We start from the raw sequence: 288,358 nt of genomic DNA, 5'->3' as shown, positions 1-288,358 counted from the left end.
CTGGGTGGGTGGGGAGGGCTGTTTGTTGGTTTGATGGTTGGGGGGGTGGTTTGTTTCTGAAGGGGCAGAGTTCTATCACCATCCCACATCACTCAGACATTCTCACTTTAATATGCAACACATTGCTAAAAATCATATTGCTAATGAAACCAAAGTAAGAGCAAACCCAACTCCCATACAGATAGTCTGTAACCTACAGTTAACCCTATAAGGTTGCAATATTTACTAAGGTTTTTTTATTTCAAAAACCAAACCAAACAAACAAACAAAGAAACACTCGATAGCCAAAACAACAAAAACTAACTCATTTTTAGCTTTTTTTTTCATAATTAAATTCTCTCTGGCAACATCAATCTTTTCTATGTCCACAGTTTTCTGATACACTTGTTGCAGGCTACAATTTAAACACAGTATATACAGATGACTGCTGCAAAATAATGTTACTGGGGTTTTTTTCCAGTGGTTTCACAAGTCTAGAGAGACAGGAGATGTTTCAGTCAGGAGCCATCCCCAGAAGCAAACAGAAAAAATTATCTTTCTTTATGGTGCCACAGATTCTACCAGTCTGCTTTTAACATACATTGGCACCAGGCTAAATTACTTTTTCACTACATAAAGACAGAATAACTTCCCTGTAATTATGTGGCCTAATGTCAGGATAACAGCAAAATCTGGGGCACAGACTTTCAGACCACATTTTAAAACAAGCTCCTGGCCACTTGTGACTGCAAAAATCCTAGGGCAGTTTCGAAAGAAACATTAAGTTGTTAAACCCAAGTACCCTGCCTGAAATACTGTTTCTGGTCATTACAGTTCACTTGCTTAAAGTGTGTCTTCAGTCTTCAAATGGATATTTGGATATTCCTCTTCATTTCCTCTCGGAAGTGAAAACGTGTTTGCTGTGGCTGTATTTCAGCAGGGGATTAAGTCACCCCTATGTGTTACCTACTTCACAGGATCACCAGGTTCCCCTGGACCTGTTCACACCGGGTGAAATTCTCCCCTACACATGAGGCCAAGGCATTGCATAAGTATTTAAGAGATTAAGCAGGATTTGAGGGGTGTGTAGGCACTGCAGCTGGATAAATTTCCTTCAAGGTGATTTAATTCTGAGACATTGACCCTTTCAAACACATACATGGGGCCTTTATGTAGTGTCCGGTTTAGATGGAAACCAGTGAGAAACAAATGCTTTCACCACCTCCAAGAATGCTTCACGCACACGAATTCTGCCCAGTGTGGGAAGTGGCCACCAGGGCACCGGTGCAATGCTCTGTGGCTCTCAGTCCTAACGTTAGTGCTGACACAAGTCTCCATTAGTAAGGTAGCAACAGACCACAGGGGCAACTGTCACAGAAAAGTTCAATTCCATTAAATTGAACTGCCCCAGACAATGGGATATTCCCCAATCTAATATGGGATGGAGCCTCTGAACTGTGAAGAAGCAGCAGCAGTGAGGGAACACAGCACAGAGTCCCAAGAAGTGAAGAGCCCAGCATTATCACTGTGTCTGTGTTCACCACGTGCTCATTCAGCTGCACAGTTGGCAGGTACGAAGGCAGATGGAATAAACACTTACGTGTCCTACAGCTCCTGCTCCTGCCTGCACTCACTACCTGGGAACTGCCAACCAAGTAGCCAGATTAGCTGACTTTATTGCAGGCTTCATTAACGCAGACAGAAAACCCTCTATCTATCAGAAATGCTTCCCTCGCTGCCAGTCAACAGCTCCAACAGTGCCTGCTCGTACTCCTGACAGGGTGCCAGCTCAGACACAGCTTACCTGCAGCCCAGTTACTTAGTTACTATGTTAATTAAGCACCTAAGTAGGTAGTGCATTAACATGTCAGGATTTCAAAAGGCAGTATGAGCTCACTGGGCATTTCCACTTCCGAGTCACAGCAAAGAGCACAGGAATAATTAAACCAGCTATAAATGCCTCAGAAATGTAAGGCTCATGTAAGACTGACTGTTCATTTGGTGTAAGATCAGAGTCCAACACTGTTTGAATTTTGCAAAAGCAAACAACATATCTGCTTCAAAATGTTTTAACGCAATGAAGGCAAATTCAGAGTGAGAGATTTAAGCGCACAAAATTATCTCCCATCTATATAAGACTACACAAACACAGGGAACATGCAACAGTACTGAAGCAAGCTGTAAAAGGGAAAAACACATCTGAGAGCATGCCAAGGCAGGTTAATGTTGCCAATTAGAGCATGCTGAACTTGCAGCCACTAGTGCCTGCACACTGCTCTGGATACACACTGCTGGGAGCAGGCTGTTAACATTTAACCAGGACCCTGGGGCCGCTGTGTTATCTTAGTGATGGCTGTGGAAACCTGCACAAGCTCCTTGCCTTTAGGTTGCAGCTACTCACTGAACAGGAAGAATGGGCTCAACATATAAAAACCCTCTTGGAAGATGACACAGGCAACTTCCTACAGGATCTGTCCAGCCAGTAGTTAGTACTGGATTCCAACAACTAGGCTAGTATTGATCCTGGTAATGAGAATAAGAATTAAGGACAAATATTTTGTATTCTCAAATTAATCATTTTCCCAACTATGTGACCAAGTAAATTCTGTCATTTCACCTTTCTGACTGCATCAGAGAGAACAGGAGGCCCACAGGCAGCTGAAGCTTTTGATATTTCTAAGTTGGAGAGACAGTAAGCTTTCAAAACACAGTCCATGTCAGGATTGGGTCCCTCAGATTTGATCCTGATCCTTCTACAGTAACAAGGTCTCAACTGTTTAAAGCAGGTGCCCACACAGTAGTATTTTCTCTTGTGGAAAAGGGGTTATGCATGAACATATAAAAGCTACCACGCTGACTCAGAACAAATCATTTATCCCAACTGTCTATCCCCCAATAGTAATGGAGAGCAGATCTCTAAGAAAGAGCAGAAGAACTGGGTGAGCATATACGATACCTCCCTGGCAGTCTCCCAGCAGCCAACCATTTGAGGATCAGAGACTTCCTGTGCCAGACTCCTTTTTATCTATTTAGTCACCCTCAATTAATTTCTCTTTCATGAACCTGTCCAGTTGACCTTTGTACCCATAAAGCACACTATCTGGTTGCTTTAAGTGGATAGACAGGTATCCATGGTATGCGAGTCAGCAGCATTTTACTGCTACTGAAGGGAGGAAACTACAAACCAAGAGCTTTTGCAAGACTGAATGCTTAACAGCTCATGATTTCACCACTGCCACCCCCCACAACGCAGGCTACTTGATGGAATCAACAAGTAACAAAAGAATTCAGAAAGGTAGGCTAAAGCTGTACATCTCCATGCTACCAAGTTCATAGGGACACACCAATTAGGAGCCTAAAAACAACTCAGGATTCAAGGTTTTTTTAATCCAGATAGCTAAACTCAGCCTCCGAAGTACCTTAAGACAAGCAGGAGTTAGTGGGCGCATTGCTATTCAAAGTGCTATAAAGGTGACTCTGCAAGATGCATCAGAGGAGAACACAGAAATAACATTTTCTTTGCTCCAAATCCATGAAGAAGAAACCAGTAACTGTAATCATCAAATAACAATCTTTAATTAGTCCCTCCACTGGAAGCTTCTTGTGGTGACACATTAAATAGAGACAGAGCAAGAAATGAAGCACTGTAGAAATACTTCAGACACACCACCACAATTTTGAAGCCAAAGTTCCATCAATTTTCATCACAGCAAGAAAGATCTCATAAGATAAAAATAAATCCACCAGAACCATCAAAGCAAAAGTTACTTCTGCTGGCGCCCCTGAAAGATTGACCCATAATCCTCCTTCCTGGTGCGCCAGCAAGGACTGCAGTACTTAAGTCCTACTTGAGCATTGAAAATAGCCTTTAAGTGGCATTGAAGTGAAGCAAGGCAACCGTGCAGACCCCTTGGATGGGAGGGAATTCTGCCACCTGTGCTCAGCACAGAAACGAGTCAGCCCTGCATCTGTTCAGTGGATCGCCTTCTGCTACTGTGCACAGCAGCTGAGCAAAGTACCGTTTCCTTAGGAGGCTTCTCCATGGTGAAACTGAGGTGTATATATATATATCTCACCTAAGGTAGTCCTCTGATCACACAGAATCACTATCCCTGCTGCAAAATGAAGCAGAAATGAAGGTGGAACTTGGAGACATAGAAGGCCACTGTAAAAAAAAACTTGAAAGATCTCCGAAGGGAAGCCCACAGGAGAACAGATTCTTGAAGACCTCTATTTTATTTGCTCTGCTTTGAGCAACTTCAACTGTAAATCATAAATTGATAAACCAGGTCCCAGAACAACTGGATTATTAGAGAAAAACAAGTCATGGACACTTAACGAGACCCTTCCAAGAATAAAACCATGGAAAATGACCTAGGATCTTCAGTCACTTGCCTGGAAAACAGGCAGAGAATGTGCTTGCTGCCTGCAAAAGGACAGAGAGGGAAAGGTCACAATCTCACCCTTGCCCTGCACCAGTGCATACACTTCATTCTTGGTAGGGATGCTCATGCTGTCTCTCTGATTTACACTCTCCAGAGACTCCTGGAAGGAGTGGAGTCTCTGGAATCCTGTCCAAGCCAGCCCAAGCACTGTAAGCATTCCTACAACACGTAATCTAGGAATACTATCCCCTACCATGCCTCCAAAAGCCACAGACAACCTTCCACATGCAGACCCACCACTTAGGAATTCGTGCTCTCTAAAAATAGAAATCCTCACGCCTACAAGCATCTCTCACCAACACACATTAACTTCTGTCACTGGAAGTGTTAAGGAGCCTGCCAGTTACAAGGCACACCACTATGAATTGACCCTGAAATAGGCAGATGAGATAACAGAAAAATTAAAAAAAATAAAAAACACGTGCCCCGCTGTTCCCGAGTATATAAGCTGTACTTGAAGCTCTGCAGACCCTGTGCTGTTAGCTGTTACTTCCTTCAGGCAAATTCTGCAAAGGAGTTAATTCTGTTTCCAAATCACATCTTCAGGGCTCTTTTTGCATGTTTGCTGTCGGGCATCCAGCACATCAAGGCAAACATTTGGAATAAAGCCTTGGGTGGAAGCCACATTTGTTGTTGAATGAACAAAGCCAATGTTACAAAAACAATGAATCATGCTTCAAGGTATAAAGTAACTGTCCTTTTTGGCCAAAAAACCACCCAACCCCTCATTGTAGCCCCCCATTTGGACACAGATACCTGGACAAGTGTTACCACTGCTGCCTGAAGCACTGATAAAGGCCAAAGGCTGGGAGCAGCCAGGAGACCAGATAAGCCATTGGTCTGACCTAGCAAATCACACCCTTTGTTCAGTGTGTTTCCTGGGGATTTGAAACAGCTCTTCCCATTCTCTCTAAAACCAGATAAATAGAGAGTGATGGCTTTAGAGCTTTTCAAGTGACAAGGGCAGGAGGAAAGACAGGCCTATAGTAATGGGCTTTAACAAGGGTACTATCAGCTGACATAGGGACCCATATATTGGCTTATTGAGCAGATTCCTCCCACAAACAGTAACAATAGTTTGTTCCTTCACATACAACTCTAGCAAAGCTTCAATACTTTCTACATCCATGTTCCCAATTAATTAGAAAAAAATAGTAAAACCAAACCAACCCTACCACAATCCAAAAAAAGACAACACAATCCTGAAAAGGCCAACCTACAACACAGGAAGGTTCCTTTAAGCTCAGCACTTGTCTGAATAAGCGTTTTGTGCTCAAATACAGCCATACTGACAAAAATGGATGCAATATTCCATAGTGCTCTACAGATGGATAAGGAATTCTCTCTGTGATGCTTCTGACAGTCCCTCTGTGCAATTCAACAGATTTATCAAATGTTTCTAGTTATCCTGTCACAGTCATAAAAGAAGAAAAGGAAATGCAGAACAAACAATTTAAATACTACAGTTAGAATACAGAAAACTGAAGTTATTAATAGATTTTGGACAAAACATATAAGATGTGTTTTGTAAAAGTGTAGAAGAAATGAAGTCAGCTCTAGACCAAAAGATGTGCATTTGAGGACTTGGTGGGCTTTTTTCTTCTAAGACACAAAAAAGAATTCTCCTCACTGTAAAGGAGGTTTCACAACTTTAGGGCACCTATAGATCAGTCAAACAGACACATACGTGATGGCAACTAGAATTTCCAGTAGTTTCTACCAGAATATATATGAGCAAATGGTCTCCAAGTTTTCAAGACAAATGGATTTGAATCCCAACAGTGAATGGCTGGTCTGTTCCCAATAAAATATAAAAACCACTTCCTTTCAGAATTTGTCCAGGAGCACATTTGAATGAAATCAGTGAAGAGAAAGAGTCCCATACAGTGTATTTGCCTACTTTTAAAGGTCTTAAACCAGTGGGGATCCCAACAATTATTCCAGGGGACAGGTATTTTCACCAAGGCCTTTTTTTGGTTTAAACAAAATTGTTATGCACTCTATTTTTGTTCAACTTTTAGATTCAAGGAGACTAAAAACCTCAGAATTATTTTCAGGTCAAACCCATGAGATCCAAAGAAAAAGGGTTAATTTCACACAGTTTTGATATTGAATCATACAGAAAAGCTGGGTGCACGCGGTAGTTTTTAGGACAACGTGTTTACCCAAAACTGGATAAACAAAATCTGTGAGGAATTCACCCACAAGTGCATTCTTAAAGAGTTCATTCTTGGCACAGACAGGGACAACTCCCATCAGCTTGAATGGAAAACTCACCTGCTTATGCCAGGACTAACTTTGATCTCCAGCATCTACAAACATAAGACATCCCTTATCCTTGTGGGGACCAACATCCCCACAGCTACCTGAAGTTTCATGTCTTTGTCAGGTCACTCATTTTGATGAGGTAGACAGCAAAAAACAGTGGTCAATCAGGGTGTGGGCTGGCTTGTTTTCAGAGATATTCAATATGCAGCAGATACTGTGCCATATTTAAGCAAAAAAAAAAAAAAAAGAGCACTGGTTCTGTCCATCATAAGGACTTGTTTGGAATTATAAAGACATATGGTATTTTTAGAGGCTGAAACAAACATACTGACTCACACTCACCACTGCCAATTGAGAATAAGGCACATTTACTGATGTAACCAATGTTCCACTTCAATCTGCTTTCCCATCAAACCTCAACGTTTTATTTTAGCTGCAAAAAGGTTTATTAAAACCCTGTAGCCACATGATAATTCTATCAACTAAGAAATGCGTTGCAAGGCTCAAAAAACTCAAACCTATGCAGTCCCACTCCTTTTCAAAATCACCCTAAGCTGCCTTCAGGATTCCATCAAGTTCATATTTTATTGTGCTGTCTAATTGAAAAGAAAAACAGTTGTTCCTCTGATTTTTTTTTTTACAGATGCAAAAATCAAGGAAGTATGGGGTAGTTTCTCCAACTCTGTCACCAAATCCACTCTGTGGATTCGTCTTGCTGTCCTTAACTCACAGAAAATAATGATTTGTATGTGTACAACAACAGCAGCTTCACCCTGTTCCTCACAAGGGAACTCACTCAGGTTTTCTATTATATTCTTATATTTTTATTTTATAAGAGTTAGACACAGCTGACAAGCACATAGATGCTTACCCACCCATTTCAGTAAAAGCTGGAAGTTTAAATCCTAGAACTTGCTCTGTGTGGGTTTTTTTTAACTTGTTAGATGGAAGAAGATGAACATGTTGTATTTATCACTTGGTTGCAAAAATACCTTAGACCTGGAGCAAGAATATCTTTGCAAGAAGTTGCCTGAGCAAGGGTCTTCTAGTTTTGTCTAGCTGTGCTCTGCTCCAAGCGAGGCAGCTGAGTGAATGACACACCACTTCTCTCCTAGATGACAGCAAACAAAAAAACACAGGAAAAAATTTATACTGTAGTGAATCATATGCATATTTTGACTGGTGGAAGCTCTGCCAGAGAATGGAAAGAAAGATTAATTTAGTTGGTTTATCCCTTCCTTCAACTTCCAAGGCAGACTAACACAGTGCCTTCTCACAAAGCCTGCCCACACCCTGGCTGGCCTCCAGGGAGGCACTGGTGTGTGCCGGCTGTGTATCAGACAGCACTTTGTCCTGGCTAGGATGTGGTCTGCCTTTGTAATGGGGCCTTTGCAAACGGGCGCCCATCAGCCCTTGCAGCTGGCCCTGGCAAACACCACTCGTTCCTTCACCAGGCATAAATGAACTGTAACTACCTCGGAGCAGAGCAAACAGTGTAAGAAAAGGAGGGAAAACATCCCGATTTAACCAGATTAACGATAACGGCTCTCCCGAGGGGAGGCTCCCTGAAGAGGAGAATTCAGGGAGTTATTAGCAGTCATTAACCACTTTTCTCGTTTGTGATGTGCCATGCAGCAAAAAAACGCAACTCCATGACTTCCCTCTTGGAAGTAGTTGGGATGATTATTAGCTTCAGAGAGGACAGATTAGTCACAGCACAAAATGCTGTCCTAAACGTTTCATATTTGTTTTGCACCCCCAGCATCCTACTAAAAATAAAAGTGACAGGAAAAAACATCTGTGCTGGGCTTAGAAACAAACGTACAGCCGAACTGCCAAGATCATCACCATTCCTCCAGTGCACTAAATACTCTTCACTCACCTTGAGCCTTTTTTTCTGCCATTTCACTTCAGTCTGGAACAGGTGGGATTCAGAAAAACTGCTTCTTATCAGAAACTCCTCTTGTAACATTTCTATTAAGGAAAGGAGAACAATGAACAGCAAAGAACTCATAGAGTTTTTACTCAAACTTTCTTACCTTAGTACTGCCACCACGTTGTTAAAGCACAAACAGATCAAAAGAATTTCCACTGTGTCCCATTTTCAGGGATGCAGGACTCCATTTCAGAAAGCAGAGAGATTAGAGTGACTGAAACCTGAAGTACTGATACTGTGCTGGAAGAATGGGTGCTGACAGCAAGCTCTTAACTCATCAGCAGATGTAGATCTTGTCGAGTGTCTTTAAACTCGGTCACAGAGTCAAAAATCCCATAAAAGCAGCGAGAAACAAGGAGCAGCCAGACTGGCCTCTGTCATGATTAATGCAAGATATCCACTCCCATCCATCTACAAACTCCATCACCCTGCCTAGAGAAAACACAGTTTCAAGGGACTGTTGGATCCAGATAGATCATGTTTGGATAGTGGCACACTTGCAACAAATTAAAGCAAAGATGTGTCCAAGCAGGTACAGCTGACATGGAAATAAAACTCCTCTCAGGACACTGAACTATTCAGCAACTTAAACATTGGGACCCAAGTGTGAAAGTCCACAGCCCCTCCACTTTCTTCACAGTTCTCAGGCCCAGGACACATTATGAAGAAAACAGAAAGTAGAATAGTTCAGTATGCTGGGCCCACCATATTTGCAGCATCCTCACGTAAACAGACTCACATGTCATCCTGACCTCATCATAAAAGAAGTTTGAGACCACTTCCACTAAGCCTTTACACCAAACTTCAGATCAGCAGGATGATATTGCCACGTCTCATGTGCTAAGCTACAGAACAGAAACTTTACATTTTGGGTCATTTCAGAAAAAAAAACAAACGCTCTTATAATGCAACTCTTGTTAATCCAGAAACTTCTCAGGGAATGCCATGAGCAACAGCTCCCAAGATCAAGCAGAGAACAGTTAGCAAACCTCGTGCCAATAAGTTAATAGAATTTGACCCCCCTCTGTTCATCTATTCCTTCTTTGGGAAAATTCAGGACCTTTCATCTTCCACAAATGTTTAAATGGAGATTCCCCGGTTGCCAGGCAGAGACAGACTGTAAACTGCATCCAAACTGCAAGGACAAGATCCACCAGCATCAGCAGGTGCTTGGCACCCTACAGCTCCCTGCTCCTGGTTTGGGAAAGTGCTGCTCTAACCAAGAGGTCTAGGGCACAGCAATGAGAGGCTCTTCCCTTCATGTTTCTCTGAGCACTGCCTCTCAGGGCTCAGTACAGAAGGGACTCGAGAGCACTCCTGATCTTCACTTACTGCTCAGTCAAGGATTTGGGATCTTTTTGTGTACTAAATCCTCATTTCTTGGACTGCTGTGACAGCTGAGGGTCAAGTCAGGAGTGGATCCAACACAGACTGATGTTATTCCAGGGTGCTCTGAATCGGTGCATTAGGAATTGTTGTGACAGAACATCCAGCCAAACCTCTTTTTCTTTTTAATCTCAGTTATATCAACATTGGTGTTATATGATATACTAGAACAACCTTCAAAAAAATTAACTTTAAGTTTATAAATCTTACTTACACACTTACAAATCACCTGTGCCTGTCTACAAAGATTTCAGTTTGGCAATAACACTTGTCTCTATTATTGCACAGTCTCCAGCAACTTCTTCCTTCCCATTCTGTTTCAAATGTTTTTGTCTCCCTGGAGCACCACCCCCTTCCCCAGCCAGTCCCACTCTGCTGCTAATGGAGATAGGGTTAAATTTACAAAGTGTTTTTATCCTAATTACAAGCCTTTCAGCTAGTACCTTGGTCTTAGCCTCAGCAGGAAATGATATGCAAAATATACTTTCATGCATCTGACAGTCCCCAAAACTACCGGTCATATAAATTCTGCCAATTTACTCTAATTAAAGCTAAGCAGTGTCGTGTGTGCTTAAACGGTCAATCTGTCTTGAAGTAATTATACCTGAAGGCAGGAATACATCAGAGTTTCCTTCTCATGGAATTAAACTCAGATGGGCAACTGAGAAACAGTCAAGGGATATTTGCTAATGATTAAATCTAAATCACATCTCCTTTCAGTGCTCTTACCAAGTACAAGCTGCTGCATGGATGCTGATGGATTTGTGGAGGAAGGAGGCAGATGGTACAAGGCACTTGTCAACACAGCATTGCCTACACAAGGCTCGCTCTCACACCCAGTGCTGCAGAGGCTCGTGCTCTGAAGCAAATCATTAGGGAGTCAAAATTCTCTCTGGGAGAATTTAAAGTGTCACATAGTGTGTTCACAACCACTGGTAAGATTTTAGGTGATTCTCAGTGTTTTGTTTCATTTGAAGGTAACCACTGCACTCGCTGAAGATCTGCTTCAGTCACCCTTATTATCAACTATGGCCACCAGCATAAAGATGATAAAGGCCCTCTTCCAAATCAGATGCTGAGTTCAGTGCTCCCTCTCTCTCCTGTTAGAAGCTCACATCATATCTTTGCATTTCATTTTGTTTTGTGGGGACAGCTGAATATAGGGACCCTCAGATTGTAAACAGATTCTTTGTGGGAATTTCCCTTTTTAAAGGGGCAGCTTATTCAGGAAAAAATGTGGGCAATCTCATGTCTTAATGTAAGCAAAGATGGGAGAAGAGCCATCAGGCAGAGCTCCCAGCGGGCTGGAGAAGTCCCAGCTTCCACACTGCCATGTCACAAGACATCTCTCATGCCTTGATGGCCCTTTAGAGAAGATCAAAGATGATTTCTAGAAATAGCAAAAACATTGACTCAATTAGGAAAAGATGAAGAGGCTGCATTGCTCCATCCAAATCCTCCTTTCTGCTCTCACATACAGAGCAAGGAGCACAGAAAGCAGAGAAGGAAAGACAAAAAAAAAGAAATCATTAACCACTAACCACACTTACACAACCATATTTTGCTGTGCCACTCAACAGCACGTAACTCCCAATTCCCATAACTCCCAATACTCAGAGACTGTTAGTCAGAAGGATGCTTACTTTGGCCCCCTAGGAGCTGACAAATTCCCTTTATCTCCCTGGGATCTGACGAGCCCATCCTGTCACACGGGAAGATGATCATGAATGACAATGCAATGAGTAACTTCTTAAACAGGCAAAAAAAGAATCTGACTTGGATATTCTGCTTAGATTCTCATCCTTTGCTGGTTCACTGGCGTGCTGCTAAGGTTCCCAAAAGGAGAAGGACACAGTAGAAGACAGTCTGCTTCAGCAGGGGCCAAATTTGCTACCATTCAGGAGATAACGGCATCAACTTATAAAAGCTTGTATAGACCCATCACTAAAAGATTAACTTAAATCCTTGTACAATCTCCAAAAACGTAATTTGAAAGATGCTATAAACTATGAAAGGATAAGCCAAAAGACAACTCTAAATCTGTAAGCTATCCATGATTTGTCCATCCTCAAAACAAACTGAAAAAAGCAGCCTTTTGTCAAGTTTATACTTGTACTCCTTTTACAAGAGGTGAAACTATGTCCCCTCCCATTATCCCATTAATCATCTGTCCTATTTTAACACAAGTATGGTTTTATTTTAGTTAGATTAAAATATTTAGAGTGATACCTATGTAGGGGTCAGTATTCTTTATTCCTTTATTCCAACACAATCCAGCTATACTGATCACAACAGGCCCCTTGTTTCTATCCCTCTGGACCTGGCCCTTTCAAAAATGCCAGAAATAGATCCCTTCAGCTGTATCAAAAACATTCTACTAGTACTTATCTAGAAATATTCTGGGTTTTCAAAATGCATGCATAAGCATGGCAGAAATCATTCTATGACAGAAACCACTGTTTAGTTTGTGTTTTGTTAAAATACTTCCAGATTAACCTGCTAAAGTGCTCAAGGGTGTGGGGGGGAGGCTTCCAAAAGCTGCTTTGGTATTAAAAAATGTGCAGTATCAGGCACAGGAGAGAAGGGAAAAGACAAAAACGAAGAACACGGTTTTCCATTATCATAAAGGCAAAGCAGAATCAGCTGCTTTTTGAAGGTAATTTGTTGTTGTGAGAGATGTCACAGAGTCCCCAGGGCTGCATTTTCCATTCTGGTCTCGCTATGGGGTATTGGTTGCAGCGTGACTGTTAATCACTGCTAATTGTGAAGACAGCACTGGGGCAGGAACAACTGTCCATGAAGAAGCCAGCTGAACCAGTAACTTCAGTCTAGCTTTCTTAGGGGCTTTGGATGTTAGTGATTCCAGGTCACTAAGAGGAGTGGGTTAGTATGTGCCTGCCCTAGCAGGGAATGATGTTAGGACACTAAACCTATCTTCTACACTATCTAGCTTATTTTAGCCTAACAACAGCATAAGCTTACTTTTAGCATTAAACCTGAACCTATTACCCTAATCCAAGTGTAAGGTTTCTAAGTCACAGCTGTCTTGCCCTTTAAGAAAAGGAGAGGAAAAAAAGCCAAGTAAATATTCTCTATGGAGACATTTAAGATTCCCTTCCTTCCCCCCAGCAGCATTAATGTATGTATCTTCATCTTTTGGACTTTTTCCAAAGTGCTTAACTTTGGAATTTACATATTATGCTTGCCACAGCAAGTGTCTCTTTAGACTAACGCTCCTCTCCTGTGCAGGTCTATATTCTGTCACTCCTTTTCCCCAGAGCTTGCAGTAATGAGTGGACAGCTTCTCCCCAGTAATTGTGGTCTGTCAGAAAAAACAAAGGAGAGGAAGTATGTATCATTTGGCTGTCTCCTTAATTTTAGTGTAACAATTCCATTTTTAGGTACACAGAGTCCATAATAGAATGGGCATATCCGAGTTTAGCACACAAAGCCCTAAATAAGACTGCTGCCTTACAAAACCGCAGCACAGAATGGCAATTGTTTCTAGCCTGGTAACCGCAGTGATTGAGAGATGCCCAAAGTAACTTGTTTTTTAAAGGAGAAACTTCAGTGTGTGGTGGCAAGCTCTGAAACCACCGATATAAATGGATTAGGCCGTGAGCACAGCAAACAATAGTCCCATTACTTTGGCTTAGGTCTGTTTTCACAGAGCTAGAGAGTACTCAAAAAAAAAAAAAAATCCTCCTTGCTCTTTCCAATACCACTGGAGGGCTGGGTAGGGGCAGAGATACTTTCTGCAAGCACACACCAGGATGTGCTAATATTATCAAGTCTTTTGCTTTGTTGTTAGGCTATTCTTACTTTGTTTCTAATGCTCCATGAATGCATGGCTGCTGTTTCCAGTCCACATAACAGCTATATTACTGGAGGTTCCAGTCTGTTGTTTTTCTTCGAAGCTAGGCTTCAGTCTTGGTTAATGTTTGCCCAGAAATATGTAATTGCGGACTTCCTCCTCATAAACCGTTCCAGAGCACAGGCTGCCATCCTTCCATGTTATTATTATCTGTGCCTGCAGGCTAGAGCAGGGTGTGCTCTCACACTGCAGAGGAGAGATAACCCTTTCCTTGCAGGAAAGGCACCGAATGCCTTTGATTGCAGCAGCTGCTACTAAAATAGGCGACCTGAAAGCTTTATTAGTGTCATTTTCTGCCCTCAGATCATAAAATAAAAATACTTTTAGCACAGGCCTACTAGATCACAAATAAATGTAAGGGAAGCTGAGTATAAAGTCATAGAATCATAGAATGGTTTGGGCTGGAAGGGACCTTAAAGACCATCCAGATCCAACCCTTCTGCCACAGGCAGGGACATCTTCCACTAGACCAGGTTGCTCAAAGCCCCATCCAACCTGGCCTTGAGCATTTCCAGGGATGGAGCATCCACAGCTTCTTTGGCCCACCTGTTCCAGTGCCTCACCACCCTCACAACAAATGGATTTTTCAAACCATTTACTTCATAGCCACTGCATATATTTATTTATGCTTCTTAATCTTCTACTTCTGATTGTCCACACATCAAAAAAAAAAGCAATTAAAAAAAATAAAAGCTTATTTTCTACATTTTTACCATTTTGTTGAATGTTCTCACCTACAGAAGAAAAGAAAAGGCCTGAAGTAATTTCTGTATAAAGTTCAGATTTTCAAACAGACAACAATATATTAATTCAGCCTAAGAAACATTTTCTGGAAGAACAATCAGCAAACTGAACACACTTATTTTAATTTTGGGCACAGGTCTTCAGTGCCAGAAATGCAGTATCAGCAATGACAGCAAAGCCCCAGGCATTAGCAGAAAGGTAGGTAATGTTCAGGATTTACAGTAGTGAACATGCCCCAGTAAAGAAAGCATGACTGATTTTGAGCTACTGAAAATGGATTTAAGAATCTCTTCTCTCCTAGGAATTGCTCGCATCTTCCAGGGATCCCATGAAGAATCCATGGCATAATCTTTGCAACATTATGTTAAATGTCCAGAATGTTTGTAATGAAATAAGAAACATAAGAAGTTAAACAGATGAAATCTCTTCAGATACTTTGTAGGTAACAGGTCTTCTAAGGTCTTGCCCAGATCCTTGCTGGAGATAGCCTGGCGTGCTTTCCAGCCTTGACATTCCCTCTTTGCCCTCAAACCATCCAGATCTGAGACCTGTCAGAGTGTGTTAAGGCTCACATCCAGTCTATTCACCTGGATTTCCTCTAAGGAGAAACTGGAAGCCAATCTGAGCCCAGAATCTCACCCTAATATAGATTCAGGGCATGTCTGGTGCACACACCTAGTCCCAGGAATTGCAAAGACCTCCTGGGTCAAGTAATCAGGCATCATCTATGGGGTTCACTGTCCTTGAATAGACAGATCACAGGAAACAGGGTGGATCAGGCAGAACCTGCACACCAAACAAAACAAACCCATGTCCAGCTCCTCTGCTACGAGAGATTAGTGAATATCTGGAGTGCAATGAACTAAAGCAGTACCTCAGGTGGAGGAGCAACACAGCGAAAAGCCTTCACTTCCCTCCAAATTCAAACTCTTTGACAAGAGCAACAGCTGGAAAAAGTTTAGCCATCACTTAAACCAGAAGGTATCTTTTATTTCTGACAACTGTTTTTGAAACACAATGGTTGTAGTAGCTTTCAGATGCCTCTTCTTCCTGAGCTCTCTACAAACTACGTGACAGTTTAGAGAAGGGCTGTGTTCCACATAAAAATGAGATACAGCAGAAAGATTTTCTAACACAGAACAGAAAAGTAGTGACAGCTTAGAGAACAGACTTACAGCTACAAGGTTATTTTTGGAAGGGAAGGACTAAGCAAGTTTCAGAGTAACAAGCCAGAGAGCTCTACAGATGCTCAGGACAGACTCTCACAGAGAAATTATCAAAGGACTAAGAGTTTGCTCTCAAACCAGCTGCAATTTGCCATGCAAGGTGAAAGCTGAAAGCAAGAAAGCTGTTGAGCACATCTAAAATGGAAATTATATTCTGAATCAGTAGTAGCTTTCCAAGACTGACAAACCTCACAGCAATGAAACGTTGTCACCTAGTCATCCACACGTTATTACAGCCCTAAGACATTCCTCCATAAACAGACGTACTTAGTTTAGAAAAATACTCAGAAAGTTCAATAGGACTTTGCTTCAGTAAGGAGTCATTCAAAAGTGAAAGATGAGCTACAGGATTGGATCCTGGCAATCACAAAATTAAAAAGTAACTAGAGTGAGATAATTTCTGAGCATGAATTCCAACAAAGCCAGCTTGTTGCTAGAAGGTTGTTCAGCTACTGAAGACTTGTCCTTGAATTCCTGTTGAAATCAATCCATAAAAATCATATTAAAGGATTAGACATCAAGCATTTGTGTGTTGATGTGCATAAGAAATTCTTCACTCACAGACTGCTGACCTCACATTCTTAAGAGGATCTTCTGCCCCATAATAAAGTGTTCACTGTCAACAGTAATTCTTGCGCTCAGTGCATCTGTTGACAAAGCCTGAACAGGAAGCTTTTCTGCAGGTAGGAGGTGTAAGTGCTGTGCTTACACAGGGCCTTTGTCCAAAGCATGAGGTAGGACTTGGACATCTTGGTGAATGGCAAAGTACTGAACTATGAAACAGAGATGCTTCTATTACCATATATTTTCTTTAGGCACAGACACACTTCTGACCACAGTTATGCAGAATAACTCATAAGCATACAAAAGTGCTAATATTAAGTCAACAATCCTTGACTGTTGAATTAATAAATTTACCCTCCACATATTTTGATAAAAATCCACTATTGCAAGTGTCTGCAACACTGATTTCACAAAACACTGAAATCATCCCTGTGCATAATCCATGCATAACACTGAAGGACTGTGACATTTTACCTTATGATGCTTTTACAGCTATTCTGGTCTGCATTTAAAGCATACCTGTGCATACTCAAGGTGCACAGTTTAGCCCTTTTTGTCCCCCCAAATGACACGCCCAACATAAGCCACCTGTGTTAGTAGAGAGCTCAAAGAGGTTTAATAGAGGCCCAGGAGAAATACTTTCTCTCTACAATTGGATGACCAGTGTAAATAGAGGGAAGTATTCGGCACAAAGCTGCCCCACAACTGCCCTGGAGGCTGCAACTACTCAGCCAGATGAGGAACAAGTCAAATTAGCTCACTGCAGACAGGACTGAGCTCTCTGCCTTCTTTGTCTCAAATTATGCAGAAGTATTGGCTGGATCGAAATCCCTGGAGAAACACAAGGGGCAGCAAGGTCTGCTGTGGTCCCTCATGCTGTCACTATCTTCGGTGGGGATAAGGTGTCTTATGCATCAGATCTTCCCTGGCCCTTCTGGCTGCTTAAAAAATAAATCTATACTCTGATTTCTTATTGCTCAGGAAAGTTGCATCACTTCACATTAAAGTTCTCGGCAGATGTGCATCATTTTGAGTGCCAAACATTCACTTTCTGCCTGCACTTAAACTATATATGCACTCGAGATACAGGAGTTACATTCATTGAATTAGAACTGGTGTTAAGAAAGGTTGACTTAACACAAATTACCAACCAGAAATTCTATCTCCAGCCCTCTGTAGATCATTTCCTGGCTAGCCTCTTGTGAAAAAGTCCTGCACAATGGTAATTAAATTTACTGCAAAAAGATGGAAACAACAAATACAGGAAAATAACTGCTTCATATCTTTGGGTAAAATGGAGTGCTTGTGGCTTCCCCTGCTATCCCTCATCTATCGGTCCCAAAGGCATCTTTTACTTTCCATAAAATAGTTTGCACTGGAAAGGACCCCTGGGAGGTCATCTAATCCAATTCCCTGCTCTGAGCAGGTCCAGTTAGATCAGGTTGCTCAGGGACTTGTCCAGGAAATAGGAGATTCAGTATTTAAGCACTGGGAAAACCATGAAACATTTCAAGGAAATCACACAGAAAAGTAATTAAAGTTAACATATGGAGCCTAAAGAGAGGCCTTGAGTTTGATTCCAGTTCCTAGCTCACACATCAGCCACGTACCACAGATCCCACTCCTACCTTACACCACAGGTGCTGAAAGCAAGGGCCTTATATTCTACAAATAGAATTAGGAGATCGAGGACAGATAACAATCACAGCCACCCCTGCACAGCGCAGGGTGGTTTCACCAACAGCTGCTAATGCATTTTGGTAAGTGTATTTTTAAAATAGCCATTAGGGTTAGGGTTAGGTTATCTAAAAGTAAAGAGTTCAGATTCTAACCTGATGCAAACCAGTGCTTACTGGTTAACACCAGCTGGACCAGTGCCTCATAATTTGATTCTGTCAGGGAAATACTTCCTCAGTAGGAAAATTTTGCATCTTCTATTGAAATGCAAGAGACAAGCAGATTCTACTAGACACTCCCTGGTTCATACTGAATTATTCCTAGCACTTACATTTGAGTCTTACTCAAAAACAAAGGAGAGAATACAGGGTAACAAGTGATCAGTCACGTCTGACATGCACACTGTTTCCATAGAATTACTCATCTCTGTGAGGTCTGATACATGTCAAAGGATTTTTCCTAATTCACATACAGATGCCTTGTAAATAAACGGCAACTACTTCTATGACTAAATAGCTACTTCATAGGTATTTTGACACAAGTGCTCATGGAGTTTCCACTAATGCCATCTTCAAAACATAAGCTGCGTACTTCCCCTCCTTTCACTTGTTTTTCAGGAAATCACATTCTCAGACTTCCTGTAGCTGACACAGCCTGTGTCAGGTTGTGCTGTATCATATCCCACAGCATGTGGCAGAATTTGAGCTTCCCACGGTGATGCTCCACCATGTATCAGGTGAGAGAGTCAGACTAGAAAATGAAGAGCAGCTTTGATTTGTTTCATTTTTTAGTTTCCTGGCATGACCTACAGTTAAACAAACTGGCTGCCAAGGGAAATAGGAAAGGGATGCTCTGAGCTTAACTGTGTGGTTAGCACATTACATCTTTCTAGGAGTTAACATACAAAGTTAAATCCAAAATCCAAAAGATGGATTTGAACATCTCTCTATGGTAACACCATCTGCTTTCACACCCTGACCTAGCTAATCTTAATCCTGCAGGTCTCTAGATTTTCATTAGCAGATAAATTCAGAATTTAAGTCCTAAGACACCAATTTTCTCAGCTCCTTCTTTTTTTCCTTTTGATGGGATTTTCAGGCTAACTTTTCTTCTGCCTACTGCACTTGCAAGCCTTGCTCCAGAAAACACCTTGGCTGTGATCACAGGATAAGATCTAGCCCCAGAAATCTTTCAAAAAGACTTCTTGGCAGCAGGTAGGTAGAGCAGGCATCCCCAGCATAGCCAGCAGCTGCTTCCATACCGTTTCCATATCCCAGAAGACTGGTGATAGGGGAAGAAAAGTATAAACAGCAGGACAAGAGAGGAAAGATGAGGTGAGAAATTAGTATTCCAAATGTTCATTGGAGCAAGGAGCTGGTGTCCCCCTCCAGACAGTGAAGTGTCCTAGACACCAAACCACTATATCATCTCTTTAGCTTCCCAAACGCTTCATTATGAATAGTAGAACAATCTCCAAAAGAACAAACTATAAAGCAAACACCACCCCATGTTCCTGATTCTGTAAGCAACCCTGCAATTTGATCTGTTCATCCTTCCTGAACAGCCAAAGCCTGTCCATTACCATGCAAATGTAACTTGAAACAATTATTTTATTGCAAATAACTATAACAGAAACATACAGCTAATAGATTCATTCCATTATGAGAGACAGTTCAGGATAGTGAACTAATCATTATCCCAGTGTTGAGGGGGGGAGACAGCGAATCTAATCAAGTCCCTACAGAACTTACGCCTGGAATCCCAATTTACAATTAAAAGCTTTGAGAGTAGTTTCCTGACAGGCATTTTTCTACCCTTCTAGTAATAACAATATATTACATTATACGCATACTCACATTATTGTCTCCCTCTTCTTCAGATTTATACATTCATCAGCACCATTTTCTCCCTGGAAGGGTAATAAAGAGAGACAATTTAGAGTCCTTTTGCACTTACAATTTGATGTCCACACCTTGTAAGTGTGTTAGATAACAAAGGGGGTTGTGACAAAGGGATTATAGCCAGACATCACTAAGTTAGCTTTCATTTACCTGCATATTCCATTCCTATTAAATACTCTACTGTAAAAGTCAGGGTGTGCAAGGTCAGTGCTGTTTCTATACTCAGATCCTGCACCTGGAACGGATGCTCTCCACCTGGTCATTAGTTGCTCTCCCCACTGGCTAATAACACTATTTATCTGGGCCTTGTCTTCCAACACACCGGTAGAGTTGTTCCATTTCTTTTTGCAGCCTTGTATTCGCCAAAAAGGCACCCATGCAAGTTGAAGCTGTCGCTACACCCATGATCTATACAGCTTAATAGCTATGAAATGGGCTACACCCATTGTTCTGCATTTTTCACTAACGTGCACATTGCGGAACAAATAACCTGCTCGCTCACTTAGGAATTTTTTGGTTCAACACACAAAAAAATGACATTCCTTGTAAAATCTAGAGCATAAAGGGCAAAAAGCAACACAAGGAAAACTGAGCTTTTCTTTTGTTTGTGTAGCTATCAGCTCTGTAAAGCCAGAACGCTCGACAGGAGCTGGAGAGAAACACTCTTGTGGCACAACAAAGCAACTCACCTTCTGGACTAGTTCAGTCCTGCTTAGTTCTACCCAGTTTTGTTCATGGATGATTCCTACAAAGTGAAAAACTCAAAACTCCTTCGTGCAGACACTCAGGCTGGACTGGTACAGCAAGAGAAGAGAGGTAAATGCTCTCCTCTTTCCCTCAGCCAGCCACTCTCTCCTTGCTTACCTTGCTTCCCACTTCCCCATACATTTCTCTGAAGTCACTGCTGGGATATACAGCAGAATTTTGTTTAAACCTTTCTAACACCATGACTGTGACTTAGGCAGCAAAAGTATTAAGCCTACATGCCTTAGGAGGAGACAGGATAAATTCTTGCTTGGATACATGATTTATTTGAATGGTAGCAGACCTGGAAAAAATTTTAAAAGGTAACATGGGCAGACATTATACACAAAGGCACTTCAAAAAACTGATAGGGCAATATTAAACAAACATGGCAAAGCGTACGTTTGCCCTCTTATAAGGACTCCATCCTGTATCTTTCCACACTCACATCTCACTGGCCTCAAACTGATCACCACTGGCATAACCATGGGGCATTACAGTTTGCCATGCAGGATATGCTTCGAAATTCCAGAATTAGCTTGAAACACTGCAGCTCCATTTCATTCAGCACATGAAATATTAGCAGTCAAGCTGCTCTTAGCACTGAATAAAATGCATAAGGCACTTGGCTTTTGTTAACAATGCTTATTTTGGATGTGCAACTCAAGCAATGGTTTGGATCTAAATTCACAGTAATCCGCAGTACAAAACTAGGCTTAAAAAAGTTACTGAAGTCCAGATGCTAAAATAAAGCCTTAAGGAACAGCCCTGATTAGCTGGTGGGGTGTAAGTGCTCTATCCTTGGAATAGCTTGGCAAGGAATTGTCGGAATTCCTCCCTCCTCTTTCCTGGGGGGAGCGGATGCTGTAACAGCTCCCAGGAGGACGACACTCCCTTCCTTTCGCCTGCTCGGCTCCCTGCGGGGAATGGGTCTGGATTCGTTAGGCAGGACAGCGAGGGGAAGGCGGGGGGCATGTAATCCTCGCTCTTCACCGGATATGGACACAATCCGAGCTCAAATTATTGACTTGTAACCTCGCCACAAAAGGAACCATTTGAATTTTCGCTGCGTTGTAAGGCTTGTGCAAATGGCTGTTACTGAAGTGCACGGGGCTTTCAGGGCTCTGTGAAGCCAAGATCTGAGAGGAGTCTCAAACATACATCCCCACCTTCCACTACAAAATCCCTTTTTAACGGCAGTGCGTATCAGCATTCAGGCAAAAATTCACATATGCAAATAAGTTAAAGGATCATGAAAGAACCTAAAAAAACACTCATTTATTGATTGCAGGGTTTGAAGGGTGCAATAGCTTTCTGTTGAACACATTAGAAACTTCTCCCCTCATTCCCTAGCACCTCACAGACTTTCATCACCCCATCATGGCTGGTATCATCTTTTTCTTTTGGCACCCACTCTTTCAGGTACTGAAACTCGAAGTATTGTTTATTTAGAGCTTTGGCATCACAGCTGTAACTTCAGAACAGAGATGATGAACTTAAAGCATGTAACAAGGAGCGCTTGTACAGCTTTATCTTGTTCTGACACCACACAGACAAAGCCTGACAGTACCGGTCTTCCCAGGCTAATCAGCACAACCTTTGGCTCAAGTCCACAGGCATTTTGCTCGTACAAGCAACCTACCGGGTTACTCATTAGAGCCCTTTGATTACACTGCTGCATTCACCTCCACACTGTGCATCCCACAAAGCACACAGAAGGACTAGAAAAGATTAGAGGAAAAGGCAATGTGGAAAGTAAAGAACAACTTCTGGACAAGTAGAAAATAAATAAATTAGGGCATGCCAGCTGGCTAAGAGAGGACAGAATCAACATCTGAAAAATAATGAATGGAATGATGTGGTAAAAAAAAGGGAATTATTTACTGTATGTAATAAAGGAAGTCGGGAAGCCTGTTTTAAACTGGCAGCAATTTAGGAACAAAAGGAAGTGCTTTTTCATGAAACAATTACAGTGTGGAACTCAGTGCCCACAGGGGCTGGTTGAGGCAAGGAAACACACAGGTTCAAATGGAGATCAGAGAAATGAAGGATGAATACATCCAGGAGCTGGTCTCAAGCATGATGGTATGAAAGCAAATGTCAGAACACAATTTGCTGTACAACTCTCCATTGGAAGGTACAGCAGGGAAAAATCATTTCAAATATATACCTCTTTTCACAGGCTCTTTTCCAATCCCACTCTCACCAGCCTCTGCAGGAGACAGGATACATGGTCACAATAATCTCTGATCTAAACTAGTGTGACAGTTGCTCTGCTCTCAGAAATTTCACTATTTGAGTGAGACTTGTGCTGAACTTCACAGATCATTGAATCATTTTCCATGTTTATTGTTACAGTGAACAACAGGGCAAGTTCCTTCTTTCGCTATTTCTTGTTTTGTACAGACGATCTCAAAGCTTGAATCCAGCTCCCTCTGTACAATTCACATCCAAGCAAATATTATGGAAACCAAAGAAAGCCTCTGGAATATTATTCTGGTTTCACATATCAACAATGAAGGCACGAGGGACTATACTGAAAACTTCCTGTGCGATCTGGTGAGCCCTACTTTTTCTCAATAGAGTTAGGCTGCAGTTTCAGTGTAGTAACCCCTTCCAGTTATTCAGTGTAACATCTTTGGTGCTTCTCTTGGCCAGGAAACCACTCAGCAACAAAGTTCGCTGCAATCCTCCAGGTTTACGAGGAGTTATTTCATTTGAACGTGGCATGCTCCTTTTGTTTACCTGCTGTTTGGTCTCATGATGCAACCTAACATTCTTCAGTCACTTCACAGCACAGGTAACACAGCCAGAGGCTTTGGTACACACAGGAGATTGTGGGTTTAACACATTTGTGCAGCCCAGCCATCGGTGAATTATTCTTGCACACAATTAAATAAAAAATAAAAAAAAAAATGGACTAGTTTGCAGGTTTCTCCCTTCCACTCCACTCATATCCTTCTGGCTGGAAACCAAAACAGAGGGAGGCCAAAGCACTGCAGCTGGTTAAAGAGGAGGAGGGCTGAGCATCCGGCAGTGGAACACAGCTGCCTGCCACATGACAAACACCCTGGTACCAGTGATGCACTGCGGGCAAATTAACTGCCACTGAAGATCATCTTGTGATTATTTGCAACTCAGTGCTTTCTCCCACTGCCCCCCCCCCCTTGAGAATTCTTGACTAAACATCGGAAAAAAGGCACTAATCATGAATAATGCAATTCCAATTACAGTACTAGAAACGTTCAGCTCCAAAATATGTTCTCAGTGTTTCCTTCAGTTGCTGTTTAGGCAGTCTCATGGATGTCACCACAGTGGACACACCAGAGTGGATGCAAAGTGATCAGCACAAGTATAAAGATCAGAATTAACTCCAAATTCCTCTGCTTTCAAGGAATTATTTAGTTTAATAATTAAAACCTCAGGAGTGCTTGGATTGTGTGAACACCTGTCAGTGCTCTCTGGAAGAAAAGGTATTTGTTTGCTTATTTATTTGAAAACTCAAGCTACATACTAGCCAAAGAAATTTTAGAAGTGAGATGACAGTTTCAGCTGAAAAGTGAAGCTTCAGTGCAGAACCAGGACAGAGTTTCAGCACTCAGCTTTTGTTGCTGTAGGCATTCACTTTGCTGAAGGGATGCAGTTAGAGCTGAATACTGCACCTTTAAATTTCCTGCTGCTCTGCTTTTGTAGGTAACTGTACTAATACACCCACGCCCCTGTGGGCCTAGGAAGTCTGCACATTTAAGCTGTAAAAAACAGGGAATTAGGATTTTAAGCATTTCAGGCTGCCCTCACAGAGCACATTGGCATTACTTTTTGCACAAATGTAGATTATTCAGCAATTAGTGTTCCCCAAAAGGTTTTTCCACTCGTTGACAGTCACATCCAGGAAACTTTGTACCTAAAGCTCATTTGGACTTTGGATCTAATTTTAAAAAAAATGTCAAGATTTTTCTTTTTCAAGCAGGCAAGAGAGGTCCATTTCCTCAGCTCTCTCCAACATTTGTATCCCTGCTTGGAAAATAAATAATTAAGTTGTGACATGGCAAAGAACAAGCCAGGAAAACATCAGCCCAAAAGAGGCAAGTTTTGGAAAGCAGAAAACAAAGAATTACAATAGGAATGCTTATATAATCTTAATTACAGAGGATGCTTCTTCCATAACCACAATGGCATACACATGGCCTTCAACTGCATACGTTGGAGAGAACAGTAGCTATTCCACTGGCTTCTCCCTGTGCTTACCTCTCTCTTATCACAGTCAACAGGGCAAAAGAAATTCATTTGCACTCTCTCCCCCCCAAAATGGAAAGGTTAACCATAATTCTAAGGGGAGATGAAAGTGTTACCTCTCCTATAGAAGGATATCAATCTAAATAACCCTCACACTCAGTAAATCAATAGGATTTCTCTGGTTGCATAAGACCAGCCGCACAGTGTTTGCATAGGGAAACAATCAATATGAATGTCATCCAAATACGGAACTGACAACAGCAGGGAACGTGATCTAAGGCAGGAGATGGGGGCAGGGAAAGGGGCTATGCGAGAGGAGAAAAGGAAAGCATCAAAGGTGTTGGAGTCAGGAAAACCCTTCCAAGTTTTAGTGCCTCAGCAACCTCCATTCATATCTTGAGAAATGTCAGAAATCAGGAAATATTACTTCGGGTTGCATGCTTCTGTCCTGGCCTATCAAACACACGGAGTAGTAACAGCAAATTACTGGAAACTGCACTTTGAACTTAGCCACTGGCAAGGCTCCCAGTCAAACACAAATGTAAAAGTTCCTTTCCTCCGTGGGGCCTCCTGTGTGGGGGTGTCCCCAAAGACGTTCAATAGCTGGTTGCAACAGGTTGGAATGAGGCCCTGAGCCAGAAAAACAAGCCCTGACCAGTATTATTTCCTACTGCCTATGTTGTTTATTAAAAAGATATTTTGGTGTATCACTCCCAGCTTTGTTGGGCTGTATTGGAGGATCAAGGCCCATCGAGGAAAAACTGGCACCATTTTCACAATTTATTTACTCACAATTATTTACTCCTCCTTTTCTTCCAGCATTCTGCCTCATGCTTCCCTGTGTGCACAACTGTAGGTGTAACACAAAGATATATTTAAAGAAGAATTAGAAACAGTCAGACTGGTTGCTAAGCAAAGGCTCTCTATTTCCTGCGAATAGAGAAGTAATTAAACTCTAAACCCCATCAATATTTCTAGCATGGACAGAAGAAACAACATTTTTCTACACACCAGACTTTTACAACATGGTATTAAAAAAAAAAAAAAAAATCCTACCACAAAGCGTTCAGGAACAGTAACTTAATGTTATTAACAACCCAGGGAGTGCCCAGTGAGTGCAGAAAGGCATTGTAGCTTTCCCCCTTCCGGAGGTGAAATGATCAAAAGATTGGCCTCTTTACAGTCTGTTATATTTCTGTCTAAGAAAACCCAATTTGCACAAGCAAATAAACTAGCTCATTATAAAACTGAGGGGTCAGCCTGAGTCAGATAAACTCTGAAGTCAGACAGCTGAAGAAACAAACTTTTATTTAAGCCACAGCACAGGTGATCCTAAGAGGAAACAGTAAATCCCCACGGAGCCACAACTTCCACATTGGGCAACAGAGGACACAAGGAATGGAGGTGCAGGGATAGCCTAGTTTGCAATTTTCTGAAGGCACACAGCTCACCACACATTCAATCAGAAACAACAGATCCCAGCTTTGCATTCAAAGGGGGGGAAAAGCAAATAGAAAAATGAAACATCATCACAATGCAGCAAGTCAGATGTTATTGAAATCAGGAGGTCTAATCAGTTTCTTGCCTTTTTTTCTTGTTTTTAAGAGACCAAGATTTCTTCTTATTCTCTCCCCTCCAGGGAAAAACAAACAAACAAACAAAATCCCCAAACAACCAATCCTCTCTTCCTCAACACACCATCAGTCACAGGTTCGATTTTTTCCTTCTTGATGAAAGGAATAAAACATGACCACATCAGGACTAGTAAAGAGGAATTATTTAAAATAAATAAATAAATAAATATACAAACAGACAAATAAATAAATAAATAAGCAAGCAAGCTGGAATACTTTACCAAGCATCTTGAAAATATCTTTTTCCCCCCCCAATAAGTTTAAATGTAACCTTTCTGGTGGACAATCAATAACATTTTGTCCATTTTATGGGATCGATAGGCATTTTATTTTCCAAAAGAAACAAACTTGTATAAGCAAATAACACACTGAACCTCACAGGTGTTTCTAAGAGATTCCAGATCAATAAATCCTGCTTCCAATGAGACTCACAAAGGCACGTATCCAGACCTTAAGGAAATAAAGAGTATTTACAACTTTAGCCTGATATTGTATGTCCTAAGGACAGCACAGTTCATGCTGTACTCTAAGCCTCTTTTTGTTTCCTTTTTTTTTTTTCACCCTTAAGTGGAGTTACAATGAAAGTTGCTACAAGAGAGATTTATTCCTATTGCACTGTCTTCTGTGGAAACCTAATAATGATTGTTTAACATAAAATTTGCCGCAACTTCCATGGGAGAAAGTACTTCACTGTGTATTACCACATAGTCTAATTTTGATCTAAAAATAAATCTCTTTCTTCTGCACTTGCAAACTCAACACACGTAAAAAATGTAACACAGAAGGGCTCTAAGTAATTACTGCTAGATGGAGGTGTGCTTGCTTTTAAATGCTACTACTAGTCTGCATTAAATGATGTAGATTTATTGACGATAAACCTATAAAGTGAAAACTGAAAATCGAGCTATTCCTACAGTGCTGAATTATGTGTCTGTGAATCAGACCTGGAGCTGCAGGTGAGCATGTTAAATAAAAGGAGCAGACAGGAATTTAGTGAAGCACAGTTTTACTAATAGACGTTTTAAAGTGTTACCCACATTCTGCACTGCTTGGACTTCATGGATCACTAAATTTATCCCAGAGAGTAACATTAGATGTCAACACAAATTCCACTGCTTAGCTCATTGCAACACACAGTAGTTGAGAAGTTACAGCTGACGCATTGTCAACTGAGAAAATCCACTGAAATCAGGAGTAAAATTTGTTCTAGAGAATGCAAAAAGAAACAAAGTACCACGAGAAAATGAGAGTTAGGGCACTATCAAAAACCGTGTTGCTAAACATTTTTCATTAAAAATATCCAGGTACTGACTTGGCACTTTCATCATGGAGATTGTACTATGTGCATCATGCAAGGACATAACTGGTTTTCAGGTTTTTTCCTCACTTTTTTCCCCTTCAAAAAAACCCAAAAGCTCATGCTGAGATTAAAAGTACAGAGCAGAGTGGTCAAGCAGTGTAAAAATCAAGGGCTTGATAGAAGTTGCTCTGTCATATCTTCTTGTTTTATTCTCCTTGGGCTAACTCATTTGTTAATCTCACCTTTGTTTTCCCCACTTTTTATTTATAGAACTGGTTTTTCTACTGTTGTATTTTAGAAGATTTACCAGACTAATGGTTTCATTGTCCACCACGACATGTTTCCTATCACCAAAACTAGGTGTGACTCCATGTAAAAACATGCCTATTGCCTGGGTAATTTTTCTGTACTTTTTAAAGTTCTATTTAAGCACTATGTATGTATCTCACTTGCACATTCCCTAATTTCCTAGATATGATATTTCCTCACTGAAGTCACATAACAACACAGACCCACACTACAGCTAGAGCAGCTTTGCTCTATCCTGTCAGAGGAATCAAATTACCAGGAATGTCTGAGGAGAGATGGGTTAGGGGACAAATATATTTAGTAAGATTTTTCCAGAGAACACATGTTGGCCCCAGGCAAATGTTTTAGTATGCAGCTGATTTTGTTTGTATAGACAATGAGAGAAAAAAAACAGAGGAATGGTGGGGTTTTGTCTGAAAATTTCCATTCCTTGAACACAATCTAGAGCAGTAGAGTTGATTGAGAGTCCCTCCAAAGCAAATATGGAAGAGCCATCCTAAGTGCTGGAAAACTGTACATGGTAACAGTACAGACCATGCCACACAAGACTGTTGGCTTTCCAATTATTTCACTTTTCACACAAGGGCAAGGAATCAAGTTCTGTTCTTAGTTGCACTGGAAAGCAGATACACCACTAAACTGGCTAGGCCTAATCTCTGATCTGTAGGGGAATGGAAGAAACTGATTCCCTTCCAGAGGAAAACATTCTCTTCTCCAGCAGCTGAGCAGGCCTTGTATGCTACAAACCATGTCAACAGAAATGGAACAAGAATACAGTCAAAAGGAAAAATAACTGGGGGCTGGGGGAGATGTGGAGAATGTATAAAAATCTCAGCTGATACCATTTCTCCCATACACTAATACCTGGAGGAGTTCAAAGGTTTTCCATGCCTATGGCATTTGGCAATTATAATCGCACAGTAAAATACCTAAGGTTAATGAGTAACCTCTAAAGGAAGTTACTTCACATAATGACAGCAATTTCTCTGAACTAAATGTTAATAATCAGGCCTGTAATACCGTGAGAAGGAAATAGTGGGCAATTGGCAAATGGAACTCTGTTACCTAGTAACAAGTCCTTGAGGTATGAGCCTAAAAAATTTGAGCAGGGAAAACATTTACGGGCAGGCAGAGCAACTTGACAAACACACAACACTTTGCAAAACCAGCAACTGTCCGTGACATGGAAAGTGGAAGCAGATGCAGCAAATTACTTCGTTAACAGGCAGTCTGAGGTCCAATTAGTTAATGGCAAAGCAAAGGGAAAGCTGTCACATAATCAGCAGCAAGAGCAGGGCAACAAAGTTCAGGTTACTCCGTGCCAGCCACTGAAGAAAAGTGGGAATCCTCTTCCTCACGCTTACGTTGTTCGCTCTTAGCTCTCCCACTCCTGTGCTCTTTTCCTACCCACCAGGGGATAAGCAAAGCCTGCCCTAATTTTAGACACAGCATGTGCAGGGCCACCAGTGAACCAGTAACGCTGCTGACTCAGCAAATACACCCCAAGGTACCACGTTAGAGACACTGCGGCAGAAAGGGTTTCAACACCTTTATTATGAATGGGGCAACACCTGCTCTGATCCCAGTCAGGGTTGCTGCAGTTTGCCATGAGGAAGAGCATCAGAGGATTGCCACACTCAAACACACCAAACAGGATTTCCCAAATGTTCCTTTATAGCAACAAACGCATTGTCAAAATTGTCTCAACAAATCCATCTCCTTTCAGTCACAGTTCAGGAAACCACGTACCCACCTCATTCTCCATCTCATAAAATCCTTTTGACAGGTACAGGAACTGCACAGAAAAAAACCAGAAGTTTTGTCTACCTCCTTCGTACATTTTTTTGTCAGAAGTAGATCACACGTTTTATCTGTAAAGCTGGACAAACCAGCTCTTCGCAGAACATGAGCAAGTCCAGCATATGCCACAACTGGAAAACATTTCCTGCAGCAGCTGTACCCTCCCAAACCCAGCCCTGCTCTTGTTCTTTGCTGATATGCTCAACAGCATGTCCACAACCATGCAAAGGTTTGGATTTGTGTGGTCACTCATGACTCCTCATCAATATCAGCAACAGTGAACGATGCCTCATTTGATCCTATCTCATACTACACACATGTTTCCAGAAGAAGCAAATTTTAACTGTGCTTATTGAAGACAAACCACATATCTACGTAATGCTCTCATTTTCAGCCTCTAAGTCCTGTGCTGGTGTTTTTTCCTAACATTTCCTGGGAATGAAAGTCTGGAGTTACTGGCCAGATTGATGCACCTTTATGTGACTCTTGCTGCCAGTGGTAACTTACGGAAAAAGCTGTCAGTATTGCCAAAGTCTCTGCACAGAAGCAAACATCAGATGTTTTGCTTTATAAGAGAAAAATAAATATAGATATTCCTGGCTGAAGATGTCCATTGATTTACAAATAATGATTGCAGCCAGTGAGTTTGCCTGCTTGTTTTAGCAAAACCTAACAAAAATTAGCCTCACCACATTTTGCTTGGTGAAATAAAATCCTGTTCCTGTTTTTTTTTTCTCCTTATCTTAAAAACAAACAAGGAAATTTGATTCTAAGATGTGATGGTAAGGCAAAAGTAAATTTGATTTTTAAAATTCACAAAGCCCAGGAAATTCGCAGTTAACCTTAGTTCTAACCTGCACTTTCATTTCATGATTATGATTCTGGACAATGCAAGACACTTCAGTGCTTTTATATTTGCATAAATTCAGATCCAAGCTACTCTCTGCAGGAGATGACTCCAGGAAAAGAAGCCACAGTGAAGCAAATGTGTTACCTGGGGAGCCGGGGAAAGACTGGACCATTCTTGCTTGGATGACACACCATATGCCACAGCTTCCCCCAGCTCCACTCGATTTCACTTCTTTCTGCAAAATTCCTTGCAAAAGAAAGCTTTATTTAACATGAAGACAGATCACGCCCTATAGCCTAAAGTTAGCAATAAGGCAGAGCTGAATATTTAAATAATCCTGATACTGAAAACTTGGGATCGATCTGAATTTTAAGTCCCTCAGTAAGAATATTTCTCAGGAGGAACAGCAGGTTTGCTTCCAAGTGCTATGCTTGCCACACATGCTCTTAATCAATCTGGTCTAATTTCACTAGCTTGAAGTACTTAAAATCAGCTACATTTCCTCTTCATCATATTTGGAATCAGAAGAGAGATAGACAGAAGTGACCAAAGAAAACCATCCCCAGCAAGAGGCACGTTGAAAGCTTTTTAAACTATCAGATCTTGTTGTAGACATTAAAAAAAAAAAAACAACCCACATATGATTGAATTTGGCAGAACTCGATGTTCTAACTAGTTTCCACTATCAGAGAGAGAATACATGTGCTCATTTAGACACCAAAGCATATCCCTAAATACAGACACAGCTGCACGGATTGCTGAAACCCATGGGCCAAGTCTCATAGTAGTGCTGCAACATTGCTTCTTAACACTTGAGCACGTTCACTTTGTGACTTTATCCTATGTCAACAGGCCATATCACACATATGACCAGGATGTTATTTGCTGAACAAAAGCCACTAGTGACCAAAAGCACACAGGTAAAGCATCAGCTATAAAACTGGAGAATGGTACATACAGAAATAACTACGGATTTGGCATTTGCCATTGTTCAGATATCCGACTCCAGGAGCAGAGGAGCTGACTGCTTTCCAGGAACAGCCAAACACCCACCATGGGTCCCTTCACAGCACCCAAAACCAGCAGCAATCAGAGCCACAAAGCGTGTTCTAACCTGTCCAGATAGAATATCCAATATATATCCAATATTCAGCATGACATATTCTTGATATTTGCCTTCAGGGAAAGCAGGGGAACAGGCAAACCTCATATTGCTTGTGAGCAAGCAGTAGACTTCACGTGCCAGGGCTACACCGAGGTGTCTGGCAGCAGGGCTGGATTGGCACGGGGGTGACCAGGCAATCAGAGTCAGTGCCTGTGAAAGGCTGCAAGACAGCAGGAGCCACTGAAGCCAACACCACTGGGTCATCCTGGGGCACAGCCACATACTCAGCTCTGTTCCTTTCCATAATGGCCGGAGCAACAAAGCTCCTGTGGAGCTGCTGGCAACACCACCTGCGAGTCATTCCTGGAACTGGTGCTCTGAGGTGCAGGGTTTGTAGCCTGAGGCATCTGGCAACATCTCGGTTTTGGCAGGCAGCTTGCAAGGTCAGGGAAGCTGGCTGCCCCTCACCTTGAGTCTCACCCAGGCAGAACTGAAGGAGCTGGGGGGCCCTGGATGCAGATAGTCTCCTTTAGCACAGTGGAATTCCCAAGATGCAGAGCCATTCAGAAAAGAAAAATGAGGTCACTGATTTTTATTTATTTATTTTAACGATAACCAAAGGCTGCTGCTAGAAACCTTTCCTCCCTTTAGTGCATGCCCATTGAAGACTTCACCCCAGAGGCAGGCAATAAAGATGTTTCAAACAAACTAGACACTGGACCCATGATCAGGCACCTTGGCCTGATCCTGACTTTGCATCTACTGCTTGTACAGTAGAAGAACTCTTATCACCAACCAATCTCAAGTGACTCATTTTACACTTGTGCTAGGGAGATCTGAAGGAAGCCTCGTGACTTATAATCCATAGTTAAAACTCCAAAGCATAAAGACAAGTTATCTGGTAAAATGAAAGTTAAATAAATACAGGTGCCTTGTGGTTGCTACTTGCTGATCTGGCAACAGTTGTTAGTCATTTCATCAGGAGGCCCATCTGCGAGGATCTAAGAGTCAAAAGCTTTGATTGCCTGCCCTTTATGTTGTCTGGCTCCTCTTCACTCATTCTTGAAAGCCAATGAAGGCTCAGAGTAGTAACAGAAACCTATCTAAGCCATGCTGTTCCGCAGATGTTTAAAAGATAAATGCACAAACTGTGAAGGAGCTCACACAATACATGGCAAATGTTTTGATTAACTGCCCTAACTGGAAGTCACAGACTCTGGGCTCTCCTAGCGTGTGTTTTGGCTTTTAAGAAAGGAAGTTTCTTAAACTCAGAGCCAGGCTCAACCCACTACTCAGCAATGGGAGAAGGCTGCACTGCAGTGGAAGTGATACGGTTGAGCTGCAGGGAGCAGCGGGAATCAGATCCCTTTCAGGGAGACAGCGTGAGGACTATGGGACACCGCACCCACCACTGGGCTCAAGTCAGCTACTGGGGAGCAGCTCCACAACTTCAAAGGAATTCCTCCTCCTTGCTTCAGTCTGCCCAGTGGCCTGGATACGGGGGTCAGGCATACAACCCTGGGTTTGGCCCTTTGGGAATTACAAGCGGAAAGAACCACAGGGAACAAGCGGAGCATGAGGCGGCACACGGGACTTTCTTCACAGCACACTGGGGGTTGGAGCTTTGCAGGAAGTCAAGTGACATCACGGCTACTTCTTCTCAGCCTTAAAAACCAGAACAACACCTGCTATAAAAGATTTTGTGCCAAAAGAGAGAAACCAGCATCTCATCCACAAAATACCTTCAGAAGCCCAGCAGCAAAACTGCCCCATACACCAGGGAAAAGATTGCATCCACACATGCAACTTTTGACGTTTGCTGCTGAACTTGTGTCTCTCAAATTTCCTGTACTGAACAATATAGGGCAGCCCCAGAGACACACTACGCATTGCAAGGGGTGTTGGCACAAACTGACAGAAACCAAAAGAAATTCAAATTCAAGGCTGAGTCGCTTTCCTTACCTCATCCCATTGTACTTAGTTATTTCAGCACATAATTGCTAACATCCTTCATTGATCCGAAATTCCTGGGGATACAATAAGGCCAGCCACGGATGGATGCTAGCCTTCACTCTGAGTTTACAGGCCTTTGTCACAGCCCCTAGACTCAAAAAGTATAAAGCTTTCAAAGTGTCAGTGACCTAAATACATCTCTGAAAGCCCTGAGTGCATTTGTGGGCACCCCTCCTGATGCAAAGAGCCCATTTCCTGCAACCACACCAAAAGCCTGAGGCTCCCCTGCACACGGCAGCTCCTCTTCCCAGCCCTGTTTATTTGTCCTTTTTCCATTTACAGTCATAAAATCATTTCCCCTTCCTCCTCAGCTCTGCATTAGCTATGATTAACTGCCACAGGGCATCCTACTTTTAAACTGTCTGTGCAGCCCCATCGGAGGACTTTGGTGTCAGTGCTTGGAGATAAAATATGCACTGGAGCATAAAAGTTTTATTATTATGAGAGTGGGGACAGATGTGCAGGTGATTTTTTTTTTTTTTTTACTCCCAAGGTGGGAGAGATTACTGTAACACACAAGAGCATAATGTAAAAGTATTGTTATGCAAGTAAGAGGAACAAATTGGGAGAAGTGTATGAAATTTATGTACATATTGATATCAATATCAGTTTTTTATATAGAGATGAATACTTTCCATTACTAAGGGGAAAGATCAAATAGTAACAGATATTTCTCACACCTAAAGCATTATAAGCATCATTTTTTGAAAAACTATTTACAAATTATTTTAACTCATGTACAAAATACACTCCAAGCAGGTCTTTAAGATTATTTCTAATGGTTCAGTGGAAATAAAGGATCTATTCAGCCTGTGTTTGAAAACATTCAGTCCCAATCCATATGTTAGAAGCATACCGACCTCAAGGTGAGAAAAATATTTTAAGGTTTTCCTGTCACTTTCCAAAAACAGCTGAGAAGACTTTGGCGAGATCAGCGCAAAAGTGACCATCTGGGGTTTGTCTGAGAGAGCAATAAGATATAAAAGAGAAAGGGAAAGAAACGGGCATGGAAACAACAAGTCCTCCTTCCTGTATGCAGCAATAACACATTTTGTTGAGATGGATGTCTTTCATGCACAAATGTATCCAAGTCTCTGGGAAATCTACAATCCAGATGAGGTAAAACTAAAACAGAACAAACATTTGATTTTCATGGACACTGCAAGAGCCTCATTTCAAATAGCTGCTCACTGCCCCTCCCTCCACTAGAATCAGTCTTGAGTGTTTTAAAAATGTCCCTCTAAAATTCTCTGAACTGTGATGGCCCCTATGGCAAGCAAAAATACTGGGGAAGCACGCATTTATTCCAGAACTAGGTTTTGTGATTTTACAGTGACTTTTTAGTACCCACCTCAGCCTCCTTTTGGTTTTCAAATACTGTTGCTACTAAAACTCCTATTTTCTTTTCACACATCAACACTTTTTGGGGGAGGGACACAGCTCGAAGCCTGGCTGCCTCGGCTAAACGCACTTGGCAGCAGCTGGAAAAATGGGTCACTCGCTGACAGTTGACTGACCCCGTTCCAGGCGGAATTGCAGGATGTGTCCCAACGTTTGGGGAACCGCAGGGTTTATTTGCTGTCAGGGCGGTGAGGGTTATCAGCACGGCTGGGAGCGGAAACAGCCCAGCAGGACAACTTTGTGAGGATAGGGAAAGCTCCAGGAGCCTGAGGCAGCCTCTCTCCTCTCCTTCTTAGGAGGCTGTCTCAAGGCAGGTATAAAACCTTATTAACTTGCCACAAAACTGTGGCCAAGCCTTCTGGCACATCACACAGCTGTAAAAATACACAGGCAAAGTCTGGGGCACCAACCTCGCCACGGGGACAGCCAGGGAGGCTCCGCACACCACCTCAGCCCTTCAGGTCGGGGGACAGCGCGACACCTACACCTTCATGACAGCGCTGAGGCAAAGCTGCAACCGGGCACACAGGGCTTTCCACGCCTCATGGCAGCACGGAATTGCCTGCCTCCTAGGCCAGTCCTGGGGCAGAAGGCTGCTGGAAAAAGCCCAATTCCAGCCATTTTCACAGAGGGGTTCAGCACCGCCTGGCCGGCTCCAGGTGACCTCAGGCTGGGCGGGTGCGCGAGGCAGCTCACTGAGGGGAAGGAGGCGCCGCCATTTCCTGTCCCCCCTCACAGCCTTGACCCGGGCAGGCGCCAGGAGGGGACACACCGGGGCAGCTGCCATTGAGATGCAAATGCAGTCAATGCCTGGCACCATCGCCTGCCCTCCTCCTTATGGTGCCCTGAAAGAGGAGGTGTGAGGGGAGAAAAACCTGTATTATCTCCACCTTCCCCTCATCACCTCTGCTTTCGCCTCACAGCGAGGGGCACTCCCCTCATGAGATGAGCTCAGACCTCCAGACAGAAAGTGGGCAAAGAATTAGCAAAATGCAGACGCTGTCTCCATTTTCTATTATCTCGATATCGGTATCTTTACCATTGTCATCATTTTCTAAGAACTGGGATGATAAAAAAAAAAAAAGAAAAGAAAATCTAAGAGGCTGGCAGCTGGTCCGGCACACCTACACAGTGCCAGCGCTCCATTTCAGCCTCACGAGGCATTGGCCACGTGAAAATGTTTTTCCAACAGATTTTAGTAGACTTATAATCACCTCGGACCACTCAACTTCACACAGATAAAATCTCATACCCAGAGTGGCCGCTGTGTGCGGCATTAGACCTTATTGCCACAAAAGGAAGTTTTATTATGGAAGCAAACAGCCCTAAAAAAACCCCCGAACCACAATTCAAACATCCAGAGATCATCACTTAGTGTTGCATAATGTCCACTGTTGAAGCCTGTGATATTGGTTTGTGTCCCCAGTGACTCACAGCATCATTTCAAACCAATTAGTATGTCGGGAGCTGTTTTATGTGAGATATCAGCGATTTTCACCATCTTTCTTACTTCTTTTCCCTTCCCCACCCACATAACAATCCTGTGTGTTTGTTTCACACAAACCCCATTTTTCTTCAGGTCACTCTGAAGAAGATGCTGTTTTGACAGCATCGTGCATTTTCCCTCTTGCAAATCCATGGAAGCCCTGCCTAAGAAAGTGATAAATGGCCAGAAAGAGACCCTCACCCTCACTCTGATTAGAAGCCTTTGCTGTTTAGCAGGGTTTCAAGAGGACAGAAGCCCGAGGCAGCTGGATGGGAATACAAACCATACCATGCTCCAGCAGCTTTCTCATATTCATCCAGTGACCGAGATCCATCTGTTTATCATCAGCTGCAATACAGTCAAAGTGCATTGTTAATAGGGTGTGTTTGAGAGAAAAGTCATAAGAAAGTGCCCTAAACTAAGTGATTTCTGAAAGTAATGGCTATGGAGTGCATACCACACAGTAGCACTGTGCTAATGGATATTTTTCTTCAGTCATTGCTATTAACTCTGTGGTATTGCTGGCAAGATTCAAAAATTAAATAGAAGGGGTGGCAAAGCACCTTCACTAGATAAGGTATTCTAGTTCCTAACTAATTCTAATTTTGATTCCTTTTTCTTGTAAGAAAAATAAGATTTGCCATACGTTATCAGAACAAGAGTTCCTTTTGGCCATAAGCTCGTCCCTGACAGTAACCCTGGACCATGCAGCAGACAAGAAGGCAATGGCCACCTAAAATAAGTAAATATGTATTTTTTTAAATTAACAACAATGTAAGAGGATGTCAGAGTTCTTCATGCAATCACCTGCCTTCATAGAGCTACTTGGACTTGTATTGATTACACATGGTGCCACTTGGGGATGGAATGAAAAGCTGGACACTGGAGAAACAGAAGCACAGTAATGAGGAGAGGCTATGAAGCATGCAAAATGCAGTTGAATCAGCAGAAGGCTTTCAGTCAACTCTTCCTGAAGCCTCCAAAACTCAGAAGCAGAGACATCTTGCAAGCAACACAGACTTTAGTTTAAAGTCAAAGGTTATAGGGTGGATTTTTTTTTCCTGTTGCCCTTGTTTCAGCTTTCAGAAATTTAATGACATTCTACACTATCAAAGCATTCATTCATCATCTTGATTTCTTGCCCCTCCCATTGTAAACTCTATTTTACTACCTTTTGCTCACTTACATACAGTCACTGTTCTTAGTAGGCTCACAGAAGATTGTCTGGAGGCAAATAGACGCTCCAGTAACTCAAGCAGATTAGTTCATCTGGTGCCTGAGATTTTATATGTATGCTTGTTTTATAAAAGTTTGTGCACTTATTTCATGAAGGATAACAATCATAAAAATTAGCAGTTTTCTTTCCTACACGAATAAAATATGACTTTTCTTGCTAATACAAGTTGGAATATCTGAGTTTGGAGTCTGGATAGAAATAAAAGCTCAAACTGGATCTTTTCCAACAGGATCTAAACCCGGAAGAATTCCAGTAGTCTCATGATACAGTGAGGAGTTATATAACACTTGCCCTTGCCATGTAGTTATTTCTAAGGATGATGTCACACTTAGCTCTTCTGTGGTTCTGTTCTCTGTGTGAGGTGATCTCTGCAGCAGACTCAGGCTGCTCTCTGTTATTGGAATGGGTGAGCCCAGCAAGAGAACCACTTTATTTCATGCATTCATGGAGTTTAACTATTGTGCCACCTAAGATCCTGAAGTCTGCTGTACAAGAGGCCATTTAATTGCTGTTACCTCTCTGCTCATCCCTGCAGCTTGCGTTTGGTTTAAGCATTGCTTCCAAGTAGGGCTGCGTAAATCAAGAGCTGGGGAATTTATCCCTTTGCTTGGTAGTTTATTATAATGGTTATTAAACGTCACTGCTAAAGATACATGCCTGTACTCTGAGATTTCTGGTTTCAAGTTCAGTCTTGTGACTTACCCTGCTAAATTACAGAGCCCTTTAGTACAGATTTCCTCTCCACAAAGGTGTTTAAGTGCTGCAATCAAGTCGCTCCTCAACCTTTCTTTGTGATAAGCTAAATAGGTTGAATTCTTGATCTCTTTCTCTCCATGCAAAACAGAAGCCTTTAAAGATGTGGCATGGCCAAGAAACGGGGCTTTAAGCTCTCTCCCATTGCAACAGCCTTGACACTTTTCCCTTTAGCTTCCACTGGAATTGCCACCGAAACCACCATTAAATGGCAACGCACTTCAGATTAAAGGAAATAATCTCTCATTTAGTTTGTATTGCAGACGACTTTGGGAGGAAAAGCACATTCTGACAGCTGTTTCCATTTCATTGTGCTTTTTGTTTTTGAAAAAGAGAAGACCATTTGTTTTCAATTTGTCTATAAATAATAGAGGAAAACACAGCTGAGGGGCCCAGTGTGATTTTTATAGAACGTTCATTTTTAGAAATCTGATAAGCTTAACCGCATATGTTTGAAATCACAGCAATATAAAATACAGAAATTTAAAAAAGAAAAACCTACTTGTCATGCAATCGCTTATTTATTTTATCTAGTACTTAAGCAGCATTTGTCAAACATTGTGTGTTGGGGGCAACTTTGGACCTAAATTCTGAACACATGAAGAAATATCTTGCAGGTGGAATGAACAGATTGGCACTTAACCTTTATGAAGTCAGAACTGTGGAGTTTTTTCCCTAGGTTGAGAGTGACCTCACAAGGCAGCATGACAATTAATTAGCTCCTGTTTATCCCAGTGAGTCACGAAGGCAATGGACTGCACCTCAATTTCACTCAAGCTGCGTTGATACAGGTCACACCTAGCAAGTTATCAGAGCCATCAGTGATATCTGATGCTCAGCCCCTCTGCTAGTGTAGAGGTAAATCGATTTTCAGCTGCATGAGGAAGCCTGATGGTAGCCCGGACACAAAAGCAAACCCCATAACTAGTTCTCTTATTTCTTCAGGAACGCTATATATATATTAAAAAAAAAAAAATCAAGGAGAGGGAAACATAGCTCAAATGTAATAGCATGCCTTAAAATGTTAAGTTCTCTCTTCCCACTCCTAGTACTATAAAAATTGTTTATGACCCTATTTGTCCTCTATTTTCCTTAAGTATAATCACATCATGTCACGCCTGTGCCATTTAACTGATATGTCGCGAAGCTTTTGTTATTACCACAGCACTAAAGAATATTTCTGATCTGACTTGAACTTTTAACCCAAGTAGGTGAAGCCACTGGAAACAGTGTTGTTGGAGAAAGGCTGTTTTCAGCAGGATCATAGCGTATGAAAGCTGCGAAAGCCGCTAATAAATAGAAAGGTTTTATTACAGAGGCTCTGGCCACTACCTTGTAAGGTCTCCACAGCATCAAAACCCCAGCCTGTTTGTATCAGCACAGTGCCTGGAAGAGATACAGCAGCCTGGAGAGGCTCCTAAATCTTCGCAGGAGGTTGCACTTCTAAGTGCAACTTCCTATATAAGGAAGCAGGCTCTGTGTTAAAGGAAAAGCTAGACTTACGGGAAGATCTGAGGACATGAGAACACTTCCCGTGAGCCCAGTTGGCTAGAGCCATCTGTCCAACATGGGGAATGCTCCTAAGACCTCATAGGAATGACCAGGCAACAAAAAGACAAGTTTGCTAAGGGGCTCGTGGCAGTACAGCAGTCATCCCTGCCTTCATCCATGTCAGATTCCTCTTGTAAGAGTGATATGGGGCACCAGGAGTGGTTATTAGAAGTCTAATGGGAAGAGAATGGGACAGGAGCCACTGCCACTACTACCTACATAGGGTAAGCTCTGCTTTCATGCCTTGGGGGATCCCTTCCTCTTCTGTCTTAGTAGCAAAAAGCCACAGAAAGGCCTGACAAACTAACAGTGACACACAAAGATTCCTATTAAATATATATACATATATTTCCTAAAGTTTTAATGAGCTGGTTTTTGCCCAGTGCACACACCTATGGTGTCTGTTGGCCTGTCCAGCTGATGGTACAAATTGCAGATTATGTCACATCCAGACTTTTAGAAAGACAGAAGGGGAACTGCCATGTCCACAGTCTTCCCTCCAGGTGCTGTACTGGCAGCAGGCCCTGCTGCTCCCCAGGGAGGCAAGCAGTGCTCTTTTCTGAGAAAATGTCAGTAGACAATAACTAGTCATTTCAAGAATACGTTCTGTTTTCAGATAAACACATGGAGCATGATGAAACAAGACCTTTCACAAAGGAATCTCTGCCCTGCTCTCAGTGGACTGTCTTGACCGCACTTGCTTAGACATCAGCCAAAAGTAACTTCACTGAAACCCACAGGGAGCATTCCAGCAAAGTGCTTTAGGGCAGGTGGCTGCCTAAAGACCTCAGCGTTAGGCCCCGGTGATTTAGAAGCACTGAATTTAAAATCACCCCCCAAGATCTCCATGTTTGTAATATATTGATTCACAGTGCCCACATACACACCCTGGGAGGACATGACAGATTTGTTCCCGTCATCTTTCACCACTCCTTAAGGAAAATATGTAACCAGCATCCCACCTGTCACACACTGAGTCACCTCCCAGTTAAATACATTTCTCATTTGTATTTTTTCTATTCAACAGATAAACATGTTTCATTTGTCAGTATAGCTCACTTCCTCAGGAAAAGCACTGAAGGTTACGCTCTAAGAGAATGCCAGTCACCCACCAAAACACTTGCTGTAAGACATGTGCTTATACTTCAGGAACAATAAAGGCATTGGGACCAATCTCAATCAGATGTTGCGGGAAAGGGATCCTCTTAGACTGAGAAGGAAGGGAAATAATTCAGTTGGCATGGTGGCCAGTTTTGTCATCCAGAGTTAACATCCTGCTGTCATGCACTAATTTAAGTGGTTTTACACCCTACAGTGCAGTGTAAACCACGGATGGGAAGCTGTTCATGAGTCACAGGAACAGGTAGACTCCCCATGGACTTAAGCTGTTCGCAGCATCCCACGGGTAGTAGGTCCCCACCCAGGCCAGGAGGTCTAAAACAGGAGCAGGAGAGGGCTGCAGGAATGCTAAGTTCCCAACAGTATTACACAAGCTACTATTGAATTTTATTTACTGAAGTAAATTTTTTTTTTCCTAAGAATCTTCATTCACCAAGCCTCCTCCACACATTACAGGGTATTTTTTTCAATTCATGGGTGGGCGCAAAGTTTGAGGATTATAAATGGGTTGTTTGCTACAGCTCATGCAGCAATCTGGCAGCAGAGTTAGGAGCAAGTTTGGCATTCCCACTCACTTGGCTTTGTGCTTTAATCAAACTTTATATAAGATCAAGGAGGCCCAGGAACTGGCCGTACTATCTCTAATGTCAGGAACTGATTACAAAGGCACCAGTGGTTCTTGTTCTTGCCAATACAGCTCCAGTCTGATAGAAAATTATTTGACTGAGGGCTGGTTCAGAAAGGAGCCTAAAACTGATAATACCCACATGACCACAGGAACCAAGAACTTAATCTGTGATGGTTATTTCCCAAACTAAATATTTAAATAAACTAACATCTAAAAAATAATAAAATTTAATTAGAGATAAACAAGGTTATAAAAGTTATTCTCTCGTAGGCTGCAGGAAATTTTGCTCCCAAATCCCCTCAGCATACAAGGGGATTAAAAAGTCACTGTGTTAGAAACAGACATTTTAACCCAAGAGCAGGTTTTCTCTTAATATCAAAAAGCATTTGCTGTAATGAGAAATTGTCAACAGACCAATGTAGTGGCAAAGCAGGGGTAGTTTATTACATTTGGATATCCTGCCAATATATTTGCACCTGCTTGCAGCCTCCAGGTTGATTTGCCGCAAGGGAAGACTTAAGTCGCTCATCATGACAGGTGGATCTCTTATCCAATAATCCAGGAGGAATCATGAACCCAGACACGACTTTATTCTTGCTTTTTTCTTTTAATATGAAAAAGTCTTACTTTTCTGCTCTAAAATTTCCAAACCGCTATTCCTCTATTTCAAAAGTAAGCAGTCACCATTAATGTCTGCTGCATCTTTCCTTTACGTTCTTTAGACGCTCCAGAAACAACATGTCAAGAAAAAAAAAAATCCATAACAAAGCATTTTAGTCCCATAACTGGGGAGTAGAGATTGCAGTGAACCGCAGCCAGGCAGAGCATCAGCCCGGCCCTGCAGGCTGCCAGCTCTGTCATCTGAGCTCAGGGAGGAAGAGGAGGAGCGGAGGCTGCAGCAGGTGCTGTGCTTGAATTCACAAGCGCAGTGACCCTCCCTAGGAGCATGGCAGGAATTTCAAATGGGATTAGCCACCCGGACAAGAGAAAGGTCATACTTGACATTTCCACTGGAAATTCTAATGCAAATAGACCTCTGATACTCATGACATTTTTTCACACGCATCTAACAGCCATACATATGTAAAAGGAAAATGATAAAATGTGATGACTAATTTATGTAAATCTCATAAAGGCAATAACACCAAGGGCTGAGCACATAGAAACATTAGTCAGGCAAAGGAGCACATGATTGTATTCCTCCTTTTATTTGCTACCATTTTAAATTGGTTTATTTTGATAGGGTTGTTATTTGTTTAGTTTTCAAAGTGCTCAGTGCTGTACAAGGAATAGGACATAGAGTCCTTGCTCGTAGTAAGGAGCATAGTGATCTCTGGGCTTTATTTTGAATGGTTTTGGTTATTGCAGTGAGGGTGGGAGGTGATAGAGGCAGAGGGAAGTCATCTGGGAAGCCAGTGATTTTTATAGCCTACCTCAGGCTTGAATATTTACACACTGTAAAATCCTAGCTGAACACCCAACGAAAGCGTGAATTTTTGGAATTAGATCCCAGCACAATTCAAGTGGGGTACTCACAACATGAAGATTACATGGAAAATAGTTTTACAACAAAGCTTTTCTCACCTCAAGGAGCCTTAACAAGAGCACAGTCACTGTGACATCATCTCACAGCTATTTCCACGACATATCTTGATAAGCAAGTTTCCTGTCGCAGTTGTCTTCTGTAGTCACCAAATTAGACAGAAAACAAGTGCTTTGGTTAATCTACCCAAATTAAAGATACCGGTCGGAACGATACCAGGGCGGGGAGGGGGGATATTTAGGTTGTCCTGCTTTTGTTGTTGTTTTACACAGCAGACCACACTGCTCAGCAAACCGTCAGAGGAGAGCTGTGGTATCTGCACGTCTTCCAGTACAGGCAGGAAGATAAGTCAAACCTAAATATAAACTGAGTAGAGAAAACCTAATGCTGTCAGCGTCTTATTCAAAGTTTTGCTTTCAACACAATCAAGAGCAGATTCTACCCCGCTTACCGTCATCACCAGTTGTATTTCAATGCGTTTATTCCTCCACTTTAACATAATTTCAAAGGGCAGTGCCTCATTTTCCCCAGCTAGGGGGTGGGGAAAACATTTCTTAAACTGCTTAGAGCTTGTTTATTTTTCTTAAGGCTAATTACCTGCTCGCAACGACTCAATTTTGTTTATTACGACTTTTAAAATGACAAGTTCATCTGCCACCGGAAAGCAGAGATGCTTTAGTGACAATGAAAGGCCACAGTCCTGCAAGCACTTATGCATATGCTTCACGTTTTGCATGTAAATAGTCCCATTGACTAAATCCCAGTTCTTTGAAAGGAAAGAAAAGACTGAAAGGCAATCATTGTTTTCCCAGGCAAACAGTGCTGGAGAAGAAAGGAACAAGTTAGGAATATAGAAAATTAACTCATTTCCCGTCTCCCACCATATGCACACATATCCTGAAACGACTTCAGGTTTCTCCTGTGTGCAACCCAGTTTTTCAGCATCTTAATGCTTCATTAATTTTCCAAGGCAATTTATTTAGGCAGATTTAATATGGCAAAAGAAAAAAGTTTTCAAAGATTGCTCAGGACAAAACAGTGTGAGCAATCAAAAACCAGCTCTAATATTGTCTCCTGTAAGTAGTAGAAATAAAAAAAATAAAAAAAATTCAAACAACTATCAAGGAAGCAAAAGTGTATTTAAACCCTGTAGAATTTAAATAAGTCAAACCAGTCTTCCCAGTTAGCTCCATCCCCTTTTCCTCTCTGCAGGATAATTGCATATTGTATATCACTTCAGTTAAAGCCACTCTAGGCTAGAGCTGGCAGGACTGACTCACAGAATGGCTTGGGTTGGGAAGGACCTCAAAGACCATCTAATTCCACCTCCCCCCTGCCATGGGCAGGGACACCTTCCACTAGACCAGGGTTCTCAAAGCCCCATCCAACCTGGCCTTGGACACTTCCAGGGACGGGAGGGATATCCACAGCTTCTCTGGGCAACCTGTGCCAGGGCCTCACCACGCTCATAGGGAAGAATTTCTTCCTTGTGTCCAATCTAAACCCACCTTCTTTCATTTTAAAAGCATTCCCCCTTGTTCTGTCTCGTGTTGTCAGCTGAAAATGTGCTTGGATCCAGTAGGAACAAGCCAAGGATAAGTAGCCAAGCCAGAGCAATTTTGGCCTGAGCACAAGGAATCTCCCAGGTGCTAACCAAGGAGGAGAAGCAGCTCACAACTTTGATAAGGAATCCACCCCCTCGCCCCCCAGAGAGGATGGGGAAAATCAAGCTTTAGTCCAAGAGAAACTTGTGGATGATAACACCCTTGATTTAAGGGCATGAAACAACCACTTGATGTGTTTTAGAGCATGACTTCCTCTGCGAGCACGTTATCACAGACGCGACAGGGAGAAGCCAGCTAAGGTAGCCCACATCAAAGCCCACGCTGCTGTGGTTGGCTTGCAGAAGTTTCAGCTGGCTTGCCTGTCTCCGTCCTACAACACCACAGCCACAAGCGTTGACATACACTTAAGCCCCCTGACGTGCGTATGGCACGGGGTAAGAGCTGCCGTAGGCCGCAGCCCAGCCCACAAGATGTAGTCAGTGGGCAAAGAGGTGCCACTATCTGCGGAAAAAAATCTGAAAACATGCACAGAAGTTGAAAACAACATCGCTGACAGTCGTGGGCATCTTATTGGCTAACATCAGCAGAGACATTAGCAAGTGGAAATAGCCCTGTTACACATTCCTGGGTTCCTACACAGGACAGTGAGAACAGATATACTACTTTGCCTTATACTGGGTTATGTTTTTTCCACTTGATAAAAAGTTATGAGTTACTCTGGAGTTTCTTCTGCTATTACTGACATCTTTCAAACCTGACTGAGTAACTGCCATCACTGAACCCACATGAGAGATTTGACAAGTGGAAAGAATTAAAATAAATTTGCTGGTATGAATTTTCCTATAGCTGTTCTTCATCAATTCTCATTAAAAAAAGTATCCTGAACTTGCACAAATTAGAAACTGTATAAAAGCAATTTAGGCTGGAACTACTGCTTTGAGGGTCCTTCCAACCTAAAATATTTAAAGATGTAAATTCCTTATAATAGCAATAACTTTGGCATAGGGGAGAAGACAGAGCAGCAGTCAGTACTCTGAATACAACCAAAAGATGTGGGTACAGATCTGGGTCCAATTAACACAGCTTGTGTTAATTGAACAGTTCTTGTAGCCTTGAGAGCTACAGGTGACACAACCTCTTCTTCTCAGCTGCCCTGACGAGTCTTCCAAGCAGTGCAACTGAACCTATACAAATATTTCAGTATTTCTTACTGTCTAAAAATAACACTTAAAGGGATAAACTGGGTGTGCAAGGGAAAATGCATGGAATTAATTAAGAATCATAAGCAAACTCTTCCTCACAGAGAAGTCCTATGACATCTAACAATGATGAAACCAAGAGGCTCCTGTAGCAGATTGGTCTGAGAGCAGGTAGGACTCAGGTGGAGGCACCTGCCCCAGCTCCCTGCTGCCACCCTGGCTTGGCAACATTCCTCACTGGGCCCATGTTTCCAGCAGCTGCAGCCCAGTCAGACAGGGAACAGAGCTCACAAGCTGCCTTCATGACGTGGAACACGTCCAATCCACACCACAGACATTCGTGTTATTTACCAGATGAAGGGGTGGCCTTGACAGAATTAAAAAGCTGCTGATGAATCGCCGAGCCCAAGAGAGCTAATACGTAATTTTTTAAAGGTTACTATTCAAGGGAGCAGTGTAGTGCCCACTACTAACAAAGGGATTGTGGTAAGCAACAAAATTATCCCCTGTAGACAATTCCTCCAAAACTGGGTAGTGATAGAATCCCAAAGAAAAGCTCCATCAGGGGAAAAAAAATAATTAAAAAAAATAAAATAAACTCGAACTGAAATACAAAGAATAAAAACCTTGCAGAACAGTGATCTTTCTCCTTTAACTTCTACAGGACTGGAACCAGATGTATTTACTTTTTTAAAAATTTATTTATTTTGCTAGACTGCTGAAGACTAAGCTGTCTTGAATACATATTGAAAACTTAATTCAAAAAACAACTTCCATAATTTTAGCTTTCGGATCACTGAACAACCTACAGGACACCAGCTTCTTTCCTGCTGTTTCTAAGCCGGTCCAGATCAAGCTGAAGGAGAAAGGTAGTTTTGGGGTTTGTTTCATTTGGTTGCAGGCTAAAACTCAAGGTCTGTTTATTTAGCAAAGATTCCCACCCCCATAAATAGATGCAGTACATTTTATATTTAATAGAAAATAATACAGGATATGTCAAGTGAGGCATAAAGCACAATTAGTTCTAGGTTTTGGGGGTTGAAATTTCTCTAGAAACCCTATTTTCCTCCTTACTACATTTTACAGAACTTCCATAACCTTACATAAATACTGCCTCTTTTTTTTTTTCTACAGGTAACTGGAAAGATTCCCGTTTCTAAAGCTATCAAAGCTGCTTTTTGGAAAAAAGGATCAGTTATTTCCACCAGGGCCTGAGAGCATCTCCCTGAAATAACTCTTCCGACCACCCCATCAGTGAAACACAGTGGTTTCGCAGCTCAACACCAGTTGGAGGGTTTTGGGGGCAGGTTTCAGCTCACCTGCCTGCACAGCTGGGCACAAAAATCCCATAGAAGAGAAACAAGGAGCAGTTTTGCTCCCCGTCTCCAATGAGGCGCTAACGGCTTGGAAAGGAGCACGCAGCGGTTCGCATCAGTGCGCGAGATGAATATAAAAACCAAACCAAAGCACGATTTGTTTTGCAGTTTATTAAAGGAAATGTTTTCATATAATTAATCATGGTCCGCGAGGCTGCTTTATCCAACGCAGTTCCTCCCTACCCCCAGCCATCCCACATGGAGCCTTAGCCGGACTCAAATTTTGCAAAGCCTTGCATTGTTCTCCCTGACACCGGATCAGCGGACACAAAAAAGCAACTGCCAGCTCAAAAGCAATCCGGCGATAGAGCCTGGTGCTATCTAATCAAGGGCAAAAGGTCACTTCCGAACAACTGGGCAATAAAAGATTATTTCCAGCCGCAGAACAGAAAGGCCCAGTGGTGGATGCTTGAAAGAGGGGGGTGGAAGGAGGGCAAAAGGGCTCCCGTCTGTGGGAGGAAGTGCATTGAATAAAGCCAGCAGACGGGAACCATCTGGCTTTGTGCGTGGTCTGTTCTTCAGAGGAGAGAGAAAGCCCCCTCAGCGGGGCCAGTGACTCTATGCAATGATTCAAACTTTTCTTCTTTTTTTTTTTTTCTTCCTCCCCCATCAATTTAAAAGAGGCTTTTCCCAGGCACCAAAAAATTGGAAATGGGAACTTTCCCAATACGCGGATGGACATGTCTTATCAAGTGCAAGATGCAAGATGGAACCCACGTTTTAATTTGGTCATGAGAGATGGCTCTTATCAGGGAGCAAGGCCTGGGGATAACCAGACCAGGCTTTTTTTTGTTTGCTTTGTTTTTAAGAATGGCTTCAGGAGAAAGCTCCCAAGGACTGAGCACACTCAAATTCCCAATACATCAAGTTTGGTTGCATTTTTCAACAGCAAACAGCGTTTTCAGCAGTATCACCTTTATTATGTATACTTCATGCATTTCCCCCCTTCCTCTCGCTCTCCACTTGTTATATGGCCTCACTTGAATGAAAGCAAGAAAATAAAAGGGCCAGATTACATTCAGTCCAGTTGCCATGGCCTGTGGGAGGGCAGAATTGCAAACACTTCAGTACAAATGGTACAGTCCCTCCTCCCTCCCTTCACCCCTGCAGTTGTCCTCCATGTCCTCACTTTCCCTCGCTCCGTGGTTTGCACCGGAGGCCCTTGGCACTCAGCAGCGAGGAGCTGAATCTATTCAAGCGCCCAGACACCTCCTCCGTTCACTAGTGAATTAACTTTAAGCATGCAAATCACACTAATCCAGAATTCACAGGAGAGGAAGTCAGGAGGGTTCCCAGTGGTCTGGGAAATATTTTTCCTTTGGGGAAGGGAACGGGAGGGGGGGTTCATTGCACTCTTCTTTACAGCTCGCTGCAGGTCACTCTGGCTCATCTCAAAGAAAGTTCAGTTCAGAGGCTCAGCTTGACATTCATTGGTTTCTAAATCGGAACCTCTTGAGCGATTGTCCCAGCAATCCCAGGGATTGGGGCCTGAGCAAATAGCCCCCGACTAATTCTGCTGTAGTAGGGGGGAAACGAAGCAGTTAAATGTCCAGTTTATCAACAGAAAACAACAACTGAGCCTTTGTCCTAAGAGGGTGCAGTAGGAAACCGTTTGGCAGGGCTCATCTGCATGAGAAACCAAGGCAGCTGGGAAACATCGACATGCAGTTTAGAGAGAGATCCATGAAGACATTGGAGGAGAAGAATATTCCATACATTGATTCTCTATACAGCCACCTCCAAAAAGGAAAAAAACCTCAGGAATTCTAAGCCAGACATGGGTTGACAATTGAGGGGCTTTGTTTTAAAAGCAAAAACAAACAAACAAAAAACCCACCAAAAAGCCCACAAAGCAGGAGTTAAAACTGAGAAACGTGACACAGCAGGTCCTCTGCTGTAGCCTATTTGTTACAGGACCAAAAAAATCCCACTCCCAACAGCAAGCTGACCAAATGGTCAAAGCCAACAGCTGTGGTATTTATTCTCTACAGCTCTGCAAGTTAAGGCAGTGCAAAGATACCAGAGTTTCTGCTATTGCAGAGTTCCACTATAGACTCAACACAAGTCTAGACATCAAACAGATACAGAAATGCAGAACATAATTGGGACACACAAAGCCAACAAGGAAAACCATGGAGTTGAAATGGACCATTATAAAGTGGGTTAAAAAACCCAGTGTCACTCCTCCTGCTCGTCACATGGGTTTTTTGCCACTCAGTCCTGACCTATTCTCAGTTTTTACCCAGCTAAGGGTTTCTAAGCAGTCACAGACATTTTTCTCTAAGGATTTTTGGGCACCAGAAGGTATTAGAAAAGCACAGGCAAAGGACTTCCCCACCACATTCCCTATTTCTTCTAGAGTTGAGCCAAAAGCCCTGTCCTGTTGCTCACAGTGAGGTCTATAACCCATACAGCAGACATGGAAACTACATTCCACCTGCTCATCAAACCCAGCGAGAAAACAACCTGAAGGTGGGGGGAAAAAAAACAAAATCAAATGTAAAGCAGGTGAGCCTCAGGTTAAGACAGCTACTTCTTTAACAGCCACTTTCAGCACTTCAGAAAGTGAAACCACTTACTGGAACAACAAAGCTCTGTGCAAGGAGGAGGGGATATCTAAGAAAATGTGTCCCTGGAACAGCCCCTCTAGGGACAAGCCAAGGGGAGATGACGAGGTTATCATCAGGAAGATCACAGCCCCAAACTCCAAGGTCACAACCCACAGGAACTTCCACAAAGCTTTTAAAGAGAAGCAAATCCAGCCTTTCCTGGATTACCCCCCCCCCCCCCAAAAAAAAAGAATCCACCCAAAGGGATGCTTCCATGACCATCAGCACAATATTCACATTCCAGTCACAACAGAGCCAAACATCTTCACTGCAGTGGAGGCAGTTCCTACTCCCACGTACCATGATTAAAAACCTAGAGACCCACAGTTATTTCAGAGCTTCACCAGCATTCTTTGAGGCCAGAGCATGCCCTATGCTGAGCAGCCACCCTGCTTTCCACTCCACTTAGCATTAATTACAAGCCTCTTTCTTGGATAGCTTGGCAGCTTTGTGGTTCAAGGGGGAAAGGGAAAAAAAAAATAAATCTCATCCTATTAAGTGTAGCCCAGCGACCAAAAGATTCTGAAAGATAGGAAACCCTTCTCAGCATGAACAAACAGCAGAGCTGCACTTAAAAATACAGGTTTTAATTGCAAGTGGCATTTCCAAGCTACCCTGCTCCTGGGGCCACCTCCAGGAGGGCCAAGCTATCAGACAGTTAATACCCTCAAACAAACAGCTTCCCATTCCCAGTCACAAACAGGGCTTGCAAGGCTTTAAACATGCCCCATTTGTATCACAAAAGCCACTCAAAGCCCCTGTTCTGGAGGAGGCTCAGCTCTAGTTAGGCACCCAACAAAGACTAAGTTGGTAAGAACCTCGATTTGGTCTCTCTGGCTGACCCAAAACCAGCACTTTGCCGAGAGCAGATACTGTAATTCTCTACCAAACCCCTGTAGCTTTGTCACAGATTATAGACCATTTTTATGTGATATCCTTAGCACAGACTCACCAAATGCAGACCATGTACTCCAGGGGGACTCCAGAAGGGATGCAGGCACACAGCACAGCTCTCCTTTAATAAATTACCTCCGGGGTTTAAGGTTGCAGGTCTCAGGGCAAACCTGAAGAAGACCAAGACAAACCATGACCTGCCTCAAAAAGAACAGGCCTGCTTAATACCCCTATATATAACCAAAGGCTCCTGTCCTGGGTGTCTCCCCTCAGCTGTGGTGAATTTGCATCTCCTAATTCTGTGGAGTACCCCAGCTGCTCTCAAGAGGCACAAATGAGTTTTCCACCAGCTGAGTTTTACTAAAAGCTTTCAGAGCAGTTTTTTTTCATTTTGCTCTGAATTTACAGATCCTGGTGCATTAGTCTGCCATGCTCTCAGTATCCTAACTGGCTTAGCCAACAACACACACAGGCACTGCTCTGTCTTGCTGATGTGGGATCCTTTAGGTTTGTAACCTAAGGGAAATATATTCCAGTAATGTACTTTGCCGATGAGGCAAGCCACCAGTCTTTCTTACATCCAGTTGTAAATCAGTTTCCTGCCTAAGTCTAGATAAGAATATACCCCCCAGGCTATGCACCAGCTGACAGCACCGAGGCCTTTTGTTAAGGAAATGATTGCAGATGACTAAGCGCTTTCACCTGATTCTCTTTGCCAGGTAGCATCTCCTCTCCATGCCTGGACTGAGCAGAAGCTTCAGCAGAAACTTGAAGCAAAGACTCCTTAGAGGAGAAATGCCATCTTGAACTTGGCTTTACAGGCCATCCCTGCATTTTCAGTGCAAGAGGGCAAAGCAGACAGAGCCACCTGAAATGCTCCCTTTATAACCATATCCTGGTGCAGTCTGGCTCCTTCACTTGGGGAAGTGTTCAACTCCAGTTATGGCTGAGCCTGACAGCCTTTAGCTTCCAGCCCATTCCATGCCCTGTGGCTGTCCTATTGTGATAGACAGCTTTAAAAGTAAGGTGATGGCCAAAGAAGAAGGATATACAGATTATGCTGCACAAAACCCACAGCCTTGCCCTGAGGTACAGCATGGTGAGATGGTGTGCAACAGCAGGGAAGGATGGGGAAGCAAAATCAAATGTTACCACTTGTCCAAAAATGCCAGGAAGAGCGATATCTCTAAATAATAGGAGATGAAACCCAACCCTTGCGTCTCAGCCACGCCTCGAGCCAGTTTAAGGAACCTTAAAAAACATTTTCCCTTCTGACTCTGGTGTATCACCACACAGCCTTGTCCAACTCATCCATTGCTTTGTTGCTGTCGTTGCTCACACCTGTGGTGTCTTACTGCTGCCCTCACCACACAGCGAGGGGGTTCACCTCTGTGGGATGCTGCCCATTGTTGCTGCAGGCATGCAACCGAAAACTCTGATGTCATGTCTCATAACCCATCAACAAGTGCCTTGCTTAAAAGAGAGCCATCAGATGAGGTCACCAGGAGTCTTAACTATTCTCTCTTTCTGGCACAGCACCTCCTTATCTGGGAGGCATTGCAGGAAGATACTGTAAAGGTTATGTAAAATCAAACCAGAGTTGTCAGGTGTTCCTCTGCCCATCATTTGTTTTGGCAAATTTACATGCTCTGGAAAACATAACAGAGGCATCATTTTCCACAGCAGAATATCATGTACGAGCGAGGCTGACAAACAGCACAGTCTGCCCAAAGGCACTGGGGGGTTCAGAGGCAAGAGAGGAAAATCTTTGCCTTATGCTGAGTGCATATGCAAATATCCCCACACATCTCTGTGCCCACAGAACGTAGGAGGAGGAAAGGGTTACCTATCGCCCAGCTCCTTTCATGGGAGACATTTTTATTATTATTTTATTATATAATTGTATTGTACATAAACACAGAAGAGCCAGAAAGACCCTTTACATTGGCATCTCGTGGAAGTGCTGCTGCAAAGTTACAGCTGGGAAAGGTGATGGGCACATACCTGGGAAGGGCTCCGACAGCACAGAGACCACAGAGGTACAGCAGCCTGGTCTCTGCAGGGCACACTGGTTACCAAGGGCTAGTTCTTCTTCCCCTCCGGAGAACAGAACCTAAGAAACCTGGAAACTAAGCACAGGCCCAAGGAAGGTACTTGGAACACCTCAGTGTGGAATAATGGAGAACAGGGGGCTGGATTTTAAGTGGACTGTGGTGGTTCCAAGCACCTTGTGTTTACAAATACAACTACATTGTAAGTTTATGTCATAAATACACATTTAGTGTTATAGCAGCTCACATTTCCCTAATAAAAGGGTACAGGATTTAGAGCATTAATAGCAAAAGGCAAAATTATTGAACTTCTGCTAAAATTTATTGTGGTTTTTCTAAAGAAAGGAAACCTCTTTTTTTTTCATTTATATCTCTGTATATTCCTCAATTATTTGCAATGAACTGCAGAAAGGAGGAAATGATCAGAATCCCCTAACAAACCTACCACTATCAATGAGGCAGTTCTACAGCTTGGCTCTAAGCCTCTGCTCAGAATCTCTTCCTCCTCTTTTTTAGAGCTCCTGATGAAGATGAGCAAGAGAGGGCATGGGCATCCTTCCATCTGCTCCGCTCTGGAGAAGAGGTACATCCAAAGTGTTGCAACTCTGCAATCCTTTTCTCCTTCTGGGATAGTTTCTATGGTAAGACTTGCAGTCTAAAAGATATCACTGAAGTCATAGAAGTAAGAGGGGCAGGTGCAACAGAAAGGAGGAGAAACAGAAGTAAGTTATTGAGTCAGTTTTTCCAAGCCTGGCAGATGGTGAGAACAAGAAGCAAAAGTCATGTTCACAGTTAAAGCTAATGAAATTCTACAAGCCTCATGGGAAACTCAGAAACACAGGCATTAAGTGCAGAATTCCTTGTTGGTTTTGTTTCCTTTTTAATACTTTACTTGTTTACTTGTTAAAATGCATGTGGATGGAGTGCAGGGACTGAACTTCCTCAGGTGCTGCTAGATACATCCCATTTTTGGCTCATAGCCCTGTATCCATGTCTGCAGTCTCAGTAACCACCTACAACGCTGTGTCTTCAGGCAGGGAGGCAAGGAAGGAGAGCGGGTGACAGCCCCGGTGCCTGAGAGCACATTTAACACAGAGAGGCAGCCCTGAAGACCACGTGCTGCCTCCAGGTGTGGCACTGTATGGCACCTTGTAGGTATCCACAGCTCTCCATTAACAAGATAAGGCTAAACAACAGCTACTTACATCTTTATGTGGTAAAACAAGCTTCTGTATTTAAGATAAACTTTACAGGACAGGTGGTTTCCTAGACTGGAATATCCACAAGAAAACATTTAACTACCGTACATAAACGTCAACAAGGTATGAGAAGAGTGCACCTAATAAAGGAGATAGAGGCCACAATAAAAAGGGGCCCTAAATCAAAGAGCAGGTTCACACCAGCAAACACTCACACATATTGGGCTGATTGAAAGCTTGTCCAGACTGTGCTGCTTAGCCTTCAGCATTGCTGGCAACCCAGCAGCTCTTCTGGTCTGCCTTTTCATGTGTTTGCCTGGAGGTTTGACCCACACCATCACCTTGCTGGGGTTATGGCTGGGACTGCATCCACAAGACTGCCCGTGCAGTATCTATATTGGGAGCTCGGTGTGTACTTCTACCTTTATCAGCTCTCAAAAAAAGAAAAAAAAAAGAGGGGGGGAAACGCAGAGCAAACATTATCTATTGTTAATTACCTGTAAAGTAGGGCTTTTGCCACTTCCCCAGTTTCTAAGAGCTCTGAAGTGAAACCTGAAAGAAGCCACCCATTGTTTCCAATTGTGCAAGAGCCAGGAGCAAATAGGGCTCAAATTGCAGCTCTGAAAGGCAGCAGGAAATTGGCAGCCCGGTAATCTGCTCCCCACCATTCAGGGGAACAAAGGCGACATTCCTCCTCAAGTAGTCACCATTAGAAACCCAAGGCTGATCTATTTAGTAAGGCCCACAGAATAAATCTGTGGAAATAAAGAGTTTTAATTAGAAGGCCATAGGATATGGCTCTAGTTTCCAGCCCTGCAAGCAACATGTATTATTTAGGCTCCTGCCTCGTTTCCCACATATCCAAACGCTGACACCCAGAGATCAGCATCACTGCCATTTTCAAATATTATTTTAAAAAAAAAGACCCCAAAAACTAATAAATGTGGGAACTGTTCATTACAGATGGATCACACTGTACAGTGTGTTGTACCAAGACCATTTCAAATTGGTCCCTGTGTTAGGATTATGTATTTTCCCCCTTGAGTATTAACAATCCTTCTAAGCCACCACACCCACCCACCTATGGCATATTACAACGTACAGCTTTGAAATGTTCTCCAAAAAATGCTACAGTCTTAGGCAGGAAGAGGTTTTCCCATCTATCCTTCTATCCATCCATTCATCTCTCTGTACAGAAGAATGACTCAGTCATTAAACCACTGCTGGTCAAAGGCTCCTGGTTGTGTCAGTGCCTCACAGCGTGGCTCCACGCAGCCCTCCAGCCTCACTCTTCCCACCAGCCAGAGGGGAGTATTTCCCTCAGAGCTGTGTCAGGAGGCATGGTTGATTTCAAAGAACTTAAGTCCAAGTGCAGAATGCTTTCAGCTATTGCAATTTTTGCCACCTGAACAGATAAAGTTCTCCCAAACCCAGTTGTCAGCAGGAAGAGCAAATCAGGTTAACTTTTCCAGAGGATGTTATCTGCACCTGGCAGCAGTGATGGGTGACTCTAGAGCTACCAGGGGCGAATGCTCCTGCTGCAGTACAGGGCAAGGGAGGGAAAGGGAGGAAACGGGCACACAGGCTCTAAAGCTCCAGGTTTGAAAGCCCGTACAAAAATGTCTGTGGAGGCTCCAGAAGGGTGTCTTATGTGTCTACCACTTGCTCCCAGAGAGACCCTTTGACTATTTGACACAGCAGAATTGATGCATTTTCAACTATAACAGTATTTCCTCACAACCTCTTGCAGATCTGTAAATTCAAGCCCAGGTAGGGCCAAAATTTGGCAAAGTTCATACCTAGAGCTGGACTTTGGACTGAAACAACATCATGAGATCCAACTATAATGTATTTCCCACCCTGACTGACCGGGCTGATCCTCACCATGATTAGGACAAGATACAGAATATGTAGAAATGTATTAAATCAGCAAGTGCCTCAGTGACAGCAGGGGTGCTCATGTAGTCATAAGTCATTTCATCCAGAAGAACTTTCCATGCTATGTAGAAAAGTGAACAAGTGTACAATTATTCTCTCAAAGAAAAGAGGTCGGATAAATGAGACCAGATTTAGACAAGGAGACCTTGATATAAAAAGAAGGTACATTGCAGTCTCCCAGTATCCAGTTTAGAGAAAAGCTCCAGCACTTCCCCCTTCCTTCCAGGCAAACTAGTTTATTCATTTTTGTTTGGAAGTGTCCTACCCATAAAGTGCATGGATCAAAAAGCAACAAATCAAACATCACACAAGAAACGATGCTTTGGAGAGGACCTTTACCAGGTCATGTAAATTCATCTCTTCCTCATGTTTGAACTGTGGAAGACAAATCCTTGCAGCACTTGAAGAACTGTCAGGTGGTTCGAAAGTTGAAGCATAGAACCCCAGCAGTTTCATTTAAAATATCCATTAAATAGTTAATCAGTTATGTAATTTCAGCAAATGTTTTGGGTATTCCAGCTACTTCTCAGTCACTTTACCCTACAAACTGAGCACATCCTAACACTTATGAACGCTCAACATTCCTAAGGCAGTGTAAGAGCTCTGTCGCCTGGCCAACTCAATCACTGGTGTAAATCCATCAACTCCATTCAGAAGAAATATTCCATGGAATAAACCCAGTCATACTATGGCAGCGACCCCGAGGGGTCAGGCAGGATGTCCCATTGTGCTCCTTCTTGCACAAACACAATGGGGTTCAGCCCCTTGGGGCAGAGCCTCTGTCAGACTGTTTGTGCCTCCGGACAACGTGTTCTGGAGGATGTTTGTTTTCAGGTCGCAGCACTGTAAGTGTATACAAAGGTTTACAAAACAGGGCGTGCTTCCAGTGCCAGAGGCACGGCTATCAGGCACACCTTTCTCCAAGGACTAACCAAATGGATGTTTCCTTGCTTCAAAAAAAATAGCAATTCACGCACTTTCAAGCTAATTTCGGAATTACTTACCCTGCAAGTACATTGTTTCTCTTCCTTTTCTAATACTCTCACATGCATGTATCAGGAATACTGAAAGATGCAGGTAACTTCTAGTTCTTCTTTGATGCTGAAATCAAAAGTTATTCACTAAGATTAGGGTTTCACCCCCATATACTTAAACCCAAGAACTAAGACCATGTGTGGTCTGTAGGAAACCTGTCCTGAATTTGTATTTATCAACAAGTAAATAAGAATCTCACCTCAAGACACCTTCACCAGGAGGAGTGTGAATGGCAGCTGCAAGCATCATACTGGGAAAACCAACAGCACTGCATCTCTTTATCATCACAAATATAAACCAAGCTGTAAATATCACTCTGGAGATTACAAGTTTTTTGAATAGATCCTTCCAGTAAGTACGGAGCTTGTTAACACAGGCTCCATATGGCTGGGTAACTAATGCCAAAGGGAGAAGCCATGCCTTGGCTCCTCCCATAAGCCAGAGGAAGGTGAAACAGCCACAGCAAGGAGGTACAAATGATGAAGGTCTGCCCTGAAAGCAACTTGTCCACCAAATGAAGGCTCATCAGAATGAGACCTGTGCAACCCATTTGCTGTGTCAGGCTGGTAAATCTGTGACAGCAGAACAAAATTTTATTCCAGGTTTCTGAAGCACCAACATGACTGACACAAATGCTGCAGCTGGAAGAAAGCCAACAATTAATCAGGATTCCTTAGAATTTGGAGGTAATTTTAGCAGAACAAGAAATGCAGAAGTATCAGTGAGTCCTGAACATTCCTCCAGGACAAAAATCTATTACTTCATATAAGTCCATTAAAACACTTCATCTAGCCCCTTTAATCCCTCTTAACAGATTTGCTTTATCACAGGCAGAGGAGCTAATCCTCTCCCACCTGTCTCTATGATATGGAACCATAAACAAGAGCAAGTCCTTTTCATTTGTTAAGCATTATCCCCCCTCAGATAACGCTATCACCCACACCAGCATTAGTATAATGAAGCCATCTTTAGAGAAACACCCCAACCCTGAGCTCAGATTCTCACCCTAGCCATGGATTCCTCCAGCAGGAAATGTGGAAACATTATTTACCAACTGGTTTTATTGGTAAATTATCACTTCCAAAACTCATCTCTTACCATGAGTTTCAAGACACTAAGCAAAGCAAGACTTGAATTCCGGTTTGCTGAAGGGACTTCCCTTTTTCCTTCAGCCCAGACCTTATGTGACACATCTGAGGCCTCTGCTGTGTATGACCAGATGGCAGCCTTGGCCAAATCCATCACCAACCCTTACAATTAGGTTAGTAAGTCAGCTGAACTTATCACCTAATTACACCATCATTTATACAGAGTTCTCTTTGTTTTTCAAAACAAGATCTCAACACTATCAGAAAACAGTCAAGAAGTAATTTTTATGACCTGCACTGTAACAGTGACAGGCTGACACTCTACAGACCTGTTGGAGTAACCTCGGACCGCCTACTGGCAAATTTTGGGCTGGAGGACTGAAATTTGCACTTCAGCCTCCTAATCACCAGAAATCCCACTGGCCCTCAGCACACCCCCTTACAACAGAACACAGCACCCTTGGAAGGCCATTCCAGTTGCTGTATTGTGGAAAGTAGAACAGGCTACAATGACTGACCACTCAGGGCATATTTAAAGTAACTTTTGTCTCTTCAAGCTGTGGAGAGTTACTTCATCCATCTGTCAGCTTGCTCAATTCTTTTTCTACTAGAAAGACGTTTCATGTGCTCTCATGCAACCTGGCATGGTTCTATACAACAAAATCCACCTGCCTGAATGAATTCCCAGTCATTTCCATAACATAAGGCAACAACCAGAGGACCTGAAAGTGAACTCAAATACACATGTATATTAAGTACAAATGATATATCAACTAACACAAGAAAAAAAACCCTCATTATTCTCACTGTTTTAACACTGCCCTGTCTAGGTAACACCTGGCAATTAGAAAACCATTTAAGACATCCAAGGAACTGTTATTTTCTCATTGCTGTGTAGGTCAAGCCAAATTTTCTGCTGAAGGAAGTGCAACCTGAGGTTATTCCCAAAGTCTAGCTGTGAAAGGGAGCATTAGTGGGACTAACTATAGCTTAGGTTTTGTTGATTTTTCAAAAAGAAATCTAAAACAATGCTGTGGACATAGCTTGTGATGGAAGATAAGAATTAAAAGATGAAGTACATGTGGGTCCTTTGGGTTTTCTTCTGCTAGGAACCAAACCAAACCTCCAGATAAGTCACCTGGCTGAAAAAAAAAGAGACAGAGATACGCAGTGTAACATTTTTCTCGAAGAGGCACAACTAACACCCTTCTAGCAAACTGACTCAACACAGAGCTGGACCCCATCCAGCTATGAAGAGGCAGTTGGCTGGGTGTTTTTGGGTGTCAGCACAGTTACAAATGGACAGATCTGACCAGCAGTGACTGCAGGACAAGGACTTCATTGTCTCACAAGGCCTGTTTGCAGCTGTCGCTGTTACAGACGCATCGGTGATGGCAAAGTAGTGCAAAGGAAGTCGCCTGCTCCTCAGAAACATTCTTCTCTTGGCTTTGCTTCATCTCAGGAAGAGCAAATCTTGGAAAGCAGAATTCCTATACATCCACCACTGCCCCACAAGCCTCCCAGCCCGACACATTTGTCACACGGAGGCCGGGAGAACAGCAGTACCAAATGCACACTGCAAAGCAAGGGCTCTCCTAGATGTAGCCACGTGATCATTTCACTTCATACCTCCCAGAGGTCATCTGTGCCATTTGATAAAAATGTAGCTTTTCAGTCAGCTCTTTTACATGACACTGAATCAGCTTTGACAGAATTAACTGAAAAAGACAAGCTTATTCAAATCATCAGCAGTGCTGGGAGTAAGGACAGCTTGAATATGGCAATTCAAAGCATCAGGACTCAAAAAAGCAAGATATGGCACATTTGTCAAGTCATTACTGTGTTCCAAAGTGGAGTTTCTCTAGAACCACTTACTCTGAACACCATGTGAAATTACATCCATTTAATAAACTTTTAAGTTCAGGAGAACTGCAATGTAACCTTGACCCACATGAGGAGAAGAATGAGGTCTCCCCATTCACTCCTAATGAAAAGCTTTTTCTGTTGAACATGTGTTAAATGGCCACAAGTAGCTGTGACACTTAGGTCACCCTTAAGAGCCTTTAATTTGAAGACAGAAGATAGTTTCAGTTGACATTGGAAAACATATGGGAAAAGAACCAAATAAGCCATAGACATAGGCCCAAACACACACATTCCCAAATTTCAAAGCTAGCAAAACTGCAGCAACACAACCACTATTTTCATCCTGCCTCTTGCTTTTTATTTGGATTTGAGCTTGGGAGGTTAATTTCTTCAGCTGCTGCACAATTTAACCAGTCAGGAAGTTTTATGTAGGAAAATTTAAAATGGCTTTACATGTTAATGTGATATTCCTTAAGGAAAAAAAAAAACAAACAAACCGACCAACTTGGAAGTTGTGGTTTCCTCCTCCACAACTGTATTCTTCCAAATGCTTTGATAAATAAATAGAGCCTCCACTTTCTGGCACTGTTAAGCACAACATATATTCAATTGTATTAAATATCCCATAGCAAAAAGCTTATTTGATATATAGTTAGTGAACTTAAAATTAGGTAAACTAAACTAGAGCACAGACTAGTGGTTTTGAAGTATCAATAGGAGATTATTTGCCACCTGACAGACCTCAAGGAGAAACTCCACACATAGCTCACAACCTGTCGTTGTAACAAAAGAACTCAAGAGCCATTTTCATTAATTAATATATTTTCTGCATTATAGTTAACATATGTACTTTCTTCGTGTCATCCTTATTTCGTTAAGTATTGATATTTTGTTATATTCAGACATGAGTACATTTTCAAAGTCTTTTGCAATAAATATCATAAAATAATAGAGATTCACATAATAAATATTCTTTACAATAAAAAAAGTTTTAAAAGACTTTTGTCTTAAAAATAGTTGGGATTCAACTTTGTGTTTTATACATAAAATATACAAAAAAGGACCACAATTTGTGGCTAAGGCAATAAAACAGGGACAGAATAAAATTATAAAGTACAGAGCAGAGCTAAACTCACTAAACCAAAGGATCACAAGAAACTTGAAGGATTCAAGAACATTTAGGTGACTCAATGACACCTGAAGGCTGTTTGGATATATGAACACCACCAACTTTAATATCAACTGATACTGACAGACTATAAGAACAGGATTAGGAGAGTGGAGCGAGCAATATCCTTCAAAGACTGGACAGCAAAAGAAACAAATGAGTATGTTGCAGCCACAATGTCTCCAATGTGAAGATCTACGCAGTGTAGCAAAAACTGAAGTTACATAGAAAATGTAAAAAAAAAAAACAAAAAACAAACAACAAAAAAAAGGCAGGAGGCAGGGTAATTCTCAGGTGTGAGAATGTTCCGAAAGTTAAGACAAAAAGAGAGGGTGGGGAAAAAAAAAAAAAGATGCAAAAAGAAGCAGGCTGCTTATAGAAGAGTCAGACCTTTCATTTGGTGAAGCCTTTATTTTACATCCCTCTCCAGAAAGAACACACACAAAAAATTATTTCACAATCCAGCTCACTCAGGAAAGATATTCTTCCTTGGCTACCGGAAGGTTAAGGAAAAAAAACCCATAAACTGCTGAGAAGGAAAAACATCTTTGGGAAGAGATATTCACAGAGCAAGAAGCTTCAAGAGCCCAGTGAGCCCTCACTGTCTCTCTCAGGAGTGGTTCAGTTACAAGCTCAAAGACCCTGCCCAAGTGAGCGACAGGTGCAGATACCAGGTCCACACTTACCAAAGAGCAGCAACGACTACATGGAACGCTCCACACTCAGCCAAGTCAATAGGAAGAGGAGAGCAAAGATGCAAAGGGAAGAACTTGTGTATCTGAAGCTGGGGAGACAGAAGGGAAAGGAAAAGAACAGTCCTCCCAAAATGGGAGAGGAAGGGGAAGAAGGGGAAAAAAAAAAAAAATCAGCTACAACCTGAAAAACCGAAGTTGGAGGAAGTAAACCTCCCTCCCAAAATCATGAAGGCTTGCCCTGACCCCGGGAGGGGCAGCTCTCCAGTTTACAATAGACTGTGTTGGAGTTCTTGCACCGGCAACCCGGACGATTGACGCGGTCGTAGCACCCTCGGCAGAGTTTTAGGCATCCTTTGGCCGGAGGGTAGCAGAGCAAGCAAGGCAGGAACAAGGACATGGCTCCCATGCACAGGTACCTAGAACAGCAGTGTGACTGGGAGCAGGAGCAGGGATTATCCGCGTAAGAGTCCCCTTCATCGTCGTTGGAACAGTGGTAGAAGACCCCTTTGACCAGGCACATGCAGGTGCCGTACTCCACCATGCTCTCGGCCGAGCACAGGCACTGCCGGTTGCAGGCCAGGCAGGACGGCAGCGCCCTCGGCGCCGTGCACTCCCCGCACTTGCACTTCCCACACTGTTCGCAGATGAACTTGTGCTGCGTCAAGTCCTCTTTCAAAGGACCCTTCAGATCATCCACGATCAGGGACGACTGCTTGGGCTGCGCCCGGATTGTCCGGTCGGACCTGTGGCCGGAGCCCGGCCGGGACGGGGGTGACCGCCCCAGCAGCCCTTGCTCCGAGGAGGCGCTGCTGTTGCTCCCAGAGCTGGCCGCGCTCCCCGTGCTGGTCGACCGGCTCAGGACGGGAGCCCTCGTGTTATGCTGATGTGCCACGTGCCCCACATGGCTGGACCTGTGTTCGTAATTATTATTCACATTAATTGGTATAATCTCGTGAGTCCTTTCGTGCTTCTCCTGCCTCGGTGCTGTCCGCGGAGCAGACTTTTTCACCACAGAAGGACCTTCGGTGTATTCGTTGCTGCCCCTGATGGCCTTGATCTGGTCCAGTGACAAGATCGTCGTGGGCTGGCTCTCCCTTTCATAGTCCAAGCGCTGCCGGCTGTCCAAGGAGGGCTGCTGAATCACCACCACGGAACCGCCGCTGCCATGCTGACCCTGGGGCTCCATCTGGAGTGATCTCTACTGCTGGCATTCAGCGGGAACCTGGCATGCATCTGCAACCCTAAAGTAAGAAGAAGACAGAAGGTGTAAATAAACACTGCGTGTGTACATGTACACACACATACACAAGATCAAGGGCAGAAGAGGGATAAAGCACCAGAGACTTTCTGAAAACAGAAATGATCTGACAAAGCCCAAATTGCCCGAGCCACCTGGTACTGATCTCTTTCAGCAGGGGATTACAGCAACGCTGAGGATCTGGCCAAAGTCCAGTAGTGGGGAGAGTATGGATATGGCATCATAGATGAGGAATGCAAAGGAGACCCCATGCCATCTAAAAAAAAACCAGTATTAGCTGGTATGCTTGCTTGGCAAGCCATGGGAAGTGCTTCTCCCTTGCTACTGAACTCAACATCTGCCTAACTAGCAATAGCAATTCCGAATGCCCCCAAAACTGAGTTGGAAACAGGCAAGAACACCATCATGTTCATGTTCCACATGGCAGAGTAAGGAACATGACCAGTTCTCTTCTCTCTGAATCTGCAGCATCAGAAAGCTCAACAAATTTGCTTCCTAGTGCATTTGGAAAGTCTCCTTCTTAAAGTGACGTATGTGCATTACAGAGTCCTGAACTAAGTGCTGTCAAGTGGCCAAGACATTTTCTATGAGAAAGTAACTCAGCCTACAGATCTAACAGGCTCCTTATAAAATTAAAGCAAGGGTGCAAACAACCTGTTTTCAAGTATTTCCTGACCACAGGCCAAGGTGTGAAAGAAAAATGGGGTAGAAAAGGCTAAGATGAACTAAGTGTCAGACAAAAAGTACCTGAGGATTCATAAGAATGTTAAGAGCAGATTAAAAAACCCCAACAACAACCTCAAAACACAAACAAAGAACAAATCCATTTTCATCAGACAGATTAAAAGCTTCTCAAATAAACAGAACATCTTCTAGTCTTTTAAATAGTGGAAGAATAGTAGAACTGTCACATATGTTGTCAGCTGACAACACGAAGATTGCAACGCTCACTCAGAAAACTGCAGTGACAGTTCTGGACCTATACAGAAATTTAGCTGAGTATTTAAATGCCACACTTATACAGGGAACCAAGGAAAAAACCCTGATTTTCTTTACTGTCAGCCAGAGGAAAAGTCCCTTTTTTACCTTTTTACTCCCCTCCAAGATGTCATACCTGTTTACCTGAAAAGCAGGGAAAGCTAAGTGGTATCAAGCATTTCCAAAACTCATCCAATAATCCTAAGAAACTGTCTTATCTACCCAGAACACAACTAGCACAGAGCTGTTCCCCACTCCACAGAGAAAAGGGCACTGTGTCCTGGAAGAACAGGGACGACAAGAACAGGAAAGCTTCTTCTAACACAGTCAGCATGAACAGTGAGCGACAGCTCCTGCCAGGACACAAAGTCTTTGTGCTCACCCAGCAGTCAAAGACTTCATTTCACATCTAGCGTCACCTGTGTGGGCTTTAGGGCCACCAGATTAAAAAGAAAACCAAACACGCTCACTTCTAATTCATAAAATACAATCTCAGAATGGTTTGGGTTGGAAGGGACCTTAAAGACCATCCAACCAGTTCCAACCTCCCTGGCCAAGGGCAGGGACACCTTCCACTAGAGCAGGTTGCCCAGAGCCCCATCCAACCTGGCCTTGGACACTTCCAGGGATGGGGCAGCCACAGCTTCTCTGTGCAACCTGTGCCAGGGCCTCACCACCCTCACAGCAAAGAATTTCCTCCTACCCCACACAACCAGCCGCCTTCTTCACGAGCACTGAATACAAATCCACGACAGACCCAGGGTGAATGAATGCGAAAAGGGAAAGATTTACAGCTGTACCAGCCAGGAGCTGGGCTCCCCAGGGGATGAAAAACAATATCCCAAGAAAATGCGAAAGACATCCAGTGCCATCTTTGGGGGGAAAGCGCAACATCAACGCGGCGCAGACTGACAAGCCCAGCTGCAGACCGAGGCGAGAGTCGAACCAGCCACCTCCACCCCCGCGCAGATCGGTCGTAAACTGGTTCCCCCCCGACAATAAAATAAAAATAAGCAAGATAAAATAATAAAACAACGTACGGTGCAGGCGGCGAGAGCCCTTACGGTTCTGCACGCGGAGCTGCGCTCCCTCCCCGCACACCTCGGGGGGTGGGATCCCCCTTCCCTTCCCTTCCTTTCTCTCTCCCCTTCCCCGCAGCCGCTCGGACGCGCCGCCAGCCCCCCCGCCCGTCCCGCCCCGCTCCCGCAGCCCCGGGCGGGCGGCGGCGCGGCGCCCTCTGCGCCCCGAGCGGAGCGGAGCGGATCGAGGCGCTGACGGAGAGGAAGGAAGAGGAGGGGAAAGGGGAAAAAAAAAAAAAGTTATGAATGAAAACATGGGCTTCTTTTTTTTTTTTTATTTTTCTTTCCCTCCTTCTCTCCTTTCCGCAGGGGAGGGCAGAGCCCAGCCCGGCGCTGCCTCGGGAGGGCGGAATACCCGGTGCTTAAAGCGGCAGCGCCGGGGGGAGCGGCCACTCAGCCCCGGGGGTTCCCCGCGCCGCGGTCCGGCACCCTCCGCCCCCCGCCTGCCAGGAGCGTTTGGCGGGTGTTTTTGACCTCCTGCTCGTTCCCAGCCCACTGCGGACCCCCGCGAGCCCTCCCGCGGGGTCCCGGTCCCTGTATTTCGGGAGGGGGCCGGTGGGAGGGGGGCCGGGGCCGCCCCTCGCCAGGCGGGCGCCTCTGAGCCCCGCGGCACCTGCTCGCCGCGGCAGCGGCGGCCCCGCTGCGAGCGCTCGGCGGGTCCCCAACTTACTGATATATCTGCGGGGAGTCACCGGGAACGGCAAATCCAGCGGGCGGGGGGCGGCGGCACCGCGGCCCCGGCTCCTCGCCCTCCCGGCCCCGCGGGGCGGGGAAGGCCGGCGGGCTGCGCTCCTCGTCCCCGCACAGCCCTCGCTCGCCGATCTCCACGTCCTAGTGGGCCAGCGGAGGGAAGCCCCGCTGTGCTGCCCGGCGCAGCCCCCCTCTCCCGGGGGTCAGCATCAGCCGCCCGCCCCGGGCTCGCTCCTCCGCGGGGCGCCCAGGGGAGCAGCGCTCTCCTTCGGCAGCGGGGCTCTCGGTCCGGAGGCGACGGGCAGCAAATCCAGCCCTTCCTGCAGAGCGGTGTGTCTGGATCGAGCCTCAGGCAGCGGCAGGCTGCGGCAGGCAGCGGGGCTGTTGCGATGCAGGTCTCTGGGAAGAGGCGGCGGGTGCGCGGCTCCTGCTCGGGCTGTTTGTTCTCCTCGGCCCGCGAGTGCAGCGCTGCGGTCCCGCTCCGGCGCTCGGCTTCACCGCATGGTCCTCGCCGCAAGTCCCGTCTGGCAAAGTGCAACCACAACCCCTGGTGCGAGAAATTTTGGTTGGGGTTTTTCGTTTCAGTTTTTTGCCCTTTTTTTTTTTTTTTTTTTTTTTTTTCTTTCTAAACCAACCACGGAGCTGCTCTCGCTCTCCAGAGCAAGCTGCGAACGAAGCCAGCGGCAGCGCGCAATGGCCCTGCGAGCTCCCTGCACGCAGCCATGTGCTGGCTGTCGCTGCCGGGGGCCGGGTGACAGGCTCGGGGCACGGGCAGGACGCGGTGGCCACGCACACCGCAGCCCGGCACCTGGGGCTCCGCAGGCTCCTCGCTTATCCCGAGAGGGTCACGCCGGAGAGACCCCCGTCAGGTCGGGCGGGACAGGCAAAGCACCGACCCGGAGGTTCTACACGACCAGCGAATCGCGACCAGCTCGGCGCTGCTCGCCCGGGGAGCCGACCCCCGGCTCTCCCGCCCGCTGCCCCGCAGCGGAGCTCGGCTCTCCCGCGCCTCCCGCACGCCTCGCCCGGCGGCCGCCCCCAGCCCAGCCCAGCCCAGCCCAGCCGAGCCCAGCCGAGCGCCGCCCGGGCTCGGGGAGCCCCCGCCGCCCGCCCGCACCTGACCCGGCGGGACGGGCCGTGCGAGCGCCGCCCGGGCTTACCTAGGGCCGGGGTGAGCGCCCGCCTCCCGCGGCACATTGGCGGCGCGGATGCCGCCGGGGCAGTGCCGGGGCCGCTCCGCGCTGCCCCGCCGCCGTGCCGGAGTGAGCCGGGCCGCGCCCCGCCGCTTTCAGCGCGCAGCCCCCGCCCGCCGCCGGCCGCGCCCCCCTGATGTCAGCGTGTCACCGAAATCCCGGCGTGGATTCCCCGCCCTCCCGCCGGGAGCCGCTCCCGCGCGGGTCACCGCCGCTCTCCGCGCCGGGACGGGGGCGGGAGGGAGAACCGGCCCCTCTGCGGGCCCCGCCCCGAGTTGTCCCGGCCCCCGGGGCCCGGCCGGCAGAGGGAGCGCCCCGGGGGCTCGTCCCGGCGCTGCCCGGCCCGCACACGCTCCCGCAGCCGCCCCGTGCGCCGGCCGGGCGGGCACAGCCGCGCTGCTGCCGGGGCACCGCCGCGCAGAGGCTCTGCCGAGGGGCTGAAGTCCTGCCACGCTCCCCCGACAGCCCTGCAGAGAGATTCTGGTCTGTCTCTTACCGCCAGCGCCTTCCCAGCGGGGTCTGGCCAGGTGGAACAGCCACGCGCTTATTTATATTCACAAGATATCTTCTGCTTCTTTCAGCCCGTTACAGAGGCAGCTGAGCACCTCGGAAAGCACTCGCTCCTGTCATCCTTCCATGAGATAGGAAACGGCTCTTCCCACCGCGTTACAGCTGGCGCTGAAGCACCGAGGCATGACACGGGTTATTTACCCGGTTGCTTTTCTCTCTCGCCTTTCCAGCCCAGCCTCAGCAAGGTCCCATTCAAAGCTCACCACTGCATCCCTGCCATGGTGCTGAAGAGGTACAGAGGTGCCTTCCAAGCCATTAGTTTTATGGCCAAATATTGGAGACGTTGAGACTTCCAGTGCTTGGCTGAACATCACTGCAGCCCCAGGTTTATCTGAAACATTCTAACTGGCTTTTTACAGCGTCTTTCACACAAATCATATTCTCCCACCTTTTGCCTCAAAGAAAAGAATATACATGGAGTTGCTTAGGAGGAACATTCATCCAAAAGCAAAGAATCCCTACAAACAAGAACACGTTAGTACAGAGGTGGCACTCAGTGACAGTCTGTCCACCCAGCTCACACTCATTGACGTAGCACAATTGTGTTTCATTAAACTTCACTAAGCTTGGAAAGAAAACACTGAAACTGAAATTTTGAAAATGTCATCATTAAACAAAAACTTTACCTCAATCACATATTTCTCTAGGAAATAAAATCTTTGTGCATTAAAGGTTCTATACTGAATACTAAAATACTAATATTAGTAATAATATGACTTCTAATACTTCTGAGTTTGTAATTAACAGTTTGCTGATACAGACAAATCACAAATACCATCTGCCAGTTACAGAGGCTCAAGGGCAAAAAATGGCATACAAATCTTTGGCATGGAAAGAAGGGAGAACCCTCCCGTGGATTCAGAAGGCTCTCCACAGACTCAAGCAAATGTGCCTGCACCTCACACAAGCCATCTCGTTAGATTTTTTCCTAGAAATTAAAGCAGCCAGAAGTTTGGGTTAGAAAAAGGAGAGCTACATTCTGGAGAATAAACTGGCACTTTGGAAGAGGGCTGACACACCTTATGACTACATCCTGGCACAGCCTGAACTCGAGGATTGACACACAGACAGGAATCTGGTGCAACCAAGTTATTTTCCACCTCCAAACTGCCATCTAAAGGTGCCCGTCTCCTGCACTGACAACAAGTCAAGAGAGACCAGTCCTCTATGCCCAAAGTTAATCCTTTAAAAAACCTCCCAGAGTGGAGTTCAAGAGACTGAAGGATGGCTGAGAGCCGTGATTCAATTCACATTTCCGCTTTCACTTTGAGGATCACGGACTGGAGATAATCTCCACCCTCTGCAGGCAGATGCTACTTCTCCCTCATGCAAGCTTCAGCGTGCCAAAAGGCACATTGGGCAGAAGAAAAGCAGAGTCCATCTTCAGGTTTTTGGTTGCTTTTCTTCCTAATCCACCCCTAGAAGCAACTTTTATTTCTAGGTCACTTGACTGACCTTTATAGGTAGTGAACTACACCTTTGTAAAGATGAATCGGATAAACCGAGATCCTCCCACTATCAGTAATGAGAAACTGCTTCCCACCTGGGAATACCATTATACATTGCCCTAAGCAGTATCTCTTAGCCCTTGCTAAGGCACAGATCCCAGTCCAGAAGGAGGACATGCACTCACTCCCAGTCACAAAGCCAGTATGTCTTTGAGGAAACTCAGCAGATAGTGCGTTCCCCTTTATGCAAGTTACTTATCAGTTCGTAACCAATCTCCACAGATGCATCAACACTTCTTAAGAGGAATTCAAAAGCAATTAAAAACCCCCCACACATTAGCATTTATAATGAAATTACAAACAGAATTGTTGTGCCAGCCTTACCTGTGGCATGTGTAAGTCAGGTATTCCCCCCACCGGCCATGCAGCGATGATCTTGCAGAGGTGGGTGTCAGGAGAAACAACTGGAACCTGCAGCTCCCCAGAGCTTTGAGGTTGCACTAGATGGAACTTTGTAGGTGTTAATGCTCAGAGCCTCAGAAACTCTCGGTGCAAGGAACCAGTATGTGCTTGTTGGTGTAACACCAGCATAACTGACTTTTTAACACACTGGTAGGCCTATAAATACTACAAGACAAGTGGAAACAGCCTCGAGTTGCACCAGTGAAGGTTTAGATTGGAAATTATGAAAAATTTCTTCACCAAAAGCACTGGAACAGGCTGCCCAGGGAGGTGGTTGAGTCACCAGCCCTGGAGGGATTTAAAAGGTGTGCAGATGTGGTACTCAGGGACAAGGTTTAGTGGTGACTTGGGTTGATGGCTGGACTCAATGATCTTAAAGGTCTTTTCCAGCCTAATCGATTCTATGACTAAGAAAACCCCAACAAACCAAAAATATCAAATCCTACAGTAGTTATGAAACACTACTCTAATCATAAGCCCTGTGGACAGTTTCTTAGCAGCTCACAGAAAATCCTGGCAGTCCTGGCTTAAGCTGGGGCATGAGATGGATGAAGGTATTCCCAAGAGCCGAAGTAAAAACCATGGGTGCTGTGGTGAAGGACTACCCTGACAGGTACAGTGAGTCACTTCAGGGTAAGGAAGAGAAAGTAAAGGCTGATGTGGTAGCGTTTCCGATCACACTTCTGCCAGACAGGTTGACCTTTATCTGAGATCAAAGGCACCAGTAGCTGGGGATTTCTTCAGCTTCTGTGCAGGGACTGCTCTCAAAGCTCCCTGAAGAAGCGCAGCCCATGCACTGCTACCCCTTGGTGTCACTGCACAGCCCGGGGAAGGGCACACAGGAAACCCTCAGTTACAAATAGAACATGGGGTTTTCACTTCAAAAGATAACATCAGTTTTTCTTAGGGGCAGAAGAGACAGTAACAGGCAGCAGCCAGGCAAACCTGAGAACAAAGGGACAAACCTCAGCGTGAACCTGCTTCACGAGCACTCGAACGTGGAATCAAAGCACAGGGGAAACGCTACAGAGCAAGGTCTGTGCCCAAATTCAGCACAAATTAAACAGAAAGAAAATGCCAGGGTCTGTATAATAGGTTGAGAGTTTGAGAACATGCTTTCCCTTCCCCATCTTTTGCACCATATCAGAGAAACCAGTGTTTTCCTTGGGTAACGAGAGGCAAAGCTTCGTTCTCCTAAGTGCAGGCCACAGCCTGTCTCTTCATTTTTCACTATTCACTTGCCATAAAGGCAGCGGGTGCCTTTACCTCTCTCCTTCAGGTATCCACAGTTATTTGTTTTCTGAACAAGTTTAATTCTTCCTTGGAGAACTGTCTCTGTAGCCTTCATGTTTAGCCGCTACACTAATTGTCTGCGCTTCCACAAGACACTCTGCTAAGGTACTGACCATGTCTTCATTACTTTGTATTCATTGTTAACTATTTAACTAATATTACTTCATCTGCCTGCATTTAAAAAACTGTGAAAAAAGGAAAATTGTCATTATTGCTTAATACCAAAAATAACTCCTTCACATCTATTGTAAATTATGCTACCTGCAACTCATTGTTTCCTGCCTTAGCACTAAGCAAACTGCCTTTTACTACCCACAGAGACATGAGTCCTTGCACAGAAATGAACCTTTCCCATTGCTGTTGGAGAAGTGGCCGCTCCCCAGGTGTGGGCTGCTTTATTGGAGGAAGAGGTAAAGCTCTCCGCTAATTTAAATACATGGCTCTGTGTGTGATTTCTATTATCCAGCCACTTGTGGTGACTCGGGTGTTAGCACAGCTCCAGGAATGCCTCCTGTTTATCAGGTTGTGCAATCCGTCACTGTCGGCTGAAGGAGGTCTCAGCAGCAGCGTTTCTAATTTGATTTGAAAATATACATGGAAACCTGAGCCTGCTTTTAGCAAGAGTGATGGGGTTGGCCTAATGAACACAATCTCTCTTGTCGTTCTCAGGAACGGTGTGTCAACAACCAAAGTTTAGGTTCCCTCCACGGCCGTAGCAGCTTCTGTGGAGAAGCAGTAACTTAACATCTATGTCACGTTCTTGGTTCTGCTTTACCAGTCAAAAGGCATTTCAGTGAGATTTTAACAGACCACCTTGGATTCCCTGGAATGCAAACAGGGAGGAAGCTTTTCCACGGGTCCCATGATGAGAAGTTTGCACCAAGAGTTTTTTTTCACAGAAACTTCTTCCCCTGAGCCTTCACACAGGTGTATGATACCAAATGATGCTGTAAAAGTGTGTGCCTAGAGAGCCAGTTCTCAAACAGCTTAGGTGTTGTCATTGCTTTTGGATCAGAAATTGGCTACAGGAAAAGGAACATGCAACAGGAGTGGCAGGGATTTCTGGCTGCAGCATCATCCACTTCGATACATAAATATTTACAGATTTTGACTTCTCACGGGGAAAAAACCAAACAAACCTCACACCTTTGCTTTACTCTTTTATGGTGGAAAAGACATGGAAAATCTCTCACCACAACTCTACAAGAGCACAGTGACCTCACCAGTACTTTGTTGCATCCCATTGTGAGAATGATAAAATATAATTTGTTATTCGCCCATATTTTTACTTCCTTTTCTCATTTTCTCTGTCTTACTTCTCTGACAGATTCTATTTTGCATTTGGCAATTCAAGTGTCAAGTGCCCCTTGCATGTTTGATGTGGTCTGTTGTACTCCAGGAGAGCTTGCCAGTCACACCTTGAAACTGTGCTCTATAATAACAAAAACTACCTGCCAAGGACTATTCAGTATCAAGGGCTGGATTCTGCTCCTGGGGAAATCAAAGTTATTACCGGTTTCCTTTGGGATTGATGAAGTCAGGAGGCTTCATTTTGGAGACACTATTAAAAAATACTATCCCTCAAGAGCTTTTGGGTTGAAAAGGCCAGATTTCTCCCACCAAAAAGAACTGGGAAAACCCTTGACAATGAAGACCATAAAACACACATGCCCATGCACATACTGTCACGCTGCTGATGTAAACCCCCCTCATTTCCATCGGGGTGGGAGACAGGCTGTAGCTGTGCTGCTCCAATTCCACACAAGCCATAGGGAACACTTGCACTGCCTCTCCTGCTGGCTCTCACCCAGGAGGACGTGTACAGACACACACTTAACACGGGGAGGTTATGACACCAAAAGCTCTGTGTGTGTGTGTGTGTTGGGGAGGGGGGTGGCCCCTCTCTTCCATTCCCTCAATAACCCTCTATTTTGAAACCACTCCTGTGATTCTTGTTTCTCTCTGTGACCAATTAAACATTGTTCTTGAGAAGCCAAAAAGAACTGCGAAGTATAAAGGCCACACCTACTACTGAAATGTACCCTGCTTAAAGCACCTCAAAGCCTGATGAGGATCCTGTATCTATTGCTTCCCCAGGTCAGCAGTTTTGAAAATCTATGCAGAAAATGGAATTTCCCCTTAAAGTAACCCACTAACCTTCCAGAACACTGCAGTGATGCTACTGCAAGGTGACAGTTCTTGGAGCATTGCCGGAATACTGAAGCATTCACAAGGGAGGGACTGCACTGTTGCTATTCATGTAGATTTACAGTGGCATAATCCAACCTAAAAAGCCTCTGAATAAAGACAAAATTGCCAAGTGTGCCCAGCTGAAAAACAGAAGGCACATTTTATCTTAGCTTAGAACTGTGGACATCATTGCCTGGCAGTGTTTGCAGTAATTCCACGTCCTGTTTATTAAATAAAAGAAAAAAAAATCCCTGATGACAGTTCCCCGGTGTGTTCTAGTCTTTTCTACATGGAAGGCCAGACAGGGTATTTAAAAAAGGTCGTCCTCAGCTTCAGCAGATATTGAGGTCAACTGCTCAGCTATTATTTACGTCCATTCCTCTCAAAGTAGTGAAATACCTGTCATCACCAGGCTGGATTTCAGCTCTGTAGAGGGCAATTATCAAAACCTAAACATCAATCTGTTAGAACTTAAACACCACTCCGTCCTCATAGTAAACTGACATGACTTTTCTAATTCTCCTCCAAATGCCCCATTTTCAGAAAATTTAAACCTTATGCAAGTAAGATCCAATTTTCAGAATATTTTACCATACTCTGAGTCTATGCTGAGGGTACTGTACAGGGAAAAAACCCAAACAAACCAACACCACACCTTTCTTTTTCTCTTTTATGGTTGAAAAGACATGGAAAAGATCTCTCACCACAAGCCTGCAAGAGCATAGCAGTAGCACTACTCATATTTCATCACACACAAACAGTTTGAAACATGGGAAGTAAATGGAAAACAACATTTTTGAAGCTGGACTGGTGTCAAGAATTACCTTTCAAAACCATTTGCTGTATTTTTTAAACTTGCCACATGAAAAAACAACAACTTCGAATCAATTACAAACACTCCTGCAGACTCATTAGCTCCCATAGACTTAATTTTCCAGGGTACCAACTGCTTTAAAGTAACAGTGCTCAGCACTTCTTAGGAAGACACAGAAAGAATCATTTGATCAGAGAGTTCTTTCTAAGGCAGGAAGGGAGAATTCCTATTGTCTAACCTCCCTGGGCAAAGGAAAGGGAGGTTGAAAGGAAAAAACATGTCAGGAAAAGCAATCTGAGGAGCTGAGAACTTCCAAGGTATGCATTTCCTAAGTCATATCCATCTTTCCATGTGCTGTTAGGCACTCAGATGCCCTTATGTACACTGGTTTGTACCTACAAAGATGCAAAGCAAATGTGAGAGATGTATTAAATGTGGAATTATTCACTATTTACTTCAAATTTGTTCCTTGGGGAACAGCTGAACTAGCTCTACTGTGGCTATTAAAGATAGTTAAGACAGAAGATGGCTCACCCATTGGCTCTGTTATAAACTTAGGCTTTGAACTAAAAGAAAAAAATATGAAAAAAAAATTTTGTCAGTGTATTTCACTTCATTTCAAGTGAAATCACAATGCTGCTCAGGCAGGTTCTGGCTAAAAATAAAGACACTGGAGTTCCCAGTGCTGTGGACTTCACAAAGGTTAAATGAATTTTTAATCTTGATAGTACAAAATGAGTGTCACAGCCTCACTGAAAAGTCAAATTCCTGGAGACCAACTGAGCTGTTTGCAAAGCCAAACACGATGTAACTTTTTGCAATACACTTTTCACAGTTTTGTTTCCCTGAGGAGAACTTCATATCTTTTATCAGAGAAAGTCTGGCCTTAGGCAAATGAAAGCAGGAAAGTCAAATCCTGATCTCCTTACCCATTTCTCTGGATATCCCACTGCCTTCACTGGACAGGACACCTCAGCCAAACCTTATCAATGTTACTGCATCACTTGTTTGTTTGGGGAAACGTGCCATGTTCCAAATCACTTCCACATCATCAATATTTTCAGCGCTACTTGCTGCTTGAGGAAAATAATCCTTCCTGGCAGGGAATGGGAAGGAAGCAGCATTACAATGTCTCTATTAAGAGAAATGGCTTCCAAAGGTGTCATGACAGTAGTTCAAGGGAAGGAGGACAGTGGAAAGGACGGAACAGAAGTTGACAGGAGCTCAGTGGGAGGAGTAGATCGATACAAATGGACTTGTCTTTTGTCAGAAATGTGTTAAAACCTTCTTTGACATTTCACAAAAGGATATATTACTATAATTCCTCTGTTTTCAGCACCTTTTCCCCTTGTATCCAAACAACATGCTTCCAACTTTGCTCCAAGTTATTCTCTGATTGGAGATAAGTGAATACCACCTATGGTAAGATAAGCAATGACCGAGCTCCTGGAAAACAAGTCACTGTGTGGCATGGTCCATATATTATTATATATTATTTATTAGTGGTCATTAAATTAATTGCTGTATCTGTAAGCAACAAACACAAGCTGATAGGCACCGTCTGTGTGGTTGCCAGGGCCAGGAACAACACACCACATGGTTCCCAAGGCACGGCAGCACCCTGCTGAGAGAGGGGTGGCTATTTTTCAACATAACATCTCAAACCAGTAATTACTTAAGAGGTTAATACACCTAGAAGCCTTTCAGACTGCTTCTTGATGATGAGTGAGATGTGATGGCGCTGGGAAGCTCATTGCCAGGGACAATGCTCTGGAGGGGGTGGGTTGGTGGAAAGACCCGCGAAGGAACAAACGTCCCTCGGTCCCCGCTCTGAGCGGCGCCGCAGAAAGACTTCGGTCAGGCTACATTCTGTTCTGACTTTTTCTTTCACTGTCTCCCCACCCAACTTCACACGAATTCTTACAGAGGTTATGTACAGACTTGTACAAAATGGAGACTGACACTGGCTCTTGGAGGGTTTCCCAGAGCAAGTTTAACACAGATTATATAACACGTTACATCTGTGTTGGTTGGTTCGGTTTTTTTTTTATTTTTAATATAGATGTTATTATACTGCTAGTCTATTCTTCCTAGCTTAACCCTCCAACCACCCTTTCAAACAGTTAATTATGTTTTGCAGAGATTAAAAACCTGAGGTTATTATATGAGCTTTGTTTCCAGCCCTCACATAAGACAGCACAAGTGTGCTACAACTGGAGGGTCTCAGCAAGCCACAACCACCATTATTTTCCCTTCACACACACCACGATGAAGGTCATGAAGGGGGATCTTTAACTGATGTAACAGTGGAATTTTAGAGCTAACACAGAACTTTACTTTTATATTCTATTCTTTAATCAGAAATCTCAAAGTGATCTGCACAGCTTGGTCTCAGCTTCTGTGGTTGTGTCCCTTCTTCCCAAGACAATGCATTAGGATAAATCCAGCTTAAAATTATAGGGCATTTAAGGATATTGACTATTCCCAAAAAATTCAGGCTAAGTCCAGTCCTAACAGCACTGACTGCAAGACATAAAGCCCACCTTTGTGCAAAACCATCTCCAAGATGCTCTTCCTGTTATTGTTGCTGCGGGTTTTCCTTCTTCTCCATCTCATTGTTTTTCTTGTGCAGTTTAGAAACAAACAATGAGCAGACTTTGAAGAAAGGAGGAAACTGTCCACACATGCTTTCTACTCCTCTCTCTTCCTCCCTGCTTTTTCTTAGATTTTTATTCTCCCAACATATCCTCTTCTCACTGAGAAAAGGGGAACGATTCCCCTCCTCCCTCATGATACCTCTACTAGATACTAAATTTTCTGAAAAATTCAGAAGAGAAGAATCTATGTCTTACCTTTTTCTACTGAAGTAATCTCTGCCACCTTCTATACACCTCAAGTGTCTGAGAGAGTCAAGCTCCAGAAACACATCTGCTAATCCAGTGCTGATGGGGTTAATGAGATCAAAGAGAGATTCCACTCCGTGCTTAGCAGTGAGATACTTCCTACCACAGGGCCAGGGTCACTGTAGCCCTCCTCCAGCTCACCTAAATCAGCATCAAAATAACACAAATCAGCCCCTACTGTGATTAGAATCAGTATTCCCACTTCCAACTCCATCAGCCCCCTCACCTCTCCACATTAAAATCAGACAGTGATTAATTTCGGGGTAATTTTCCCAAATCACATGTTTATTTTCAAGCATGCTCTCTATCTGTTCTCCTCTCCCGCCCTCCCCTCACCATCATTAATCAGCAAGGGCTTCACGTGCTCAAAGCAGGAGCTTACCTTCTCACCCAGCAGACAAAGTGATCCCAAAATTCATCTCCCCAACAGCCAAGTAGGTAAAGAACAGCTCTCCCAACATCTTCTCTTAAGTCTCCCCCGGCAAGCGCAGGAAGGGGCCTAACAAAGCTGTATGCAGCCAATTGTGTTATCAAGGCACTTGGCACTACCAGCTGATCCTTGATTACTATTCATCCCTCGGGAAAATAAAACACCCTTTTGTAGTAAAAGTGTAACCGGTTACTATGATGCATTACACATCAACAAAAGCAGCTTTTTACCAAAATTACAGATGATGAAAGCCTGGAAGTGGAATCAGACCAAGGTAACCGGTTGTTTCTACATGTTTCAGATAGAAAGCTGACAGTTTAACCAAGATTTTTACAGTGCTAGGAAGAAAGTGGTGGGTGAGCTATGTCACATATCTGTACAAAAAAAGGGTGGAGAGTTCTGTAAAACAAATTTTAAGACTAATGTTTTTCTGCTGTAGGGACCTTTCTGGTGCAGCATCCTAGGTGTGCTACTGCCAGCACTGTAGTAACCTCAGTTTTCACGAGGTCTTGAACATTTTTAACAGGTGTCTCTGCCATTTTTGTACTTTTCTTGAAGTTTTCAATATGCTTTCATATTTTTCTTTTTTTTTTTTTTTTTTTTTTTAGCCTAAGAGAACTGCTTATTAGAGAGCACAGTTATCTGCAAGGCAGACTATGCACTAGGTAGAAGGCTAGAATTTGCTGGCTTGGTGGAATAATCCCTACTTAGGTGGTGAGGAAGCATTCCAGAATATTAAAGGATTTGTTTGTTTGCTAATCTACTTAAGCACCCATAGGCTTTAACACCCACAACTTGTGTGCTTTAGGGATCTTTCATGTCCGTGGCCACTCTCAGTGCAACAGCTCTGCATTAAAGCTGCAGGTTTAGACCCGAGGCAGTGCAGCAAGCTGAGGATGGGACACTCACCTGCAAAGAGCTGCATGGCTTTGGTCCAGCCACCCACCAAATCCTTCTCTACATCTCTCACAGGCACTGTTTGTTGCTGCAGCAGCACACACAAATCATTCTGCTGCTTGCATCCTGCACTCTTGCATCCAACCCAACCAACTCTGGGGCAAGACAGCAACTCAAGCACCATGAAACCCCCTCACACGTCCTGCAAACAAGGCTGTGTGAACACGTTTCACACCCTCAGTTTGGGGAAAACTCGCTGACAGAGAAGGGGGGTAGCTTTAAGCAGCATTAAGCAGAGCAGGCTTGATGTAAGCAGCTGCCCCTGTGTGAAATTTGAAGCTCTTGCCAGCAGTGTGGAGGAAAGACATGACCTCATTATTCCACAGCCCAGATAATCCGTTCCTGGATAAAGTGAGAGCTGACAAGTGTTTCACCTTGAAGGTTATCAAAGCCCTTTCCACACTTGGCTGATGCAGAGCCATTTTACCAAAGAGGGATGTGAAAACTCCTCTGTATTGGTAAAGAAGATAAAAAAATCAGGGGGTGTGTGGTTAAGAGCACATTGCCATCCCACACACACACAGGTATGAGAGGAAGATACCAATGGCATTTCCAGAATCATTTATGCAAACAGGATATATTTGCACAAGTTGATAAAACATTTTTCTCAGTATTTTGAGAGTTGCTGCTCTCAATTCCTTTCATCTACCTCGAGGCACTTTCTCTAGATAAGCGCTTAAGGCCTCTCTTGACATCAGCTGCCCCTTCAGCACCTCCAGAAAGGTAGTTTAGCTCTCAGCCAGGATAAATCACTCTCTGGACCATCTTCTAGTATCTTTCCAGTGTTTGCCAAGAGTGATTCTACTCCTCTCATCTTTCAGTTGGATGAACCCAAGCTCTATTGCCATGGATTTTACGCAGGCACGTGCAGACAACACACTAGCCTGAAATTTTGTTGGAAGGAATCACAGAATCATTTAGGTTGGAAATGAACCTTTAAGATCATCCAGTCCAACTGCTGGATCCACAATCCGTTTGAGCAATGGCCCCACACTAGTTCAAGGGGAAGGAATGTCATCTGGTTGCCATTGCCTCCTCTTGCAACACCTGCGCTCTCGCTGGAGGCCTGCCACGCAAACACAGAGCGGGGCTCCTCTCTCCCCCTCACCACAGAGAAAACACACATCTCCTCCTCCTATCAGGGCTCTGGAGCTGTTGGATTTAAGACTGCAGGGAAGAATGACACCATTTAAAGTATTTAACACACAACGTATAAAGCCCTGGTGAAAACGCAAGGCTACAGAGAAGATTAACGAATGAACAGGTAGCAGAAACAGCAGACACAAACCCCAAGATCAGAGGTAGGTTTCAGTTGGAATATGTGTCTTCCAGATGTTAACCTGCCATGCAAAACATGCCCAACTACAACTGCAATCCTACATGCCTCTTGCACCTACTCCCTCGGGAAAGCTCCTTATCAAATCGCACACATTACATCAGCTACGGTGTTTTCTTTCATGCCAAAGAAAATAAAAAAGGCACCAGCAAAAGCAAAAGATGTTGGGGTTCATAGGAGACAAAAGTTATTGCAATTCACTGCAACTAGAACAACAACATTAAATACAAAAGGGTCACAATGTAAAAACCAATTTTCCAAAAGTACCTCTGCTCCCCCAGCAAGCCACTTCCCATGGCCCTGACTGCATCAGCGCAGGAGTCATCTTAGAACTCAGAAGGGTGAGGAAACACATTTAGTTTTATCCCAACTTTGGGATCACAGGAAGCAAGGCAAGTTCTTTATGCCTGCTTTTCACTAGTTCTCCCAGGGGCTTTTGCCAAGGTTGTGACAGTGGGTGCCTGCCTTCCAGGCACATGCGTGACTCCATCTTCCAGGTACAATTCCTCCTTAGTTCTCTCCTAGCTACCACTAGACACTGGGATACCACAACCCCCAGGCACTGGCATTTCTAGTCCTGGCAATACTGTTTCACCTACCCATCAGTTGTTTTCTCTGGTAGAGCCAGGAACAAACAAAAGCCTTCAGGGTGAGGCCCCTCACAGGCCTCACACTCACCTGTTGCAATAGGGAGAGACAGTTCTTCTGCCCACAAACTTGTGTCCATCACTGAACTTCCTCTTCCCGGGCAAAACACCAGATTTACACTTTGGCTTCCTCTTTCCCCCTCTCCACACCCCCTCAGCAGAGTTTGAGGCCTCCTTCAACAGGAAACATCACCCTCAGCCTTCCTGCAGCACTAATGGATGGATGCTCAGTTACAGGAGCATTATGTTTGGCACGTGCCCAGTTTCCGAAGGGGAATCACCACACTCTGACATTTAAAATGAGTAAAGAAGCTAAAAGGAAAGAGCCAGCATACACAAACCACAAAAAAAATCCACTTTAAGGACATAATATTTGAAAGGGCTGACAAGTCTAAATTCAATGATTTTGAAAAACCACCTTTGAAAACGATCTTTATTCTGTCCCTGATGTTTTCCCTCGCACCTGAGCTGAGTAAACTGTTCTGCTCTCATTCAGAGACTACAGGAAAACTACCCACAATAAACTTCATTCTTTTTCCAGGATTAAGAATTGTATATCGTACGTGCAGTGAAAACCTGTTTTATGCATTAAGGAGAACACAGGACTGATTTTTTTTTTTTTTTTAAGTGAAGACATTTTTGCATTTTGATCATAAATATTCTCCTGGTCATTTTTGGCAAACCTGTCAAAAGACATTTTATGCCATTTTGCAAGATGTTGTCATTGGAGGAAAAAGGTAGATTTTTGTATTTAAACAAAATGTGCCTGAAACATTGGAAAGCTTGATTTAAAGGTAACAATTCTGCAACTCAAGCAGTATTCGGGCCAAAAACTGGCTCCAAAAGATAATAGTAGGCAGCAAAAAGACTCTGTTTCTAAAGAACGTAAAGAAGTCTAGGAAGTAAGTCTCAGTTAAAAAGAGGATGGGAGAAAGATAGATGTTCTTCTCAGATGCCTTCTGCTCACTGAGGCTTGATCACTTTATTAAAATAACATCTCATAGAAACACCCAAACAACAATGGTGATTAACCCAGCAGAAGAGAGAACACCTCTCTCTTTGATTCACTCTGCAGCACAGAGGTGTTCAGGCCTCACACTGCAAGAGATTTGATTCAGAGCCAAGGCACGATGTGTTCAGTAAAACACGCTGTGAAAAGTTCAGCTCTGAGCTAAAACCCACTTGTTTAAATGACAGGCCAATGGGAGATGCCTCTGGAGTGCTCTGTCCTACAGTGCCCTCATCAGTAAGTTCCAATGAGAGGCTCAGGGTGCAAAAGCTCTCTCCAAATTGGATTATGAAAGGACTACAGTGATGGTGTGTTTTGACCAAAAATGAATTTTTGGTTATTTTTTTCAGAATTCTGACAAGTGGGTTTCAAGTTGCTAGTCCATGATAACGGCGTTCTGTCATTAGGAATGAGATGGGGAGTCACTGTACCTTTCTTTAAATCTCAATTTATCAGTGGCTTGGGATGGACTAAGATCCTGAGCGGTGCCAGACTGGCAAAGTTTTCCGAACAGAACTTTTGGGAGCAACAGACACCTAGGGACTTCAAAAATTTGTCATCGCCTACTTTTTTTTTTTAAGAATACCTTACTTTAAAAAAAAAAAAAATCAAAAAACAAATTCCACAAGCCCAAGGATAAAAAGGGGATCTTCCTGCATCCAAAATCGCTTCAGGCATGTAGGTGTGTATCACGAGATTTATTTGGTACCACAGATGTGAGTGAGAGGATAAACATTTGCAGGGATGGGGTTTTTTCCCAAGGCACAAAAAACAGACGTGGGCCAGCCTTCTGTCCTAAATGTCCTAAAATTCAACGTGCAAAATTCCCTCTGATGGCAGCAGGAGTCCACAAATGGAAAGGCCAGCCAGCTCCTACCTGCCTGTCTTGCAGCTTCTCAGCTCACATTCATGCCTTGGTGCATGTTCCTGATAAATCTGAGCACTTCCAAAGGAATGGCCCTATAGTTTTGCTACTCATATAGAGCATCGCAGAGTGTTACTTTTAGGCTACAAAATTACAAACAGAATTCACTATTGGCAGTAAAAACTGCAGTCTCTCTTTCCTCCCTTCAGGAACAGACACCAGAGTAAAGTGCCAGGGGATAAAGGTATGGCATTTAATTTTTGGAAACATCAAAAATGTAATGGTTGTGATAAATGGTTCACATCCTGAACTCCAAGCTGGAGTATAGAGAATTTAGAAAAGAAGACTAAAGTAGCTTCAGTTGCAGTCTTGATCTCCAAGGCAACTTTTCCAGTTTATAATTTTCTTAATTCCCTCTGGTTTTGGACTATTAAAGAGACTAACAATGAAAAAAAGAAAAAACCTGCACATACATCAGCTGAACTAAGTAAATGACCTGCTTTTCCTCATCCTTTTCGCTGTGGGTTCAGGTTAGTCAAGGGATAGATGGTTTTCAGGGTGCCTACTTGCCAGTATGTCTGAACAGGAGTTGGTTAAGACCAAAGATAAATGTTTGGCTGTAATCAATCAGGATACTTCAGCTTTATCTCGGAAAGCCTGTTTGGCAGCTTTGTTGGAGGTCATAAATCAAAAGAGTCACAATAATTTTCAGCATTTTTTGTAGAGAGGCCACTCCCCAGGTTTGTGCCTCACTGGGATGGTCCCTGGGATTAAACTGTGGCTGAGGCAGGAACAAATGAAGACAGTAATGGCATTTGTTGGTTCTCTCTTTAGGGCCAAGAATCCCCCAAAAGTTCAGAATTTGATATTTTTTTTTTTATACACGGATATCCTCTGAGATAAACTAACTTAAATCAGCAATCTTACTACCTGTAAAATGCAGTTTATACCACTGAAATGGTAAAATATGGAGTTTAGGACAATATCTATTACACTCAAAACTTCCCCGCAGACTTCTATTACAACAATTCTACGTTTAATTAACTTTAGGTACTCCACTCACAATACAAAATTATTTGGCTTCTGACAGCTTTATGAAGGAAATTTGCTATTCACCCTGTGTGTGAATTTGTGTGTGTATTAATTTGCCTCTCAAAGCGTGTGCAGTCCACTCTGCTGCTGATAATCTGCATAGAACTGGATTAACGAGTCGGGAATCCTCGGGGTCACGGCAGTCAGCGCACACCGAAAGTGCCGTCCCGTGATGGACTGGGCATGGATGTCTTCCTGGAGAGCCAGAAGAGCTGCTTCTCTACAGACTGCTGTTATCTGCAAAGAAACAATAAAGAAACACAACCACATAGTGTTGTTGTTGTTATTATTATTATTATTATTATTATTATTATTATTATTATTATTATTAAATATATTACTTGAAAGGAAGAAAGCAAACACAAGATCATCAACACACTCCAAATGCCAGATACTGACAAGTAGAGCTTTTCCAACTTTTTTTTTTGTTTAATAAATGAGGCTGTGGGTGATTAGGACATCCAAGAAACAGGATATAGCTCGAAATTCAAACCGCAGTAACATTACCTTTCATATTACAGCATGTTGCAAATTAACTCGCTAATCGTATAGCCTTGTGTTAAACTCCCCACAACACCTGATAAATTCAAACCCCAAACACCAGCCACACGTTTTTCGGTCCCCAAAGTGCAAGAGCAGATATTCCCAGGCTCTGTGGGCACTTTTCTTTCTCAGCTTCCCACTGGGAAAGAAGTAAAAACAATTAATTCCGAAAGGAAGGCTCGAAGGAGACGGGTGTGTGGAAGGGGAGGAGGGTTAAGGTCTCATACCCTGCAATGTGTTTTTAAGCTCTCTGGACTTCAGACAGCGGAAACAGACTGATGCCAGTGTCACTCCAAAGACACATTACTGTGGTGAAAGGAGCTTGTGGAATGAAAAGAGATATTGTGATTTCCAGTGCAACAGGGAAAACAGTGATTGATATTGACTGCTGCCTTATATCTGTAAATGAAAGAGCCAGCTGAAACACATTTGTCCGGCTATTCAGCATATTTTCTCTGTTTGTTCACTTACTGAAAGGAGTTCCCCCGCTTATGCTCGGCTAATGGTTGCCAAAGCCGTTTAGTAGCTTTTTAGGGGATTTAGCAGCATGTTTAGGAAGCTTTCACAAGAAAACATGCATGGATTTAGATGGCTTTGTCAAGTTACAACAATATTACTATTAGTTCTGTGCTGTTCTAATGAGCAGCGAAGCTAAACACTGCTGTTACGCATTTTAATGCTTTTCAGGACTTCAGAGACAGCCTAACATGGAAGAGTAGCTGAGATTTAGTGCACCAGCTTCTTGTGGAGATAAGGAATACATCATCCAGAAAGTTAACCTTGGTCTTTCCGTGCAGGCTTTTCCCCAGGCAGACAGTGTGACTGTGTCCCCACCTCTAACACGAATGTTAAGCTACTTAAAGAAAAAGAAAAAAACCCCAACCCCCCCCCCTCCCTGCCTACCACTCTTTCAAAAGACTGTGGGTGGAAAACCACATCCCAAGCATCCTGGGCTCTGAACCCCTATTGGTATTCAAAAGAGGGGTCCATTTCCCCTTGATAAATACTGCAGTAAGGACAAGTTTTCCACAAAGTGAAGAGACCTTTATTAAAAAAACCAAACCCAAATGCAGTACAGCAGGTTTTGACCACCCTGTTCTCTCTGAGGCCATCACCCACCCACAGCATCAAAATGATGAAGCAGGGTGTCACTAACAAGAGTTGCTAGGAGCTGCTACGTTTTACCGAAGGAGAAGCTGAAGGAAACACTACCAAGTTGGCAGATCCAAAAACGAAAGGACACCGCTGTCAGTCTTATTTCTTCCCATTTCATTTGTACAGATACACCCAGGAGGAATTTGCCCATAAGCTCATAGTTCTGGTGATGCTCTCATGTTTTCTCTATGCTCTGACAACACTGTTGGTAGTAACTGTGATGATAATTAACCTCCAAAGGATTTTTTTTTTGTTTTAATTTTATTCCTAAAGACCAAACCATAAATTCTGTGATAACTGAAAACCACTAGGTGTGAGGAAGCAGCAGCAAACTAGATTGTCTGTGGCTTCTCAAAAGCATGTCAGATGTTTTTAAGGGACAATGAAAGAATTTTAAGGCATGAATTATTGTTCTCTCTTTTCTGGCTGCACTCAGAATTTTTGTGGACTAAATCTTTTATTGTTGAGCAATAAACAGCAGATATTGTGGTACAGTGTTGAAAATTCGGGCCCTCATGTCCAGTCACAGAGTCACATGGTGTTGTTTCCATTCCTGGGCTAACCCAGAGGATCAGGTTTCTGAGGTAAGAGATTCAACAAGACAAGTTTGATTATTTTCCTTTGTACAAGTATGCAAACTATAAAAAAAACCCCTCCTCGCAAGCATTCTCACTAGCTGGTAAAGCTAAATCACTCGTGGAAAGCAAACACAAGTAGTGGTGTAGCCACAGTGACGTGAGAGTGAATTCATCTGGTGAAATCTGCCATGTTATTGGCCTATGGTCACTGGTTTTTCATGGATATTTCTTGTCACAGTCACATTAGGACATTTCTTACCAGGTGGAGCAACTGAAGGGTTTTTAAATGTTATTTCTCTAGATCGGGTCAAGTGAGGCAAAGAGGGAAGGCAGCAGAAGGGGCTGACTGACAGCAAAGGAAGAAGACCTGCAGCTTTGCAGCAAGGTATGGATCATTCCCAGGCTTAGCAGCACTCCAAATCCAGAGGTTACATCTCGATCATCAGTTTTAAAGCCTTGCATCAGGCCTATCCTTGGTGAGTTTGTCCAATGACTTTCTTAAATCCTTTCTCCTTTTGGCCGCCACAGCATCACCCTGTATGGAGTGTCACTGGCTAATCATGCCTTGTATGAAAAAGCACTTTTGTTTGTATTAAACCTGGTAATTTCAGCAAGTGCCTCATAATCCCTGTGTTATGAGAACGGTGACTCATCCGTTCTTCCCTGTTTACTTGCCCTATACTATCAATGATTTTACAGAGTTTTACCTCATCTCCTAAGTCAAATCTCTGCAAGTTGAAGAGTCCTCAGTGATCTGGTCCTTGCTCCTTCACAACTTGTCCATCTTTCCTCCCATCCCATGTTGTCTTGGCTAGTTCTGCCCTGTCCTCTCACTGTTGAGTGGCTGAAGCCATGCAGGGCATGGAAGGGGCCATACCAGGCCATAGCTGTGTCCTTGGGTTGTTTGCAGTTCCTTTCCTATCACTGTGTTAGTGCTGAGATGATTTTTCTCAGAAAATTATCCACGCTGCCTCCAGCATCTTTTCCCAAGTGACCATACCGAATTTAGGTTGGATACTTGTGAATTTGAAGCCTGGGCGATTTTCTTTTTCCCCCATTGCATTTAGCAGCTTGCACAGCCTCTGCCTGCCTCTGTAAATGAAGGCTGAGAGCCAACATTACCTACCTGCAAGGTAATTCTTAACGAATTTCAAATACAAATACAAGAGATCACCATTTTTACCTTTTCAGTAAACCAAAAAAAAAAAAAAAGACTAATAGAAGACCAGTCTTTTGGATCTCTGCATGTTGTGAGGAATAGGAAAAATGTCCTAGACTTGTTCTAAAGGCAAAACTGCAGCTCGTTCTATGGAAGGACAAAATAGATATTATGACTGCATCTGAATACAGAATGGCTTTCAGCACCCACTGCTAAGGCAGTAATGAAGACATGAAGTGATTGTCAGAAACAACAGTGATTACACAGCACCAGACCAGGCACCAGGTAATTAAGCTGTAACTACACTGTGGGTGCTACTGCAGCAATGAAGAGCCAGCCAGGTGGGGCTGAGTGCCACTGAACCTGCAAGTACCACAACATCACCTAATTTGATCATTATTATCATTATAAATGAAAGATTAACAAATAGAATTCGCATTTTCAATGAGGTGAGAGCAAGTTACTGAGCTGTGCATTCATCTGCTGTCTGCAGTCATCTGTTAGCGTGGGAATAATTTTGAATTCATGTATGAAAAGCAGTATATTATTTTTTTTAGAGGACTGATTTATCACCTGTAGGAGTGCTTCAAGATCAGAAAATAAACAACTTTTAGAATCCTGCTTCAAAGTCAAAAATACAACAGTACCAAGGTACCCTGGGAGGGAAGGAGAATTAAAATTTGCTGTCTGAACCACACACACACAGATCAGTAAGAAGCGAAGCCACACACAAGCTCACAGCCACAGTGCAGACCATGATGAGTCCCCAGAAGATATGGATTTACACCTAGTCGTTCCCCCCTTCCCCATTTCACTCCCAGCAACAATAACACGCCCGGCACCAGTTTCTGTTCCCTGAATAAACAGCATTCAGCATAACCCATCTTTCTCCCGAAACCAATGGTTACATTGGATGATTCAGCCCGGCCGATTCTTCCCCATTCTGGCATTAAGCACCAACTCTTTCCCGTGGACTGAAAGTCCTTTTCAGCTTCTTTGTATTTAAAGTGCTCTAAATAGCTTTAAAGAATCTTTAAAAAAAAAAAAAGGGGGGGAAAAAAAAAGAAAAAAAAAAAGAAACGAGCTTCTGTGTTAAAGCCTTAGGTATTTTCAAGAAAGTGGTTTTGTTAGTGCCGAGTGTGCTGGGAACACCTGTGAATGTGGGGTTTAATTGGGCTTGCAGCTGGTGTCGATTGTGTGCCCCGTAACTGGCAGCCACTGCCTGGCTGTACATTGTGTTTCATTTTCCTTTTTCCTTCCTTTTTAACTTGCTCCTCCACCCCGCCAGTTAAAGTTGTAAGGGATTGTGTGTGTAAGAGGGATTAGGAGCCTGGAAACAGAATAGTACCCTGGGGGTTGTGAATAGCACAAATTGGGGCGCTTCCTGGATGAAAACTACCTGCGAGGCTGAGCGCCCATGCGGTGCCCGCCTGCCAGGCAGCCTCAAAGGGAGGCTGGGGAGAGGTTTGGGAAGTTTGCTCAGTTAAGGAGAGATAAAAGCTTCATACATGGGAGCTTTAAAAGGACATGAATAACTCCTGGGTCAGGACATCTGTTTCTCACTCAGGCAAATTCCTACCCGCGTCAGGCACCTCCTACCCCTGCGTCAGGAGCTGCTCTGTGAGAGCAGTAGACACACAAAAACAGGGAAGTTGGAAAAGCTTTCAGGACTCAGGGCCATCACCTGACTGAGAGAAAAGGTGGGCATGGATACCTTTCCAAAGTGAGAAAACAAATCAGGAGAAGATGCTCCGCAGGCAGAGAGTAGCTGGGAAAGGTTGCTGGCTGTATTCTAAAACTGACATAAAAAATTCAATACAACTCCAGCAGCGCACAACTTCCCACAAGGGATTTGCAGGAGGCTCAGTGCAGTGCTGGGCAGAGATGTAAATACCTCGAGATTTGTGCCACTCCCAGCAGGTCACTCCTGCTCAGAGTGTGGGACCCCATGGCCCCTCTTTCCCCCTTCTCCTTTGTGCAGCCACCACCCGCTGCCGGCTGCGGCTCCCACCCCGCTCTTGTGCTGGCTCTGGCCTAAGCTGGCCCTTTCATTAACTGATTCAATGCACCAGACCATCAGAAAACTAATCCAGAAAATAAAAATAAAAGCCTTAGCTTGCTGCTGGGGTATTGAGGTGGGCTCACAGGGGGATTTGACAAGCACCAGTCGGCATGGGAGGAGTGCGGGAACGGAGAGATACTGAGGAGACCTGCTCTAGACAATACCTTTGTACAACATGGTACATTTAAAGATAAAAGTGCTATTTTAACATGTCACAAAAATCAATTTTTTTTTCTCTAAAATGGCTAAAGAGAGAGTCATAACGGCTGGGAGGTGGAGTTTTTGAGGTAGTTCAAAAAAGCTGAAGTTTAGTACTTCTCTCGTGTTTCAGCTTTGCTGTTTCATGTATAAACCCATGGAAGACAAGATAACACAGCTTTTTTCTCTTCACGGCTTTTTTCATTTCTCTGCACAGAGAAAGTCTTACAGATACCTACAAATCTTGTTTGGTATAGAAGAAAAAGTTTCCAATACTATGATCACCCTGTGATAAATTTTGATCTAATCTTTGGAAAACAAAGAATAGCCCCTGTATGTGCATCTCTTCATTCCAGTCAATTCTACGACCTGTAGATTTAAATGGATTATAGAATCATAAAATGGTTTAGTTTGGAAGGGACCTTAAAGACAGTCCAGTTCCAACCCCCTTGCCATGGGCAGGGACACCTTCCACTAGAGCAGGTTGCTCCAAGCCCCATCCAACCTGGCCTTGAACACTTACAGAGATGGGGCAGCCACAGCTTCTCTGGGCAAAATTATATAATTATACATTTGGGCATTTTGCAAATGGAAAATAATCTATTCTAACCAGAAAATGATAATGTACACTAGCATAATGCTTTTCATACGGTATCCACTCACTCCTCAGATTCATACACTGAAGCTATCATGGGAGCTTTGGAGTGACTTTACTTAGTATATGACTGTTGTTCCATAAAATTTTCCCAGCTAAAGTGTGCAAGGTCCTCACAGGCCACACAAGTGCCTCAGTGAGCCAGAGGATTTTTGATCTCTAAGCAGCTATGTTTTAAAATGTTATTAGTTTTCCTCAAGTTAAAGCACTCCCATCTATATGGTTCTGTATTTATGAACATTGCCTTGGAACAGATGAGTTCATACTGCAGCCCCCCTCTGCAATGAGAGCCTACAATTAGATACTATTTTTTATAAAAACAGAGACTTCTTTCTGCCACATTAAAGAGACATTCAATATGACCAGACATTGGATCATCTATTTTAAAACTGAGGAAGCAGCATCTTGGTAATTCTTAAATGAAAAGGACATGTATTATTTTTTTTAGCAACATGGTCTAGTGAAAGGTGTCCTTACACACGGCAGGGGGGTTGGAACTAGATGGTCTTTCAGGTCCCTTCCAACCCAAATCATTCTGTGATTCTATGATTATGTGTATCCTCTGTCTCTGAGCAAACAATCTCTGCCATTCCTGATTTCTTTAATGTTAAGGACATGTAATTGAACAACACCAACTCCTTAAATGAAGTCTTTAAGTGACCTTAGTTCAGAACAGTCCACCCCAAATCTTCACTATTTTAATGCAGTATTTGTTTATTTGTGTAATTTTGTGGCTTGATGTGCATGCAGGTGTCCACAGCTTACCTGAGGTGCTGCACAGGGACTTAAAGCTGTTGTGCTACCTGAATACATCTGATTTGACCAAGATGGTGGTTCCCCCTCAGCCCTTTCTACAGCAGCCACAGCAAAGGCCAAGTTCTCCTTCTGCTCCCTCCTCCTCTCAGCCAGGAGGGCCAGGCTTCAGATTCACCTTGTCTACCTGCTGTGGTCACCCGGTGCCACAAAGCCTGGGGCTGAGCCAGACAACTGGCTCTTGTGGGACAATGGCATCGTGGCAACAATTAATGAGACAGAACGACAGCAAAATGCTGCATTTAATTGCTCTCACGGTACCAAAACCTGAGCACGGGTTGTGCCTGTGCAGCAGATGCTATCACATGTATCAGTAGCTCTCATTATTCTATGAAGCTTAAACACGCCCAGAGAAGGGAAGGATGAGGTATGTAGCCAAAATTAAGTGTATGTATCATAACTACAGCACATGATGACAGCTAAAGAGAATAAAGCAGAGCTTTCAGTGGTACATGCTCAGTGTCATCACACATACCTCTGCTCATCCCGACATGTTCTAACAGAGCAAGGCTTCGACTCCATCTGCAAGCTTTCTTTTTTCTCCTTTCCACTCTCTTAAAAAATATTACTAGATGTGGTATCCTTCCAAGCAATATATAAAACGTGTAAATTCCAATTTTACATTTGCAACTACAAGCCCAAAATGCAGCTATTTTCCAAGATGCTCTCTGTCGATATGGCTCCCATCACTTTGGCAGAGACATGGCATAGCTACACCTTTCACAAAGGAATTCCGTAACAAAACGAGTTTTTACACGCTGGGACTAAATATTTTTAAACAGCACTCTCTGCCAACTCTAAGTTTCAGCTATATTTGTGCGACTGAAAGAAAAAACCAACCCCCCAAAAAAATCACACACATGTTTCTGTACAAGATTAAGCTGCATTTCTGGTTAACCTCAGAATTATTTCATTTTTATATAAACATTTAATGAGAAAGTTTAACTTCTTCCCTTCAATGAGGAAAAGGAAGCCAAGCCACTAGAAAAACAGAGTCTTTCTATATGTGTATGTGTGTGCATGCACTCATTTTAATTAAAAGTAATTAAGAGAATACTGTGTTCTCACTCAGCCTGCAGAGGACCTGTGCACAGAGCCAGTGGTATTTTGCCGAACGCCGCCAGCAAGACAGATTGAATTATGCAACTAAAAATTTAAAACTAGAAGACTGGGAGGACATCATTAGCTGCAGTTGACATGAGTTTCTCTCCAGAAAAAAAAAAAAACACAAAAAAACAAACCTACAAAACAGATTTGGCAGCTTCTACCTTATGAAACCTATCAGGGTGCAGGTGTTAAGCAGTTGTTGCCTTTGCCTGCTTGCTGTTCAGATTTCAAGGCAGACAGATATGAGGTTGAGTGATATTCCAACATATTCTGTGTTTCTTTTGCACTGGAAAATAATTCATGCCTTTCCTTTCTCGAGTTTAACCTGGGAGAGCAGCAAAGGCCTCAGACTCCTATCAAAACAAAGCAAATAAAAGTGATTCTGCAAAAGGAATCGGGAGAAGTGCCCTCCCTTCCCTAAAAATATTTTTTTTTTTTGCTCAATAGAGCACAGCCAGTCTAGAACTGTCTTTCATCTTCTTTCAGCTCTGGCAGCATTTCTATTACATTATATCACCATTTAAAGGTAGCTAAACTTCTGAATCCACCCAGCAAAAGAAGGAAAGCAAAAAATCCTTTTTTTCATGGGTTTATTCAAACTCTCCCTTTCATCCTGTCTTTGGAGCTATGGCAAATATTGCCCTGATTTGGATCTTACATAGCAGGTTAACAGCAACTGTATTTGTAGTTATCTACATGTGAGCTATCATAATACAATACAGGAAAAGCAAACTCAGTTAAAAATAATGGCAAATCTTCCGGAAACTTAGTGTTTCTATCAATTCGGATAGAAAACACACAAATCCTACAACACACTTTCTGGGTCTCTGTATGGCTACTTACACACGAATACACATCCTGAGCAGAGGCAGGAGGTGAGAAAAGACATTTGGAGAGAAAGGACATAAGGCCTTTAGATTGCAAGATGAATAATGTCCTTAATGGAAGCCCTCCTGCTTTTATTTATTGGGTTCTCAGTTCCTGGAAGGTGTGAGATGTCTCCTGTGGAGTATCTATTTCCTCAGCAGAATGCTAGAGGAATTTCAGGCTCTTTCTAAGTTTACCTCTTGGAGCTTCCCATGGTACCCAGCTGCTCATGTTTCCCAGGAAAATCAGGGAAGAGGGCTACTGCATGCCTGTATTCCAGAGAGGCAGAGTACGGCTGGCAGGACAGTCAGACCTATCAAGCAAGGCTGTCAGCCACAGCTACATGCCTTCATGTACAGTCACTGCTCCTAAAAGAGGAAGCAAAAAGGCTGGTAAAGAACTTGTTTAAGTTTTAATGCAAGTTTTGCTCGTGCAAGGAAAGAAATGAAGTAATTATAGCAAGAAAAGAAACCATGAATGATGTAAATACACAGAACAAGAAAAGTGGTGTACCAACAATTACCTTTAGTTAAGGATTTATGCAATGGGTATATTTTAATTGAAGAGAAAGTCAATAAAGGTATTTCTTCTCTTTCATATTCATAAACTCCTTCTCAGTTCGTGCCATGTTATTGTGAAAACCTCCCTGATCTCCTGAGTTTTCTCCCCCTCCTTCCTTGTCTAGGCAAGACAATGTAATGTAAATTTCCATCACTATGAAGACTTAGAAAATGGGTCACTTGCACTTCTCTTAACAAAGACATTTTATATGCAAAATTTTTGCATATAAACATTTTTGCAAATATGCATAGGGGGAAGCAGAGGAGGCTTCCTTCCCCTTCCTCCATGTTGTGTTTAGCTTTGCTTTTTAAGGTTAACAGCATTTCAACCTCTGTAACAGAACTAAGGATCACAACTAAAAAACCCTCAAAAGCCATTAAGGAATGTTAGTGCAGGACTATCCTGAAGTGATCCTGAGGTTTGAGGGACACTTATGAACTGAAGTCACCATCAGGTTCTTTGCCTCCTGCTGTGGGGCTGGTTTACCTACCAGAGACTAAACTCAATCAGGGAAAAAATTCTGCTCCCCATCCAGTTTCCACCACTAGAGAAAGGAATTGTATCCACAGGAATTGTCCAAGCAGTTACAAAGAGAAAGGAGGAAAGAAAGATAAAGGGAACAACTGCTATGGAGATCAACAGCAAAGACAGAGAGGAGCCGTGGGCTGGGAGGGCTTTTGGCAGAAGGGAAGAAGGATAAAATGAGAATATGAGAATAAAACCACACCAGTACCATGGGTTGTACAGATCCTTAATATCCCTCAGTTCAGATTTGCTCAGGATTTGCCTCTGTGCATGAGAAAGTACGAATTTTCCACTTCCTCGTGTATTATATTTATTCCTTTTATGTTAGATGCACAGACAGGAGGACTCACACAGAAAAGTATTAAACCCTCTGCAAAAACAATAAAAGGTGATCAAAAGAATGAAGGCAGCATGTACAGGATGCTACCACAGAAGCACAGTTTTCCACACTGAACCAAAACCCAAATGCTATTTTCTCTCAGCTTTGTAATGATTCAGCACTGCAAAGATCAGGAGGTGTTCTTAACATTTCCTGCTTGACATCAAATTTAATACTTTTCACGGTCTCTGGAAGACTCCGTGATATCAATCACTTGTTTTGTATGGCGTGAGCAAGCTTTAAAAGCATGAAATGTCAGAGGGAAAGTGGATTTCATTCCCTCCTTTCACTTGTGTGGCACCACACAACTGGTACTTACCTCAGCGGCCCAAATTTGGGAAGGCATGTGTTTTGGCCCAAAGGGTACATCAGTGTGTTCACAGGTATCAGAAAGTGCAGGTTGCACAGCACAGATGTGATTAAGAAAGCCCCTCTCGTGCTGTAATGAGCATCTCCTATTTATCAAGTGACTTACAAATCAGATTCATAACTCTGGAAGTCGGAATGGGGGCACTGAAGACTTTTTTGCCCCTCTGTAACTATGCCAGGAAGAGCAGCTGTAGCACCACAGAGCCTGGAACAACGTGGTACTCTCACTCTGTGTCATTACGTGCTATTTGGCTGAATTAAAGGCCACAAGTAGGTCGTATTGTATCCATAAGCACATGCATGCCACAGGCCTCTCCACTTCCGATATTTCCCTCAGCTGTGGATCATTCAAAATCCCATGGAAGACATATTTTAACTCTCATACCTTTGAGTTTTGGGTTTTTTTTCTGGTAAGAGGAAGACCTTCCACCCTTCAGTGGACACAGTGCTCAAACAACACTGCCAAATATTATATGATGTCCTTTCCAGAGTTAATTTTTAATTTCCTGACTCCACTGCATGAGAAATTTTCAAATTGTCTTGGCAGTCACTTCCCGGCATGTGCAGACCTAATTGCAGCAGTGAATGCAGAGTCAGCCCAAATGCAAACCTCCAGACTGACTGAAGAGTTTCTGCAGAATTAGTTACTTGGTTGAATTAAGTTCCAGAGAGACCCACAGTCCAAGAAACGACTGCAGATGTAACACCAAGGGTGCAAACCTTTCTTGCCCCAGCCTGCTGTGCAGCCAGGAGAGGCAGGTGTTTTCAACATGTCACTCAAAAACCCGATGATTTCCCATTTACCTTTTTTAATGCCACAATTCATAACCCACAGATGTTGTGCACAGCTATAAATCTTGGCACCCTCTCCACTTCGAAAGAATTTCTCTTGGTATTCAATTTTCTTTGCTTTACCTTAAGTCACCCTAATCATGCTGACATCTACTATCGATGATTATATTAGCCCTAAAAGATCCTTAAACAAATGAAAAGGACTGACTTCCACTCCTAAAGTTCTGCTTCCAATTTTCTAAAGGAAATTAAATAATGTATAAATCAAATGCTGGGCGCAGGCCCAGGCAGCTGAACATCGCTTTGTCCTTTCAAAGTGAAGACGAAGTGTCTGCTACAGAAGGGACAAGCCAAGAGAAATAAAGCTTAACCTCAGCTCCATGTGAAAGTGATTTGGGATAATTGGGGGAATCTGCAAAGAGGTTAAAATGGGGACCACATACTAACAGGAGAACTTTACATGATGATCAAATATATATCAGGAGCTGACCTTCACCTGGAGGAGCTTGCACAGCCCTGTCAGCTTGTTACACCAGAGCAGAGTGCGAAAGGCAGGAGAAAGAAGAGATGAGCAGGAAGTCAAAAATCTATTTATAGCTGGCATTTGTCATGCCTTGGTAATCTTATCAGGGTGGGCTTTTTTCAGTTTGCAAGATTTGTAACTAAGTACTGCCTGACAGCCTTGCAGCAAGTCAGCTACGCAGTAAGTGGACACGCTACTTCCCAGTTCTCCTTTAGCTAATACTACTACTTAGATTATTAAATCAGCCATCAAGGGACTTCTTAATTTACGTACTATTGATGATGGACTGCTGATTCTTCTCTTTAACACACTATATATATATATATCTAAAAGGGGAAAAATCAGTAAAAATGTGCTAGATATCTTCCTGGTATTATTTTCTGAGCAAGCGATTGCTTTAATCGCCACAAGGAATTTCTTAAAACTCTTGGGAACACATGTATTTTATAATATGATTTCTAGATTAAAAGAAGACCCTAATCAAGTCTACATGCCTTCAACACAAGTTTGCACTGACATTTTTGCACACAGAAGAGTGGGTTTGAAATCTCTAGTCAGCATTTGACTTCACAATTAGGGCCAACATAACCCTATTCAGACAACCCAAACTTTGATGGAGAGAAAAAGATGTGACGTGCCACTGCTCTTGGCTATTTCCGAAATCTGCCTGTCCTCATCTTTACAAGGTGCAGAATATTGCAGATGCAACACAAAGGGCCCTTAATTTTAGATGGTGGAAGAGTTTAATCTTCACAGGTTTGTAAGAAACCTGCAAAATTACTTTCAGCTCTGTCACTTAGCAGTTGTTTGGTCTGTCACAGCATGAACTGAGTAACACTTAAATATACATGTGAATTCAACGTACATCTTGCTTAGCTGTTGCAACCATAATAAATCAATTTCCATGTCAGGAAATGCTTCACTGTTTAAAAAAAAAAGGTAAATCCCCCAACCAAATGACTATCAATTTATTTCCCTTTTAAAAAGTAAACTCTGTATACACATTCTTTTTTTTTTTTTTTTCGGTAGAGTTATTTTAAAGTACACAGTGAGTGCTACTGCCATTTAAACTTGGGAGACAAGTTCATCAAGCACACTTGATTCAGAAGAACCAACAGGTTTACTGGGTTCACAGATTGTAATTTACCAACAAGTACCTGTGTCTTTTATGAGAGCTATAAAATATTACAATATGCTTCAAGAATGTTATTTCAGTAAAAGAGGCAATTCAGCCAACTGTTGAGAGCTGGAAGATTCTCCCATCCATCTCCCCACTACCTCTCTCCTGACAGGACCCCTGCAAATGAAGAATTAGCTTAAAAAAAGCAAACCAAGCAATGGAACTGGGGGGCTTTTGTGGCACCACAAGGCTTTACACAAACACTGCTAGAACAAACTCCTCTGTAAGACCTCCAAGTTTCGCATCACTTTGTCTCTGCAGGTTCCCAAATATCAATAGCAAGAAGAAAAAGCCAAACCATAAAGAAGGATGGGAAGAAGTAGGAAGTTTTCACAGAGTGTGGTTGTTTGCCATGCTTGAATTTAAACAAAACCAGATGCACAGTGTGTTGCTCACACATGAAAAGAGGAGAGCCAAGAAGGGAAGGAGAGAATTCTCTCTTTTCCTCTCTTCCTGTTTCAAGAAAGCATCCCTGAAAGCACACAGGCATCTGTTTTGGGTTCCTCTGACGTCAGTAAACACAACTGAAGGAGAGCACATGCCTACATACATTCCAAAACACTTATCTGCTTTTAATAATTGGAAGCTAAATGGAAGCTATAAATCAATGAGCAGAACAAGTTCAATGAACAACGAGACCTTTTTCAGCTTTAAGGTGATGGTACTTACAGGTTCTGCAAAACTTTGGACTCAGTAACACCCACTATCAGAACTAGAGACAGTTTCTAATGCAGGATTCAACCAAAATTATGCTAAATAATAGTAGAGAGAAGATGTGGTTAACACCAGTGTGCCACATTCCTTTGGTGCTTTATATAATTAACATTTAATAGTTAAACTAGTTACAGCTAGGGGTTTATGTGCAAAACACCTATAAGTAGTGGCATCCTGGGTTCCCAAACTCCCACATGATATGTATTTAACATAAAAATCTTCTACAAACTACCATTCTTCATTTTCACAGTCACACAAATCTTCTGTCCCCAAGGTGTAAACTGCCTGCATTTCACACCTAAACTTGTCAAATACCCGAAGCAGAAAGCCAGGGACTTCCACTGACAGCTGGAATACAAGCAGAGAGCAGGCAATAGGATAGTTACTCACTAAGTATTTCTACCTACTTTCTGGACATTGATGTCTCCAGTAAAAGGAAGAAACGTGAAAGTTTGAGACAAGGCTACTCATCCCTGCCAGGTCACTTTGCTGTGGTCAGCAGCTCAGGAAGTGTGTGACTGGTGCTTTCAGAGAGGTTGGGAGAGGGATATGAAATATGGGAGAGGGGTAAGAAACATGCCAGGGATCCTGGTGGGGTTAGGCAAAAGTCACTCCAAACAGAAGTCAGACATTTGACTATCCCTTAGAGAGACTGAATGTAGGATTACAGGTCTTGGCTCTGTCACAGGTGTCATTTTTCACCATCTAGCAAGCTCTGCTGACACCTGGGATGGCCTGCCTTCCTGAGATCAGTGCTCACTCATATTCCAGATCTCACGGACCATCATTAGAGGAAGGTGACAGCAGCCACTGGGATGCCTGGCATGGCAGGGACTGGTTCCAGGGACTGCCATGGGAGTTACTGCAGTGGGATCTAATTCCTCAGTAACAGGCAGGATCAGGTCCTAAATTAGCACTTCCCAGCTCTCATTAGGTTTATTCATCCTCGGGCCAATTTACCTGCTGGCATAACTCCCCCGGGGATTGTGCCAGCAAAGACTTTGGCCTAATAATTACAGATTAATTTCTGTAATATCATCTTTGTGTGGCTTTGGGAAGACTGCTTGTACATTCGGCTGTTTGTGGAAGCAAACACCAATTATAAAGGAAAATTCTGACTACACAACTACTCTTCCAAAATAGAAAAAAAAAAAAAAAGAGTATCCTAGACCATTGGCAAAAAATCCAGATGGAAATATGTCTAACAAATATGGAAAGTTAATATGTCCTGTATATTACTTTGTGAGCTATTAGCACCTAAATATCCTCCATGGTCAAAAGTGTATTAATGAGCTGGAAGACAAAGTGATCTAATCAGAAGAGATCAGCAGTAATTTCTCCTGCAGAAGATTTACATGCAGCAGCCATGTGTGTTTGTTTATGATCTCTACATCTGGTAATGAGTTTTCGACTTGATGGAAAGCTGCGGTGGAATAATGCTCTGTTCCTCACACGGGCTAATTAATGCTCTATTTAATCTGGAAAAAGGCACTTTAAAAATAAACACTAATTTCCAGCAGCCCATAAAGAACAGGTAACAACTGAATCACATCACATAGGCCTAAAAACTGGTGTAGCAACTTCTCAAGCACTAAAAGAGGTGAGGTTTAGCTCCCAGAGCACCACACGAAGAATGCACGCACACACATACCTCTCCAACACTACAAATAGTACATTAACAGGCCTTTGGTACCCTTTGATGATCAAAGCTGGAGTGATAATATGTAGGAATGACAAATACCAGTAAGAGATGGCAGAGCTAAAATATTCCCCATCACTCACACACTGTTAAACTATGTTTTGTGTTCACAAGGTACCTACAGTGACACTGTTGGCCATCACCCTCCACCTCATTCTGACAATTGATAAAAAGAGCAATAAATCATGATTTCCACAGTGACAGGAAAAGCAGACAGTGCAAAGATGGTTAGATATTGGATCCCCATCAAAAAAAAAAAAAAGGCCTGGGAGATGGTATTCAGCCTGTCCTCTGCCCGCAGAGTTGGCTGCAGGGGGAGCACAGTGGGGGCTCAGTGTCCTCAGCTTCCACTGGAGTCATTCCACTGCTTTTAGTCACTTCACCAAGACCTTGTCTCCACAGGATGTTATGCTGGAACAGCTACTGCATTTACATTCACACCCTATCTCATTCCAGGATAACTTCCTCACATTGACGTGCCCTCAGAAGTACAAGAGCATTTGTCTGTGGCTGCATTTAGCCCTAGGCTGGAGTCTCACAAGGTAACAGAGAATAGAGATTTGGCTTTATCTTATAAACTGTGCTAATATATCTCACCACCCCTTGGATTGAAACCAACTGCTTCTCTCTAATCTCCCAATCCTTTCCCACAGAAAGCTCGTACTTTCTTTAGCCCACAAAAGAAGACAAGGGCATTAGGAAAATCAGAGGGATTGCAGGGCATAGAATGCCTGTGTGAGCTGCATCCAACAGCAAATTTCCTAGCCTAAGATACCAGAGCTATGAAATGGCCTCTTTCAGTGACAGAGAAATTGCCATGGTGCTAAAAGAAAACCTGCTTAGGCTTCAAGTACTGAGGAACAACACTGCAGAGCCTTGGGATGGATTCCCCAGCTGGAACTAAAGGTCAGTCAGGTAAAACAGATAAATATAGAGCAAACAAAGGAGTAGAGGTTGAAACTTTTCATGTATATTGAAGTGACAATGTCAAAACAGGGTTTCTCCTGCCAAGCACAACTCCCACCCTCCCACTCACGCATCCAGTGTACAGAGTTTGTAAGTCAGGAGTTCTTGTGTGCTCTTTAGCTGCAGTAGAAAAGGCATTTTTGCAGTGCTTACAGCTCAGACCCCCAACCCTATCCCACTGAGACCATCTGCAATGTCCTTGCTTCCCTAGCTCAGAATTCCCTAGGCAAGCAGCAAGGACCAAGCAGGAACCACACATCTGAAAGGGATATTCTGGCAGATACATCCTGTGAGACACAGCCAGGTGAGCTCAAATAATGACAGGAACAGCAAGTTGTCAGAATGAAACCAACAATTCCCTAAAACTAGTTTGGTTTCAGGAGAAGAGAGTGCAGGCTGAAGTCTGCAGACATGTGCCAGGCTCTGCCACAGGACAAGCATAAGGGAGCACAGGGAACATGATTTCTGGAGGTGACCGGTCTGCTCTGCGCTTCCATTAAAGAATTCAGTGCCTGAACCTCCACGGGTTCCTGGGTCTGCAGAAGCTAATTCTTTCTTCTTTTTCTTCCAAGATAAAACAAGTCAGATCTTCAGACCATGCAGGGTTGCAGTTTTAATGGTGCAGAATCCCCACGTACCCACTTCCTCTCTTCCCTCAATTCTCCTCTATCTGATTTACTGTTTACTTACAGACCATATGGGAAGCAGGTCGGGAAAGCACGCATCCGGGTTCACGTTCCGAATAAATACTTTTTATGACTATTCCCATGACCTGCAGCAACAGACTAGATTAGTCACCCACAACTATGTATAATCATACCATCATTTAAATACATTTTCAAAACAGAATACGTTTTGAGATACAGATCAACTAAATATTCCTCTACAGGCTTCCTAACGCTTATTTCCTACAGCTTAACCGTTTCCACCTGAGATAGAAAGTGTTATCTTTCACCTTTCATATATTTATATATTCAGTGTAAACAGAAGAACATGAACACCTGGGTCCATGAGAAAGTGCAGCCTGCAGACTATCAGTCTGGGCTGCTCAGTTCTCTTAGCAGAAGAATGATGGAGAGAAGCAGGAAAAGAGCTGAAAATAGATGTTGATGCTGAAGTAAAAGTGCATGTATCAACATGTGCAAAAAACTTCTTTTTTACTCTCTGCCTGTTTCAGAAAAGAAAACTCCCTCTGATTTTAGGTTCATCCAAAAGAAGAATTCCAAAAGCATTCTGCTGAACAGAGAATAGAATATTTCCCAAGCAGAATATATTATTTAATCCAAAGGCAATTAAACAAAGGGTCAAATTCAACCTCACACAATCCACTTAGCAACAAAATTGAAAGAAAATATTGAAAAAAGTAATTTTGAATTGTAAGAGTTAAAATCTTTCTAAGGTGAAACATTCTGATTTCTATTTCTAATGTAAAAAATTAAGTCAATGATACAAAATCAAAGAAAGTATTCAATTTAGTGTTTCTAAATAATTTTACCAGAAGAAAGTCTAAAGCAAAACTTATAAAAGTAAAACTAATATCTGCATTTCTTCCCATGGAAGCAATGAGACAGCTGTGTCCTGTACTACTTCATCTTATTCAGGATTTTATTTATTTTTTTTTTAATTTGCCATCAACCTCTGGGTTGAAGAAAAATCTGATGCGCCCCTTTTGCTTTGGGAAATGGTTCTGGGTAGTCTTTTAAGTGTTGCTGCACATGCAGCTGCCAGGACTGAAGAATGCTTGCAGCTCTCCCCCACCTCCTCTCCCTACACCGTCCTCCCTGCGGAAGCTGGCAGGCTCATCTGCTGCAGGATACTTGGAAAACATCTCATCGGCCGAACTGACTGATTGCATCACCTTCCAAGCCTCAACCAGAACACATGGAAGTCTTCCTTTTGTCAAATTCATAAAGAAAAGATAAAAAAACTAGAAATTTCACAAGGTGATTTGGCTTTTTACAGTTCTGTGTTTTTATGAAATGGAGGTCAGGTGTTGTTTCTACAGGCAAACGCTGGAATACTGTAACCCTCCAAAAAGGAAAGAGGGGTTTTGTTTTCCCTTTTTTTTTTTAAGAAATGCTTTCCCCGTAGGTTTTTGAGATCTTTCCATCTCTCTGCAATGCTGTAGCTCAGCGAAGCACTGGAGCAAAGTCTCGGCTGGAAGCACCTGAGTGATCCTCCTCCTTGTCAGGGGAAAGGATCCTGGAGGAGGAGGGCTTTGGCCTCCTGTCTGGAGCGAAGCACATGGTGAACAGCTTTGCTGAGCAAGGCCCTGGTACCGACCCCGCTGCACAGAGTCAGCCTGTTCCTGGAACAGCCAGCCATCCATCTCTGCCAGCTGTTGCCTCCTCTGCCAGCTCCATTTCAACTTGGACAACGGGCTATCTGGAAAATTATTCAAAACTGCACATTTCCTTGTTGTTCTGCTTGTTTTGGGGGCGGGAGGCTGGAGCAGGGAGAGTCATTACATGGTGAAAAGCAAAAAAACACATTTTCATGTGCGATTATTTATATTAATATGTATCATTTTACATACATAGGACATCTACATATGGAACCTATTATTATTGAGGAAATGTTTTTTTAATGAGGAAGACTGAACAATACTTAAGAGAGAAAATGTTCAAACCAATGTTAATTTGCAGCAGAAGTAACAAAATATTTTAATAAAAAACAGTAACAAGACAGTCCTTCCTATCCAGGATCAGCCCTGTCCTATATTTACACCTTGAGAGTAGATTCAACTTCCATGGCTTTTCCAACCTTTGCCAACCTCCTAAACTGAATTTAAACTCTGACTCCATCAAGGACTTTTAAGAGCAAGACCAATACTTCAGCTCTAATCAGAGATAGCTCATTAAATGTCTGTTTTCCAGATCCAAGGAAGCATTCTTTCTCCCTCCATTATTTTTTTTTTTACCAAGCCTATGCCTGCCCTCCCTTCCTAGCCCCCAAATTCAACCAAAAATAAATTAAAGAAAAAGGGATTTAGGTAATACAATCACTTCTGTATAAATGTAGCTGATTATATTCTCAATTGATGAGCACTGTTTCCTCCCCTCTCCCTGCATGCTGGGGTTAATTAAGCTTTCCTTAAATGTTGCATATGAATTAAGAAGAAACAAACAACAAAAAAACCCCTCACTATTTTCAAAGGAAAAAAATCTGGTGTTAGAATGTCCTGGCAGACTAAATATTAGTACAATAAAACTGCTGGATTTTAAATAGTAAAAGTAAAGTAACTAAAAACTCACTGTTTTAAAAATGAGAGACTTTCAAGAAAGACTGTTCCTGTAGGAAGGAAATACTTTCTTCCAGGAATCATCTCAAAACCAAGGATGAATTATTAGCATCACATACAAACCTCAAAATAGGCTCTCTCTGTTATCATAACGCAAATATTAATGCGTATTTGCTATTCCTGCCAAATGTTATCAGTGTTGTTCCGACTTGCAGGGAACGACCTGTTCCGAGCGGATCCTGGCTGGGCTAGGACTGGACTGGGTTTATCATTTTAACACCAGGATGGTTGTTTTGTTCACCTGGAGAAAGCACAGCATGAGCAATGACACTGCACGGGGACACTGCACCGGGCTCTGCAGGGAAAGCCTGATGAACTCTGGGACTGTCACATCAGCTCCTGTGGTCCAGGGAGCTGGCACTGGCCACACATGGCTCCCACCACTACATTAACTTAACCTCTTTATTCACTTCATTTATTTGGTTTTCAGCACTTTTCAAACAGGTTGAATGACTTCTGCTTTACTTTATGGTATCGGAATGGCAGTGGAACCAGCCATTCCCAAGTGGCTTGATGCAACCCGCTGGCAACACCACTCAGGAGACAGGTACCAAAACAAGTGTGTAGCCTGAGAAACACACACTCTGTAAAAATGCCCTAGAGGTATTCTGAATGTACATCCTGATGTTGAATGGCAAAACCAATCCTACTTAGTATATGGCAAGCAATAAGGAGAATTATAATTTGCTCTGTTACTTACGTTGCAAACAGACACCATCAAATTCAACACCGAGTCTTATGTAATAGCTGATTTCAAATTACGAATGTCACGCAGTCATCATTTCGGGCTTTGAAATAGTTTACTTGTTACCAAATATGATGTGTCAAGTGATTTAATCAAATTCGCAAGAAAGGAGAAAGCCATGAGACAGTCCAAACCTATCTCCCAGCAAGCCCAGGACCGTTTTCAATCAAATGTATTCTGGCAGAAGGGAGATTTATCACCACAGTTTCTTAATGCTATGTTTTATCATTTATCAAGTGTTCCTATCATGCTCCACATGGTACTTTTACCAAGCACAAGAGGCTCACCTGGATTAACTCAGTTTTGCTTAACTCTGCTTGCACATCTTAGACGCTGTGTCTCTGTGGCCAGCTTCTCCTTTTGAAAGAACTTACTGGATGACAATAATCTCTTTAGCTACTCCAAAAAGACGTGATAAGAGTGGTAGAGCTGAGTTTAAAAGGCTGCTCTTGCACATGCTTACATTAGCACTGAGGCCCCACTGAGTTGTGCTCGATTTCAAAACACTAGTTAAAAGGACAGGGATTCCTCTGCCACCGCTCCTCACAAACACACAGAGCCACGTCTCTCATCACAAACCTGCAAAAAGCAGTACTGAAAGACCTGGAAATGTTCACAGTGGCTTAGCTTGGGACTAACTGACACTGAAAACATGCCTTCTCTTTGGAGCTATGAAAATGCAAGGGGTTTTCTTGGTTATGGAAAAATCATTTCAACCTGGCCTTGACACTTCCAGGGATGGGGCAGCCACAGCTTCTCCAGGCAACCTGTGCCAGGGCCTCACCACCCTGACAGCAAAGAATTTCTTTTATATGTCTAATCTAAGCCTTACAAGCCAGATAATGAAAACATTTTTTGTTTAAAATGGCTTCAAAATGTAGCATAGTTCCAGGACAAATTTCTGAAAACACTTAACATTAGAGAAATAATTAAATATCTTATAAATGCTCCTGCGTAAGTAAGAAAGGAGACACAAATACATCTGTAAAGACAGAGTAACACAAGTAGGACACAAACCCCAAATGAGCAGCAGGTCAAATGAATGCAATGATAATACTGCCTGAATGATAACATTACCAGTTAATTTCTAAAAAGTCTCTAACAAAAGTAGAAATCTTTTTCCATCACATGAGAGACACTTTTTGGCTGCATTTATACAACATCCTGAGTAAACTGGCTGAACTGCAAAGACAGAACACTGTTCTAGAATAATGAAAGGAATGAAAAATCCTTCTGCTCCGGACTGACATTTATCAATATAAAATAGCCACTTTTACCATTGTTTGAAGTAAGGGAAGCAATTACAGTATGCAAAACCATTTTGATACCACTGCCCTATTTCCTGTACATGTTGGTAGCCAAAGGCCTCCCCCTCCCCTCCTCACTGCTGTTCATTAACTCTCCACAATAAACATCATCCTTCCGTGTCACACATTTGAGAGCGCTCCGAAACCGGGAGGTTGGGCAACAGCATTGCTCTATGCAAAAACAGCCAAGTCCAGTCAGGAAACAGATTAATTTGAAAGCCTTAATTAATGACTGAACATTTATACAGCCAAGATTTATGAGTTACAAGGAAGTAAGTCCAAAACATAACACTCCCTCCTGCATGCAAGCTCTCTCTTTAATGGTAAACAATTAGCCTAGGGTAAGATCCTGTCTCAATGCCCAAGTTCACTTTCTTATTTCAACTTCCAAGCATTGATAGAAGACAAATAATTTCTTTTTTTTTCTTTTTTTCCCTGCTTTTCCGTAAATATTGTTCTTGCTAAGCATGGTTTAATGAAGACGAAGTACACTTCTGCAAATTTAGTAGCAAAGAATGTTAGAAACGGAGAGCAAGTTTTCAGCTTTTAACATTCTGACTATACTCCACTTCTGAGAACTGACATTTCATTATGATGAGTGCTTGCTATTTGAATATTAAAACAAGACTGCCAATGCTTCTTTGGAAGTCCTCAGGCCTTTAAGTAGAAAAGTCAAAATCAAGAAAAGTTTTGTTCTCTCTTGTTTACACTGAATTACCGCACACATTTTCCTGCCTGCAAATTCTGTTTCGCTAACAAAGGAATGCGGTCTGGTTCTCTTTTCCCTTGGTTTGTATAACACAAAAATACACAAAAATGACCACAGAAATGGCAAGATCCCACGAAATGGTAACATGGCTGATCACAAGAGCCTGTGATGAGCCCTCCAGCATCATTGTGTGCCCTCCCTGGCAAGGGGGCTCCCCAGAACACCTCTCTCCAGGTACACACCACAACTGCCACTTGCACAAAGTAACCAGAAACACAAGTGGCACATGACTTTTGGTTTTGGGGTTGCTGCTTTTTGCTTGCTTGTGGCTGAACACCCCAGCTCCTCTCATGGGAAAAATCTCCACCAACTTGCCTTCCTGACTTCTCCCCTTTGGTCCCTCACCCTTGGCTGAACGACAAAAAACACATTGTGGAAGGGAAATCACCTGCTGAAGAGATGGAGCAGAAAGGGTTTTCCTGACACGGACTCACTACTACTTTCAAACACACAGAGCCTAATGCGTGAGCTGGGCACACCTTTTTTTAACCCCTCTCCATCAGTTTATCATCAAATGGGAGCTTACTGGGAGCAGTTCTGGAAAAAGACAAAGTTGGTTGATCCCAGGAAAAAGCACAGTAAGACAAAACAGAAGACAGATTGCTGCTCTCCCCCTCCTTCCCCTCCAATGGTGTGTTTCACTCTGCAATGTTAAGTGCAATAGCCATTTTCTAGTTTTATCACAAATTGACTTTGTTTGCTAGGAAATGAAGCAACAAACACCACAAAGCCCATCTCTGTAAGACACCAATTACTCGGAAAAAAAATAACTCCCACCCCCACCTCCCTAAAGAAGAAAACGAACCATCAAACCAAATCCAAAGCAGCTCTTTTAGACTGGACAAAACGCTCTTGGTTCTCTTCCCCTGACAATAGGGATGTCAAGACTGATTAGCAGTTGCACTCATCTTGGGCTTTGCTCTGTTTTCTTCCACTGCAAGTGGTCAAGCCAGATCCGATGGCTCACTTCTATACACGCAATGCCATGGACAAATTACAGAAGACTAAGACCTGAAAGGCTTTTTTTCCTACCCAGCTATCCTTGACATTTTCATTGCTCAAAGACAGGAAACAAAAAGCCTAAGCTGAGAACTGGGTGATAGTTTGAAAAAGTTTAATTAAAAAGCAAAACAGACCACGGAATTGCTTCTAACATAGCTAATAATTTGCTGCAGAATTGTTATTGCACTGTTTCCATCTGCCAATAACCTCTTAATCCTTTTGCCAAAGGCAATCTAAAGCTTTATGTATTTCCATACGTATTTAAGGGTAACCGTAAAAGATAACTTGGAAATAACAGCTTCCAATTTCTGATATACAAAGATCTGAGCTACAGCTCTGCTTGTGCCCATCAGCTTTCCAGCAGGGCTCTGGAAAACAGAAATTGCAGGGCAAGAATGAAAATTGCCCTGTTTGACAACGTAGGTTTGGCTGCAAATAGATGAAAACTTCCCTGTTCCCACATTCAGCATCAGTGAATGTCTTAATTACTAACAACTTCTCAAATGGTTTCAGAATTAACACTGAGCAGCTTAATCTCACCAAAAAGCCACCAACTCCAACAGTGTTATGGCTCAAGTTTGTGGTTAAAAAAAGAAAGGGGAACAAAAGTAGATATTTCAAATATTCTTCCTCCCAAAAAAATCTCACTTAGAAAAATAAAATTATACGTAATCAAAACCTCTTTGAAGGGAATACAGCAGAGCAAATTTTCAAACTCAAATAACTTTATGGGATGAAAAGTGTATAAACCTGCAGCTCATATACATTTTTAGGGATGGGAAACATTAAAGCATATCACAACTAAATTGTGATAATTAAATTATGGAAAGTTAAGGGGGGGGAAAACCCTCTCCAAATACTTTATCAATAATGATCATCCCTCACAAAATAAACTCTAAATTCACTTTACACAAGTGAAATATTATTTCTGTCATAGGAGAAAGCAATGGAAGCAGAATAGCTGGTGCATGTTCCACACAAATACAGTTTTACTAGTGACAGCTTCAAGTTTGAAATTAGGTACATTTGTTGTTCAAGATATTCACAGTCTACTGTGATTTGATTTTATTAGATATTATGTTATTGTTTATTATTAGGTTCCAAATTTTTGCAACAGAAACAATGACTTTGCTGATGACTGCCAAAGGCAAACACCCTATTTTCTATGTACACAAAGATACCAACATGTTTGAATATTTTAATCCATACACAACCCCCACCTCTCCAATATTTGCCACTCAGTGAAGCATAAACAGTTAGTGTTGTCGTTACAATACATGTTTTTCATTCATAGCAACAATACTCAGGTAGATTAATAAGCTTTTACACCTGGGCTCTATTATTCCTCTGCCATTCATTAACAGTTCTTCCACCACGACAGCAATTTAACTGGCAGGGTCCCAGAAATACAAGTAGGTCAGCACGAGGTGTTCCTCTGGATGCCTTCATCTGGTATAAACATCCTATCTGAGTTAGCCTTCAGGCAGTACATTTAAATATTCCTAGTGCCAATTAACATCATAATCAGAACTATTTTAGATCTCATTGACCAAGTGGTACTCTTGTTTTTGGAGGACTGATTCTGTTAAGGATGGGAAGGTAATTTTACTGCAGAAGCCAGGAGCCTCCCGCAGCTCTACTGGCTAAGTTGATGCCTGAGATCATGTCTCAGTGCTACCTCCTTGAAACCATAGAATCATAGAATGGTTTGGGTTGGAAGGGACCTTAAACATCATCCAATTTCAACTCCTCTGCCATGGGCAGGGACAACTTACACTTGACCAGGTTGCTCAGAGCCCCATCCAACCTGGCCTTGGACATTTCTAGGGATGGGGCAGCCACAGCTTCTCTGGGCAGCCTGTGCCAGGGCCTCACCACCCTCACAGCAAAGAATTTTTTCCTATTATCTAATCTAAACCTTCTCTCTTTCAGTTTGAGGCCACTTCCCCTTGTCCTGTCACTCCAGGCCCTTGTAAATAGTCCCTCTCCATCATTCTTGCAGGCTCCCTTCAGATACTGGGAGGCTACAATTAGGTCACCCCCAAGCCTTCTCTTTTCCTAGCTGAACAATCCCAATTCTCTCCACCTTTCCTCAAAGGAAAGGTGCTCCATCCCTCTAATCACCTTGGTGGCCTCCTCTGGACTCAGCATATCCAAGGGGAAAATATTATACATGTAAGGAAGGATAAACTGAACACTGACTGATAGCCAGACATTGTACACTATTAAAAGTAATCAGAGCAGCCACTTAAGCAAGTCAGACAATTATTAATTTTAAGGGCATGAGAAATGGCAATGGATATGTAAGAATATTTAGCTCCCTCCCTTCTCCCCCATTTATGAAAAACACAAATCAGTGATTTAATGGAAAATAAAACAAAAAACTTCAGACATAGCTTTTGCTAATGTACTAAGACATACTCAATATTTACAGCAACTTGCATACGTTGAGGATCTGGCCCTGAAGTTGGCATATAAGAGTGAAGGATCAGGAATCGATTTACCATGAAGCGCAATGACTTTTTGGTGACTTTCTCTAATTTTTATGCCTTGTCTTATACTTTAGGACTAGAGTTGAGAGAAACCCAAAGCAGCAAGTCCAATCCTAACCACATACCCAGTGACACATCATAACTTACAAGATCAAGCGCCAGCACTACAGGTTTAAATCAGAAAAACAGGTCAGTGTGAGGAAAAAGTGCTTATTATTTTTCCTTTTCCTTTTTTTAACATAAAAGCCAATTCTGCTACTCTGAGCTGATATAAGCATTTGTGTTACATAAATGAATACACTTCAAAAGGCAGAAATAAGCCAGCGTTTTCAATTCCTTCCTGATCACTGCAAATTCAATTTTTACTCTGAACTTTATATACCCCATTTGTGATCATTACTGTAGTGAGAGCGTGTGCTTTAAGACATTGAAGAATAATCCCCACGCTGTCTGATTAATAAAAAAGAAAAAAAAAAGAATAAATTAAATTAAAAGTTGCTAGAAATAACTCACAGGCAAAAAATAAAACTCAAACAATAGCAGTAGCCTAAAGAGACATTTTTCCTTCAGGAATGAATTCCCATCTGCTTTTAAAGAGCAACATGTTTTTCCATTGCTGGGAATTACAGCCAAACCCAGGACAATAAAGCAGCAAAGCCAGAGGCAAGAGCTGAGGGCAAGTGAAGCTGGCTGACAGTATCAGTCTAGGTCCCCCTTTTCTAAGCCTGTGTGTTGGTGACAGCTCAACAGTCCCCTGCTGTGCTGGCAACACACTCCCCCTCTGCCACCCTCAACAAAGGGGAGCTCCTGGATACTCTGTCGTGTGTGGAACAGGGAAGGCAGGGATGGGGAAGGAGACAAACAGTACAGTCGGTGCTGCTGGTAAATTCGGGCATCATCCACAGCCTCAGCTGGTTTGGGGAAACTACAGCAGGTCTGCACAAGCCCATGGGAAGGGAGCTTGCCCCTGACACAGGTGATGCTTCTATGGATGTTCCTTCTCCAAACAGGGACAAAAGGAACAACCCTGCAAAGGCACAGGGAGCTTTATGAGGAAAGGAAATCTCAAGTTTGAGAAGCAGTGAAATTCATACCTCAGCACTGCTTGGTGCTCATTCAAATTCCCCCTGGCTTTTTTTCCCCAAGCACCTCTGAGGATCACTGTTCTCTGAGTTACTTAGGAAGCAGTTTCCACTGTATCCTCCTGAGCTGTTAATGGGTCTGACCTTTTCGGAAACGCTAATGCCCCTTCAGCCAGATGCATTAAATCTCCTCTGCTTGATTAAACTATTAGCAAATCATTATCTCACTGAAGGAGAGAAGGTTCTTTCCTAGATGGGCTTGTCATGCATAAATTTTAGTGCAAATACTCCTCTCTGTACCAAAACTTACATTTTGCATAAACATGCTGATTGCTAACCAGGCTTTATATCCTCCCAGGGTGAGTGCACACAGTACTGTATCAGGTCTCAGCTGATGAAAATCCATCCACTTTTGGCAACAAACCTGCCACCCCATCTCTGAAAAAATGCGCGATGGGAGCCTGATCTTTCTGAAACGCCCGAAAAGGAAAGTCTGGAGGAAAAGGAGAGATGGAGTAACACCACAAAGTCTTGTTTTCAGCACTGCCATGCCAATGAGTGATCACCCACATACCCAGGTGCTCGTGCTGCCCTTGTTCCCAATCTGCCCAAGCACATTCTGCACGTACGAGGTTCTTGTGAGACCAGCAGCGAGCAAAATCCCATGGGAAGTCCTGTGTAGTTAGTTATTTCCTTTCCGGTGATTCATCTCGTTTATCCCAAACACTGACATTTGGAAAACATTCCGAATGCCAGGTATTTCCTCACCTTCCAGCCACCTGTGCCAAACACATCCTTAGCACTGATAAACGTGTATAGGAAGGCGGTGATCCCGTATTACCCATACTGGACGAAGGCTGAGCCTCTTTTCCTCACCCACCCACACAAAAATGTTCACTCTGCAATGAGTGATATAAATTAACAGATCCTCTGCATCATTCCAAGGGAAACATCAGGAGTTCATCTGAGGCCTTAATCTTGCTGCATTGCAGTTTGACAGCGTTCCTCACTTTGAGAATCTGTAATTTCACTGTGATACCACATCTTGGTGTGGAGCTAAGCTGTGCCTTCAGAAGGAAAGGCCATCCAGCAGTGTCAGGCCAGAGTCATTTCAGCCCCAGATGCTCTAACTACAAAAGAATATTTTCAAATCACACATTTCTGATGCGACATATGCATTTCTTGGTGGCATTTTAGAAGTACAAAATCTGGTGTCCCAGTTCCAAAGCATGATGTGTTCAGCACCTTTGACACCCGCTGAATCCAATGGGAATTGAACATGCTCAGGATTTAGCATAACTGAGCAGAAAAGCAACAAACATGTTTACATTTAAAAATTAAAACCCTGAGCTTCAGCTAGGACAAGATTTGAATGGTATACTGTTTTTTTTTTTCCCCATATAGAGACTTTACTCTTTTGGGCTTTTTTTTTAATTTTTTTGATGCCTTCACTTCAAAAAGCCAGAGTCTCTTTTTAGGCTACTATATAGGATTGATTTCATTGCCCTTTAAAAATGCTAGGCAGAAAGCCTTTTCCTTAAGTCTGGAAGACCTTTTTCTTCACAGAAGGCTACATGTAAAGAAAGTAAAACATCCTTATTTGTCAAATGTCCTTTCCCTCCCCCCCTATATCTAAGGCCTCTCTCCCCTTTACTGCAGATGTTCTTCACTAAAGAGACAAATTTTTTCTAATCTCTTAAAAGACTCTTTACCCTTCTGTACACCTATGACAGAACTCATCCTCATTCCTTTCATACTTAGTACCTTCCTCTGTAAGAGAGAGAGGAATTTGGAGAGGTTTTAGTTGTTTGGGGTGTTTTTATATTAAAGTTAACAGTTTAAATATGTCAATATCTGGTAAACAAGAACATGCATGTTTTGGAATACATATTTTAAGAGTCAAAGGCTTGAGCTGATTGCAGCTAGTGTGCTGCTGCAAAGACCTTTTTGGCATCAAATCTGCTTTTAGTTGAGCCAGAGCAAATCTTCATCAGCTTGCTTTTCTTCCCCTTCATTCTCTGTGCTCCCATTGAGAGTTATTGCAAAGTGAGAAAGATATTTTTTACATTAACTGTTCTGCTTCGCCTAAGAACCAATGAAAGATTTACAGGTTCCAAGATTCCCGCTTTACTATTGTGTCCTGTAAGCATGGAAACTGATAATACTATAGAAACCATGCCAGCCTTGGCTTTCACCATGACCTGCTTTCCACCAATTTAAAAGCAGTCAGTCCCATTATCTTAGTTCTATTAGCGCACTCGTCTGAAGAATATTGTCATCATATCCACATTATTTAACTTTTTATTACTTCTAACCAAATTCAAACTCAAAACAACTCAACACTTGATTTCAGTTCCTGCCTAAAACTCCCTCTCCACTACTGTCTTTTAAATTTTAACAAAAACATCATCTGACTGGAGCTCAGACAATAAACGAGGGTCCCTCACTCTACTAGGTTTATTCTCCTTTTTATCACCTACTTTCTGGGAAAAAATATTTCTACAGTGGGGAAACACTGGCTTCATCCCTTGCTCATCTAAGCCCAATTTAAAAACAGTGGAGCACCTGAGTTTGTGGAAAGCCAATCTTTCCTAAAGATGGGTTGTATGGCTGTAGCAGCACCATGAAAACAAGCAAAAAAGAACTCACATGGCTTGTACTTTAAAACATCGCTTTTAAATACTTCTGTGGCTGGATCTTTAATTAGTCCTACTTTAGTGAGAAACCAAACAGATAAAACTTCTCAGCATGAAGTACAGCAGTGAAAACGCTCTAGGAAAAATCTGTGACCAAATTGGGAACAACCTCAGAGCAAAGACATCCTAATTATATAAAACCATTAAAAAACATTAAAAAATATTGATAAAATTTGGACCTCCTGAAATTTTGCCCAAAATAACACACAGAAACACTAGATTAAACCTTATAAAAGTTTCAGTGCAGCATGATGTTTGTTGTTTTCACCATTTTTATCACTTTTAAGGACTTCTCCTCTGTGCCTACCGATTTCTCTCCTGATTTACAGACACTGAAGTATCCCTGGAGGAGAGCCTCAAGCACTGCTGCACAGCACTGCTCCAGAAAAGGCTGGAAATGCAGATCAAACTCAAATCCAAGTATTTCTAGAAAGCTGAGAATTTGTTTGACCTAAAAGCTAATTGTACAGACATTGCTTGTCTAGTGCCCTTTCTTCATTACATTAAACTTCACTTACACACGAGAGAAGGAAATTGTAATTCACCCTCATAAATTATCTTCCATTTTCTTTCACATGAAACAGTGGGAAGTAATCACCCTATTTTGCTATCTTGATATATCTTTAAAGGTACTCATTAAGAGAAACGTGCATCCAGCAGGTGAACAGAGATAACTGGTCATAAGTGATGACAGACAAAAATATATGCAAGTATCTGATCTGAAAAAGGGCCAAGTTGGAAGCCAGATGCTCACTGAACTATCCACTTTACTGGCTTGTTTATTCAGCTCACGGCGGGATGATTCAACGCATCTTTACACGCAACTCCCTATTCATACGGCATCTTCTAGTCACAAAACCAAGCATTTTCCATTTCTTCTTCTAAACAAAGGGCAGAACAGTGGAATGGGAACTTGCCATTCAGCAGCGGAAACTATTTGTAAAGCTGGGAAGCTGGAGACACTAGGAAGAAAAGGCTTTAATGAAACTGGCCACTCTGCGTGCCAACTGCCAAGACTTCTTATGCATTCTTCCAAGGAACACTGACTGAGGCTTTTTCTGTATTTACTCTTTGCATCCCAGTTATTATAATACTTTGAATGATGCAAAAGAACAAAATTCATGAGCAATGCCGTGTTAGAAACAGGCAGCCCTTTTTTCCCCCTGCAACTAGTGTGTAGCTACACTCAATGACCCATTAACTTATTTTTGGTTCTGTACAAAGCCAGCACCAAGACATTTGTGACTCATTATCAACCAGGCACAGGAATTCACCACTAGAGTTTCAGCTGATCCAGATCCAAAGGAAATCCCCATATGCTTTGCTTGGAATTTCTAAAATACAAGTGTTACAGTTGTTGCCTGGTAAGACAACAGTTTCCATACACAAGGGAGGATATGTTTATGTTTATGTTTTTGGAGGCTTGTAGCTCAGCCAGAGGCAGATAAATTTCCCTAAGGCAGCAAAAGCTGCATCACTGTCACCCGGATATGAACACAGCACTGTTTCAGGTCACTGCTCCAAAGTGTGGGGGCAGTAGAGCTTCAACAGTTTTTCAGACCAACACTTAAGCCTGAAACCCTTTTTACTGTTGCCTTTTTTCCATTAGGATAGCCCACATTGTGTGGAAATGAGATGTGCTACACAAACCAGCCTTGCTCCCTACACAGCTTTCATTCATTCTTTCCCAGAGCACAGCCTGTCCTGTGCTGTGGAGGAGAAAAGATCTTGTGTGTTCAACTTTGGTGTCCCCTGTGACACAGGTTCCCAAAATGAGGCTGGAGCACACTCAGCAGTGCCCTCAGCAGCCAGAGGTTACTTAATAGGCAACACAGCATTTTACATCATACCAGCATTTAAGTGATAGCTAAATGAGCCGAAATCTTGCCTGGAACATCATGTTCAATGACCAGTCCATTGAGAAGGGCCTTCAGCATTACAAGAACCACACAAACACTCCACCATCACCCTCTCTTTTGGACCAAGACAAAAGTTTACCTTATTTCCCTGCCCTTGTAAACAGCACACTGAAAGCTGGAGAGCTAAGGCAAGCACATCACATTTTCCACTCTGCTATGGAAAAAGCAGAAGGTGACTATGTAATTAAAGATGTTGCGATAATACACTAGGACTGCTTACAGGAAGGTGGAAATTCTGGTCTTTCGTACCTTTTAAGGGCTTGACTTGGCAATCTTAATAACATTCTTTGAATTTTTGAAGTAATATAATTACTCTCAATTAATTAAAATGAGGAAAGAATGAAATATCCTTTCACGAGACACTGACATGAATAATATTCAGGGAGCAGAGTGGTGACCACTAATGTACTGCTACCTATTATAACTGCCAGGCAGCAACATCTGAAAAAGTTTCTCCTTCTACCCAGGACAGGAAATAATTGTCTGACGTTCATTGTCAGAAGGTAACTAATAGCAATGAGCTGTAACAGTAAAGTGTGGCTGTGAGGTCCTGATTATATGGAATAGGAACACAAGCTTCAAAGTGACCAGTGACTGCCTTGCAATTCCCCTGCACTGTTTCATAACTCCATCTGAGGCTCTCAGTCACAATCCTAAACTCAAAAGATCCCTGGGGATGTGGGGAGACCCAGGTGAACTGCCTGGGGAGTCTGGGAGCACTTGCCTCTGCCTCCCTCCACTCCTGGCAGCACATCCTTCATGAGGCCATCTGGGATCATACTGTGGCTCACTCTGGAAGAGACCTTTCCCTTGGCAACAATCCTCTGATGGAGATCTTGAAATAAAAAAGCCCCAGATTGCATTCTGCTCTCTGAGCAGAAACACAGAAATCTCTCAACCGTTCCCTTTCACAGTTCTGATCAGCACTTGGAGAAGGCTAAAGGGATGGTATCTGGATGATACCTGAGTTCAACTTAAACATCATTTTGTGCAGTGACTCCAGAAAGTTCTACCTCTGCTCCTGAGTACTTCTGTGTGTGCTCAACAAGCTCAGCTAAGCAGACTTCATCGCTCACTGGCATGGACTGAAAATGAAGTTTGAAGATCTCCCTGCGAGTGGCTGCATCTGGCAACGGCACGTAGATAATTCTGTCTATTCGTCCTGGTCTCAGCAAGGCCTGCAATGAAATCACAGGAGAAGTTATAGCACATCAAGAGAGTAAAAACCACAACTCAAAACCAACACCACCACCAAATAACCAACAATTTCAGCAAAAGCAAGAAGGTGCACAAGAAAAGACAGTAAGGCTACTCAGCTTGTGAAATACCAATTAATGGAAAAAAGGAATCATAAAGGAACTATATGTTCCTAAAATAATACTTTCAGACTTGTTGCAAGGTGTGCTGGAATGTTAGGGCTTGGCAGACGGACAGGTGGCAATGGACACATCCCAAGTTCAGATCTTCCATCAAGCGGAGAAAAAAGGATTTTTGAAGTGAAGCTTACATTCTGAATTCATGTTGCTTTATCCCAAATTATTAGAGCTGCATGTGCTTACAGAGGAACAGATTATTCTGACAAGCTTTTTATGCAAAATAAGGTAACAACAGACAGAGGCCAATGATGCTCAGCTTCAAAACAGGAGATGGAAGGAAAAAATTTCTAGAAGAGAAGCACAGCCTTGGGGCAGGTCATGGGGGAGGCTGTGGAAACTCTTGTCCTCAGGGGTTTTATGGCTCAGCCAGAGGAAGCCAAGCTCTCCCTGATCAGGTGCTGGCAATAGTCCCACATGTGCAGAAGGGGGATCACAGGGCCTCTGGAAGCTCTCTCTAACCAGCATTTCTGTGACTCTGTACTTTCTGGACAGGGTCAAAAAGTAAACATTGTCTATATATAAAACAGTTATATCCGATATATAGGAGAAGCCAAGCTCTTAAATACATGAGAAGAGAGGAAACTCATTTCCCTATATTTATAAAAAAATCTTCCAGATTCTTGAAAACCATCTACAGTAAAAAAAAGTAAAAACCCTCCCAGCCTTTCTTACTTGACATATGAAAAAAACCCCATAACACAATAATCCTGTGCACAGCGAATGCACATAAATAGTATTTAAACTATTTTTTAAGAACTGAACAATGTTTATAAGATTCAGCATGTAACCTAAATTGTTTTTATGTTATGGTTCTCCCTTGGGCAGAGCAGTTTGAGTTCCAGATGACTAGAGATATTGCATGGCTGTCCTGGGCTGTCAGCCAATAAGTCTTTTCCCAGCCTGATCATGTCAGTGAAAGTCATGCTGAAAAAATAGTAGGAAAGAGCTTTCCTTCCTGCACAGCATTGATCAAGTTAACACCCTTCCTAGAGTTTCTTTAAAAAGACTGTTGTGGTGCTTCAGAGTGGAAAAATGTATCCTGAATGTTAAGAGATGTCTTGTTATTTTTAAAACAGAACATGAAAACGCTCAGCAGAAAGCACACGGCACCATGGTGTGCTGCAAGGAGCTGTGTAAGGATAGAAGAAGGAATACATGTGCTGGGAAGACCAAAAGGTCTGTATCCATCCCTGTACCCTGTCCTTGCAGTGGTCAGTGCTAGATCCCTACAAAAGAGAGCAAGAAACAAGTTGTCAAGAGCACTCCTGATACATCCACCAAAGAACCCAGCTCACTGCTGATAACTCGATGAGTGTGTAATTCAGTGTCTAAATCGTGTGTGCGTGTCAGGATGTTGCCAATTTTTGTCAAGGCACTTGAAAGAGAAATTTGCATGTTTCAAGACTAGGCTTGGAGGGAGAGGAATTATTACTGCAATTGTATTCTGCATGCTCTTAAGGAAATGCCCATAGCTAATTCTATTATTTAGAAGAAGCAAGAGATATTCATGTGAGTATGATGGTGTGCCTCTTTTAAATCAAGGCAGGTTTCATCAGGACACCCAGATAATTGGAACATTTTCTAGAGCCAGCTTAGCTTCCCAGTGATGAATGACCAGGGCTTGCTGTGCAAGTGGGACAGGAAAAATGCCTGGTGCCAATGAGCTGGGGGCAAGCACTCCATTGCCTCGCACTGGCTTTTGGTTCTGAGACAGTCTCCTAACACGACAGAGCACCCACGCTGGCAAAGCACAACTGCAAATGTAACACAGAGAATACACTTTTTTTGGTCAGTTTCTAGAAACTGTATTTCCTCCAGTTTGTCCCCAAAGCTTTGTGTTTTATATATAGTCATAGCTGGAGGTCCAAGTTTTAAACACGCTATCACTACTTTCTTGCTACAATCAGGCCTAGGGACCTTGTCCAAGATGGCCAGATGTGCTGGGAACTGTACAAAAAAAGCACAAGTCAGTCTCAGCAGCGCTTGCTGCTTATATTGACACAGACAAAAAGGAGAGAAAATATTCTGTAACCTCAGCTTGAGACAAGAGTCAAATTCCCTCCAGCCCCCAGAGACAAAAGCAGATTGAACCGAGCGCTGGTCTCCACCAGCCCTCCCGACGTGGTGACCGTGGGAGAACCTGGGCACAGCTCTATTGCTCCTTGCTCTGTTGTCACCACCTTGTCCCTTTGGCAAGCCACCAACCCTTCACGCTCCTGAGGAACTAAAAGCAGAGGGAGAGGACGAGGCAGGAGCCTGCCTTGATCCATCCTGTGTTACTGGAGGACAAAGCCCGGGTGAAGCAGCTGCTCTGCTGCCGGTGCTCAGAATGCAACTGGAGAGCAACGGCAAGTCAAGGCCACTCTGGTTTGCAGGGCATCGTGTTGCTCTCTCAGGTCTTTGGTCTCTGTGTCCTTCCCATGGAGGTGCTTTTCCTTTCCGGGCAAAATAATTCAGGACTTAGGACTGAGCTCCATGTAGAGGTCAGCAGTAAGGGTAAGAGGTACCCCTCATGATGTTTTTGCTCACTGGAGGACAGTGAGCTCTTTCTGGGTTGCTTAGGGGAGCCTGCTGCAGCATGTGGTGTGCACACCTGTGGCAGCACTTCAACACCAAGGCCTGGGTCATGCTCACCAGCATGCTGGCAGCAGTGCTGAGTTTGAGGGATGCTGGCACCACCTTTTTCCTCACCACCACTTTTCACACAGACCTCGAAGCTACATCTTTTCTCGGTGGGATGTTGTATGATCCCGGTTCCGCTATGGGAAGGGTTTTAGAGATGGGTACTCCAAGCATGCCATGACTTTCACAGGCCATTCCAGAAGATGGAGCTTCAGTCTTGCAATGTGCATTTGGAAAATTCTGAGGAGAGTGATAAGGACAACGAGGTCACCTCTGGACCAGCCCCACTGCCCGTGGGTGCACTGGGATTTGGTGACGGCCCACTGGCGAGGCACAAGGTGAAGGCACCAGGATTGATCCTCGCTGTGGAGCTGGAGGAGAAGGGATTTAGCAGGAGCAGGCTGTGTCTTGGCTGAGCAGGAGGAGAGGCAGGTGGGGGAGGGTGAAGAGTTGAAGTGGGGCTGCAGGTTCAGGCAGATACAGCTGCACAAAATGAACTGCTCGCGGCTGGGAGATGCAGAAGCGATTTGAGGCGAGGAGCACACAGAAGGTGGGAAGTTGATGGGGCCAAAATTAATTGATGTGTGCGCAGAGCTACATAATTCACTGATGTCGAGATGTGAGGGTTGCATAATTTACGTCGGCCAGGAAGGGCACAAAATTAAGTAATTGGGGTTTTGGTAGAAACCAGAATACTTCAAAACCAGAACACTTCATGCCATTAAGCAATTCTTTCGCAGGTTTATGTAATTTTTTTTTGGTTTTACCGCAACAGTTATGAAAAGGGTCTAAGTGCACATGCACTGAAAGGTTATTAGTGGTACATAGGTACAATGTTCTTCTGGGAGCACTAAGGGAAGTGGGATAATTGTCATGTAATACTTAGTATCATCAACGGCAAAAATACATTTTTATGAAGAAGAAAGTGCACCCCTTTCAAACATACATGGTTCATTATTTTCGTAATTAAAATAAGAGTATTTCTTCAAAATAAATCATTGAAAAAGATAGCTAAGTCAAAAATGTGTATTTTGTGCACAATTATGAAGCTAATTATTTCAGGAAAGAAAACTTAAACAGGTAAAGCTGGTAAAATATTTGTGGTTCCTATTAAGATGGACCAGAATTAACCTTAGGGCTTTGCTAATTTTCCTCCTCCTCCTCTTTTCCTTTTTTTTTTTTTTACAGCATCTATCTCTAGTTAGCTTTTCAAAAATCACATTGTCAAAGAAAGCAGAATTACAACACTGGCAGAAGCAGACCCAGGTGATGAGCTTTCTGTGGGATAGGAAAAAAAATAGCTTTCCTACTGACATACCTCCACAGCCATGCCTAATTCACCAAAAGCATTTTTAATCAGATCTTACAGCAAAAAGTCACGATAAACTGTGCAAGAGGGTGACCTGACATTAGAAAAAATAAATATAATTAAAAAAACCCCAAACAAACCACAAAACAAACAGTAAATGGCATATTGAGGTGTGTAAGAGAAAGCAAGTCAGTTCAGCAGGTACCAGATCTCATCTGGAGAATCAGTGCTACTGCATGTTCTCTGCTGCAATCAATCTCCACAAGCACGAAGAGATTTTTATAAAACTTTTCTTCCAAGTAAGTACATTGCTTTTAATGCAGAACCTAAAAAATGCAACTAAAAGTTTAATTTTTGCCTTTGGAGTCCATTGGGATTAGACCACTGATGAAAATGAGAGGACCGGAAATAGTTAATTTGCAACCAAATCCTTCCAATTTGAATTAACAATTGTTATTTATGAACCCTAGTTGTGGCCCCTACTTACACAGAGATGGCCCCTACTACACTACAAGAGATGCTCTGTATCTTGTAACCTCACTGGGTAATGCAAAATTGTTTGACTTTCATCATTACAGTATTTGAGCATTTCTAAAGCATTTTAAAGTCATAGGATGAATAGAATCAGACAATGGCCTGGGTTGGAAAGGGCCTTAAAGATCACCCAATTCCAACCCCCCTGCCATGAGCAGGAGACCAGGGTGCTCAGAGCTCCATCCAACCTGGCCTCGAGCATGTCCAGGGCATCCACAACTTCCCTGGGCAACCTGTGCCAGGGCCTCACCACCCAGCCATAGCCTTCCTGTAGTCTGTGCAAGCAATAACTGTGAGATGCTTTCCATGGTTTTGCCCACATGTCAGGGCAGATGCGTTGCAAGTGTGGGAAGCGTTGAGGCCTTCTTGTGCCATCATTTATCTCTGGCAGGAGTGGAGTCAGCTCCCATAAAGGTGCTTCTCCTACGCTTTCGAGGCTCACCTCAGTGCCTGGTATTTTCGTTCTCGCTCTGTGCCAGAGCAGGTCATGCTCCCAGCCCAACACATCAGGAAACGCTTGGCATTTTAGGATCTTTGAAAATTTCAAGTACAGGAAGCTCATCCATCCTGTTTGCTAGACAGGCTAGTGGCAGCTTTTGCAACCATGGATTCATTACCAAAATTAGAAGGTGCTGAGGGGGAAAAGACACATTGGAGTGTCACTATTAAGGACTTAAAAACCACAGTCCAGCGAAGAGCTAAATTTTATTGTTCCATGAGGGTTTATTCCCCCTCCATCTGGCAGGAGCTGCTTTGGGAGGCAACCCGAATTCCTGTGTTCCAGGTGACACGCTTATTCACTGTGTCACAAGGCTGGAGTCTTGTAATTACAGGCACCCGAGTCAAGCGATACTGCTTTGTTCTTGCCAAGAGCCCCTTTCCTCACACTCTTCCACCTCCCCACCTTCTTCCTTCTGTGCCAAAGTCTGTCACCACTGTCAGCACATGCCAACATCTCTAACCAGTTCCCCTCTTTGATGACTTTTTTTGCTGGTCACCACCCCTTGTACTTCTCCCAAGATTTGTGCAGATTACACTCTGTTGTTGTTACACAACATCTACAATTCCTCTCAGGGTGGAGCAGCTTGGTTCCGTACCCTACGGTATATCCACCACTTCATAAACTGCATTCACTAACAGAATTTCATTAAACATTAGGGGAAACTAGCTCCTAGAAAACGTGGCGGTCTCCTGTTATCAATCCCTACGCAAAGGCTTTGCTTTCCTCACAGATCTCTAAAAATCAGGCTGCACAACCCTTCCATCGTGTCAGTCTTGCTCAAGACCCAGAGCATTGTGCAAGTTGACAAGAAAGGACACGATAGGTTTGACAGCAGGTGTTCAGGAAGAATGTGCGCTACCGAGTGGCAGCACAGCAGGAACCTTTTAATCAGGCAGTAACCAGAAGCACTAATTAAAGCCAGAGATGGTTTGATACACTGGCAAACAGTAAAGTAACTTCAACAGGGAGACAGTCGGTGTGATCCGAGTCCAAGCCAAGATGAGGCGATAGAGAGAGTGAACCAACTCAAAAATAAGGATGTGACTGATCTGTCCCTCACTGCTTAGCAGTCAGATGCCCCTACTTGTGTGGCATCTACTCACTTTGCTTATCCTCCACGTCTACGCTATTAGTTAGTCTTTTCCCTTCAACCACTAATTTTTACCTGTTTGTCCCATCAACAGAGGGAAAACTTTTCTGTGTAATTCAGTATATCTTATGGAACTGTTCTCTTTCCTGGCTACCAACAGGAACTAACAACCACAGATGAGTCTCTTAGTTATTATAGCAAACCTACAGTGCCAGTATGCAGAAAAATAACAAATTCATCTTTCCTTAGAAAAAGAAACCTGGGAAAAGAACTGCCTTAAATCAACAGAAACCACTGGTGTCACTTGCTTGAACAACATACCCTGCTTCTGCATGTTCCACAGCAAATCAGTCATTTCCACTATGGGTGGTGATTTTAAACAGGTATGAGTATTACTTAAATAACTAACTTATAGGCAGTACTTAGAGTGCTTTGAGAAAGCAAAAATTTCCAGAGTTGATGTGAAAGCATATCAAGCCTCAAAAACCTCTACAGAAGGCCAGGTTTGTCTTTCCAAACCTGCACAAAGCTGGACATAACAAAATATTCTCATCTTTTTAATGTTACTCAAGAGTAACTGCAGTGTCCCCACTGCTGTACATCACCATCCTGCCACTGACAGAGCTTGATTAATACAGTGAATTCACAGGGAATTGTGGAGAAAGGAGACTTGAGGAGACTTGTTTCGTTGCAGCAGTGACACCGTTCAAACACAACTGTGAGGAACAATGTGCTCCTTGGCCCATGCAGACAATAGCAGAGCATGTTTTTATGTGGTTTTGTTCAGATAGGATTAAAATATCTCAAGAAACCGAGTTTCAATCCCTTCTCTTGGCAGAAACATCTGCAGGCAGATACTCCGCAGCTGCAGAACCAGTATCTCCATGCCTTTTTTTTTTTTTTTCCATCTGATATTTTAAACAGTTAAATTGGCCAGTTGGCACAAATTACTACAGTGCTCACTGGGAGCCAAGCTTTGCCCAAGCCTCCATCTATAAAAGTCTAAACCTGTCAGTAACACGGCCCATGTTCAATGCAGTAAAAAGCAGTGCAAATCCAAGCAACCCCACTGATACAATTCCACTTTGGCACCACAAAAATTCAGCTCCAAATTACATTCAAACCCATGGAGGCACCAACAGGGAATCAGCCCCTCCGCTTTGTCAATATGGTCTCAGAAAAACAATTTACATCAGATTTCTCACAATCTGCCCGTACTTTCAGGACACTCAACCGCACGTTTTAAAGCCGCAAACTTCCTTTCCAAAGAGGATTTCAGGACAAGATCTTGTCCCCTCCCCATGTCCAATCTGAGCAGTCTTACTCCAGTGGCAAGGGACAGAGAACATCCCAATTTTTGGCTGTTTTTCTGCAATTTTAGTAAGGAGCAAGAGCGATCTGGTCCTTTGCCACTTGCTGGGTCTCTCAGACAGGTTTTGATGTGGAGAAGATATTGGAATACACTCTCTTCTCTAAATGCCATGCAGCTCTTCCTCCCCCATTTCTAATAAAATGATTTTTAGTAAAGTTAAAATTAAGTGAACGGAAAAAAAAAAATCTATCATCAGCTAATAAACAACATAACACTCCCTCTTCAGTGTATGTTTACATAAGAAAGTCCTGTCTAAGAGGTGCAAAACCTCAGGAATGTCAGCTTTTTTTTTTTTTTCCTCCTCTTTTTTTTTGGGGGGGAGGGAGAGGAGTGGGGGTTTAATAAAAGAACCCCTTTAGAAAAGATAACAATTACCTGTAATGGAACCTGGAACCAGACTCTTTTGGCAATTAATCACCCAGGAGCCGTTGCAATCCTGCAGGCTGTTTCTGACAGATTTTGAGAGCTTTACAGGAATCACTAGGATAAGATGTGCCTGGGCTGGCTTCTGACAGGGACTGATCATGTACAAAGTGTACTGCTGGTTTTGGGTTGGTTTTTTTAAAAGTTTGTATATTCACACACACATATATACACAAACACACAGATGTGTGCACCCAAACACACATTTTTATGGGAGTCTTTCTTTACATACATGGAACAACTGCAGAACTCATTTATTGACCCAGAGGCAAAAAAAGAAAGAAAGAAAAAAAAAAAAAAGAAAAAAAGCCTTTTCTTCCTCTCAGCAAAGTAGAGCTATCCATCACTTAACAGAGATACTTCCTGTTTTCAAGCAGTTGGGAAGGCATGACTTCCAACCCAAATACTTGGCTTGGCAAACCATTCCTGTGTTGACAGATGCTTTTATAACCACTTCATTCCACCTGAAGTTTCAGTATAAAAGGAGGTGTTTTTTGTTGTTGGGGTTTTTTTTACCTTCTTTTTTTTTTTTTTCTTCTTTTTCTGAGGGAGGAGAAAGGGAAAGCAGAAAAGAGAGGAAAGAGAGGGAAAAGGAAGGAAAATACCACAATTATAACAGCTGGATGACAGAGGTTAGCATAGCTCTGACAGATGTTACCATGTAACCTCAAAATGACATGTTAGAGAAAAAACAAACCACCGAACCTGTTCCTTACAGGAAAGAGAATTCTGAACTCCTGCCAAAACAGTACAATTCTCCTCAGAAGCTTTCGAACGCTGCAACAATGATCTACCACATAATACATTATTTTCCATACATAGCCTATATCTTTATATTACCACGGCTCTGACTGATTAAATTACCAGCATGGGATGAGATGTTTTTCAGAGAGACAACTTAACCCCAAATGACAAAAATTGACAGTGGGTCAGCTCCATCAGGACCTGCCTTGTAATAGGTTTTCATCTCCTACTTTCTGTTTTCCTAGGATTCATTAACAGGACATGCTCTTAACACTTCTCAAGACCGAATACTTCAGTGTGTGACAAGGAGAAGTAAAAATGTGCTGCAGACAAGAAGATGTATTTGTAAAGCCGCACGATCCACTTTATATAAGCTTTTGCCATATCAGTTTCTGTATTCCTTACACCTGGTTACTTCAGTAACTACCCTACCGCAAAAATCTTCATGACTTCTCCTGGCTTGTGACCAAGACCTGTCTAACAAACTACAGATAAACAAAGTGTAAAAGAAATGTTCCTGGAACACACCATGCATGAGAAAGCAGCTGCTTCTAAAGAAAGAAGAGATCAGCAGAGAGGTAGGCAACATCAAGGAAACAATTCAGAAACAGTTTCAAAAGGAAATCAATGACTTTCCGTCATTGCTGCCAAAGCTGTGGCAGAAAAAAAATAAATTTCTGGTTTTCATTATTTGAGAGATCTTATTTTACTACTGTGGCTCTGGAAGACCATTTTAAGCAATAAAGTAGATACTCATCACAATAACTGTAAGTTAAAGTCACTCAACTCGTAGAGAGAATAAAATCATGATACAATAAATATCACTCATTTTACTTGAAATTGGAAACCAAGGTGATTCTGCCTTTAAAAAAAATCTATCTTGAGACTTATATTCCAAACAGACAGGGATTGAACCAAACAAATCCTGGTTTAAACCCTTCTCTTTGGGAGACACAGCCCTCCTGCCCCTTCATAACTAACACATACTGGGTACAATGCAGGTGCCAAGACCATCTGAGACTGACTAAGGCATCTTAGATCACCCCGAGGCTGAAAGGTGTTACCAAGGATCCTTTCTCCCTGCCAAGGGGTAGCTGGTGGCCAGGCAGGAGCCTGCTGAGCAGAACAAAGAGCACAGGATGCCCCTGTTCAGGTCATCAAATCCCAGCTTTTTGGGAACAGGCAGATGCGGTCACTGAGGACACCACTGATGCAACAGTTCAGGTGACACAGTTGCAGAGACTGAGAAAGCGCGGATAATACTAAAGAACTGCATGCTTGACTCCAGAGTCCCAGATAGCTACATGCCAAGATATTAAGATAGTCAAGACATGGCTAATTAAGAACAGCAGTGCACTGGCTGGGTCAGAAGCCAAGACACTCTGCTTGAAGACAAGGCCCCAGCCGACATGCCTTCCCTTATTATTGCAGGCAGACAATCACTGACTTCCTCCACCCGGATGCAGGAAGACAACCTGGTGGTTTTCTCCCTCATACCGGCAGAAACCACTTTGTGTGTTGATCTTAGAAACTTGTGGGTAGTGCTGAGTTTACACAAATTGCAGTGCTTACTGCAGCTGCCAGTTGCAAGCGACGGACAGAGCTTGGACTCTGGGTTAAAATATGTCCTTCTAGTGCTGATAAAATTTCTGAAATCATTTTGCAGGTCTGCCAAGTGTTTACAGCCCCTAATAGAATGAAAACCTTTGGTGACACGAAACTCGCAATTTTTCCCTACACTGCCAAGAGTTCCCTCAAACATATATGCAGGACTCTGTTGATTGTTGTCCATCTGCCTTTCTCCTTGACTGTCCCCCTCTCTGTGAAGTCACCCATAATGTTTCCAGCTCTAAGCACTTTTCAATGGAGGAATTATTTTGGTCAGCCCCTTTTACACGTTCTACAGTCAGCCTGAAGGCATTCCTGCCATGGCAGAGAGTCTACCATCAGATCTGGCTTCATTCTTACCACATATCCTAGATACTTCCATCTTCATTTCTGGATAATTTAGGAGATTAGTCTTGTTCACCTCCCCGACGAATCTCAGTATTTGTTATAAATTCATTCCATTTAATACCTACTATTCCCCCAAGGCATTTAATTTCAAAAGCTTTTAGACGTCTGTCTGTACCTTTGGTGGATTTCCAGCTTTCACATCCAACTGTTAAGGTGGAAACAGAATTTTAGTGGAAGATTCCTGGATCCGTTTTAAATTGTGGATTATCAACACCTAAATCTTCGTGCTGGCAAATGCAGCTGCTGTCTTGTTGATGCAGTACACCATTTCTTTCTGGACATCCTGTTCATTTCCATCTTACTGCCGTGCAATGTGAAGATGCCTGTTTTGCACCTACCTTGTTTTTGAATCACATTATCAGAGTTGAAAATTACTGTGGTTCTCATTAAGTCTATTTGGTTTTTAAATGAATTTTTCCACCCCTTTCTTTTGTCCATGAGTGTCTGCGGGATCTATGTTACCTGGAAAACAACCCAGCTGTGGATTTTAAGTAACATAATGCATGTTCTACTTGTGTTAACGTTTTATCTCCCACTGCTTCCCACTTAAACGAACAGTGGCTCCAAATAGCAGAAGTAAAAGATTGCACCTCTTCTTGTCACATAAAGGAGTGTTCATCTTGTCAGTGTGTAATTCAATCAAGAAAGCTGCACCTTTACCTAAAGCCTTGATGAGGCAATTACTTCTCTCAACACACCCTGTCATTTCAAGACATTACCAGTATCAGTCCTGATGGACAGTTTCAAATATTATCTCTAAATCTATGAGTATAATCCAGGTTATAAAACACTGGGGGAGGTGTTTCAAATAAGGGTTTAGTTATAATAAGAGTTATAATAAGAGTTATGGGCAAATTCAATTCATATGGGTCAGCATATGATCTCTTCTACTGAACTTCAACTCACCCTTTTATTCTGCCTGAAACAGCACAGGAGAAGACCTTTCCACCAACAAAAAAAAAGACAGCATCACAAATTACTACAGCACTACATTAATAGTAGTTCAGGCCATCTTTAATTTCTCTTCTTTTTTTTCCCTTTTGTTTTTTCTCCCTAATTACACTTTTCTAATGACTTCACACTTTAAAAACTGAGCTACCTTTACCAATGGTTTTTTCCATTTTCTGGGGTTGTATTCATTTATAGCCTTCCCTGTGTTTAGCTTTTGTATCAAGTGTTTCCCTTTACACTGAGAGCTTTATGATGATCTCCTTACAGGTCATTTATTTGCCAAGATTGACGGATCACTGCACTGCTTGGCTGTTTAGTATTATCATTGCTTATTTCCTTCCCTTTTTGTTATAAATGTTTGGTTTATTTCCTTGGTTGGTCTCGTGAAGTGTATAAACATATGTTGGTAAAGTGTTTTCATATCACCTTTTTAACATTTGTTTATGCTTCTTTGATACAGCCAGCAATGCCTCTTTTCTCTTATTAGACTCCATTTACTTGTAGTGTAATTTACAGAAATTGGTTTTTCCCCCTGAAAGGGTATGTTTGAACAGTTAATTTGCATAATTCCAACAACTTTTACATATATAAACCCACTATGATTTATTAATACTTGCCTGTCTGGAAAGCTGCATTTATGAGCCAGCTGTGAAGCTGTTGGGCAGAAAGGACCAAAAGAAGCCACACTGAGCTCCTGAGGTGATTTTTTCCTTCAGCTAAGCTTTTAAGTGTTGTGGGAGGTTTACTCTTCTTCAGTTTACAGGTGTCCAAACAGATGTGAGCTTTATAACTGAACAAGCCTACCCTCCTTGCAGAATGCAAATTTTGGAAACCAGAAGCAATTTAGAAACAGAAATACTCAAGTTCTTGCCGTACCCGAGCTGTACATTTTCTCACCTAACAGAGTAAGAAGCCACTGCAGTCCCATCCTGTTGCCAGTGCCACAGAATTCCACTCCAGACCCAGGGAACTGTAAGGTATCAGCCAAGGAGAAAAAATACTCGATTGCACCATCCTTTAAAAGAAACATTGTGTTCTTCCTACCAAACTCCAATGGTGAGTTATTGCTCATTTGCAACGTGGAAATAGGAAGTATCTTCACTGTTCACGCTAATGTCTTCCCAGAATTTAGCAGTTTTTTGATCCTGAAAGCTTAAGTGACTTGCTTGGGAGTCACTTTGAACTACTGGCTTTATCTTGGGCTCTAATCACCGTTTAGATTCGAACTGTAGTCAATTTAACATAACTATCTGATTACTCCTTCTGATATATCATTTAAGACAGACAATAGCACAGTTCAGGATGCAGTTCAGGAAGAATATGCCCAAAGCTTGATGTTGCCCAAGGGCAATTTGGCTTGTAAGGAAACACCCATTTCTATTTTCTATTGATCTGGATTTCCCCGAAGCATTTGCAAATTGCAGCAACTCCATGGAGACATTTGAAATTTAAATTACTCTAACTTACTTCAACAGGGCCATCAGCACTCAAAGCTGCCCTCTAACCAAGAGGAAATAGGAACAGTTGACCCTTGAATGCAGACAACTCTTGAGCTCTAGGGTAAGGATTTACCAAAGGAACTTAAGGGGAAAAAAAATTCTACTTCACGTTAGTAGGTACATTTCCAACACTAAGAGTTTCACTCCCCACATATTATTTAGCTTTCAAAATTATACTTGTATTCATTCTTCGAGTTTCAGAATCCATAAGGCCATGCTTTGGCTGAAGGCCAGAATATGCAGAAGGAAACAGAATTTCATTTTACTCAAGTTGCTCTGATAGAAAAATCAGAGTTTTAGATTCTTCTGGGGGACACAAAGATATAATCTCTTTGTACCAATAGCATATGCATGTAAAAATTAGTCTATGGGAAATCTATGCCAAGAAATTCAGCTCTTCTCATGATGAGCATCAACACTAAGATCACAAATGGTGCCGCCTATGAATCAAATCCCGTTTTAAGCACAAAAATGAAGACAATTAAAATGTGAGTGGAAATAAATTGTTCCCTGGACAGAGTTGGGGATTATGACTGTCAGATTTTGATGCAGCTATGACTTCTCCTCTGCTCAAGGCAAGTTAAAATTCAGTTGTTGATGCATGATTCTAATCTCCCTTTGCAAACAGGCTTGGCTTAACATCTCTTTTTCGAAGCCTGATGTTTCAAAAACAATACTTGTATAACAGAGAACACAGCTTAAAAGCTCTGAAACCTTCAATTCTTAAATGGTAGCTCCAAAACTGCCAGCATTCAGAGGTAAGTGAATCAAAAAAATGCTAGACCACACTAACCCACACAGATGGGTGCTGGGGTCTGCGCTGGAGACCCCTTCAGCACAGTCTCCAGCAACAGCAGGGCCAAAATCTCTGCAGATTTTATACTCACTTCTGGTACACCTACATGTGTGTTTCATAACTCACAGGGTTCCAGAATTCCTGGAAGATTCATTAACCAACGTGACAGCTTTTGGCCCCTCTGAGAGCACAAACATCCACAGACAAGAACTTTGGGAGTGGGGGAAGGGGGCGCAAATTAATCTCAGAGTTAACACTGCTTTTTCATCCCACTCTGCTCATAGGAAATGCTTCCAGAAAAATCCTCAAATTCCTCGCACACAATGCAGAGTCTGCTCCTGTTGCACAGTACTTCAAATTTTACTTCTTTACATCAATGCAGTGCTAAAATGGAGAAAAGCCATAACTGCAGGGCTTTGCTGGGTGAGCATCCCTGGCTCTCCACCTGCAAAAATGCCAACCAAAGAGAAGGAAACACCCATCAGCAGAAGTTCAGGGAATTCTTGAGCAGCAGGCTTCACCTGTTTATAAATGGCCTGGACTTCATCATGAAGCATCCATTTCCCTCCTCCTGCCCAGGAGGAGCTCTTCTGTATCCACAAACCTTCCCAGCCAGGCTAAACAGAAAAAAGGCAACTCCCTGCCTTCCCTATCCCTGTTGCATTTTCTGCCAATGCAACAGAAAAATGACTGGAGAAAAGATAACAGGCACATCCCTCCCAATGAATTCAAAATGAAAATAGTTTAATTTGACAAAAGACCATGTTGATGTATCTCTGTCTATGAAGATCTACAAAGAGATGGGTCCTTGACTCAGTTATTCACCTTTCTTTCATGAGCTCAGACTATAAGTGCCCTAAATAACCCATTTTCCAAGAACTGGATTTGAGATTGCTATAATGTAATATAAACACTACTGCTTAGAGAATGACACAGACAGAAGTGTACACAAAGTGAGCAGAAATAGTTCTGATCATTAGCAAAATCTACTTTATTCCAAGTAAAATGGTAAGAAAAAAATTTCCCACCATCTTCACAATAATCATCTCAAAACTTTGCTGAATTGATCAAAATGAAGGATGATTTCTGACTTGTTTTTGAATTATTACTTGACAAACATGGAATAAAATAAAAAGTCTTCTGAATTTCTGTTAACCACTATACAGTAAATGGGTGCTAAATTATCATAATGCCGCTGATGTTACTATTCATACTGCTGAAATGAAACTTGACACATTGCAAGTTGTATCAGAAACAGTTCCTTTAACTTCCTATTTGTATTTTCTTTTAAATTAAGCCAGACTACTGGCATATTCTAAAAGATAATTTTTTTTTCCAATTACATATTTCCTGCTGTTTTTTCTCCAAGCTTTTCTTTCTTATGACAGTGAAGCAGCTGTAAGAGGTAACAATTATAGCAAAAATGTTTAATTACCCAACTAGCTTTTAAACAGTACCTGTGGGCACATACGCTCCTCACATGAAGTTACTTAAAAGTAAACCCACAGGAATTACTGTTAAATAATGGTGTGATTATCAAAGAAAATTATTCTCTGTGAGTCATTTTACATTAATTACAACATACTATTTGCAGGGCAAGGTAGATGCAGCTCATTCCACAGTGCTCCTTGGGGAGTTTAACGAGCGGTCGATCCCATCAGGAGCCACGGGCAGGAACTGGACATTCAGGGCCCTTGTGCAGACTCACTGCCTGCAAATCCACCCTCCACACACCAGAGTCTACAGCAAACTTGGCAGGAATGGACTGGAGCAATAAAACTAATGAAAATCAGTTACAAGAGGCTACAAACAGCTGTAAAATATTTAGAGAAAACCATGGAGTTGAAGACCTGAGCAGACTTCCAAATGCTGTTTTCTAACACTCTTAAAATACCCACTCCACTTTTAAAAAATCTCTCCAAACAATGGTTTGATTTAACAGGACGCTCTAGAAATCTGAAAATTAATTCAGAAAAAAGCTATTCAAATACCATTTATAACTGATGAGAGAATATCACTCAGGCAACATTTATAAATGTATAAAGTAGAAAAGTAGCTGTTAATCGCTATGATTTTTTTCTCTTCCAGCAGGAAAATGGATCATGCACATATTTTTTTGAAGGCAGAATCTCTTCTTCTACCAGCCATCATTTTAATGAGATTTAATAATGCACATAGTTTATATATCACACATACTGTGGTTTTATGCATCGAGCTCAGCTGGAGTGACGATTGCTCAGTTCTATGAATTAGAGATATCTTTTTAGAGGGCTTGCTTTGGATTATTATTCATAGTATCCTTCCATTACCTTTCCAAAATCTTCACTGATGAGTCTACCAGAGGGAGAATCACTCTAACAATGTACACTTACACTAATTGAGTCATTAGAGCCCCATCCTGCTACCAGTGCAGCTCCTCTGTCACCTCCTGGCACTCTGCTAATATTTACAGCAGCAGAGGCTGGTCCCAGAAATGAAACAGTAGCCACTGGCTTTTCCAACACATGAATCAGCAAGTTTATATAACCTCAACATCCTGAAACTCGGGTGGTTGAATCTTACTCATTATCCAGTCACCGAGTCCTCCTGGCCAGCAGGGAATTCCAGAATTCGGAAGTTACCTCTAAGTCACTTCGATCAACTCACAAGGATTACAGAGGCCTCTATTCTGCCCCAGGGAATTAAATCCCAGGTTAAAGAGCTTCCTTACAGAGGAACTGCAGCAAAAATCTAAACCAGCACCAACTGTAGCTACCACAGAGGAAACCAGCACCTGGAGCTGGAGCCAGAGCATGGAGAAAGGAATAAGAGAAACACGGGAAAAACAGAAGCACAAGAAGAGAACAAAAAAGAACCAAAATGAAGAAAGAGAGAATATTTTCCATTAAGATATGCCAAAAGAGCCAAAGATGCCAACAGGATCCATGCACACAAACAGTTCTTGAAAGGATCTGCCATAATCAGCAATGCAGTTTGACACCGAATGGGAACAAACACCAGCAGCTAGAGCTGCCCAGACTTTTGCATCCCTTCATTTTCTAGGAAAAATTTAGGCTGAGACCTTTTGCATCAGAAAAGCAAGCAAAACTCCCAAAAATGGTTATATTGTGTCTCCTTGGAGTTTCTGTTTAGATGCCGTAAACTTTGTTGGAAACATGTTCTGCAAGCACCCTGGCCGAGCTTTGCCCCAGGGGATGCACATGGCTACAGTACCCAGCAAGCACAGGAAGAGCATTTCCAAACCAAAGTACGTCTTCCCATGAACTAGGTAACTCTTGTAAAAGCCCCTAACTGGCTAGTAAAGAAAACCCTCATTTCTGTTAAAAGAAACCAATTAGAAATGTTGATGATTCACAGAAAGAGTTGTTTTTTTTACCACATGAGCATCATCAAAAAGTTACCTTTTTCTATCCAGGCTAGCCAAGGTCAGAAAATTTTAGGAATTGTTCTTGATAATTTTTTGGGCATGAACACTATTTGCTAATATTTTACTGGAAAAGAAATTCATTGTTTCAAGTTATTCCCCATTAGCACAGTTTGTCTCTTAGCACAGAAGTTCATAAAAGAAAGCCCAGCAGTTTGGCACATAAGACCTGATCTATATAACCATAAATGAAAATTAATCTGAAAGATGAACACGGTAACAATGCCTATTCTTTGAATTCCTCTGATAAGCAGAACTCCTCCAGGGAATATGCCCAACCTTCCCTACTGCCTAAACATGTTACCCTGAAGTCTCTACTATCGTCTACACATAACATACAATGATAGGGTTATCCCTGTATAGTTTGACACAGCATTAGAAGCAGGACTTGGGAAGGTAGCCAAATACCTGAGGCTACATTCTCCAGCTCATTAAAAGTCTATTTATTATTGCCCATAATGCTATTTTATATATAAAAATACAAAAGGAGATCCATGTGGAATTAACTGTATTGTTCATTTCTGTGGTTTTCTCTTTGCCTTTTTGGTTTTTGTACATGAAAGAACTAGGTCAATATTTTCCAGAATTACCCAACTTGCTTTATATGATGAGAAAGGAAAACCATTCCTATTATGAACATTGTTTGGGGGAAAACAACAACATTGATGGGAATTTTTCTCATCTGACATTTTAGAAAAGGAAGCATAGTAGAAAACCCCTCCACCATATGGAATAATACAGAATTTTATGTGAAATATCAGTACAGACATCTACTGGAACTAATCTACCACTGGAACTAATAAAGCAGTAGCAGTCCATAGGTGGGCCACTCACCAGAGGAAAATGAAGATTATATTGTGCCTTTGGGTTTCACAGCCCTGTTTTGATTTCGTAAGTGTGCAGAGAAATCTGGATTCTCTGTGACATTTAAAGTACCCCTTACAAGATCCATCTGCTTGATTTCACCAGTATCAGCTCCTACATCGGTCCTCTCCAATTTGTTCAGCCACTCGATCCCCAGCTACAGGGATGCTGCCACTCTCCATTCTTCTCCTACACCTCTGGGTGCCCCACTCTCAACTCTCAGTCCTCCGAGTGATGTGAGTGAGAAAACCAAAGCCAGAATAGGTCACACCCAACAGCAAGTATTTAATTGAGCCACCAAACTCCATCAAGTGTACGTGCAGAAATCAAGGCTCACTAGAAGTAAAATCTGCCCAAATCTGGACAGACCTTTCCTAAAGGTAAGAAAAGCTACACAAAAACAAAAGCTACACAAACAAAAGTTTGAAGCCTCTCCTCTAGTGTGCAAGGGATGAGAGAGGTTCTAAGCCAAACCACAGTAAAAAATGCCAGAGATATGAGTGTGGGCAAACCCAACAACAGGGGTAAGAGATTAGTTTTTCCTGAGAAAAACACAAGTGTTTTTTGTTAACATGAGGAGAGCTTGAAGCAAGCAATGGTCCCAAAGGTCAAAGAATCATAAAGATTCCTATAACTGAACCATTTGGTAAAGAGTTGGACAACTTTAAATACAGACAGCACTATGTAGATCACCTACAATAATTCCACAAAATATCTAGGACTTCAGCTGCACTAAGGCACATGTATACCATCCTATGTGGTCAGGGAAGACACAGCAATTTCAGAATTAGCTGACTGAAAGAGGCTCCATAGAATTCACTGAACTGGGACACGGGATGGTTATTAACAGGTGTTACCTTCACATGAGTTAAAACAACACCAACTGCATGAACCTCATTGCTGATCCCCCATTTACAGTGATATCTTTAAATCCATCCAATTCTGTGTCTAATCTGCTTGAGGAGAAGATGCCTCCAGAGATGCCGTTGGGTTTTAGGATGCCACAGTTTATATAGTTCATAATCCCAGTTTATGCATTTTAACACTATCATGAGAACACTCACTTCTGCCCACTGCTACAGACTACATGCAAGTCCCTTCACAGTTTATGTCCAAAGTGTTTTGGGGGTGTTTGGTTTCTTTTAGATTTGTTTTATTTAATTTCCCAGAAAACTGGCATGCCAGCTGATAGCTCCGGAAGTGTGTTCGCATTCCACTAAACCTAAAATATTTAAAAGGCTATAGCAAGTGAGGGGAAAGGTAGCAGATACAGATAAGTATAGTGAGTCACATACCCACCCCAAGGAAAAGTAGTGCTTCCTTTTGATGAGGCAAGTAAATAATTAGCTATACTTGAGGCACTTCTCTTGCAGCCTCTCAGAACAGTGTCGCACAGGGAAAAGCTTTGAAAAAGGGAAACACTCAAAATTCATTGTCTCCCTGTGCAGGTAAAATCACATGTCTGCCAAAAGGAGCACCTAGACACTTGATCTTGAAATACTAAACTGATTAATGAGGGTAACAATTTTCCTTGATAGACTGCCTCAGAAATAAAATTGATAATTTTGCTATACCCCAAAAATAGTTCTCAGGAGTGTGCTCACTTTGATGAAAGATTTCTACAAAATGTTTATGGGCTTTGTCTCTCTACTGAGTGAGAAGCACTGGCAGCAGCATGTGAGACCACAGCCTAAAGAAACCTTCTCTTTAGAATATTCCAGTGGTTTTGTCTTATTCTTTTCTTATTTAAGAGGAGGATAAGTCAGACAGTTGTGTCATGACCATAATCATCACACATACCACTGATAGCCAGGAGAGTTCAAGTTGTAATTAATTTTTTCATTAAAAGAGATACCTAAATAAAGTTATTTATGCCTTTAAACCTCCAATTGACTATAGAAGTGCAAATGACTATAAAGGAAATCATAGAATTACAGAATGGTTTGGGTTGGAAAGGACCTTAAATACCATCTCGTTCTAACCCCCCTGCCATGGGCAGGGGCACCTTCCACTGCTCAGAGCCCCATCTAACCTGGCCTAGAACACTTCCAGGGATGGGGCAGCCACACCACCACCACTAATGTAACAACAGATATTAAACAGGTGCAATATTTAAAATTATTTCGTATGTTTCATATTACAATATAGGTGAGGAAAGTCCAAAAGTGCAATGAATACAATTTTACTTTGGGTAGCCACAGGATAAATTTACACAATTAAGCTCTCTTTAGGGTTTTTTTTTCTCATGTGATTTAAGTTTTTACTGTCCAATCCTCTGGAATGACCATTCTCCTTCATTTAAAGGTCGTTCTCTATAGCGGTTTATTTAAGGAAATTTTCCTGAACACAAATACTCCATATAAGGTTACAGAAAGCCTAAAACTCCGTGGAAAAAAAAGGGTACTCCAAGGATGGAAGAAAATTTGAGTCAAGAAAGAAATACTAGAAGATTCAGAATAAAACCAACTTACTGAGCACAGGTATTTCTACCAGAGTTTTACAAACCCTGTGCCACCTCTTAACCTTATGCCTTCGGTGGCTTCTGGCTCTCTAGGAGCTACTGAAAGCTCTTTTCAGCTCCTATCAACATTTGGTACTACAGACCCTAAAGCTGCTAAAGAATTTGTACTGATACTTGTTCTGCTTGTTACTGACTGACTTTTTTGTAAAACCCTGGCTTTCACACAGCCTCTCTGACCTCAAGTAGCAACTCACCAGTCTGCAACATTTCAGTGTAGGCAAAGAAAATTATTTTATATACTTAAATCATTAAATGATTAAAAAAAAAAAGAAAAAAACCACCCCACCAAACTAATTAACACCATGGCATGATTTAAGACCAAGGAAGAAACATCAAAAGGCATTACAAGGTTGTTTGATGCTCCTCTCTTGGCAATAGGCCTCCCCCAATTTCACAAACAGAGGGAAAACAAATGTTTCCAGTTACACGTAGGCTCACACACTCGTGCCTAAGTGAGGCCAGGCCTTTCTCTGCTCACTATGTTGGTGTGCCTTAGTTGCCAACTGGCTCCAAATATTTCCCAGAAACACAAGGTTTCTCCTGCAGCAGGGCCTAGATAATGAGGAACAATTATGAGATGAAAACATACCGACTTCCAAAGGAGAATAAATGGATATGAATACAGTGCAATACAGTAGGAAGAATTTTATCCCTGTAGAGGTGATCAGAGAACATAAAATTAAGGTATTACACAACATTGAGCTAATCACACAAAATCTACAGACTTCTAGGGGTAGTTGAAAGTCTGAGCTTCGTTCAGAGAAAAGAGAAATAAGAATTATCCCCATCACTCATATAAGCAAATGCTATCAATTAAATGAGAGTCAGCTCCTTAGTGCATTCTCCCCTCTTACAGAGACACTCCCAGGCCAGTCACCTCCAGAAGGAAAGCAGAGAGCTGTAGGAATTCCCTTTCTGTGCTGTTGCCTCCAAGATAATGAGAAAGAGTGGACACCATGTGAAGGAGAAGCAGAATGACAGTGTTGACAAAACTGTTCCAACAAACAGGTAGAAATCTCAACAAAACATTTTACTCTCCATTGCATAAAGTCCAAGTCTCACACACATCAAACGTTTTGAAACTATTTCTTAAAGAACCATATTTTAAACTGGTTTCTGGGTATAAAACTGTGCGTAAATGAAGTGGGAAAACAAGCAATTAAGGCAGTACAGATATCTGCAAAAAACCAGATGTAAATACATCTCCATGGCAGAAGAAACACACATGGGAAAATTTCTGTAAGATTTTATCTTCCTCTGAAACTTTAAAAAAAAAATAAATAAACAAGAGAGAGAAAGTACTTTTGGCCAATTACCAATGATGTCCCCTCACATCACCTGACAAAACATAGCAGTTGCTTCTCCTGTTTTTGTACCTATGATGAACTTACAGTAATCACCTCTCTCTGTGTACAAGGGAACATCTTAAGACGCCTGGAAGCCACAAAAGTTTGGCAAAACAGAGTTGGCTCTGTTTTGAATATTATGTAGATTACAGAGGACAGAACAAGTTCTATTTTGTAAATACAATTAACAACTGTTACATCTTTACCTTTGCACTCAGGTTTTTCATTTTAACAGTTTAATCTCTGAGTGTGTCCTCATTTTATTTGTCAGACACATAAATCTACACTCTTTCCCCCAAAATGTCTGGATTCCCAGCAAGATGCACAGTTGCCATTCTGGTTTCCAGAATAACTCATCAGTCTGGAAGACTAGATGGAGCTCAGGGAAGCTACTGCCTTCTCTTAACAAAGGAGACTGAACTGTCATTCAGTAAAATCCATGTTTAAAAGCTGGTGAATAAACATCTTTAAAATAAAGGACTTAAACATTTTGCTTAAGCACTTTGGTCAACCAAGGCCTAAGGAAAGACTTCAGATTGCAACTCTGAGAATCTCTTCCTCTCTTTTTCAAGCCACAACAGCAAATCTAATAGTGCTCTAAGATCTCTCCAGGGTGTGGATTTGAGAATAAAGCACTCAGGAAGATATGAGGGAGCTCTAACTTAAAAAACTCACAGTGAAAGGCACCATAAATGAACACAGGAGGCTGCATACAAGAAGGAGAACTTAAGCTGTCTGAAAGGAGTAGATGCAACAGTAAAATCTACCTTCTCGACACAGAGCCACTGTAGCTGTGTGAACAAGCAGGAACCCTCTTGACTCATCAAGCCATTTATTAAGCCTGTTTAAATATTTCAGATTGATTTCTCAGTGCCCAGAACACCTGAGTAACAAAAATTAAAATCTGGGTGTGCCATTCAACATGCAGGCTGTGGTAGTTGTAAACCCTTTTCCTGCATCGGCCCTTTTAAATCTCTGTCTCACAAAACAAAACTAATGAAAAGAAAAGAAATGTCAGAGAAGGTGAGACCTCAACAGGCAATACCAGAAGTAAAAAGCATCTGAACCAGAGGCAGAACCACTTGTTTCAAATTAAGCAATGGGTCTGTTTACCTCCTAATCAAAACAACAGTTACCCACTGATAGCTTCAGTGCATTAATCTGTTGCCTGAAAAAAATATTCTCCAATCAAAATCAAGTTCAATTGCTTCTAGATCTTTCCATGTCCTTGCATTTCATTTTGGAGAAAGAAGGAAAAGTATAAGTAGATTGCTCAGGGAAACTCCACAGTCCTGAGAGTTAAAAACACCACAGCAGAAAGAATGTTCCTGCACTCTCATTTTGCTTGGCTGTGCAGCTTTCTGTGTGCAGACGAGATCGCCCTAATTGACATTTTTCCAGAACACTGGTGATCTTGCCTATGTGCATTGTATCAGGCACAGATAAAATAAATCCACACTATGTGAGGACAGACAAGAGATTTAAGCAGGTTTTTTCGTTCCAAGCTGTCTAACTGGAAGAAATAAGTCATTAGGAAAAAATATATTTGGAGTCTCCAAATATTTCTTTGTCGTGATATAACCCCTCTCCCCAAACCAACAATTTTACAAGAAATCCTTCCTTCTGTCTGCACCTTCTATTTTTGTACACACACTCTCCCATTTTTAAAATAATGCTTTGGCAAAACATGAAAAATTCAAAAATAATTGGCTGGGTTTTGGCAAAGCGTAAAAAGTATAGGGAAAGGTTGGAAAATGGAAAACTGGGCATATGATAATAATAAATTTGTCCTTGTATAGAGGGTGAGTTATTCATAGCCCACTAATTCTCTGTTTGCCTGGATTCACATTCACACATTTTGTACAAGAGCTTGTACTTTTTTAGAAAGGTCAAGTCTGACAAGTCTTTAATTCCAAAATAAAGGGACACCAGCACAAAGCTGCAACATCCACAGTAACTGCAATTTGCTTCAAGCAAGATGTGACTTAAAACACTGTGTACCTGCTGCATGTCACCTCTCTGAAGAGGTGCCAACCCCAGCCAGGCTAAATCTCTTGGAAGAAGATGCTGGGGAAGCCTGTACATTAAACATGGACAGCACCATACTCCAACTGGCTTCAACCACAGAAGCATTAACGGGGTTGGGGGGGGGGCTTACATGACCTAAGAGGCTGTTTTTGCCTCTGCATTCCAATGGTGAAATTCTGAGATCTCCATCAGGAGCCATGTGTGCACAGGGGTTGCCTTTCCCACGAGTGCATGGATTTGGCTCTGTGACCCCTTGTTTACTAAATCAACCGGCCTTCCCGGATCTTTTTAAGGACCCCCTTTCTGATCTTAAAAAATTTTGCTTACATATTAAAATAACAACTTGTTAATAATTTAAATTCAACTGAATATTGGATGTGACATGCAGGAAATGTCCAACATAGCTGTGTCAAAGAAAATGAACTTCTCACCTGGGGGGAAGCAAAAGCAGGGGGAAAATATGAGAACCAATAGATATAAAATGGCAGAAAACACTGTTTTCTCTAAAGCATTCCACAGAAAGCCAGCAGGGATCTTTGGAATCATGACCATAGTTTGCATAACCAGCATAAATCATAAAACATGAGTAGTTAAGTCAGCTAGGGAAGGTGTATCTGAATTTCATATCACATTTCAAAATTTTTCAAGGTGTTTTAAAAGTGTGAGTCCCAAATACGTGATTCTTTCATATTTCTAGTGACAAGTCGGGCTCTCCACTCCGAAAAAGACTGAGCAAAGTACTTTTGAGGGTTTCACCTACAGTGAGGTTATATCATACTGAATTAATGATATAATATTATATAAAATATCTTTATTACCTAGAGAACGACTACAGCTCAGGCAATTTTCTGGGACACCTTCAGCACAGTTGCTAATAAAGTTTCATCAGCTGGAGGGCGAGGGGAAAGAAAGGAAAAGAAGAGCCCTTTCAGGAAAAGCAATTTTCAAAAAATTGCTGTGGGAATAACTCATTCTTGAGTGCGGGCAATTCAGGATGTGCCATACATCTTGTGTTTAAAGTGCAGTTGAACTCCAAAGAGAAGATGGACAGAGGCTGGAGAGATTTATGTGGCTACAGACTTGTTGGTTTTACTGGTGGGTGGCGTGCAGCTCTGATTTAAGATGTGCTGAGCAGGCCTTTATATAAAATAATAATAATAAATTAGTGATACACATGTAGATTTATGTGTCAGGAGTCCAGAGTGCAGAATGCATGCTTAATGAGTTTTATATATCTGTACAAATAAATATAAATGAAATCACACCGTGGGATGTCCCTGTCTTGTGTCTCTCAATAGGATCTAAATTAGATATGCTCTGTTTTCAACATGTATATAAATATGCTCACAGAAACACACTAATTATCAGCCTGCAAAATCAGCCTGGGGTTTGAGAGCCAATTAAGATCCCTGTGGGTTCATTTTTTGTCAGGAAAGTCAGCAGAGACAACTCAAAACATACACAGGAAGTCTATGTGCTGCCTAAGATGAGATTTGTACAATTACTTTTCTGACCATAACTACACTTACTTCATTTCTTCTTGCTAACTTTACATTTCCCATATATGATTCATGGTGTTATGCCGAGGTCACCCAGGTCCTTGGTATTAAAAGGTTATGTAAACACATCCCTGGAGGAACTAAAATGAATCAGATATGCAAAGGACAGACTGCAGGCCTGGACTTGGAAAGGGAGGGAGCGTGAAAGCCAGACCCCTGAGAAAAAGAAAAAGAAAAAAGTAATAATTTCACTTTCATTTGTAGCTTCACACAAAACACAAAGAAAAGCAGCAGAAAATGTTTCCACTGGAAACATTTCTCCTCTGGAGGAGCGGAGAGGCAAAAAGGTAAACCCCCCCAACATCTGCACTTCTAGAAAATACCTGAGGACTTTTTGGTGCTCTGTTTTCTTATGCTGCCCCCAGACCCAGCATCCCCACGTATCACTGCCTTGAAATGTGAGCGTTGACAAGGAACTGAGGGTGGAGCTTTTCTCAAACTGTTGATTTCCAGTTGATTTTCACAGAATCACAGAAAGGCCTGGCTTGCAAGGGACCTTAAAGATCACCTAGTTCCAACCCCCCTGCCATGGGCAGGGATACCACTCATGTGGCTCAGGCCCCATCCAGCCTGGCCTTGAACACTCCAGGGATGGGGCATCCACAGCTTCTCTGGTTTTCCATCAGGCAAGCTTCTCCAAAAGGGAAACAAAATTAGACAAAGTAAAAGTTGCAGTTAGGGCTATGCAAGAATCAAACAAGTTGTTTCCTTTTCCATAGTATTTCTGTTAACTCTACTGCACTTAGCTACAACCATCAACATTATGCATAAAAATCTTACAAGATGGGTGGTATGAAACAGGATCAGATGATAAGACTAATAATTTATGACTCTACATCTTCAAAATACTGTAATATTAACAGCAACAGTTTATGTTTTAACATCTTTGTGAAACAAGGCACATCAGAGATTCATAGGTGTGGAAGCCGGGGAACACAGACTTAATGGTTTGTCAGAAGCTAGATTTAGCATTCATTTTTTTTGCTTCCAGTCCCATATTTGTGCAGCTTTTAAATCCTCCTAGGTCTCAGGCAATTCCTGAGTTCTTACAGGCTTGTATATCGCTGCCAGAGAGCAATCATATCAATCATATATTTATCACAGAGCAACTCTGGCTCTATGATAGACAGGTGATTTGGACTTCAGCACCAGGCTGGACCTAAGAAATCCCAACAGAGCTGGGGATGCAAACTCCACTGAAAGCCCAAGTGGCTTGAGCAACACATGAGTAAAGATGGACTTGTAGAATTCTAAAAATCTCTCCTCATACTCAGTCCTGCTTCACTTCAAATGCCTGCTCTTTCTATTACTCATCAAATAAGATTCAAAACATAAATGGAACAATGTGGCAGAAATTTGCTTCCAGCTCTAAATTCCTGACAGTATGACCCGAAGTCTGTAATTTATAGTTGAAAAAAAAAAGCCCCCAAAACAATAAAGCAATGACTTCTTGTTATTGTTACCTTTATTTGAGAGGTTACAGCCAAAAACTGTCCAAATTCCAGACAGTGCAGGAACAGCCATACTTTCTCCTGCCAACTTACAGCATGTTAGGACAGGAATAACTTTTCGTAAGAGGACAACATGGTTGAGGCTTTTTCAGAGCAACACTTTTTTAAGCAGCGAATTAAGAAACACTATATTCATTGACAATTTGATAACCAAACACCTGGCACACAACCTGCAAGTTCCCAACCAGACCAACACCCATTTCCTCTGCTCTTGTTCTTGTGCTATGGATCATCTGTGCTGGAAATCTTGAGATCTGGCTGATGCCCTCCTTTGCAAGTTCATCTTCCCTTTTAGTTTTCCCACATTCCTAGATAAGTTAGCTCTGTTTCTCCAACTTTAGTAAAAAGAATTTCCAAAATCCCAAGTCCATTCTACCAACTTTTCATTTAGTGCTCCTCCTTACCTCTACTTCCTCCCCACATATAATCTGGAAATTTTCTTCCCACAGAAAATATCTAAATATAATATCTTCATCTTTCCATTTTCCAACAACGATTGTATCTACAAATCTTTCCTCTTGCATTTCTGTCCTAGCTGCAGTTTCCCTCTTCTCATCCAGCCTCTTCCTTCTTCTTTCAATCCTCTACTTGTCCTTCTGGACTCACCCAACTCATCTGCTTAGGTCCTTCAAATCCACACCCATCCTTCTTTCTTTGGGGTTCTCAGACTCTCTTATTCCACAAAACAAACACTCAATTTCTACCATTCTAAAAATCACACTCTTCACTACCTCTGGCCCAGTCCCAACCCTCTTCTCGTATTTGCATGGTATCCCTATCTTCCTGTTGTAATTCCAGACTGTGCCTAATTGGCATTTTCCACCACAGTCTCTTCCACATACATCAACTGAAATTATGTTCCTCACCAATATTCAAACTATTTCCCCCCATTTTCCAATGATGTCATTTGACATCAATATAGGCATGTGCATTTGTCTTCCCAAAATTTGGCTGCAGATTCTTTGCCAATTAATAAAACAAACTAGTTAATTTTATTCTAAAACAGAGTTATTGAGAATGAAGTCCAGATCACTGTGAATATTCCCAACAAAGTTGGAGCAAAATGAAAAACTTTTGTTTGTAAGTGCAGGTTTGTAACTAAGAGTTCATCTTTACTAGCTGTGTTCGTGCTTTTCTATCTACCAAGTAAACACAGGACCTTGTAGAAATAACTGCACAGGACCCAACAAAAGCATAATGATGCCTCATTTCCTACCGAGGACTCCTAAAGCATGAGGTACTGCATCACTGTACCCAGTACTAAATCTCAGCCACCTCCAGGGTGGAACCTCTGCCGACACAATTATTTTGCACAGGTAATATAAACTAACACTTTCCAGTGAAACAAGTCACATTCCAAGACATCACTCCAGGTGAGACTGTCAGGGGTCCACATAACTGGACTTCACACATCTTTTGGCACAGACCTGTCTCTCAAAGTTTCAAAAAAAAAAAAAAAAATCAGCCCACAGCTCACGAAAAAGGAATGGTGGGACAAAGAGAGCTCAGGCTCCCACCCAATGTGGCACTGTAGAGGCAGGAGCTCCTCCAGCACCAGGATGCAGCTGTGGCCCAGGAGAGAACCTCAGCTCGCCAGGTACCTTCCACTGCCCTCCTCCGATTTGTGCCATGCTTTAAAGAAAAGCCTTGGAAGTTTTTCCCTCCCTGCCAGATGCACACCCAGCATCGCGTGCCCACCAAAGCTGAACCGGCCCAGCCACGGGCACCGTCGGGCAAAGCCCCCGGCTGCCTCCCGGCAATGTCATCAGGTGAAGCAGGCACTCGGCGCCCTGAATAAACAGAGCGGGATGAGGGAGGGAATTACTGACGTTTCCGGGTCTGAAGAGAGATCTCCGGAGCCTCGGCTCCTTTCCAGGTCAGACTGGCTGCCGCCACCAATGCTGATGGGGAGAGGGAGAGCAATGATGCTGTCCTTGCGGTGAGTGAGGGTCGGGGAGACAGGCAAAAGGAAGGAAAAACACCCTTCCAACACCTCACTGACTTCTGAGTTAGACAAGTCTGCTAGCCCAGCCTTTCCTTTCCTCCCCTTTTTTCCCCGTCTTTTTTTTTTCTTTTTCTTGTTGTTATTTTATCAGCAGGATTAAGATTCTTATCTCAGTAAGTTATTTTCTTAAAGTGGAAAAATCAATGTTAATTATGGAACCTGGGAAGGAGAAATGGACTGAAAAGCTTGTGGTTGTTCACACGCCCTGGCCGATGCATTCACCAGGATGCCAGTGCAGGGATGCTCCTCCTCTGGCTAGGGTGGTGGGTAGCATCCTATTCCACCCAATTCCAATTTCTCTACTCCAAAATGCAGGTTTTACAGACTGAAATAGATACATACATTGAACTGTTGAAGTGTTCAGATGTCATTAATAAACAGCCTGTCTATCAATCGACAAGTAAGCACACACAGCTGTCACACTCTGCAGGGCTTGTCACAGGCTGTCCCTGTGCTTAACCAACTCCTTGAATTGCAGTTTTGATGAGTACTTACCTTAAACTCAGATTCTGTTTACATCACCCGAACTGTGATGGCCAGAATATGATCTTTCTGGGACTACACAGGCACAGTTTTGTTAAGGAGGGAGAAATATTCCCAGTCCCACACCCAGGACACACAGTGTAAGAGTCTTGCCCTGCTGTCGCACACCCTTCTTGTCAAAGCACTTGGGACAGCAGCTTCCAGAGCACTTGGCTTTCTTGTTGACTCCAAAGTCTTCTGAGTGTCCTGGGAACATGGGTATAAGCACATATGGGAGGCTGGAAGGAGAGTTTTTAACTAATGGTCAGGATAGAACTGCTCTGTGCACGTCTTTGTATAACAGTGACATTTTTTTTGTCATATTACAGGTGTGGAACCAATTCTCTTGTTTTGTGCTGTTTTTAACATACCATCACTCGTCTGTGGTTTTCCCCTCAGAGCTGTCTTGACTTGACAGTAAAAGTAACACTGCAATTTTTTCAACAACAACAAAAAAAATCCAATCTCCCATACTCTTTCTCTGACCCAGTGAACCTCTTCTGTAACTTAACGCCAGAGAACAGCCCTGCTCTGTGTTTCAATCTTATTAAATGCTTTTAAGATTTTAATCATTCATTCATTGGCTGCTAAGTGAATATTATATCCCTTTCCTGTAGGCAATCAGATACCGTAATGCTTTAATGTTAAAACTTGTTAGTGCTGCACACAAAAAGGTAACAAATAGTTTCTTATTCAGTGCTGGATCGGTACCCAGAACACCACCTCACTAGCTGCAAATACCCTGAAGGCACCTTTATTAATAGAGCTGATCCTACAATATTTGAAAACAAAATTGCCAAAGACAATGCTCATAATGAAAAAACAGGCAGAGTTGTAAAACAATAACTTAGGGTTATTGTTTTACAATAACTTCGCATTTCTATGGGCAAATACTAAAACTGTATCAGTGCAGTCCAATGACATTTTTGGCAGCCTTAGTGAAAAGCTTTACTACCCTTGGTTTTGTTTGTTTGTTTGTTTATTTTGCAGTTCTCTTGGTCAGTAAACCATTTGGTTGTGTATATTTGGCAATTACTGTAATACACGGGAGAGAAAAAAATCAGTGTAGATGATATTCCTGATAAACATGCTGGAGCTCCGTACCTTCAAGGAGGAGCAAATTGGGAATTTAAGTCATTCTTTCATTCTTTTTCTCAAGCATCTACTTTTTGGCAACTGCTTGAGCCTGGAAATTGGACTAGATGAATCCTTAGTCTGGCTACTCTGCTGTTCTTGAAATTATTTTAACATAATCTGATAAATTGGCAGAGCAGCTGTGCACAACACAAAGTTTTTCATATTATGATTATTCAGCAACACTTTCTTTTATGGAAAATGTCAAAATTATTTGTCTTTACTCAGGACCAAAACAATTGCTCTGAATAAATCTATAGTTTCAATCAAATAACAGAAGAATTCTTTTTCAAGCTGCTGGGTTTGTTTTCCTTTCCCGGATTTTTTCAGACTCCAAGGATCTGACCTCAAGCACAATAAAGTCAATGAAAATTGTTCCACTATCTTCACCAGATTTTGGGTCATGACCAAAGCTGACTTCCTCCCTTTCCCTGTTCCTTCCATAACAGTTACAGGACAGACAGAATAACAACCTGTTGACAGGTAACCCTAATTTACAGTCATATGAGAGGCAGAAGCATCACACACAGCTTTGCTGTAAACTGAGCTCAATGCTGTTTGCAACTTATACAACTTCATGTCTCAGGTTTCTCTACAATCATAACGACAACTCTTTTCTCTAAAGACAAGTTTTCCTTCAAATCATTATGTCCTTTAAATCACTGGGTATCTCCTAGTCTGCCATCAAATAATAAAGAACACAGTATAAAAAGTCAGAAAGGAATCCTTTATTGTCCTTTTACCAAGATAGTCCTGTCAGTCTGGGAGCTCAGATCATGCACTACAGGTTAATGAGGCACGTGACAATTTCTGAATTATAACGTTTAAAAAAATATGGTTTGAAAAACCTTCTTGCTACAAAAACCCCTTGTTTAAGAGAATATGGAGGGCAGTTGGGGGACAGGGAACAATTCTTGCCCTACCAACAATCTCAGTGAAGGTTTTTCATTTAACACATCGCTAAGCATGTTAATTCCTGCACCACTCAATATTCCATGAAAACAAACAAAATAATGCAATAGTTGATTTTAAATTCTGAGTAAGTATATTTGAACATGAAGTATTTCTTGGTTGCATTGCATACCCCCAACTACCATTCCTAAATTATTAAGAAGGTACCACTATTCGTCATTTTATACTAAAAATTAATGTCCTTCATACCAGATGTACCTTTTTTCCTGGTAATGGAGTCCCTTTATCCTTCAGTAAGCCATTAAACCATTATAACCAGGAAGGCAACCACAACTTCTGGGAAGGTTACAGTTTCACTTACAAATTAAAACAGACACCATCAGGCTTCTTCTTGACACTATTGTACTACTTGACTTTTATGTGTGTGTAGGATACACAGTTCTGCTACCTAGAAAGTTATATATACATGGAAATTATGCTTTATGGCCACTAAGATCACTCTATTTAACAGGAAAAACTGGCAGGGAGGGAAGGGAAGAGACACTGGTACGAACATGTGGTTTTGCTGGACTGACACGTTACTTGCTCATCCAATAACACGAATCAGTTCAGCTGCAGAGGAATCATTCTGAACTTCACACCAAGCACACACTGAATTTTGTGTAAGTGAATGAGGGTATTGTTAACCCACCACACTGACCTAACAAAGGATGTTCTTTCAGTCAGCAAAGAAAGGTTAGATGGCAAAGGTACCATTAAAAATCCCGTCTTTTACCCTGACTATTTAACATAAACAGGAAAGATGCAAATTAGGCTCGGAACAAGATGCTTCAAAGTCCTGAAGTTATTGCAGCGTAATTTAGCCATTACCTTGCAATCAGAAAGGACTTTTCATCATTACTACAGCTGGGAGCTAAAGGTGGTAATAAATTCAGTGTAAGACACATTGGAGGTGATTGTTATCTTGACAGTCCACCAGTAAGTTGTTATCAGAAAGCTGAAATACCTGTAAACTCAAATGTAAACAACTTTATATCACTGAGAGTCACAAGGCTTTTCTTTTTCACCCGTTCAGGATGTTTCATCGATGCATTAATTTGCATTAATGATCAGAGAGTATCTTGAACAGCTTCACGAGCAACAGAATTAAGAAAGCTGTTGGAACTACATGCTGGAAAACCCAAAGTCAAAAGGCCAGAAAAAAAAACAAAACAAACCAGACACTTTTTCAAGGCCAGGCACCATTAAAAAATACTCATTTGCTTTTATTGAGAAAGTTTGAATAAACATTCTCAACAAAGCATTTGTCTTTCTGACATCACTGCTTGTAATATTTTGAACTTAAACATATATATATAAATATATTTCGGTTAATCATGAATCACATAAAATCAAAATAGAAATAAATTTGGCAAGATAATAAGATGGGAGTTCTCACCAACAACTACAGCCAGTCCATGAGATACACCAGTGCAGAACTCCAGACAAATATATTATTTGTAACTGAAACTAACCTTGAAAAAATGCAAGGCAAAAATGCAAACCTAACCTGAAACCCACATTTTTTACTGAAGCACCCACTGCACTTTCTTTTCTTAGTAAATTGTTTTGCAGGACACCCTCCTGTGAAACTACACCAAACAACTGCAAGAAAAAGGGGCTCAGAAGAACTTTGTGGCTTAATTTTTCTACCTGTAATTGTCATATTGCCAAAGTAATGAGAAAGGTATGAGCAATTCTTTAAGCAGTTGTGTTTTAATTCTGATGCCAAGTCTTTTGGTTATGAAGAATTTTTTTTGACTGAGTTGAAAGTCTATTGCAAGTACACAGAAAGACCTAGGGCAAGAACAAAGGTGCAGGGCAGAAGCTAGTTTATTCAGGCATGTCAAGTTAAATCTTGTAAAATATGTATACATTTAATTGTTTTCATCATTTATATATGTTTCAAGCGTGGAAGGGGACCTCCTGCATCATTAAGGTAGAAGGCAAGAGCCAATTCTGGAAGTCCTGTTTGATCAGGGAAGAAGTCACTCATTTCTGAAGCTTTAAAAGACTGATTTTTTTTTTTTTTGGGTCACACTAAACCCAGACAATTTGGAACCATTTAATTTATTTCAAGCAAAAATATCTCAAGAGTAGCCTGAACTTTGCAAGCAACCCTAACAGTGGGTTAGACACATTATAAAGGATTAAACAAAGCAATAAAGTAATGGGGAAGAAAATGAGGGGCAATGAGTGTGTGGGAGACCCTGTAATTGAGAAAGCATTATAAAATGAGGTACCACTCGCAGTAAAACAGTTAATGAAAGCACAGCACAAGTCTGGTTTCTCTCTTGTTGTCACTTATTTCTCTGAATGACTGGATTTGCTGCCCCTTTTCTTCTAAAAAAAATAATGAGAGATTACAAAAGGGACACCTGGAAAAACACGGATGTGGTCTCTTCAGCTCCAGCCTATCGTCCCGACCCCCCCACGCACACTCATCACCGCCCAGACTCCTCCCCATCTTCTTTCTTTCCTCAAAAGCAGTTCCCCTCAGCCACAGGAATGCCAAGCCATTCTTTCAGGTAGCTCAGCCTCACAACCTATCCTTTCACATGTCAGGATGTGCCATTCAACAGAGCTTTGTAGGTACATGTTGGGAGGGTTTTTTTCAGGATCAGTACCAGGAGTGCACACAAATGGTTTAACAACAAAACAGGGAGATCTCTGTACCAGGTCCCTACAGACCATCTTATCACTTTTACAACAAAATTTTTCTCTTATGCTCTCTTTTTATCATTGTTTTGACAAATATTAACCACAAGAGATCCCGAGGGGTGGGCGGAGGGTTCCATATATTCATTCACCAGCAATACTATTTTAAACAGAAGAACAACAACCTTAGAGGAATCTTTCTCAAACAGGTTGAGTTTTGAGTGGGCCAATTTTAACACAGTAAAAAGTACGTGGGAAAAGTACAGAACACATCCAGTACGCCCCTTCCACCCGCCCCTGTGCTGATGAGAAGAGAAACACAACCTGGATGAGAAAGATTTCCCTAAGGAAATGTTTGTTACATACCCCAAAGTTCTGCATCACTGACAACAGAATGCAGTTCAGGAGTGACATCTCCTAGTAGAGATGAAAAGAGTGGCCTCACTGATAATTATTCTGGGGCAAGAGAAGCTTCTGTACAATGTTCTGTTCTAACAGAAAACATTACAGATATTTTAGGGAGGTCTGATTTGGTGATGATTGTGAAAGAGCAATTAGGAAAGCATCAAAATTTTGCAGGATATTCTGAGAGATCAAATGTAGACCGGGAACCATAACAACTCACTAAAAGTGCTCCTGGAGCAGGTGTTCAAAACAATACATTCTGTTTTCTTTTAAGAATTCTAAGGAGAACTGAAGGCCTCTGAGTCTTTTCCCAAAAACACAACTAATAAGATTGTTAGCATGCCATGCAAAGACAAAACTAGCAAGAAAAGAATCAGAATATTGCTCTTTTCATCATATCTGCTGCCTGCAAAGCAAACCCTAAGCAAGTTTTAAGCCTCTTCTGGAATAATCTGGAATGGTGCTTCGCGGTAGAGCCTTGATCTCATGTGTTTCTCAAAAAGTATTCCACAGCAATTCTGAAGAATGAGATGGGTGATTTCTTCCCACAAGGTTACCCAATAATAAATATCCCATGGCAAGCATCAACAGCAGAACCACCCTCCTGTTAATTGCTCACCTCACAAAGAAAAAGATGCATTTGTTTTCTTTTTCTATAATAACAAAAGAGTACTAAAAGGGGATCCTTGTATCATGTCCCTCCCCTGAAATTCAAAACAGTTGCCAAAAATAAAATCTGTATATTGTTAGTGGAAAAAATTTTCCTGGGGGAGAAAGGTAGTGGGCACGGAGTTTCCTCTATCTACCACACGGAGTATTTAGGAAACAAACATTCTTTTCCCTATAATGGCAAAACAAGTTTTGTGAGCAAAAGATGAAATGATTCACAAGTTTGGGCTTTATTCCAAACCCCCTATATATTAAACCCAACCATCAGTTGGATCATCCCGTCTGTTTTCTGAAGAATATAATAGATGGAAATCTGCTTCTTAAACTGTTTTTCATACAACAGGAAACCGACAAAACAGCATCGCACCAGCAGCGCTCACAGGGGCTGAAGCAAGTCCTGATCTTCAAATCAGAGCTTGCTGAATGTTTTTTCCTTTCACATTGAAAGTTTAACATTTTGGCAACAATGCACAGCTCGGTTTGCATTCTATATTGTGCATTATTTTTATATAAATTTAAGAGAAAAACATTTCATTACATCCTGGTACACAAGGTTTTTATACACTCACCAGTCTAAACACAATATACACAGCTACCTAAGTGCAGGAACACACACACACACACAAGGCTTAAAGTTTTGAAATGTTTTAAAAGATGTTTTTAGGAGAAGTAGTCGCTGCCATTTAGGCCGGAGAAATATAAACATTTCTGAGTGTTTCCCCCTTTTCTCCGTGATTTAAAATTAAAGTTAGGACTTCACATGCTTTCATATGCAACATCAAGAGTAAAAACGGCTTTCCTCTGAGATTTCATTATGATGGAATTAGGTGACCAAAACACAGATTCACTCACCCCAAAATAAAAACTGTGCAGTGGACAAAAATCAGTGAATCTTTTGGATACAATCTGGTACCTTCTTGGCCTCAACATTCAGGTTCCCACCACTATTACCCTCTTGAATAAACAGAGCTTTTGGAAAGGTTAAACCTGTGAGGTCCTCATCGGAAAGTCCCTGAGTAAATTATAACATGTGATGATGACATTCCTGCGTCTTTTGGAAGCAGCCAGGGGAAGTAAGGGTAGGTCATTATAAGCCACTTGCCTTTACAACCGGCTGTAAAAGACAATGAGGACAGGAAGCTTCCCACCGAGATCAAGGTGCACAATCCCCAGCTAAAAATAAACAAGCCCTGATAGTCACATCTGCTGGAAAATATCATTGGAGCCTGAATTCCCAGGTGCCAGAGCAACGGGAAGAGAATGGCTCGGTACAGCAGGCTCCCAAAGGATCACAAAATAATAATTACAGGGATTGGCAGCGATTACTGTTCGTGCTAACGCTGTAGATAAAAATATGAGAGTGCGCTAACTTATTTGACCGGGGGAAAAAAAAGAAAAGTAAAATAAAAATCAGGTTAAAATCTTTTAAATTTATTTTAAACGTATCCTTGCCATCCTTTAGCTTCCAGACACAAGTCCTGGAGTCATTCTGTCACGAAACCTTCCCATCAGAAGCAACTGGAGTAGTAGAAAAAACAAATTTCTACCCCTTCTCACCAGGCCTCGCCCATTAGGCATCACCACCTCTTGCACATGCTACCCACTCCCAGAGATTTCCAGGCCAATCCCAATTGCTTTGGGGATCAACAGCCATGTCTGTCCCAAGGGATATGTACTCTTTGCTGAGGGAACTGAGTTGCTGTAGCTGCTGAGATCCGCTCCCATCAAACTAGACACAGGCAAACACCCAAGACACATGGCCGGCCTGGCACAGCTGATCAGCAGTACAAGAAAAGATGGATAACCCCATTCCTTAAAAACAGAGAAGTTCTCAGTGCTGGCACAGCCATGTTTTGGTTGAGGAACGGAGGAGAGCTTTCTGCCTTCAGAATTTTTTTTTCAACGTGACTACAACTCGAGTCATATAATTCTTTCCTATTCTGATTTTTTGGCAGCTCTTCCTGCACAGAAAGGACTGGTGACAGTCCATAGTGTAGAGACCACAGTGAGAATAACGGAAACTCAGACCGCTCCAAAACCTAATTCTGATGCCTTTATGAATAGATTTATTGGACCCGAGGCATTTTCATTTAATTCATGGATACCCTAGAAAAGTTTTAAAAACAACAAATTGGAAACCATTTCTGGCTGTCAGTACTAGGAAAAACTATGCACAGGAACATACCCTGCAACCTGATATAAAGATTACCTAAACAAAAACAAGACCTGGGACTAAAACACAGAATAAAAAATATTCCAGTTGTGGGAGGGCAGGAGGAGCATTGTGTTTCAGGCCTTTGTAATGTTTTAATTACTTACATTTCACAGTGTACCGCTCGAAGCCTTCTGCTCTAAAGAAGAGCTTTTCACACTCCCAGTACTCCTCCCCTGTATGCTTGGTGGCTTCACCATTTCTTCTATTCCTTCAAAAAGCTTTTAAAAACACTGCTTTTCAACGCCACCCAAGGACAGCTACAGTTGGTGTGGAAGAACTACTTCAGTGACTGGTGGTAACCACACACTCGCTATATAATAACAGAATTGTATAATTATACAGGTAAGCTCTTCTTTAAAATAGAGTATTCACACTCTAAGAATCAGTAGGAAGGGGTCAAAAATAGAACAATATATAAATAAAGTAATTAGCCTTCTTCTTTCACTCTTTCTAGTTCATAACTATTTTTGCAGGACTCATTTCTGCAAAGTGTTAATGGAGAATACATGTCACTCTCCTGCAGACTCTGCTGCACTCTGTAACCTGAGAACTATCACACACTCATTCTCCTGGACACATTTTCCACATAATTTGAATATATCCTAGCCTTAAAACTATTCTGGCATGACATTAAGGAAGTTGTGGCTCAGGTGGTAAATCCAGGACCATCTTGAAAGGCAAGCTGGTGAAATTAAGCTGTATTCAAATTAAACGGGAAACCATGGGTTGTTAAGATTTTATAAAAATACCCCTAAGAACAAAAGGCATTTAAAACTTTTGTTGACTGCCTAATAGCAGGAGCCATATTCTGGTTCCAAAGCATTCATATTACAATAGAAGCAGCCCTCACATATCCCCATCTGAGACGCAGTTCAAGCTGGAGCAGCTGTAAAGCCTAAAACCATCTCGATCCAGCCCTCTAAAAACAAAGTATTTCAGGTATTGACACAAAACAAAGTTCAGTAGCTGAATCCTTTCACAGGTTTGCTTTTACTCCCACTAACTTTACTTTTGCAGAATTCAAATCTGCTGCATATAAAATGCACAGAGCATCACTTTGGACTCTGGGTGAGGGAAAGCAGAGGGGCAATTTTATGGCCTCCCAGGACTAAGATTATCACTCAGAAAGGAAAGTAAAGCTCAGACAGAAAGGCAGCAAGTTACCCAAGTATTCTGCCAAACCACATTGTCCTAAAAAATATTATTTCTTTTTTATATCTAACTTAGCATGAACAATAGCACCTTGATAGTCTGTTGTGTGAACATGCAAGTACCGAAAAACAGGTCAAGTTCTTTTACTAACACTTGAGATGAAAAACCATCAGAGTTTATTAAAGCAGTAATTAATTTCAGTATTTTTGTGCAAATCAGCTTGGTTGCCTTCACAGCTCAGTTACCTTCTGAGCTGCGTTTCCCCCAGCTTCTTTTTTTGTGGGGAGTTGGGTTTTTTTGTTTGTTTGTTTGTTTTTAATTCTTGAACAGATTAATATTATAAAGCATGAACCAGATGCAGGAAGAAACTTCCCTAAGTCAGAATGATTTGGAAGACAGGCCCTTTAGTTGGATTGCAGTGATGGAGATGAGACGTACAGCTTTGGGGGAAAACATCTAATTTCACATTTTAAACACCTGCATGAAAAAAACCCTCACTGTGATCAGAGGAATCAGGGGACTGGGATTTATGAGTAAGATTGTCAAGAGTATAAGAAACAGAATACAGTGTTTCCAGCTCCCTTGCCAAATATGTATTATGAGTTCAGTTCATTTTACATAGATTCAAGAAAGTAACAAAAAAGAAAAAGAGAGAAATAAAGAAAAAAAAATGGTCTTACAGTCTACAGAAACATCGGGGATTAAATGTCAATAGCAAATCTCTCAGTACTTCCTGCCACCACGCCAAATAAAGCCTGTTTCCAAGCCAAACATCTGCTTTGTCTGTCCCAAACAGGAACTGAGGAGAAGGAAATGTAGCACCCTGTACCACTGTGGTCAAAAGACAACATTTTTAAAATTCTGCTCTATTCAATGATTTACCTGTAAAGTCTCTGAAAGAGTAAGCATTAAAAATAATGATTCTGCTATTTGTACTCTGTTCCTCAAGGGCTTCATGACCAAGACATCATTCATCAATCACACAAATGTGGCATTGGCAAGAATATTAGCCTGGCTAATGCTTTTCACAGAAGTTCCAGTTCCACATACATTAATTCTGAAAGAATAAACCAGACTGACATTTATTATGTGCACATGTACAGAGCACCCTCTCCCTCTTTTGCTCTCTAAAATACGAGATCATACAAAAATCAGGTGTTTCAATGATATTAACACTACTTTGGGAGCACAGTTTTCTCTGTGTCTAACGCTATCAAGCCTCCACAAGATCTACAGAGGTTTCCATCCAGGGATCATATTTTCCTGCTCTTGGCTCCAACTAACAAATAATATCATTGTAAACTGGAGTATGCACTGAAAACTGATGTGGAAAATTAAAATACACAAACACCTCTAGGCCAGGAGTTCCAGCTGACAGCATCAGAGCCCTTTGTAGCAGAGCATTTGGATGTCCCAGGTAGTGGAGGTCTCTTGGAAACTGAATTCAAAGTTCCCTGGTGTCAGTTATGAAGGCTGACAAACATTTTTCTGATACATAATAAGGCACCAATCTCTACGACAAGTTGAGTCTTTTCAAATGAACACAAGATTTTTACAATTCCAGGTAACAGACTGCACTCCTCTCTTCTAGAAAGAAAACCCTATTTGGATGCCAAAACAGGTGCAGGCAAACTATAAAATCTAGTATGTATTTTGAACAGTGAAATACAAATGAAATTGTTCCTGGGCTAGAAAAATTTCAGATATATTTCCCTCAAAAAAATACATATTTCTTGTACCAAAATGCAAGCTTCTGTTTTGTTCACTGAACTGCACCAACTGACACCATCTTAAAATCTTGCCAGAACATTCCCAGCGTCCATGCAACAATTCCTGTCACCACTTAATTAATCCTCACCCTGCTTCTTTGAGAAACTCAGGTCAGCTTTCTCCTCTTGCAGGCAGCCTAAACTACAGAGCCAGGAAGGGGTAAAATCCAGATTAGCACTTCTTGTTCCTTAATCCTGTGATGAGTCTTACAGATCACAGTGTACTTAAGAGGAAGGACACAGCCCCTCTACTACTGTTCAGAAGAGAATTAACATTCAGAATAGTGTTAATTTGCTATGAACTTCAAGCAGAACTTCAAAAGGTGGTGAAAACGCTGCCATGGCATGAACATTAAAATAAGGGAAGGAAACAAGAGACAAAATTGAGATAATCTGCATGTGAGCACAAACACACACAAAAAAACCCCTCAACAATAAATAAATAAATCCAGAGCACTATCAAGAAATGAACAAAAAAGGTCAATAAATTTAGCATCTCTTATGACTGTGAGACCTCTTTTAAAAGCAGATTGTGAGTTCTCAACAATGGAAGTTCAGGTCAAATTATTTGTTAGTTATGGATATGCCTGTAGTTCAGTTTCCTTCAGTTTAGATGAATCAGTAATAAAAAAAGAAATGGTGATTTATTTTTTTTCAGGGTTATAAAACTCTTATTTTCTTTTTTCTTTCTCCTAGAAAATAGTATTGCCATTGTTATTCAGATCCTGGAGAAGTAAATAGTAAAAACAGACTGTTATAGGGAAAGGCTTTCCAATAAACAATAATATTTAAAAGAGATATTAATATTTAAAGAGGGCATTTTGTTAGAACTTGCTGAAGTTTTCAGTTGTTTTATCTTGTAAATCTCTTGTATCAGTTTCAAGCCAAAGTCATGTTTGCACATGAAATACTGATACTCTCACACTAGTGGGCATAGTGCATTTCAACAAGCTGCAACTTGCTGTCACATGGAGTTTGCATTGTGGGGAAATGTTACATTTTTAGGTCAACATTTGAAAGGAAAACAGACACAAAGCATTTCTGTGCAATACAGGATCAGCAGATGGTCACCTTTCCTTAAAACATACATCGTGCTTATAAATCGTTACACACATTGAGAATTCAAGGATTACTAGGAGACAATCCATACATTGTGAGAAGTTCTTTGACTCTTGGTCTAGATAATAAAGAAATAGATAGGAAACAGAAACTGAGATTTTTAGAACAGCTGTTAAGTGATGAAACTCGTATAAAAGACAATTAAATCCTTCAGGCCTTCAGTCCTGTTTCCTCAAATTTGCTGCTACCACGGACATCGGAACATGGGGGACTCAGCTCCAAGTCAGACCACCTGGTAGGCTGCTGAAAAGCCAGGAAGGCCTGGGAACTTTTGTATCTCAGTGAAATGAAAGCCCTTTTCCCATCCAGCCACTCTTAATTGCTCAGTGTATTTCCTGGCGATCGCAAAGGAAATGAGTTGCTGCTCAATTCACCAGAGCCTTGTTCTGTAGCTGTTCTAGACTTTAAAAAAAAAAAAAATCAACAGGGAAGTGGAAAAAAGCATAAAAGAGTAGTTAAGTAAAATTGGTTACTGGAGTTTAAGAAACTTGGATGTAGTTCTTAGCTCCCTTTGAGTTTCCCATAAGGTTTTGAGCATATACATTTAACCTGTGCTCCCACAGCTGCTCACTGTTTCACCTGTTTCTTAGATGACTAGGAGCTACTCACATATTTTGGTGGAGAGAACCATCTATACCTTTAGGTACCACTGACATGCTTTCCAGTAATGGCTTGTATCTTTTCTGCTACTCAATTTTTTTAAAGGTATATTCCAGAATACAATCACACAGTTAAGACTACAAGTGTTCTTCTATAACAAAAAACACCTGCAAGCTCTTTAAAACCTGCAGAAGAAGTCCACACCACCAAGTTGGCATGTGCTGGAATTAAATCTGGGGTGTATTTGGTTTTAGAACTCCAATAAAATTTCCAAGGCACAAGGGAAAAGTAGACCTTTACAAAAATCAAGCAGTTAGTAATTTACTTTCTGATGCGAGACCAATTTTCATCAACTTACCTTGCCATCAATCAGCTCCCATCTTTTATGGGAACTCCTTTATCACAGCTCATTTTTAACCTGGTCTTTGCAAAATTTACCAAGAGTAGTCCGTTGTAAATGTAAAAAAACCCAAACCAACCAATAAAACAAAAAAAAACTTTTACCAAATTGGAAATTAATGAGACACAATATATCAGTTTACTGCAAGTGGGAACTAAACTTGCAAATGTGAATAATTAGGAAATTTGGACACCTAAAATGGAATTAACTTCTGTGCATCTTTTCACATGGCATATACTGAAAGACGTCTTTTTAGATGTGCTAAACTCAGAGAATCTACTACTGTAAACCAAATAAAGAATTTTGAATGGTACATGGCTACTCCTCTGAAGTATCTTCACATGATGGCAGGTAGGAAGAGACTATTATTTTCTAATTAATGTAATTATAATCTTTTGAATCTGGTTTTAGGAGACAAAAAACTTCTGAGAAGCAAATCTTTCACTATAACCTTGGCACCCTTCACTTGATAATTTCTCAGGTGTTTGTGTAAAATATCAATACCAAACTGTTAAACTGAAATCTGGCCTGTTGGTGAGGGGAGTAATGAGAGGAAGAGAAAGAGGGAGACAACAGAAGAACACTGGGGAATTAGAAGACACAGCAGTAACTTAGAAAATACTAAAATTATAGTAAAATGTTCACAAAAGGGAAAATCAATGTTAGAAAATGTGAATGTGTTTACTTAAAATTAAGAAGTAACTTTAACCATGTCCTAGGAGGGAACCATCACGTTCCGTCCTTTTCAGCAGCAATGGCAGACTCTGATGTTTATTTTTTGGAGGAAGGATTTTCTCCAACTGCTATAATAAAACTTCCAACAACTTTAACTGGAGGAACACATCCTTCTCCAGCTGGAGTATCAAGAATGTCATCCACTGATTTCATACACAGGGCAGCTGTCACAGTGGAGCGCGGGTGACACTAAGGTGCAATAAACAGTTAAACATTAAGTTTGCTTCCTTCCTCCCTTGGTGAGTGAACAATTTCACTCCCTCAGTTAAACACTCAGGGCTGAGTAAAAGGGCAGCTCCACATCCTGCACTGTTTAATGACAAGCAATACACATCCAGAGTCCTGGAGTGCAGAGCAGACACCCTGGCATGGGTGCCGATAAGCTTTGGATCTGTCCCGTTGCCTAAAGGAGAAAGGGGATGAAAACAGTTTCACTTTACTTGCACCTGTTATTTTTCACTTGACTGATTGATAAAATTGGAATTAGACTTTTTAACAATGCCTTTCAATTGGTTGGAAAGATTTCCAGCAGAAAACTCTGATTTTTAAGACTGAACAGAGCTCTGTTTTATTTGGGCTGCTTCTGTGGTCTGTGTACTGCTGTCAGGAGTAAAAGATTTTCATGCCACTATGCAGCTAAGAATATGCCTGTCCTATGTGGTTTCCCTATTCATAGTCAGTTCTGAAATACAAATACAGCTGATCCACCAAAACCTTAAGAGCTGCTTCCCTGCTTCCTTCTCTCATGCAGAGTTAGGATTACTTCAACTAGTTTAAGTATTTTTAGTACCCATAGAATATTTCATATTTAGTCATCTAATTCTGACTATAATCTAAAGATACCACCAGTGGATTCAACCTCAGTGCCAGTTTGCCTGTATCATAAACTAAAAGTCACAACACGAGGAACTGGTGCATGAAGCTTCCCATGCTTTCCAACTCTCCTGCTCCTATGCAGCCTCAAGGAATTTATAGGACAACCAGGAAAAAAGCCAACAAAATTGTGACTAAGGCATTTGGAGCAGCAAAGGAGGAATGGTTATTTTACACTTCAACAAACCTTATAATCTTCAGTTTCTTACAGATAAGCCCACCTTGGCTGGACAAGCACCCCTCCCTTAGAACCACCAAAGCATTATATATGTCCCTACACTTGGCTACTTGCAATATGACCACGAGGGTAGTCCAAGCTTATCCCACCTGTTTATCAGTATTAATTTTGTCATGCCAAAATGGGATAGAAATTTTCTTGGGGCAAGAAGCTTGCCTATGCTTGTACTGATAAGGATCTAGCTTAGTTTTAGGCTTTAACAAAATGAGGAAAATACAGTGACGACACTAAAATACACATTGAAAACATAAATTCCATCAGCTTACAAGGACTGAAGAGTGTGTCATAATTTTTTTTTTTCCCTGTGGTAGCAGATAGACAATAACAAGAAAAGGACATATTTGGAAAGATTCAGTTAGTATTTCAGAATAATTAAGATTAATGGAAAGCTTCCAAAGTAGCTCACTAATGTATCGTGCACAGCCTGTTGAGCTTGACACAGCCAGTTTTTTCTCATGGCCTTGACTGCAATGACTACTTAATGTATCTGGTGTGTGCTGTCCCCCGGGAGCACAAAACAGACTTTATAAACTGTTAGGACAAACACTGACGCGCATCTAACTTTGTTTATCGCTGAAGCCAGGCCAAACAGTGCTAATTGGAGTTCTTCTGCTAAACAATGTTTATGCGCTAATTAGTCCGCTTCCTAAACTCAATGTTCCAAGAAAAACTAGGAAAATATTGGCAAGATGCCACGGAGTTGCAATCTCATCAAGCTGGTTACTTCACAGACAAACACAGACAGGTAACAAATAGTAAATTCAAAAGGATGGACCCACTATCTGACAAGTAAAGCAGTTCTTTGGGTTTAGTCTGGATGGAACCAAAACGTTCAACTCTTGACACAGGAGAAAAAAACACTTGTATGCAACGAGACAGAATGGCAATGGAGAGAGCAGCTCCAAGAAAAAAGGCATGCTGTATTTTGATTGCAAATGGACTATTCTACTATTATTTACAGTTTGGACTACTAACAAAAATCTAAAGAGGATATGTCAGCCACATGATTTAGAAAGCCAAATCATTCAGATCTTTGAAGCCAGCAAATTGAACCACCCAAGAGACAAACAAAATCTGGTTGCGTTTTACAGACCATTTTGCGAGTCCATTTTGCAGGGGAGTGGGGAAAAGATGCTAAAAAAAGGACTGAAACTCCAATAAGAGCAAATGTCCATGTCCATCAGGGAGCTCCTGGGCAAGGAGAAGACCAGAGCACGGGGTGAAGAAGAGACAAGGGAGACAAGGCTAAAGATCACGGCAAGGAGGGAGGGGGAGAATGGTCTCCAGGGGAACATCCCTCTCTCCTTTCCAGGATAGCTTTGGTTATAAGACAGTGAACTTTGGAAAATACAGGTTTTTGTCCACCCTGCACAGGATCAAGTAATTTTTTATTATGTATAATATAATAATTGAAAAAGAGAGTAGAAACATTGAGATATGATGGTTTATAGTGGGTTTTTTTCCCCCTTTAAAATGGGTCAGTTTTCTTGCGTAAAAAACAGGGAATGTGTTTTCATGCACCAGTCTCAATTCCAAGGAAGTTCTTCAGAGCACAGGCAGCCAGTGCAAGGCCAAGTATAAAAGGATCCGGATCTCTAGACTCTACTGCATTATCAGTATCACTGGTAATCAGAAATGCCTTTTGCTGAGTTTAATGAAAGGAGGAAAAACTCTTGACCTGGCATTTCAAGCTAACTTTGCAATTTTTGTCTTCTGACCCCATAGTCTCTGACCTGCGTTTCATTTCACTCTGATGCTGAAGGACTTCCTCGCGCAGTTACAGCCGAGCGCCAGACATCCAGTCTGATTTGGGCCGGATCTTCAGAAGCCTTATCTCCAGCCAGAAACTTCCTCTGCAACTACAAAGGAGACCTGGGCCATGGCTGACTCCCTGCTGTACCTCCAAAAGGCACCAAAAGGAGCCAAATCCATGAGCACATCTAACCTGTCCCAGATGCCTCAGGAGCCCCATGGCTTCCTCCACCTGCAGGGTGGCCTCTGGCTCACACACCTGGGCCTCAAAGGGGCCATCTGTGACCCGTGACCATGACTATGAAACACATACCAAAGTCTCAAGAGGGTCCCTTCTCCTTCCTACACACAACTTCAAAAGCTTTCCCCCTCCATAGCCAGGTACTGTGTGAACTTCTGATAAGAGCAGCTGGCTCTGAACTGTCCCTCTCCTAAGGAGGGAGATGTGGGGAAGAGGAAGAGGCACGTGTCCCTTGGGGAGTAGTGAAGGGTAAGCGTCCAATGGAACAGGAGATAAAGCACCCCACAGCCAGACAAAATCCCCTTCAGGATATGAAAAACCACAAGGAGGCAAAGGATAAGCACAGACAACAGGGACGAGACAGAAATAAGGTCCATCAACCAACACCTGACCACTCCTAGGATGCATCTGGGAGCTGTGCTTGGTTTCCCTATTTAAACTTCCACGTGGTTGTATGCCTAACTTGGCTGAAGAGCTTCACTCAGCAGTTGGACATGGCTGCAAAATATCCTTCTTGCTGTGAATCTTTTTATGATGCTCTAGAAAAACGGGTGGTTTCTCCTTCCCACAGCTTGATCTTTCCTAAACCACAGGATGTTCATATGATCTTCCCTAAATCACACTTCTGGAGCTGCCTTCTATTTTAATTCAGTGGTTTCTCAGTTATCAAAAACCAAGGGCACAGTATTCCTCAGAGGTTATAATCATAAGAAAACAATCACTCCCAACAGCTCAGTACAGTCAAAAGAAAGCAAACACCTCATCAGTTATTAAAATTGTTTCTTCAAAACCTTTAACTGAAAAGACCCATAATTTAACTTATTTATTAACTGGTTTTTATATCAACCCACATTTTCTGTTTAATTCAATTCTTAATCTCCGGTGTCATTAAAGGAATAAATTGCCTTTCCAACGATGGGGAAACCCACGTAGAACCCAAGGCTACTTGGTTAATTCACAAACACATCACGTTGCTGGGAGAGGAAAACACAGTGTCTGCAGCTTTGTTTATGCTCGTGGATGCCAAAGGATATACTCAAAAGGTGCATGCAATCAGCAACCTGCAGAGTGTAATAAAGAATAAAGGACAGTGCTCCGCACATGGCATATATTACAAATGGAATCAGCTTCAGAAGACTTCTTAAAACATGAAAACCTTGAAAAAAAAAAAAAACCTCATGCCCTCAATATAACTGAATTTGTCACCCAAGTTTTCAGAATGCTCCCGTGACAGAAAATTAAGATTTATTCTGCCAGTTCTTTATAAAGCAGGAATATTGTTTTGCCTGTATGTGAGTTTGGAAAAATATTTTAAAATTTCAATACTTTAAAATACTTTAAAATTGCTGTCGAGGATCCAATATTCCTGGAGAACTAGTAGTTGTGCACAAAGCACAATGTCAACTATAAAACAGGGTGGGGACTATTTCAGGGTAGCATACACTTAAAAAGTAAATTCTATACTAGAACAGTAAATTCTATACTAGAATAATTTGGGAAAGAAAATGAGAAGTAAGAAAGATTTAGCAATAAAAATACAGCACCTTTTAAACACTCAGGGTGCAATTTTCAGAATTCCACTGAATTCCACAGAAATACTTTGGAAAAGCCACACTGCTAGCAGAGAAAAACAGCAATTAAAAAGACCAGTAAAGCTGTCAGCAGCTTCCTTCTTATTCAGGCCACTGTGATTTCTGTCTTTAAGAACACATCTGCACTGATGAGCAGAACAAAAAAAAAAAAAAAAAGGGGAAGTTGGGACTGACTGTACATGCTAAATAACCCCAAGCTCTGGAAGTGAGGCAGCAGAGATCTCGTCTTACTCCACCCCATGGCAAACACTCCCTTTCCCCAGAGTCTGTGACCGGTACAGGTGAAGAGCCTGCTGCAGATTTTGGGTGTGACATCTCTTTGTGATACCCACAGGGCCAATGGCAGGTATGGAAAAACAATCCCAGTGAAGTGTCCCTCAACTTTGAACTTAGCCTCGGGCATGTTAGTGAGCGTTTTGAACTTTAAAAAGAAAGTGAACAGAATACAGACTGCTTTAACTCTCTCTCCTCCCTGGTTTGTCTACAGAGATGTTAATGGCTATGCTAATCCTGTTGGGACACTTGTATTCCAGGATTAATGCTTCTTACCCTCTTCAGCTCCTATTTTGTACACAGCAAAAAGAGAAAGAGGGGGAATCTTCAGCCTGGAATACAAGTGTCCTCCTGAGGAGTTACTTTGGGACAGCCACCACAGGATCAAAGAACTTCCTTGGAGGATAAAGCCTTTATCTCCACATTTGTTCTTTTCCTGTTAGCTTGAAAAATAAAAGCCAATGCCAGCAGTTCCCCTGACTGCTACTTTGGGAACCGCTGGACAGCTCAGGGACTAGTACATCTATCAGGAAAATTTTCTTTAAGATAACACAGCTTTTTATGATTAAGTCATAAAGTTTCTGGGCCAAATTCACCCAGTGTAGACCCAGTAAATCCAAAACATCTGGGTGCATAAAACAAAGACTTGAAATTAGCCTTCTGAGTCTGAGAAATACTGATGTGTATCTCCTCATGCTTATGGATCCAAACACTTCAGATAAATTTTTGTAACAACTACAACTCATTTTACAAATTCAGATTGTGGGAACGACTTGATTTTTTCCCCACTAAATTAAAAAAAAATCAGAAAAAACCAAAACACCAAAAAAAAACCCACCAAGAGCAAAAACATATTTCTTACTTGTAGTGGGAAACAGCTACTGTTTCTTTCTGCTTAAAGAGAGGTCTGATTCTACCAGTAGCTGACAAGATATAGATTATTTCTCACCGTTGCTGCTCTAATGCTGTAGATGTCATATCCATCAGACTCCTGCCGCGACATCTGTCAAGAACTAAGACATTTCCTAACACAGAACAGGATTTGCTTAGCTGGGCCTTAAGCTAATAGAAGTACTGAATTGTAAACAGGCAGTGCTTTAGGACAAAACATGTCAGAAGAGCAGAATTTAAACAATGACATGTAAGAAAAAATGAAAAACCAATCGCTTGCAATTAGACTCAAAACGTGTTTAGCCCCCATTGCCCCCCACCAATAGCTACAATAAACTCGAGGCATAAAAGTGCCTCCACAGCCATTGTAAAACGTGACATTTAATAGAGGGGAAGCCTCATTTGGTGCAGTGGATACAAACAAAGTAAGCCAGAAAAACGTTCCACAACCTAAATAACAGGTTATTTCCTCAACTGCCAATGGAATTTAAAAGTGCCTAAGCATTAGCTATTTCCATAGGACACTTTCTCATGGTTTCAAGCTACCTGTGATTTCAAAGGAGCTGAGAGACTTATTTATGTAGCTCTAGTCACAGGTTTACATGGAAACTCTTATGTTGGTATTCTTAGGCTGATGTCTAAGAATTCTGTTCTTTAGAACAGTTAATGTGCTTTGGTTAAACTAATACTTTCTTCAATCATTCAGCCTGAGTTCTAACTTTTTTATTTCTGCTGGCCACAAGGAGCAGTAGCAAACAGATGGGATCCAATTTTCCTTCCTTTTTTTTTTTTTTTAAATTAAGTACAGCAAATGCTGTACAATCAAGTAGAAAAATAACAGGGCCTTAAATAAAAAATATTACCCTTAATACTCCGATTTGAAAGCAAACTAGTAAAAAGTATTCACAAATTGACAATGCTCCTTCCACTCACATTACTTACTGAGTAGATTAGATTAGAAAAATCAATGCTTACTTTAATATTATTATCTTATGACAATATCCATAAATGCTTCCTCTATTGGCAAAAATAATGAGATTCCAAAGGACAAATAAATGAAATACAGCTCAATATCTACAGAAGAAATATTGCCACGAAGAAAAGAAAAATCGCATTCTGAGAAGATGCACCCGCAGGTACCTCTGCAAACAGCCCCAAATGTCCACATCAGCAGAAAAATGCATCTCAGAAGTCAGCCTAACAGATTAACAGCCATCATCTCAACCATGAAACATGACATTTATTCCTACCAGGTTTTTAAACAGCTGAATATCTCAAGTATGCGAAATTCTGCAAAAGTTGCAGTAGCAGTAAATAAAAAGTAATGAAGAAATGGGATGCTTTACAAGGTATCACGTAAAGTGATTTCCATTCTGTGGTTTATTTTTGATGCAAGGGTTTAGCTGTCAGTTAAAAGTGCTAAAAATTAAAACTGTAATTTTGTTCTTCTCCAAATATATGCATCCTATAGACCAGGACAGAATCCATGTAACTAATAACGTTCTTTTCCTCATATATACTTTTTCTTATTTCTTTTTCCTCCATCCAGTCCAAGTCCAAGTCTGTGCTCTGTTTCTGCACAGGGGTAGCTGTATTTTCCTTTCCTGACAAATACACTGGTTCCATTAACACTTGCAGAGCAAGTACAACAGTCTTCTGTGTACCTTTATAACACTCATTGTCCATAAGCACTTGTGGAATTAAACAGTGAACTTTACCCTCAGGGCTGTATCCGACTGGAAGGCAGGACTGGATACAGAATGTTTCTGCAAACAGGTCAATCAGGAAGGTTAAGAGAGCAGACAAAAAAACCACAGATAGCACAGAATAACCCTGCAACCCTGCTGCCAGCTTGCAGGAAACCCACAGTATATTTTAAAGGATGTCGTCATTTAAATCTCTCGATGCTCGCCCGTCAAAACAGGCAACCCCGTTTCTATGGCAACGACAGCAACGCCGCTACCCACTTGTGCCATCACGAGTCCCTTTCGTGTCTCCCTTTGTTGTAACTTGAATTCCCTGGGTATTGCAGGGAGGGGGAAGGAGAAGCGGGGTGGCATCATGGCTTTTGTTACTGAAAAAACCACTTATCCATTTCAGAAAAGGGTCTGAACAGTCAAAAGACACCGATAATGGGAATTCAAACCACAAGGACTTTGCTTTAATGGGCAGAAGGGAGAAGTAAGGAAGAAGTCATAAACAGTAGAAATTCGGAGGATAAGGAAAAAACCTCACCAAAAGAGTTTCAGGGAATAAAAACAGAAAGATTTGATATATATCACAGCAACTGTCAGTTCAAAGCAAGAAATATCAGGAAAGGGAAACCTGTGAAGGAAGTGCAGAGGTGGGAAAGAGGCAAGAGTCAGTCAAGATACACCACTGAAAAAAATTCTGGGAGTGGGTAAAAGGAATCAGAGAAAAATAAAACTTGGGAAAATACCTGAAAGTCTTGCCGTTTGGAACAAGATACTAAAAACTACAAAACCGAATAAATAACAATAAACAAACAAACACAAATCCTAACAGAGATCAGTCTTCTGCTTCCTGAATTGTGTTTTGCCAAGTTATGAGACCACTGACATATTTTTGTCTGGTTTGACCAGGAAATTAGGTCTATGTCACATCCCAGGCTACCTGAGCCAATGCCATCACCACGTGAACTACTCAGTGTCCAGACTGGCACTGACTCCAGTTAAGGTTTTATCCTTGCTGATGGGGCATAATATTTCTTCCCTGCAGTGGGTTCTATGGTGTTTAATACAGCAGCACTTCAGCTACAGCCCTCCTCATATTCAGCAGAAGTCAGACAACCAGCAGACATACAAATTTATCAGAAGCTTCATTAGTTCTGCAGCTTTGAGGAGGAGTTAGTTTTAGCTCTGGGAGGAAAGGATGCTGATGTGAAAAAGCTTTGTTATAAGAACAAAATTGTAATTCAATGCATACTGAATTATTTTCAATATTCATATTTTCAATTTATGATGCATTTTCACTCTTTGAGAATAACTATTTTGACTCAGTACATCTCTTGTCACTAGTCAATTTACAAAACCTCAGACAGTAAATGCCTACTGGAAAAGGGGCAGAATAAGAGAAGTCATACACAAAGCAAAGACTTGAAAAGGAAAATACAATACAATTGGAAACATCCAGGTGTTTGATTTCACCAGAAGTGACAAAAATTGGAGGTAGCTGACATGAACAGGAAGGGTGGGACACACTAAGATGGAGAAATACAGTGCCAGGGAAAAGACAAGAGAAGAAGAACAAAAAGAGAGGGAGGAAAAGCAGGCAAAAAACTTGAAAGCATGAAGTCAACAAAATGAAGAAAGGTCAAGCTGGGAGCAATGAGAAATTCAGCCATTGAATAGGCCAGTGTTCACAAAAGGAGCAAGTCAGAAGGAAAAGCATCATTAGTGGTGGAAAAGGGCAAGTTGTGGTTCAGAGAAAAACAATTGAGAAAGATTTGGAGGCTCAGGGGGGGAAACCCACACAGAGTTTGGTAAAGACTAACTCAAATGAATGAACCGAAAGAGCAAACAGGAGACGCCGTCCAGAGAACAGCAAGATGGCTCCAAAAGGAAAAAAAACACAGCTTCCAGAGACACTGGAATCTAGCTGGTTTTGACCTTGGAAATGGAGAACTTGTTTGGCATATTTGAGAAGAGTCTCAGATAACTTGAGGCGTTCAAGTACAACTTGACCTCTTTTGACAGGACAAAATGACATTGTCCAATTTTTTTTTCCAAACTTACAAGAAGACAAAGTGTAAAGACAGACTATGAAAGAAATTAGTTTTGAAATAAATAAAAGTATTTATGAACTGTGTATCTTCACCATTATTGTTAGCATCTCTAACGTTTCTAAAAGAATTCTGCCACTCCACTGCTTTTTGCTTTGCAAGCAAATGTATTGATACAGACCATAAACAGGAAAACAAATAGATTTTGAGTATGTGGGGTAAAGGTGAGAACAACAACAATTATATAACGTGATTACTTTTATACATACATGAAAATGCAGTCTCTGAATTACAGAACACATGGAAATTCAGCATTCTGTCTGAGAAATGAAAGAATATGTCCTTTCACCAGCCAACAGACATCTGATATGATGGTTCTGAAAGGACAATGCAGTACCAACATCAGTCTTCACTACCTCATGTCCAGATTGCTACAGTCATCCAAAAAGCAGTTTGTCTCTCTCTCTCTCCAACAGGACACAGGAAAAGCAATATCTCTTATGAATCAGCTGACAAAGGAAAAAAAGAAGGTTCCTGGCAAACACACCACTCTCTAGATCAAGGTAACACATGCCTGAAATGTCTTCCATTTCTTTAACGTATTTATCTCCAGGCCTGGCCTTTCTTACAGACCCAGACACGATGACCATAACAATACCATTACAACACAGGGCATAACAGTAATTAATCTCCTCCCATAAATTGCCCCAGTCTTCTGTCCTGCATTTGGGATTATAACAATTCTTCTTCTTATCACTGCCAACTGGTATCTTCTGGAAGAAAAAAAATAAAGTAAGAAGTACCAGTTCACAGCAGTCCTTACATCACGAACAACATGTTGAGAAGTGAAACTGCTCCTGAACACCACTGAATCTCTTGTGTGTCACCGTACTCCTATTTCACAGAAACCTGATGAACTACCTAAACAGGCTTTGGAGGCACAGGCAAAACTGAGAAAACACAAGTGTTACTGCCCAGAACAAAATGTTTAGTTAGCCGCAAAAGAGGCCAGTTGTAAAATTCTAATCCAACTGGTTCAGATATATCTTTTACACTACTTCAGGAGTATTTCTTGATATTAGTGTATTGAACACACATAATTAAGATAACCAAAAGGAAAAAAAGCAGATACTAAAGTAACTAACTTGCTAAATATAAGGTGGAGTAGCTGAGGAGCTTCTTTAAAAAGAGCTGCAACAACAAGTTCGCAGCTAAGGTCTAATTAATATTTTTACTTTCTTTTTTGTCTGTGAACTTCAACATGGCACCAAACCGTGTTTAAATTACAACCTGCTGCCATTTAGGTGAGCTTTCATCCTGGTAAGCTGCACAGCAGACACAAAGCCCTTGTGAGGATTTCACTTCACTATGAATTAGTGTCTAACATTGAGAACGCCTTTCATCATCGGCTTGTATTGCCTTCAGGTGCCTATAAATTCCTCTCAGTCTTTATGTAGCACTTGTCTATCAGACCATGTCATCAATTTTACTGCAGGCAAGAGGCAGACACACCTCTTCCTGAGACACAGACAACACAACAATTACCACAGCCACTCTTGCATTATCGTTTCATATCAGCTCATTGCCAACTGCTAATCACCCACGACTCCCTATGGAAAACACATCACACTTTCCAGGCTCTCTTTACCTCACTGGCACTGACACCTGTAAGGTTAAAATGGTCTCATCATTGACTGTGCCAATCCTGCATGAAAAAATCCCAGACATTGCATGCCATCTGAATAGAAATGAATACTCATAAAAGTATATAGGGACTTTCAAGTTTTTAACCAAGTCTGTGCTGCACTTGTGTGTAAAGTAAGTTATTTTGTAAAAAAAGAGGTGAGGTGAAATTATGTCTTCTGCATGTTAAAAAAAATAATACATGAGCACACCTATCCCTCCAGGGACAAGGCAACTCAAGAGATGGGAGGGTCACCAAGTTACTCTTACCTGTGACCAGGAGAAATCTAAAGCTGTAACCATCACCTTGTAGCTGTTTGGTTAAATGTGCCGGTGCTCAGCTACATGTTCACTCACACCATCCCTGACATCAACCAACTGTGAGATTCCTCACTTGGACACAACAATCAGAGAAGAAGAATCAACTAAAGCATTTTCTGCCTGAAGATTATCATCCTTCACATTTGAGGGCCTAATTCTGAACCCAGTTAAAATCTGCAGTTTGAAACAATGAAAAGCTCTTACAGTTACTGAGTCTCAGCTAAGTTCCTCCCCTTCTTCTGAAGCACGGTGATCGACCTCATCAGTCCTGCTGCCTTCCCACCTCCCAGAGAGCACACCCCAGCAGCCATTCCTCTCCGGGTTCCCACTGCACGAGGGAACAAATGCACACCATCAAATTATTCTTACGAAACAATTCAGTCTCCAAACTGCAAAACCTCACCTAAATGTGTATTTTGCTTGTCACTCCTTTTTATTCTGTTTTCATAGGAAGGAAGTAATGATAAACAAATTACTGCATGCGAGCTCTGGCAGGCGGTTTCAAAGCTATTGACAAAAACCAGTCTATTCACTGCAAGCGTCCTACTTTTACAGTCTCTCTGATCAGGATGCAGAGGACTAATTCAATAGTTCCCAGTGGAAAAATACCTAGTGGGCGTGTTTGATTTCCAGAGACAATGGTTTGCCATGTGGAGCTTTTCTCTACCTCCATCCCTCCATTCCCCCACCTTTATTTTTCCTTTTCTTTTTTTTTTTTTTTAAGATCTGAAGAATTTGCTCTGAAACACCATTGTAACACTTCACTTCCACAAAACCGACTTAAAAAAAAAAAAAAGAATAAGAAGAGAAAGAAAAAAGACGTGGGAGGGGAAGAAGCTTTTCAGTAAGGCTGGGACCTCACTATTTAACCAGGGCAGGCTGCTTCCCACCAACAAGTCCACATTATGGGGACTACACATGGTAGTGAATGTCAAAAAACCCCCCTGTAAATCAATTCAAAGAGAGTCAGGTCAAACACAGCACTCTGAATGTAAGTATTTCAAATTTCATTCTGGAGTAACAGGGTAAATACAGCAGACCATGCAATAAATGCTGCTGAGTTCACAGCAATCCATGTGCTGACTGAAGACCAACTCCCGGGCATTAGCAAGTCCATTTGCTCCCTGCTCTTCAAACTATGACAAGGCTTTTATACATAGGCCACCAGGCACATAAAAAGAACATGTGAAAACTCATGGCAAAGATCACATCTTCCAGTGTTTGGGTCTCACAATAGCACTGACCACAATTACAATTTCAGTACCATTCACAGGCCTCTGACAAAGCAAAACTTCCATGTTTTACGCTAAGCTATTCCAGTCACGGATTAGAATCTCATCAAAACAGCACCCCCATTGTCCTCTTTACCAGCATTGTTTGTTAGGAATGGAAGAACTATCCACTGCAGTTTATTTATCAATATTTCCCTTTGGCTCCCAGAGGCATGTGCTTGCTCTCCTTTGTAACTGAATTTAATTGATGTAGTAGCCTGAGATTTAAGACATATTCCAGCTCTGAGCCCAAATCAGAAGGCCTCTCTCATGTTTCTGAAAGCCATTCAGTTCATTTGTTTGTTTTGAGTTTTGTTTGGATTTTTTTTCTCCTCCCTTCTTCCTCTTCTACAGCACTTTGATGCTCTTCCAATCAAAGCCATAGCCTGTCCCTTTCTTGGCTCTCCAGGACACATTCTCTGAAAGGTGTCAACATCTGAGTGTCAACCACCAGCCTTTATACTTTGTGTTTACAGTTTACCAGAACCAAGCTGTTAAATCCCTTCATCTTCTAAGCATACAGAACAAAAATTTAGTACTTTAAACTTTAGTTCATTCTCCCAAATCTAAGGTGATATGGCACATTCAGAGGGGTGGTGGTTATGCAGGTACTTCCAGAGCATTACTTGTGGGATATCAGACAATGTTATGAGGGCGAAAAGCTGCTCTGGCTGTATAGGAGTCATGGGGACACACATGGGAACAGACCAGCATATGGGCCTGAAAAATGGCCTTTATTCAACTACATATGTAGAGATTCTACAAAGGGAAAATACTCCTCTTCTATTTAAGATTTCTAATGACCTGTGACACGGAAGAAAAAAGATGTCATGTGGCAAAATTATATTATCTATCAGCATTAGGTGTAATACAGAATAAGCTACCTGCCATTTTGAACTTTATCTTTCCCTCAGTTTGGAAACCTGTGGAGGCACCCCTATTGATCACTGGATTCATGGAGCACAGGACTGGTGGGCGCTCAGGATTGCTGGTTCCTTGATCTTAAGGTCACACATCATTTTCAGAAAAATAGCTTCACTTGATCTTGGTCTCTCTCTTCACATTAGCTAAACCAGACCTGGGGTTTCACTACCAGAAAAAAAAAAAAAAAGCCATTTTCTTTGTGCCACACTATTTTTACAGAATGATTTTTACATCCACTTTGCTGAGAAGTCCAAAGTTCAGAGCTCTCTCAATCCCCTTTGTCTTTGTCCTCCAAACACACACATATATGCACATCATTAGAGGACTTTTTCCACTTTTGCAGCTTTTCTTTGTTTCAACAACAATCTGGATGGAGAAATAACAAAACCTACTACTCCTTCCCCACTCCTCCCCCCTGAATGATCTGCTTTTAATCACGACTAACATTTAAAACAGACATTAGAAAGGAGAGGCTACCCCTTTATAATTACGGAGCTTGATAATTACCTGGTGACTTGTAACAGACCCATTCTCCATGCATCTTCCTTCCTCTCTCCCTTGATAATGTAATCTAATCTCTTGGCTATGCTTTCATCTGGCATCCAATGCTGCACGTTGTTTATCAAACAACAATCTTTTCTTAGGTAATGACAGAACAAAGGCAAGGAAGAGCAACTATGGTAATACTACAGCACTTACCACTTCAAAAGTAACTGAATCGGTATAATTTACATTGCCTGGGTGCTTTTTTCCTTCTTTTCAATACAATATTATCTCCTCTATGCAAGACCATGACTTACCTCCACCCTTTTATTGGACACTCTCTGTATTTACACATTACAGAAGCTATTGTGCAAAATGTCAACAGTGGAAGTCAGAATGAAAAACAAATACAGAAAGCTGAGATATTTCATATATATATCTTCATATTTGAAAGGACAAGTATTTTCTATGACAAGAAAACCATGTGCCTCATGTTACTGGACTATCACAAAATTTTTGCAATAATGTGCATGACTATTTGTCTTTAAGCACAGATTTTAGTCTCTCAATAGCTCATTCAGAAATTCTGACAAGACTCTAAACATAAGTTAAATTTCTCAAACTTCTGCTAACTCAATGTTGAAGACAGGTCAGGTTGCAGAACTTTTTGCTTTGGGTTTTCTGAGGCCAATGATCCTGTTTCCTAAAGATGCCTGCACTCCGTATTCCCTGTGTGCCTTGACTTCAGTAGTTCCTCACATTCACAAATCAAAACATAATGATCTCTGCAAGATCCTACCTGTGCTACAATTCTGATGTAAAGAAGAACAAGAGCCCAAAACCCCTGATATTTTGACAGTTCACAACTACAAGGACAACCAAGGGTACCACGGTAGTAAAACTAAACCTGCCATCAGCAATTAGCAGTTTGGTATCAAAATCAGAGTGAAACAGCTGGGTTCATCTGTATAAATGGTATCTGCAGAGCCAAGATAGCACTAATCACTGAATCCCAAGCCTGATCACTCTTATCAGGTGTCATTTGCCACGGAAAAATGCAAAAAACAATTATAAAATAGACCCGGGTGAAGGAAGAGATAGATGAGTATGAGGTACAGAGATACACAGTAATGTGATAATCTGAGCTTTAAGATTTTTGTAGCAAAAGAAACTGAATAGATGCATTATCATAAAAGAAAGCCCTCAAGTACCACTCTCAGAGTCACATCATATAAATCCTTGTTTTTATGACTCATTACCAAAGCATAATGGCTTTATGGTGCATGACACTGGGCCAAACTATTACTGTTATTAAGATAATGACAATACACTTCCCCTGCTCACTTTCCATGTGATTTGAACAGGTTGAGGGAGAAGTTCCATCTTCCCTAAGCATAAGTTGAAACACGCAGCTCTGGTGATGTTCTCCAAAGACACAGCATAACCACCTACTTAAACAGGTATGAACCAATGAAGGACTGAGGTTAATAAGTCAAAAACCACAGAAAACTGTGGTTGTGTGGGTGTGAGGATGCTGCCAAGCTGTGATGCTCTTACAGTCTCTGATTGAAAACACTGTCCTGGAACAGGTAAACCTGGTCAAGGCCAGACCTAAAGGTAGGTGAAATGGGTAACAGCATTGCAAATCAAATGTGAGATTGGGATATTCTTCCATAATTCATCAGGTAAGACACCCATTCCCTTAAGCACTGAGTTACCTAATGACACTAACTTAACCAATAATATTTAAAAAAAAAAAGAAAGAAAAAAGTTCACAATTTTTTCCATGAGGACTCTTTGCTTACTTCATGATGCCAAAAGAAAACAAAGAGTTGTGAAAAAAGGAATTATTATCCTTCGTCACAATATGACTTCAGAGGCCTTTATAAGAATGGTCTTTCCAGGCATTCACATAGTCATCAGGAAGCTCATGAGGACAGGCCAAAAAGAGTTAGGTCAAAGCTCTGCTGACAGAACAGAACACTGTTCTGATTTTCTGGAGAGAGGAAAGGCTTAAGCATCCAGTTATCCAACTGAATTAATACTTAAATAAATAACTCACAGAACATATTTTTCATTGCTGGCAATTTTTGCAAAAACCCAAAGCACTGGAGATAGGAACGTGTAATAAAACATTTTGTAAGGGTTTTTTTGTGATCAACAAAGTCATGTCTCAAGCATGTAAAGATCGGGCTACAGAACTGTGATTCTTTAACGATTCTGATTTCTTTAATGCCAGTGCTCAACCCCAGAGCTTTTCCTGCCTGGAGGCCACACTGCCTGTGGCGATGCTGTGAGCCAAACAGGGCTCTGAGCTCCCCTCATGTGCAAAGGAAGTTGTTAGGACACAGAACAGGCGTGGAGCATTGGCTCAACAGCCACACATGACTTCTCATTACAGACCTATCACTTATGGGACCACTTACACTGTCTTCTGCCACGAGGTTCAGCTGGAGGTGGAAGAAGCTGTGCCACATCCCATCAGTCTGGCAGCTTGCACACAAAACCTGTCTCCTTGCATTTGTTATATGAAGAGACCCTATATGTGCTGTCCTTCCCCATGCTTTCCTGCTCTGGCCTCTTCTGCTCAAAAGCAGAGGGGAAAAAAGGAAAAAAAAAGGTCACTCTGAGAAGCTTTTAAATAAGCAGGATAGATCCCAACCAAAGGAAAAGTTTCATTAGCATGCTAACCATTTAATTTCCTCCCAATCACTCGTGTAGCAGCAGTGAACAATTAGATGGATTAGGTTGTTTCTAATGGTATTTATTTTTAAGTGGTTACACTATGCAGTAATTTGGCCTTCACATCTTTGCACCTGAACCTTTCTGTAGCATCCTCTCACAGCAATTCCATTTATATCCCACCCAGCAAAATACTAAGAAGATGTCCAGGTTAATTCAAAAACAGTTAATTCAGGTACAAGTCACACAGTTTGATTAATCCAACCCTCAGACTAAATACATTTCTCCACATCACGTGGGGAGCAGCACTCCTGTTTTTGCCATGGTACTGTTTCCCAGTACCTGCTGTGGCTCATTCAAATCCAGTTTATCTCTGGGCAACTCCATGCCAGGTCAGACAAACACACTGATTGTCCTGCTTTGAAGTCAGCTGCTTCTCCAATTGAAAAGTGCTTCTCACACTAGTGCAGATAACAAAACAGTTTACTAAAGGAGTGCTGCCAAACCATCTGGTTCTCAAAAATGCTGCAATTATTTAATAAGTACCCAGCCCTTGTTCGATGAACACTGGCTATTACTGATAAAAAGCTCAGTTTTGGAGCAGTTGGAACTGTTAAAATATTTCTGCACCTAAACCCCAGGCATTTTAGCAGCCCCAGCTTCTGTTCAGTCCTGGGCAGAGCTGATGAGGGTGGGAAGGCAGGAGACACTCTGCAAGGGCTCTGCAGCTGCAGAGGCAAAGGGGAGGGAGGAGGGGAACTCAGAGCACATCTGCAGCTCCCTTCCATAATTCCATAATTAAAGAAGTCTCTTAGTGATGAAACAATTTCCACAAACGTCACAAATCCAGCAAATTACCTCTATTCCTCACAAACTATGCCACTGTCAGTAACTCTTGGTAAGCACAAAGGTTCACAAATCTGCAATATTATTGGATAGCTCTCGTAAAAAAGACAACCCAGGAGTGAATTACAGCTTTATTAAACACTGATTACCCCAGTCTATAAGAAAACTGCCATATCTAACCTTCCCATTGCTGTTTCCCACCTTTCTTGCCTCTTGCAATAAAATCTTAGCACAGTTACTACATCTATTTTACTAGAAAAGAGTCGTGCTATGATTTTACAACAAGAGAACATTTATCAGTCAAAGTGTGATGTTTTAAAATATTAAAATTGTGGTTATTCTCTTAGTTTTCTAAGAAAGTACTGTAACAGCTGAATAAGGAAAGGTTATTTTAACCTCCAAGGACTATTGTTCCTTTTTTTCTCCCAAAAATTGTCTGGAGCCAGACAACACAAGGCTGCTGTGCCCTGGGCTAGAATGGAAGGGGGGGGATGATAGGAGGGGGGTGCCTGTTTACAATTACTCCATTCCTGTTTTTAATGAATCTTTCTGAATGACCACTAAGTGCTGGTTTTGTTCTTTGGAACAAGGGAGCTATTACTGGAGGACTAAAAAAAGGAAGGAAAAGGGAAAGCAAACGGAAAGCTGCCAAACTCGAAGGCGTTTCAAACATTTCAGCTGGATGTCCCAGAGGTGATCTGCTCCACAGGCACTGTCCCTACACATTTGCAGCCTCTTCTCTTCCTCTTCCTTGACATGCCAAAATGAAACAGCTGAGATAAGGGGGAACAAGAGATAGTCAGAGCTAAAGTCAAAGTGAACAGAAAGCTACTAAAATATGAAGGATTACATTATTCAAATCTGAGTAATTAGAGCTTAATCACTTATCTACACGTGGCTCCTACTGCCACTTGCAAGCCAGACTTCCAGAACCACATAAGGTGCCATGTTCAGGAAGAAGGGATGGGTCACATTGTTTTTGCACCATCATCTGCCATGTCGGCACACCACCTGAAAATTGCCCTCCTCGAGAATCTCCCATTCCAGACAGATACCACTAAGCCAAAAAAAAAAAAAAAAATCACTGAGAAAACTGGCTTTCTGGGTTTTTTTTCCCTAGGCTGGCAAGGTTGCAAAGCATCAGACCTTATTCTTCAAGATCAGGCTGAATGGGGCTCTGAGTAACCTGGTCTAGAAAGGTGTCCGTGCCCATGGCAGGGTAGTTGAAACTAGATGGTCTTTAAGGTCCCTTCCAACCCATTCTATGATTCTATGATTATTCCAGGAACCTGACAAGCAGAAAATGTATTTTATATTTAGTTCTTACCGCTTCTTAGTTAAATATTGTCATTTCTTACAAGCAAATTTTAATAAGGGGCAGGATGTCTCATGATTAACCAAAATGTATCATAAGGACAACCAACACATTTCCATTCTACAAAGTCATTTCAAGAAATTACACAGTACAGACATATAAAAGTGGCACTACATGGTTTGTTTTGTGTGGTGCATTGCTCTATGGCTTGCTAAATGGCAGCCCATTTATAAAGCTGGCTGGGGGTGGACAGTTTCAGTTAGGTAACTGTTCATCATTTGTGACCCTTGTTTATTTACAAAAGGTACTGGTCCACTACTGTGTATCAAACTATTCAAGCTGCACAGTGATGTTATAAGATCAGGGCTGTGATCTCACCTGTCTGTAGTGCTGTTCCTTATTGCACTATTTCCAGCATCTTCAAAAGCTGTCAAATAGATCTGGGCATGTAAAAACATAAGTCGTACATGTCTATACTCTATGGAGGTATTTGCACCTACTAACATGTTAATATTCACCTGCTGCACACTGGGCATAGCTTTGCATTGCTTTTCTGCTTGCCTATAAAAGTTCTTATTTTTACCCCTTTTAATTGCCAGTGTGGTGACAAATCAACAAAAAGGTTTCAGTTTACCTTCAGAGTAAAGTGTTGGATTTTTAAAAATGCATTATAATATTATTTCTACTTCTGTGAGAAGTAGCAATGCAAAGGAAAGTTTTCCTTGAACACAATTAACTGGCACACACATATGGGATTCCTATCCTATAAAACTGAAATGATATATATTATTTCACATATTGATTAATCCCATGTGTTTTTGTTACAGCTCACCATGAAGGATTTGGCAATATTTTTGCAGCCAACACAATAAAACCAATAATAAAAATAAAATAATAATAAAAAAGCTTGCAACAACATATTCTCTCATAAAGAACTGTATAAAGCAAAAAACTGCTCTAAACTAGAAAATAAGCAGCCGTTATTATACAAAAACTACCTATTTTAATGTGTCATTTCACACAGACCTTTGACAGAGAGGTTGTTGTCAGAGAAGATGGTACTTTCCATCCTTCAAGCTGAGCATGTACTTACAGACTCAGAACCACCATGACTCATCTGACAAGAAGCTGCACTTCCTTTACACTTTTATGTGTGGTGATCACGTTTTATCTTTCAGGTTCCCTGCAATGGTGGCTGGAATGCACATTTTCCCTGCAAGGCAGCTTATGACTCAATCAGGATGGGTAAATTACCACACATTTACTGCAGCAAATAAAGAAGAATGTGCTGTGCAAAGGAACCACAACACAGACGACCACCTTTGCTGCTCTTTGTGTATCAAAACCTTCAGCTTCCACTTGCTGAGGCTCCTCCAGACTCCAGGAAGCAGTGAGTGACTAATACAATCAATTGTAAGGACTTACATTCATTTTGAAACATAGACATGACAAAACACATTTATAGAATATTTCTTCTTAAAATCTGGATAACTTTATTACCTGAACAAATAGAAAATCCATTGTGCAACCTGGCTAAGATGCTTACCTCGGTGACACTATATGGCAGTGATTACTATGAGCTATGTCTCTCCTTGGCAGTTTTTTTAATTCAGTTCTTTTGTTAGCCACTTTCTTAGCCCTGTTAGTCACCAGGCAGCCACTCACCCACTCAACAGAAATATCTCCTTCAAGTTACAAGGAATACAAAGGATATTTTTATTCCATCTTCTTTCCCCATTCCCTTTTGCCTTTTTTTCACTCACATGCAGTCAAGTTGAAAACTGTAACAATAAAAGACACATTCCCTTATCTGAAAATTGTTGTCCTCCCTGAACAACTGAGATCTCTGAACCTCCTCCCCAGCACTGTATGGGCACTGACCACATTGTTCCATCCAAGAGCAAAACACTAAACTATTTTTATATCTTCCCTATACTGCTCAGTGTATATCTTAATGCTTTGTTTGTTTTTTTGATTGTTGCTGTGCTCAGAGCAGATATTTTCACTGGCACAGAGCCATCCATAAGTAATCCCTCAAACAAACACTTGGTGCTCGGGAAATCTCTGGCAGGACCCTGTAACATACATACAAAGGAGAACAAAATAAAGCTGCAGCTGCCCATGCAGGTCTGGTGAACTCCCAGCATCGGCCTTTACAACCTTAAAAGTGTCTTTTATCAGATTCTATGTATGTTTTATTTTTGAAGCTTTAAAGAAGACCTATCCACAAGGAAAAGCAGAGAGTCTATCACGTGGCACACTGCAGACAGAGCAGCAACTCGGGGCCCTCACCTCTTAGGGCTGGCAGGGACAGGTTATTTCCCGTATGGTGCCCGATGTAACACGGTCCTGGTCAATCACCAGGGCTCCAAGGAGCCTTTCTGCTTTTACTACTAAAATAACCAATCCACAGCCCAGACACTTTCCATGTGGACGATGAGAATAATTTGTGGTAGCAGGAGGATGTTATTCTGTGCATGGACCAGCCTGAAAACCCTACCACAGATACGTAGCCCACGGATTACGCTGCTCTTTGCAAGGCAGTAGAGAAATCATTTCTTTTAAGACTTGGCTTCTTTTTCTGGCCCCTAAGGAGGAATGTGGTGCAGTGGTTACCAGCATCACAACCAAACACAGACTTCTCTCAAAGTCTGGGTGACTAAATGGATGCTATTTAAGAGCCCTGGTACAGTTACAATTAGACCTCTGCTTCTCCACAAGCATCTAATGCAACCACAAGCAACATCTCAATCATGTCAACTGCAAACAGGGTGAGCGCTCCTTGCTTGCCTTCTGTCTGTGGTCCTGTGCCACGACGACCATGAAATGCAGAGAATTTACATTCACTCAAGACACCAGTATTTTTTGGATACTTTTGCTCTTTTCTTTGCCACAAAGGACAGTGAAGGGACCTCAGAATTCTTACCTCCTCCCTCTCCCCAAGCCCAAAGTCCAGCCTGCGCTTTGCAGACACCATGGGAAATGAGACTGCAGTTAACACACATAAAGCAGTATGTTGTCCAGACTACCCAAAACACAGAGAAGATGCTTGCAGAATTTTGTGATAAGCTGATTGAATTTGCTGAGCAAATATATCTTCCATGGCCAGATCTAGGTGAATCCTTCCAGGGAAAGCAATCCTCCTGTTTGGATCATCACCAATGCTCCAAAGATGAAGAGCCTGGAGTTTTTCAGAGGCTTGATTTAATCTACACAAATTATTCCTTTTTTTTTTTTTTTTTTTAAACCTCAGAATCATCTGCAACATTGTTATGAAAACTTAAAGAGACAGGTCAGCCCAGAACAAAGAGTGAGCCCAGAATATTTAAGAGTAGTTAATGTTGGACATTATTTCTTTAGTGGTACATAGGTTTTGATACTACACCAGTCAAAGAATTAGAAAGAATTGAAGTTTCTTTTTTTGGCTTTGCTTGGCTCACACAATTCAGGGAAAAGGTGCAAGCTACATCAGCAGAAAATCTGTACCAGAGTCTTTTGCCAGCTTAGCTAGAGAAATACAGCTCCTGGGGACACTCAGCTACACCAGCACCGTCACAACTGGGCAAACATTGTCAGCAGACCAGACACGAGCAGGATTCCAGGCAGGCAAATCAAAAGTGGAGCACAGGGGAGATTTACTGCCAAGTTACTTAAATTTCTGTTAATTCAAGTTTGTGTGTAATTTGCCTTACCTTGCACAAAAGTGCAATGATTGAATATCTTTTCAGTTCAGGGCCTGCACACACCAACATTGCTGCTGCTGGTAATTGCCAGCTGACACTTCTCTGAGAAGCATATCTTGTATGGAGATTAAAGAGAAAGCAGGAAACAAGGGTATCTTAAAAGGAAATTCCCCACATTTTTTTTCCTCTCAGACTATAAAACAGGACGAAGACGACTTCAGGATTAAACACACGATATCTTTGGGGTGCCATTTACAGATCTGATGAAAACTGAAGTGAAATTGAGATTATGAAAGACACAAGATTTTTTTTGCAGTATTTTTATCAGAGATTTTAACTGGCATATATGTAAAGCTACAACTAGAAGATTAAATCTGAAGGAGAAAAAATTATCCTCCTGTTGGTTTACTTTTTTCTATGTATTTTGGAATGTAAGAATCCACTTCAGGCATCCTGGAGAGCAGTGGTGTGCCTACATAATATGGTAAAAACTAATTAAAAGGTAAAGAGAACAGAACCAGTGATACAGCCTAGTCTAAATTTTGTGCATCCTAAACAAATATATAATAGATATAAACATTATCAGAGACCTTTCAACCCCTTAAGAGAGGATAAATATTTTCCATTAATTTTAATGTTCATGTAAAACAAGTCCCTATTACCATTATCTCTAATCTTTTTCTCCTTCTCTAGAGACCCCAAAAAAAAATTTCAGAACTAACCAGATGGTCAGTAAGCATTAGCAAATGACTTTTGATAATAAAATCTAATTAGTTCTGACCTGATCTCCATTGTGTATTATCAGTTTTGGCCATCATAAGAACTTTGCAGTTCCACAACCACTACAGACAAGACCTGGACATGAAGTCTGGGGAGAACTTTACTCCCTGGGCTCCCCCCGGCCCCCCGATTTTCTGCAAGTGACTTTAAAGAGGGCTAAGAGGCATACAAGAAAATTTGTACTTGCATTAATAGCTTGTTTATGATGAAGTTTTCACTTTCTTTTAACACTGACAGATTCTGCAGATCTGCTTTTCCATGGCAAAGCACTCCAGCCATGGAGAAGATTCCTTGCCGAAGCTACAATTTTCCCTTTGTGGCTTCCTAGAACCAACTCAAGCCAGAATAACATAAAGAAACAAACCCAATGCATAGCTGTCACTTAAAAACATGGATTTTTAAACGGCTTTAGGGGTATCATTTATGAAACACAAAGAGATTTCCTTCTTTAGCAGTGTTCCAGCACATTACTCTTTCGTGCTTACTCCAAGACAGGAATATACTTGCCTGAAATGTCAGTGAGGTATTTATACAAAGGCAACTCTTCAGAAACCTATTATTGTGAATACAAAACAGGAAGTACAGTAATTCCACCAGTATATGTTAAATAATGCTTAGTATAAACTGTGCTCTTCAATTAATAGGCAGTGTTAATCCCTTTAGGGGAAAGGGAGATGTGAAGTGTGAACTGAAAATACTGACTCATGATAAACCCTTTGAGTGTTTTTCCCACAAGGTTTTTTGTTTCACTGGCTTGTTTTGGTCTAGGGTTTTCCCCCCCGCCCCTAATAGCAGAGAGAACACAACAGAGAACAAAATTTGCAATATGCATGAGAAAAAGCAAAGATTGAAGTTTAATGATACATTATAAAGTGAAAAAACATGAAAATATAATAAAAATAATAGTACAATAAATGCATAATGATACTTTGAACTCTGCAACTCCTTTCAGTTCTCATGCTTTCAGCAACTAAGCCTTGGAATAACTGTGTCATATGGAAGGTGCAGCTTTGGAAACTACTCCATCAACTATTTAAGTACAGCTGTACTGGTGTACAAGTGTCACAACTATTTAGAACAGGATGTAAATAAAAAGATCATACAATACTGAATAGTCTTCAGCAACTTACCTAATATTCTACAGAAAAAAGGAAGCTATAAGTAAAAAATTTAAAAAATATTCTTTTCTTTATAAGCATTAACCACCTTGAATTAGAGAAACACTTTTGATTTTTAAAAAAATCAACTGGTCAATAAAAAAACCATTACTCCATAGTGAGACAGACAGTCCAGGTATAAAATCAAAGCTCTTTCTTCACACATCTTGACTAAGAAAATATTTTTAAGTAGACAGATTTCTAGAACATAAGTGAGAAAACCTAATCACCAGTTTGCTCTTTTAAAAACATCCACAGATGAAATAAAAAAAAATAAAATTCAAGAGCTTCCCGAGTCCAAAGACCTGAAGCAAACACCACATGCAAATCCCAGACAGACAGAAATCAAAGCTCCTCTTTTCTGAGGTCTGACAAAGCTGCATCTATCTACAAATGTGTAAGAACATCTTTTGTGACACAACTCTGTCACACACTCTCTCTTTCCACTTTCTCCTACAGGCACGGAATGTGGAAATCTCCGTGCAAGCAACAGATGGAACTTTGGTTTGACTGCCATCTGCTGATCCCATGTTTTGGGAACTGAAAAGTCATTTAAAAACATGTGCACAAAACTTTCAAAATGTTCAGTGTTTCTTCTTCCAGTTCTCAGTAACAAAGAAATTAGAGAATAACAGATATTTATGTTTAAAGAAATTAAGTGAGACTAAGCATCCAGATATTTAGCATCCTTTAGGTAATTTTCAGATAAGCAAGCACAGAAAATGTAATAATTTCATGTGAATAAGTAAGATGGTTATTGAAACAAAATCATGTACTATCACATTAACATTGTGATAGGAAGAAACAGAGAATCAGGTATAACAGCTACTCCTAAAAGGAAAGGGAAACACAGTCGAAGCAAGTATTAAAAAACCCAAGGAAAATACAGAATAGTAATGGACTACCTTTATGCTCCTCCACAAGGGAGGACATTGCAACAATCCATTTTGCCACAACAGTATTTGATATTATGTATAGTGTTTGTTTCATTTTATCCCAATGAAACACAGAGAGAGAAAAGAAACCAAATTCACCTTCAGGACCCTCACATATTTCTGTTTCTTTCCTTCAAGGTAGCATCCACTTAACAAGAGCTGAACGGGTTGGTGATGCTGAAATGATGGGATCAAGATGTGAATACAGTTACACCTACCAGCCTTTCTGGAACAGATCACACTGTGGATGAGGACAGAACTTTAAGTGGGTTTTCTCTACCCACTGTGTTTTTATCAGTACAAGGCAGCATTCAGACACACATGTCCTGACAAAAACAGCTTTGCCTCGTGTAAGTGTCTTAAAAAAGATGACACTTGTGCAGGAAGTAATCATCTCAGGGCACTAGGACCACCTGGCTGAGAAAGTACCTGGCTTCTTCTCACTCTCTCCCTCATCCCTGGTGAGGTGGGAAAGCTCTTTCATCCCACAGGTTTTTTTTCTCAGTCTTTCCCTTCAGCAAACCTGTAGCTCTTTCACGCCATTATTACATGAGAAAAGTAGAAAAAACAAGTGATTATATTAAAATAATTATTACTTAAATATATTATATGAATATGTTGAATGTATGTAAGCAGACAATGTTAAAACCCTCAGGGTTCAGAGTTGCCAAAACAACAATCATTTCAGCCCAGTTTGTATTCATGGTACGTTTCTGCCTAATTAGATATTGAATTTAGTCACCTTTTCCTAGTTCCTAAAATTCCAGTTCTACAAACATTCAAATATATGCTCGGCTTTAAAGTAAAGCTTATACATAAATGATTCCAGTGGTGGAAACAAACGCAATCTTCGGCTTATGGGAAAAGAAAATAGTTGTAAAACTTTGAGCATGGACTGAAAGAGCTCCAGGTTAAGGTCTTTTGTATCAGTATTTTTATGAAAATAAGACCCACATGAATAAAATGTAAAGCCATGGAAATCCTACCACAGAAGCAAAACAAAAAACCAAAACAAACCAGACTGCCATTTGAATAATGAGTTTGGATTTTTCTACGAGCCCAAAACTTCAGGTGGCACGCCAGGTACACAAATTCTGGTGATTCTGAATCAAACCACAGCTTTTCTTCTCTTAGAACAGTACTAATTAAAAGCATTTATTTCAAAACATATTCAGTGTCTCAGAAGGTTAATGGTTCCAATTAATATTTTTCCTTTTCCAAGAGCTCACATTATTTGTGTTCTGTCACAGCCTTGCTGGCAGATCACATCAAAATATGCCTTTGTTGTGGAAATGCATTGCTTAAAGACTTTCTTTATTTGTGATGTGGCATTTCGTGTGAAACATACTCTATTTTCACATGGAAAACAAAGACAGGACAGAGGCCTATTCTCTACAAAACAAGTCTTGTACAAATCCTGGACATGATCTAGGACCTTCAGTGGCAGCTTCGTTCCTTTCCTTACTCTGTCCACTAGAAATAAAATTAAGTTAAAAATAAAAATAAACCGAAAAGAGGAAACACAAGACTTTCCTTTCAGCCATAACTCTGAAATCTCTTCAGACCCAGTAGGGTTGCACAGTCATAGAAGAGGGAAGAATTTTGTCCTCTGTGAGTGCTAATCAGCAGTTTTCTCAAGAAGCAGTGACAGAACTGCACCTAATTCCTCAATGACAGCGCCTACAGCAATTACAGCTGCTTCACTTTGTTCCCATCACTCTTGTGCACGACGCACAAAGGAGATATTGATAGATCAATAAGAAGGTGTCAGTCTTCTATAGGTAGTATAAGTAGATACAGCCATAACTGCAGTGAGGAGCACAACCTATTTCCACATCACACTGACTCTTTGCACTCTTCCATCCCTTCGCAACGCATTTTCTGGAGAGCAGTCAGACAGCTGAAAGAGCATCATAAAATATCCCCCTGCTGGTGCACAGAATCGAACTATTATTTAAGAGTAATAGCCTCTGTAGCCAGTGTTTCTGGGTGAAGAATAAGGTTTAAACTCCAGCTCCCCTGGGAAATGCATTGTTTCTAAGTACAGGTGGGGAAGCTGAGAGGAGCACAAGGAATAGGAATCAATGGGGAAATCTAGGATGCAGTCAGCTACATTTCCTCACACCCACTCAAACAGCATCATTAGTGCATGAAGACAACAGAGAAGCTGAGCTATCACATCAAACTAGTACTTAAGCACTAAAACAGGTATTTAAAGACTTTAACACACTTCAATATTAAATGCATGAAAGAACAGTGTTTCAATTTTATATATAAAAAGGAGAATTTTGTAAGCTGGCACAGAGTATTTACATTCCTTAATAAAACTAAAATTAAATGGCCATTTTATAGGTGCAGGAACATGTTCCAAGGTGTGTGTTTGCCAATTACACACACCTCACATGGTGACTGATGAGCACACACACCCTGGCGTGTGTGCTTGCTTACATAGCTCACGTGCCTCCCTGTTAAGTAATGGAATAAGACTTGCCTTGCAAACCAGCTAATGCTGCCTTCTCCTCGGTCCGTGACTTCTGCAGAAAATATTCACTGCTAAGGAAAACAACTTCTGCAACAGAGCTGAGCTATTTGCAGTCCAGAGCACACTCTCTCCATCTGCAAGGCCTGACTCTGGGATCCCTCCATTTTCTGTGCCACTGTCAGGTGTGTGTTTTCCCCCGGACTGGGCTGGCACTCAGCACTTTTCCATGTGCACTGTTGCCTACTATTCTTAGTCACAGGACTTAATTCTACAGAAATTAATCAACATAAATCTACAGAAATTAATCAATACCAAGACTTGAGGCTCACCTGTCATGGTCATTTCTGACAAGACATAAAACCGGTGGCACCCTGTTGTTCTTCTCCCTCTCCTTTCCAGAACCAACGTAAAATAGTACAAAAGAATACAAACTCTCTCAAGCTCATGGCACTGTGTGATGTTTTACCTCTCATTCCTCTGTTCTCAGTAAGAGTCCAAATGTGCTTGTCAGGATCTGTCTGTAGATAACAGCATGTACTGGCAGGGAAGAGGCCTTTCCTGTTACCTCTCTATTGCGACACAATACAGACCCCCTTCATCACATCCATTTTTCCTGTATAAAATTTACATCTCCTTTATGAGGGTTAATACCAAAGAAGTGATCTCATATAGGAGCCATAATTTCTAATGATATAGTTATTCAAAGCAACAGGGATGAAGACTGAGGGTAAAGAACCGTCCAAGACTCTCAGGAGACTTAGAAATTGGATAATGTTCAATGTAAGTAAACGCAAAGCAGCGACCATGGGAAATTCAATCTTCTCTTTGTATATAAACGGATGTGCTGCGAGATGAATCATTACCACTTCTAGTTTTAATAGACAGTGATGAAAACTCTAGCTCAGTTCTTGGCAGCGGCCAGAAAAGCAATTCAAGTGTTAAAAATTCAGAACTGCTAATAAAAGAGCAAAGGTCAAACCAGAAAACATCATCATGCAAACCCATACAAACCCATGTTGCACTCACAAGTCCTGGTCCCTTTTTCTCAGAAATTATGTAATAGATCTGGAAAAGGTTCAGAGGAGGGCAGCAAGGATGATCACAGGAATAAAACATTAGTTTCTGTTTAGGAACAGTTGACTCTCCCTTCATTCTGCATAGAAGAATATCACATGACCACCAACAAAAAAGGGCAGTTCCCAAAATCATCTTTTCCAGCATCTGACTGGAACAGTAATGCAAGAAGATGCTGTAAACAGCAATCAGAATATTGTTATAAAGGGCATTCAGAGCACATATATCAGGTATATGCTTCTCTGTAGCACAAAGCTTGATTTGCCATGCAGGGAATACACCTGCATTTAAAACAAAAGAAGTAACTACACCTTCTTCAATTAAATTCCTCAACAAAGTAGGAAAATGAAACAGACACAATCCCCAAAAGAAGTAGTCACTTCAGATTTCCAGAACTACTGAGTCCTGCCAGCCATTGCCTGACACCACTCAAAATATTCATTTAACTTTCAGACCCTTCACTCTCAGTCAGCTCCAAATACCTTGTTGACTGCACGTTTTTCTAGGTTACCCTAAAAGTCTAGCACACTGTTGTGATTTTGAGCAGACTCTTTCAGTTGTCTATACATCAAATCATACAGAGCTTTAAACAAACCCTCAAAATTTTGTTATTAAATTACTTTGGCGTATGCAACCCTGAGGTATCCAGTGACCTAAACAGTCATCCAACAAGTGTCCAATGTTCACAGGAGATGTTAACATCTTATTTGGACATGGAGAGAGTCCTAGCTTTGCACTCTACATCTATGCACACCAATCCTTCCACACAGCTTATGAAAATGATTTATTATTAACCAATGACCTCCAGATTGTTCCCTTTTCTCTTATGCTACATTATTATAGTTCTGCATTTAGCTTGATAAGATTTTTTTTTTAATAACCAAGCTCTTATAGAAAGAACCTGTTTTTCCTGAACAAACCTATTATCCTCCAGTGTTATATGTACTGAACACAAGTGGTATTTCTGCTCATCCCTAGGAGTACATAAGTCATGTGTGCAAGACATTCAGCTTTAATCACTGATGGAGTAAATAGAATCTAAAGCTGGATCTCCTTCAACAAAATAAAAAGTTAATAAATCAACTCTTGGAAATTCTGCCTATGATGTCCTATTTTTCCTTCTCCCCACAGAAATGTCACAAAGAAATGGTCCTAACCAGATGAAAGGACTAACGATGGCATCTAATATCCATATGGAATCTTAAGTAAAAGAGTATTAATATCCTTCCTGAGAAACAAGTGCATATCTCAGCTAATCCCTAAATCCAGCAGCTCTTTAGAGTCCTTCACTAATGTAAAGAGCTTGATCATATTCCAACTGGTTCATTATAAGGCTCTGAGGTTCAGAGGTTTCCTAAACCTCAAACTAAAAGTGAAAAGGTCACCACTTTCACGCGTACAACCAAACAGTGAAACTGTAGATTGGCCACCTCATCCTCCCAAGCTGCCCTTCGTTCTGACCGACACTAAACCAGTGACACGTACAATGCTGGGCCTCCTATTTCACCACAGCTTCCCATTTTACTGGAACAGCTTCCACCCTATTAGGGGAGAGATAAGCATCAGCAGTTAATATAGAAGTCACTCAACATTTTATATTATAAAATAATCCATTTAGTAGCTTATGCTATTCCGAGCTTTGACCTTCTTGTCCTTTCCAAGCTGGCTGACTGCCTTCACTGATTTGTTTTGTAACGCTCCAGTCAAAACATTTCGGCTGTTGCATGAGAAGGAGACCAGGAAAAATGCTGCTTTATTTACAGTTTTTAAAAATTAATAAAAATAAAACTATGTCATCCTAACCTTTGGAGAGAGGTCTTGAGATCTGACTACATTAGGAGGACTTGAAACACCTCAAACTGAAAAAGCTTTGTGAGGTTTCCTGGCATTCCGCAAGTATATTTTCCAAGCTTTTCCCACTCAAAGACTACCAAGGTTCAAAGAGTCTGCAGATCATGCTAGATCCAGGCTCCCAAAATGACAGTGGGTAAGAGACCTCTCTCCCTATTGGAGTCATTTGAATCCAGGCAAGCAGAAGGAAGAGAAAGACGACACCAGAACTGAGTCCACAAGAAAGAAAAGCCTGATTTTCAATTGAAAATCAAGATTCTGGACATTGGGGCAAAACACTCTTTTGTTGTGGGAAAATATCCTGGATAACAGGTAAAAGGTCCCTTCTTGCACAGTAGAACCCTCAAAAAACCAGGAAGTTGCTAATTTAACACCTATTTCAAGCAAACGGGTTTCCTATGGCCAACCTAGAGGGTCCTGTACTGCTGATAACCAGGTCAGTAATCAGATAACCAGAAAACTCAGCAGGACACCACATGATGCAATCTGATTACTCCTCCCAGAAACAAGTGACTGTTCATCTGATTTTAAACAGTGTAAATCAAAGCCCTTGAAAGTAAGGAAGTGTGAGTATTAATGTAATTAAAGAAGAGGCGATTATAATGACTTGTAAAAATAATTTTCTAAATTAATGCAATATAATTAATCATGCACGATGCATGCCTCTTTAATTAATGTAAATAAAGATTGCATTATGATGCACATGCACAAAGGCAAATGAATTGGGATTGTACACACAATCTTACCCGTGGCAGTTCTTAATTCACGGGTGCTCAACAAACACAACACCCCCTATAATGCCATTTTAATACAGTGTACACAAAAAAACTACACATACACTGTGCATTTTGCATCCACAAAGAGGAAAGCTGGGCAGAAGACCAAGCTCAAAGTAAGCCCTAAATGTGTCCGTGGCTACAGCCCAAGTACCATAATTGCGGCCCTTCCTCGAGCTTCTGTAGCTCCCAGTACTACGCTCACATCCTTCTCAGCATCACTCCCATAAATATTTAAAAAACAAGACTGTTTGGAATGTTTCTTCCTGAACTGTTATCACTACCCTAATGAAGGTTGTTAAATATAAGAGGGCTCATGGTATCCAACACGCTGACTGTGGGATATGCCCTGCTGTGCTTTGCTTCTCTGCCATAAAGCGCCGTTATCCCGTTGCAAGCCACAACAGCCCTGACAGCTCCTGAGGATGCTCCCATGGGAACCCAGACAAGCCACATATCTCTGGGGAGATACTCGGCTGTGTCCTCCCCTGCACGGCCCAAACACTGACAAAGTGGGAATTGAGTGAGAAAAGAGCGACCGGAAAGGATTTAGAAGGAAGAGTTTATCACCACACAGACTGTTTTCAAGTAATTCGAAGCTGGAAGTGAAAACCCAAACCCTTATAAGCTCACACACAAGTTTTAGCAGGTAAAAGCTGCTGCACAGGTACATGAAACTTGGTAATAAAATTAGTGTTACTTTTCTAGATAAAATAGTTTGCTTTGTCACTAAACTCACACTAGAGTTGATCTCACCCAACAGTTTGGAATTTACACCCAGTTTACACGTACTGCTCACATATGCAGCTCATTTTTAGAGGCATGATTTATTTTAACCCTGTATGTCTCCATGTTATCTTAGAAGTGCAGTGTCATTTCCATGCCACTGTAAAAAAACCCACACAAAGGCAGCAAAACAAAACAATAACCACAAACCCAAATCCCCACCTGGTATCGCAGTTACAGACTGATTGGAGGGATGGTGTTTACGCAGCACACACAAATCTGACAGCCTTTCCAATTTCCCACTTCATTGTTAACTTGGAGGCTTGCTAACACACTGTGTTCTTCATCTGGACTTCATGAGTCTAGGTATGAATAAGAACAAACTCTGGCCTTTACCTTCCCATCCTTGTACTTTTCCAAATAAAATAAATACATTTTGATACCTTCAAGTAATTTTTCTGGCATGCGCTGCAGAGAAGTTTATGAAGTACTAGTGATGCTAAAATACACAACAGAGTCCATGTAAGGAATGCTTCCCACTGTAAAGAATAAGAGCAGGTATATTGACTTTTCTGTTCCATTTGAAGTAAAACTATTATATTTTGTTTGGATGTATGTTTTCACAGACAAAATAAAGCCAACTTACCCTGGCCCTATAGTGTATCTGCTAAAGGAGAAAGTATGCAGCCCAGCAAGTTTTGCCTCCAACCTTTCTTTTCAGGCAAGTAATAAATCTTGAGTGAAAAAGTCACTGTGCTCTTCAGCTGTCACCACTAAGATTTTGTTTTCTAAAAGCTAAGCAGCCTTAAGGCTGATTTACTACTCAGCCCTCCACACTCTGACAATCGAATAGTTGGAAACAAAAATCACTTTTGCACACCTGGAAATATTTTATTTGCTGTACTCATGAGAAAACACAGGTTTTGTCTGTGAGGAAGGAGGTGGGGGTGGGGGGGGAAGGGAGAGAGGGAGATTCAGGTGAATCTTAAAACCTGGTTTTTGACTTAAAGAGAAATTTCATATACATGTACATGAACCCCCAAACTACCTCTGCATACTAAGAGTGGTCAGGTTCTTTGGGGACTATGGATTCACTGTGCAATCCAGCCTCAAATCATCGATTTGGAGTTCTTGGTCAGCAAACAGCACTGCTCATCAACTGCGTCTATCTGCCATTTCAGTTTGGCAGGGGAAAAGAACATGTGACAACTTTTGGATGGTTTCATTCACTCTTTCAGTCTTCTTTTTTTTAAAAATAAATTATTAAGTTCATAATTACCCTAAAGTCTAAAGATATGATATAAATAAAGGCAAAGTTAAACCTCTGAGAAACAGCTACCTTCCAGCACATCTCTTTGCCCCAGTCAGAGCTGCAGGTTTAAGAAAATTAAGAGGAAAAACTCAAACATGTACAAGAAAAAACCCATTGATGGAAAATGTGATGGTGCCAAAATTGTGAAACTATTTTAGAATATCAGATCCTCTTTTCAATGGCATGTAGTTTGATATCATTCTTCCCTAAAGCTTCATTTTCTGAAAATTTATTATATGCTCCAGAACAATTTTGTCTTCAAAAGAAATCCCACATCTTCTGTTATTTCAAAGAACCACACGTGCACCTGGGCAAGATGATGTAAGTACTCTAGGTGCTGGCTGACTGAAAAGGAGACCTACGAAATTTTGCTCTCTGTTTTTAATCCCAGGGCTTTACAAGAATATGAGGAGTGTCCTTTGACAAGCAGAGAGGCATTTCAGCATTTAAAGTAAAAAAGTAATAATTACTGGTTCAGCAGTGTGGAGAGACATGGCGATTGCATTCCCTTACTTTTATTCCTACTCTGAAATACTTTCCCACCTGTTCTATTCTTGTGATGCAGTTAAGTGTCCCTGCACCATTTCCTTCTTAAAAGCACCCAGTTTTGGGTCCCCTGTCCTCCAAATCTGCATGGAATCTGCAGAGATGCGAAGCTGAGAAAGGACAGCCAGAGACTTATCCCCCTTTCCCGCCTGGGAGTCTGCAAGACACATGACTGATGGATTATGTGGTTTCCAACTTTACAGTGCTACACCGTATTTGGGAAAATGGAAATCCTACCAAGTCAAAGCTGTGGCATAGGAAGAACCATCTGTAAGATGTATCTGAGCAAAATGAAAATCCCAAATAGACAAATACCTAAGTAGGAAAACATGCATTATGTGTTAGTGAGGTTTGTGCCCCTGCATCTGACTGCTAACATGCTGGTAGCCTCACCTGCCTTAAAACAGCACATATACATTTCCAGACAATAATGAATAAATGTGCAGGAATCTTTCCTATTCCTTTTAACTTGTAAAACTGCAAACTTAAATATTTGAATTTCTTCCATAAGCCTTCAGAAAGACTGAACTTTGATGTTTTTAAAGGGGAAAGATTATTTACTTTTGCTGCAGGCAAGAAATTATAATTTCTTTACTGATTCTGCCAAATGGTTCTATCACGCATTTTTTATTTTCATCAAAACAAGCCACTTTAAATTAAGGTTGTCCCATAACTACATAGTAATCAACATTTTGAGGGGCAGATCAATTTGATAAACCTCTGCTTGACTTCTCTGCCCAAAAGACTCCTCCAAATCCAACTGAACCATGGGGGAAGGGAGTTTTATTCCCTTTCCTCATGCTTGGCAGTGGCTAGGAAGAATATCAGCTGCAGTTCTGTTTTATTTTGTTCACGTAACCCGAACAGAAAACTCAGTGTTATCCACGTGGCTCTTAAACTAAATAAGCTGGATTCAAACCCAATCGTTAACAGAACGAAGTCAAAAGAGCAGCAAAATTTGTAGGTGATGGAAGAGGAGGTGAAGAGGAAGACTAGGGAGTAGGAAGTTTTTAAAAAGCAAAATAAACATGCAAAAAGAGACAGAAAAAATCTTCTGCACTGGCACAATATGCAAAATACATGGTTTTATACCAACAAGCAGGATGCTTGGAAATGGGGAGCCAAGCCCTCCTGTGCTAACAAAGCACTCAAAAGATTCAGTATTCAAGGTACCAGGATAGTTTCTGGTTTAAACTACACTGGAGCCCATGAATGCAGACAAAATCCAGACCATCATCAATCTCGAGACAATGGGTAACGCTGACAGCACAGCATCCCATTAATCTTCATTTGTCCTATCACATCCTGTCATTCTTATGCAAATAGCATATTTGAGGATAGTCTTTTCTGCACCCCTCGATAAGGAGAACTGAAGCTGTCAGGAGCACCAGGATGTCACCCTATACCACAGGCCCTCACTTCGCTCAGCACCTCGTGTTTTACATCACAGCTAATGTGTTTGACATTCAAATTTGACCCAGCAGGAGGTAAAACTATCTGATGCAGGAGCAACTTGCATCTTGCTTCCTGTGCTAAAACATTCACCAAGGTCCCTGGGGATCTGACAGTCTCCCTTCCTTCACTGTACCCTTGCTAATGGAGATTGAAACGCTGCTTTAAGAGGGGGAGAAAAAAAATATCTGCATGGGACGGTAATGATAGCAATTCAACCTTCTCACATAAAGTAAGCCCAGTGCTAAAAGGCCAGGAAAGCAGGTTCCACTGAAGAACTAAAAACAGGACACGTTATTCCTGATGAGTTGGTCTAGGTTTTCTTCCACGGAAATCTGTCAGACCACACCTGGAAATCTATACACATGTATGTCCGGAGAGAATGTTTAATTTCAAGCTGAGCAATTTATTCACAGTGTTTTACTTTTATGTGGGGATGAATGATCTCTGGTTAGGCTGATACACAGGAAAAGACAAACTCTGAATCACAAGCAGCTCCATAAAGTTATTGCAACACACTTTAGGCATGAAAAATCACTCCTGAGTGGGTAAGTCACCAAAAACAAAAAGTAGTTTTTCCACTTATTGCTCATCAATTCTGCTTATAGAATGAAGAATAAAAGGAAAGATTTTACTATTATGACTGACTCAGAGTGTTTTGTTTCTGTATCACTTTCAAAGAATGTTCAGAACATCTTGTTCCAGAATATTTCCCTTCCAAGAGAAATCACTTTCTGTACCATACATGGCTGAAAACAGTACATGCTGGTTTTGCATTCTTACGAAAAATAGAAGCTATTCCAAGGCCTTTCCAGCATCACATGAATGAGATGCAAAGTATCTGAATGCTACAAACACAGGACACAAGGCTGCAATAATATTTCAATACAATCATGACATCTTAGAGAAATTACCTTATTAATAGATGTCTGTGACAAGTCAAAACAAGTTTATCATTACTCATAACCTTTTATAAAGTCTGACTCAAATCTATTCACTAACTGAAAGCAACATACTGCAGTGTTTGCAGGAATGATGAAGTCTGCACTAGGCTCTGGGGAATACTCTTACATTTGATATTCCCAAGTGCTGTTTTCAAATTACAAAAGATTAATCATCACAGAATTGTCAGTTAAGCAGCAGCCACGTAAATGAAGATGCCGGATGGATTGTTACCAATTTTGTAAGCATATAAAGTGTACATTCCTCAAGCATTTCTTGGTTTGAAAAGTTAAAGAATAGTCACAAAAAAGTATACCAGACGTTTTCCTAGTCCTTGGAAGTAGAGAAGACAGACTGCCTTGTACCTTTATAACATATGTAAAGTTTGTCCATTAAAAATTAAAGTGTAGTCATCATATATAACTATGAAAGTAGGACACTCAGTTAATTGTCACACATAACTGATTATTTCAATGTAAAACACGAATTTAACAAAATGTTACCTTTCCAAAGGGATCAGCAATCACAAAGTAAACTGAAAGCCCACACTGAAAAATTTCCCATTAAGCAAAGCCTACAACACAAGTGATTTCTGGTGTCAGTCTTCTTTTTTCCAGGGAAGGGGGAAAAAGTACAACTCACGCACTGCAAATCTTGCATGGACCCAGGAGAAAGTGGTGGCCTGGTAGAGCCTGTCTGGTCTGGCTGAAGTATGAAGTATGCAAAACCAACTCAAATGTGATCCCTTTAAATCACAGTTTAAAATCCCCTTTCCTCCAGATCGATGAACTTTTGCTCTGCTACTCTGTTAGGTGAATGCTTTCTAGAATTCTTTTGTTTGTTTGCTTCCCATTATATCTGGTGAAAAGAGTTTTCAATAAAAATATAAAGGAGCCATTTGTGGCTATTAAAATTGCTAATAAAATTCCTGTAATCACACAGCTTGCTACTGTGGGGAGCACTGCCTCATTGCAACTTTCTCCTTTTCTTTATTTTTAGAGTCAAGCCTATCAGCTTTACCTGGGGAAAGAATACATAAGATATGTTGGCATCCAAACAAAATTGCGTTGTTCATTCTTAAAAGTTCACCACCCCCCCAAAATTCATATGTACAGAAGACATTAAATTTTTATGCATCATATCCCAGGCTGAGAGGTCTGGATTTGCATCAGTGATGTAGGTACAGCATACAGTAACTCAGGTTCTATCAAGTTCTTAGTATTGCAGGGTGGCAACTCTTGTACTGTTCCAATATTGTCAATATTTCAATTAAAAACTACAACACAAGAAAGCAGCATTCATTGTGTGCCCACGAGAAATCCAGCAAAAGGGAGAACAGCAGGGAACTGAATTCCCAGGTAGAGATGGAGACAAGACAGTACAATGCTGAACTGACTCAGAAGGAAATTTCCCTTCTGTTCAACAAACAGATTTTTTTCAAATTCAGATTAGTCTGACTCTGAAGAACAGCCACTAAAGAAAACTGAAATCAACTTGACAAAAGTCAAATTTTGACAATTTCAGTTTTGCACAAGTATATTTTTCACTGATCAGTTTTATCACCTTTTACTGAAAACACTTTGCTAGCTCTACTTTGCCATGGCAGGCTCACAGACAGTTGTACAAGTAAGCTCTAAATAAGCCTTTGTCAGGTTTCCATCAGCTGTGTGGCTTCCTTCAATAGGGAAGAGTCTGTGTTCTGGAGTCAAAATATAAGGTTTTTTCTCAAGACTTCCTTGGTATATGAACCATACTTATGTGTATTTTATGCCTGAATGCTCCAAGACAAACAGAAAAAAACTATTCCAGAAGCAGTTTAAAATGTGAGAATTATTTAAGAAACTTATAAGAAACCCTAAAAAAAGAACAGGAAAACTAAATTCATCAACTTGTCATCACATTCATTAATGTTGTGAAGGTGAAAAGCTGTGGAATAAAGAACCTTACCAACAGTACAAAACGTATCTTAAAGGAAATCACTTCAGACTGACCCGTCTACTGCACTTAGCTGTGAGAAGACACAGCAGTGGTGGAGGATTTTAAAGTGGATTTTCTAGAGGGCTGCTGGGTTGGTTTTGTGTTTGGAGGTTTTTCTGCAGTAAGTGTTACAACCCTCCAGCTTCTACAAATTTGACATGTTCTTGTCACGCCAGCAGAGCTGCAGCAGGATCTGAGGAGAAATTGTACTGTTTACAGTTGGAAACCGTAGTGCTGGCAGCAGGATAAGGGCACTGAGGAGACATTTAATCTCTTGAAAGGAAGTAACTAATGAAACCAACAAACTCCAGCAAACTCCTGCATAAACAAACAAAACAGAAGCAAAAACCACGGCAGCAGTTTGACAGAAATGTTGCTGCACAAGTTCAATGAGCTTGACTTAAGGAAAATCTCATCTAGGAAACGGATACTTAAGGCTATGGCAAAACATTTTGTTTCTGGTAAAAATTCTGTAGGGAGGAAGAAAAAGTGAGGGACATGAACTATTCCTTTGCCTTGTCTTCATTTTCAAACTTCTACTCTTAATCATTAAATTGATCAGACAACAGTTTGGAGAGTAAAAGAGAACGGAATTATACCAAAATCTGGTCTTTTTAAGAGAACAGGATATACGACAGTGCAGCCATTCGTACCTTGTCTATCATGTCCGGTCTGTTTGTAGCTGCCAGAATTGTCACGTCCTTCAGCTGTTCTATCCCATCCATTTCCGTCAGCAACTGAGCCAACACACGGTCTGCTACATTGCCAGCACCTGAGGAGCTGATTTAGAAAAAAACAAAACAAAACAAAAGTCACAGCATTAGCTTTCTCTTCCTAGAAAACGGGAGAAAGGAAAGGATATACTGTTCTTTTTATTTTACAGAGATGCATCTTTTTATCTTAATTCTTTCTCATTTTTATTTTCGCCTTCAATCTCTGAAACAGTCTTATCAAGTGAGCAGCAAATCAGAGACTTAGTCCTTCAAATTATTTTTTGGTACTCAATAACTGAGTCAGCTTTTTGGCTTTTTTACTGCCTTGCTATGAAGGTTGTAAAGAACTTAACACAACATGGATCTCTGGAATAAACATTTTTAGATAACTGAATTCATGCAGCTTCTTAACTAGTCAGACAAACTTTCCTTTTTAGCATCATCCAAGTGAGTGCTTATACCAGCCTATGCAGTATAAAAAATTAGGTACTTATGTGTTTTGCAGAGTAGTTCTACATTGTTATGCTGTCTCCATCAAATAAGAATAAATTGAGTGTTGACCAACTGCCTCATAATAGCATTGACAGTCCTTTAACTCAGCTGATTTTCCAGACACTAGGAAAAAACCCCAAGACTGAAAACCTGAAAACTCCAGTTTTGAAATCACCAATATGTGAAAAACCTATGCAGACAAGGCATAAAGCATTCCCTCTGCTAAGCAGGGGCAGGGAAGCTGAAGCAGGCTGGGGCAAGCAGCTGGAGATTGCCAGATAGCACCAAAAATGTGGGGTTTATCCTCCTTTGCCAGAAACCAGGAGTCCTGCTCTTAGCACACAGCAAAGCCTCACTGTTTCTGACACAGCCTTCCCCTGTGGATGGGCATGAACACACCTACATCATCTTTCACCAATGGGAAACAGCTCTTCCAGGACTGTTCCTGGCTCTGCTGCATGGAGGAAGATTTCATTTCTCTACCTTTAAACAGGCTCTTTGCAATACAATTTAAAAAAAATTAGTCTCTCCCATTCTTCCAGATTGCTCTAAACGTCACATTAAGAAGCAAAAAGAAGTCTGGTACTTAAAACAAAGCCAAATCTACAGAGGATTAAGACAATTATTTAATCTCAAATTTTTTGCAAATCCTTTCCCAAAAGTTCTCTTTAATGTTTATACAGATATACAGGCACCTACACACACACACACACAAGCACAATACCATTATCCTGGTGAATGCTAGTTTCCAAAAATAAATATATTAAATATATTAAAATATAAGTGCTCCAATTATTTCCAGCAGATAGAGAGCACACAAATACAGTTGTATAGTTATTAAACACATATATTGCTGCAGCACTGCCACCCACCACCAGCCTGCCTGCAACCACAGGGCTTCCCAAACGTCCCAGAGCCAAAGGAACACTAATGGTTCCATCACTGCTGTACAGCTCTCCTACAAAAAAAAATTCCCTAACTTTCCCATCCTACAACTGGTTCTGTAATTTTCCAGTGCAAAACATTAAACTTATCACACCCAGTCTGGAAAACATCTTTGAGGAGCTGTAATAGATGTTGGCTAACAGAATATTTAGGTTGCTAAGAAATATTAGAGAAGGGACTTGGGTTAGACGGTCATCAGCTTTTGGGTTTTCTGCAGGCACATTAGAATTTCCCAAGTGATATTAAAGCATTTCTAACATACTCACGGGTCACAGTCCCAGTGACTTATAGAGGGCTGCGTGTGATAAAACACTTCAGGTGTTGGACATGGATAGTAAATGCTTTTCGAAGGACACAAAGCTTAAAGGAAATTAAAACCAACTTTGTAACATTAGCTGGTCTCAGTAGGGATTCAGGCCTCCCATCTTGCATAAGTTTCACATTTACTCAACTTTATACCCAACAGACTGAGCACAAGAAAATGCTAGTCAAAGGAAAAAATAATTATAAGACTGGGACCAAAACGCTAACATTATATAAGATGACCTGAAGGTAGAAGTCTTTGGAGGAGATGCTAAACTTTTCTTTGTTCCTTAAAAAAAACCCAAAACTTCGTTTAAAAGAGAGGTGGCTAGAACGGATATTACATCTTTCCCCAATATAAACATTCCTCTTACAAGCTTCAGGCTGAAAAAAAAAAAAAAAAAACCACCCCACAACACATTAAAGAAGTATTTATCCTAAAGAAAACCCCCACTGTTACAGGGGAATGCATATTCCAAAGATTTTCATGCAATTCAGGCATCATCAGAAAATTGCAGTTAGGCAATCAGTGATGGTATAATACAGCTTAAACATGAAGGGGGCTACCAGTACATTATTTGGGGCTTTATTATTGTCTCTTCAAAGTGGAGTAAATAATTTTAAACCCACACACACAAAAAAAATCAATAATAAAACCAGTATCAAGGTGTCTGGGTCCTATGACACCACAGATTTCTACTTTCAGTGCTTTTATTTACATAGTTCACTAAGCTGTCACACAATGCACCATTTTTAGCACAGAGTCTACAGTAAATTAGCTTTTGGCTTAGCAGGATACCCCATAAAAACCCCAGGTAGGCACAGGGAGCGATCTCTTTCCCAGCTGCTTGGAGCTGCACCAGAGCCACACCGAGGGCTCCAGCGCTGCCCAAGCTGTTAATCTGAGGGGTGACACACAACTATGTGCTTTTCCATTTTCCCATGATTTCCCAGCAAGGGTTTCAAATTAACACAGGCAACGTTCATTAAGGCTGCCCGGCCTTTTGACGCAAACGGCAGCCGGAGAAACAAATGATGATTAACCCTCCAGTCCCACGGAGGCACTGCCAAAACCAACTCCCAGCCAAGGGGCTGCCTTTGCCCCCCCACCTCCACCTGACCTCCCCGTGCTGATGTCATCATCACAACCGCCTGGAAATAGTCCTCAAAAGGCACGTCCTGGTACAAACTAATTTCCTGTCAACACGCCGCCTGCAAATCCAGGCAGCCAGAGTTAAGCCCCTCACATAATCCACGCAGGGCCATGTGTGCACGTGCCCAAACCAGAAATACCTTCAACTCCAAAATAAAACGTGTGTGAGCAAAGAGGAGTCTGGCTGGGAATTTCAAGGAACCTCTTGTGCTGCCCTAATGAAATACATCAGGCTATGAGCTAATTTTTTGCCAACCCTTCTCTATTTAAAATCCTCAATGAAGGAATTTTAAAGGCAAAAAATGTCTTTGCTTACTAGTTTATTAGATCAGTCAGAGCCAGATATCCTCCCCTCTATGATATTTCAGCTACTCCTGTAAGTGTAGCACACACCAGTCTCAGACCAAGCGCATGTGTGCTCCTGCACAGGCAGTTCACTTGACCATCAGAGAAGCTTCCTAAATGGCAAAAGCCTGTCAGGTAAGACTATTCATGGATTAAAGCAGACTAGTAATGGTGAATATGAAAGACAACCCTGTTCTTAGTATCTTATTTTAGCTAAAGGCACTCCCAATACACATTTTACCAGAATAAATCATGCATTCTGCAAGTATACCAAAGCCTCACAATTAATCAGAATTAATTCTGGCCTTGTCTGATAGAATTGAGAGATCATGAGCACCAGCTCTAAATTCAATATAGCAGGTGAGGGCTCTCCACAGCAGCTTTTATTTCTATCTCCTTTGGCCTTATCCAAAGACCCTTCTAGCCAGCTGGATTCATACAGCAGTGGGCACTGAAATTTCCCCCTGGATAATTTCAGCCACTCTCATACATCTTCTTGGGGATATAAAAGCAACCACAGTCTGATTCTATCACTGCATCAAGGAGTGCATACAGTTCACTCACTTATATAGTTCTTCAAGCCAAGGAGATTTTGTTACCAGACATAGCCAGATGTATGAAATCATATTTAAATCTGTTACCCTTCTTGCTATAGGCATTTTTTTTTGACAGCAACTGACTTCTTGTTTTGTACATTTTCACTTATTTAATTTCCTTCGCTTTCGCCCTGCCCTTTATCTAATGGATTTTTTAATATTAGAAAACTAAAAACAGTCTGAGAATGCAGTCACTGTGGTTTCACCTCACGACGAAATTTGGTTAGCATCACCACTGCGAGCTAAAGCAAACATACATCGGCATCATCCGACCATCTAGAACACTTCCAAAGCCGTGGAATAAATGTTTTTTTTCAGAACACCAGATGTCATTCTCATTGAAAAATGTATTTAAGGCTCCGTCACCACTTAAATCTTGTAAAGGAGAACCAATGGCTCTTCATCTCACCCCTAACTTCAGCAGCACTGAAGCCTGCCTGAAACACCTGACCTGCAGAATCAGGATCCTAATTTAGTTACACTGCATAATCGTGGGTGTAGAAATGCAGGCAATATTCATTCACACAACTACATTTTGAGTGCTGTTAAATTCACAGCAACTGTGAAGCTACAAGACCAGGAGGAAGTCTGGGAGAACACCTCTCCTACACAGCTGACCCTACATCAGGCAGAGCTAGGACGTCAAAGAGGCAGATGTCAGGAGAAGCATCCGGGATAAACTACTGCAGAGGGATTAATCTCCACGTAGCTGAAATTTATAATGCAGATTTTGTGAGAAGGGAGTACAGCCCACCTTCTTTTTCAAAATGTCCCATCAGGCAAGATTTACATACAGATAAAACCTGCCTTTTTTATTTTTTTCCCCCTAACTAAAGAATTGCAATCACTATCAAAATTTATAGGTTTTAGAAATACTTGTGGACGTGGTATCACCTCAAATAATTCTCCCACCGAAATCTCTGGAAACAATTTCATATCAAAACAAATGTAAAAGTCACTGACACGACAAAATGGCCAGTATCAAAAAAATTAACACAGGTTGAAATAGACCTTTCTGGCAGGACTCTCCACCTCTCCATGAACTACTGAGGTAAAAGGTTCCCAAAGTACAAAAGCCCCCTGCCAGCACACTCCCACGCAAGAGTCACTTCGCTCACACAGCCTGAAGGATTTTTATTGAGTCTGACATTTCTGTCAGGGCTTTGCAGGGGGAACCTGTCAGCAAGGAGCACCTGCCAAGTCCAGCTTTTCAGTCCAACTGCCGTGATCATAATTAACTGTCACACTGTTTTATTTCCTTCCCTCGCAAACTCGGGTGAAATACGGCTTTGGCAGCTTAAGGTTTTCCACAGCATTAGAGAAAAAAAAAATTAAAATAATCTACTCCAATAGCATTACAAGAAAAATAGTAATTGCAGGATGTTCCCAGATATCAATTTTCACTCAAAAATTCTAGCACTGGGGCATTATGTCCAGCAGAATGGACAGTGCTACGCCAGTTAGGAAAAAAAGCAGGCTCTTTCATCATTATGGAATAATATGGGCCAAATTTACTCCTGTGAATGTTGTACCACATGTATGGTAGAATTTCAATGACTATTATTCCCACCACTACAGATACTACAGGGTTGGATGTTATTAGATGTTATTAGAAAGTCTTAAGAAACACTACGTAAATCTTATATGTTATCACTTACATACTTTCGTTAGTCATCAAAAAAAACCAAAACAAAACCAAATACACCAATGCACAAACCCCCTCTGGTGCTCAGATAAGAAGCATTCCCCACAGTAGGGAATTTCCCTGCCTGTGTCATCAGAAAAACTCTGAAAGAACATAATCCTAAGGCCTTCCCTCCATCAGCACCCTACAATTAGAAGCTGTTGGATTCTGTATGCACCTGTATCAGCTACTACCCACAATACTGTTTCACATCTTCTCTGTTTCCCCAAGAGCAGAATTCCAGTACCACAGAAGGAAAATCTCCAGAGGAAATTTAGGAAAGTCTGGGAAATTCAGTCTGGGTAGAACATTTAACTTCATGGTCACCTCCACGCCAAAATGGTGTTTTGCCAACTGTTGATTTGCTGATTGAGTGAAGTTCATATAATTTGTTTTTTAAGACGTTAGAAAAACATAGAACAATAAAAGAACTCTGAGTGCTCCTTGAGTGGCCCCCAGCTTCCAAGCAAGCTTCCTAAAACGACGATGAGCTTTGTGAAAAGAGGCAATGGTGCTCAGCTGTCAGCAGGTGACTTTGAAACAAACGTCCAGCTGCAAACACATCCTAATCACCCCTCCACGGTCATGCAACCAAGCCCCTTCCTTTCGCCTCAATTTCTTATTATTGCAGCTTCCAAAAGTTAATGAAATAGGCCCAAACAAAATAAACACAATGAAAGGAGAAAAAAGGAGGAAAGGAGCCAGTTTGAGACAGGTTTGGACTCAACAGGCTTTCTTCCGGAGGGCTTTCCCCAAGCACATCACCTATGTGGTGATCCATTGCCCATTTCCACCTGCTTGCAACTAATTCCAGATGCACATCCATGAAAGATGGACATTAGACTGTGCTTTCAGCTGGCCCTGGCATCATCTTGCTGACACAAGAATCATGAGTTCTCCTGTTCTGCTAACACTGATGCTGCCTTAAAAGAAAACAAACAAACAAAAAACCCCAAACACACACCTGATGCACAGTAAATTTCCCATTTCCTTTCATTCTGTTTTTCTCAGCATTTCTCCTCTGTACATTCCTGAAAGTTGATCAAGTTGAAAAATGTAATCAATCATATCAACCAGGGAAGCAAGTACAGTTTAAGTTGGAAGTATTACAGGCCTAGAAGTAACTAACTAGACTGGATTTCATTTCATTACAACAATATTTAACCATAAGAGGTTCACTTTCAGATGGAATAAGTTTCATTTATAAATTTTAATTACATTTATGTTCCTCCCATACGTCATTAATTTTTTTAAAAATAAATACACCAAAAAAAGGCCTTCAATCATTGTAGTCCCAACCCTGCAGGCAGCTGTAACCTGCTTGGGCTCATTTAGTGTGGGTAAGACGATCTTTTTCCATAGCCAATGCCATACTGGGAATTTAAATAGTCACCATGTATGCCCACTTCTGATCCCTCTAATCCTGGTATCTGTTTCAACTGGGCCCCTTGCAGGAATCCAGTCAGAGGCTCAAATTCATGTCTTTGGCTGAAGCATCTTTCCTCAGATGAGCTTTGCCACAGAATTCCCAAGCACTGAAGAATGGGCCTACCTACATTAACAGCCTTGATTAGTCCCTCTAAATCCTGCACATGCATCCATGCACTTAGATGACTTTGAGAAAAGGGTTTATGGATCCAGTCCTGCTTCCACTGATGCCAATGAAATTCTCTATCGACTTCAAACATCCAAATTATAACACAGGCTGTCAAAGTTACAAAAAGGAAGAAACAGAGATTTAGAACACATTGAGACAAAAGATTCTTGCTAGACAAGAAGTGTTAATGAGTTTGTTTCAAAACTAAAGGGATTTCAGAAATTTATTGTATATATACGCAATGCCTGGGTAATGTCATTTGTTAAAATTGCCATTCCAAAGACAAATACAAGCTTCGCTGTACAATCAAATTGTTTCAAAACTTTCCTTCTTCACCACTCCTTGCTAAGCCTAAAATAGAAAGCTGGCACTGGACATGCAACGTTTTTCCCAGACAATATTTCTGTTTCGATACCAAATTCCAAAACTTTGAAGAATTCACACAGCAGTCGCAAAAGTTTCAAATGTCTCAGCTCTCCATCACACACAAACACAGCTCAGATATTGCAGGGAATCAGCTGACGTTCCCCAATTCAGGGACTACTGATAACTCACCTTGTGCAAGGTGGATTTCTGCCAACAACCTCTATCCTACCCAATGTCACCTTGCTGCATCCCTGCAGGGTCCAGCCCACGGGTTTCCTTACTGGATGCAATTGCTGACCTCCTTCATGACAGAGGCTGCTCAGTGCACCAGGGAATTTGCACAGATACAAAAATGCAAGGGTATGTTCAAGTGCAGAGTATAAATACGGGCTAAAATATTCCAGAAAGACAGCTTGGTTTAAAAAGAGAAGATTTACCCCTGTCTCTGTTAAAAGCAGAGGTAGCAGAGGACAGCAGAGAAGCTGCTGTTCTTCACACCTTCCTTTAGAAGCCTGAGGGCCTCAAAATTTGAGACTGCAAATATTTTAATACCTAAAATGAAAACAGTACATCTTTCAGTGCTTCTGAGCAATTCAAATTGTGGCTTAGGAATCTATCTATCCTCCCCTCAGCATACAGGATAAAGTACTTTCCCAAAAAAGCATCATCAAGTTGTAGTTTCAGGGGACCGGTAGCAATATCCCTTCACTTTGTCACTTCTACCCTCACTCTGAAAAGGTTAGCAACATTCATCTACCAAATTGTTTTGGCCTCCAGAAGTCAAATGCAAGGTACTGATTCTGTCCCCTGTCTTTCTCTTTTTTTCCCCTTTGAAAATGGAATTTATCAGTGTCTTCTACAGCAGTCTACAACATTTCCCATCTTACGTTACAAAGACTTGCAGTTAAAGGGGAAAATGCTTTGCTTCGGAAAAAACAAGAAAAGGAACAAATATGTCTCTCGCCCAAAAATCCTAAAAATCCTACTTATATAAACAATGTCCCATTTCCAAAGCACAGAGATTTCTTAAGTTCAGCAAACAGACTGTCTGTGCTGCATTTACACAGACCCACGTTCATTCATCACTTTCAAGTCTAATTACCAAGCCATTTCCCTCTTGGCAACCTCTGATGGCTAGAAGAATTAGGTTTTACATGGTCAGGAATACCGAGGGATAACAAATACCCATAACTCTCTGCAGCTGTGCAATTTGTAAAGCCTCTCAAGCTTTCGTGCAGGCCAGGGATTACTTCCAGGCAAACTTTCCTGCTGTATCTGGACCAGTCCTGCCTTAGCACAGTGTCTCCTACAAAAAGTCATAACAACATCTTTCAAAAGTATGGAGAAAGAAAGGAAAAAGCCATAACCCGCTCGTGGAAGCAAATGCTCATTAGAACCACGGAGCAGTGGAAAAGGCTCCGTGCGTCACGTTGTTCACCTCTGACAGTGCCCGACTGCTCCTCGCTGCACAGTGATCCCTGAAATGTCAGGTTTGTTTTAAAGATGTCAAGTGGAAGGTTCTGGACCTTCTCCCAAATGACTAGCTCACGGGGAAGGAGAATGCTCTACCAAAAGCCTTGCTGATTTACAGACATTTTCCCCATATCAATCATTTCTCCTACTCAAACCTCTCTGTGACACCTCTAACTTTCTCCCATCTTTATTCTGCAGGTTTATCATCTGTTCTTTAGAACCAGTTAGAGGGAATGCCTCTTTTTTTCCTTATAGTCAGGCCATTCAGCCCCTAATTTTTCATTTTCAGTTATCTCTAAACTTCCTCTAACGTCTCAACATAAACCAGAAAGAGATGGAAAATTCTACCAAGAGTGCTAGAAGCTCAGTGTAACAGAACAAGATTCAGAAATTAATACAGCTCAAAGTATCTTTATCTGCCTTCACTACCACATTAGAAACCCAAGTCCTTTCAGAATCACCCTCTCATCTTCTTGCAGCAAGGATCTCCAGACTTTTCTCTTGAGCAATTGCTCTCTGCACTGAAATACTTTTCTTCCGAGGTGCAGGATTATAGTTTCATAAATTGTCTTCGAGGCTGGTATGTATCCAGCCCACATTTTTAATTCCTTGATTAATATGTAATTGTTTGCTGCCTACATGCAAAATTGGGAGGGGAGTGTGGACAGACAAGAAAAAAACAAAACCAGGAGCTTAGTTCATATTGATAAAAGACATGGAACTTCTAAGCAGGATGGATAAGAAATAATCTTTTAAGAACTAATACACTCTGACACTGAACGATGCCAATATAATTTTTGCTGACTTCAAAGTACTTTTTTGTTCTACACAAATACATTTTGTAAAACAAAACTGCTACACAAGACAGTTGCATTAAGTAGAGTGCTAGATGTATTACAGTTATGGAATTATGGCATTATGGCTTGGGAATGTGTAATAAATAAAACACTGTGGCATAAGTGAATGCAGCTACAGTGTCTGCCATGGAGTAATGGCTTGTGCAGTGACAGAATCCACTAAATGATGCAAAGGAGATGTTATATTGAATGGTGCAAACAAGGTAATTCCTTATCTTTCTTGATTTACCTGTACACTAATTAATCACAAAGTCTATTACTTCATACGTGCCTGCTGCTTAGAAGGGATTGTTCAATCAGCTCCAAAGATTGGGAGCAAAACATTTGTGTTGTAAATCCACAAGCTTTAGACAAATCTAAACAAGTAATTATGGGTTAATGAATACTTGGCAAAGTGCTTGGAAGGGCAAAAGTATTAAGCAATTACTCAGTGTTATTTCGCATCTATATTTCAGATTGGCATTATTCATAAAACTATTCTTTGGCTTCTCTGTATCTCTGGACATGTCTTGGTAGGATCAGGAGAGGCTGCCTACCCAGGAGATCTGGGATGTGGCACATTCTGCACAAAGCCCACAGCATTCTAACAGGGATATAAACCGAGAGGAAAAGCTCTTACAAAGCTGTATCCCAGAGTGTTTTTCACTGCCGAGGCAGAGAAAACTAATTCAACCAACAGAGGGAATAGGGAGACAATATAAACAGGTGTTTCCTTGAAAACTTCAGCATGGTTAGTAATAGTACAGGAAATGGATCTCCAGAGGCCACAAATCATTAGCATCTCTAGTGCATTTGCAAATTCCTACTGTGCAAAGTCAGCCTGTAAAAAAAGGCCATTTCTAATAAGTGCCTTGTCTGGTTTCCTACACCATTTAATTTCAGATGAATTTTATGAGAACTCTGCTACATATTTTACCTCCCATCTGGTTCAGATTTGACAATGAAATATTTGTGTGTCCCACCCTGTTCTTTTTAAAGCTCCAAAACCAGATGTCTCCAGCACAACACGGCTGCAGCAGGTCATACCACATTCTTCAGCAAGCTGTGCCAGGCCTACTACCCCCCACAGACAGTTCCAGGTAAGGTAACATTAGGCTGTTTACTCCCTAAGAGAATAAAGCAAACAAACAAACAAACTCAACACCTCGAGGGCACTGTGTGAAAAGGCTGATTAAAATGTTTTATGGCTTATTCCTCCAAAAGGTTTTATCCTGATGAAGTGCTGTTTCTGAAAGCTGAACAAGTTAAAAGCTGCAGCAGGCAGAAGATTCCCCTCCATTGGCTTGATTCAAGCACACATTTTTGCAACTTTTTGTTGCAAGGTGTTTCAGTGCACAGCATTTCTAGGAAGTTCACAAATCCCAGTTTCACACACTGCACGTGAGAAGGATGCCGATGCAAACATCTTCACACGGATTTTGCATTTTCAACAGCAAGTACGTTCATTTGTTAGCTGTTTCACAGGGCAGCTCTGCGCTACAAGTCATGCCGCCTCCTGTAACGCAAATAATTCATTCGTGTCACTGAAATGTCAAAATGACACCTGTTATCCTTTTCTGAAGATACAAATGTCCTTTTTGCAATATGTAGGGATGCTGAGGGAGCTTGTTTTCCAGAAAAATGTTGACATTTTGATGAGGCTTTAAATTGATCAAATACTTTCTCCACGCACCTAGTCAGTAGCTTGTCACGCGAAACAAAACAGAATAAAAGTACTTGCTCACAACAAGTAGCAGTTGCATTTATAAGCAGATATTCCACTTACAGAGCCTGTCAAATCTTAAATGCTGTAGTATCAACTAAAACCTGTTACAATCCTCCTTCAGACACAAGCTAAACATCTCTTGCAATCATCACAAAGCAGGATATTAAAGAAAATACTATTAGCTGTTTGCACAGTAATTCCTTCTTAATGTCACACATGAAAGGATGTAAGTGTTACCAAATCTTTCCATGAAGTTTTTCTCAGTCTGGCAAAATGTTTAAATGTAAGTGTAAATTTAGGCATATGAGTAGTCTCCTTAGAAATTTGTGTTACACAGCTTATGATCATATTGTTTGCTTGATGGAGACACCAAATTAGGCCAGTGCAACAATCCTGGGAAAAAAAAAGGAGTTAGTTACTGGAAATAAATGCAAGGTAAAACCACAGAAAAGAGCCAACGGGCATGAGAAGCAGAAGAATCATTCCTGCTGATGAGATGAGAAAGGAGGAACTCCACCAGCTTACCTGTTTATGCCAAGTTAAACACACTTGAGTAAAAGTCACACATGCTGCCCTTCCGTATGTGGAATGAATATATTTCATAAAATAATTCTAGAAGGGTAAATAGACTTGTGACTGCACAGTGTAGGACTAATTTATCAGAAAATTATGTCTGTTATTTTTGTAACAGGATTACTTACTTTCCCCTTTCCACTGCCAAGGCATCTATCTCATCAAAGAAAAGAATTGAAGGAGACACCGCTCTGGCTTTCCTGAAGATCTAGAAAAACAACAACGAAACACCCTGTTTTAAGGGATGGAAACTGTTTACAGAATGCTATCACCCCTTACATGCCTCAAAAGCCACAGAGCATCACATAACAGACATCAGACTTATCATGTTTTGGTGTTTTGTTTTTTTTTTTTTTTTTAAATAAATTGTTTAAAAGCTATGCATGATACTATGCAATGCAGGCCTGGTAGTGACAGCTGCTACTGGATCCCAAATTTGACATGCATCACTAGGCCAATGCTCAAGAAAGCTAAACAACATAAAATATCCCTCCTGCTTTTCCTATTTTCTTTCTCTTTTTGAAACTTACACCAGGAGATTTTTAGAAAGTTTAAAATTAACCTTATGGGCAGAGAAGAATTTGAATGCCAAGAAAGTTTAACATCTAACATTATCCATAGCCTGCCCTTCCTCACCTCTCTCACTGCTCGTTCAGACTCACCAACGTATTTATTCATCAACTCAGGCCCCTGCAAGGTAGAAAATAAAAAAGTTTAAAGAGCATATTACAATTACATAAAAAAGGATGGAGACAATCTGCCAGTGCTATACTGCTGATGCTCTAAGAAATTTTGATAATTTGTCATTTGCAAGTCTTATTGGTGTGTTTTTAGATGTACCCTCTACCTGCACCAAGCTTTCCTCCATTTATTTTAGTACTGTGCATGCATGTAACTATGCATTAGTCCTCTCATCCTAATCCTTCATGAGAAATGGGATTAACCAAAAAAATATACACTTTGAGGTTCTTTAAAGTTGTTTGGTTCAACAACAGCAACAAGGGGCTGCAAATCAGCCAAAAAGACAAATTACAGTAAAGCATTTACTTGCACTCTCAAACATGCATCCTGTCCAAGCAAGCACCAAAAGAGTGACTCAAACCAATGTCTAACAGGGCTTCTTTGAACTTGACAGTTTGCAGGTCCAGAAAGAAGAAGCTGCCATAGCAGCACACCTGAAACTCATCCAGGAGGCACTCCAGCCCCAGGAAGAAAGCTGTTCAGTGTCTCAGCTCATTCACATTCCTTCTCCTCTGCAGGGACTGCCAAGCAGGATTATTAGTGCCAGCTGCTCTGGTGCCTGTTTATACTCACATCCCTGTCCACCAGGAACACACTGGAGACCACAGGGTCAGCGTTCAAGTCTTGAACAAGTACTTACAATTATAACAAGTAAAACAATGGAGAATTCTCAGAGCATTTGCTGTTCTGCTATATCCTGCAGGAGAGGCTGCTTAAATAATGCTTCCTAATGGGCCTCACATTCTCCTGGGATTGGTAATGACTCATTGACTTTAGCCTGGTTTGCATCAACATTGACCTGCAGCCTCAACCAACGATCATTATCCAACACCCTGAACGAAAAGAGGCAGAGGCTTCAATCCATTTTTCAGGGAACAGGTGTCCTCATCATTTCACCAGCAGAAACAACATCCTTCACAGTCAGAAAGCTGAACCACCCTCCTCTGCTTCACAGCTGTGAGTACTTTCAGGTAACACTTAGCCCAGAACAGAAAGGCAGCTTCAAACAGCAGGTATGTTATAATTAAGGATGTGGCACATACACAGTTATACACTGGCAGTGACAGAGACTCTGTTAAAGCCCCTCTTCGAATGGGACCATCTGGACTTTGTTCCCAGGTCGATGGAACATGGATTCATCACTCTGAAAATGGAGCTCACTGGTTTTTTGCAGTCTCCCCTCTCGACACTCATTTTCACTCCTGCAGTAACAGTTCATGCACTGACTTTTACCTTGACACTGGAGCCATTGGAAAATACCTGTGCATATTTAGGGGAAAAAAACATATACCCTGAAAAGCAAAGCACAAATTATCTGCTAGCAGCAAAGCATCCAGAGTTGTCCATTATCCAAAGGACCAGGTGAGATCCTGGAGTACCACTCAGGTCAAATCCACGGTTTAAGGATTGGAAGAGCAGCACTGCATGCTTTGCCCACAGGAAAAGTAAATGACACAGTTAGCATTGCTTCCTTTCAGCAACACCCACCCTTAGAGCAACTGCTGTGGCAGCTAAAGTGTCACCTGGAGGCCTCCAATGACTGCAGAATTGGAGTCTGGTGGATACTTGCGTGGAAACAGAACTATTCAGACACATAATCATAGAATGCAAGAAAGAGAGAAGGTAAAAACAAGGTGAGGAGAGAAACAAAGTCTCTTCCTGCTATTGACTGTGGACACTGAGCATGAGGAGTGTGCAGCAGCTAGTGAGGAACAGGCCTGCAGTTCAGAGCCAGCCCAGCTGCTCCAGGCCCTCGCCATTCATCACATCCAGTGCAGATGAGGAATCCCATAGCACAGGCCTAACAAAGCCTTAAGGAATGAAGCACAGTCCTCTCTCACCAGCTCTCTGCTAAACTGAGCTGATACACTGAGAAACCATGGCAGATTCTACCCATAATTATAATGTCTTTTACTGACTTTTTGTGGACCTTCTCTTTCACACCCTTAAGTAATCTTCATTCACATCAGTATTCTCATGGAAAAACCAACATCACGTACATCAGTGCCAGTGTATTCCTCTAGTATGACACAACATCAAACAGCCTGACCTTCTCTTTTCTTTTGTCTGAGCAAAAAAAAAAAAATACTTAAAACCAAAACTACTCTATTTGAGCTTTAAGGTACAATATAATTTCAGATGCTTGGAGTTTCATTTTTAATTAAGCATTAAAATAGGATGAAGGCAACATCAAAGCAATAAATACTGTTTAAAATGTTTCCAAAGAGAATTATTTTGAATGCATGGGTTTGCTGTGAGCTTCGACAAGAAGTTTTTCCTCCATTTTTCTCCTCATTAAGCAGCAACTCCAGGTGAAAGACCACTGTGTTAATGACTCTGCGTGGAGAATTTTAATGAAAATTGATTTGAAGGTCTCCTATTTCGCCACTCATGAACAACACCAGAACTGCATTTGAATGTCATGGGTTTTATTCCAAGTGGCTTGAAACTCTTATTATATGCATCAGTAAAGGAAAAGACTCCAGAGTAAGACAAAGCACGCACAGAAGATGAGGAATTGCTGTACAATTCATCTCATGCAAACACTCAAAACCACAGCACAAAATCTAGAAATGTTCAAAGAAGCTGGATGTAGCACCTGAAGTGAGTTAGCTCTGGTCCCACCTGAGCTGAACCCCTGCCTTACCCTGTCTGCACCCACACTGTCCTTTAGCTCAGACTGAGGGCAGCTCCTTTTTGACAAATGAATCTGCATGAGAAGCAGTCTACAGGCCACCACAAAGTCACCTGCTGGCAGCTGACACAGTTTCTGATTTTCACAAAGCTCGCCTTCTCTTTAGAGCAAGGTTGCTTTAGAGACCACTCAAGAAATACCAGGAGGGGTTCTTTATCTTACTTTTTAATGCTTTAAAAACCAAATGACATAAGCTCAACTTAGTCAGCAAGTCGACATTTGCTGAAAGATCATTTCTGGCCCAGAGGGGAGCACAAGGATTCCTTTAAAAGCTGTTTATAGTCGTTGATAGGCTGCCCAAGAGGTGACAGTAACAAGTGGGCCAGTTTACCGATGCACCGCTCTGTTCTCTTCTGCAACAGCTCATCTTCCATATGAACGGACAGAAAGGAATAAAAACCTGTTTCTTCTGGTCATTTGCACAGTGACTCCAAAACCAGCAAAAGATTTGGAGCAGAAAATTGGCAGAAGCAGTTGTAGCTTAGCCATGCATATAAGCACACCATTTGTGAGCAAGAGTCCAGACTGACAGAATAAAATCTCTCAATTCAGGCCCTCTGAATTCTGCTGAGGTTTTTTTATTCAGCCTCCAAGTAGATAATTTCCAGGCATGTTCTGTTTAAAGACTATCCCATCCTTGTTTACAAGATATATCCCCCCTTGAATCATGAAACCTTCTACTTGTTTATGGTCTGGATTGGGTGAATTTCATTATTTTTTTTGATAAAGAAAGCAAGAAAAAAGTTCCTTACATCTAAAATATTACCAGAATCAACTCTTCAAAGGTTAACTGCACCAAAAGATAAAATCCCTGTATACAGGCTGCAACATGAGATAAGCTTGTTTATACATGGCTATGACAGAAGTTCTCAAAGTGTTTTTAAACAGCAAGAAGAACATCTGCTATCCCTGAAATTTAAGGGTATCAGTCATTTTTCTAAGCAGTGCTTAAAACCACTTGCAGATTTTCACCACCTGAAAACACTGGGGTAGCCACCGGGGTAGGAAATTTAGTCAGTGACTATCTTTAAATAATTTTTTTACTGTTTTGGCAATCAGGTAAGTTATGCCCTTATGCTTGTTGAGCCAGATGGACACAGATCCAGAGTTCTGCAGCATACAGCTCTGTCTAGTCTCTTTAGAAATACTGTGATAGCCTCACATACAAGTTCTGGGCTCTAATACAGACACACTAAGCTATGTTAGCCGTAGAGTACAATTCCTATGTTTTAAAAATCCAGTTAAAGAGCTTTCATCACATTCTATAGATTATTACTCTAGATCATTACTACAAGTTAATGCACAATTCCTTCTTTGCCATGTTCGAAGCAGAAACATTGGGAACAATCCCAATCCCAATTCTCTCAGCCTGATGCTCTACTATTACAACATTAACTCATTTGGAAGGGACTCAGAAATTAGTTAGTCTTTTGGCACGGTAATCTCAATGGTAAAATGCTCTCCCATCCCTCCCACAGCCAACCCAGAGCAACACATGACTCAGGGTGGCTGCAGGGAAGCGAGTTAACAAGACAAACAGTGAGACTTCCTTTATTTCACCGGTAAGGTTGTACATGTGTGACTTGGTAATTGGTTACGTGGCATAGAAAAATATTTGCTCAGAAAATACATGCATTATATTTGCTTGTTAAGAATAAAACCTACTCCTTCTCTTCCAGTGCTGCTTAAGAGATTTAATCTGCCTCACTCCCAGCTTCTCAGAAGAAGGAAACCCCGGGCTGAGCACCGTGCACCGCTTTAATCGCTTCCTCTCCCTCTGCCCTGCATTCCAGAGGAACTTAAAAACTTGTTGACACCTGTACGGTGTTTTAAAAGCCTCAATTTCAGCAGGTGCTTGTGGGCTCCAAAGCATCCAAGGGAGTCAACTGGCAAAAACCCGTCATCCTCAGTCTTTGCAGTGAAGTTGCCACATCAAACTGGGAAGGCAAATACAATATCCAGTTTGCTTCATTGTCGTGCCCGAGAAGTCCCTTGTTTGCCACTTGCCTTGACCAGCAAACCTCAGTGACAATCTTTTGAGGCTTCTTTACACAAGACAGAAGGCAGTATTTGTACTGCAGAGTGAACTGACTGGAAACATTGCATTAAGCTCTGTGCACGCACCAGCGCTTTCAGAGAGGGTCCTCTCCAGCACACGGGCACAGCTGACACTCGGATTTACCGGCATTTTCCAAGCTCACAAAGCGCTGCACAGGCACAGCAGCGTCAAGTCAGAGGTGAAACTCTACTGGGACAGAGCTGGAGCAGATCTAGAAGTAACCCATCCTGCTCACCTGCTCCATCCACAGACAAATCCCTTTGCATGTTGTTCCTGTTCATCTCAGATTTCCAGCACCTGCCCCTATTCCCTGCCACTGCCACACTCTCTAGGACCAGGCTTGGCACCATTTGGGCAGGATCCATGTGGGATCAAGCATCATACAGCAAAACCACACAAAATTAGCCAACCCTGCTGCAAAATGTATTTGGCTGCTGACACAACACCCCTCCAGCAACACCCCATCCCACCACTGATAACTTGAAAAGAGGGAGAGAGAGACTAAGTGCTAACAAAAATTAATCTTGCAAAGTAATTGAGAAGGGACAAGGAATCAGAGACAGGAAATTATGCTTAATCATTTTCTGCCTGCACATTCACTTTTGGGACGATTAGGGTAAGAATGCCTTATTTTGTATGGGCATATGATGAATGGGCATATGATTTATATGGGCATATGACAAATGCCTGATTTTATTTTCAGTTGAATAAAACACGCGGTTATAGTTTCAGGATTAACGGACCTCAAAGTACCTCAGTTTGTTTTCCCTTGTAAAAAATGTTAAATTTTTCAGATACAGTTAGTATCACTATCTGCTAATTAACTAACAAGTAACTGTAAATATGTTACTATGGATCTTTTTAGAAATTTTATCAAAACAAAGTTTCTCATAAAACCACAATGCTTTTTCATTTTTCATCTTAAGTGTTTTGCTTACAGGCACTAAGCTTTCTTATTTCAGGCTTCTGCCCACTGAAATCCCCATCAAAAGGCTAAACTGTCTCCCCAAAATTCACTGACAGTTCTTCACAGAGCAAAGCAGTCGACCTTTCCAAGCCTCATTAATCTGTTTGAGCTGCCACAGCCAAGGGCTGAAGGGAAAAGCAGAGGAAACTTCAATTGGAAAATATTTTGACATAATTGACCCAGATGACAAACTAAGCTTAAGCACATGTCAAGCACGGGGAGTGGTACAAAAGCCTCGGCTGGGTGATACAGGAAGTTAAATCAAGCCAAGGTGAAGTCAGAGCCCTGGGAACAGTGTATATTTTTGTAATTACTGCTAATTGAAAAAAGAAAAAAGATTCCTTCATCCCAAGCTCTTAAGTAACAGCAAATAAAATGTCAGGAATATTTTCTTTCCTCTTTATTTTTTTTTTTAAAATCACACCACAGTTGGAGCTCCTAAGCACTGCAAATGATATTTTAGAACAGTATAGTTTCACATCATCTGTACTATTGCTTTGCTTGGTGTTAACATCCCTAAACACTCCTTACTGTCACAGGTGGGTTTGGTTTTCTTCGTTTGTTTTGTGTGATGGTTTTTTTTAAAGTATTGCTTCATCCTGTTTAGAACAATTACTGCATCTCACTTAGCTGAATTCCAAGGGGTTTAACTTTTGGAGGTCTAAATTCTATTTTTCTTTTTAAGATTAAGCTGGTTTTTGTCACTATGCCTGAGTTTCTGCCTTAGTTTTGATTTTAAACAGACGAATGTTAAAAAGCACTGAGCAACAAGAGGAAAAATGATGCTTCCCAAACCTTTGCAAGAATATAGAAGTTACATGATTTTTGTTGCTATATATTTTATAAACTCAGGTAATCTGCTGGCTGGACAGAAAACAGAACTCCAAGTCCCCACAGATCAGACCATCAGCTAACGAATTCATCATAACTGGGTGATGGAGTTTATCTAGGTAGGTACCATGATGGTGTCCCCCAGCCTGACAACATCAGAGCAAACTTCAGTGTTCATTCTGAAATAGGTTAAAACCAAAAAAAGCACAATGGTTTTCTTGTTTGGTAGTAAAGTTAATGACCTAAATACCACAATAATAACAGGGGAAAAAAAATTCCACTCAATTGCTTCCCAGAAAAGCAACAGAAAGTCTGTAAAGTAATACTCATTAGGTTCTTAGCACAGCACAATGATACAGGATTTGCTAAAAATAAAATAAGAAAAAAAAAATCCAAGAGGGCAGTCATAACAAATCTAAATAAACTAAGATGCAAGACAAATGCAGATATAATTATCTATGCCATGCAGCAAGATAAAGGAGTTTCCTCCAAAAATATTCTTATAATATCACCACAAACCATTAGTGGTTTAATAAAAATATTTCTTAAAAAAGCAGCCAGTCAAAGCTGACCCTAAGTGCAGGAACTGTCAGAACAGTACAGAGAAATACCTACCACATAAATAGTCAAAAGAGGGGAAACAACCCACAGAAATAATACAGTGACAAAGGCTTTCATTTCCTTCATGTTCAATTTCGGAAAGTTAGATGACATCTAAAGCAAAAGTGTCAGAGAGCTGGTTGTATAATATAACAAGCAAGGTGTCACCAGCCTGGCAGAAGCTGAAAATTATATGCCTCTCATCCTGTTAATATGGATAGGTCTAACATCTGTACAGAAATATCCTTTTCCTACTAGTAAAAAATGCACAAAATACATTTCAGAAGAAAATTACAAACTTTGGGGTGAGCACAATAGGGTTGTGAAGAAGCACAAAATGCAGAGAAGGCTGACTGAAATAAGCATTCAAACAGATCAAAAACTATTGATAAGACTGGTGATCAATCCTGAAGGATGAAAAAATTCTCCTAATTCCTTCCTTCACACAGTCTTATACTCGCTTGTATCCATGACCACAAAACACTGAAAAATCTCCAAGAAGCTGAGAATAATTCAGTTGCCTTTCCTGTAAGAGGTTTGGGAGAGGGGAATAATCCAGATGACCACTAAAACCCTGAAAAGCCTCAATACTGCAAGAGATTTAGGAAAGGGGGTTGACGGGAAGGAGCAGGAAAAGCCATCCCCTGGAAAGTAGTTGACAATCTCCTCCTCAGTAAATTTAGCAGATACATTGTATTAGAGACAAAGAAAGTCGAGAGAAGGAATAAAAATAAACAATTCCCCTTAGGAATTATATGCAAGATTGCTTTGTAAAACAAACCATCCAACAAACTGCTTTTCTCTTGGAAAAGCAAAAGGTCACCAATCTTGGTGAAAATACAGCTATAAAAAGTTTTTGGCCAAGTATCAAAGAGCATGTTTACAAAAGGGCCACATTCATTGTAACATCAACCATTCAAACCTCACAATAGATTTCAGGAGAGAACAGGATGCAACGTCAAACATCTGCTATCACATTATTTTCTGCAGCTCCTCTGCCCAGAAATGACATCCAGACTCTGCCCATCTCCCAGCCCTTGCAAGAGGCCAGTCAGACGGAGCTGTGACAGCTCCCCCCGTGCCCAAAACAGATGGAAAGGTCACATTTTAACAGTTCACACATAACTCAGCTGAAACATCTCATTTAACAGAGTCAGCTGTCCAAACTGCACAGGCACTGCACACACACATCTGGAAAACAGGGCAGAGCCTTCCTGGAAGCCAGCTGGGGCAGGGCCGATACCTGCAGCACTGAGGCAGGACAGACAACTTAGACCAGGAAAGTACATCCAGCACTTCTGGAGAGCTGGACTTTCTGTGCCCATGCATCTGAAGTGTAGTGTGCAGACACAATAGGTCCATCTTTCAAAAAATCACTGGACCAAGCAAGCACTGCATGTACCAGAATTGATTTCCTCTCAGGTTTCAGACACAGGGAGACACAGCATCCAGCAGCAGGCTCCCACAGCCAAAGCTAAGCCTCCTGTCTGCAGTCCCTTCCTGAGAAGGACCCAGGAACCTGTGCTCCCTGGACTATCCCAGAAGAATACACATATCCTGCAAGCTGTACAGCAGACACTTTTCATCAAAATTACTTATTTGAGGCAGGAGAGACTGGAAGGAAAATGCAAGTCTGAAAAGTGAATTATCAAGAAACACACTCTCATTTCAAAAAACCTGATGTCAGTTCCAGGGATGGATATTTGAGACACATGTAAAGAATAGGAAAATTAATAGAGCTATAAGCAAGAAAAGTCCCCTCTCAAAAAACAAAATAAAATCAAAACCCCACATATTCATCTACTTTGGATTTACTGCAGGAACACGTGCAGCAGAAATTAATCCACGGCTGTTGAGCTTGAAGAAGTGCTACAGACCATGTTTAACACATTTAGTACATGATGGATGTTGCCTTTTTCCCCTCCAAGAAACAAATGTGAAATTAGAGCAAGTGGGCTAAGTTCCCTTCCTGGAGTCAACATATCCAAGGCTGGACATGCTCCAGAGATGTGCTTCTTGAAACATCTGTACATCAAATATTTGACCAGTTCCAGCTCAAGGGACTTAAACCAACAGGGAATAAAAGGCAGTTTCCTCAAGCCAGCCCCTTCTGCTGCAGCTTGTCAATGACAGGGGGGTTGCACCCTCAGAACTCCACCATGGAAAAACTGTACACAAGCATTTCCTATCAGTGCACCTTTGGATACCTCCTGGTCAGCAGGAGCCACCTTTAGACAATTAACTGCACCAGTAAAAATGTCTGATGGAGCTATGACTGAGGGATACAGGAGAGCAACAGCACTCATTTTTAACTTGGGGTTTTTGAGTGCTACCTTTTTTCCCCACCCTCTCAGGCACCAGTGCTTCGGGCGAGACAAAGAGCAATGTTTTCTTTTAAGCAGCGCAGGAGGAAAAGGTTACCTTGTTTACCAGTGACTCTGGAGTACAAAGAACTACTTTGTCTTTATGGAAGAGGCAGTAAAGGCAGTGTTTCTTAAGGGCTGAGGTTTCCAAGGCTGCTCTTGTTGAAGTGACCGTGACCCAGAGGCCTGTCTGCAATCCCAGGAAACCCGGGCAGTGAAGGGCTGTTGGCTTCAGGGTCAGAGTGACTGCCCCTGATCCCAGAGAGGACAGGATCCAGAGCTACAGCTACAGTGTGCCTGAAAGGAGGAGGAAGCTGTGCAGAAACACTAACACAGAAGGCTTTGTGAGCAAAGAGATGGTCAACAGAGAAGAGGACGTGATCTTACTGCTGAGAAGGAGATACTTTCAAAATACTTAAACAAATGTTTTTTCTTGCACTTCATTAACATTCTGACACAGCTGCAGGACTACCCCATGTGGAATCACTCTGCTATCCTTTTTTTTCCTTCCTATGCATTGAAGCTCAGTATTATTATTAAATAGCTTCCATTCATGTGTTTTCCATACAACCCACAGTGATCAATTACACTGATTCACAGGCAACGAATTCCAAAATTTTTCTATACCTAAGGTGTTTCCTAACGCTGAGAGAATATCTCATTTATCCAGGACTACTCCAGATATAACTGATTTTGCAAACTTTCTAAAAAGTGATGAAGTAGAACTATTTCCCCTGAAAAAAAGGCAAATAGGACAAGAAAAATCTGAAATGAAACATAAAGAATAAGATAAAGAAAGTGACCTAGAATAAGATAAAGAAAGTGACCTTCCTGAGGAAAGAAAAGGAATGTAAGGGATGACATGATAATATTTCTATGCAAGCAATTATTACAGTAAGAGCAGCTACCCGCTACCCAGAGTTGTGTTTCATTTATATTACTTTAAGAACTTCACTGTTGCCTTTTTAAAATACTTTAAAAAATGCCAGTATTTAAGATATCACTCCACAGCTTACCCACCCATCCAACGTACAATTTCTGTGCTAATATTTTTTAAAAGCATTCAAGAAAGCACTACTTCTTCTCATAAGAAAACCCAAACCTTTCTTGATATTTACAAGGTGTTTACTGTAGCATCATATATAAGGATCAGAAACAGCAAGAGCCACTGGATTCTAACACTGGAAACTGGTAAACCACGAGTTGTTATGCAGGAGTGAAGAAAATGTAAGTCTTAAAATGGCCTACCTTAACTGCCAAGAAGTTGAGCCCACTTTCGTGGGCCAAAGCTTTTGCTATCATGGTTTTTGAGCACCCAGGAGGTCCATAAAGCAGCACACCTTTTGGAGGCTGGATCCCCATGCGGATGAAGGACTCGGGATGTTTGAGAGGCCACTCAATTGCCTGCTTCAATTTCAGCTTCACCTCTTCTAGTCCTCCTATGTCCGACCAAGAGACCTGCAAAACAGACATGTGGCTCAATTCAGACCACTCTGCTCAGTCTGGACAACGGAGAAAAACTATTAAAAAAGTTAACAACCAAAAAGTGCTCCGTAGAATGTGTACTGGTTATTTCATGAAGTTGTTTTTAAGGAGTTACTTCTTCAAAAAGCCTTTTATAAGAAAGAAGCAGTTATTAATAAAGTCACACATCGTAAAGGAGGATTACACTTGCTTTATGCTGGAGGATGCACATGAAATATACTCTACTTCAAAGGTCAACAGCAAAACCAGCAGTCACAACTCAGTTCTCTCATTTTTAATGTGATGCTGAACTTGTAACAGGACTGACTGTTAAAAGTTTGGGGGTGTTTCTCCACCTGCCAACACTATCACTCCAATATAGGACTTGGGCACTTGGAGATATGACTAGAAGTTTGAGATCAAACCAGCCTCCAAACACACAAGCATCTATGGCAAAGCAAAGCCACATACAAAAGGCAACACTCAAACCCACCTACAGCTAAAAAACAAGTGCAGTTCAATGTGCTCTGCTGAAGACACAAGACAGGCTTGTCAGGAATACATCAGGGCAGAACTAATATGTCCTACCCAAAACAGCAGACAGATCTAAAACCTGTTACACCTCTCCCCACATCGCTGTCGACAAGCCCAAGACTTTTCCCTGCATCCCCCAGCCTGTTCTTTGTCCTGTCACCATCCATTCCTGTCCACTTCAAATATTAAACATGTCAAAACGCACCTAAATCAAATGATCTTCTGCCTTAAAACACTCTCCCAAAAGTTTGCTAGACATAAATCATCCTTCAGCTCTGGAAAGCCAGTTCGTTTGAAAGGCAAGCAGAGTGTTACCAAGAGGCAAAGTATTGCCTTTCTCCTGAGCTGAAAACTGGTTTCACTCCTGGCCTGTCCTTATTTTCTCCTGATACCAGTACATGGAGTGGAAACCAGAAGCAGACAGTCCCTGAAAGAGGCAGTTCAGTCTGTTATTGAAGTGGAAGAAAAAGAGCATTTGGATGTGGTGGGAGTACTTTTGTTTAAGACCAGTCGTACTTCCAACCGCACAGAACTTCTCCTGGATTGTCAGACTTGGACGTGGAACAAAATTACAAAGGCAGCAGAGAGCAGACAGCAAAAATCAAGACATGTGGGTCAACCCCTGAGAAATACTCTGAGTTTAAAGGCTAACTGGAAGGTGAGGAGCCACCCATCTGCTGCCTAAACATCATCTCTCACATCAAGAATATGTTACAGGAACACTAGAAAAAAAAGAAATCTCTTTCTTAGTGACCAACAGCCTCTGGTTCTTAAGTAATTAATTTATAAGCCTGGGAAAGTATCAAATATGTAGAGTTGATCACCACTGCGAACCAAGAAGGATCTGAGAGTAGAGGGGTCTGTCAAAAGTAAAAGAAATTCCTATCACCTGACTTTGAGCTGAGTATCTTGGGCTACCAACACAGCTGAGACAGAGAGACAGAAATCCACATACAGACTTTTAACTACAATGAAGCAAACAGACAAGTTCATAAAAAGTGAAACCATGTGCCAGATACCTCACTTGCACCTTTCCACTGTTCCACCCATGCAAACCCTTTTCACTCAAATTTCAAGGTTGAGTAACATAATTAAACTCAGGACAGTTAAACTCAATCTTCCCATGTTACATAAGTTTGTGTTTCTGATTCAGATATGAAAGAGTGTGGTTTAAGTTTCATCTAGAAAAGATGTATTACCTACCCCTACAATCCTTAATTCTACCCAGCAGCTCTGTAAACTGCACACAACTACATCCTGGTGCTCTTAAACAACTTTTTCTTAGGAAAGATGACAGACAACATAAGCTTGTTCTCCTTTTTCAGTAACAATCCTTACACATACCTGGTAAAGACTAGTCATTCTTATCATCATGTCTTTCCATCTAGACAAAGATTTTGACAAACATGAATAAAAATGTCTTAAAAGTAATTGGCCATCAGGAATTCCCTATGACTTTCAGCAACAGAAAGCAAAACGCACTGGCAGTACTTTGCACACATATAAAAAGCCAGGGAAAACACGTAAAATGTTATTTTTACCCTCTTGCAAATATTCAGTCTACTGCACAAGTCTTCTGAGGCATTATTCAAGTGATTTTTCAGCCCCACTATATGTCATTTAACATCACCAAAAGTGACAGAATTGTACAGAAAAGGTGAAGTACAGCCACCTTACATGAAGTTGGTTTCCAGTAAGCTGGAGACTTATTCTGATTTTGCTCACATTGAAAACTGGGAAAGGGAAAAAGAGGAAACAACTGGGTCAGGGCATACAAACATGGCTACTAAAGTGCGAGATCTCCTATAAAAAAAACCAAACTAACCAGTCAGAAATTCACTTATTTAGAATTTCTATAATACAAGGTATGGAATTGAAGCAGCAATGGTATTAATAAACCACTAATTTCACATTCTGGTCAAGCTGTAAATAAAACAGATCTTTATTTCCTCATTTCAAAAGGAGAGAGATAAGTGTGGGTGGGGACAGTCCGCCAGCAATAGCTACACTGCTTTCACCTGCACAGGAACTCAAAGGGAAGCTCTTGCAACACCAGCAATGAAGTGTGATATTCTGTCACCATGGAAATGATTTTAAAGATTAGCCTTGGGGCTGAGCTTACACATACAAAGCCAGTGCTCTGCTGCAGTGTGTAAGACACCGAGATTTCATTAGTGCCATAATCTCCCCAGATCAACAGAGCTCAGGATACGACCCAGAGCGGCAACTCCCCAGAGGTTATTAAGCACCAGCAATGAAGAAATAAAGCAGACGTGCAAAGGATGTCTCATCCAGAACCTTTTGGCTGCAAAGACACAAATCTGAGTGTTGAATTACAGCAAAGGGAGTGAAAGAGGCAAGCAAAACCCACAGCTAACAACATTTCAGGAAGACCCATAGGAGAGGGAGGAACAGTAACTACAACGCAACTCTCCAAAGAGCTGCAGTATTAACTTCCTGATTTATAACGTGCATCCCCTCTCTCCTAAACCCCTGCTGCAGAAAAAGCAGCCTTCTAAAAAGGCTGTAACACATAGCAAAGTTCAAGAAAGGTTCTGTAAAAATGGAAAACAAGATGCTATGTGGAACCAGGCAGCGAGTATTTTGCATTTGCCTTGGTCACAGCCAACACACACGGCAATCCGGGCACACGAGGAAGGACTTGTGGCTTTATTTAGAAGTTACTTTGAACTCTTGTCATTCAATTATCAGGTTAAAAGTCACGAAAATTTCAGTTTAATTCAGCATGTGCATCAGTGGTTTTACCTGTAACTAATTACACAGGCCAAAATTCCCATCCGCACCAAGGGGGTTGCCAAGTGAATCCTATATCTGCAATAAATAGCTGAAAAGCTATTTATTTATTTCTTCTCTTTGGGAAAAAAAAAATCTCATAGCTGATAATTTATTTAGTATTTAAAGTTATTTTTAGAAAGGATTTTTTTTAGATGATAGTGGTCACAGAATCATAGAATGGCTTGAGTTGGAACAGACCCTAAAGATCATCTAGTTCCAAACTCCCCTCCTTTGGTAGGTGATAAGGGAGGACACAAAATCTGTTGCATCCAGTACTTAAGATTCCACTTTAAACTCACCCCAGGCACCAAGCAGATGGCCTCAAATTTACACTGCATCTTCACAAAACATGCAGGTCCTGTCAGCACAAAAGGAGTCTGCACTATGCTGTTATCTTCCCTTCAATAAAGGGATGAATTTCAGTAGTATTGCAGTAACTCAGGAGGTGTTTAACAAATAAAATCAAGTGACAATCAAGGAAGCCCCTGGCAGGATGGTTTAGTGGACAACAGGAGCCTGAGCAGTAGGTTGGCCTGGACTGAGAACAGATTTCCTGCAGTACCTCAAGACCTTACTTCTACCTGTCTGTATTGCGCTGTTTAGCAGCATTCCACATGGCTCCAAATGTCCTGGTACGCCTAAGAAGCAGAGCACAGGGATAACAACGTGAGCCCAAGAGCCAGTAGCACAATAAGCAATGAAAGAACTAGTAACTCTGGTTCTCAGCAGAGCCACTCAGCCCTTGTGGATATCAATGCCATGACACCACTTCCAGGAAAAGTTGCCTGGGGCCGGCCCAGGCAATTCCACCCAGTACTTCCCTGTGCAGCGCCGACTCTTAACAAGCCAAGTGTGACATCCCAGCTGGCTGTGTGCAGCATCCAGTGCGCAGATTTTATTTCCCATTCCTATAGTTTGGGAGTAAGGGTCTGTAGTTGTGCAATCTAATTCCCAAGTGACTCATCTTCATGCAATGAGACAAAAATGGTTTCTTCTAGGGCTTGGGGAGCTGCTGAGAAACACCAGCACAGCCACTCACAGGGTCAGGATTCAGAAGGGTTAAACACACGTTCTTTCGCTCAATCTTCTTAACCCAGATCAGAGTTGTCTTAAACCAGATCAGCTCCCCAGCCCAATTTATGCTGAGTCTGCTACTGAACTACTCTAACATGTAATTGAGAGGGCAGGGAGTAGGATAAAGATGAACCTGACACCACCAAAAGAACTATTCATATAAGCACAGCTTGTGACAGGCTTGGCAGTGATATCCTGTGTACAGTGCTGAATTCTGCTTTCAGTTAAAAACATAATGAAACTGAAGACACTCAGGTCACATTTACGTGAAAATCACAGCAATCAAATTCTCCACAGCTTTGTTTCAACACACTTTGGTTACAAATGCTAACAGTTTGTTTCTGCTTTAGTTTGTGTTTGCTTCATAAAAGGCTCCAGCCTTCATGGTTGCTCAGGACCAGCTTTGAGCAGACATCTGAAGATTTTTACCCCATTAACCCCCTCAGTATATAAAACTACATACCAGGAGATCTGCTCCTGCACTACAAACTCTTCCTAAAGCATTTAGGAACTTAAGCTTCTGCAAATGGTTCTTCAAAATCATAAATAAATAAACAAATATAGAAACAAAAAGACTATGCACCGCATTTACTGGTAACTTGAGGCTTCCACCTCACAAAATTCCTCTCTTAACGTGGCTCTGGCAATGCTGCCGGAGTATTGCACAAAACAACTTACTTTTGGCACATCAATTGCCACCTCCCTCATGGCACTGGGCCTGACATCATTCATCCCCTGCAGGAAGTCATTGAAAGCAATCATCACTGACCCAGCCACCTCGGTGTCTAACAGGTTAGGGCTCTTCCCCAGCGTTCTCCGTAAGGCGTGCAAACCTATTGAAACAAAAAAAACCATGGAAATATGTAGACTTCCTCTTGGTTCTCACAAACAAAGTGTACCACACACAAACACAGAGCAGCACTGGAAAGGAAATGAGGTCCAAAGGAATGTCTCAGCACCAGGTCTGAACTGCGTCAGAGAACATGCGAGACACTTCTGCTGGGAGAGCATGAAAAAGGGGATTTAACAACCATAGACGGAATATAAACTAAATCTGTTCCAAAAGCCAGGATGAAACAGCCTTGTTCCCGTGTTCCCAGAGGGAAAAACTCTAAACATCCATACATTGATCTGAACACATTTCTAAACCACAGAGGAAGAGGGACAACGGATATTCAAGGCAACACTAAATCAGCATAAGTAAGACATCTGCAACCTTTTCCATTTCTCTATTATCAGGACTGTATTTTCTAAGCTGCTCTTAAAAGCAAACTGATGAGGTTTCTTTAACCTTCACTGGAACCCTATTTTGCCACCTGGTAAGATGCCAGACACCTATCTTTTTCTTGACATGCAACAAACATTCCCTGCAACACCCAACAACTCTTAACTCCCTTCAGTGATTATACTTTTCAAATCAGGCATAGCTTTTACCTTCTCCTTTGTTTGGCCAAATCACTCACGCACAATACCTATAAATCTTCATACTAATTCCTAGTTTCCCCTATAAATCAATCCACCAAAGGCCACACAAGTCCCACCCACTCACACATCAATATATCAATACTCCTTGGGCAGGACCAGGCTGTACCATTTGCAGCTCCCAGGCATTCCCTGGAGAGCAACTACAGCCCCTGTTGTGTAAGATGCCCGGAAGCATCATGGTTTTCCCACTGTATAATTATCCCTTTTGAGGTCTAATATAATTCAGAGTTCTATTGCTTCTGTTTCCAATCCTGTTCTGTGAACTGAAGCTGTCAAATATCTTATTTTATATATTATTAGTTGATGAGCATAATTTTATATGCAGGTATATACACATCAGATATTACATATCTGTTGCCATGTGTTCCCAAACAAATGAGGCAGTTCATACCCCAGCAGTTCACCTTGCATGACCATAAAAAGACAAACATTTGTTAAGTCTCTTCTATATTTAACCAAACAAAACATCAATTAGTGCTACATGAAAGGACAATAAAAGGGATTAAGCCGTTTCTGAAAATAGACATGGTTTTAACTTTCAGCAGATTGTTGTCTTTTTTTTTCCCCCTACAGAGGCACTGGTAGAAGCAGACATGCAACATTTCTGACAATGACAGGAATTCTGCATTTCCTACAATATATACAACGTGTGAAGAGATATAATATGTCCCCTGTGAAGCAGTACAGCTGGTGTCTCTCCATAAACTGCCAATTACAGCAGAGTCTGAGCACCTGCATCCAATACCCAGGCTCTTAATACAATAACACAAAGAAAAAAAGTTTGTAATTCAGGTTTCCCCTTGCACAGAACATCCAAAACTAATAAGATACATAAATAAAAACATTCCATGAGGCCAAGGAGAAAAATGAAAATCTGGTCACCAGAGGACAAGTATAAAATATAACTGACTCATTTTAACAACCCAGACAATTTTCATGGTATTCCTCACCCCCTTCTTCCTTCTTCTAAGGAGTTCATTTTAAGCAAACAAAAAACTTAAGTGAGACAACACAGATTCACCCCTCAGATTTAAAAATTACATCCAGGCAAATAAACTCAACATCTTACTCCAGTGTCACTGCAGTCAACACTTTGCAGGGTGGGAGCGGGTATTTGGGTTCAGTCTTACATTTTCTTTTTGGTGAAGTCAATTCACATGGCACTCTCACTTTAAAAGAATGCAAGAATAACTAACACAGCATGAAATTAAGGCATAGAGAAAGCAAGTAACTGATAAAGATCTCTGCTCATTTCTATACCTAGCAGCTCCACCAAGTACCACTTTAGCCCAGTGCTCATTTGATGCATTTTAATTTTGTCATGGTTATCTTTTTTTGTTATCTGGCATGAGTAAGTCTTAAAACCAAACAAGCTTATTTTAAAAACAGAGATTACAGCCGATAAAAAAGCCCAAGGAGAATACTGCTCTTGAGGTTTGTTACTGCCAGTGCTACGAGTACGAGTGAAATTTCGGTCCTCAGCAGTGGGTTTGAAAGGCAACAGCCTTGATCCAGAACAGGAATAAAGAGGTCACAGCTTTCCAAACAAAGCCGGAATTCATTTCAGCATGTGCACGCACACGCCACTGCACAGGTCAGCATTTAATTGAAACAATGTTTTACATTAAAACAATAATAAAAAACAGATTGAAAAAGAAAGCATGATTCTTCCTGTTTCCTCCTGTTATCATAATCATTCTTTCCTGCACTTCAGATTGACCTCTAACCAGAGGGGAGGGGGGGAGTCTCAGTAACAGGAGAAGGATACAGCCAGTGGTTTGCCGGAGGCAGAAAAACATATCCTTGTCTGGAGACGCTGAGAGATGTATTTAACGTAAGGAGCTGCAGGGTAGGATGCAAACCACGCTGCCAGAAGCAAGGCAGAGGCAAAGAAGGGGGAACATTACAGCAAACACAAGTTTATCACTACAGAAGTCACAGTGAAGATTCGAAGAGTCACACCTCAGAAAACATCAAGCAGTTCAGATCAGCTCCTGGGTATCTTCCACGTGGGAATGTTTTGGGTTGAGTACATGTCATTGCTGTTAACTGACTGAGCACAACATTCGTTTCAGCTCTGCTTGTTCCTTTTCAGATGATACTCTGTTTTTAAGAATTAATGAATATCAATAACTTTTAGCAGTGACTGAGGAGGCCCAGAAGTGGGCGAGTGGGTTTTCACTTTTATTCCAGTCCTGCCTGAGGAGAGGAAGGACTCAGACATACTTAGCCTGCTGTAAGGTCAGTGGGACTGTTCACACAGGCATGGGATACCCATTTCTAATCAAGGGATACATGACCAGCCCCAAGGACTGCCCTATGCAGAGCAGAAACTGAACTTGGAAGGCAGCCACCGATCCTCAGTGGAGCAGTATGGAAAATCCCAGTTAAAAAAAAAAAAAAAAAAAAAGAGAGAAAAGAAAGCAGCATAATAAGGCATGCATGATTACAAACAATGGAAAACAAACAGCTTGCTCCAGCCCAGCAACTATGCGCTCTACCTCTCCAACTCATCCTGTCTGTCTAGAACAGAGGAAACTAAGTGGACAGAAGGGAAAAAACCAGCAGAACGCCCTGTCCTGGTACAGATGATCCTTCTTTGGTACCAGGCTACTCATGAGGTCAATAGCATTGTTTGTCTGTAAGATCTTCTTGCTCATAGCTTGGTTAAGTTTTGGCACATTAGATCATAATCACAAATATCTGAGCCTAAAAATAGACCCTACGACACTGCTATATTTGTCAGAGTCTGCGTATAACTACACGCCACTGTAAATAATAGAAAGCATCCACTCAGAAAGGACCAACATATATACTTTAGGTTTCCAAAACAGAATATACACAACACTTGAAGAAATAAACTGAACCAAACCAAACTGTTAATCATGCTCATTTACTGCCCGTCAGCTGCTTCTTCCACAAACCCCTCCTGCCTGGACTCACTCTACCAGAATTTCTAAGCAGCTTCAAAGAATTGTAATCTTCTTGCAAGATTGTTTACAAAAGGAAATGTTTCTTCTTTCCCTGATAATCTGGCATTTCCCTCCCAAATTCCTACAGCCAAACCCAGAAGACACATAGCATTTCTCCATGTGATAGCTGTCAGATCCAACTCTCCTGCATTCTAAAAACTGATTCTCTCCTGCATGGCTGGCAGTGGAATACTCAACAGAGGAGCATGGATGGGTAAGATCTCAGCTTCCAAATGGCACTGGATGGGGCATCTTCCTCTATTGCCAGGTTTTTACGTACTACACTACAAAATTTAACAGGTTTACGCACAAAAAAATTTTCATATTACTTAGAAACAGTTTATAAATATATTTTTAAACTTTTTTTTTTTTAAATTTAACATGTCCATAAAATTCACACCTACTTAAAAAACAAATTAGGAAGCAGAAAGCCTTGCTTTTTGCTCTCAAAACCATACTCTGCAATCTGTCTTTAGCTGCCAGAGCTATATGGGAAAATCCCTGAAGAACTTTTCGTACTGTTTGCACAGGAAAGATAATGCCCTTAAATCCCTTGTAACCATAACACTGCAAATTCACCGGGCTAACCTGAGCACTAACCTACTGTAGGGATTATGTACAGGATTTATAGTCCTTCCTGAAGAGCCCTGGCATTTGCTGGAACATGTCTATGGAGCTGCCTGAAAGTTGCTGAGAGGTAGGACAGGGGAGAGGAAGGAAGGAAGGAGGAACTGTATTTTCCAAACTTCTTTCGTACAGGAAACGGTTTATTCACAGATCAGGTACACACACGTCATTTATCCTAATCCAGTGACAACAGAGGGAAATAAGGAATACCAGACTGCCTGTTCCTCATACATAAACATACCTAAGCTAAGGGGAGTCACACGTGCGTTAGAACAAAAATAAGGACCGACAGACTACCAGAATAGCAAGGGCAGAAAGACAAGAAGCAACAGTCAGTGGCTAAAGGCTGGTCTCATTCTAATTAGGAGTGTTGGTAAATCAGGATATAACTAAGAACTAAAGTCAGGAGACCTATGAAAACTTTGCCTGAAAATATTTAAGCTGTCCCCCAACAGTAACTAATCATTCTACTTACACATGCCTACTGCTGAGTTTGCTCCCACAGAACTAACACAGAGTAGCTGATCTTTTATCAATAAATCAAAAGAATTAAGGCTGCTTTCAGATACTGAGTTTGCCACTACATATTCCAGAAATCTGTTTTACCTGGAGCCTGAGAGGGAGTCAGAAAACATTGAATTTTTCTCCTACAGTACCATTTCTACACAAACAGTTTGTCTGAAGTATAGTTGATGACTAAGACAGTACCTGCCCCAAATTTTTTTCTGTTCTTAAGCAAAATGACATAGTGCTAAATTTTCAGAATTACATTCTAAGTACCATTTCACAGCCAGGGCTGCACCAACACACACTACCCTGGTGTCCTGCACCCTCTCACCCTTCAAATCAAACAACTTGTTTTGGGGCTGACCCTCCAAGCCATTCAAACCCAGAAGTTTCTAGATGCGTTGCCACAAATAAATAATATAGTTTCCTCCCTGCCACTCAAGCTGCAGAAGCAAGAACATGGTGACTATCTGCCAAGAAGGTTAATTTAAGATATTAGTGACAGTTATTGATCAACTCTCCTGAAAATATTCCTTATTTCCTGCCTATATAAATATCAGCAGACAGAATGGGATGTGCTCTAAACAGATATTTAAGTACCCAACCCATAACTGTGTGTATGAAGTCAGCAACCCCATCATCCAATTAACTGCAAGCCAGTCTTGGATAAACACACACTTAAAATTAGTTATGATGAAAACCAAAAGTTCACATGCCCTGACTGCAGTAAAGTGCAACGTCCCTCGTGCAAAACCAAAAATCAAGTACCATTACAAAACAAACAAAAAAACTAAACCAAAACAAAAGCAACAAAAAAAGCCAAATACTTTATATAAGAAAAAGTAGCTACAAAAACCAACATCATGTGCACCAGCATTTCTTCCAAGAGGCAGCACCCAGATGCAGCCACTTCTACACAAAAGCCATCACATCATTCTGAGCATCTGCTGTCCTTTTTGCAGAAATATCTCCATTTCATAAAGACACTTTTTTTGGTATCGACCATCTGACTATATGTGTTATTAATATTCCCAAAACTCCCACATTTCTTATGTGACCTTTTCATGAAAAGGCAAGTGGCCTTTCCCACCTCATTTTGAGCGTCCCACGGGAACCATGTCAGTGAGGGAATGCAATAGCAGATTGCTTGCAGCAGCACAGCTTCAATCTTTATCAGTGCTACAAACAAATAAATAACACAGATATGGTATTTTCAGTCACTTTCCATAAGGAAATAAAATAATTACAGTGTGTCAGGCAGTGTTTTCCCTTTCAGATCTGTAACTGAAATCGCTTAATTTCAAAACAAACCACCCTGCAAAACAAACAATCCCATTGCCTCGGTCATCCGCTGCTTTTGTCAAAATCTACACTTTGAAGTATGTCAGCCCACATTCCTACATTTAGGATCTCAATCCAAGGAAAATATCTACATTTGTGGTATGCCCCCAGCAGAACCCGGGTCCAAATCGTGTTGGGAAAGGTTCAGACTGAATTTTTACAGCTTAAAGAAAGGAGAGAGATCCTTGATGCCCTAACACTGGGCTGTTTCATCCAGACTGTGACTGAGCTGAAACGAAGAGCCTGATTTGAGACACGAGGCTGAGAAGCCACATCTTGAAGGCAGCGTTTGTGTAACTGAAAGCCCGGTCAGAGGCTGGTCCTCGGGGTGCACAGAGCCCCACTGTTAATCACAGCAGCCCACACGGCTCATGTTTCCTGCAGGTGGCCAGGCTACCAAATCTGCAGAAGCTTGGGGGGAAAAAAAAAAACAACACATACATCTAACAAAGAGACATTCCTGGTTTTCAGGGGAATTTACTTCCCCATCCATTACAGGGAAAAAACAAAAAAACCTAAGAGACAGTCCTTCAGTTGACCATTTTTTTTTTAATTCTTATTCTTAATGCAAGTGGATTGCAGAAACTTTTTTTTTAAGCTTGTAAAAGATACAGTAGGAAGTTTCTCAGCTCCAAAAAAAGCCAACTACAGTATCCTCATATATAAATTACAACTTTACAGATCTAATATCTACATAAAATCAATATACAGAGCTGTGGATCAAACAGCATAAAGACTCTCCATCCTAGCTGTATGATTCATCAGAACACAGGGATAATTAAAGGGGCAAATGAATAATATGGACAATAAGCTCTGCAAACAATAGGACTCAGAATTATGAACACAAGACAACAGACCACATCATGTGCCTGTGCAAGTGGCTTCACAGACTGAGCAGAGTAATGCTGATTCACACCAGTCAGAGATGCAACTCGATTCCTTGTTTCTTTAGGATTTTCTGTAACAGCCAGCTCAAACCAGTAAACCATTCTAATCCTAAACCTAAGCAGGGTGACACCTTTAACTGTATCACATTCATGCAACTTAAAAAAACCTTTGACACACAACAAATGAGTGCTTCTTTCACACAAGTCTGTGGTTGCAATGCAGCATCCTCACTGGAAGCAAATCCCTGTTATTCCAAGAGAGAGCAGTATTTAAACAAAGCCATTTGTTCTTCCTCTCCTCATGATGCTATCTTATCACAGTCCAAGTGTTTTATATCAGCACACTGAAATTATGTGTAATGAACAAGGATGTTCAAGATAAATCCTAAGAGTTACAAAGCAAATACTTCCTTTCTCTGTAAACAATATGACTGAACCCACTTCTTGAAGAAATCAAGCTATATTTATATTCACCCTCTTGAAATGCTACAGGCAGCCATAGAAGGATAAGTTTATAATAAATTGCTATATTTGGAAACCTTTGTTGCTAAGCATCTTCTAACATTCAGTACAGTTTATACCATTCATGTCCCTGCTACATAATTAACATTTCATATGTTTTTTGTTTTGTTTCGTTTTTTAAAGTGCAGTGCTTATCTTTGCTGATAAATTAAAAACATTATATTTTTTTGGGAATTAATAAAAGACCAAAGGGTAAAGTAAATAAAGGAGAAGCAACAGGATCTCAAGGGCATCAAGCACAACAATTAAGGTTGAGATAGATCCACAGAGTTGATGTCTGTCACCTTGTTGTCAACTCTTACAACAAATACTGCAAGTTTCATAGCCAGTGTTTTTCCTATAAAGTCACAAAGTTTTGTGGTTTCCTTTTTTATTGAGAGGTTAGAACTGTTTCTTTAGTAGAAAAAAAGAAGGTATTGGAAAAAAAATCCACTAATATTTTATATACTCAGCAGATCAAGTAAAAACACTCTTAACTGATTACTACAAGCATCTCTATACAAAGGTGTCATGGGTTTTGGTCATAACATCCTGTCTGGAAAAGTCCAGAGCACACTGCACAGATTCTCCAGGTTTCCTGGCCACCTTTCCTCCCTGCCCATTCCAGCACACACCGCACCATAATTCTGTACACGACACATACATGGGGGCTGAGAAGCTTTGAGGGCAACCTGAACATCACAGCCTCCACAAACTCCCTAAAAACTTCCATGAATGTGCACAGAGTTGCTGAACAGAACAGAAAACTTGCCTGTCTGACCCCAGAAGTACCACTAAGCAAATCTTGCACAGGAGAACAAACAACTTCTGCCAAGAAAACAGTTGGGATATTTAATTCTACAACTGCTATTTACTTTTCATTAACATATGGTCTTCAGAATTATATAGAAGACAAACTTCAAAGCTTTTATAATGGAGCATCTTAGGAAACCTAACTAGAGACGCAAAAGGTTTGTCTGTCATAGCCCTACAAATACTACCTTTACCATCTTACAATAATTACTACACCCTTGGTTTACATAAGCAGTATATACACAATACATGTGTTAAAAAAACAGAGTTGAAGTAGAAAGATAAGGAATGATGAGCCCTCTGAAAATGATCTAAACTTCGTATTGAGAATGTAAACATCTTTAGCTTGTAAACTTTCAGGCTTTCCAGCCACATATGAAATACATAAAGATATAGAAGAGGTAAGAAAGACTTGAAAGTCTTCCCCAGACCACAACAGCAATACACAATCAGCAAGCAATGATAAACTCATACCAAAAACTGAACATGTTTTCCTGAGTTCTGACATCCTTTTTCTGTACGTACACACTCATCAAGTCTGAAAGTGGCACAAGTAACCTCAAAATGTGTGCAAGAACTCTTACCAAGCATTTTGGTAAGACCAACTCAATTGTATGTTTGTACCCTGGTTTATGCTGTAACATATATGAAATACTATGTTCAATTCTAAGCCCTACATCTCCAAAAGGTTATTGACAAACTGGAGGCAGTTCAGAGAAAATCAACATAATTTCTCAGAAGGCAGGAAGGACTTATTTATGAGGAAAGATTAAAAGAGCTAAATATTTATAGTTTGGTTCAGTAATGAATGAGGAGGTAGGGGACATGAGAACAGCCTAGAGATATCTGAAGGGTGTAAACACTAAGGAGGGAGAGCAAACGTGTTATACAAGGATGTAAATAGAAATAATGGGATGAAACTAAACAAGGAAAACTTAGGCTGAATATCAGAGAGCATTCTTGGACAGCAAGCAAGCTTGGCCTACAGCACAGCTTCTCAAGTGAAGCAACAGAAGCCCATTGCTGGAACAACACACCAGACTAGACAAAACACTGGAAAATGTGCCATATGGAATAATCTTGCTCTGCTGAGGAGAAATAGCATGTTATAAAACATAGCTGAACTTCAGTGAAAAGCTCTAACATTTTACAAGGTGTTGAAAATTTAACATAAAATATAGATACCAACAGCTTAATCGAAAAAAAAAAAAGAATCTAAGAAAATTCCTTAAAAACGAGCAACTTGCACTGAGTTTATGCAATACTTTGACAGAATTTGCAACTCTTTGAAAAGGAAAAATTCACGTGGGCTGCAAAGACTTAAACGGCGCTGGACTGCATTTTCCCCAGCAGAGGTCACTCCAAGTTAAGAAACGACAAGGATATTTAACAGCACGGATTACAACTTCGGGAAGGAAGATCAACAGAAAGGAGACATCCTTCTTCCCTCATTCCCAGCACTGCCTTTGGATGCAAAGCTCCCAGATAACAGCATGTCCTGCAACCCACCACTGGCAGATGCCAACACATTACAACACGTGTAATGTTCAATCTGCACAACATTCAAAGTTGATTTTCTAAAAGGGCCTCATGAAGTGGGTAAATATAATCTATTTGCAGCTGGATTATGAAGTGTCCAGAATCCATGTGCACATGTACAACTAAAGCCTAGGCTGGGTCATGTCTGGAATTGAAACCAAAACACTTTTCACTGAAAACTTCAGATTACATTAGTTGAGTGTTTACTGTGTGAGTCCTGTGACACAGGCAGATGGATAGGCTTCCAAAAACACAGGGGAAGGAAAATAAAAAAGCAGTTTATCTTTTTTTAAAACAAATATATACAAACAGGGAAAAAATAACGTTTTCTAACTTCAAACAGAGCTTAAAACACAATTGAAGTCAACAGAAGACCGCTATAAAATGAGTAGTCTGTGTCTCTACAAACTTTTTTATTCTTGATCCATAGAAGAGTCCACAAATCCATATTTGAGAACCATCCCTTAAAATTTACGGAAGCTGGCAAGTAAAAACCTTGCTGTTCCAGGTGCCATCACCCCATTAAAACTTCTGCCATCTTCATAGTTAATTCCAGTGCAAGAATTATCCATGCTCTGTGCCACTGCCACAAGCAGCTGTCCCAGCGCCAAAGGAAACAGAAGTACCCAGCACATGCAGCAAACTTATTTGTGAACCATAAGGGAGCAAATATGCATAAGCAGAGTTGGAGAGTCATATTTTTGACTAGACTGTTTTAAAAGGCTGCTCATGGGCAGATTTAAGGTCCAACACTTAAACCACACAGACACTAGAATTGCTCGAATTAGCAAAATGTAAGAACTGATAGAGAGTACTTTTCATATTTCATCCAAAGGAAACAGAGGTGAACTCATGGTGAAGTATTTTCTGGAACATACTGAACTCTGGCTGCATAACTCTCCAGGGCTATGCCTGTTCCAGAGGCCAAGGGACACTTTCCAGCCCCCCAGCTCAGTGTTCTCCAGCTCTCCCAGCTCCACCACACAACCTGTCCCAGGGGCACACAGTCCCCCCACCTCTGCCACAAGGTCCTCATCTGCAGCAAAATGGAATACAAGGCACAAAACAGGGAAGGGAGACGCAGTAAACACCACTGAGGGCCACGGTCTCCACATCCTGGGGACAAGGACCTGCAGGACAAGCTGTGTAGCCTGGGATTTTCGTATGAAGGAGGTAGGCTCTAGAGTAGAAAAACTCTTAGGGATGTCAGTGAACTCCCTAAACCATTGGCTTACCGAGAGACAGGGAGCTATGTAACATGCTAGAAATAGCACAGGGGATTCCCCAGGGTTACTCATCTTAACATTAGATTTTAAAAGCTACTAATACTCAAAGAATTTTTCTGACGTGCCCAGGAGCAGACTGGTGCTCCTCATATTCCACACTTGGCTGCGTTTTCGACACAAAAAATTAAGAAAACATTGTCTCAAAAGCTATTGGTACAGACTGTGGATTTTTTACACTGTTTTTTATTTAATAAAGAGACTAACTGTAAAGTAAGATCCTAAATAAGATAAACAAAGCCTTACCTGCTTCCTTGCACAAGGCTGCTAAGTCTGCACCCACATAACCATGTGCACTATCAGCCAGCTGCACCAACTCCACCTCTGTGAGCGAATGGGGAACTTTCCTGAGAAGCTTGTGGAGTATGTCCAGGCGGTCCCGGGCACTGGGAATTCCGATCTCTATCTCTCTGTCGAAACGCCCCGGTCTGCGCAGAGCTGCATCCAGAGCGTGGGGGCGATTGGTGGCCCCCAGCACCAAGAGCTGCCCTTCACTGCCTTCCTGAAGGCATCAAACAGTGCAAAACGTTATTTTTAAAATACAAATTCTATTAAGTCACTAAATGCCATGTAGCTTATCAACAAACTTCTTGCTTACTCCTCCAACTACTACACACACTGGAATCCCGATGCTAGCTCTCAAACCTTTTAGATTATAAAGCCCATCAATGATCCCATCCAATCCATCCCTAGCTGCAATTTAGGAATACTACAGGCTGCATGAACATACAGATAATACAACAGAAACTACTCCAAGATACTCTCATCCCAGTGTCTCCCACCTGAATCCCCAAGAACCTGCTTTCCCATATCAGGAAAGCAAGAACCAAGTAAAGAAAAAGAAGTGTTTAAGTTAAAATGCAGCGTTGGTACAACAACAAAACGGTATCAGCAGACCTTGAACAAACAAGGTTGGGAAACAGAGAAGTTAAGGTATCAAAACCAGCAGAGACAGGAGGTTATAAAGCTTCCTGTAAGTTCAGTAGGAAAAGCACCGTCAAAAATCCTAACCAATTTCTTCAAGCTCTGCTTTTGCACATTTAGAACAAGGCAAGAGCAGCTAGGAGGTCTCTTGCAGTGTCATTCTCTTCTTGTGAATGAAGCACTTTTCCCAGGAAGACTATCCACCAGCCTTTGCCATCAGAAAATATGTTCTTCTGCCTGTGACCAGCTCCAGACCGGGCAACTCAAATGCTCATGCAGGAAAATAATTAGAAACTTGCAGATTACATAAACAGCAGCAAGTTATTTTCATACTCTGGACAGGTTTCTTTCATCTTTCCTACTGATACTCACAAAATAATTGATGAGAGATTGGCAAACTTTATGGGCTTAATCCATAACTTGCTCTATTAAGTTTACTGCTCCTTTAGTAGGCTTTTGTTTATGACCTAAATATTACTATGGCAATCTTGAAATAGCTGCTACTGCCTTTAATCATGCAGCCTACATATCACCAGAAGCATTTTGATAACTTTGATTTCAGAGTAATTAATATCTGGCTTAGATCAATGATGGGCTATCACTGAAATTTCAGTTTGACCTCCAAAAGTACAAGAGGGGGAGAAGGCAAAGGAGAGGCAGGGAATGGAAGAAACTTACTTGCTTTTAATCTCAGTTATCAGGAGACATTCCTCTCCTACGTCTTCTGCTTAGCACCCAAAAAAAGCATTACATTACTATATAAAGTCTCACCTAAGCCTGTTTTCTTTCCCCCCAAATGACACATCTAAAATTGGCTCCGCTGTAGAAGCAAAACCGTTTTGTTCAGTGAGTCCACATACACATTAATTGTCTCAATACAGTCGACTTACTGAGCCAATGCCATCCATTAACGTCAGCAATGAAGCAACAACTCTCTTTTCCACTTCATTCTGAGCCCCTTCTCTCTTTGGACAGAGTGCATCCAACTCATCTATAAATATAATTGAGGGGCGACTGGGGGGAAAACAAAAAAGGAAAGAAAACGTTAAGGTGCTTGGGAAGATTTAAAACACCAAGGCAGAGAAGTGCAAAGCTGTTCATGGAAAAATATGCAGTTCCTAGAAAAACTAACAACCATCCAACTCCTTTAGGCAGCTAAAAGTTTCAACCTTGAATAACGAGAAAACTAAAACAACTAATACATTAGACAACTAATACCTTCCGTATGCAATAGTCTTTTGCTCATGTATTATGAACAACAATCACCTGGAAGTCTAAAACCTGCCTTAAGCAGGTCTAACAAATTTGGGCAGAACACCTCCCTACTCCAGAGGCATGCTATATCCAGTACCAACACTTAGCCTGACTTCCATGCCTTAGCACAGGGCTATGTTAGTCTCCAAAGATAAAACCAGACAGAAAAATTTGGATCCAGGTGAAACTCTGGCTCCTGCTTCCCTCTGCTGAAACAAGAGTACAATACACTGACGACACAGAGCGAGCGATTTGGCACCATCTGTAACAGCCCCTTGAAAAGGGCAGCGTCCAAAAGGATTTATTTAACAGGCAGACTAGAATTTCACTGCCTTCCTTCTAGCTAAGCTCTATATAAACAAATTTATTTCCTTTTAGAAACCACTGCAGGAAAAAGTTACAAACTCAGAGATTCCTGCAAATGTTTTTCTTCTAAGAACATTAGGGCTGGAACCGACGCTGCAAACAAAGTCACCCAGAAGAACGTACCGCAGAGAGGCTTCAGCGAAGATCTGACGTAACCTCGATTCAGACTCCCCATAAAACCTATAAGAATTAAAATATTTTAATAAAAAACATTTTTTTTGGTCTTTTCGAAAGGCAAATGGGGGGAAGGTCACAGCGCACAATTTCAGAGTCCCAAAGTAAATGCAGATCTACAATAAACTGTATTTCCACAAGGACAAGAAAGTAAGGCCAAGATAGAACCATCTAGTAACTACAAAAAAGATTAAAGGGAAACGTCTTTTTTCTGTGTTAGAAACCATTTTATCTACACTTCTGAAGAACAATAAACAGTTAGTTCCCTGGAGACAGTAATCTGCACAGTGGCATCTTAACTGCAAATATGGTTTAACAAGTTACTCTTCTTGTTGCAGAACTAACCTACACACAATTGCAGAGGCAGTTCCAGTCTCCTCTTTAATTTAGTCCGGGCCTTACACAAATTTCTTGGCCAAGTCCAATAAACCTCTTTAAATACAAGAAGAAACACAAGCCCTGCTTGAGAGAACCCTTTCTCGCTTGTTTTTGACTCCTTTGGGCAGACAGCCCATAGCCAATACTACATCTATCCCCGCTGGAGACATGCCAGGACAGATTTTGGGCTGATACATTTATAGAATTAATGAAAATAAAATGGGTGGACTTACTTGCTTATTATTTCAGGCCCATTAATAACAGTAACGTGAGCGCCAACCTCATTTGCGATGGCTTTGGCAATCAGAGTCTTCCCGGTGCCTGGAGGGCCATATAACAGCACTCCTCGAGGAGGAGGGATTCCTTTGGACAAGCACATGCACACAAACAGAGAAAAGAAGTTCCTTGTGAGAAATGCCAGACTAAACCTGCACTTGCACGTTTCGCTGTCCCAGTTATTACCAATAAATCTGACCTCAGCATTAACTTAACAGGCGTGTCATCGTGATAAAATGACACGCCTGTTAAAGGCTTACAGTGAAAAGATCACTCTTAAGTGGGACATACATCTACGTTCTTTATTTTTAAAGTCTAAAAGATTCTGTTCAAAAAACAACTCCTTAAATAATTGTATTTTTCAGTTTCCTTATGTGTGTTGTGGTTTTTCTCTAAGACATTATTGGACTGAGTACCTAACATCCATGAATATACTTTAAGTTATTAATGATTCTTACAGTGTCATTACATCAAATTTCCAACATCAGAAAACCACTTCTCTTTAACACTTCAAAAGAATTTCAGAAATACTCTGAGGCTTGATTCAAGAACACTTGCAAGATGATGGAAAACACACATCAGAAGGGTGAATTTGTCTATTTAATGGCAAATGTTGAGCCAAAAAGAGAGAAATGTTCAGGCACAGCACGTAAGGTACTGCTGAGTACAGCTAGAGCTGGACAGAAAATACAGGTAACTGCACAAAGGTACTATTATGATCCCAGGTAAAGAGCCCACCAAAACAAGTTCCAGACCAGCAAAGTCAAATTAAATGGGCACAAAGCCAAAATCAGAAGGTGAAAAATTAGAAAGCAAAAAGCAGAGACAAGTGTTTGACAAAGGACTGCCTTTGGCAAAAAAAGACATTGGTGAAACACAACCAAAGAAACATCAGGTGGGGACTGGGAATCAGACAGGGAACGATGCCACAAGTCTGAATCTTAGAAACTAATACACCTGAAAAGAAAAAAATTATCTGCCAACTGACAGAGGATGGAAGTAAAAGTGTCTTCAGGAGCAGGTTCCCTCAGAGCAGTCCAATTAAAGCATGAGCTGCTCCCTCCTGTGGCGTTTCTGGCACGGGCAAGAAACGGTACTGTGGAACCACAGGCTCACCTCACTGCCAGGCTCGCTCCCCGTGAGCAAAGACTCACAGCGTTGGGATGGTTACTAAAGGTTTGTAACTGCTGAGGAAACACCATCATCTACCACGTAGTTAGTAGGGAATCTGCTCAAGCACTTTTGGGACCGGGTATGAAGAATGCTGACACTGAAACAAACTTTGTGCTAACACAAAACCACGTGCTGATGCTGAGGCTGGACCAAATTAAGCTGGGGCACACGTAGATGAAGATGCCTCAGACCACCTCACTGACACCTGGGGATCACGGCCAAGAAAGAGCCACCTGTGTGTTATGGAAACTGTCCCAGCTGGAATCACCTCCTCTCCAGAGTGAGTGTGTGGGAAGAGGTAAAGGCAGAGCAATAAAAAGCCTCAAAGACATGATATTAAAGCCATGTTTGTAGGTAAGAGCCCTATCTCACTGCGATGCACACCTAGACAAGGTACATATCCATTTGTGATAAATACACAGTACAGTTTTAGCTTTGTCACAAAAACCCTCTGAGTTCATATATGTGTTAGATATAACTTTATATATGGCAACTGTAATCATATTCATTTTTCCACCCTGTAATTCACAGAGGAAGGACTCAAACTCCTCATACGCTGAAGAGCTTGAGTAAACAGCCCCAAAGACTTCCTGAAAATTTTGCAAGAAGCCTACAACCAGGGATAAAAACAGCAGAAGAACTAATCTGACTTTTTCCTCCATTTAAAAAAATATCATTAACTGACTCTACCAAAATTAATTAAAATCTTACGACAACTCAAAGAATTGCACCTTTGAAACACCCAAGCAAAGAAGTCTTTCCTATTTGCCAAAAATTCTGCTTATGCACACCTGAATTTTTGTACAGACGCACATTTCTTCTCTGCTCACCTATTTTTCACACAAGCTCATTGTAACATCTTCACAGTACCCATACAGTATAACCATAAAGCAGCTTGACATTGTTTGGACACACAAGTATACCAGGTCACTGTTGCATAAAAATCAGTGCATGCTCCTGGGATAATGTGTGGTGGGTTTGGGGTTTTTTTTTTGTTTGTTTGTTTTTTTAAAAATCAAATTAAAGAAGAAAACTGGTATCAAATGAAGAAAACCAACTATTTAGGCATCATACCGTAACTCTTGAACAGTTCAGGTTGCTTCAAGGGCAGTTCAACTGTTTCTCTAATAGTTCTGAGCTGGCTGCTCAAACCTCCTATCATGTCATAGGTGACCTGGGACTCACAGTCGCCATCTTCTGCTACACTGGTCCTGGGTTCTATAAAATTGATCCTAGTTCTTGAAGAAATGAAATAAAAAGAGTCTGTACTGCTCATTGCTCCGGTTACTGGGAGTCCCTCACTGCTGCTTTTCCCAGCTGACTCCGAATCCTCGGTGAGGTCTGCACCATCTCCCTCGCTGTGGGTTTTCTCTCCCTGACCAGAGTCTGGACCACTGGCTGTCACAGAACTGGGTGTAACTGGTGAGCCTGGATCCATTGGTTTGCTTGGTGTGCTCAAAGATGCAACCCCTGGACTGTCACCGATGTCCATCCTGCCGAGCTGTAGGGACAAATCCAAGGCACTTGTCTCCAAATCAGATCTCTCAAGGTCTGGGTCACTGGGAATGGCACTGCCCTGGGCACTCAGCTCTGCACCATCAGTTCCTTTCACTCTCATCACCACGATGTTGCACAGTTTGCCATAGAAAGTGAAAGCCAAGAGGTTTCCTGGTAGAACTATTTTCCCATCTATGAGAAGATGAAAGAAGAAAAAAGACAAAGAAGGTGACATTTCAATCTACTGTGGCAGCAGTAACATTCAGACATTCTTGCATTAGAATAATTCTTTATCATTCATTTAGAAAATGCTGTTCATTAACATAACAAAAGGTAGTAACATAATTTCAAGGTAATTTCAGGTACTTTGAATGATCCCTTTGTACACAAGCAGACTTTACTGGACAAACATTTGTCAGCATCATATGTAATCACTCATACTAAACTCGTCATTAATTTGAGTCTCTTAAATTTCACACAAAGGGAGATTATTGGAATTAGTATTGTAAGAAGTAAAAATTTTGTATTTGCTGTGCACCTGATAATATTTCATGTTCAACCCACTTTCTTTGAGAGTACTGGCCTAAAAAAAAAAACAGGTTTTAGCCTGTGCATTGACAGAGAGATGAGGCAATGTGATCTGAATATACCCTACAGGCACAAAAAAAAAAATAAAAAAAAGGCAAAGCATGAACAAGATTTCCAGCCAAACTCATGAATTTGAAATGCAGTTCAAGTTTCCTGCTTCCTGGAGTAGCAATAATGTTATTAATTCCTAGACTGGAAGATTCTCTTTGAGTAGAACAATTTGTAGTGAGGAACACTACCTTGAATAACTTACCTTTTTTTTTTTGCCTTACTTACATTTATCTACCACCCAATAAAAAGCAATTTTACTTATTTACCACCAACATAAAAAAGAGATTCAGAGACTGGGATTTCAGGCTAATACTGATACTTTATCTTATTTTTAGTGTATCATATTGCAGTCTTGTCTTCACAGTGCAAGTGGACTCTGAACTGCGTCACAATATCAGCCAGAAGGTCATCAATGACTGTTGAACACTCCTAACTTGGACCAGACAAAAGTATAATGGACAGAAGGAACAGAGCCACAACTAACACAAATTACACATTTACAACATGGCAAAATTATTTAGCCCGAAGACAAAATTGTTTAGCCCAAAAGAAGCGTAGACAAAATAACATCCCCCATAAGCCCTTGATTAAGACCATGAGAGGAAAATATTTGCTCTTCTAACCAAGACTTGATGACCTACTAGGAAAATTGAACAGGCAAAAGAGAAGGGGCAAAACTCATACCAAGGTTTCTCAGCAGACACACAGACATTTCCTCGGCATTAACGGTGGCATCTTTATCCCTGTGGTAGGAAAGAAGAAAATTACTTTTCCAAGCAATAACTACTTCAAAACCAAACCAGAGGCCACAGCACTAAAGCACCAGGATGACCTGTTTTAGGGTATATGACTTGACCCCACAAACAGAAAAGACGTATGAGTACTTCAGTCTTCAAATAGCAACATCTTAACTCTGAAAATATTACACACACAGCAACAAAAGGAAGCGTAGCTATTTCATCTGGGGTTTGGGTGGTTTTTTTCCAAAGAAAATGCTGTAATTAACAAAATGCTAAATTAGATTTATTGTTTCTTAGGATCATGAACCTGCAATGCAGGCTTCTCTTCTCACCAGGCAGAACAGCCATTGCTACGTTTACTGAACTGAAAACAAATCAGATAAGGCAGGTCTCTTTCAGCCCTGCAAACACACGTGCAAATCTTTCAATCGATTAAAACAGTGCCTTGAGCACTTGCAAAACTGTGCACATGCCTTAAGCACTGCACATCCACTACCAAAACAGTACAAGTCTTCCCCACAAAGCATTTGCTAGTCTTTTATTTAATTAAGTGACTAAACAGATAAGACTCACTACATCCATTCCACAGGTGTTCTAAGCATTTACACCTGTACCTTCAAAGGCACCACACCAAGAGGGGAACGGCAGCAGCACCAAAGGTCTTTTAAAGCAGACACAGATGCTGCAAATCAAGGCTTGATCAGCGGGGGGAGCCCTAAACCTGCAGATGAAAACCCTCTGCTCAATTCTACTGCTCAACAAAGGAACTTGGCGCACAGAGCTGCATTAAGCTAATTTAAAGGAGAGCCCTTAAAATATCATGGCCTTTCCTGATGAGTAAGCACATACTCAATTTTGTTGTTGGGGCCTGAAGTTGAGGGTGGATTTTTTTAACTGGAAGAAAAAGCTGAATTATGCGTGCAAGCAGTACCCAGAGGTGTTGATTTGCAGAGAATAAAACTTCACCTGTAAAACATCTAGAAAGCCAGGGAGTACTCGAATAATGGAACTTCAGTTCATTCTTTAAATAATTTATATTCTTACACCATAGTTTGTAGTAAATGACAAGGCTTGAAACAGACCAATTACAGTTTTCATGTTTTCTCTCCTAATTTTAGAAAAGCAGTCATTTATGAGACTTAAAAATCTGAAGGTACATCTGTAAAACAATCCTCAGAGCCTGACTCTTGATTCACTGAGTGGGAAAACTCTGGCTATGGAACAGTTTCCTAAAAGAAAAATAAATCACAGTAATCATAAATAGTTCAAAAGCTACATGCAATTCCTCTGACCTCATTCTTAGCTTGTATTTCAGTAAAAGTCACAACTTCAAAAAAAGAATGCACTGCATATTAACATGGAGAAATAGAAATATATTAGTTTTAATTATTTAATTCATCATGGGGTTGCGTTTTTTTAACGAAATGCGTGTTTTCAACCACCTCTGTAACCAAAGCCATGTTTGAAGACAGAGGTCTGACAGGAAAGTGATGTTAATTTATAAAAATATAAGTGCTGGGACACTTTCAAAAGCAACTGTAAAATAACTTTAGGAAATAACTATAATCAGATTCTGCATCAACCCAAATGTTGACTCTGTGAAGTGTTAGAATGGTAAGTACAGGAAATCATTCAGCAAATCAATAAACTGCTGATTTCTCAGAGCATTCATGATTTTCAGACAACTGTGATTTGTACCTTTGATTTCCTTTTTTCCTTTTTCACTTATAAACAAAAACACACCTCAGAGTTTCCAATCCTAAAAAAAAACCAAAATCCCCAAAAAACCAAACCTAAATAAAAGCAGAGGACAAAACCACCATATATAAAGGTGAAGTTTTGAAGGGAAATGGTTAAAAAAAAATAAAAATCACTCTCTTCAACAAGGCTATAAGAAGTTCCATACCTCAGCTTTACATCGACTTGCTCTGCCTGGATGACTGCACCAGTCACAGGCTGCACAGTGACACCATCACCTGGATTTACTTTCAGGTTCTTCTGCGTGGTTTCATTCAGCCCAATCTTCCCACCTGGAAAGCCTGCAGTGGGCCAAGCAGTACAGACCTAGGAAGAGTTTCCAAAGCAAGTCAGTTGAGATTTCCCCCCCCCATTTCCAGTTAAGCTAAGCAACACTTGATTACAAAAATATGGGCTGAGGGGAAGGATTAGGTTAAAACCTGGTGCCACAGAGCAAAATACAAGTAGCATTCAGCTCTTAAGACATGATTCAAGACACTCCAAGAAGGAAGGGGTTGTATTTTGAAAAAAAAAAAAAACAGCAGCATGGACTTTTCCCAGCATTGAAAATGAAGATGTAAATACCACACAGAAAACATGGAAGAGCACGTTCACCATCTTTCTCAATGCATGTTCCATGTTGATCCCACTGAGTACAGCAGGAAAACGCTGAAAAGCACAGGAAAAGCCCTTATGGGAGCAAGAAATGGTCTCACCTCCTGTCGCCCATCAGCTGAGGTGAGCAGGGCCGGCCGCCCTACGCAGAGCTCCGCAGACTTCATGCTGCTCAGCGACAGCTGCGCCAGGGTTCTGCGCAGCATTTTCGGGACTTTGTCATCTCCTGATGTTTTTAGGGGGAAAAAACAGTCGTTTTTTTCCCCGCTAAATCCAGCATTTCCCGCCCTCCCCAACCGGTACAGCAACAGACCCCTCCCCAGCCCTCACGGCGCCCGCCCTGAGGGGAGCGCGGGGACTCCCGTGAGGGGGAACCGCGGGGCGGGGACGCCGACGGGGCTGGGAGAACACCCGCGGTCACACGCTGCTGCTCGGTACCGCACCTTCCACCCCGATCCAGCTCCCGCTCCACGGGAATAGAGAGCAGATTTCACAGGGGCCCAGCCGACTTTGCCCGAGAGAACCCCCCGGTCCCGCCTTTGCGAGCGCGGCTCGGCAGGGACTCAGTTTCAAACGAGGCGCCCTCAGCGCGCCGCGCTGGGGCAGCCGGGGCTGGGAAAGCCGGGGTTGGGGAAGCCCGTCCCCGAGCAGCCCGTCCCCGCCGCCCGCACCCCCGTACCTGCCTCCACGGCGTCGGCGACCCGCAGCGCCAGCGGCCCGCCCTCAGCAGCTCCGAGGGGAGCATCCCGCGGGGAGCCGCCACCCGCGGGCAGGCGCCCCTTGCTCTTCCTTTTGGAAGAGGAGGCAGACATGCTGCCCCGCTGCCGAGTGGTTCCGGAGCAGAGGCCGGCACCGCCCGGGGGCGGAGGCTCCGCGCCCCCGCCCCGCTGGGTGCCATGGCGCGGCTGTGGCGGGCGCTGCGGAGGGCGCGGGGCTGGGCGGCCCTGGCGGGGCTGCGGGCGCGGCCGGACAAGTTCGGGGGGGTGAGCGTGGACCTGGGCGAGCTGCGCCAGCCCCCGCGGGTGGAGCGGGCCGCCTTCGGGCGGTGGCTGCGGGGCAAGTGCCGGGCGGGGCTCCCGGGGCAGCGGGGCGGGCGGGGGGCCCTGTGTGAGGGGCCGGTGGGGTCCCGGGGAGCAGCTCCCCTCAGCCGCCGCCTTCCCCTCACGGGCACAGAGCCGCGGCCGTGCGGCGGGGAACGCCGGCTGGAGGGAGCGGAGGGCGCTCACAGAGCCACGGAATTGTCAGGGTTGGCAGGGACCTCTGGAGATCATCCAGTGCAACCACCCCTGCCAGGGCAGGGTCACCTGGGGCAGGTGACACAGGAACGCGTCCGTGTGGGTTTGGATTGTCTCCAGAGAGGGAGACGCCATGACCTCCCTGGGCAGCCTGTTCCAGTGCTCTGCCGCCCTCAGCGTGAAGGAAGTTCTTCCCCGTGTTGAGGTGGAACTTCATGTGTTTTAGTTTATGGCTGCTGCTCCTTCTCCTGTCGCTGGGCAAAAAACTGCAAGGAGTCTGACACCGTGCTCTAGTGAAACTGAGAAGAGTCTGGCACCGTGCTCTTGGCACCCACCTTTGGAATATTTATATGCATTAATAACATCCCCTCTCCATGGTCTTTTCTCCAGTCTAAACAGGCCCAGCTCCCATAGTCTCTCCTCATAAGAGAGATGCTCCAGACCCCTGATCACCTTTGTTGCCCCTCACTGGACCCTCTCCAGTAGCTCCTTCTCTTACTTGTGCTGAGGAGCATAGGACCAGACACGGTACTCCACATGAGTAGATTCCCCTGGGCCTTACAGGAGACCCTGACAGAAAAGCCATTATTTCACATGTGAATACCGAGTTGTACCACATGAAATGTCAAGCTGCCAGCCCGTGTCGTTGCTGGCACCTTCCTCACACCAACAGTAGTTTGACCCTGTAAATGAGGTGAAAATACACGATAACCCCGGTTGTTGTGCGCAATAAGGTTTAAAACCACACAGATCAAGGGCAAGGGGGGGCTGTCTCTGAGCGGTGGCTGTGGCCCTGACCCTCCTCACTTCCCTCTCTTGCAGAGTCCGTGGCTCAGTGGCGGCAGGAAGGTCGCATTGCCGTCTGGCTCCGTGTCCCCATCCTCCAGAGCGGGCTTGTGGCAACAGCTGCTTCCCAAGGCTTTGCTTTCCACCACGCCGAGCAGGGCTCATCCACCCTGACGCTGTGGCTGGGAGAGGGGCCCAGCAGGCTGCCAGGGTTTGCCACCCACCAGGTGGGTGTTGCAGGTGAGTTACAGGAGTGATACCCACAAAAAGACTTGAACAAGCCCTTAGGACAGTAGGAAATGGGCTGGTCCTCTGGACAACCAGCACATGGAAACCAGCTACCAACTACTGTTGGGGTGACTTTACAAAGGGAAGTGTGTCATTCATGAATGTGCTTGTACAACAGCATATGTGGCTAAAAACAGCCAGATGGAGGTTTCTCAAAACAATTCCAGTTGGAGAAAATTGTGAAGAAAATGTGGTCCTGAAGCTGTAGAATGGGAGCTCATGAATATCGCTTTTAAACACCATTCTGAGAAAGATGTTGTCTTTTCACCTTGCAGGTAAGTGAGAGTAAAGATTTCAAGCAGTGTTTTAAAATGAAGAAGTAACCACAATCATAGAGAAATAAAAAAGCATTTCTCTGCTCGCTCTCCTTGCTGTAGATGCTTAATATATGAATCTGCTTAACCTATGCTCACATTAAGGTCTGTAAATGGGGACAACTTGACCTAACAGGGATTGGTTCAGAAGCTAAAACAACTATTAGCTGAAATTACAGTGGTCTAAAAGCTGCTCTGTGCCGAGAAGTCTGTATTCCAAACAAATATATTTTACAAGCAAACATCTGGACACCATAGTCTTAACCAACTAGAACTCCCACAATCACGGTTGGAAAGAAGTTGTTCCATAACTGAGAACATTTGCAAGGAACTAGATAAGATGGTTCCCCTTTTTGTTTGTTTGTTTGTTTGTTTTCTTTGTATAGCACAGTACAAGGAACTGATGATGAGCCAAAAAAACTTAGCTTCACCAAATTCGAGTGTCTTAGCACTGTCTCTCTGCAGAGTTCCACAGGTATGCCACTGCCTATCCCATCTCTCAGTAATCTGTTATTTGGAGGTTTGTTTGGACCCCTCGTGTAAAGGTTACTTTAACACTCAGAAATTATGGGATAGGGAGAGCAAATCTCTCCAATTGCAACCTTGACTTGTTTGTCCTTGCCTTGCAGGGACTGTGTGGGACGTTATTTCTTCACCAAGTAGTGTTAAGACCCATAAATAGCAATTTGACAAACCTAGTTAGGAAGAACTCACAAAAGATGGATTGTTCGGTGTGGCAGCAGGTCAGGTGAAAATAAGTTTCGGGGAAAACGCCTTGAATTACAAAACAGTTCTACTGCCATCGGCAGCGGGAGCCTTCCGTCCCACGGCCAGCAGAGGGCAGGGTGGAAGCCGAAGGCGGCCTTGGATTTTGTCAATGGGCATGTTGGAGCATGTTTTCCTGAGGTATGGAAACCTCACCATTAAAATATGTGGCATTAAACTGGAGCAGGATAGCGCATTCCCTCAGCAGAAGCTCCGCGTTACTCCTTGTGGTTGTAACTCGAGTGCTTGAGGAAATGGGACTAATTGAGAGGGTTTTTTTTTTCTGAAGTTAAGACCTGCCCAGCTGAAAATGTCGTTTGGAAGAAAATCATGTAAAAGATGTGTTGTGACCCCAGCGGGTGTCAGGAAGGACCTCGTGTAAGAGAAATCATAACTCTTGAGAGACTCTCAAATAAGCATTTGAAAATACAGAAAATGCACTTTCAGAGCATAATTTGCAGTTCCACTTTGAAACACTTGGCACTCTGCAAGTAGGAAAAAGTTTGAGGAAAGGAAAAATTTCACAAGTGCAGGTAGATGGATTTCATGACTTATTGCACAGATTTAAAAACTGCAGAACATAAAATGTCTGTATTCTTTGCTATCACTTTTCAAACCTGTGCATTTTTACTCATTATTGGGAGGTTTTTTAAAAGAGGAGTTAAGGAAGGCATTTGGGGCATGTAGACAAGCAGATTTCTCTGTGAAATAATGATTGCTATGTGGTTTTTTCCCTCTATTCCACTCACTGTCAGTGGAGATGGAACACATCCCAAGAATACACTGAGCAGTGTGGCTACCACCTGGAATATGTTTATTCCATTAGCTTTCTACTTTAGGACGGAGAGCTTGGGTAGTGGAAGGGCTTCATTCTATTTTTAATTAATTTTATTCAAATATTAAATTATATAAATATGCTCTTTTATATTTTGTGGGTGGCAAACCCCAGGCATTTTTATTTCCTGAACAAAAAAAAAAAAAGTATTTTAAAAAGTATCTGCAGTAAAGCAATTTTCTGATGAGAATCTCCATCTCAAAGCTGTGGCCAGTCAGTGAAATACAGGACTCAGTCCCTTGAGCATCCTGGAAATGAAAAGCAGAGACATGGAGAGTGGTTGGCTGGCCAGAGGGAAACCAGCACAGGGAGCAGGCAACAGGTAGCAGGTCTCATTGCCAAGTAGACCAGCAGCTGGTTTTCCTGCTGTCTGGAGTTTCCCACGCAGGGAACGCTGCACAGCCAGGGCTTGTGCCTCGGGATGGTCCAGCCAAGTGATGACAAAGGTGTGAATAAGCGAGGTCAGGTCATACTTGACCAGACTGGATGAGAGTCGCCAAGCAGAGAGCAGCAAACGTTACTCACTGGGCTTGGCCATTATTGTTTGGAAATAGTGGAACATGTGATGTGTCTCCCAGCTCACTCGCTGCATCCGTTTGTAGGCGGCAGGATTTTCCACATGTGTAAAGATACAGGAAAGTCTCTGGTGTATGAAGTGATTAACATGTTTTGCAGAAGCATTTCCAACATTCTGCACCTCCTGGGAGGAATTGGTCTACCACCCAGAAAGGTGTTTGTAAACATGCCACGCAACAATGGCACAGGCAGACAAGTTGAGGAAGGAAAGTGAAAGGAGAGGAAGAAAAGTTAAAGTCATTTATTCTCTTCTCCGTCACAACAGCTGTAAGCCTTACAACACAGCTGTTATTTTCATTGCTACCTACCTTAATCTACTTATTGAATCAAAGTCCTTGGAGTCCACACACACTGAGGATTATCAGCCTTAGCCAGTCCTGTTGCTTAAGGAAATGGGTAAAATGAGTAGCTGCGTTAATGTGAAACTGCACAGGAAGGTTATGATGACCCAAGGAATCAAAAGTGATTTAAAAGTAGTTCCCGAGTTGTTTTACAAGTACCTGCTCTTGTCTGCTGCCATTTACAATGCCAGCAGTTGTGCATGCACTCATGTGGTCGACAAGGTAGGATGAAGATATTTTTCCCCTCCATTACTCATTACCTGGAGTTGTCTAAGGGATTTTATTTTTTTAATGCTTACCTGTTTCCCAAAAGAGAACATTCAAAACAAAGCGGTGTTGTAATACTGAGTACTTGGCTGGGTTATAAGTATAAACCTTTCCAGAAAGTCCTGGTGTTGGATGCTTTAAAGCTCCAGGTACCACATTTGTAGCAAGGGGGAGAGTTTTTAAAACTGCAGTTCAGGGCCTGCAGTCAAGCTCTGATCTCACTGATACCAACCAGGTGCTGCAGCTCAGGACCTTCTGAGCTACTCTTGGGAACACGAGACCAGACAGCAAATCCTGTTAGTGTTCTTCCTTTCGTTTTGCTTTGGTTTTAGGTATCCTCTAGCAGAGATTCTGATCATCTTAGTGACCATTTCACTGCCAAAAAATGACATTTCAGGGGAATAGAAACAGAGAAGAGAACACATGCTTTCTGCTTGATACTTTGCAGTTTCCTGCCTGCAGCAGTTCTCCCTGGTCTCAGCAAACCATTTGGCTGAACAATGGCTTTACTAGAAAACAATCCCAGTAATCACAGCTTTCATCAAAGTTACTCCTGTTTTCCTTTTGTTCCCTCTTTAATCAGCAGAGTACTTGAACCTGGACACTGCTAAATATTTACAGGAGGAATGAAATCATACCGTCACAAGCCAGGGGGAGGCAGAAATGTGACTACCCTCCCAAAACATGTCCTTTGGCATATCTTGAAGGAAGACTGGTATTTCATCCTTTAAATGTTCCTCCTACACAGAAGTCTGCCATGTATTATTAAAAAAACAGAGGGTGTTGTGAGCTGGACACTCATTCTTTAATAATTCCCTTCTGTGGAAATATTTCCCCAAAGCATTTTAAATGCATATATCACAAATCTGCCTGTATATTCTTCCTCCTGCTGTAAAATGACAGAAGCATTTTTTTTATAGTTAACTACTAATTTGAAACCCATGCATGACTGATGTGGAAAAGAGCCTGGTAAGCTGCACCACAGTACTCGTTCTGCTCACCACAGGACTCTTTAAAAATCTGAGAAAAATGCCTGTTTTAAAGGAAGGATGTTTTTAAATAGGACCAGTGAGTGTGACATGATGATTAAACATGAAAGCACTTGGATTTTAGAAAGTAGGAAAATTCGTAATCTGCAGGAGAAAGTCATGGGCTGAGCATGAGGACATAAGGAAAAGCTGCACTTTTCAGTCAGACATCCTGAGGTGTTTTTTTTAAAAAGTGGAAGTGTCACTTTTCCACTTGGAAGCAACACTTTTTGGTTAACAAGTTGACTCAGATTATTGCGAGTTCCTGTCATGAGTTCATAGATAGTCACCCAGCTGAACATTATCAGCACCAGGAGCCCCCTGAGTAGGAAACCTTGTGTGTCATTAACCAGAAAACACTCAGATCTTCGCTACAGCAGGTGGGAGTTCTGTCATGAATTTCACTGGAGAAAAATTCTTACCCCTTAAGGGTGGCTTCTCGGCCAGAGTCACTGGAAAATTTTCTGTTCCTTGAGCAAGATTACAGGCACGTCTCTGCTGCAGCTTTGCTAGATTGTTTGGGTGACCTCTTGATCTTGCATTCTTTAGTTCTGATATTAACACAAGCAAGTTTTTCTTTTCATTTCTTGTCTAATCTGGAACTTAGATGTTGCAATTATTTGTCTTGGTACTGTGCTAACTCTGAATTTTTATACAGGGTACTTAACCTTTTTGTGATTTTTATTGTGTATCAGTTTTCCACCAACAAGCCACTTTGTGATTCATCTAAACAAACCTTGCCAACTGTAAATGGTATCATTAGGGGTTTGCTATGCTTTATCAGAACGCATTAGATTTTAGTTGTTAAGATTGGACATCGTTGTCCAGCACTGCATTTTTTCAATCTTCTTTCTCTACTAGGTGCTGTTCTAGATGAAAGCACTGGAAAGGTCCTGGTTGTACAAGACAGAAATAAGGTAAGTTTGTTACAGGATTATAAAATAGAGAAGTTCATTTAGATAATCTTGCTCTGTAGTATAAAACAAAATATATGTTTATTTTTATACCAGTCCAGAATTGTGATAGTTTAAAGTTACTTCCCTTTACGAGTGTCTTGGAACACATCTATCAACAGATTGCTGTATTCCATTTTAAGGGAATAAAAAAGGGCTTTGAAAATCAAGGCCTTTATTGTTAATTATAACAGATGATTGACTCAGCACTGCTAAGTATCCTCCTTGCTTTGAATTTTTCTTCCGTAACTGACCCAAGAGTCCCCAATCATGTGTTTGGATCCATGCAGACCTCTGGAAAAACCCCACGGCTCAAAACAGATTTTGTGAGGAGGTTGCTGATTTTGTTTGGTTTCAAAAATTCCAGGCATGCCTGTGGCTTTAAATAAGCCATGCCATGGTTGGCCATGACCTGGAGAGCACCTTAGTATGGCAAGTGTAAAGATCCCTAATTCCTCACAAACGGGGAATGCCAAACCAGAGCATTAGTGTGGGGATGGTGGGTCATGTGATGTGGCTTGAGGTCACCAAACATCCATCACTGGGAATGTCTTCCAGCCCCCATCAGGCTAACCTAGGCTTTTAATCCAGCAGCTGCAGAAAGCTCACTGGCTCAATGGCAGTTGCCTGTGCTGTGCTATTCCACAGAAAAGGCATTTAGCTTCCATTATGCTTTCATTTGCAAAGTGTCTCCAGTACAGTGAGATTTAACTGTAGTTTTAACATGAAACGATCAAACCTAGGTGGACTGAAATACACTTGGATGCATCACTTCCATTTTATGTAGTTAAAACTATGTCAGAATCTCACTGGCTGCATTTTTCTGTCTTTCCTGAAATAGCTACTAGGACATTTCTTCCCAGGACCAAAACATCAGTTCATTAGTAACTACAACACAGTTAATGAACTTCAATGAAAGGGTGCTTTCATGGGCAGGTTCAATTATACAACATGTTGAATTTCTAACACAAAAGACAAAGGTGTTTCTCTTCCTCTGAACTCCTTTCCTGCAATTAAAGATTTTTATTTTTTTATTTTTACTTACAATAAATAAAAACACCAAGGACTTTTCTATAGCAGGACCTTCAGGCTTACATTGAGAAACTACCAGTTAAAGCATGAACCTACCCCACATGCTGTAGGCTCCAGAAGTGGTTCCAGTTCTAGAGAGTGTCTAGGAACAGGACAGGACGTTGTAAACTTTAGGAACATGACCTTTATTTATCCTTCTTACACACAGAAATATAAAACTGCATGCTTACCGTTTAGTAAGGATCTTAAACATGTCTCAAAGAATATCTGCATATTTAGAAGGAAATAGTAGTTTCCTAAGCCCAGGAGGTGTGAGGCTTGACTTCTACATGTGTGGTTTTGTTAAAGCTCCCCCACAGGCATTTTCAGTGCAGGTGTCTCTACCCATTCTACAGTGACATCAGATGCTCTAATTTGGGTACTGGGTTCAATTCCATACTGACCAGGCATTACCTCTTTCACCTCTGGCCCCAAAACACAAAAGGACCAGTCTGGCACTGCTCTTCCCCGTTCCCTCAGCTCATTCTGAAAAGTGGGATATGCCAGGTCAGCTATTTCAGCTCCCCTTTCCAGAACAAAGCTGACAGTGCAGCAGGTGAGGAAGGTGAAAGGAAAAAAGTGATTGTTTCTGACTCTCCTCTTTCCAGCTCGTTATTGACTGGGTAAAATTAAGTCTAAATGCTGAAGTGTATGAACATCCATACATTCCTTGTGCAGTGAGCAAATATCTCAGTGCAAGCAAAGAGCTCAGACAGTTGTTTCCCACTGTCGGTTCCACCACTTATTTCCCTTCTCTTTTCCCATAAAATGAAGTTTCCCCGAAATGGTGTCTTTTAGAATAAAGGATGTTCTGAAAGCTTAAAAGAAATAATTAAGCAGCTGGCAGAATTTTAAGAGCTGTTTAAGTTTAATCGTGAAAGGACAATTCCACAGCACACAAAGATTTCCAGGAACCAAAAGCAAATCTGGAAGCCAGCAGACAAATATACGTATTTTCCATCTGCACTATTTTTAATCTATTACTTCAAAGTCCTATCCAAGCCCTTTAAGAATGCCCAGGAAAAAAAAACATTTTCCAGTGTAGTTGTTGGGGTTTCAAATCACTGGAAAGCAGAGAGCTTTCCCCCTCTATACTGGACAAAAAAGCTTTTTTTTTTTGGCCAGTGTGCTTTTTTACTGCGTTAATTTTCTAGGTGAAGGGTAACTTCTTCCTACATAAACTTTTAATAAGGAAAGAAATAAAAAATACAGAGAACTAAAGCAGTATAAGTAACAACACCAAGTCTCCACGTTCTAATACTGAACTTTATTGCAATTCAATAAATGTTTCTATATATAAATCACACAAAAGCCCTCAGTTTTTGTATTCCATGAAAATGACAAGTTACACTAAATGATTATTACAGACACACAGAGTCATCTTAAGGCCAGTGCAATATAGAACAGTACTACAATCATAATACCTGTTGGTAAGATTAAATATATATACATTTTTTAAAAGCCAAAACCATGGAAGGGGAATACATTAGTGATTAAATATAAGATTATATTGTCTATAGCAGCTTTTCTTTAATACTCAACTACTCTATCTAGCAGCAACGTTGTCTAATGACTGTTAGACAGTCTGTATTTTCAGTCAGTAGGTGTTTTGTTCCAATAGTTCATACAGACTGTAGCTGTCTCTGATCATCACCTTAGCAGGAATGAATAAGTTCCTACTTCCTGCTGTTTGTAGGAGTCATAACAATACTACTGCAACTTCAAGAAAACAAGTCACATATTAATTATCTCCTTCATATTTGAGAGTACAACACAGGCTGTATCCTTCATTAATGTTTTCTCCTCCAATACAGACTATAAATGCATGGAAATTTCCAGGAGGTCTGTCTAATCCAGGAGAAGACATTGGTAAGTCCTAGGAAGACAGGTCAGACGTCAGCAGAGTTACAAAGACATTAACACTACTGAAATACAGCATGACCCACACCACTCCTTTGAATTTGTTTCTTTGAATTAATGGTGAGCAGATGAAGTGACATGATCCTGTGACCTTAATGGTAATTGGGTAACATTATATTGGTAACATTGGGTAACATTTGGGGCAAAGAAGTTTTGTATTTATAACATTTACTCTTTTCCACAATGTCTCTTAAATGAGTGCTTGAAGTCAGCTGACTTTTTGTGGGCTTGTTGGATATGCTGTAATATGAGCCAGAAGTGCAGAGGATTAAGGTAATCAGCATATTAACTAAATAAAACTGAAACAGGGAGCTCTCGGCTCACACTGAAATCCAGGGCAGTGACCTCAGTGATGCACTGAGCAAAAATTTCCAGCTCTCCATTTGTACATGCAAACCAGAATTAAATACAACTTTTGCTTCCTCCCACCCTCATTCATTTGATTTGTTTGGACTAAGAGCTCTTGGCACAGGGCAGCATTAAGTGCAGCAGCTCGGTCCTGTGGGCACCTACTCAACCAGGGACATAAAGCTCTTCTGTATTAAGAAATAATGCTGATTTGAGGAAACCTCTCATTTCTGCCCAGCGTAGCACAGGTGATGACAAGCACTGGTGCAGTTCTGGTCAGTGGTGAATGAACAAGGCTGTTTATGAAGAGAGAGAAAATTTAGCTTTTTTTCCCCTTTGTATCTCACCCCTTAAAATCATGATCCATAGACTGGTTATTTTTTAAACTGGGCATTGAGCCCAGGTTTCCTGACTGTTCCATACCTTAGAAATACCTACTATTTTAGCAGTCTCCTTACAACACTTGCAGGGCTTGTATTCCAGTTCACTATTTCAACACATGGAGAAAGTTTCTAGTTATTGGGATATGACTGAATTTAGTTTCACAACTCCCGAGTCTCATTTTCAGTCTTTTTGTCAAACCCAGTGATGGAAAATCAAAACCATTTGCTGGACAATGCAAATACATGTAACAGTGAAATGGATCCATGTTTTCAGAAGAATCCCAAACGCTGTGGTTGTTGTCTAGCCAGGCTTCTTCCGACTTCTAGTGCCAGAGGCTCTAGGCCAGGAGATACCAGCAGGATTTTTGTGCCAGCACTGGCATTCCAGTGGGATTCCCCAGAGGGATAGTGCTACTGAGTAAGCCAGAGGCCACCCCTCAAAAAACAGGTGAGATTATGGCTGGAGCCTGGATGTAAGTATTGGAAAACACCCAGGAGAAAACAAGTCTCCCACAGCTCCCCTCCTGCCACTTCTAAACTACATAATAATAAAAGTTATGATTCTCTGCATCACATCTTATATTACAAGAAGATATAAATTAGTGAAGCATAAAATATAATAGAGCTTAATTTTGCTTTTTTTTAATCCTTACATACTCATACCTTATAAACTCATTCAAGGAACTACATTTTAAATTACAATTAAAAATTGCAATTACAAGGCTTGAAGATCCCGTGATTATATGAAGTGACAAAATACATGGCTATCTACTTAAATGAGTACAAACTGACTCGTGCAAGTAATACCAATAGTTTCATAATGAATTAAGCAAAGTGCACACATTTTTGTATTTGAGTATTCAAGCCCTAGTGTTTCTTCTGGTTTAACTGTCAGTAGATATTTATATATATATATATATACACACATTTAAATAAAAGGGAAACAGAAAAAGGCACTTTATCTAAAAGCAGAGCTCAATGCTCAAATGAAATCCCTAATTATCACAATTTCCTTAACTGTAGCCTGCTTCAACCTTTCTCATTATCTCAGTTCTTCACTTCTGTGTAATACAGCCCCCTGCCCAATAACAAAACACAGGGAGTTTTGCTTTGCAACCACTGTTTTAAACCAGGGGACCACAGAGGCCTCTCTGGGCAACATAAGATGCAATCTCTGCAAGGGTCAGTAATGGTACGTGAGTGTCCTTCCCCATCTGGGAAACGTCACACAGGTCATTCCACAGCAAGACAGAAGCTGAGCTGAGGCAGAAATATGTGCATTAACGTACAGTAATTTGGCCAATGCTGGATTAATCATTTTGGTTATCTATTGTTAGCCACTGTATGTCCAGATTATTTCCAATATTTGAAACTCCCCCTCAAATGCCTGTTCTATTCCCCTCTGACATGCCAAGATGAAAGCTTCCATAGGATGGCAAATCTCTACAGGTCTTTTAAGATGTATTTTGCTTTTGGAAGCAAGCCAGCACACTCATTTCTTATTGAAAGTGAACTAAAAGAAGCAGGTAACACAACAGCTCGGATAGAAGCAAGGAGAGGGATGGGGATACAAAGGACTGCAAGGAGGGTGGAATGCTGCCTTGGATTAAGAGATCAGCAGAGTCAGCAGCCATCAGAGTGTCCATGTCAAACCACCCCCTGCACAGTATTATCAAAAGGGGTAATTCTGCAGGATATACACAGGAAAGGCACTCAGCAATTAGTTTTGTTCAGGGACCAAAGAATTAGCTTATCCTTGTGCTGGAAAAACAGACTTACATCCTGGAAACTTGACGAAGCAGAACAGAGAACGCTTTGAGTTAGAGGGTTTCTGCCTTTCCCAAGTGTTTAAAGAATGCTAAGCGTTGCTCTTTCCACCCAGGAGACACAGCAGTTCGAGAGGTTTTTGAAGAGACTGGCATCAAGTCAGAGTTCAAGTCCATCCTAAGCATCAGGCAGCAGCACCAACACCCCGGAGCCTTTGGGCAGTCGGACATGTACATCATCTGTCGCCTGCAGCCCTCCTCCTTCAGCATCAGCTTCTGCCAGCAGGAGTGCCTGAGGTGTGAGTGGATGGACCTCGAGGAGCTTGTCAGGACAAAAAACTCTACTCCCATCACCAGCAACGTAGCCAAACTCCTACTGTATGGGTACAGGGAAGGGTTTGATAAGATCGACATAACCGTGAGGGAGTTCCCAGCTGTCTACACAGGCCTGTTCTACAAACTGTACCACAGGGAGCTGCCCGAGTCCTACAGAAACATTACATGAGAGCAACACATTTCACATTTCGTTAGATTAATAATTTAGAATTATTACTGCAGTGTTGCACATTAAATTTATTCATGGACTTCTTTTTAGGTAATTATTAGTAAGTAATTATCCTCTAATAAGCTAAGAGATAAATTATTTTTAAAGGTAAATATTGCTGCAAGTGTGCATCAGATTTGTTTTCCTTTACTCCATAAAGAAAGCATAGCGTAAATAAAACAGCTCTGCATAGATACCTAGAAGAAAACAGATGTGTTATTGACCTTGAAAATATATTTTCCAAGAAATTTTACCTCCACACACACTGGCACAATAGGTTTAAAGAGCAATATAAAGACAGTATGAAACATTCATGTTTTAAACTGGTATCTGGAAAAGTAGTTAATATCAGCAAATAATTGCTTATATTTTGCTACTTCGGGGAGGAGTAGGAAAGTCGACGTCTTTAGTGTAGTGTGGCAAATGTGCTCGGAATCCGCCATGGGAATCAGCTTTTGGCAGACATGGGAAGAAAAAGGATAGCTTTCTGTCCAGGTCCAGTTTTTGGTCCAGGTTTGTACTGTCCAGTTCTTTTCAGTGCCACGTACCAGTCGGAGTATTTCCGTGATCGGTAAGTGTTATAGTTATTAGATTCCAAACGCTCAAAGAAGAAACATTCTTCTGTTGCATATTTCTAAAAAGGGGGGGGAAAAAAGAAAGATTATTGGTATAACATCCAAAAACAATTCTTCAGACTCATGGGACTAACTTAGCAAAATTGTGAGTTAGCAGTACCTCTGGCTTTAAGAAATGGATATGAAACATTTCATGACAGAAGAATGATAGTTATTTTGAAAATATTGTTAAAAACACCTACAGGAAGAAGAGGGTTTAACTGTGGTTCATTTGTGGTGTCTAACACAGACCAAGCAGGTTCTAGTTTGTTTTCTCTGTGTAATTCTTTGTTCTGATCAGAAATTAAAACATTTAAATGAAGGACCCTGTCCCCTGGCACTCAGTGACTTCCAAGCTCAGCAGCTTTGACATCCCATCCTAGGTTATAGCCAAAAAGAAAAGCAGGGTGTAAGAGAAAAGGCAGCATTTCCCTTGCCTTCCTCAACCCAACATTTTATCCATTAGATAAATAGCATGGCAGAGTTCCAGCCTTTGCCTCTTCTTTTCCAATTTCGAGGTTTAACTTTTCCTACAGCTAATTCAAGTCTGTGTTTATAGCATTCCGAAACAGTCTTTTCAAAGATTTTTTTAGAATTCAAAACTTGAAAAATAACGTTAAACATTAAAGAGGTATATTCCACACGGAGACCAGGCATGCCATAGTATTCAGAAGTACATCTATGGAATTACTTTACTTCTGGAAGGAAGTCTTCAAAGCCAGCTCCACCTACATGGAATTAACACGGCTCTCAGCTGTCAAGGTGGTAAATCCACCTGCAGAACTGGCGCTTCAGGCAAGAGAAATTATTTTCTCAAATATAAAAAAGGCAGAAGTTCAACACCCCAGGAACTTGGAGGGTGCATTTTCTTTTCATAAAAACACCACCTCTCAGAGTCCATCAGTTCAGTCAGACTCATTTCCCCTGAAAATTTTTGGGAATGCCAGAGGAGCAGAAAAGCTCGTCACTAAAAAGCAAGCGTGTAAAATACTGGGGAGCAGACAGGGAATGTGAGGCAATCCCTGAAATTAGCAGGCTACCTTTTGTTATCATCTTCTGTTAATATTCATTAATATATAGAGTGAGCTTGGAACAATTAGACTTCATACAGAAGGCACAGAAACATACAAGAGAAGGGTAACTCCTCATATATGCCAAGATTCTGTAGCTACAAACAATTAAATCCTTCAAGTGCAATCTGGAATAAAGTGATCTTCAAATAGAAGGGTATTTTCTCCAATCATTTTCAGATATGAATTTTTGCTTCTAAGAAAAAGAACTTGTAAGAGAAAATCCATCTGCAGTTTCTCATTTCTATAACTCGCTGCTACTTGTACATTTCAAATAACAGACATCCCATTCACAATTTTCATGTTATTTTTATTTTAAATAATCTCTCCCAAGATAAGTTATACTTCAGTGCTTTGTGTTCCAGCAATGTGAGAACAAATGCATTAATCACCTTGAGCCATAGATCCAAGCGTGAAAGGGAGGAGGGCACAGAAACTGTATAAAGAAGCATTTAAAAACAAAACCTTTAAGCAGAGCATAGGCAAGTTCAGTACAATTGCTCAAGCTGGAAATTCAGGCAGAGACACCATCAAAAAAGTGTGAAAAAAAGAAAAGTCTTTTTCTGCACAAAGCATATGTGACACCAGTGGGTTCCTACAGTGTGTTGCCAATGTAAACATTTTGACATACAAGCCAACATTTAGATGACAAATGCTAATTCAGGCTTCATAAACTATGTATTCCCTAACGTCTGCCAAAGGAGGCATTTCGGAAGCCGGACTGCTGTCCAGCAGGAGCAGGATGCCAGCCACCACACTGAGAACCTCAGCCCCTGGAAAAACCCTGCATATCAGTGGTTTTTTCAAATACACTTAAGTCTAGGCTGCACTCAGAGCGCTGATCCAGCAGGGGAAGCTTCCACAGCACAGCATGAAACACCTGAACTCTGCAGCCTTTCAGAAGGATAAAGGAAGGGAAAGCACCCGGAGCAGTGGTGGGGAGCGAGTTCCCCCTGTGCCTGCCCTGCCCCCAGTCAGTATTTTGTCGGCTGCCAAGCAAGCCCTCCCCCCTGACTAAATAAAATCCTGAGTGCAGGAATTTTCAACTTCAGCAATCCTGAAATCCTCAAGTCGGTTCACCTAGGGCAAATTAATTGCCTGAAAGAGGGGCAGCAGCTTCCTGCAACAAGGTGGTTCTTCCCATATTTGCACAGACATCACCCACTGATTGATTTTTCGGTGCAAACCTCATCTGCCCTAGAGTCACACCATGCCACCCTCTGACATTTTGGACTTGGATTAGGAATTAAAATTCCTCAAGTTTATTAATTCTCAAAACTGAAGCCAGAGGGTTTATTAACCTGTAACTACCACAGTGAATCCAGTACGGCCTGAGAGAGGTGATGATCATATTCAGCCTTTTCCAACTACAAAAGGGTCCAGAAATGCAGGTTATTCTCACAAATATTCCTGTGGCACAACTTTAATCCATAACATCAAAAGACAAGAATTTCCCTTCAAGTCGAGTTTTTGAAGTGAAACCATGTAAGCACAACAGACAGAATGAACAGGTCATGCCCTTTAATAGCAAGTTATCGTGAAATATAAGTTAGTCAAAAGTTCAATTCTTCCTTTCATAGGGAGTTTGGTAAATTCCTTCATTAAACAAAATAATCACATTTCTTTCCATAAAGTGAAAATATTTTATTATTATAATTAAATGAAACCGGAAAGTGAAAATAAGCTGTATCAGAAGTGAAACGTTTCAGTGTTTCCATTAAAAATCTGATGGAATAAGATACTTTTCCGCGCAAATATTTTCAGTTAAAACAGCGTTTTCCAAGGGGAGGTTTTGACTATCTGCATTAATAACCAGCCATTTCCTCCCGTGACACAACTGGTAAAGATTAGTTCTCCCCCACAACTGAGTCTGTTAGTAAAGAGCATGAAACTGTGCCATTAAAATCAGCATCATGCAGCTTTCCAGACAGGAACACGATCCACTGCACCCCCACGCAGGTCACCAGGATGAGCAGCGATGCACCGGCCATGCAATAAATCATTCTGCAAAACCCAGCTCAGAACAAACTCTAAAGACATGTCTGCACAAAATAATTACAAAGGCATTTGGCAAGATGAAAAGCAGGCCCGAGTAGTAATTTGCAAAAGTATTTTTGAAGATGTTGATATATTTATAAAACAAGGACACTAAATGAATGGATGCTGGACATGGACAAGTAAGTAAAGCAAGCAGACATTAAAAAAGACAGAATAGTGCTTGAGTGACTGGTGGATTAGAGAACTCCGTGAAGTGTTGAGAAACTAAAGTTCCATGACATTTTAGAGGAAACAGCCAAAGGTTTCAGCAGTGTTTCATCATGTGCACTGACGAGATCACTGCACCACAAAGGTTTCCAGCTCTTTGCAGAGCTCTCACTGAAACACAGCCCTGCTCAAACTGAACGAGAAACACTGGCAATTAGAAACAGTTTGATGAATGTGTTTAGAGGCAGAAACAGTAGAGGCACAACCGGCCACAGACTGTTGGAAGTCACAACACAGAAATCCTCATGGAAAAAACATTTGCCGGTGCTACAGAAAACAGCCATGAAATTGCAGCAGCATTCGTTAGGCTGGGTGAAGAACAAGATCTTAAAAGAGTAGAGAATTTTCACCTATGAACAACAAAATAAAAATAAAAGAGCTGTAGGAAGTAGTGCGCGCAGCAAACACAATGCAAGTAATACCCATTTCCAGAAACTAACACAAATGTTTTATAAGCTCAAGTGAGAAGCACGAAGTGACTCAGCTTTACACGTTTTGAGAGCGTAATTCCGAGTGAACAACCGATACTTTCCAAGCACTTTGCCTTACAGGAACTAAGCAGCTAAAATTGCTGCAAGGAAGGCATGTTCTACAACCCAACCCACTATTGCAACAGCAGAAATCCCAAATACAACGATCCCCTCGTGTTTAGAATTTTACAAATGGCACTTAACACCCTATTTTGACCATTCACTGTCACTCGGGTTAAAGAGGATGATCTGAATGGGAAGGCGAATGCCACCAGGCCAGCACCACAGGAAATTCCCCATTACCCTTAACTCAAGAATAGCACAGTGGACAACTCCTCATATTTTCTTCAACTGAGCTGTCACACAATACCCAAGTAATTTGAAGCAGGTCCTGTAACTGTACTCACAGGCATGAGCAAAACCGGCTTCCTGGAGCAAGAGATGTGGTGCTGCAGAGCACCCCGGGGAGCCCTGCTCCTGTGAAACTCCTTTTAGCCTCCTTTCACTGAGGCAGGAGGGAAATCAGAAGGAATTTCTGCAGCCCTTGGCATGGGTCTCTCATCAGCTGCTGTTCAGCCAGGGTTAGGAATGCACATTACTAACCCTAGTCACTGGTGGCAACTTGCACAGAGGCTGAATGTTCAAGACACCAAAGCATCAGGGATTATTGCAAACTGAAATTCTGAAGGGATGAATGCCCTGCAGTGGTGCTTCACCAGTGCTGGAGGTTTGCCTGCACTGAAGGTTATGGATGAGAGATTTAAGCAAAATTAATGTAACTGCAGCTCTTAAAGCAAAATTTATATTCCAGCTCCAGGAGTCCTTATTACTTTTCAGAGCCAGCTACACATACTGGATTTAAAACACAGTTAAAAATTCAGCTGATACCAATAAAATGCACAAGAGTTTAAACTAGAACTAGTCTCACTAGAGAGCAGTTTAATTTATCTACGTTTATATTACTTTTTAAAATTTTATCATCACATTTTCAAAAATGTATTTGCTTGCCAGTTTTCTAGTTAGGAAGTAAACATGCCCAAAAAACTTGATTCTCTACAAAGAGGAAAATGAGAAAACAATTTATACAGATTAGTATCATGAAAGTAAAACAAAATAAAGAAAAATTGGCTTTATTGTCTATTTTAAAAGGTCTTTAAAATCACACGTGTAAGGAAGTGAAAGAGGATAAAATTACTCCTGGGGGTAAGAAGGCAAACATTTCATTCTTCATCTGTTTTTATAACTTCCTTCTCTACATGATCACTATGATTTTTTTTCTCTCTCAGACAAGCCATTCCCATTAAATTTTGCAGCTTCTAGGTAGGACAGACATACCCAACTCTTCTTAGTTTGTAATTTAACTAATTGAAGCTGTGCAGAGCTCATTTCTCGCCGATAAATCACACACAGAGAGGCTGAGTAAATCCTGCAGGAGAGCGAGGACAGGACCTACAACTACAGACAGAAACATGAACAAAGCAGTGCTTACCAAGGCCAGCAATCTGCCATCCTCCTTCATGGCCAGGAAGCGATTTGCAATCACACCTTTGATCGACACCACTCCTCTTTCTTCGGCTTGAAGCTGCAGTTTGACTGAGAACAAAAAAAAAGACAAAAGGAAGTTTTCACAGCCATCGTGGTATTTCAGCACTTAAGAGTGACTTGTCTTCTGCTTCAAACCTAAAACCAGAGCAAAGGCCCAAGAAACAGCGTTATACAAATCAGGAACATGATTTGAAACAATTATTTTGAAGAAACTGAAGATTTTAAAGAAATGAAAACCTGTAAGGTCGTATCACATAGCATTTAGCTACTGCCTGTGAATTACTGACACAAAACATAAACTGATTTTTCTAGCCATGAATCAAACCCAGCAGTTCTGATGAACATAGGAAAGCTTTCACCTTTGCCTGCTTGGTATCCATCATCTCAGGCACCAGCTTCATTCACCCACCTGTTCTGGTGCACGAGATTCTTTGTCCTATTTAATGATGCAGTTTTAAACAGCTTGAGCTTTAAAGCCATCACAATAAATGCTTGAAGTGACTGTAAATTTTGGAGAAGGAGCAGCTCTCGAGATTCAGAGAGAGGCTGCTGCTTATCTGGCTTTTTGTTGAAGGGGAAAAGAGACAGTACTGAAGAAACCAACCAAAATTCCCAGCAACAGGAGTACCGGGAACACGAAATTATTCGGGTAATTGCTGCAAACCCTTCTCGAGGGTAAAAGTAAAAAGTCAGGCACAAGGTTTAATTTCATCTCGGAATCAAGTATCCAAAATACAGCCCTCCCAAGTCATGAGGCCAACATCAGACCCGTGAACAGCTCCAAACCCTTCGGTGTAACTCCTTTGCCCTCTGGGGAAGCAAGAACGTGGAAAAGTGCTCTGGGCAGGGACTGCGGGAAATGGGCTTCTGAGATGTGCCCAAGCACAGCTTTCACCACACACTTAACAAGGAACAGCTGTGTGGAATAGCTGAAAATTAATATTAATTACTGCAGTACCGACTTATTATGCTTCGTGACTTTCTCTGGACAGAAAAGCACATAAAATCCTCCAGCATCACACTGGGCCAGAAGTTCAGATCCTGTAAAAATAAACTTTTAGGAAAGGTTTTGAAAGCCTGTAAAGATTTGTATAGTTTGGAGAAGCTGGTGAAGTGTTACTCTTTACAAGGGGAAAAAAAAAAAGATTTTCCTGCAGAGTTTGAAAAGCGCTGCAATACTGAAAGTCCCCAAAGCAAAATCAGCTTCACTGGATTTTCCTCTCCAAAGGCACATGAACAAACAGAGCCAGAATAGTGCTGTGAGTTTTTCAGCTTTCAGCATTATTTTATGGCTTTGTGAATGTCATGTGAGTATTTGCCACAGTGTTTTGCTGATCTGGAGGTGCCAAGATACAGCCTTACCAATCACACGCATTTTAACCACATGATGGACACCAGAAGCAACAGTTTTCAGTTTAAATCATTGCAACTTGGTTAACTGGTTGTAAGACAAATTTATCACTTGACATCAATGATCTGTATCTTTTGCAGCCCTTAGGTCACCAACAGCAACAGTTCAGACACTGTCCATCATTTCAGATCTACTCATACTTGAGTAGTATTACTCTACGCATATTACTCTACGGATAATAACTCAAAACCAGATCAATGGAAGCAAAATAATTCAGACATTTGTAGCCCAAAAAGGTAGCACAGATTATTGTGAAAGAGCTCGTTAACCAAGGCCTAAAAAGGCCCTTTTTCACAGTTTCTGGCAGTCCTTCTGGAGGGCCCCTCCAGCACGGCAGTGAGTTATTCCACTGTTCACATCCGTGCCCTTTAATTTGCAAGGAACTCCAAGCACAAGGCTCTGGTCGATTCCTGCTGGTGTTGTGACAACACAGAACTCGGCCTGCTGAGCAAACATCCCGAGCACTGAGGCTCAGTCATCACCAAGTTATGAAATAAAACAACGTCCCATCCCAAATATAACCGAGGTGACCTTTACCCACGGACAACTGAAGGCACTCGGGAAATTTACTGCTCCCGTTAAAGACTTGCTTTTGTCTCCTCATAAGCTGACCTGTGACCATCTCCTCTTTTATTGCCGAGTAAGAAGAAATGAATTGCAAGAAATGGCAATTTCATGCCAGCAGAGAAGTTCTGGGGAAGAAGGATAAAGCTGTATCTTTGGGAAGATAAAAAAATGGCTTGGAAGACAGGAATGAAATAAAGTTAAGGCACTGAAGTATAATTCAGGAGGTGGATTTAAAACCAGTGTTACCTAACGCTGTAAAGAGCTCTCATTAAAGACTATTAGATGTAGATACACACACAGCCTTCTAAACCTGTAAGGGTAATCTACACTCAGAATTTCCAGATTTTCTTTTACACCCATGTGTCTTCTTGCTTGTAATACCATCTGCATCTCTATATGGCAGATTTATCTAAGGAGATGATCATTAAGTGGGAAAACTCATCACTTTGGATGTAGCTTGAGTGAACCTACTATGCCTTCGGGTAGAGAGGGGACATTTATTCCTAACAATACACAGAGGTTCTGGTTAGGAATATGTACTCACTGATGTTTTGGCTGAAGAATAACACGAGCTACACAGCCAAACCTGAATTTCCACTGAAACCAGTACAATTTGTAGCACTAAATGAACCACACAGCAACAGGCACTGAAACGCTCTCTCTCCCAGGGTATATGGTCAGGACAGATGTACAAGCTGCAGGTTAAACTAGCCAGCATATTTAAGAGAGAGTTACAAATGGGCATTTATTTCACAGCTTGGAGACACTTTTCTAAGAATATGGAAGTTGAAAAGTGGTATTTAATAGCTTTGTGGTTGGCAAGGTTTCAAATCTCAGTTAAAAACTGGATCTTCCTTGCTTTTCTTAAAGAGCTCAAAAACCCCCTTTTTCCAGGGCAGTTTTGCACAGTCCAGTGGAGGAAATAATTTTAAGGACAAGTAGCACAACATGGACAGAAAAGCCATTAGCAAATGTGGGGAATACAGAAAACATGTACATTTTCCGAAAGTTCTTTTACTACCCTGAGCACTAGAACTGAAAAATCACACGTACGATGCAAACTCCAAAGCCCTTTCACAGTTCTCATAAACCAGCAAAGCTTTAGAATGGCCCAAACCCAATAACACTGCACTAACTTAAATGGTCCCAAATGGTTTCTTTGCTCTGCAGCAGAAAGAGTTCGGCCAAACATCTCCTTCAAAACCAGTTCATTTTGAAGATCTTGGCAAAAATCTACCAACTTAATGCTTTAGAAAAAGGGAGCTGCACATTTTTTAAGTTGCTCGCTGCTGAGCTGGTACTACCTTTCTCACATTCCCGGCTGGAATCTGTTGGCAGCTGTGGAGGAGCCTGGGGCATCCCAAGCACTTTGCCTGCGGCAATCCATGTGCAAGAAGCCACTGCTGGTATTTCAGTCAGAGCAGCTGCACAGGCTAAGATGTTCTGAGGCAGGAGTATGCCACAGTATCAGTAAGAAAAAGGGAAAACAAAGGTCTGAGTGGGAAGAGAAAGGGACAGAAACACATTAGGAATAAAACAAAAGACAAAAAGAGAAAAGACCAGTGAACACGGAGCAGGGTAAGCGTGCAGGACAGGAGGGTGCTGCAACAAAGCATCAGGCAAACACACATCTTAAGTAGGTGGAATGTGAGGATGTATTAGCCAAATGGATTAATAAAATCCACATTTTCCTACTCCTCTACAAGGAAATGGGAACTCTTAACCACTACATCAGGGAGCCTTAGAGAAAAAGCCAACCATGAGCTTCTGGCTTTGGAGACACTTACACAGCAAATAAAGGCATAATTACAGCCTCAGCTGTATTTTCACTATAATCCACCTAGCAAAGATCCCTATAAATAAGACTTCAATGCAGACTAAAACTAAGAGTACCAGCCACAGTCTCAAAATCCCACACACTTCAGGTCAGAAGGATCCAGTCCAGCCTCCTGCTCAAGACTCTCCATCGCTTCAGAGTGAAAACCCTGCGGCCACACTGCAGCTAACAGAGCAGCTCATGGACCTCGGGAAGAGAGGACAAATCGGATACTATTTCAACCCATTTTCACTGACATACAGATGCTTTATTTGAACTGAGAAGGTCATTAGCAAAACACCTCTCACTCTGTTTACGGCAAGGGAGAGTTTATGTACCCCCGAAAACTCCCAGGCTGCACGTCTCTGGATCAATGACTCGCATTACTACAGTTTGCTGTGGAAAAGCTCAACCCCAGCCAAAGGCTCAGGGCCCATCTCCAACATATTTGCAGAGGCCCCGTAAGGAAAACCCTTCCACGAGGCCCCCGAATGACACTGTGGTGAAGCTGCTGCGCCAGCTCCCATCACCCATCCTCCTCCTGCACCTCCATGCCCACGGGAAAGCACAAAGCAGTCTCACTGCTACAGAGGTGGGGCAGCTCCAGAGGGAGTAAGTGTCAGAAATGCAAGGAAATTCACCAAAAAAAGGGGGAAAATAAGAATAAACCCCCCCCAGCCAAATCCCCTCTCTGCCGTACTCCGTGGCTGAAGTTGGCAGATTCCTTCGTGCTTGGGGGCAACGTCTATTCCCAGCCAGGTGTCCAAGCAAAACACACGGAGTCGGACGTGTTTGCTCCACACCTAACACGACAAACCCTCTCGAGCCCAAGGGCCGGTTCAAGGATACACATGTATTTGCACACACACATCTCATTACCCCCATTTTGGCATTTCTGGAGCCAAAGCTGCCCAGCTGGATCAGATCCAAACCCCAGCCCATGAGCTGGATGTGCCTACTGTAACTTGTCTCTAGGAATTACAAGTATCTTGTGTCTCTCTGTCCCACATTTAGTCTCTGACAGTTTGATAGCTCTTTCTCAAAGACATATTAACATCTTCCACTAACTGATAAGTTTTGTGTTGACCTGTGAGGCATCCCCAGTCTTCAGACTGCAAACAGAACAACTCTGCTCACAAACCTTAGCAGGAGAGGTGGTCTGTTAATAAACCAAACCATCAGAACTGCAACAAAAACAATCAAGCCAATGGAGTGTCACAGTGAGAAACTGTGAGTCACGCTCCCATACAAAGGCACATTTCTTTGCTTTTGCATGACAACATTCTAAGTGTATCTTTTTCCTTTTTGCCAGCCAGAGGCAAAAAAACCCACTCGCAGACAGACCTGAGGTCTCTAAAATGTAAACATCTACAACAAAAATACACACTTCTGAAACACAAACACTTCAGGAAGTTCCGGTTACACTTAGGAGTAAACCCAAGGCTTTAAACAGAACAGTAACTTGTGTAACTGTTCAAGTATCAACCCACTAACCTAATCAACCACATTAACAGGGACTTCCACAGATTTTAGGAGGCTTCACCTTTATAAGTAGCACAGATACTGAACACGATGGAATTTATTTCTCTATTCACCTATTCTCATTTATATCGTGACCTCAGTTCCTACAAAAATCCAGCTCTACTGAACATGCACCCGAGACACTGGGAATCCTCCCCAGGAAGCAAATACACAGCATCCTCAGGTGCTTCATTCATATCACAGGTAATAAAGCCTAGTCTCCAAATTACTGATACTTTCATCCCCAAGTCTCAATTTACACAAATAACAAATGCATGGTCACACATGTTTCTTAGGGCTCTTCCCAAGGGGTTTTCTTAGCAAGGGTAAAGTAATCCATCATGCTTCTTTCAACTGCTTTTGCTTCCTTTAGTATTCACTCACATAAATAACAAAATAACCACTTTTGAGTGTTCACCTTTAGAACAAAGGTGGTGCAACTGTTCGGCCAACACAGCCATGTCACTAATATCAGAAGACACACAGAACGTGCAGAAATTCAGCTTTATATTTAGTGTGCACACACAATCTCCTTGTAACTATGACCTGGGTTTCACTTGCAGCAAAACAAACACATAAAACCAGGGGACGACCCAAGACAAACCCAGGAACATCACTTCAGAAGAAAGCAAAGGTAAAACGTATCACTTCCAAAAGGTTATTTGTAGTGCTCTTCCTTCACGTGATTCACACAATGGCTCAGTAGGACATCGTGTTTTAGGGCCGTGACTGATCATAAGAGTACCAGACAAGATGAAAGGAAAAGGCTGCCAGAGCAGTGGGGAGAAACTGCCAACCCATGGGCTCAATAAGCCTGAGTGTCACAGTTGGAAAGGAAAAGCTGGATTTTAGGAATGCCAAGAATCATCAGCAAATCGGATTTCAAGAGAGTCTGAAGCACAGTGGAGAAAGAGGAACTGTGTCAGGCACACGGGGTGCCAGGGAGATGGCACAGCAGACAGCAGCAGGAAGAAGGAACAACCTGATAAGGAGGAGCTCCTGTTAATTAAGTTGCCCTTTAGAGCTGATTGCTCTTAATCTGGCCAAAAGGTTGAGACGTGCTGGGTCTGCATTTCCCCCATCTCTAATACCAATGAAACTGAATTAATCACTTAGTCTTTAATAAATACTTCTGCAAAAAGACAACAAAAAACCCCAATCAAAATGCACACAGTATTCCACTGGTGCCTGCCCATCTCCTTTACTGCAAGAGCAATGCAAATGCAACATTAAGCCCAGAGACTTACTTCATCCTCCATCTATTTCACCCCCTTCCATCAAGCTGTGTAACCACCCTTTGCTGACCTTTAAATAATGCATCCACAGGGGAACAGCATGACCTGCAATGAAGGACAAGAGCTGTCAATCGCTGCTGACCCAGCATAGTAATGAATCAGTCTTCACAAAAAGGCTCTAATTTGCTTTTGAATGCAGCCTTGAGTGAGTGAAGAGCTGTTCTTTGAAAGAAACCAAATTCCTTAACTGAAAACAAAATGCATAGTACTAACTGGGTAACAATCCTTAATTTTACAACCCCCTGTGGTCACCGTGAGGAGGCAGAATACATTGTGGGACCCAGCCTGTACTGGGGAGCCAAAACCTTGGTCTGCAGAACCACAGAGAGAGGGATCAGGCTGCAGTCAGTTCCCCAGCTTCCAGCTCTCCCTGCTTATTTTGAATGCTTTCAAACCACGCTAAGAATGGACAGGAACACTTTCCTGACAACAAGAGAGAGACCTCGGAATCTGTAGCTTGGAAGAGGCTACTTCAGTCCCTGCTGCTTCAGCCAGAAGCAGTGGTCACTATGTGCTCACTATGCTGGTTTGAATCTGTGTGCTGGTTTCAATATCCACACTGCTCCAGAGATCACTGGAAGAACATGCTCCTGAAGTATGACAGCTACAAGCACTGGCAATCACACTGCCCTGACTTACACCACATCAAATCAGCATGCAGCCATCTCTTACTCCTAGCAGTGTTTTCTCTTAGTATAGAATCCCACAGACAATCTTGATCCACGTTATGAGAGAGCTTGATCACTGCAGCCCTCTTCAGCTTTGAGGAATTCCTGCATTTCTAAGGACAGGAGCACTGTACATCTTTTTCCTCAGTTGTCCTGGATGAACTACTACATTACTGTCAGTGAAACATCCATAGTGAGGTCTGTAAACATCTGCAAAACCACTAAATGAATCCTTCCTATTTACACACTCGGAGGCATGGCCAGGAGCACGTTCAGCTGTTCATCCCAACTGCTCCGTCACAGGTGGAGAAACCCAGTGAACTGAATCCATGTACTATTTCCCAAAAACAGTTCAGCCTAACGAGTCTGTACAGCAGGATTCCCTAGTGACTTCTAAACAGAGATGAGAGCCTCTACGTGGTCCTCAGTGGCTGCTTCTCCACACTAAAACATGCTCCCATTCTTGTATTCATCTCTGTTGCCAACAGGTCCTAGTGGAGCAACTGCACAGAGCTGCTCTACAGGTGTGGTTCTCTAGATCCAGAAATGTCAGTCTCACTACTGGTCTCCCCAGAGCTGTGGGCCTGTATCAACATTCTTTGTAACATGGTCCCAAAACGACTATTCCAACCTGAAATGTAACGCAGGTGACAGTCCGTGTCCCTCCATTCCACAGAATGTCTGACAAAACACACTGGCACGGTGAAAGTTTGCAGATGGACCTCAGGCATCGGGGGTCAGCCTGAGAGCAGAAAGGAAAGAGCCAGGAAAAAGACTGCAAATACTTTCAGGCTGTATGTCAACTGACATCCATCCTTGCTCTTACAACACACACCACCGTGCAGTATCCCACAGCCGCGGCTGTCGGGATTTTGTGACTTGTGCATTCCAGCTGGAATCCTGGCGATTGCGGCTTTATGAGATCTGGTGAAACCTGATCAGAAGGTAAGAGAGAAGCCAACAAGCTCTGCAATACAAGAGCACAATTTCACCACACTGCCGCTGCAAACGACCACAGAGTCTGGTGCTACTCTGCCGTTTCCCGGTACCCTCAGGATCCTTCTCCACTGAATCCCTCGAGCCATGCGGTTTCAACCTCCGGAAATCAAACACGAGTGACGGGTTCACACAGCACCAGCAGTGCACCATGACAGTTTGTGCAAGACAACCTCCGCCCAGATTTGCAGACATCATCTCATTTATATTCTCAGCCCATCATATCAGGCTCCAGTCAAAATCTGGCCCTACCCTGAAGAAACAAAAAACTACGTAAGACAGTAACACTGAAATGCCACCAGCACTCCAGAGAGCCACCCTCCTAGCATTTTTATTGACAAGTCTGGAGGCAGCAGGAGACGCAGACAGGAAAACAAGTTCATGCACATATTGTCACAAAACACACTACTGAAAATGACAGAAGATGAGAGAGTTGCTTTATTTTGAAGCGCACAGTCTAAAACAGGTACTAACAAAAGCAAAGGCAATTAATTCTCCATCAGGAATGAAACACCATCCCATTACCAGCTTTTAGGCTTCAAAAATCATGCCATAAACATTTCAAGTACTGCTTGGTATAGATGAGTAATCAATTTACAGATTTTATACATGTAAGTTCTTCAGTAGCAGTAACTTGAGCATTCTCTGGCTTGCATTAGGGTTACATAGTCTGGCTTGGGTTTATTGCACAATTGCACTAAACACGCTGCCACTGACAGTCAAAAAGCACCATTAATTAATTCTAGGGTTATTAACCGGTTCAGTACAACCTCTCCAGTGTCCTGAAAAAGATGGCCAGTGATCCCAAGGCAACGCTCCCAAAGGTGCTAAAAACCATAGTAACCAAATAATTATTTTTTTAAAACTGCTTGCCATAAATGTAATCCAAGGAGTTGGAAAAATTTTACCCAAGCAAAGTGTTACTGAGAAGATTATGATTTAAAATTCAGGTTGAGACATTTATTAATTAAAGGGCAATTAAACAGAATTCTGCCCAAAGAACTGCCTTAGAACAGGAACCCTTTCTTTTAGAAAATACGATAGGTATATGCATTCTGTGGAAACTGAACACAAGAAGGGGGCATTTTTCTGAGGTTTCTCTCCAAGCATCTTTCAAACCCTCTAACTGTTAATTCTACTGCTGAAATCAGTGCTACACCTCTTCTTGCCTTTTCAGCTGTCTGTGCACTTGATACCCCTCTTGCTTTCATTACAGAACACAGAACCTGAAGCTGCTTTTCTACCACCAGATGAATCTGAATAACTCTGAAAACTCCACAGTAATATCACCAAAACACACTTAAAAAAAAAAAAAAAGAAAGAAAACCCCGAACCCACAGGTTTTGACCAACTGCAATTTAGTCTCATCCTCTAGTAGGTCAAAAGAAATCATATCTTAAAAAAAATTACTAAAATAGTTCATTTTCTGTAAAATGCTTTTATATGTGACTCCACCACAGGATAAACCTTTTCTTAGAATCAGTTGCACAAATTTCAAGCATTTATGAACCAAATAAAAACCAACAGCAGCCACCTAACCTCACTACCTGTTAGCTGTATTTTGTTATCTATATTTGTCTTACCCAGCAATGGCTAAGAGGTGTTGGACTATCATTTTCTGCAAACAAAGCCATGGAAGTACTTAGAAGCGCTCGCGATTTCTGAAGCCTGAGAGACAATTTACGGGCTAAATCCTGCCCTCTAGTGTACCTGTCGGTGGTGGTGCCCTGGGAACCTTCCCCTCTCCCAACAGCCCTGTCCAGACTGGGTGGAAAACAGCTGGGAGAGACAGGACAGTTCATGGCCCACCAGAGACATCTCGGATTGTCTTGATCCATCTTCAGAGTGTACCCGCTACTTGGTCACACAGCTTCGGGGTGGGCAAGACTCAGTAAGATCTGGGACAGAGGATTAGCAGACACCATGACAGACAAGAAGACATGATGGTTTCTATGACAAAGTAAGCAAAGGAAGCCTATCCTCAACTTTTTTGCACAGGGGGTCTCTGCTACCTCATTCCCTAAAACCAGCTACACCCCAGAGCCGGGAGGAATTTCTGCGCCGGCTGTGTCGCAAAGAGTTAGTACTTGGCAAAGCAGTGAAGGTCTGTGCAACAGATCAAAAGTAATGCAAAAAGAGTCTATTTTCAGAAGGACTTGGGCAGAAGATTTGAACATTTAGGGGCAGGGTTTTTTTAAAGAAAAGTCACCTCTCACCTAGTGCTAAGATTTGGAACAGGGTGGGTACCCTGTCAACACCTCCGGCCACATCTGTGGGACACCAAATGTTCATAGTCTTCCAACTCCCAAACAACTTATGCACCTATAAAAACCTAAACACCAGGCACTGAACATACTAAAACACTTCCTGACGTTTGCTCAACCTTTTCTTTCTGAGGACCCCCCTTAGTTTTCTTCCACCGCATGAGCAACAGTCAGATTTCTACTGTCTTGACTGAGCTCTCTGAAAGTCGGCCTAGACTTTCAATAGAGTCTTTTCCAAATATTTAGAGAGTAGCCATTTAAATGTTGTCTAAGAGACAAGTCAAAATCTTAACATTAACAACGACTTATGAAAGGAACTTCCCTAAGAAGAAATTTTCCTGGATCAGTATTACCCTATTTTACATTTTCTACAGAAAGAGGAGCCAGGTACTGAGCAGAAAGAAGGTATTTCAGACATCTGCAGGGTTGATTCAGCTCACACTGCTGAATCTGAGCGAGAGGCTGGAACCTTGTCACCTCGTTAAGGAGTGGATGAGAATGGCTCGGGATTCCTTGGACACAGTCTTGGTTTATGCTCATCATGAAGCAAAGCTGCTTGAGAAATTATGGAAATATATAAATGCCAACCATTCCTCAGTGAGGGAAACTGTGAAGGGAACCAGCTGTGCTATTAGACATTTTCTAAATGTATGGATAAGCGTTCCCTTTCCATTCCCCATGCTTTTCCCCTTCGCTGGCACTGTAGCCTCTTTGAGGGAAACACCTCTGGAGAGTTTCTAAAAGCCTTTCCAAAAACACTATGTTCTTTGTAAGTTTTCTGCATAAAGCAGAAGTTGTTGATCAACAACAACAACAAAACAGCCGTGTTTTTTGTTTTGCTTTAAACAACAAAACTCTCAGAAAGCGCCTTCTGTTTCTTGTTTGTCTCAAACTACCTCTTCAAGGGAAAAAAACTGGGAACGGAGTCCCCAGAGTGTGTCCAAAGGGGCACTTCACTGAAGTCACTGCCCCATGCACATCTGATGTGGCAACATCGACCATGCAGGACGTATTGTCCTGCGTGAATCACACGACTCGGATTCCAGTGGACGCCAACTTCCGTTCCTAATTTCATTAATGATGCAATTAGGAATAAACGAAGGTGAACGAGGTGAGTGTGAAACAGTCAAAACTCTCAGTGCCAGGACGTGAACCAGACATGTATTACAAACAAGCCATCCCTGAGTGCAAGAGGCAGAAAGGGGCCACCAAAAAAGGACGTGGATCATGGAAATTTGTTTATAGTATTAAACTTTGGTCTGAAACGTAAGGAGGTAGTAATTTGCCTTCTAAAATAAGAACTTCCTTTAAAAGTAAAATGGATTACATGCTAGTGAAATGCCATTTTGTATAATTAATTCATAAAAATAGCAGCCACCACAAGCATCTCTCCCAACTGTCTTTTAATTATTTCTAAACCAAATTCTCTGCAGCCACTGCATTTCTTTCCTCAAAACCATCTTACAAAACCCTTTAGCTTAACTAAAAAAACGACCGCGAGTTAGTCGAGGTGAATATTTTCATTGCTAATTTCCTTATTTAAAAGTCTCCCCACGTTGTCCAGGATTTATTGCCATCTGCCATGCCAGCCAGGCATACCAGGAGATTTCACGGGGACTTCCCCAGAGCAGCACTCAGCGGGTCAGAGTGCAGCAGAGTGACGTGTTTACAGCAAGGATGCTGAGGATGTGAACCAGGCAGTGCCGCAGCAATGCGCCTCGCTGACGCTTCCAGCACTGATTATTTTCTGATTCTCAGAACTAGAGGTTTTCCAGGAAAAAGGGGGGAAAAAAAAAAGTGGGGAAAAAAAGGAAAAAAGAGAAAGTAACAAGCCAAGAGCTGTCTGATAATGAGAAAAGGAGAGCGTGGCAGTAGCTCAGGCACGGCAGCGCTCCTGTGCCCAGGTGGGCTTGTTGGAAGCAAATCCCACCAGCCTTCCACATTTACAAACTGCTCTTTTTAAACAAAGGGGTTTTCTGCAGCTGGCAGAGAGTGCCAAGCTGAGGGTACTCAAGGAGCTCTGGGGCGTCTGAGTTGCTGCAGCACAGGGCAGAGGCCACATCACCCATTTACAACTCAGGTTTTCCTTTACCTGTTGGCACCATTCATTCAAGAGGGAAAAAGGTCAAAAGAGAGAGGAGCCTCAGAGACACAAGTGCCAAAGGAAAGGGGAAAGAATACTAGTGATCAGATAGTACTGAAGAGACAGGGAAGGAAAAGTACAGAGACAAAAGGGAGAGCCCGAAAGAAATGACAGCAAAAATAAAGCTATAGAGCAAAACAGAAATGTGAAAGAATAAGGTAGTACCACCAAAACTAGAAAGATTTTCATACAGAATTCACTACTAGAAAAGTAGTATGAGAAGTCAGTTAAAAATTTTAGCATTGATAAGAGAAAACACAACATTAGACAGACTCAAGAATGTAAAACTAGTGTTAGTTTTCCTGACAGAATAATAAGAAAAGGCAGGGGGGACGAGATGATTATGGGGGAGCTCTGTGATGAAAAAAATGGCAGCAATAAACATCACCTCCACTCAAGGCAGCCTGGCCCAGCCAAGTGAGCACAGAACAACAACATGCACCACTATCTGGCATTTTCCACCACAAAAAGCAAAATTAGGGAATGAGGCAAGAACCCAATATCCATGGCAATGTCTGGGACCCACCTTCAGTCTTGAACGTCCTCAACTCAACACCATCTCCCTGCACATTTCCAGCATATTTTCACAGCTACTTCTGGGGGTGAGGTGACATGTCTGATGAACTAATGAGACTTTTTTTCCTGTAAGGATTCATTCCCACATCTCCCAAATACAGAAGGCTGAAGCAATATGAATATATCCCTGCGCCCTTCCCAGCACAGACTCAATCCAGCGCAGTAACCGAGGGGTCTGCATAAAACACAAGCCACTCACCTCCGTGGTGAATCAACCCTTTGCTTTAGGCATCAGCGCCTCACAATCCACACTCAGTCATTTACTGCATTATACTGGCAACAAACTTCCTTTGTTACTACTGACACAACCTTGACTAAGCTTCCCTTTAAGCCAGTACGTGAGAAAGGGGGAAATGCAAACATGTAGGACCAAGTCTGAAAGCTTCCTATAGCTTTTCCTAAGAATACTTGTTGGCCTAATAAAGGATGCTAAACTTTCCCAAAATATACAGTTCCACATGTATTTTCAGCCCGTCATATGTACAGTATTTCTATCAAAGAGTCACAAAATAGAACAGCCTCAGACTGAAGCCCAGCTTGGCAATATTGTTATTTGTGAATGCTCTGTTACAGGATTTCTTTGGAATTATTGGGAAAAAACAATTGTTTTGCAAATGGTGAATGTCCAGAGTGAAAACTAATATTAAGAATCTTTGTTCTGTCTCCTCAGTTCCTTCTCATCTTTGTCCTCTGACTTTTGCCTGGTCCCTGCATCCATCACTCAGAGCACAGGTGCAAAGCAGATGAAGGATCACAGTAAGGTATTTCACCTGCTCTTCATGCCAAGTGCCTGCAGGCAGGCCCTGCACACTTTGAACAGTAATAAATTCTCTCAAACCAGGAATTGCATTGGGACAATCTGACAGACAGGCTATGCAGCAGCTCCCTGTACCTGCTTTGGAGGACATGCCTCATGGGCACATCAAAAACTCACCGTTACATCCACAAACCCTCCATACTGAATACTTTCAAAACCGAGGTCTGCAAAAGGCATTTTGTTCTTGGGACGAAGAGCAGCCTGTGTTTGTGACAGCGACCTGCCACATGCTCCCTGCAAGCCCGGCTGTCAGAGAGCGGGCACCGGGCACAGACCCTCAGACCACACCAACCACTCAACCTATGTTTCCAGCTCAGGAGCCTCTTCCTCCCCCCAGAGATCAGGTATGGAGGGAAAAACTGCTGTTGCTGGAATGCCTAAGTTTTATCTGTATTTAAGACATCCTAAATGATTTTTAAAAAAAAAAAAAACACAACATGCAACATTTTAAGACAAAGAAAAAGGTGTTCTGACAGCACTTTGTTATAAACCCTGCTTCCCTGGACAGATTTACACCTTTGTTCGTAAGAGTACTTGTACGCCTGTAAAAGTACTCCTATTCACGAGCACTACTCCTGTAAAAGTACTCCTATTCACGAGCACTTCCCCGCGCTGGAAGAAAGAACCACCTCCTTTCTACCTTGACGCATCTCTCGCATTCACCGCCGCCGTGTGAAGCGGCAAGTGCCATTACAGCCCTTTAAGGGCCACGCACACAAACTCAGACACCTTTGAGCACAGAAGCGAACCTCTGTGCGCCGGACGGGCTCTGTACCCGGCAGGTCGAAGGCGGAGCGGCCAGCGAGGCTTCTCGCCGGGACACCCCAGCCGGCGCGGTACGTGCGTGTGAGTTCGCTCCGCACATCGGCGCACACACGCGTTTATTCACACACGAGACATTTCCACGGGCGCTCCCCCAGCAAGGCTCGCTGCCGAGGCTCCGGCAGGGCGGGCCGGCGGCCGAGGCGCGGCCCCTCTCGCAGCCCCGCTGCCCGGGCTCGGAGCCGCCCGCCCGCCCCAGCCCCGAGCGGGACACACTCACTGTGCGGGTCGCTCTTCTCGCGGACGCCGTCCACCTTCCCGTCGGGGTTGATGCGCAGGAAGAAGCCGCCGTTCTTGCAGTAGAGGCGCTTGGGGTCCTTGAAGTGCCCGGGGGGGAAGGCGCCGCCGCCGCCGTCGTCGGGCAGGGTGGCGATGCCCCCCGCCGCCGCCCCGGCCATGCGCCGCGCCCCGCCGGCCCCGCGCCGCGCCGGGCCCCCGCCGCCCCCCGCCGCCAGCGCCGGCCGGCCCCGGCCCCTGCCCCGGCCGTCCAGCCTCGCACCGAGCCCCGCCGGGGGTCCCGTCCCGCCTGGTCCCGCCCGCTCCGTTCCGCGGGAGCCGCGCGAGGCGCCGCCGGGCAGCGGAGCGGCAGGCAGGACGGGCAGCGGAGCGGGAGGCAGGACGGGCAGCGGAACGGGAGGCAGGACGGGCAGCGGAACGGCAGGCAGGACGGGCAGCGGAGCGGGAGGCAGGACGGGCAGCGGAACGGCAGGCAGGACGGGCAGCGGAGCCGCGCACGCCGGGACGGGCTCCCCGGCGGCACCGGGGCTGCCCCCGCCGCCGCCCCGCCCCCGACCGCCCCCGCGCCGCGCCGGGGCCGCTCCCTGAGCCCGCTCCCTGAGCCCGCTCCCTGAGCCCGCTCCCTGAGCCCGCTCCCTGAGCCCGAGCCCGCTCCCTGAGCCCGCTCCCTGAGCCCGCGGCCCCGGGGGAGCGCCGAGGGGCCAGGGCACGTCTTGGGGCCAGGATCCCCGGCGGGGCTCCGCTCGGCGCTGCCCCGAGCATCGCTCCCGGGATGCAGCGAACGTGCCACGGGCGAGGTCGGACATCTTCTCCTCCGGCGCTACAAGTAAAGTAACCCGACGGTTACTTTAGACCAGAAGTTTTGTGGCCTCTGCATCGTACTAAATTGTTTAAATCACGATATAGCGAAACAGGGGTTGACCTGTCAAAATAAATACACGTGGCAACCGTGTCACTTCACTGTATTTACCAGAAACTAGTTCTCCTCGCATCCAACAGCGGCAAACTGATAGTCAGAAAAGGGCAACACGTGAAAATTCCGGCACTGGCCTTCCAACAACACCGGTGATAAAACAAATGTGCACACAATTTATAAAGTGTAGTGACCCATCGAATGCGCTTTGTGCTTGGGGCTGGCAACAAAACGGGATGAAGAGATATGTTTCCAAATCTGTGCTTTGTGCCCTGAATCCCCGGTCTAGCAGCAGGTGGACCTTGGGAAGCTCTCTGACTTCAAAGGCAGGCTGAGCATCCCTGGACGATCGCAATTGGGAGTGCTATCACCGGTCTTTTCACTTCAGAAGGCCAATACGCAGCAACCCTTGGGAACAGCCCAACGCCAGGGCAGACGCTCCGTCCAGCTTACGCAGTTTGTAACATTCTCTTTGCTAACATGTACGTAAAGGAATTTTGTTGCCGGTTCACTTCCCTTCCCAGCCCTGACGGCTCGAGAGCCATAAATTGTAATTCTTTACCAGAGTGGGCGACAATTACAGCGCTTCCCACACCCTCACTCCAGAGGCTTAATCATGATGAACGGCGCAGGCAGAGCCCGGCTCAGCGCAGGTTCACCCCCGTGTCAGCCAACCCTCCCCTCGCAGCGCCGCGGGCACAGCCCAGTGTCACTGCCCTTCTCCACGCCACGGGGATTTCAGCCGCGCTGCTCCGTGAGCATCTCCCCCTTCCTTAGTTTCCCCATCGCCCATCCGCTTCCAACATTTTCCGCTGCTTCTCCTGGAAATCCCACTGTTTTCACTGTACCTGAGAGTTCTGGACAGTCACAGCCACCAGCAAAAATCCTCCTCGTTTCCTCTTGTTCTTCCTCTGCAACAGAAGCTGTGTGTCAGGGCAGTCTGTGTCCTTGCACTACAGTGTTCCAAATCCTTGCCTCTTTCCTGGAAGATAGATGAAGGGAAAATTAAGGTAGATTCAGGTACATGAAGAGAAGGGGTAAAAATGTAAAAAAACCCTCTAATTAGTTCTTTTTAAAAACAAAACAAAACAAAAAAAACACAAGCCCAAAAGCAAAAAAAACCAAAAAACCCCCAAAAACAACCCCCCAAAGCAAACAAACAAAAACCCAAACAAATCAAAAAGACAACCTCAAAATGCCGAAAACCCAAAAAAACTTTTCTGAAGGCCAAACACCCATAGTTTCACTCAGATGCTTCTGTAATTCTGCATTCCCTGCACACACAGCAGCCCTTCACAGCTTGCACACATCAGACCCTGAATGCTGCCCTGGGAAACCACGTTTCAGCCTCTCACGGGTCAACATTCCCTCTTCTGGGAAGGGGGACACAGTCAACGGGGCAGGAGCAAGTCCCTGTACCCCAGTGCACCCCATATGAGCACAGCCTTGGCCAGCTGGACACCCTGTAACCAAGCTGCAGCATCAACACCGTGGTTTATAGGAGAAGATCCTGATATTTCTGAGCTCTGACCTCCACGATGGCCCCAACCCAGTGCTGGCAGGGTGGGTAAGGCAGCCAGCTCAAATTCCTTACCAAACTCGCCGTATAAAAACCAGTAAAATCCTTTTTACCAGTAGAATTGTGAGGTTTGAGAGCTCTTTAGAAGCTTGTCACTGGGAACTGTATCTGTGGGGCCTAGAACTAAAAGACAAGAGAGCTAAAATGGAAAGTCCTATTCCCCAAGCCATCTGCACTCACCTAAAGATCTGCCAATTTTCTTTATTTTTTTTAATATATTTTCCTTTCTCTTCTTGAAATGGAAAACATGCCAGTTTTTATTTTCACCACTCTACTTTCTTCTGCACTCCAACCTCTTAACATGGTCATTAATATTGCTCTTAACATTGACTAAGGCAATTCTGGCAGTAGCATTTTCCTTCCTTTAGGCCTCCACCACCTTATCCCCACCACCACCCCTCCTCAACTCAGATCTTCCACACAATTACACCCATACAGCTACTTCTCCTCCACCCAAACCATCAATTATCTGTGCTTCCAGCCTCCTTCACAAGCCTTCTCTTGGAAGACATACTCCATGTTAAAATGCCTTAAACCCTACCTTCCTTCTACTTCAAAAATACACCTTAGAGACCTGTTCTCTCACCTGTTCCATTCAACTGAGCTACTGCCATTTTGTGTTTGTCTTGCACTGTTCTGTAACCAGCTGGATTTTGTAACAGAATCATAGAGCATCTCAAGCTGGGAGGGCCCCATAGGGATCATCTGAGTCCAGCTCCCTGCTTCTCACAGGAATAGTTTACCTCTCATACACAGGGGTCACACTGAACACAAGGCACTTCATAAACAAGACAGACACCCTGTTCTGATGGCAGAGAACTGTGGAACATCTGCATGTGCAGTCATTGTATTTACTCATTGTATTTACAATGCTTGAATTTATAGAGTCTCAGTAAGAACATCTGGAAAAACCCCCACGAAACAAATGCAATCAAACATAAATTATATTGTTAGTCTGGTTACGGGAAAACCCTGAAAAAGGCAAGAGTAATTTTTGAGGTATTTCAAATTAAAGAGTAAGAAGCTCAATTAGCTCTATCAGTCTTTACTTTTAATCCAAGGTGCAAGAATCCAGCCTACAACTTTCCTGGACTTTCCAGCAGTTAGTATGACAAATCCTGCCATATGATAACCCCAGGAAATGTCAATCCCCTTCCATGGAAGCTGCTTTTAGAGGGGTTTCAGCCATACGTCCTTGACAGTTTGCCAGTACAATGTCTCCAGAGTGTTTGCTCACACAGGAATCATGAAAGTGGTGCTTGAAAAGCATCCTAAATCAATCTGCAGGAG

At 41.9% G+C, this 288,358-nt stretch overlaps 4 protein-coding genes and 1 long non-coding RNA gene across 8 annotated transcripts in view; 1 reads left to right on the top strand and 4 right to left on the bottom strand.

The window, feature by feature from the left end:
- The window catches only part of LOC127478762 (uncharacterized), a 237,216-nt gene extending 234,056 nt beyond the window's left edge, over window positions 1-3,160 (bottom strand). Inside the window, exon 1 of the long non-coding RNA XR_007907333.1 lies at window positions 2,936-3,160. This is a non-coding gene — a long non-coding RNA (uncharacterized LOC127478762). The remainder of the gene's footprint in view (window positions 1-2,935) is intronic.
- Window positions 3,161-60,551: 57,391 nt separating this feature from the next.
- SPRY1 (sprouty RTK signaling antagonist 1) lies at window positions 60,552-77,265 on the bottom strand. Of its 3 annotated transcripts, none has more exons than XM_051804951.1 (2): window positions 77,220-77,265; window positions 60,552-63,633 (listed from the first exon to the last, which is right to left on the bottom strand). In XM_051804951.1, the coding sequence occupies exon 2, from the start codon at window positions 63,576-63,578 to the stop codon at window positions 62,616-62,618; it is 963 nt and encodes a 320-aa protein (XP_051660911.1). In that variant the 5' UTR covers window positions 63,579-63,633; window positions 77,220-77,265; the 3' UTR covers window positions 60,552-62,615. The 3 variants fall into 3 exon arrangements, with proteins under 3 accessions (XP_051660911.1, XP_051660910.1, XP_051660912.1); XM_051804950.1 differs by lacking the exon at window positions 77,220-77,265 and adding an exon at window positions 66,378-66,489; XM_051804952.1 differs by lacking the exon at window positions 77,220-77,265 and adding an exon at window positions 65,669-65,752.
- Window positions 77,266-78,377: 1,112 nt separating this feature from the next.
- SPATA5 (spermatogenesis associated 5) lies at window positions 78,378-250,972 on the bottom strand. The gene is given in 17 exon segments (XM_051804947.1): window positions 78,378-83,843; window positions 116,778-116,942; window positions 200,059-200,185; window positions 212,336-212,415; window positions 212,844-212,897; window positions 223,712-223,921; window positions 229,010-229,164; window positions 240,533-240,788; window positions 242,101-242,224; window positions 242,954-243,010; window positions 243,616-243,745; window positions 245,906-246,520; window positions 247,652-247,710; window positions 249,614-249,771; window positions 250,161-250,285; window positions 250,739-250,892; window positions 250,895-250,972. Coding segments are annotated over 17 exon segments (2,709 nt in total). The 5' UTR covers window positions 250,958-250,972; the 3' UTR covers window positions 78,378-83,666.
- NUDT6 (nudix hydrolase 6) lies at window positions 250,922-263,675 on the top strand. Of its 2 annotated transcripts, XM_051804955.1 has the most exons (6): window positions 250,922-251,115; window positions 252,117-252,320; window positions 256,925-257,002; window positions 257,323-257,411; window positions 260,333-260,387; window positions 263,052-263,675. In XM_051804955.1, the coding sequence occupies exons 1-6, from the start codon at window positions 250,956-250,958 to the stop codon at window positions 263,438-263,440; spliced, it is 975 nt and encodes a 324-aa protein (XP_051660915.1). In that variant the 5' UTR covers window positions 250,922-250,955; the 3' UTR covers window positions 263,441-263,675. The 2 variants fall into 2 exon arrangements, with proteins under 2 accessions (XP_051660915.1, XP_051660913.1); XM_051804953.1 differs by lacking the exon at window positions 256,925-257,002 and having other exon boundaries at window positions 250,924-251,115; window positions 257,356-257,411.
- A 151-nt stretch (window positions 263,676-263,826) lies between these two features.
- FGF2 (fibroblast growth factor 2) lies at window positions 263,827-284,828 on the bottom strand. The gene is made up of 3 exons (XM_051804957.1): window positions 284,560-284,828; window positions 269,388-269,491; window positions 263,827-264,113 (listed from the first exon to the last, which is right to left on the bottom strand). The coding sequence occupies exons 1-3, from the start codon at window positions 284,735-284,737 to the stop codon at window positions 263,928-263,930; spliced, it is 468 nt and encodes a 155-aa protein (XP_051660917.1). The 5' UTR covers window positions 284,738-284,828; the 3' UTR covers window positions 263,827-263,927.
- Window positions 284,829-288,358: the final 3,530 nt, after the last annotated feature.

The sequence above is a fragment of the Manacus candei genome, unplaced genomic scaffold (genome assembly GCF_025592945.1).
Source record: "Manacus candei isolate 608988 ecotype Guabito, Panama unplaced genomic scaffold, ASM2559294v1 h1tg000062l, whole genome shotgun sequence".
NCBI classification, from domain to species: Eukaryota; Metazoa; Chordata; class Aves; order Passeriformes; family Pipridae; genus Manacus; species Manacus candei.
The sequence above is the reverse complement of the archived record's forward strand: the minus strand, read 5'-3'. Positions and strand labels throughout refer to the sequence as shown.

What these genes read in the sequence shown, in the direction of transcription:
- SPRY1 (XM_051804951.1), bottom strand. Translation starts at nt 63,578, where the DNA reads ATGGAGCCCCAGGGTCAGCATGGCAGCGGCGGTTCCGTGGTGGTGATT.
- NUDT6 (XM_051804955.1), top strand. Translation starts at nt 250,956, where the DNA reads ATGGCGCGGCTGTGGCGGGCGCTGCGGAGGGCGCGGGGCTGGGCGGCC. An exon ending in CTTCGGGCGGTGGCTGCGGG is followed by an intron (nt 251,116 to 252,116) that starts GCAAGTGCCGGG and finishes CCTCTCTTGCAG; the next exon opens with AGTCCGTGGCTCAGTGGCGG. An exon ending in CACGTCTCTGCTGCAGCTTT is followed by an intron (nt 257,003 to 257,322) that starts GCTAGATTGTTT and finishes ATCGTTGTCCAG; the next exon opens with CACTGCATTTTTTCAATCTT.
- FGF2 (XM_051804957.1), bottom strand. Translation starts at nt 284,737, where the DNA reads ATGGCCGGGGCGGCGGCGGGGGGCATCGCCACCCTGCCCGACGACGGC. An exon ending in CGAGAAGAGCGACCCGCACA is followed by an intron (nt 269,492 to 284,559) that starts GTGAGTGTGTCC and finishes TTTTGTTCTCAG; the next exon opens with TCAAACTGCAGCTTCAAGCC. An exon ending in ATGGCAGATTGCTGGCCTTG is followed by an intron (nt 264,114 to 269,387) that starts GTAAGCACTGCT and finishes CCCCCTTTTTAG; the next exon opens with AAATATGCAACAGAAGAATG.